Source organism: Ciconia boyciana, chromosome 10, assembly GCF_034638445.1.
Source record: "Ciconia boyciana chromosome 10, ASM3463844v1, whole genome shotgun sequence".
NCBI classification, from domain to species: Eukaryota; Metazoa; Chordata; class Aves; order Ciconiiformes; family Ciconiidae; genus Ciconia; species Ciconia boyciana.
Window position 1 is genome coordinate 36498960 of NC_132943.1, and position 288358 is coordinate 36787317.

The 288358-nt window shown below is 37.4% G+C and overlaps 1 protein-coding gene and 1 long non-coding RNA gene across 12 annotated transcripts; both read right to left on the reverse strand.

The window, feature by feature from the left end:
• Positions 1 to 14980: 14980 nt before the first annotated feature.
• GULP1 (GULP PTB domain containing engulfment adaptor 1) lies at positions 14981 to 182287 on the reverse strand. Of its 11 annotated transcripts, XM_072873846.1 has the most exons (14): positions 182072 to 182282; positions 125333 to 125453; positions 101887 to 101975; positions 94799 to 94868; positions 89122 to 89183; positions 63387 to 63458; positions 51988 to 52086; positions 49108 to 49245; positions 46471 to 46587; positions 46006 to 46098; positions 36431 to 36655; positions 33447 to 33585; positions 26425 to 26519; positions 14981 to 17070 (listed from the first exon to the last, which is right to left on the reverse strand). In XM_072873846.1, exons 5-14 carry the CDS (start codon positions 89170 to 89172, stop codon positions 16999 to 17001), a joined length of 1101 nt encoding a protein of 366 aa, XP_072729947.1. In that variant the 5' UTR covers positions 89173 to 89183; positions 94799 to 94868; positions 101887 to 101975; positions 125333 to 125453; positions 182072 to 182282; the 3' UTR covers positions 14981 to 16998. The 11 variants fall into 11 exon arrangements, with proteins under 11 accessions (XP_072729947.1, XP_072729949.1, XP_072729952.1 ...); XM_072873848.1 differs by lacking the exons at positions 94799 to 94868; positions 125333 to 125453 and adding an exon at positions 26278 to 26332 and having other exon boundaries at positions 182072 to 182287; XM_072873851.1 differs by lacking the exon at positions 63387 to 63458 and having other exon boundaries at positions 182072 to 182284.
• LOC140657556 (uncharacterized) lies at positions 132114 to 134233 on the reverse strand. Its single transcript, XR_012044387.1, has 3 exons — positions 134195 to 134233; positions 132644 to 132698; positions 132114 to 132185 (listed from the first exon to the last, which is right to left on the reverse strand). It is a non-coding gene; the product is annotated as an uncharacterized lncRNA (long non-coding RNA).
• Positions 182288 to 288358: the final 106071 nt, after the last annotated feature.

Below are 288358 nucleotides of genomic sequence, written 5' to 3' on the forward strand. Positions count from 1 at the left end.
GCCCAGATAATTTAATCATCTCTGGCAATATTAATTTTAGATCCAAAACGTTTTGAGAAGAAAACACATTGGATTTTCCCCAAGGACATCAGTGAAACCAAAATCAACTAACTCCCAAATAAAACAGTCTAATAAGCACATCACTAAGTCTTTTGCTAATTCTTGCTGTAATTCGGTACAGTGTCACCTTGACACAGAATGCTGTTGCAGCAAAGTAAACCACACAAAGAGCCATCTGCATGTAGTAGAAATTAAATCGACTACGCTGCGGTCAGCATTTCACCAGGCAATCATTTAGAAAGGCTGTTATGAAACATTGCAGGCTCCTGCTGGGATTGGGTTTCTATAAATATGCGGCCCATGTAATTGTTTAAAATCATAGCTGTGTGATATACTTTACTGAAGAGAAGTACAGCAGTGGAATTATACGGGCAATACATCCAAAGTAATAAACAGAAACAACCGAAATGAAGATCCTTGTTCTGTTTAGGATTTAGCAAGCAATACTGCCAGCAGTCTGATAACTACTCCTTCCACTTCTTTCCCTGCTGTAATTCACAACTGTATAGCCTGCTACGGAGCCTGCAATAGAGTTTCAGTGTGAAAATAAGCTCCACTCGGCTCACATATTACATGGCTTTTATACCCACAGTTGGAAGTGGTAGCACAAAGCTGTCTCTATATATATTTCAATGTCTTGAAAGAACCACAAAAACATACTGGACTCTTCTTATAGGAGATATTTCTTACTAATTCCTGTTCAATCTGTAGTAAGATAATGACAGGAAGCACCAGTATTTTAAAACTGCATAAAATAATATAATATTTTATTATTACACCTTTTTCTTTTTTTTTTTTGCCCTTTTTAAAAAAATATTTTTAACTCCATGAGCTGTTGTCTTTAAAAGGATTTAAAGTCTCTTTTTTTAATAGCAAAGTGGTTTAAATTATCTTGTTTACAGTTCTAGTGAGAGGTATAGATGAGTGGCAATGCTGTTTTTTCCAGAGCTCTCTCCTAGCTATCTTCTCCAACGCTCATCTTTCATCATTTCTGTCCTCCCTCCCTGTAAAGGAAACATTCCTGCCCGACCACCCTCCCTTCAGACTGCTTCACTCCTAATCCCGTGGGAAGTACTTCTTCCTCATCTGTTAAAACAAACAAACAAAAACCCCAAACTCCGAACCAACCAAGCAATCGAAAACCCCCGCAGCATTAGCAAACCTGAATGACACACAGCATCGCCGCTTCCCAAGATACCACGAGGCACTGACAGCAGTCATACTGAGCCACGGGACGTCGAAGCCACTTCCCGGGTGACACACTCGATAGTAGCGTGCAAAGGTCGGGAGCCACTAAAGCGAACATCTTTACTCATCCCCCTTCACTTCCCCTAAATCCCCCTGTGTTTTTGACCACTGTTGCTGTGCTCTGGACTAACACAAAGCTGCCCAGCTTTTACGTACTTGCCGTGGTCAGGTCCTGGGGGGTCTCCTACCCTGTCTCAGCCTGGGAACGTCACATGGAGGTGAGATGAAACCCTTCTTGCTTGGCTCAGGCAAGGTTATCGCTGCTTGCAGACATTTGAAGGCACAGACGCTGCAGCATCTATGTGGTTTGGAAGGGTTTCTGTGGGCTGCTCTCTCAGACGTAGGTATCTCAGCCCTCTTTAGCCTCTTGCCATATGCATGGATAGGGTGGGACATCCTGAATGATAATGAATCACTGCTGTTATGGTATGGCCGTACAGTAAATGATTACCAGTTCAATATGAGCTTCTCTCTCTGCCAAGCTGCTAAATGAGGACAAAAATGGGACAGGCCTGATTTGACTCCCCTGTTGTGCCAACTGCAGTGAAGCTAGGCCAGTGACTAACATAAATCTAAGATTTTGGTAAGTAAAATGAAGCAGATGGTTGTCAAGGTTTTCCTAGCAGAGCAGCCTGAGATTTGCAAACTGCATGTTCAAACTTAGATCAAAACCACAGAGCATGTTGGAGTTCAGCTTGGATTTGAGCTTTTCCAGAAACAACGGAAACTTGATATCACTTCAGATCAGGGACAAAACAAAAGAAGTAAAATCTTCATTGCAGAGTTCAGCTTGTGGTCACATCATGTGAAAGAAGGTCGTGGTACTAGTGACTGCACTAAAAGCTTTGCTCATAAATGAGTTAAGATATGATGAGAAGTAAAAAAAGCTCACTAATATTTGACCTAAAAACATTGCAGCCTAGTAGTAATAATGAAATTAACTTTAGTTAAAGTCTGCTAAATTTATAGCTAAAGATAGCTAAAGATTGCTAAAACGTCAACTCAGAGAACAAAGTAATTCAGCTCAACAGAAAAAGCACCAAGAAACTCTTCCATTGCTTTTAGTGGTTTGGGCTTTTTTTTTTGGCCTTGGAAATGCTGGCTGCATATTCATCTACATAATTTCATTAGATTGTTCTAAGTGTGATATTTTTTGGCTTAAGAAACACAATATTTGTGAAGAATAATAATATAATGTATTAATACATATTTTTACTTATTTTTCCTTATGAAATAGAGAGGACTTTCTATTTCCACTTTAACGTATGCTACCGTGGCATGTGTTAAGTACATAAAAAATTTCTTTATAATCTGTTCATTTTGATAATAAGCTGAAGGCCAGAGAATTGGCTAAAGGCTGCATCAAGGATTACGGAGTACCCGTCCTCAGAAGTGTGGGCCATTGCCTCAAAAGCCTGCAGCCATTCCTGTGAAATGTGATTGAGGACCTAAGATAAAATCTGACTGAGCCATTATGGCCTAACCTCTCAGCTAGCGACAGTTTTATCTAGTACAGAATGGACAACCACAGACCGATTCAAAACTTCAGATATTAGAAATGGAGTAATATCAGAATGTCTCTTACTATATGTTATCGCTCTTCACTTTCTTGTTAGGAGCAAAGCTCGGGCTTTGTGGATAGATCAAAGTATTGGCAAGCCCAAAAAGGATAAAATAAAAATAACGTTAATGTCCTTAGATTTAAAAAAAAATAAAAAAATCTTTGAACAATTTTTAACCCTTTGTATGGTGGCTTTGGATGATGTTGTTCTGTATATGTTTGAAGAAAGGAAAACATATTAATCATGTTATTTCCCAGTTTTCATCCCATTTCCCAGAAACACCCCTTCCTCCCTTTTCCACCTCAAAATTTGCTCTATAGGCTTGTCCTTTCAGTGGCAGCCCTGTGTGAGTAAGAAAGAACAACCTTAGTTAAGGAGGTCTACTGCTTACAACACGGTACCTTTAGAAGATGGTTCTGGCAAAGTTAGAAGTCCGCCATTGAAAGCCATGCTGGGTAAAAGTCTTCAAGAGAGAAGACGGTCTTGAACTATGGAGGATCAGCAGATGTGGGGAAGGAATAAGACCGGATACCTGAGGAGTGTACTCACTTCTCTGTTGCACCCCATTGCTTTACCACAATATAGGGTAGTGGGAACATCTGACCCACAGGATGATTTGGGTGAGAGAAAATTGACCAAATAACTCTTTATAATGCTAACAATTTGTTTAATAACCAAGTAAGAGGATGTATATATCTGAAAACACAGACATAAAGAAGAGAGAACACATTCTGCACATAATTATAGCTGTCTTTGCTTAAGTTGTGAAATGCGCTGATCTTTCTTCTAACAAAACCTCTTCAAAAGGTTTGACAAAACTGCCCTTCCACTTTAACTCTCTGACGTGTTGTAATATATTTTTGTTTCTACATAAGACTGCCTTAGCCATTTTAGAATAACAGCGTGTCACACATATTCAGTGTCATAAGAACTGTCAAATTGTAGCAAAGAACTTTTAGTTTTAGTTTAGCAAGAACTTTCCATTCTTGAACAGTTTCTTTGAAATTCCCCTTTATTCTTCACTGAAAATGCTAGAGTAAATAAAAATATCTCTATTTTCTCCTACTTTTTTTAAGCTCCCCAAAGCAAAGTTGGTATACACTATATATCATATAAATTGAGATTAATTAGTATGTAAGGTTGTAGACTGCAGTAAAACTGCGTGGAGAATAGTATTTCACAAGATTCATAGCAGCATTAATCTGGCAGTGATGAAGACCGCAGCTCTTACACCTAATTCACATGGTATTGTGCACTGTGCTATTGTGGGCTCTTCCAGAAGATCTTCTGGTGGTTTTTTGTTTGCAGTTATATATATTTTTGTGTATATATCTGTAAAAATATATATTTGCACAAATATATATTTGCATATATGTGCAAAAAAGTATTTGCATTTAGACACACACATATGTATAAGTAATCGCATGATTAAAGCCAAGAGCTGGAATTTAATGTGTTTGTTGATAACCGACTCTTGCCATATTCTTAAGAGCCAAAAGGTTCATATTCTTTTTTTCCAAATGGCAGGTTGACTTCATATAAGTGTAGGTAATTATATTATTATGAACTTTACTTAAACATTCTTCCTTATTCCAGAGGGGGAAAACAAGAATTACCTAGATTCCCTAGCGATAGGATTAGAAATACGTTATGCTAATTATTATAGAGGAGGAACAATGCCTGCCAGCCCCGGGGGAGGTAAGTGCCTGTTACCGGGCAAGTACCTAAGGGCACCTATGGGACAATCACGGGGAGAACCACTGTCAGCTTGAAATAATGGATTATACTCTGTCAATAACGGCTATTATGAAACAATAGCGTTTGCATTAAATGCATAATAATCCATGAAAGGATAAAAATATACTCCCATGCACCAACATAAATATAGGTCCCTCCAACCAAGGAATTCCTTGCTCTTAGCAGTTAAGAAGTTCTGTAACGCTGAAACACACATTGACTGGAGAAGGACTGCTTTCTCCATGCATTACCGTGGGCTCCACGCACATCAACCATTGGGTATGAAGTCAGGCAGCAAGTACTGGGGAAGCCAAAGAGGATGCCCCAAGCGTCACAGAAGTGTGCTGTGCACATACATACTGACACAAAATGTGGTTCATTTCTTCTCTGGCAGCTGCTAAAAATGCCGACACAACATAGTAACAATGACTGAACAGAATTACTCAGCTTTCTCTCTTGCCTTTCCCTGCACTGTCCTCAATGGCAAGTCTTTTCCTGTGCCTCTCCCTTTTAATTACAGTAACAGGCTGCTAATGTGAAAGCTCGTCATTTTTGTCCCCAACCCAAACCTTCTCTCCCACCAACCTTTGTGCTTATGCTTGTTTGCCCAGCCGGACTGTCCAGACACCAGCCCCAGCCGCAGCTTCCAAAGGAAACTGATAAAGCTGTCATAACCTGGCCTGGCCCAGCCAAAGGCTTGGCAGTCCGTGCAAGGACAGATTGCGTCCAGCAGTTCCCGCAGGCTGGGCTGCGGTACACACCGCCCTTTTCTCCCCCAGAACCAGCTCTGATTAAAGAGTATTTTACCCGCAGCAGAAGTCAGGAAAGCCCCTGGCCACACTGGCAAAGACTCAGAAGAAAAGCTACTTATATCTAATGCAGTTGAAGAGGAAAGAAGTTGTGAGAGGACTTTGACCACAAGAACCTTCTAAGAGCCTGCCTTTTCATCGCTGCTTGCCATGTTTCCTCCGACCATCAAGGAAATCCCTTGCACAGGATCCTGACTGTGCCCTGGAGTTCCCAGGACTCGAGACGGCTAACTATGACAGCCAGAGGCACTGGCGCATTTGGGAATTAATCCATCAATCAGTGGTGGAGATGAAGCTGGAAGCTTTACAGTCTGCTTGGGTGTGTGGTCTTATCCTGGGTTAATGCACAAATTTGGAGGATGCACTGCCTTTGGTCCCTTTTTTGGAATTCCTAGCAAATAGCACACAGCCCTTCAGCAATACACAGGAGGATGAAAATATTAACAGGAATATTGGTCACGGAGAATTGTGTGGGTGGCAGAGTTTGGATAGTCAAGGCAGCCAAGCCTGTGGGGCAGCAATTAACTTTTCCATGTGCATTTGATCTGCCATAGCCACAGACCAGTCCTGAGAGAGCACTGTGGAAATCAAGAGTACATTTGGCTTGGCCTCAAGCAGCATCTCCTCACCAAATGAACTGCTGAGGACCACGATGGCAGCCACACAAAGAAAGTAGTTCCAGACAGACTTTAAAGGGAAGCTGGGACTGATTCATAAGAAGTATCTAGTCTGCCTTTCATGACGTTTAAATACTTAGGCTTCAAACAGGTCCTGTAGCACTGGTGCTTGGCAGCCTGGTTTCTCTCTCAGCAGAGACACACACTCCACAGGAAGCAATTAAAGCCTGTGGAGAAAAAACAATTAAGGCCTATCAAGCGAGGTTCAATACAGGATTTCTTTTCAAGAGCAGAAAGGAAAGTCCTGTATAAACTCGTCAAGAGACCAGACTAATGGATGTGGCTGTAACTACGCCAGCACGATCCTGGTGCCTGCACAGGGACTGCCGGGGTGAGAAGAGGGGAGCTGGAGGAGCAAGGAGGAACCCTGAGCTGAAGCATCACAGACTCATGTAAGTCTAGAGTGGGGTAGACACCCCATCAGTGTGTGCACGCCATCCCAGCACATACGGTATTTCACAGTCAATGAGGCCAGCCGGGGCTGGGATTCCTGGGCTGCCTTGTCCCCCCGTTCCTATTCAGACTGGAATGGCTCCTCGCCGTCTCCAACAGCTTCAACTATACCAGTCACCACCTCTGTGGAGCTAGTGCAAGATGGGCCTGCTGGGCCACCCAACCCCTCCTGCATATTTGGGTCTGATGAACCTCTATAGCAAGTGATCTCTACCTTGCACCACCTTGCAGGAGGTGACCTTCTCCACCCGCCTGACTTGCTCGAGGTACAGCAGGGGACAGATGGCTTTGCAAAACAGCACCGAGTTGATGGCTGCAACAGACTTGTTTGTCCCACCGTGTATATGCACATCTCTGAATAACGGGACTGGAAGCGGGACACCGTTGCTATACTGATGGCCGTAAAGGCACATGCAGCTTGGCTTGCCCGCTGCTGGACACCGACATGCTGAGCACCAGATGGTCACCTGAACAGGCAAGCCCAGAGGTCACACCCCACAGCTGCCCTCGAGGTCTACAGAGACAGTGGTGGTGCCAGAAGCCCAGGGTGAATCTCCTTGACTGTGTGGCCTCCTGGAATTTGGCTCCACTGCAGAGGGCCTCTAATGCCCTTATCCTGAACTTCTGACCTTCTTTTAGTTTAAAGGAATAAGGATCACAGCGGTGGAACAATATAAGATACAGTTTATACGTATAATCTTATTTATGTCTACATCTCGATATGCAGATACGTATGAAGATAAAGGAATGGACTGCCATCCAATGACACTAGGAGATATAAAAAGAGGCAGAGGCATTTTTCTGACTTTACCCCACCATACCAACAACGGTAAAGAAACTGGGAAACATCCAATACAGCAGTGCAACTGGAAGGTAAACGCACACTTGCCCTAACAAATCAGCTTTGAAAAGCTAATACGTAGAAGACAATCTCAGAGCAGCACCTAGGAATTTTGGTCAGAAATTATTTTTATAAAACAAAGGTATGGCACTGTTCTCTTCTCCTGTTTTATAAATTTGGCAATGTTCTTCTAGCATATATTCATTACGCATTATTAGGACATGAATTATAACACCAGAATAAAACTAACAGTCAACAGCTGGCTGGGTAAAAAAAGACAGACTACAAGGTGGTAGCAACGTGGCCCTAAGAAGTTGCCCTAAAAAGAGAATTAGAGACACTACTTGGACTACAGAAGAGAGAGGACGGGGGTGGGGGGGGAAGAGGTCTTAGCATATTGTGCAGAATTCAAAGCATACTATACAAATAGTTTCAGAGGTGGCTGTGTCAAGTTGTGGGTTTGCGGTGACACCGTCTGCCACTTTTTACTGTCCTGTCCCAGTCTGCCCACTGGAAACGCAGCTGCAGTCAACCTGCACAGGTGGTCTTGGCACTGGAAGTTACTGCTTCTGGTATCCTGGGTCAGAAAAAGTGGTGCAGGGCTCTTCAAGCAGTTTGCGAAACTTCAAAAACCTTGAATTGTCCCTGCCTTTCGGGAGGTCTCAGCACTTACAGAACTTGCTTCTCTGTATGCTCGCACCTAAATAGGTACAAACTCCCCATTAGTTCGTGCTTAAACCAGTGTTCTCCTGGAAAGCAGCCACAAGTGCTACTTTCCAAGCGTGTAACACTGGATCATTTTCAGCCAAAGCTCCAGCCACGTGATGCTGTTGCATAAGGTGTGGAAAAAAAGCACAACCATAAGGAGACACGGAGCTGTAGATTACCAACTAATTCATCGTTCCTGGAAGACAGCACGCTTCTCGGGGCCAACTACAATATTTTTTCCAACTTTCCTTGGTAGGCTTGCTTACCCTTAGAAACATCAACATGCAATTTGTGATTCCTAGGAAGAAGACTGGATTTTAGGTTTTAAGAAAGAAAGGTGTCTTGCTATTATTTCTAGAGAGAAATGTCTGAATATTGAAATATACACAGCCAGCATACTTTACACTTTTCCAGAAGGTTCTCTAGGAAAATTAAAATTTTGAAAAAAATAAAAGTGAATTAATAAAATCTATGCAATTATAATAAAAATAAGTAGTATTCAAGCAACAGAAGCTAGAACGCTCTATGTACAAATAACTACTCCAAGTTTCAAAAGTTTGCATTTATAAAACAGGGATAATGCATTTTTTATATTTACCATTAAACCCCCTCTCTCTTACTGTCTTTTTCCTTTTTAATTAAATATGGGGAGCCAGAATGTGTTCCTATTTAATCTAAATCCTGCCGGAATGTGTCTGAAGGTACCTTTTCCCATGGGTTTACTCTCGGGCAGAGAGAAAGAAAGTTTTAAATGTTCTCTGCTTGATAACAGCTGAGAGAGGGGCCAGCGTCGGGAATGCCTTCGACATCTGTCTGCACTTATTTGCATTGTGCTTGAAATCCTGATGGAGATCGACTTGACATTTCTACAAACTATCAGCTCTGGCAATCTGTATTCTTGTCCAGAAATTGCGATGTATGAAGCACCTCACTGTTTAACTGCCCCAGACTCCCCTCCTGGCTCCAGAGCTACCTTCTGAAGCATCAGAATCCGTAGGAGAAGCATTCAGCATACTCCTTTGCAATTACTGGCTGCATACCACGCAATGCCATGTGTACAGCAATAGATATTGCCTTTCCAGTTCTAATATGAATAGACCAATAAAGAAATGTCACTTTAGATATTGTAGTTTGCCTACATGTTTTTCTGAAAAATGAAACCTATCAGTAACACAGTGATACAGTAGTATTTGGACACTTGATAGATATTGCTCAGTAGCATTTTCTGCATCAGTTATACGTTCACAGATGCTCAAAAATTTATCTTTTCCGATCAGTTAAACATCATGTGAGTGTTTTCTGTGGTCTGTGTTGTCATGAAAATTCAGGTTTTCCTGCTGATAATCTCACATGAGCATTCTCATTTTACACTGCCTTTCTTATTGCTTCCCAGTGTCCTTTGTGACCATAAACTTTGCTTACAAACACACCAAGAATCAGGATGACCCTCCATGAACACTTTAAAATAAGACTGCTAAAGCCATAATAGAGTTAAACTTCTCTTACACTTTTTCAGCAGAGAATGCCTTTTACAAGTAATGCTATTATTTCTAAATGGTTGCGCTGTCTCACTATGCAGTCTGCATTACTCTCGTGATGATCATGTTTCTACTTCAACCTTCCTGTAAACATATCTACAGCAATACATTGGATCAGTCAAATATTGTTTAGAGCCTCGTGTAGGATGTTTTTTTCCCTTTGGCATTCAATTTTTTAACCGGGGAGGTCTGTGAGAGGCTGAATCTGTGGTCCTGAGAAAACAAATCCCTGTTTTCCTAAGTTTCAAGTAAATTCATTATGGCTATATGACTCATGTGGCTTCAGTGGCCTTGCTGATTTATTTATTGCAGTGCCAAGAGGCAATTTATCTTGTTTACTTAGGTCTCTAGTCACATATTTCTGACTTTAAAATAATACTTGGTTCTTTTAAAATACCTACGTTTTTAAAGGACTATTAAATAATGGAACCTTCTACAACATTGTATTACTTCGGTTTCGTACATCAATCCGTTGCGATGTTATGACAGCATCCAATTGTGATAACGCAGATCACAGCCTTGTCTAATCTTTTTACAATGTACATTAAATATTATGGCAATCTACACGTACTATCAAAATACACACAGTGAATGCTAACAATCCTTAAAAACCCTGAAGGAGAGATTTTGGTATAGACTCACAACCTTAAGGATGAGAAAACACACACAACTTGGAAAGTCATGAATGAAACTTGATCATTACACACTTCTATTGATAATCTGGAAACAGCATCAGGCATTTTGATTAGTTTTTTGCTTCTCAGAAGCAGTACATCTGATCAGCAGTTAAAACTACATAAACATTGCTTCACTTGGGAACAGAGCACAGCTAAGCCCAGTCAGACAAGTAATCCCATAGAGCATTTTCATTCTCATGTAAAATTTCTCATGAACTCTCACTTATCTCAAAAACTCTCTTACCTTATTTTTCTTTCCAAATGTAGTGGCTCATTTTGCATCCTAGGTTTATCTGTCACAACTTACACGTGATCATGTCGTTATTTTACAGGGTTGAAGTGTCTCAGAAATTCAGATCTATTCTGGCTTCTCCATAGTGTTCTAATACGTATAAGGTTGTAAAAACAGAGGGAACCCATTCCTGCATTGTTTAAACGGAAGCGGATTTTAATCTGCCATTATAGTAGCTCTCTTCCACTACAAAAACATTAGCAAAGTATGTATGTGAATGATAATATTGTTCTAACATACCCTAAAAATTAATGATGAACATGAAAAAAACCAGATTTTTATAGTCTATCAAGGCCCTTCAAATAGGTTTTTTGTTGTTTTTTTTTTCCCCAAGAACCATATCTTCATTAGCATCCCAACGCAGCACACAAGGTATTTCTGTGTCTTTCCACAGTGTCAAGGATTACTTTATTTGAAAACAATGAAGTTCCTTTAAAAAAAACCCCAAGAACACCAAAATATTTAAAATGCACAATAGTTTTCAAAAGCGAACCAGTACAGATTCCTAGAGAACTCATTTAGTTCTTTTCAGTGAAACATGCTCCAAATATTCCGATTCTAATTTTTGTGCAGAAGCTTCAAAAAGCATCTTGTTTTTATTGAATAAAATGCTTACAGAACACAATCATGTAAGAAATAAAACTTGCAACAATTTAAATGCCACACATGGTAGAGCCCCAAGTAGCTTTTACAAATGCTCAGTTGCATAGATTTGCTGAGTTGCTTTTTAGTCAGAAAAGCTTGTCTGTAGGATGAAGCTGCAAAGGAAACAGAATTGATGAAAATTCTTAAGGGTCTATTCCAAGACTCCTGTTTTGGGAAAGCTCTTATCATAAGGAGATTAATTTATATAAACAATTTATTAATAGGCATTTAGAAAATATGGATGATGATTATTCTTTTTGTCACGCTTTCCAATCAGTATCGGAACAAGGACAATTAGCTAAAGCACTTTTGTAATGGTTTAGTACAGAAGACCCTCCTTCTGGAAGCCTTCATCAGCTAAACAACTTAGCTAGGTCTTTAATATGGGACGAACTACTAGAAATTAGGATAAACGGATGGAAACTGGAGCTTGTGGCAAGCAGGCACCTTGGAAAATGCTCCCTGGGAGTTACCTGCTCTGTGTAATGAGGCTACGGGGGGTAGGAAAAACATTCCTTGCTTCTGGCTAGCTCAAATAGCTCCAACAGGAGTTCTTGTGGACTGCAAATATGGCAAACCTGCTTCTTGGCAGCCCTCGCGCAATCCTGATAGGCATAAAAGGTGATGGGGCAGAACAAGAGAAGTTATCAAATCAGTTAAGTTTCACAAAAAAATGCAATGTTACTAAATTATGTCATGTTGGCACAAGATGACATTTTTTCCCCTTTAATTTTCTTCTATACTTCCTTCCTAATCTATTTCTCCTCCTTCCTATTCTTTATTGCAAGGCATAAGCTTCAGTGAATAGTGGAAAATGTGGGGGGAAAAAAAAATTAAAAGAGTCCAAAAGTTCAAATATACTGATTTTGGTTGCTGTCACTCATATGTGCCTTAAAATACATTCAATCCATTCCAGAATTCACTGTAGGAGACTAAACTCACAGGGTTTTTTCATCCCAAACTATATAGAAATTAGACTCTCAGGAAATTTCTTAAACACAAAAGGTAAATTGCATATTCATGTGTTCAGAAACCTTTACCCCGTCACGCACAAATATTATGCATGCAGCCCATGAAATCCACTGAAAGAGTGTTGCAGTTCCAGAAAGTGTTTTGGTCTGATGAATAAATAAACGTGCCGGTTTTTTAATCTATGCACTGACACTCACTGAATGTTGAAGCATCTCAAGAAGGCTGCATATATTACAAATGTCAGGCTTTCATTTCGACAAAATGTTGCCTACCATTCTGAAATAACTGAACAAAATGATATATTCGAAATCCTGTTCTCTATTTCGTTGATGAGAACTGCTATGTACTTTTCACCAGCTGACAATGCAACGTATATCTCAGTCTCATTAAGAATATGTCTTAAAAGGGGGGCAAAATGTGGGGAAAACGGGGGCTAATTGTGTACTAAAGCTTACTTGCTGGCTTTTAGCTGAAGCTTACAGAACACCCACTAGCAGGCATTTTTGGTTGCATTTTAAAACATATGGCCAGTTATTGAGATTTTATTTTTTTTTAAAGTGACTTCTGCATCCTCTAATTTTAAAAGCAACAACAAAACTCCAAAGTGTCAAATTAAGAAAGTTGAAAGCTTGCCTGCAATTATTAACACATTTCTTGTCTTAAGAGGGTGTCCAAAGGGTGACAATCTCTAGTGACTGACAGGATATAATGAAAACAGGAGCTCTGGATGTTTAACTCGAGATTTCTCAGGCAGCGGCACTCTTTTCCTTTGCAGGAGACTCTTTTTGTGAAGCAGAATTGCTCGGTGAGAATGAGACCGTGCTTAGTTCCACAAATTGAAAAATAATCATCATAATGAAGTCTCAGAGCCAGCTCCATTCCTTGGCGCATTCGATCACCTCTGGGATTACACAACCACGCTCACTTCTGCAAGTGTGAGAATTTTCTTTTTCTTCTTTTCCAGAAGTGAAGCCAAAATGAAATGCAATTCCTTTTGCCACATGAAGGATTTGATCTTTGCCAGCGTGAGCAATTTGATCAATTGTAAGTTTAGCGCAAATCACATCTGTCACATGGAAGGACAAGGGACAGCCACTTACAAACCCATCTGAAATAAATGGGTTAAGCCCAGCACATCCTGCAATGATGCTCAGTAATTTAGCAATGGTTAAAAAGAGAAAACACACAAACTGACCATCTATCAGCTTGTTTGACTTAAGAAGAATTCCAACCTAAGCACCTCAGTTACTCAGGTATGGTGTAATAAGCAGGTAGGAAGAGAAAAATGGTGCATATCATACAAAAAAAGGAACAGAAAGAGAGGAATTTTGCTTCTAGGTGTTAATACAACTTGGTATGACATGCCAGTGCAGTAGCTGGGCAGCTGACAAGTGGAACCGCAATCTCGTGTTACACGTCCACAAAGCGATACAGTCACAGTTAGCAAGATCAGGGTGTGATCACAGTTTAAAGAAGTTTAAGAAAAAAAGAAAAGATATCCAAAAGAAAAAAAAAAAGAAGTGTGGACAAATCTGGTAGCACCCAGTTGCACTGGTATTTTCTTTTATTTTTGTTTGAGGGCAAATTTACAAGTCCAAAAAAAAATCTTGTTCACAACTCATTTAGCACCATACCTCTAATCTGGTAGATGATGTTACTGCCTTTTTACAGGCTTGAAAACAGGAGGCTTCTGTGAAGTGAAATGCCTAAGGTCACACAATTAGCAGAACCACTTCACATTCTCAGTCCAAACCAGCTATCAAGCTTTGGTTTTTTTTTTTGTTTGTTTGTTTTTTTAAATTTTTAAAAGAAATTTTAGAGACTATGCTTTTAATAGACAACTGAAAGAGTAGGAATTTGTAACAAGACAGCTTCCACAGTCAAAATTCTGTTCTGCGCAATGGGAGCACTCCCGTTCACTCTGAACAGAGCAAGAGCAATCACCTAGACCCCTTGTACTGCTCTCAAATACATATTTTTAAAATAATAGCCTGAAGATTTAGCAGATGATGTTATTGCACTATCTGCAGAAGACCACTGATACTAGTGAGAACATCGAGACATGTTCTGGGGAAGAAGAATAGCTCATGTTTATAACTGCCAGGAGATTACACATACCCCTAACCTGCTAGCCCTGACAGCGTCCATTCCCATAAACTGTCCAAGCCCCATTTTCACAAATGGCAGAGGTTAGATGGGTTTGGGGTATTAGCTTGAAGAGAAATCTTGCAATGGAGGTAATTCCCAGATGATTTAAGACTAGTTTTCTTTTCTCGAAAGCATCAACACTGTATGCTGCAGCCTGCCCCATTAACACATCTGGTTTACAGAGGTTGCTTTCTAGGATTCAGAAAGACTTCAAGTACATCCTTTACTCCTTAAAAAACCACTAGGGTCATTGAGTAGCTAAGTATATTGAGCAGCTAAGCATCTGGGAAAAAAAAAAACAATGAAAAAAAAAGAGTCAATTAAGTCCATGAAGCACTGAGAGAGTTACTGCCTCATTACTAATATTAGGTAGCTGCACGTAGAACAAGATTTTTCTCTGCTGATTACAGATTAGACCAAACTCAACAATAAAGGTCAAACACTGGAGTTATTTTACACTGGCTGAGATCAGATTCTTTCCAGAATATAAGGTGACTTTGACACATTTCAGCACTAAACCATTCTTTGTGGCAGGTCCTGCCCAACATTTAAGCATCTCCCCGCCCTCCCTTCCACTGGGCATTTTACTGAATGAACACCGTCTTCTAGGATGCAATTTATTTAAAAACATTTATTTTAGGCAAAATTAAACAGACATTTGAGATTACATAGAAATACAGTTTCCAATTGGATCACATAACCTTTTCATTAAAAATGCACTGTTGTGTTGATTTAAGTATCTTTGTATGGATTGACCAGGTATGTAATATTTTACCATGCCATTTGCAGTCAACTATCATAAAAATCAGTAAAGAAAAAAGGTTTCTTAAAATGTGCAAATATTATCTTAGTGTTACCATTGATAATAAATGACCACTAAATAGATGCTTATTATGTAAAGCTTTTTAAAGTACAATAAAAATACAAATTCTATTTGTTAAAAAAGGCCATTGCTATGGCTACTAAACATCCTCATTATACAAATTCCAAAATACTATATGACAAACAAAATTATAAAGACTTTTCTTTATGAAACATATACTATTCTATTTGTTAGTGATTTTATGTATTTTTAATATATATATTTATATATAATACTCTATATGAATGTTGAACAAAGAGAGAGGAAGACTAATGTAATGTAGGACGTTAAGGCCCCCATTCAGCAAGGTATGTGAGCATGTGTCAAACTCAGCAAAAGAATAATCCCATTCATTTCCGTGGACTTCAAAGGTATACGCAGAAGTACTTTGTTGAACAAGGCATAAAGATATACATGGGATGATGAATTTGCAAAATGCATTTTTGGTGTAAACTGCCACCGCTAAGGACAAAACCGTAAGTATCACAAAAAACCTCTCATGAAAAAGGAAAGAAAATATTAAAAAAAAATTCTGAAATTTTGTTTTTTTCCACACCTGTATGTTTTGAGGGGAAAATACGAGAGTTTTTAAAGTTTTTGAATTAAACTAATGTGGAGTTTGGGCATCAAGACACTAATGATGATAATTTTCTGAGACAGATTTAAGATGGTATTTTATTGCTTATGCTAAAGATTAATGAAGAATATGCATAGACAGGTCAGCGTTCAACTCAGTAGCAGCTGAAAATTTTGGTGTGCAGTTATTTCTGTAACATGAACAACCAGCGGGTATGAAGGACTTACTAACTTATACTGAATTCCTGCAGCAAGCTTCAAAATCATAGTAAGGCGTATAACATTAAAGCAGACAGTGAAAAAAATACTCAACAGAGCCTGACTGTAAACACTCAGGGGTTGAAAGTAACTTACAGAATTGAGCCCAGTAAACACAGAGTGCCTGCTTATACACAAAATTACATAAATTCCTAAGTAAATGCAACACTATAGTCTTCTTTTTAAGTTATGGTTATCGTGTAATGAATTCCCAATTACATACTTTACAGTTCAGCTATAAAATATCAAAACAAAGGGCAGTTACTTTGTCCAGTCTGCAATTTAGCAGTTGTTCTATGCTCATTAAACACTAATTAGCATACTAACAATATGTTAGTTTCTAACACATGAATTAAGGACCTAAAAATCTTCTGGATTTTATAAACTAATAACAACATATATACAGCATAGTAACCATACACAGTAACAGAAATCAATTACACGGTATCCAGATTTACCTTTTAAGCATATATTAATGGTTAGTATTTTCTGCTTTTCACTGCAATTTGAAGTTTTTGTACTAGATATTAATCGTTTTACTGCTTGAATAGTAAATAATGCCTTAAAAAACTTCAAAATGCTGCCAAGTGAAGTATTATGTAAAAATCATGCCTGCACATCTGCAAACAGAGAGAGGTATGTGTGAGCTTTCTGAAGAACTTCTCAGGCTAATAATCATAAAGCATAGTAAACTTGGGCCAAAGTGTGAGAGAAAGAAACACAACAGCGTAATTTAATTCATATTTCATAAACAAATACAACTTTTTACATTTGTACAGGGAAAGACTGGAACTAAGTTGGATTTTTACAGAAGCAAACCTCACGAGTTTACATGTTGAAAAAAGCAATTTTTGGCACATGGATAATATCTGTGAATACGTGTTCAGAATTAAAAAAAACCACTGTGTAGGAATTTCACATTTAGTTTCTTGGCATCAGCACCTGCTGTCTAGTGGGTCAAGACAAAATACTGTGCCTTCAAGAGTTAATCCCATTTTGAACCCCTCCTGCAATGAAACAAGACATAGTTAATAAAAAGGAAAACAATTTCTGGAGGATTAAGCTCTCTTTCTAAAAACTTCTAAATTTGAGCTTATCTTTAGGCAGATAAACCATAAGGATACTTCAGAGTGAATTCACAGACATTTACAGTATTTGGTCAGCCAATTTTTAGTAAGTCTTAGTGGTTAACTTATAAAAGGATGCATCTCTGGTATAACAAAAGAAATACTGTATGTATATAAAATGAAAAAATATTATAGAATAAAAATATTGAGTACATATAGAAAAAACAAACAAACTTGATACACACCACGTTGTTCCCGAGTAAAATTCAACATGATTTACAGGGCTACAGATTAGAAAGATTAGGGCTATATGAGCCAAGAGTTTATTATATTTACACTTTAATGAGTCAGATAAGTCACGGACATTGTTACTGATACCAGAAATTCTTAAAACGTCCAGATCAAAATTCCTCTTTTTACTCACATTAGTTTGATTAGTAGGACCACAAAAATGGTTATAAGCCTCCTCTATTGAAAAGAAATTCTTTCTCCAAGTACCTGTGCCTGGTTTAAAAAATGTACTTAGCTTGCATCAGTTCTAAAATAACCACAGCACTTTTAATACAGGGAAAGTGCTCTTGTTTTCATTTCTCTTTTTGCTTTAAAAGAAGCTGAATAATTGTGGCTTGACCTTCAAGAGAAAAGTCACCTTTGAGTCTATAACATTTCAGTCTGTTAGGTGAAAGCACTGTACAGCTATAAGCAATTGGAAACAAGGGCTCTGAATAGAAATGCCATGAGCCCATCAGCTCCAGTGGCAGCTGTCACAATGTTCAGTTCAGTGTTGTCGTAACATACAGTTCACTTAGAGAATGCTGACTGTACGCTGTGAAATCAATAATATGTGCTTTCGTGAAGCAAACAACTTGTAAATAAAATAAATCTTTCTGTAAAGCAATCTGTATTGGGATTAGGCATATACTCAAGCCTTTTTCTCATAATGCACAGCAGTACCTCAAGAGCATACCTTCTGGTTTTAAAAGATAAATCCCAAGTCAAACCAGCTTAATTTCAAACAAATTTAAACCACAGGCTAGAATTTTAAAAGCGTATGAATATTTAATAACTCCACCAGCTACTGCCATCAGAAGAGAGTATGCTGAGAAATAGAATAAACTTCCTGGCAATGGTTAGTAAATGAGCTGAGATTTTGCAAGTAAAATTTGAATTTTCCTAAAAGGCAGATTCTTACTATGAGATGATGAGACCGTAGCAGTACTGTAGTGTAAACCTTCTCCAACTGCGCTACCCAGTTTGCCCTACCTGGGTGACATGGTGCTGTCAAAGCTCACGGGTGTATTTGACTTTTTCTTTTTTTTCCTCTCTCTATTTTTCAAAGAGCTAACAGGAAGAGCATTCAATGCAAAAGATATTTCAAGCAAACACTATCTGAAGTTCCAAGTCAAACACATCCTGTTATAAACAGACATTGTTCATTTACCCAAAGGATACTATTAATTGATGTAACTGCAATCAAAGGAGGACTGCTTACACAGAAGGAGAATTCAGAGAATTAGCCCTACAGTCTAGCCTGTTAAATTGTAAACCCCACAGTTACGGTGTGTCTGAAATGCTAATTTAAATATTTAACGGCTGCTTCCAGCTTTGAGGTTGTAAAAGGGATAGTTTGTGCTTCAACCTGAGGATGCTTGATACGACTACATAGCAGAAAAGCTATGCAACTGGTTTAACAAGGACAACCAACTTCATTCTTAGCAATCCGGAGAGCCCTTTCAGAGCTGTACCAGCCCTGTGACCAAACATGCACCCCATGCATGGCCTGCATGCTCTTATCTTTCTTCTATACATTTAAGCACTGTTTGCTGGTGTCTTACATAGCTGCACTTCCAATGCCCTTTTTCTGGCTAGCTAAGAGCAAATCAGATTATGCATTTTGGAAGCGCACACATCTCACGGCTCCTGTGTTGATCATGTGGGTTGTTTTTTTTTTTGTTTTATTCCACACAAACTGGTATTTTGTCACTTATCGCTTACCTTGTGTTTGCTATGACTTTGCTTTGAACTATTTCTACTTTCCTGAAGAACAGTGGTCGTCTCGACCTTTCCTTCTGCAATTTCACTCCAGATCACTTTCCCCCTGCCGTTTAGTCCTCCTCATCTTTTAAGCCGTCTGTGATATTTTGCATTTAGAACAATCACATTTTCATGTCTGTGCAATGTGATCAATGTTAATCCATTAAGAGATTGCTGCACTATATGTATCATAATTATTAAAAAGCCTTTTACTCTTTATTCCCATAGTGAACTATCTTCTGTTCTAAAAGAAAACAGTGACGCAGTTGCCAGGTGTTGTTATTACCGGCATACCTGAGAACCCAGCTTCTATTACAGGCAGAATTGATAAGGACGTAAAACCTGCTACCACAGCGCCAGGAACTGCAGTGTTAACACAGGCATGCTTAAAAATGAATCATGCACATAGCTGTCTATAACAGAAACAGGACATTTCAATGTCAGATACTACAGTTACCAGCAGGCTCAAACCTTCATGGCAACCACAGTGTCAAAAAAACCCATAAAGATGCCATCAAGGTAATCTAGATAACTACCTGGGCATTTTTCAGACTTTAAAATAATGTCAAATCCAGATTTATTCTTCATGAATATTTAAGTGGAAGACAAGAAGTGCATAGGAGTATAAACCAAAGAAAGCTGTACTGTCTCAACTAATATTCCCATTAAATTAAATGCAGCCCTCAAAAGGGAAAAATAAAAAATCAGAACATCCTAGCCCAGCAGATTCTTTGGCAAAGTGATTGCAATCAAATTCCTAAAGATCAGGAAAGCACAGGCTTCAGATCTCCCACAACTATCTCCATTCCTAATCCCACAAGTTTTGCAAATTAACTCCCAATTCTTAAACAATTTTTGGAATCTCCAAAAAGATACTTTGGCAAATATATGATATTAAAAAAAAAAAAAAATAATTCCAATCAACTGTAGTCAACCAAGCTGTGGGAAGACAAGTTTTCAAGAAAAGATTCTCTTTTATGTCCTGACACAGTTGAACTGTGATTAATGCAGACAACAGGGTAAGTATCCTATGCTGAAGTTCTCTCAGCAATGCAGAACAGTTACAGCTTTATGTCCGCTTTCAGGAATACAGTTCATATATACATCTGAACCGCATACATCTCTCAAGTCTTATGGCTCCTACTGGAAGCTGCTGTATGATTATTATAGTATCCATCATACAGCATATGCCTACTCTCAACTCTCCACTCCAAAACCCAGCATTCGCAGCTGCAATAATAATGATGTCAGTTGGAATGACTGAGCAGATTATAAATTATGATTTGTTTGTATCTTTTTCTAATAAACTCGATTAATGCGTTAGGCAGAGTATTTTTTCTTTAAAAATGACATATATAGTCAGCCCTTGGTACACATTACATACTCTATATATAAAAAATGCATCATTCATTTTAATACACAGTGTTTAAAATATTTTGCCTTGTGAAATTCAGACATTTCAGCTTGTAATAACATGTGTTCTTAGCATAACGCACTGCCTGTTCATTAAAAAACATGTGTGCCATGGCTTCCTGTACTTTAAAGGTTCAGGAAACAGTAACTCCTCATTTGGTCAGAAAACCTCTCAAATCTGCTGATTTTCAGGGAATGCAGAAAAAGGCCATCCTCTGATATGGGACAGGAGTGGGAACAGGAAGGAATATAATGTGTGCATCGCTTCTGTGTTCATATCCCCACGATGACAGTGTCAAGTAACTTTCTTACTTCCAAGGTGATTTAACTCAAGGACTGAACATCTTAATTACCCAGAAAAACGATGGTATTTTACCAACATATATGATTGGTCTCTTAAAGAAAGAAGCAAAGCTTATTTGCACTAGAAAAAAGTAACCTGAAAACAACCTTTCTTCCAAAACTCCCACTTTTTTGTGTCTATTGTTCTCTGGGTACCCAGCCCCCCAAGTCGGAAGATAGGGACGGGGACCAGAATGGAGCCCCAATAATCCAGGGGGAAATGGTTAGCGACCTGCTGCACCACTTAGACACTCACAAGCCTATGGGGCCTGATGAGATCCACCCAAGAGTACTGAAGGAGCTGGCAGATGTGCTCACCAAGCCCCTTTCCATCAATTACCAGCAGTCCTGGCTAACTGGGGAGGTCCCAGCTGACTGGAGATTAGCAAATGTGACGCCCATCTACAAGAAGGGCCGGAAAGAGGACCCGGGGAACTACAGGCCTGTCAGCCTGGCCTCGGTACCAGGGAAGCTGATGGAGCAGATCATCATGAGTGTCATCACACGGCATGTAGAGGATAACCAAGGGAGCAAGCCCAGCCAGCATGGGTTCAGGAAAGGCAGGTCCTGCTTGACCAACCTGATCTCCTTCTGTGACAAGGTGACCCACCTCGTGGACGAAGGAAAGGCTGTGGATGTTGTCTATGTAGACTTCAGTAAAGCCTTTGACACGGTTTCCCACAGCATTCTCCTGGAGAAACTGGCTGCTCATGGCTTGGACGGGTGTACTCTTTGCTGGGTAAAGAACTGGCTGGATGGCTGGGCCCAAAGAGTGGTGGTGAATGGAGTTTACTCCAGTTGGCGGCCGGTCACATGTGGTGTTCCCCAGGGCTCTGTGTTGGGGCCAGTCCTGTTTAATATCTTTATCAATGATCTGGACGAAGGGGTCAAGTGCACCCTCAGTAAGTTTGCAGATGACACCAAGTTGTGTGGGAGTGTTGATCTGCTTGAGGGGAGGAAGGCTCTACAGAGGGACCTGGACAGGCTGGATCGATGGGCCGGGGCCAATTGTATGGGGTTCAACAAGGCCAAGTGCAAGGTCCTGCACTTGGGCCACAGCAACCCCATGCAACGCTACAGGCTTGGGGAAGAGTGGCTGGAAAGCTGCCCAGCAGAGAAGGACCTGGGGGTGTTGGTTGACAGTCGTCTGAATATGAGCCAGCAGTGTGCCCAGGTGGCCAAGAAAGCCAATGGCATCCTGGCTTGTATCAAAAATAGCGTGGCCAGCAGGACTAGGGCAGTGATCGTGCCCCTGTACTCGGTACTGGTGAGGCTGCACCTCGAATGCTGTGTTCAGTTTTGGGCCCCTCACTACAAGAGAGACATTGAGGGGCTGGAGCATGTCCAGAGAAGGGCAACGAAGCTGGGGAAGGGTCTGGAGCACAAGGCTGATGGGGAGTGGCTGAGGGAACTGGGGTTGTTCAGCCTGGAGAAAAGGAGGCTGAGGGGAGACCTTCTTGCTCTCTACAACTACCTGAAAGGATGTTGTAGAGAGGTGGGGGTCGGTCTCTTCTCCCAGGTAACAAGTGGTAGGACGAGAGGAGATGGCCTCAAGTTGCGCCAGGAGAGGTTTAGACTGGATATTAGGGAATTTTACTTCACTGAAAGGGTTGTCAAGCATTGGAACAGGCTGCCCAGGGAAGTGGTTGAGTCACTATCCCTGGAGGTATTTAAAAGATGTTTGGATGAGGTGCTCAGGGACATGGTGTAGTGGTGGTCTTGGTAGTGTTAGGTTTACGGTTGGACTTGATAATCTTAAAGGTCTTTTCCAACCTATACAATTCTGTGATTCTGTGATAAGACGTGAGCTATTCCAGTTAAAAACGGTAAACAGTAACAGAAGAAGAACTTCGATTTTATCAGAAGATAAATTTGCCAAAGTCAACCTTAAGGCTCTGAGGTTAGCTCACTTATCACTTCACAGAGACTTCACTCAATGAGCTATAGTCAGCACAAACCCAATGAACCAATGATAAATTTACAAGGCTCTGAGAAGATAATTTAGAGGGCTGAGCATAACTTATTTCAGATGGGAAGATGTCAAGACTACTGACTGCTTCAGGCCATGCAGGGAGAATGGCTTGCAGCTCCTGGAAGCTTTATGATATTAACTACCTTGAGATTTTAATAAATTATAGCAGCTGTTGCTGGTATGATTCATGATCCAGGGAAACTTCCCCTCACTGCAAGATTTCTGGGAAAACAGATAGATTCATTTTATTAATGTCTGGATACAGTCAAAATAGAGAGGATGAAAATATGTTTCAGCGTAAGGGTGGGGGGAAACAGGAGGTTGGATAGTCATCAGAGAGGCCTGAGCTGTAAAAGTCACATCTCGGCACATGTTTGAGTTTTGAGCTCTCCAAAAAGATCAACGGAGATTGGACTGAGAAATGGAATAGGAAGAGCTTAAGTGTGAAATTTGGATCCTCACTAAAGTTTAAACATAAAAATGTTCCCCCAGAGGTCAGGGAACTTTATCTGGTCTCATTAAGTTCAGAATATTGGATGCAAAGGAAAAGCACCCACTACTTAAGAGTTTATTCTCCAATGCCTTTTCTGCTGTGCTGTGCTTTCCTCTCCCACTTTACTTACACATCACCTTCCAATGCACGCATATGCCGAGCCAGCTTTTCTGCAGACTGGGGCATGTTTGCTGAGGCAGCTGACATAGCTCTCTACATGAGAAATAGGGTAAGAGAGGCTGGACTGAGCTGCTCCAACCAGGCTGTCACTGCTTGGTGCCGAGGCAGCTTGCGTCCCACTCAGTGTAGGATAAACTGCATTTAATACCCTCTCAGAGTAAATTTATACTGTGAACTGTTAGATGTGTTTGTAAACAACTTACCTTTGTATATTTAATGGAATGCAGATTTACTGAAATTCAGGCTGTACTATCATAATGTGAAGATAACAGATTCCTTCACTTTGTATTCCAGAGAAGGAAAGAAGCCTACATTTCTCTTTCCTGTTTCTTAATGTTAGATTTCCCAGAAGACATTACCTGTTCTGTGGTTTTACCTTTTGTAGGTCCATTTCAGCTTCCTTCCTTATAGGCTGTGTATCTAACAACCGCTGACTTCTAGCACAGCTATCTTTTGCTCATTGCAAGTTTTAAAATAATTATTTCCAACTAAAAACACATTCACAAATGTGATTGTACTAACACAAAAATCTATGTATCAAAGGTTTTCTTAAACCTTTTCACTAATGACAATCCGATGATGAAAACTGGAGATTTCACTGGCACACATGGAAAACAAACAGCAATGAAAATGAAGGCTTAGTATTAGCAGCTGATAAGACAGACTAAAGAAAACTAAAATCAGCTGTGTCTACCTTAAAAATTGTAGGCCTCTAAAAATTAAAATGGCCCTGACTTAGAGTTGTATATATAAAATATGAATCTTAAAAGTTTTTATATTTATATATGTACACACATATGCGTAAAAATAAAAACACCAGACATGAACACATGCACACTTCAATTGCAAATGCTTTAAATACCATTATTAAAATATGATATACCAACCATCGCTGACGCTAGGCACCCAGGAAAGCACAAGAAGATAAAAGAGATATTAGGAAAAACATGTTTCAATCTGTATTTTGCACCAACCATCTAGTAAAATAACTGCATATAGCTTTTGCTTTGGCCAAAGTCAGAAGTTTTATTTTCATAACCTGTCAGTTTGACGCTTGTTCTCAATTGGAGTATACATGAATAAGTTTTGTGCCTACATGAAGAACCACAAATTAATTTTCAGTGAAAGTGTCAGGGTATGCTAAGACTGTTATGCTAGACTCTCTAATTGTGAGACTAGTTTATAAAGCAGATTAAAAACTTGGAAAAAATAAAATACGTATGTGCAGGGGGGAATACCAGACCAATGCAATATTCTTTGCAATAGGCCATAGTAACAACCTAAGGTTTGGGGGTTTTGTTATTGGTCGGTTGTTTGCTTTTTTAGGTCAAGAAAGTACAAACAATTATAGGAGTTTTTCATTTTATGACTTCAAAAATATTTGATAAAGATTTCTACCGTTCCATTCACTGATGTTTTGTGAGTTGATAACATTTTGCAGCCTTATATGCTAATAATATGAAATTTTGCCAAAATATTACCTGTAATAAGAACTCTTAGTGTATGACATTTACCTACAGTCAGAGGATTCTTCCTAGTACCCACAGATACTACAGTATACTTTTTCCTAAAATGGGCTATACACAAGGGAACCATTGATACGTATCAACGTGAGGTGCTAAAAGATTTGGGTTTTTTTGTGCTAAAGGGCTTGGCAATAACGTTATAGCACTCACAAGACACAAGCATTTTTACTGGAATTGCAAAGAAGCCAGTTTTGGCTTTTAGCTGCTATCTGAAATTATTTGGGCCAGAGTACAGGTGAGCAAGAATCTAGATTTCTTACTTCATAGTTAGTGGTGTTTGCCAGTGGCACCATCCTAAACTGACATGGAAAATGAAATTTCACAAGGAACAGGAATTCAAAAATTTTACTTAGGTAAATTAAACAGTATTTAAATCTTATTTCAGCCATTTTGAAATGTTTATGCTGCTCTCCAGGCAGAAGAGAGGGACTGAAGGAGCCTGAGAGCTAGCTCTCTTGGGCTTTGCGGGCTCTCGAGATACAAGAGGGCTGGAAGCCCTGGCAACACTTTCTGCTGAAGAGCCAGGATCCTAGAAATTCAAGTTCCCAGTATTTTCAGCCTTCTGTTTTGCTGGCAGGCTGCTGAAAAAAAAGAGATAAGCAAGCTGGCAAGGAACTAGCAGCTTGGAAAGTCTGACTGAAGAGAGTAATTTATTCCAAAACTTGAAGGCTTTCTCCTAGAATTGCTTCAAAATTGGGTCAATAACTGAACAGATACTGTTGACTGTTTCAGAATCAACAAACATTTTCTGATAGAAACACATCAGTTCAGAATTCTTGAATCAATTCTCAATAGTTTAATTGTCCCAGAGTGCCATAGTCCAATACAGCTATTTTTAAGGGCAGCAGAAAATTGCCACGGCCCATTAAGCATGTACTTTGCCTATGCCAATGCTATGGAAAACCAGACTAATGCCACTGAGGGAAAGATCAGGTTATAGCGGGGTGGTGGTGATTGCTGGAACTGAAGAGTAACAGCGTCAGTCTACCTGTAGGGCTCTCGTCTCTGCTCTCTTTTTTAGCTCACTCAGTCCCTTCCCAAGCAAGAGTAGCAGTATCCGTTTCGATTACATTGCTGATAAACCCTAAATCAGTGCATGTGTCTATTAATACCATGGGCTAACATTTGTAAGGATCTTCAGGCAGACAAATTCAAAGTCCAACTCAAAGACCATGAGATATACTTACAAAAGGAATAGTCAGAAATAGGTGGGTTTTTTTTCTATGTATTTGTGTCTGCAGTCTGGAATACATTTTCAGAATAATGTAGATACGTTATTTCAAGAACATTCATGCAGCTATAGAAAACTGCATAATTGATAACCCAATGGTTACCTGCATCTCATCTAGTTTGGACTGAATGTCTGGAGGGAAATCTCCTGCTCCGCAGCTAAAAGGGTCAAAAGGTTCTGCTCCAAAAAGGTCTCTCTCTGGAACAAGAGAAAAGTGAGTCAGCAAGAGAAAATGTACAGGCTATGACAATAGCTCTTTGAAAAACTCAGCTTACATCTCCTTAAAAGCTGAATAATAGCACCTCCAGATATGCAACTGATTAACCACAACTTTTAACATCAAAATTCGAAAGCCATGTCTTGATTAGTTTTCCAAAGTTTAAAACTCAAATATTTTTCCAAGAACTTCATCAACTTCTGTTTAAGCCTCTATTTAGCTTTCATTAACGTTTGTGCCTTCAAGAGGAATTTTAGGGATCTGATGAGAAGCTCCAATTTGAACAGGGCATCTCCTACTGAAGTGCGCTCTGGAATCGGTGTGTATAGGTGTTTCACAAATGAGGAGGGAACAACTAGACATCAGTTGTCAAATTTCGTCTTAACATTACATCAGAAACATATTCTTGCAAACAACCTAGCCTGCACGTCCCCTGTCTGCCACTTCTTACCATCTGGTTAAGGACATCTTTAAACAACTACCCTTACTCGTGGAAGGCAAGGCCTACATTTAATAGAGTTCCTCAATGCAGAGCTGACAGTAACTAAAACTAAATGTCAGGCCTTTAAAATCTTGCATAAGATCAAGTCAAGAAAGAAAGAATGAAAAAAGCATAGGACCATGAAAGGTCACTTACCCTGAAATTCCACTAAATCTGGATCCATAAATAGAATGTTTGCAAATTTCTCTCTGTCAATACCATCCAGTTTCTCACTTTTTCTTAACAGTAGTATGCTTTCTAGTGGTCAGGGGGTTTTTTGTTTGTTTCTTTTTTGACTGGACAAGAAGAAATACCTCCAATACATTTTTTTTTTCTTATTAGAACAGTGTAATGCTAGTTCTTCACATCTTACAGCCCAAATATTTTGGGGTTTGTTTTTTTTTTCTCAGTAATGGGATTTTTTTTTTCTCTCTACATGTAATGGTGCCATCTATACAGACCTTTTCTATCGCACATTGGGTTGAACTAAATCAGTAAGAAAATAATTTTGCTAACCCAACCCAACCACATTGATTGCAAAATTTACAGAACCAAGTTAATACAGTCTTGTCATTGATGGAGAGAAAATTAAAGTGATATCCTATCTCCTAACTTTCATGGTTGTACAGCAAGCAACCTGGTAAGCATTCTACCTACCTTAAAACAATGTTAGCTTAAGAGCATGAGAGTAAAAGGGGCCATTAGTATCTTCAAAAGGACTGGATAGTTTTCTGGTAAGCACAAAATTTTACCCTTAACATCCAAGATATGGAAGCTGACAACTGACTACTTGACACAAAATCCATGTTGCAGTGTTACCAGTCATGCTATCAATGCTGAAGATCATGCATATAGCTAAATAAATGTCTTTATTTTGGCCTCCTTGGAGTCAAGAGTTTTAGACCTGTACTTGTCTAGGCTCTTCAACATTTTATTGTGTGTCAGTCTGCATGGGTTTTGACCTAATCATTTAGGTGTTATCAAGCTGCACAATAGGCATTTTAAATAATTAGCAGCTACCAGCATTAATTCCCATAATAAAGTACAGAAACAAGTAGGAACTTGATTTCAGATTACAGATTTCGATAACTGTGGCTAAAAAGCTACAAACTGCCACATGGGACCAGGAGATGGTCCAGACTGGAGAGCCTTATTCCAAAAGCCCACCTGAGCGCCCCCTAAAATCTTGTCTTTTCTGGCAGAGGCAGACCACTTGCATGCAAAAGAGACTTTAACTAGGATAATCTAATGTAAAAATTAGGATCTACCCTGCCCCTTGCCTCTTTCACAGCCAAGATGTGTCTGCTTCAGTATAACCATTGTCCTTACATGCTCCGATGCTCCTACCAAGTAACCTTCAGATGTGTAGCAGCTTTGACTTTCAATCTAACCTCTACTGGGCAGAAAGTGATTATGCTTTATGCTCCTCATAAGTCTACTTGTTCATTACGTAGGTCCATTTTCCTTCTTTTCTTCTCCCCTCCTGCCCCCGTAGGTTCTTTTTACCCTTAAAAGGAGCTGGCAGTTTTCTGTGTGGTCAGACAGCTAAAAGCAGCCAGTTTCAACACCAAGCCTTCACAAACATTCAAGGAATGTATTTAGGAAAAAACAGTAAAGAACACAACTCTTGCATTTCTTAGTACTGAAATATGACTTAAGACTATTTTTGAAAGCAAGTATTTTGTACACTATTATGGATATTATCTCATTCGTGCCTTATTATTGGGCTTTTATTAACGACAGCACTTCTAAGCTCATTAGTAGGAGAATGGCAGAAGCTTTAGTCCTTTAATGTCACCTGCCTTCAGGTGAAGGATTACTTCATTTATATTGTTATTCAAGGCAGACTTTAAAATTAACCTGAGTGTAATTCTAAGTGACAGAGCCTAATAAACCCTGTACAGAATCAAATTCAAAATACAGAACTATTTCCTAGCTGAGTTTCTATGAAAACTTATTAATTTGGGAACTATCTTTATTATAACCTGCTAACCATTTCAGTAAACTGGCTGAAAAAGTCCATAGTACAACTGCTTTTCTGCATTTAAAGTCTGTGTGTTATTTGAGAGATTGCACTGCTAAGAGTCAGGGAGGGATAAAGTTCCATGAAGTATTTTCAACAGCATCATCAGTATTTCTCTTTTGAACAGAAGCTGAAGAAGATGTGGAAACTGGAAAAATACAAAAATTTAGTCACTGCAGAGCTGCACTATTGTATGGGATCTCCATAAGCATATCTGCTAGTGTTCACTCCACTGTTCACAGGGGGGCTCCTTTCTGGCAGACATGGGATAAATCAGTGCTTTTTCATTTCAGGCTAGAGTATTTGCATGAAGGTTAACTATAACAGGAATATCTTGCCTGGCACATTCCCCAAAATAATTGTAGCACAGACAGGCATTTCTTTCTCCGATACACAGCAACCAGTAAGCCTTTGAAAACGATCCTTTCAAACAGCACATATAATTTCCTTTCCCTTTCCCATTCGTTTCTGGATGGAAATAAATTCACAGCTTGGGAAATCAACCAACAAATTCAAAACCATGAAATGCTGATGTTTTACATCCGCAACTCAAACCACAGAAGACATGAATAAATTCTTGTTTCTGTGACCTATCTGCCATTCAGGACAAGAAACACGTAATACTGCAGAGTAGCCACCTGCACTCTGTAATAAACTCAAAACTAGCAATTACCAAGTAAAACTACAAATATTTGGCTTTTCTGCTGTATTTTGCATCCCAATCTTCTTTACCTTAGCTATCATCCAGGCACAGAGTTATACTGATATATGCTTTCCCCAGATGTCCTGGAGCAGCTGTGGTGACAAATAAAAATTAATCACACTGAAGACAAGTACTCAAGAAAATATTTGGAATAAGCTGAAGTAGTGAAGTCTGGGAAGCTTTTCCCTTAGCTGCAGACTACTCCATATTTTTTTCTTTTGGAATTATTACAGCATAAAAAATGGTTCCACCATTATTCTGACAACAGACTCTTAAATATCTCTGGAAAGATGGCACCTGGGAGCAGATTTCTACAGCTGCCAGTTGTGACCTTGGATTGTTCAAGATGCATTTGAGGGAAATAAATGTTGAACAATTCAATAGAGAATGCTCCTCTCCAGATCTTTTCCGAGATATGACAATAATGCTGGGCCAACAAGAAACACATAAATTAATTCCTCCTTTAATTAATTAAAATTAATCAATTAATTCTGTCCTTTAAGATCACTTACAAGAACATTTGCAATCCCTTACTCCACGAGGAAGCAGCAGCACGGTCTTTAACATTGCATTTTTGGCTGCCCTAACTATGCATTGGTCAACTGTTCAATTAAGCCATTACTATAATGGGCTGCAATGTTTATGTTTAGCCTGCAAGCTGGTTACTGCAAACTTAGTATTAAAAGAAGTATTTCTCAGCAACATTTTGAGTAGAAATACAATTCTGGAAAGGGCTTTTGTTTTTGAAAGAATTGCTTTTTTGCAATTATTACCTAAAGAGACACCACATATTTGTCCAACCTGCAACTTCCTGTCTAAAAATCATGCAATTTTCTCCTTTAAAATAGGTAAAAACAATCTATTTGCTATCACTGATATACCCAGTAGCAGACATTTACTGAGAATCCATATTGGTACAATGCTGAATAAGAACTCAAAATTTCAAGAAATTTCTCCCTTTTTTGAAGCTTAAACGCTTTGGAGATAACCGCCTTTCTGAGAAAAGGTCAGTGTTGCACTCTTCCAGCATTAGAGTGCCAGGTTTCTTGAACTACGTACTGCGAGCTAGTCAAAGCAAAAGATAAAATTTATAATCCCCTAATTTTTGCTGGGGAAACTACCCAAAGGAGAGCTGGCAACCAAAATTCTAACTCTAGGAATTTCTCTTTATGAAAAGCTTAACTTCTCATCCCGGTGCCAATTATCAACTATGAAGCTTTTGGTCTTGGAGGAATCCAAAGTGCTTGGTGTTGTTACCGGTTTCCTGCAAATAGGACCTGTGTTTCCTGTGCAGTGTTATTCTTGGGTGATTTATCAAACTGTCCAGTTGATGACTAAGATGAACTTTGGCTTTGAAAAGTTCATTTTGCTTGAGCAGACCAAGTGGCATCCCTAGGTAACAGGCAGATGAACCTCACTTAGATGAACGGAGCAACTGAGGTTGACACTAGCAAATAGATGGTGCATCCTTAACTTTCACCTTATTTACTACTGAATGTGATAAAGGTGAAAGTTATAAAACCGATAAAATCCAAGAAAAATCACCCTATAATTTAATCAAAAGTGATGGAAAAAAAACGCTCAAGTGCAGTGACAAAGTAGAGATAAGAACGTGAAAATATGTTCAGAAGACCTCACAAAAGGGGAGACTCCAAGCTTCGGCTCCTCTTGGTTGCCACCTATCTGACTTGTATTGGAGAAAGAAATGCCAGCTTGCTTGTACTGGCAGCAATAACACCACATAAACCAACATATTATTGTACATTATTATAGCAATGTACCATTACACAGCCTGAATGAGATTCTTATGGGACCTGAACTTTCTCTTCTAAGAAAATAAGTACTATTTTGATTATAAAATATTCGTCTTCTGTTTCAAATTGCATTTTTGAAATATGCCAAAGGGTGTTAATAGCTGATGAATGCAACAATTTTCAACATACAAAGTACTATGACGTAGACTGAAAGAGCAGGGATCAAAAGTATAAAGCCTGTGATGTACTTCTGTAATCTCTCTCTGAAGCACGGCACACTGAGGAGCACAGAGAATTAACAGACACTGACTACCACATCTCTGAACTACATCATCTTAATTTAAAGCAAATGAATGAAGTGCAGAAGAAACAACTATTTTAAACAGTACATATCACTGAATAAGCAACTTATTTATAGTATTTTCTATATTACAAAACTCACTGACTACACAACTACAAAACCTACTGGAATTCTCAAGACCACTCAGCATTGAGTGCTGACTCCCACAAGATTTCTAGCCACAATTTCAACAAAATCAAGGTCGGACAATAGCTAAAAAAAAAAAAAAATTCATCTTGTAATTCAATTCAAGTTGTTATTTTTGAAGCTGGATATGCACACTGAGAATGATTTTGTGGCATTGTCTGTAGTTTCAGAGGAACAAATTTGAAAACACAAAAAGAGTTCTTGGAGGGTGTGTCTTTGAATTATTTTTTTGTTGTTCTTTACAAAGCCATAAAAATTCTCTTAATAGAACAGTTCTATTCTAATATTGTTTTAAGTTATTTAAGAATAGTTAATATTAACTATTCCTAATAGAATAGTTTTAAATTCTGTTAATATACCCTTTGAGAAACCCACAGAAATTCATCTAAATTAATTTAAAATCTTCTGTTAAAAAAGAACATATTTTTTAATTGAATCAATAGACTCGATATCTACTTTCTCTTTAGAGGGTGACAGTCATTCTGAGCAATGGAAACAAAAGGTGCATAGGATATGGTACTGGGGAAGACATTCACTGACTTAAGCTTTACAATGCATTTTTATAATTGCGCACAGCTCTCATTCATACCTGAAAATCGTACATACTAGCAGCATTCCCCAAAACAGGCAGAAACTCTTCAAATGTGGTTTTATAAGGTGCCAGGCAGTACCATTAATGTTGCTTATCCATATTAAAATAGGCATCAGAAATAGAAGATACTACACACAAGACTGATATTTCTACAACCTCTGACATTGCTTGTGTATGCTCCGCTCTCCTCTCCCCCAAGGGATTTCCAAAGCTTTTAAAAATTTTTGGACTCTTAAAAGATTTCCAGTGAAGCCAAGAACCTTACCCTAGCTGCTTTCAAGCCTTTGGAAAATAAAATTGCTATTGTTAATAATCTTTTGAAGATCTTTTAGGAGTGGTCCACAAATCTGGAGGGGTTCATCAACTATAACTGAAAAACAAAGCTGTAGATGATACGAAAAGTAGTTTTAAAAATAGTATTCCAAGACAGTCTACATCTTGAGGGATTTCTTCAGCTCTTCCTTCTGCATTATCACCACCATACTTACTCCACCTGCTGTCTTCCCCAGAAACGTAGGCTCTAGATGCTACAACTGTGGCTTGACAAGGAAAGAACTAAAAGGAAGTAAAAATATTTCTCGAAGTACAAAAGAGATACTGTAAAAGAAAAGCCACGTTAAAAGCCAACCAAACTCCTTCAAACTGTTTATATAATAGCTTCAGCAAGTAAATAAATTTGTTTATAATGTAACTTGGCAGCAACATCAATGACTTTGGGAAGATGGTATAAAAATGAAATGGCATTATCAAATGTGATTTACAAAAACTGTATTTGGCTTTTCATGCAAAATGTACGTAAACCTTTAAAGATGCTTTATTAAAAAAATATAATGGAAGCAAAAATTAGGTCAGTTGTTACGAAACTTACTGATCTCTGTAGATCTACTGGGTACTGGAGGAGGCTGTGTACCATTGCGAGTAGGTGTTGATGACTGAGGGGATATGGGAGAAAAGGGAACCATATCAAAGATGTCAGTGGAGGGTGATTTAGGTGTCACACTGCCTGCCTACAATAAGGACAATAAATATTAGGGCAATATTTCACATGAAAGATCACAATACTGAATTCTTCAGCATGCAGATAAGAGCCACGTTTTCAAAAAAGTTAAAAATAACCATCAGCATGCAAAAAATAGCTCCGGACACCAAGCAAATGGCATTTGCAGTTCAGAGTCTCAGACATGCTAAAACTCTCCAATATATAAGCAGCATTGTAACTTTTCCATTTTCAGTCCATCTGGTACAGCCAGAAATGTATCACAGTCAAACCTGAGAAAGCTTGTGACAAGCAGTTCTCTATTGCAGACGGATGAATACACGTACGTTCACAAGACCCATTTAAGGTAATACTGCAACAACAATATGCTACGCTCTGGAGTGCACAGAACAAGTAGCTAAAATTAAAAGATACAATCCCAATATTTCTTGTTTACTAATTCTTCCTTACATGATATCTTATTTGGCAACCTAAAAAAACTGGTGTGATCAAAGCTTCAAGTGTATTTTTTGGCAAGTAACAACCTAGACATGCAATACACTGAATATTAATATCCAAAATAAAACTCTCATTCTTGAACGTGTGACAGAAGAGATTTCATTAGTAAGGCCCAGGAATTTGGAAGGGTTCAGAAAAATACCGGATAAGCACAGAAACCCCAAACTGGACAATTACTGTTGTTCTATAGCCGTATTTATTTTTTAGCGATTAATTCCTCCTGCCATCAGTCCATTACTTCAGGACACAAACAAGGCACAGTCAAGTCAGAATAAACTGAACACTGAAGACAGATGATGAGATAGATTAAAACGGAGATTGACAAGCCGAAGGCAAAATATATATGCAAAACTAGTTTGCATGTTAATGTTATTACTTAGACAATACAAAACCCCTACATTCTGTGTATTGGAAAGACTATACAGCCAGGCACGGGGAAAGCTTGCTACTTTCAAATAATTTGACCAAAATATTCACATGAAAATTTTTAAACACAAATTAAATTAGTCACACAGATCCTTTTATTCAGAATGCACGAATATGACAATCTCGCAAGCGGTCTTTTGCACTGCAGGTCCATGAGAGTTTCATGGACCTAACCCTTATTTTGGAATGCTACTTTCTTTAGTGCCTCTGCTGCAGCACCTGAAGCTGCCCTCTCACAGCACACGGCACAGATTTCTAAGCCAAGTCTATAGGTAGCTTTGAACTACCTCTATTTCTCTCTGGAGGCTGCAGTGGCTGCTGAGAAGGAAAGGACATTGATCCATGGTCTCCCACTGAATACACTGCTTAAAGAGAAAACTAGACTCTGAAGTCCTACATTTCCTATTTCTTGGGAGTTTTGAATTTGTATCTTAAATTTGGATTAGGAGAGATCTAGAACTGTTCAATATCTCCAAAAACCTGGGATACTTCTACAAAAGTATACTGAAGTGCCAAGAAAAAAAAAAATAAAAAAAAAAAATCTACATTTAACATGCTGGGGTTTTTTTTGTTCTATTTAAAAAAAAATTAGTCATGTTTCCCTGGCAAGACCAGAACTGAATTAACTTCAGAAAATAACAAATTTTTAAGATTTTTACACATACGGAACTCTTACTGACCTCAACACAAGTTAGCATAGCAATTTCAAAGATAGTCTGTTGTAAAAAGATTTCAGTGCATACTGTTTAGACACAATAGGCTCTTATTACCATGTTCATGGACCTTGCATGAACCTCTGGAGCCTTTGTGCATAGTCAGAGAACCAGTAAAATTTACGTCAGGGAGATCGCTGGATGTCATCTGCTCCCGCTCAAAGCAAGGCAATGGATGTGCTTGACCCAAAGTAATGTACAATGAATCTCCTATTCCATTCTTCATACAAACAAAACTCTCTTGTAGATAGGTTTTGTCTGCATCAGGAAGGTGGGATCAGGTTTAATGCATAGGTACATGCCATACATCAACCTACATTTCCCATCAACACTGATGGATAATCCTAGAATGTCTTGGAGATAGTAAATGCTAATGTAGACTCTCATTTGCTAAATGTTTATGGCTACCTAGAAGCTAGATAGATAAACAGTATTTATGTTTAGTCTTAAATGAGTCTTTTACACAAAAGCAGCAAAACCAATCTTTACACTGTCATTTCCTGTCTATATGCCATTTTGTTGAAGTTTCTGGCCATTTTGATTCTACTGATATAGCAAGTTTAAGTAAAACTATAATTTAGTTATTTTAAGAAATGTATATTTTGGATACATATGAGTACAAGAAGCATTTTTATTTAGTGAACACATGCAGAAAGCCATGATGTTTGCCAAATGCAGCCAAATGTTACTTGCAAATGGAAGAAAAGTCGCGAGTATAAGCATATTGCTATGAAAAAGCAGGCAATATGCCCATTTCGTATTTAAGAATAATTTTCAACCTTCATTTTGCACAGAGTTTTTATAAGGCATGTTAAAATGGCTGATTGTTTTTCTATTAATTCTGTAATTGGGGGGTAGAGGGGGGAGCCCTTGAAGTTGGACTTTTAGAATTATTTGTTTTGAATAACTATTCTTTATATAAAAGAATTTTAACAAAAGATTGACAGATAACACAGAGGTAATTAATTAATGGACTAATTTAAACATGTTGGGAAAATAAGAATTTATGTTTTGAGGGTGAGAGAGAAAAAGCTATGTAGAAATAAGAGTAAATCTTCACAAATTCCATATTTTAAGAGTATCCCTAGATAATCTAAGATACATCTGCTCTGCCCTTTAACCACTGTACAAAATGCACATTTTTAATACAAGTTAAAACACAACAGAGAACAAAGGAAAGCCAAAAAAACTGAAAAAGCTTTTGCACAGCAGGATTACACGAGGTCTTGGGCAGCTGTATTCACTGGTTGGCTTTGGAAGACCACTTTTTGAAGGTGGTGGTATTAACAATCCAGATGGTAGTCTAGAGTCAGGAGAACTCCTAGGAGTAAGCGTAATGGAAGAGATATCTAAACAAGGAGGTGAATCCTCATTGTTACACCAGAAAAAAGTAGAGGGTCTTTGAAACATATGTTCATCATTATCACACTTTATGTGCAGCAGCTGAAAAGGAATCACAGAAAGAGAAAACATTCTGAGGAACAGAACGTGGTAACGTCAGGGAAAGAAGAAAAAAAACCACATTTCATACTTCAAAAAAGTGTCAGCAGCTTGCTGTTTAGTGCTATAGTTACAAGATACAGATCTCGAAAATATTTTAAAACAAAATCTAAAAATATACCACAGTAAGATGTAGCCCAGTATTAACTGGAATGAAGACGACTTGCTCCTTGATAATTACACCAAACTAAATGAAGTCAGGCATCTTTCCAAAAATGGGTGTGTCAGATGCACTGACAAATGTATAAATCCACCAGCATATCAGCAATATCTCATCTCTGCACATGTAAATTAGCAGGTAAGCACATATCTGGGGAGCAGAGTTAGGCTGGTGGTTAAAGCACAGGTCAGAATTTTCTTTCTCCAAACAAGGAAACACCTACCATTTATATTCCCCCAATATTTAAAGAAAATTTAATTATTTGACTAGAATCTTCTTACAGTAGAAGCTCACAGTGCACAAATTTTAATGTTTACATTAATACTAGACTTTGTTTCATTTCCTCATCTATAGAGTTTGAGAACCTAAACATTTACGGACAATAATACCCTTCTGCCATCTTTTCTGTGTGGATGAATAACTAACTGAACTTGGCATTTTCAGTAGGTATCTCAAAAGCTGAGACTTGTTGCAAAGGAACCCTCATGTCCCTACAGCATCAGCACCAGCACAGGGTGCAGGACAGAATAAAACTTTGCTGCTGGGGAAATAAAAATGTTGAGGATTGTAAGATTTTCTGGATCTCTTAACAAATCCACAGAACAGCTTCGAACAGAGGCAAATGAGTAATATCCACACCAGAATACAGATGGTAAGAGTGTTCACCTAAGATGACAAAGCGCAACCTTTGCAGGTTCTGGTCTGAATTAGGCAGACAAGAACCTGAAGCTAGCTGCCTCATATGACCGGGGAGTATTTAACTGTATATTCCAGCAAGATTAATTGTGTATCGAGAGCAAAGCTGAGGCCTTTGTCCACTTTGATAAAAAACAAAAACCCTTAATTTTTTGCCCGAATGGGAAATATCTGCAATCCTGAAAGGTTTCAAAAGAAATGGATCTTGTCTAGGTGAAACTAGAAACAAAGAGCCTTTAGGACTAGTCCTGGAAAGAAAAGCAAAAAGGAAATGTCTTTAAATACTTGATTTAAGAAACATGCCCAATCAATCTTTCTGTTGGGGCCAAGCTGTAATTCCTACCTCAAAATCTGAGGAAAACAGCTTTGGACAGTTAAATCAAGGCTTTAGAGGACAGCTTCATCTTTGAATTTTAATAGAAAGGACTGAAAACTTGTGCAGACATTTCTTCTTGGCTAGAGCCAAGAGTTTATACACGGAGAAGGCAGGAATTGTATCTGTGCTGTAGGTATCTTGCCTAAAAAACCCTCCGACTTGCCCAGGCTGAAGCAGTGGTAGATATGTACAGCAAAAATTTTGAAGTCTGCTTTTATTCTCTTCATACAGAGTTACACAGCTGATATGACGTGATTATTTCATTACAAGTTTGCATAACTCCAGTAGAGCAGGATTTAATCAATAATTTTAAACCATTTTTTCAGAGTTATGTAGAAAACAAAACATTTAAATCCTTTAAAACTGAGTCTCAGTTCCTTTCTTCACTTTCTTTACAGATAGGCCAGGGTAAGGGTACAGGTATGCAAATTTAGCAACAATGCCATACTTATGAGAACACCAACAAACACCACAAAACTCTCTATTCAAAATTTGCAATTCATAAGAAAAAAAAATGTTTTTATCGCAATTACAAAGAATTCATTTGTTGCCAAGCTGGAATTGTGAAACAGAGGGTTTGGAATGGTAATCGATAAAAATGAAAGCAAAAAACTACAAGACATAGAATTTTGATTATTATTTCAAGAGTATCACTAGACTACAGGTAGAAGACTTGCAACGCTACTGTGCAATTACTACCATGTAATACTTGCTGCTATACATATATATGGAACAAACAGATCTCATAATAGTAAACACTGGAAGATACTAAATACAGACAAATTAAGGAAGCAAAATATGTCCCTGAAACGCAAAAGAGCAGAGGATGAGTAGTTTCCATAAGAAAGCACGTATATCACATGAAAAAAAAAATCCTACAGAAACCAGAAAAAGGTATATAGGATGCAAAGCAGCAAAACTATAAGGATGATGAACATATATCAAACCCAGGCAAGGAAAGGTTTCAATACAAAACCAGAATATACACTATTTGTATCATTCGAGCCCTGAACACTGAGCAGCCACGTTTCTTCCTATTTATCTGATAAGCGATAATCTCAGGACATTTCACACGATATAGGGTGTTGAGCTTCACAGGACAGTTTTGGGAACGTGTCTTGTCAATAATGAATTTTCACTAGTAATTCTTCATTTGCAGGGCAGTACAGAAGCCCACCACCGGGCGCTGGGACCGGCGCTGTGAGCGCTGTTCTGCGTGTTGCGTCCCATGACCCAGACAGACCTGGGAGGCTGACAGTGGCTTTCTGCTTACAGCCCTACATATTCGAGCAGCCCGCAGACAGGACAGGTAGAGCACGGAACTGTATTCAACAATGGAAAATAATAATTGGAAGGTCACAAAGAGAAGGATTGGACAGAAGGCTTTTAAAATGTAGGAAGTATCGCCAGATTCAGAAAATGCAGGAGGAGAAGGAAGGGAACAGACCCTTACTCTAAAGAATGCAACCTTAAAGGGTATAACTTCTGAAACTTAATACTCTTACACCAAATTGTAAAGGAAGAAAATATAGCACAAATATATTAAATTGCCATTTTATACGGCAATTGTATTTTGTCTGAGTTTCTAACACTGAACATGTAGTATTGGTCAGGTTGATACATTACTTTCCAATTTGGGCCCCATTTCATCAACACAAGAAAAAAACCATGAAATCATTCTTAAGGAAATTAACACACTAGTTCAGTGGATTTGGTCTCTATTGTGATTAGATGTTATTATGTGCCTGTTAAAGGATTTATTTTTGACTCATTCTACTTTGCATGATACTGAAGGTGCACTATTTGGCTGCATCATACTAGAAAATGGAACATGATTGAGTTTTTGTTAATCAAGAAATCATTTCAAAATTGTTTGTTTTTACTAGGTGTCTCAAGACATTGATTGCAATCTGCGTCACACCCCCACAGGAATCACATAAGTGTATCAGTGAATTTGAAAATGTTTTTCTTCCTTATAACATTCAAGTTGGTAATACACAGAACAGCCACAGTGGATAACTGCAGTGAATGTTATAGGGAACTGTGAGTGACCTAGAATTGGAAATTATGCAGATAGTTACAAAACCACTGATTACAAACTACCTGAGATTTGGGACTACTAAGGATATATTAATTCACTTATTCATAAAATACTGTAAAAGCATTAGCAGTTTCATTAATTAACTGCTACATCTTCGGTTCATTTTGTACTTTTTCTGTAACATGAAATCTGACATACACAATTTCTTTTTTTTTTTTTTTAACATCACAAACATAATAGAATTTTAAACCCTCATGAAGAAGTGCTCACTGAACTGAATACAGAATATCATAAAATTGAAAGAGAAGATAGGCGAAGAAAAAACATGTGCATTTTCCCACTTGGCAGTCTTAATGGAAACATGAATCAAGTGATATGCCTAAACACATTCCATAACTGTTTTCTGAAATATGCATACAGTTCCAACATCTATCTTTGGGTTTTCTCATGAGCATGTTAAAGCTTTTTGATGAGGGTAATAGGAGCAGGTGGTCTATGCTTCCAAGTCACTACTTGGAACTTGAAAAAAAGAACTTGAAAAAAGGTCTAATCAATCAGTATCTTTAATGCTCCATTTAAAAATGGAGTTTTTTGCAACACTACCATAAGAATACATATTACATACTACTTCTTTGACAATACTTATGGTGCATGGAAGAACACCATTCCTTTTGGGGCTGTTTCTCCCAATACCTTTTCCTGCTGCCTTTCATTGAATCATAGAATCATTTAGGTTGGAAAAGACCTTTAAGATCATCAAGTCCAACTGTTAACTTAACACTGCCAAGTTGCACTAAACCATGTACCTAAGCACCATGCCTACACGTCTTTTAAATACCTCCAGGGATAGTGACTCAATGACTTCCCTAGGCAGCCTGTTCCAGTGCTTGACAACCCTTTTGGTGAAGTAAAATTTCCTAATATCCAGTCTAAACCTCCCCTGGCGCAGCTTGAGGCCATTTCCTCTCGTCCTACCACTTGTTACCTGGGAGAAGAGACCGACCCCCACCTCTCTACACCCTCCTTTCAGGCAGTTGTAGAGAGCAAGAAGGTCTCCCCTCAGCCTCCTTTTCTCCAGGCTGAACAACCCCAGTTCCCTCAGCCGCTCCCCATCAGCCTTGTGCTCCAGACCCTTCCCCAGCTTCGTTGCCCTTCTGGCACAAGAAAGCCTTTCTGAATTTCTGAGCATACCTTAATCAAATGAATAGAAGGACAATTTCCTAAACTCCGCATTTCTACCAGGGTTAAAAATAAAGCTGATAAAATAGCTGAAGGCCCCAGCGGGTTTACGTGCCTCCCCCGAAAGGATGTTATGTTTATCAGAGCCTTCCTCTCCTCCAATATGGTTCAACACCTGTGCATCTTGGATTGATGCAGTGTCACATTGCTGAAATTCACAGGGCATTAGTCTTTCAGTGAAGACGCCAAGTGAGGAATGCTAAGAATGGTAACACCTCTGGTTGTTGCTTTTTTCAAGAGGGTTTTCTTTTTTTATGTTAAAAAACCTGCCCACAGATCGTGAGTATTTAATTTCCTCTTCAGCCAAACTTTGCGCACAAAGTATTCCTGCGCTGACTGGCAAGGCACTGCCTTTCAAGAAGTGCTGGGGGGACTCTGACCCTCACATTTAGCCAGCAGTGCACCCCGCAGCACAGGCCTCATTCACAAGCATGACCTTCTCTTCACTTTGCTACATACAAAAGAACTAAAGAGTGATTCCCCCAGTTAAATGTTGATATTGTGGGTAAATATTTTTAGGATTTTCCTTATGTCTTCAGGGTTTCTTTTGTGTTTGCTTTACGTTTCCCTAACACAATGGCTTCTTTTGTCTAATTTTACTCTGGCTTTAATTATGAAGAATAAAAATAAATAGAAGGGAAGGGATGTAATTTTTAGACTTCCTGCAGTCTGGTATCAGAATCCTCTGTTTAAAGGAGAACTTTGTATTTCTCAAAATCCTTACAAAGAAACTGTAAAAGGGTAAGGGAAGAAGGATCAACTGAGTATTTAAAAACACAACGGTGTCAAGGGTCAGGGAAATAATACAAAAGGATCGGACTTCAAATTTCTGAAGGTATTTTCTACCTACTTAATTTCATTAAAAATTAATGCGAAGATTAATGTGTCTGGAATAATTAAAGACACCAAAATCGATCAAATTCAGAAGGAAGAGGCAGGAGTAAAGAAATGATAGACTGGCACTGCATACAAATGATACCATGGCTTCTCAGTTACTGACAGGTGGGAAAGACATTCTGTCCTCGATCAGTATTCTCACAAATAAAGCATGACCATGACATCACTTGGTGTCTGTAAACGCACTGTTTCACACTACAGGTGCAATAAATAATTAAAAGCCCAAGTCTTCCCTCACAGGGAAGGAAAATACATGCCCACTGTCAGCCTGAAATTATGCCTGCTTAGACCGCATGGCTTGCAGTCCCCCCTCCATAGGGATGGGCACTGAAGGAGAAGAGGACGTAGCACACAACGTGATTTCAATGTTTATATCTGTCATGTTCTGTGAACTGTCATCACGGGCCTCTTCTGCTTCTTTAAGCATATACTTGTTTAATCGAGTTGCTAGTGTTGACTTCTGAAGTGCTAAATCAATGGCTGATTACCACGTGTTTCTGTGCCCGTGCATTAACCACTAAAGGAAGAGCACAGTCAACAACCTACAAGACAGGCAAGCCATTTCAGCACGTACGGCAAATGTTAAAAAGTACAAACAGCGTGCAAACAACCAAATACAGAAAGGAAAGCATAAGGTAAGAAAATCCAAGGTACTATTTAGGCATAAACAGAAGCAACTTTATAGCCATCTGTAGTTGGCTTGTGAAACTGAACACTGCTTTACAAATTACTGTGATGCCAGTTAATGGCACATGTACTTTTATCATATTAGGTATCAAGTATAAGGGCTTAACCTTTCCATCCATCGTTTAATGATCCCTCCCTAGACCTCAGCACACAGAATAACAGCAAACTGGACTGACAGATAAGGTTTTATAGCTGTATCAAATTAACTAAATATAAATAAATCAAATTACTTATTATGTCTAAAAAAGCTTCAGAAAGTTCTAGTATGGCACTGACATTTCTTTATAATTCAATAACATGGATATGAGAGCTGTGGAAAAAAGTGAACTTTATAGTTTTATAAATCTGCTTTAAATCACAAGAATGACTGTGTTATGTTCATAGCATATAACATGAAGAATATCTGCAGGGAAGCAAGTTTTCCTCCATCTAACCAAAAGTGATTAGGAAGTGACTCAGATGAGGTATTATTCCCCATGCTGGATATTCTGCTTCATTTATGTAAGCTATTTTATTTCAGTGTTTAATAAAATACTATCAGCATATTTGAAAATATTACTCTGACAAAATGATCACAAGATAGAACTGCTATTTTTCTTTGCTTAATTTTGAAGAAATAGAGCAGCGGTAGTACAGATATTTTTAACAACATAGTACTCGCAAGTTTTAAATTTAAATTAACCAAAAAAAAAAAATCAAATCTCTAATAACTTTTTAAAAAATAAAGTGTTATTTTTTCATCACAGAAATTACATAGAAATAGAGGAAAACGTTCTTTGCACTGCTTCTGTTTTTTTCTAATACGAGCAGAAACTTTGCAAAGTAATGCCTGAAATGATGTTGATTTGAATTAAAAGCGTATAAAATTAATTAAAAACTATAACAGGCAATCAACTGTGTAATGAATTCTTTGTAATTTCCTTCTTTCATAGGTATTTGTTGCTCAAATAGTAGAAGAGCAGCTACGTATCATCAAATCATATCCACTGCTATTCCAGGCATCAAACTATCTTAAAAATATTTATGCTTCCTCTTCCCTGCACTGCAAAGTCATTTCATAACCTCAATTTTCCATCCTTCATTTATTTTCAACCTAATTGTTGAACTTATATGTACTTACTCTTACGCTAGCACAGTTAAGAGCTTTGATTTACAATGTACACAACCTAGTTTAAAACAGGCCTACTTGAATGATGTCTCTTGGTAAGGTACAAAAGTTGATAGTGTTTGGTGGATACAGTTACATTCCTAGATTTGAGAAAAACATTTTCCAAAAAATGTTTCTTTTTTACTGTTGGCTGCACAACTGATCAAAGAATCACATAAGCAGAAAGTAGCTTAATCCAAACTCCTGCTTGAAGCAGGATCCAATTAGCTGAAGCTGCAGAGGACCACGTCCAGGGAAGTATTTAATATCTCCAAGAGTACAGATACCTCCAACCTCTCTGGGCAACCTGTTCCAATATTTATTCAAATCATTTATATAAGGCTATTCTGTGGCAGAATCAATTTAGATATTAAATAGGCTGTTAAGATGACTCTTACTGCAATTCTAATCATGAGGAAACTCAGAAATTTGTGATGGGAAATGCTTGTGCGGGTTTTTTTAAAAGATTAAGGAGTAAATAAAGCAATAAAATTATATGTGAAAACTAATAGCTGTAGTGATTTATTAAAATGAATTAATATTTTAATAGTAATAATTATTACATAATTTTGTTGTAGCATAAATGACATTTAAGCAATATGCATATTCATTGTACCAATAGTAATTAACACTAAAACACCATCTAGGGAGAGAATACAAATGGCTGGCAAATTTACAAATTTAGATCTTAACTCATTAATAAGGAATTAGACACCACTGTCTTAAAAGACAAGATAAATACAAATGTGCCCTACACGTACTACAGGAAATATCTTGCTCGTTGTTGATACTTTTGACTTTTTTGCTAAATGCAATTACCAAGTTCTTCACTAATTTAAATGAAAGAGAAATGCATCTATCACAAGAGACTTAAGAGCCTGTTTAGTTAAATTCAAAGATACATTTAGTTATTATATTCAAAAATAAAAACAAACTAGCTGCCACGCTAATTAAGGAAAATAAAAGATTAAGGAATTGACTAAATTGATTTTAAATCCAGCATTACAGTTGATTACCTTTCATTGAATCCTTCATAAGTGAGAAGACATCCATAATTTACAATTTTCACAGTGGGAGTTATGCAGTATTTATAATTTATGGTGCTCTCTCCTCTAAATAGATTTCAGTAAAATGAAATGACAGTTCCTCATGGGAACAACACCTAATCAATACCAAGGGAGTGTATAAACACTGAAAAATTGTCATCACCATTATAAACATACTTTTACATTGCCCAGATTTCTAAAAATCCATTTCAAGTGAAATGGTGTACACCCAGGGCAGGAACAAGGCAGCCCACAACGCACAGCTTAAAAGCTGTCCATCTTTTTCTAAGATTTTGCTATACGTACATTGAGAAATTTTATTTATTCTCACAGTTACCTCATGCTGTATAGATAGAATATGCTTGTAAGAAGAGGGGAGTCATTAGGATCAGTCTGCAATGCAACTGCATTTTTAGAGGTCCTGCCTAGATATAAGTAACTGTCAGTCAGTCATTTAAAAGTACTTTGGTCGTGATCATCTATAGGAAGTGCAGAAAGAGTTAGAAATTTCCAATGATGAGGAACCCGCATTTGCTCCTTTTTACCTACCCACCCAAGGTTAGTTCCTGAGATCTAATGACTCCTTTGAAAGACAGACAAAATTTTTTAAGTCATTTAGAAAATGTCAGTTGTAAGTGACAATATGCTTGTGACAGAAAGTTCCCAGAAAAATCCAAAGTAGCATACGTGAACCAGATCATTTAAGTGCCAGAGTTCTTCATCCTTAGAAGTCTACTAGAAGGAGTATTTACTGTCTTTAGACAGCAACAAATAGGTATGACAAGAGGATTAAAGAGTCACAATTTGAGATACTGCAGTTTGCACTTTTGTGGGCTTGTCACAATCTTACTGTTACTTCAATACTGCCTTTCAACAGATACAGTACATGATCACTGTATGTTAATCATAATCACTGCAAACAGCATAGATGCTAATAGTTATCATAACACAGATAATTATAAATTTAGAGTAGCTTCAGATATGAGTTACATTCATGTACTTACTGGAGATGCATGTACTTGTCTTATTCTTAACTGGTTTTCCAAATCTTGAACTTTATTTTTCAGTTCTGTGTTTTCAGTTTCTAATTCTTGAATCTACAAAGCAAGTGGTTATTGCAACAGCTATTGGGGTATTCATTCATTTCAACAACAGCATCCACTGAGAATAAGTTTTATCTGAGATCTGGTGATTCAGAAGCAATTTTTAACTAGTTACCTGATTACAAAAAATAATTAAACTTAAATTTCTGTATCTTCCATATTTCAGCCTTGCTTTTCTCTTTAATCACCTTGCAAGACGGCAAAAAATGAAATACTGTTTCACAGTTATCAGGTCTTTTTTAGTATCTGTTGCAATTCTTAGCAATCTAAGAATAATGCTGGAAATTATGCTGTCATAGAAAGCAGACAGCACAAACAGAGTAGCATGTTCTTTTATCTCAGTAAAAAATACAGTTGAGAACTTACTCTTTTCTGTAAACCTGCAATTTGTTTCCTTGTTTCAACATCTTTTCCTCCAGATTCCAGAAACTTCCTGTAAGCTAAGTCAAATGCTTGACCAATCGTTAAAGTTATCTCTTCCGCCTTTACATAAAACATAAGACTGAAATTAGTATATTAAGAATATTTTATATAATTATTTTCATTTCAGATGATCACAAAATACTTTACACCATGTATCATGTTCAAAGGGTTTGCTTTGAAGTCATCATGAAGTTAACACTACAAAGGAGCAGGGCAAACACTCTTCAGCAAAATACCCTGACAAAACACTATAAATACAACTTAAAAAAACTTCAGATAAAGAACGGACACTGAACAGGCAGAACACAATCAGCTAATTTTTAGTATAAATTATGCCTCTAATTTCTGTAGATACAGATAGCATGCTGCAGTATGTCTTCTTCTGATGATTTCTGAAGCGAATACAGGCTTTTCTATCATTAAATAAATTGTTTTAATTTTAATGGGTTAATATTTTCATGATAATGGATGTTTTGATCTCTATTGCTTTTAAATTTATTTTCAACACTTATTTCAGTCAGCATAGTGTAGATAAATGTATTTACCTGCACAAGTATTTCTGATTACAAAAATCCAACCAAACAGAATTTGCATTTGTACATGCAAAATGTAAGAATTTAGTAGTTCTATGCTAACTTGCGTCATATGTTATGATGCATATATACAATCCATACAGAAGATCTACTTTAAAAATAACAGAGATAAAAACAAGTGTACGTGAAGTAGATTGAGCACACCAAGGTTTCGGAAAAAAATGCAGACTTACAAGAGGCAGCAATAAAAGGTGAACATACAGATATGCCATTTGCCTTAGAACTTTAGTAGAGAAAGTAAACACAGTAAGTAATAACTTTTTTTTCTTTTTTAACAGTTTGGCAGGGCAACAAAAAAAAAAATCAGAAAAAACATTAATCTGGCTAAAGCTAAACTAGAATTTTCTCTTCTTTATTGAAATGGATACCTGAAATTGGTTGTTTCTCATGAAAGCAGAGCATTCTGCTCAATGCCGAGAACATTTTTCCTTCACTACCTGTAAGAACATGAAGGGCTGAATGCACAAAAATGGTACAGAACATGATGCTCCCAGCCTTTCATCCATCAGTGCAACAGTAAAGTCACTCAGTAGAGCTGTGTGAAGACCTAAGTTCTACAGGAATGGGGAATTAACCCCTCTATCTTTTTGCTGTGAAAAAAACCCCCATACGTCCACCTTTTATTAAAAAAAAAAATCACAAGAAATTATTTTAACCAAATTAGTCTGAATTAGTCCAAAAAAGCTGAACTAGGACTGCTTTAGAGAACAACTGTTTATGTTAGTAAAAGACAAGTGTAAGGGACACTAGAAGTATGCAGTTCTGTCTTCTTGGAAGGACGAGGGTTGGCTGAAAGGAAAGGCACCAACTAAGGTGGGATCCTTTCAAATCTGAGAGTACTAATGAACAAAGAGTAAAATGGAGGAAAGTAGTACAGTAAGTGGAGTATCAGGGTAGAGGGAAGAAGAAACGGCGCATTGGTTCGGAATAGAAATGCTACTAGTGTGCAGAGACTGCAAGGGCAATTTAAAATCATGGGAATGTGTGAAAAAGGCACAGGATAGAAATTGGAAGATAAATGAACAGATGTGTATAGCTGAACAGTATCTGAACAATATCTACTGAAGGCACTGGAGCAATGCAGGTGAACAACAAAATCGCCAGAAACACTGTGAAGTAACACACAGTGCAATATAATTGCATATAAATAGAAGTGAATATGCATCACCTTCTAAAAAATATATCACTTCCTTAGTATTTCCTTTGTATGGTATCTCAGCCGCTTCAGAATAAATCTAAAAGAGAATCTCTACATTATAAAAAACCCTAAAAATCCATTATTGGTGTTTATTCCAGTGTTTTTATTTGTTGATGACTTTCTGCCAAGGTAAACACATGACCCTCTTTCAGCTAGATACCATTTTCTTCATTTCCTGTCCTAAAGTATTAGGTTTTTTCTGCTATTGCACATTTTTGAACAGTTGCCCTGTTCCATCTCAGACACAAGAGAATGTCAGTGGTTGGTGCAATAAATTCTCTGGTAGTGCATCACAGCATTAACAAACTTGAGAGACGTGGCAGGGGCACAGGAAGAGAAGAGGGAACCTTACTGTAAAAAAAAAAAAAAAAAAAAAAAAATCTAAGGAGGAGAGGCTGAGGCAGCCACATCAGCAGAAGAGCCTGCGAGGGTATCTCAGCCACAGGGTTGCAGCAATCTCTGCAAAACAGCTGTGCAAACATATGCAGCTTTGCGGGATGCAGCCTGTTCTCTGTGAGTATTGCAGATGCCTGGCCTAGGATAACGAGCTGGGTAGTAAGAAGAATTGTCCCAGAAAACCACCTTAGATCAATGAAGAAAAAGGCTCTCCCTTAAATTAACACATCTAAGTTACAAGACACTATATTGGCAGGAAAGATTATATCAAAGTGACCCCAATTACAAGGCAGGCTATCCGCCTTTATTAACCATTCCTGTTTTATTTCAAAGCAGACCAATCAAAGCCAGTAAGAGTCACCCAAATTCTTTTAAAGCATCTTGCATACTTACACACTTTTCACTGTCAAATACATAGCACAGATGCTTATTTGATTCTGAGTCTTTGCATATGAAAGTAAATATTCTCTTGTCAGTTTTATCATCAGCACAAAATGATATCCTATGGAGTTGACAGTTGTGCTGGACTTCCTGCAAATAAAAAGAAAGATTATTTTCAAGAAATTACTATATTTGCTTAGGATGAAGATGCACAAAGTAAATCTCTGGATTTCCTCATGTACACAAGAGCAGGCAAGTTGCAGTAACATTTTTAAATGTCTCTCATTGTACATGAGTGCACCCAAAAACGGACTTAAAGTGTAACCGAAGTTAGCAAACTCATCTCCTAACAAATGTTCCCATTTTTACTGAATGTAAGCAGGAAGTTTTTATTTGGACAGCATTTATCTGGAAGTGTTTATTTGGACAGTAATTTCAGTTCTAGAAAATTGGTTTTACTGTTGCTTTGCGTCCCTGTGCAATTTATTTAGGGACTGATTATGTAAAATACTCTTTTTCCAGGTGCACACCATCTTCAGATTTCATCTCCCAGGGTTTGTTAAAATGGTTTTACTGAAATAAGTTCTTACCTTTCTATCTTAAATATAGAAATTGGAAATAAAATTACTTCGTTATCCAAATACAGGGCACAGGGAAATAAATTAGGCATCTAAATAATTGCTTGCTTAAGGTGCAACATAAACAACTTTTCAACATTATTATTTGCATATTTTTGATACTGTATTTCACTTTCCATTAAAAAGCATGTTCCCGCTATTTAAAAAGTTGCAGTAGCAATGCTCTTCAGCCGAGAGAGCTTGACAAGACTGAAAGAAACTATCTCAACTATTTTTTTGTTGTTTTTCTTCAACAAGTCTCTTCTTGGTATTTTATTTTATTTGGCGCATTACATGGGAAAGCAGTATTTGCTTTAAAGGAAAATATGCAGTTTAGATGTGAACTATTATCTATTAAAAAAAAAAAAAAAGAAAGTTTCTGTGCAGCACCGGGGTTCCCAGATTGCTATAGGCTCATAAACAAGGGCATGCCCTCTCTGCACACAACCATTTGTCAAAAAATGTACCGTATGGGCAATCTTTTCCCCTTGCCCCAGCTGGGTTCCTCTCCTCAGTCTTTACAGCCATTCTTCTGTGTATCCTACTTCTCCCATGTCCCCAAATCTCTCTCACATTTAATCTCTTTCTGTTGTAGCTCTTTAACAGTTACATATAACACCACATGCTTGTTCTGGCTCTTTTAGGTTTACAGATCCATATAACTACTTTCTATCATTTAAGGACAGAACCACTTTTCTATAATCCTCCTTTTTTGAGTGCCAAGTACAGAATCAAGTCCTGATGCATGAGCAGGCCTCCTCTTCCTACCACAATTAATAGTCATCACATGAATATAAACCGATATTCCCCTGCAACAATATTGAAGTGATTTGTTTCAAAAACACACAGAAAAAATTATTGTAATCAACGATGGTAACACAGAATTTAAGTCATTTCCTAAAGCATGTATAAATTATGCTAAAAGAAGAAAAACTTCATTCAAATTTGCATTTACATGTAGCTTAAAGAAACAAAGTAGGGGAGATAAAAAGACTACTCATAGCTGATTACTATTTGAGTTGTAATAACAACATTGCTAGGAGATTAGAACGTTCCTATTCCCCCAGGAACTTCCATCCCACAGCTTTCTGTTAATTTCTGCAGGAAGAGTTAGGAAGGCTAACATATTTTGGCATTTAGGACTGTTATTTTAAAACAGTTTTGGCCAGGATATGGGGTTTAGTACCCCTTTCTGCCCTACTTTTTACCCTAGGAAGATGCAAAAACTGCAACTAAAGTTGACATGGATATTTCTTGCCCGCTCTGCTTATGAACTGCTGAATTGTGGTTGTATCAAGAGTTTGAAGCAAAAATGGGTTGCAAGTAGATATAGCCTTGAACTAAAGCTACCTTTTCTCAAAAGGCAGTATGCACTGTCTGAATGGTAGCAATTACTCCACAATTAAGAAGCAGTAAGAAAGAGTTCATTCAAATCCAATATTCAACATATGTATAAAAAATTTAAGAGCACTCAGATGTTAAGAATTGCTGACCACTGAATAAATACTTTTTAGCTTGATTATATTTATCTCATTATTCCTCTTTGAAGTCTGTGAGGAGGATGTTTTGCTTACTATGTAACCCCTTCCAAAATACCAGAGCAAATAAAGGAACAGAAAACCCGTCCACAGGATGACTCAATGGACTTAACTGCTGAAAAGGCAGGAATTGTCATGCTGTGCCAGATGAAAAGCCTACAGTAGTGCTCATGGCCTGCTACATGAAGTTTACAGAGAAATGGATAACACACCTGAGAAACATAAGCATTCTAGGGAGGGGGGATACAATAAAAAAAAATTTAAAAGACGAGAAAAGGAGGAAAAAAATGAACAGGTTAAGGAAAGAAAGGTGCAATTCCAAGGCAGCAGCATTAAGAGTCACTGGAAACAAATTGTCTCCTCATTCACCTGCAAACACCTACATGTGGGCACCTGCGCAATGGTGATCGTTTGGAAAGGTGCTTATCATATGCTGTGTGAACATTTATTTACCACAGTGGTTTCATCTTCCTCAGAGTTTAAAAGTTCTGGTGTGAAAGGATTAAAAAAATTAAATCCCACATTAGCTACAGTCTGTATTTTGGAGTATCACGTATCTTCCTAGGAAGATGTCACCCATGTGTTGTAACAAGAAATGGTATTTTAGAAGAATTTTCCATCAACAGAATGGCTTTTATAACAACACTTTTTAAAAATATAAAACAATAAAAACATGTAAAACAGTTAAAACAATATTCAATTACTAGTTTAGCACCATACATGTGTAAGCCTCTTACCTTTGTTTTTGGATCTAGAATTTTTACACCATAGATTGAGATTTGTAGTTCAACTTTGGGCGTCTTCTGGCCTTCAGATTTCTTGATATGTCTTGCAAACTGTAAGATGAAAAATACAACAGCAATCACACTGATAGTAAGTTTTCTTTCTTTCTTTTTTTTATTTCTTCTCATTTCCTCTCAACTCCTTCCACCCAAAGTTGTTTCCTTTCTTCTTCAAAAAGCTCTTATAAACAACGCCACCCATTCCCAAAGTCACAGCTGGGCACAGAACAGCATTTCTGACTGCACACTACAGAATATTCCTAGAATTCAAGAAAAAATATTTTAAAATTACTTAGCTGGTTCTCTTGAAACTTTTATCTGCTGTTTATGCACTTAATTTAAGCTTTTGCATGAGATTTCTAGAACAGTAGAAACATGCATATTTTGAGACAGTTTGTCAACTGCTTGGCTGTTGAGCAGTGAACATCGTTATGTTTTCCACATCCCACTATTTCTACACTCCTGTACACATGCACGGAGGGTACTTCCCATATGTTCCTCTAAGGAAATCAGTTCTTTTAAACAGGTTCAGTGTGAAAGCACTACAGCTGTCAACGCCTAAGAAATACTTGATCTCTTCTATCATATTCTCAGGATTTATTTGCTACCAGTTCACTGATGATGGCTAGATACATTTATATGACTGGGTCAGGTAATGTATCCTATTCAATACATTTTCCATCCTTTTATATCTCCTTTTCCAGCTGCTAGATCTGACTTGTCTTTCTCTCATGAACACTGCATATAAAATAAGGAAAGAAAAATTTGCTGCTGCATGGCTGTTAAGGAGTATCGTGAATTTGGGTAACTTTCTTAGCAAAGATATGGAATTGCTTTATATTTTGCTCTGTTACCAGCCCTTTTCCTCCCAAGTCTTTGACAGCCTGGAATGGTATTTTCAAATGCATAAATAAGGACGATGACTCGCTGAAGGCCAGAGGAGTTGGAATCTCTGCTTCACAGCTATATGTTTGAACACATCGTCCTTGAACTTGCTCCCACTCAAGTATAATTGAGCACATAATTCACCATGAGTACAAATAAACTATATAAAAAGTCAGTGAAGATGATGACTTTTAGTGGCATAAAGAGTCTAGGATGTCAACAAGGGTGCTAACCTATCTTCAGAAGGGTTAGACCTGGAAGACAGAAGCCTGAATTATCTTGTGATTGTGAAGTACTTGGCTGTAGCCAACTGATACCTCCCCCACAAACACCTCAACCCCTGATTTTAATTAATTATTTATCTAAATGATAGTTGAGGGTTTGGGTTTTTGCTCTGTCCCTGTTCCTGTGCCAACTAGTACTTGGGAAATCTTTCCATAAACTCAACTGCTTTACACAGTATCAGTGTCTCCATCTATTTTACTTCATTTTGCTTGTAGGCAGCTCCATTCACGGCAAATTTTTAACTAGTTTTAAGAACCACCCTAAAAGCACATAATTAACCTGTTTTTTCCTTCCTCCTAATTTCATTCATTTTGAAAGCACACTTACTGAAAATTTTAGTAACAAAACATTAATTTATAATTAATCCTATTAACTTCATACAGTAACATGACCTATCCAGTTTATTACTGATTAATGTATCACATTAGCTCATAAGTATCACACGCTTCTCAAGTTAGTTAAAACCAAAAACCAAACCAAAACAAAAAGCCCACCTGAACCACACTACGGCATTCTCAAAACCAACTCTTAAATCTAAATACCCATTTTACATTTCAGCAGCTAGCACTGCTACAGTCATTGGCCAAATATTTTATGAAGGTTTGTACATGATGACTTACTAGTCAAAACCAACTAGTCAAAAGTGAAGCACATCTAACATAACTTCTAGTCCTGCCTCTCTTCAGTATCATGTATATAGGTCTTGCAATATACACATCCTTTTCCTGTCCTCCTATTTATCTTCAAGCCCATTTCTCACATATTTAGAGTATACTTTTAATACAGTTTAGTGACTATCCCCATCCCTTTATTTTAATTAAGGTGGGTGATCTCATATGTATCTTTTTACGTAAAAAAAAAAAATAATTAAAAAAACCTAATCACTGGTTTACAGACATTTTGGCCAATAACATTTCTTGACTTTCTAGGACAATTCAGATTTGCTACGGGGGGAAAAAAGAAAAATTATTTACTAAAAATCACTAATTAAACCCCCCCCCCCAATCTGACTTAAATTTTATAATACCTATTTAATCTGCTTGATTCTTAAGTCTCTGCTTTCAGAAATAGGAAAATGATAGGCCAATCAATATTTTATTAGCACAGATTTTTTTTTCCCAAGATGAATATAAAACTTAAATTGTCCTTCAGATAATTTTCATACATTTACTCAGTCCCCCCACTCTGCCAGCTTTCCTTTCTGATTTGTTGTTTGTCCTTTTATTGGATAAAACTCTGAGGACATCTGTGGTCCCTTTTCACTGTACAACAGGGCTTTGCACGTGGCTCGCTTTGCTTCGCGTTAAATGGAATGACCACAAAACCCACAGATCACCTGGAGAGTTTGGGCATCTCTATTTCCAATGTACTTTAGAGAGCAGAGAAACATACCTATGCAACAGATAATCCGGGGGCACACCTTGATTTGGAACAGCCTTGAACTTGAGTGAACCCTGGCTTTTTGGAAACGTGCCTTTATAAACAAAATGCACGCAACTACTTCTGTGCAGTAATGAAGAGGAGGCATAAATAATATTTGATTTTACTGAGTTAAAGCCATAGCGTATGTTGAGAATGATGACGAAATGCTTGGTTTTCCAACTGCAATCATCTCATTAGACTCCCAAACAACAGCTACAACATGAAAACTTTTTAAAATAAGTAGATCTGAATAACTTGCACAAGTTTTAGAACAGCTGGCCAAAGCTTGCTCCAAGTAGTCAAGAAGTCTTACAACACTGAGGAAGTTCCAGAAGATAATTCTGTGCCAATACTAAAAGAAGAGTAAACAAAATGACCCTACCACGTCTCCACTCTCAAAACGCATAAATCAAGTTAAAGAACTAGAAAATTCAAGTGCGATGAAATTAATGATGATCAATATGGATTTTACAAAAAATGCAGCTTGTCAAAATAGACAACGCATTTGACCAAGTTTTGCATGCCATTATATTTAGGAAATGAAGCAACACAAAGAAAGTATTAGTTAAGTTAGTTACATTAGTCTCCAGATGCAGTTATAAACAGGAAATTGTCATTGAGAAGATATGTTTCTAATGTATTCCAGCAGGGTTTATTTCTTAAGCATGACATTATTGAACAATGACCAGGAGGAAAATAATTACTGATAAAATCTGCAGGCAGAAAAAATAAGAGGAAAAAATGGGGAGAAAAGTAACTAATGAACTGAAATCTAACATCATTACAGAGGAAGCTTGCAGATCACGAAGGCTGATGGACGGGCAAATAACACAGAGAATATCTCAACAACCAGAACGCCACAGATTACCTGTATGCAAACGAACCATCTCTGCTGCAGTACCAATTTTGCAAATCATACCTATGGGAACAAACTTTCTTTCTTGGGAGACTACCCTGTGAAGATGGAATTAAGAAAGTCTTGATGTCATGGTAGGCTTTCCGCTAACTGTGGACACGCCTCGTGAAGCTACGGTTGGGAAGATTAATGCAATCCTTGGATATTTCAAAAAGATCCTTAAGACAACAACAGCTGCACTGTATCAGCTGCTTGTGAGAAACTACTCAAATTTTATGTTCTGAGGTTTTGAAATGCAGAAGGATGTTGACAAAATGGAGAAAGATCACAGGATATTTGCAAAAGTTAGCAGAAGACTGGAAACCCACTTTATAAGAAACTCCATCAAATCAAAAACAAGCTAATGGTGGAAGAAAAACACAAAAAAAATCTCTTCAATGCAGACATCCAGAGACACAAAGAAGCTTTTTAATCAAAGGTTTACTGAGATACAGTGACTGAAAAGCACACATAGATAAATTCAGAAAATCTGGTGCAGTTACTTTCTTAATGCTTTTCCTGCCCACTCCCTGTTCTGTGTAATAACAGATAACATACAGATACTGATCAGTAATTTCTTCCGTATCTGACCTTCTCTAGAAAGCCAAGTTCAGCCACCTCCCAAACTTGTGCGGGGTTTGAACAGCAGGTCCTAACACTTAGCCAGGTATCAGTCAATTTGCTTTTTTTCTTTTCTCTATTTTTTCTACTCATTTATTCTACCTAGAGAGGACCCTGAAGGACCTCTGGACAGGGGAGATTTACAAACATTGTTTCAAATGCGTGCTGAAAGGAGAAAATAAAGTAATATTTGTAGCTCACACGGTAATAAGATTATTTAAGAGGGTAAAAATCTGTAGCCTCCCATTGGCATCAAAATGGACAATGATATAAAATTATAATGAATCATAGCATGGCTTGAGAAGACATACGATGGGCCAAATTCTTAAGCTGTTAGTTTACACATATATTGTTCTCAGGCAAGACACCCAGATTTGGCCCAATAATAATATGAGCAGCTCAGTGGGACGGGCTAGCTTCTATTTAACTGCTTTGGAATTAATACCATATTTTCCTTGAATCTTTTAAGGAAAGCAACAGATACCAATAAATGCTTTCTATGGTTTAATTTACCTTTAAAAATAAAGAAGAAAAAACTTCCATATATCTTCTCTTTTATTACAGTAGCAGGGAAAATTGCAAATTTTGAGACCCTTACTAAAATTACATTTAAAATGCTTATACATCAAGTCTTAGCAAACCGCAATCACAGGATTAACCAGCAAAAAATAACATGAGGGGAAAAAAAGAAAAATCCCGTTTTAAAACCAGCCAGGAGCTTTAGTTAAAGAAATAATGGTTAAAACAAGTTCTATCAAAATCAATTTAAGCTATGCAAATCAAAACTACGTGCTTTTATTTAGTGTTTACACCTTACTGCACAATTCAAGAGTTTATTAAAAAACCGGGAAACATCAAAGGTAGAAGTTTCTGTGATTTGGGTGCTAATTTTTAGCCCTAGGAATCGAGGTTCAACTCCTTCATTTTATGCATGCTTCCAGTGAGACATCAGACACTGCACTTCACGTGGGCACCTTAAAAGATGTCTGTTTGATGCCACCGTAGTTGTCTAAGCTGAGACACAGCCTTACACCTGGCTTTGAGAAGATGCTTCTCCTCTTTTTTCATAACAACATTTGTTATAAGGAAAGATACCTGGTGTCCTGGTTTCGGCTGGGATAGAGTTAATTTTCTTCCTAGTAGCTGGTACCGTGCTGTGGTTTGGATTTAGGATGAGAATGCTGTTGATAACGCACTGATGGTTTAGTTGTTGCTAAGCAGTGCTTACACCAGTCAAGGGCTTTTCAGCTTCCCAGGCTCTGCCGGGTGCACAAGAAGCTGGGAGGGGGCACAGCCCAACTGCCCAAAGGGCTATTCCATACCATATGGCGTCATGCGCTGTATAGAAACTGGGGGGCGGGGGGGGGAGTTGGCTGGGGTCAGCAATCGCTGCTTGAGGAGGGGCTGGGCATCGGTCGGTGGGTGGTGAGGAACTGCGTTGTGCATCACTTGTTTTGTATATTCTTTTATCGTTTTTATTATTATTTTCCCTTCCTTTTCTGTCCTATTAAACTGTCTTTATCTCAACCCATGAATCTTACACCACCCCCCCCCAATTCTCTCCCCATCCCACTGCGGGGGGGACGGGACAGTGAGCAAACGGCTGTGTGGTGTTTAGCTGCCTGCCGGGTTAAACCACAACACCTAAAAAAAAAAATAGGCCCTATTTCTTTTGCAGTGACTACATGTCATCTTTTTGGTCATATTATCGTCCAAACTCTCATGCACATTTTATGTGGGTATAATGAAATTATGACCTCTGAAAAATAGCTGTCAAGAAGAGGAAAAGGATGAAAAGGCCACAGATATGTGAACTTGAATCTCTCAATAATCAGCTGAGTAGGGAAAAAGCTGTCTCGGAAATCCATTTCTATGGAATATGTTGTATTTTATTTTCCAAACACACACTGGACTGAGAGGAAGGCTATTGATCTATTAACCACAGTGTAGAAAACAATGCAGTAGAGGCTTTTTTCCGTCTCTTACTCCCTAACGGTTTTTTTTTTTTTTGTTTAGATTTGGGGGGCGGCAGGGGGTGTTGCGTTTTCTATTTTTTTGTTTCGGGGGGCTTTTTTGGTTGTTATTTTGTTTGCTGGTGTGGGGTTTGGGTTTTTTTTTTGTTTGGGCTTTTTGTTTGGGGGGGTGTGTGGGTGGGGGGGTGTGTGTCAGTCATGGTTTGGGGGTTGTTTTTTTTTTTTTTGAGAGAGAGGGTAAACAGGTATTCTCTTCAACTCTTCTCATCTGATCTGCTTGGGTCTTCAGGCTGTTCCTGGCTGGTCCCGAACCACACATTCTGCTTTCCCCAGTACTTCGAAGAGAACAGTGACGGCTGTAAGGCTTGAACTGGAAACCTCTTCATCCCAATATTAAAAGATTTTCTGTATTCCACCCTCCTCTGTCCTTTCAACAGCAAATGAAACCCAGCTTTAACACGAAAGGGAGCTCAGACCAATATCCACTGATGTCCATTTAGGGCAGCAGCAGGACAGCATCACAGCACGTGTGGCGGTACGTGAAAGAGCACTCTTCACTTTGTGTATCCTTACGGGTCAAGGAGCTGATGAAGAATACTTCAAGCGGCTTCAAAGTGATTAATTCTATTTACATTATCTCTGGTCATCTCCACTTACAGAAGAAGAAAGGAGGAGAAAAGGAGACCGAGTTGGACCTTGGCTAAGAGAACAGCCTTAAGTTTGGTCCTCACAAAAACATCCCTTTGAAGACTGTAAAAAGAACAGCCCAAAACTCAGGTGTTTACTGCTGGTTTCTCCCTAACACTTCTCCACGCCACTGGCTTACTAGTGGTCTGGTTATGCTGCCCTTGCCATTTGTTATGCTGATCTTTCCACCTGCTCTCACCTCTGGCAACCCTTCAAGAACTTTTTGAGAAGGACCAAATTCTTTCCTACAGTCTGATTTGGAAGTTATATCCTTCATTAATTAAGGAAAGTAATAATTTCACTTTATAAAATAAAATGCGATCTGACAACATTGACACATTTGAATAACGTAGGCATATTCTGATACAACATCTTGGTACCATTTTCCTTAGTTTTTATTTCATTCTAGGAATTAGTTTGACTAGAAAACTGAGAGGAAAAAATTTTTCATAATAAATTATGAGAACAGTTCACCTTATCTTAGAAATAAATATACACATTTTAAAACATTAGTGTCCAACTTTCTTTTTTCTCCTGCAGTACAGCTCCAAGAAAGTTGAAAACACGAGGGGAAATCCCAACTAGATAAAACCACCCTCTAGAAAAATTAAATATAGATGGTTGAAAAAACGGTATATTCAAATTGCAACTGACCCCGCAAAATTGTCAAGTGTTTAGAAAATGCCGTAGTAGTATTTGGGATAAAACAAGTACAGTGAAGCATCGAGAAAAATTTCCTCCAAGGTACTGTATTTTACTGCAGAACATCAGCTCCACCTGCTGGTAAAAGTCAGTTCATGGAGTGGCATGCTAGAGCTTTGCACAAACCTCATGTTTGCCAGTGAAGGGTCTGTGCTCGATGAGTTAAGAGCTTTTGATTTAAAGAAGTAAAGTTATAGATCAAATGTCTATTCTGACATAGTTTGATGACACGATGGCTTAAGAAAAATAGTTTACAGTGACGGTATTTCATGGCCTATACATCACTGTAAGCACCTGACTTCCAAAGGTTATTAGTGCGATGCACGCCAGTTGTAACAATAGCTCCAAATATTAAGAAAGTCAGCTGTTTTTCTGCTAGCTATTAATTTTCATTAAAAACAAATTATGATTAACAACATTGCAATTAAAACCAAATCCGTACAATAAAAAAATATAAATATAGGATCACAAGCTACACGTGTTTTAAAAACTCTCCTACTCAAAAACCACTCTATATGTTTTCTTTCAAAATAAGGCATTCATTTTCAAGCTATTTTCACTGGTTTAAAATTTTTAATTAACATTTTCTAAAAGCAAGCTAGAGATGTGTGGTTAATAATAAAATCCAGTACCTCTAGGCTTCTCTTCAAAGAATTCAGATGCAGAACATAAATCAATGTTGAAACGAGTATTCAATTAATTGAGGATTGTTTCAAACATAAAACCTCTTTATTGCTCGCTGAATTCTGTTGCAAGATTTTTCAAGTCTTTCCAAAAGTTGACTTTAATTACTTTGTGAGTTTTCTAATAAACTTGTGATTATAGAAGATTCCATGTAATACCTGACATCTAAGCTAAAAACTTCCAAGCTTGAAGAAAATAGTGTAATTCTGGCAGCAACGATTCAGACACATATCTCCAAGGAGGTTTATTTAGGGAACACATGTAAAAAGTTAGAACAGGTATCTACATACTCCAATGACACAAGGATACACAAAAAATTTCTGCTTTTAAATTTTAGTGCTAGGCTGACAAATGTGTTTTCCCAAGAAAATAAAATAGTTCTGGCTCTTCCTACACTTCAGAGAACAGTTATTTGAAATCCTTTGTGGACATGCTTTCACAGCAAACTATTTTAAGGTACCAAATCATACAATCCAACCCACCAAAAGCTTCCAGTGAGAGTCCAGGTTAGCCTGGAGTTCCACCAGTGAGACAGAGACACTCAGCAGCTGCTTTACTTAGGAGGAGTCTGATAAAACAACATTAAAATAGAATCAAACCTTCTCCATAGCAGGATATTATCTTGACAGATTTCTGCACACAGTTAACTTTGCTCAGGGTAATGGAATTTTATAAACACAAAACATCTAACACAATAGGCTTCACTCCAGTAATATCTGTGAACCGTACGAGAAACACACAAAACCATACATTCTGCTTCCTTTTTGTGGTCCATAGACTAAGGGAATGATACCTGTGTATTATGTTAAAGGATGGGAAGGGTGATGGTGCGTAATGAGAATGTATTGGATAGTGTGAGACCTGAGCATAACGTAAATGGTATGGAATAAGGGGTGGAGAACGTGCTGGTTTTGGCTGGGATAGAGTTAATTTTCTTTACAGTAGCTAGTACAGGGCTATGTGTTGGATTTGTGCTGGAAACAGTGCTGATAACACAGGGATGTTTTGGTTGTTGCTAAGTAGTGCTTATACTAAATCAAGGACTTTTCAGCTTCCCATCCTCTGCCAGGCACATGGGAAGCTGGGAGGGGGCACAGCCAAGATAGTTGATCCAAACTGGCCAAAGGGCTATTCCATACCATATGGCGTCATGCTCAGTATATAAAGCTGGGGAAGAAGAAGGAAGGGGGGGACATTCAGAGTGATGGTATTTGTCTTCCCAAGTCACCGTTATGTGTGATGGAGCCCTGCTTTCCTGGAGATGGCTGAACACCTGCCTGCCCCTGGGAAGGAGTGAATGAATTCCTTGCTTTGCTTGTGTGCGTGGCTTTTGCTTTCCCTGTTAAACTGTCTTTCTCCCAACCCATGAGTTTTCTCACTTTTACTCTTCTGATTCTGTCCCCCATCCCACTGGGGGGGAGTGAGCGAGCAGCTGGGTGGGGCTTAGTTGCTGGCTGGAGTCAAACCACAACAGACTGGCAGCATGCTGCTATGGTTAAAAAAGGGTCATACTTACAACAGCCTAAAATACTTGAAAACAACTAGGCAATAATGTCTCTGATGAACTGCCTCAGAGTAAATCTTTTTGGCATAAAACACTCCAAGAATTGGCTAAGCTAATCTTTAAAGGCAGCTGTACTATTTTGGTAGAGTGAAAACAATGGGAAAGACCTTCTGTTTCAATACCTTAACACAGTTAGACATCAATCTTGTAAAGATGGCTTTTTCAAGGGAAACTGCAATCTTAAAGGCTGAGCTACATGAACAGTGTTTCATGCAACACAGAATCAAGTTTTTCAATATCGATTCCCAAAATTTTCCGTCCATTTCTGAGGAGCTTCTGTTTAAATGAATACTGAAAACCCTACAAAAAGTTATGGAAAGTACAGTCGTAGACAGAACAATTTTTACATCTAAATAAACTAAGGCTCCAATAGCTCTAAGCAGCCAAGCATGAAACAGTGCAATTCCACAGCAATGTGAGTTAGCAGACAAATCAAATCAGCATTCCCTGCCACAACTCATAGCATTTGAAGAGCTTTAAGCACATTAGCTGGCACTCAAACACTCAAGTCAAAGCTGTGTTATCAGTTAGCAACCCTCAACAAGTCAATAACTAGCAAGTGGTAATGCATTAAGGCTAAAACCAAAGAACGTTAGCATACCACGAACACACTTACTTTTCCTGTCTCTCTTTGGTCATTGCGCTAGGATACTTTCCAATTGTCTACTGAGTCCCACAGTACTCAAGAACATACAACCAAGAAGAAATTGTAAATGTCTGATTTTCTTGGCCATCTATGTGCTGGTGCACATGGTGCGCATAGATGGTGTTTGTGCGCACAGACCTTTTCCAACAAAACATGAAGACCCGGAGGACAAGGCAGTAATGTCCCTTGTAATAAGCAGTTTTATATTGGTTTGTAAACTATTCTCTCACTACAGCTCTACTTCCAGATATATCACCAACTATCACAGCTGGAGGGTGAACAACATTCATGCCACTGTCATAAACCTTTACCTCCAGTGTAACAGTTTACATGGATCAGACCCATTAGCTTTAGATGAAGAGCCGTCACGGACAGCCAGTACCCATGGAGCTACCACAGCCTGTTTACGGTGTGGTTTGATATTCTTACTCCTGTTATCTGGCACCAACAGCTTACCTTAAGTAGGTAGGTACTCTATGTTTTGCAACAAGGGGCAACTCACCTAACTGGGGCTCATAGGAAGGCACCATACCGCCCAGAGAAATGAAGGACAGGCATTGCTGAAGTCACTAGTTATTTGGTCAAGGAAGAGTTCATTTTCTTAAATGCCCTGACAACACATTGGGAGTGCCATAATTAGAGGCATTTAATAGCCATAAAGTGAGGATGGCAGCTAAAACAAACTGTTGCTACCTAAGTTAGGATTAATGAAGCCCTAAAGTTTGCAAAGAACAATCATTACACATTAAGATACACAAACTTTATACTATAAGTAATTGTGTAATCTAGGAGACAACTAACCACATGGACAACAGAACATCTGATAATATGGACACAATAAGGAAGTGCCTACACACCAGTGAAGAGATTAGTAAAAGCAACTGCTTCTAGAACCAATGAATTTACCTAGAAACACTTACAAAGTGTCTTATCTGTGAAAACGTGTTAAGAATACATTCCATTTATATTTCATTAAATATGCCTTCTTACCTTTAATTTTCTAACAGCATCTCTTACAACTTCTGTGCCTTTGGGCTGCTCCACTTCTGTACTGCCAAGAAACTGGAAAGATTGTAATTTGTGAGAAGTAAGTTACGCATTAAAAGGCCTAATTGACTTATGTAATTTTATTTTCCAATTATTTCCAAATAACATTTTGGAAAGAAAATAGTTTAAATAGTTGATAAATAACAAACCTTCATACAACTATTTCTAATCAAGAGAATAACAAGAATTAAATTCTAATTAGACAAATACAAGAGTTATCAAAAGCAGCTTTTAAAAAATGTTTTATCTCGATCCTATACAAATCTGTAAATTGGAGGTTAAATACCTTTTTCCACTGGGAAATTGTCATTTTGGTAATATCACCTCTTTTAGAAAATAATGAAAAAAATGAAAAAAAAAAACAACAACAACCCTGATATAAGATACTTCCTATGAATCAACATGAGTCAATGGTTTCAACTATGTTACTAAAACTTTCATGCAGTGATGCAAGATAAATTAAAAAGGCCTGATTTTGCTCTCAGAGCTGGTTGGTACGGTAACTTCATAGATTTAAAGGAACCAGGTTCCAACTTACATTAAAAAAAAAAAGGCTCATATTCAAAGAATTTCTACTAGAAATCATATTTTTACAAAGTAAGGTTTTAATGAAAACCAAACATATACCTGTCAATATACAAAGCAGGATACTTCAAAGGGACCTTACCATTTCTTTATTTGTACACTGAAATGCCTTTACGTTCTTCTTTACAGTTTTGCTTTCCTTTTATATACTGTTATGAAAGGTACAATAATCCTGCCCGAACCGCCTCCATGTAATAAATTAATTAATTTTGAATTGCCCGATTGTCACATGGAGGTACAGTTGATTTAAGTCACACCATGTACCTGTATATGCCAAAATAACGCTAGCAAGAAAGAACAAACCCCCATTTTTCTCTAAAGTACACAATTTTCTATGTAACATGACACACAGAGGTATGTATGATTTTTATGCCTTAGCAGTTTCAAAAGGAACTTAAATTTGCCAAGCTACAGACATTTCATAGTAACTCAAGTTTTTAATTTTATTAAAACTTTGAAATGTGTTTACTGTAGTCAATGTGCTTAAGCTGTAAATTAAGGTGTACTTTAATCTACCAATAATTAAGTCTCATTATAAATTTGCTACTGACTTTGAAATATGATGTGCCATCTTGAATACAACAGTGTGCAAATCAAAACACCAGGTACATCTGCTGTCAATATTCTCTACTATTACAATTCTCCAGCTCAGAGACCAAAGTTTTGTAATAACAAAGCAGAAACCTCTATTATTGATTTGATGTCTTTCATGCAACATCTCTGATGACTTTACATAGAGGGTGTGTTCTTCCCTGGAAAAGGGACAGTTGCAGAAAATGCACATAGAGAAAGAAGAATGATGCTTGGACATTATGGATACGACATGTGACAGAGACAGAAAGGGAAAGGCGAGTGAATATACATGAGCAAATGTATGTAAGTAAAAAAAAAAGTAATCACGGGCTTAAATGGACAAGAAAGGAAGTAGATAAGGTCAGATGAGAATCTAAGAGGAATGCCGATAATACCAGATATCTGTACACAAGCATATTTATAGACCACACACTTGGCACCACACAAGAGGTAGAAGTACAATTGCTGTAAATTTTGTGAGCAGGCCAGGGTACATTATATACAGTACAGGAATCCTGTGTAAACAAGGAAATAACAGCTGCAAGCGTGGACAAGGCTCCACGAACAGAGAACACAGGTCACTGCTGCCCACGGTGAAGTAGAAGACGGCTGAGCGTACTTCACCCATGCGTGCTTCCTAGCATTTGTGTAGTTTTGAAACTGGCAGCTCCAGAGGCATTATCAATGTAAGCAGCCTGGTACTTCTTGATACAGATTTAGGGCCAGGCCATCGGTGGAATTGTGTCGAGTACACTTCTAGATGGCCGGGGGTATGCTGCCTCGCCTGCAGCCGCTTCTCCAGAAGGGCACAGGGCTGCCCTACGTTTCTTATTTGCTTACTTCCATCCAGACGACTGAGATCTGAGATAGCAAAAGACATCTTAAAAGCAATAGAGTCATTTCCCCTCCCCTTCCCTGTCAGCTATCTCCCTCTGATTCAAAGTCCAAGAAAAATGAAGGTATCTTCACTGTATTCAATAAATGCCAGCAGCAGACCAATCTTTCCATGAACAATAACTGCCATAAATACTGTTTTCCCAGGGGCTTGTACCTCATGCTAACTCACATTACTGCCTCAGAAAGTGTAAGCGCCAAATTAAGCTTCTGCCACAGCTGGGGAATCTGTTAAAAGGTCACTGAATTTTTAAGCCCATAGTAATGTTCCCCAAATCAGAAATTACCATTTCTGATCATGGAGGGGAGGGAGAAGTAGACATCTAAATAGAAAGATAAACTGCTGAAAGCACAGGTTTAAATGACTGACAAAACCTGAAGAAACATATACTAATCGGGTTTGCTCAACAAGTTACAAAAAAAAAACCCCACCAACCAAGACCCTAACTGTATGGAAACATCATGAGCATTATATCAATATTTATGGAACATAACTTAACCAACCAGAATTCCACCAGACATTCACAATGTGCTGTCTTCCAGATGAGTATCGGTTTTGACATTAAGCATCGCTACTGAAATTTTTATTGCTCTCAGCAGTTTTAAACTGAATGTGGAATTAGAGCTTATGCTTAATAAACTATTCAGTGTAGGAAAATATAGTAAGATGCATTTAATCCAGAAATACAAAGAAGATTTGTAGCTTAAGTGTTAATATCAATCAGAGATGACGAGACCATGCCATGGCTTGCACTGTTTGTATCTGATATAAATTTGTATCTCTGTTAACTGCAGTTCTACATTTTTTATTCAGGTAAGCTCCAATTTTAGTTATAACTGCTTACACATTTCATGCCTGACCTTCATAAGCTTTCTCATTTTATTTATTTATTTTTGGTAAGAGAGTAATAAAGAGGAAAAAAAACACAATTAAGAGCAAATCATCTGAACATCTGTATTAATTAGACTGATCTATTTTGGGGCAAAATATTAACAGAATTTCAAATCAAGACAAGTTATTTTATAATTATAACAAAAGAATGACTATGCAATATAGGTTTAACATATAGCTAACATTAACTGGAGGCTTTTATTGCTTGCTTTTTCATCTGCTCTGTACTTTTTCTGTGTGATCTGCCCTATCATCATACATTGTTTAATATTAGGTGCCAATTACTATGGCATTACTTGTAATAGTTAAGCTAAGCAAACACATATATATTTGCAAAGCTGAGACTTTAGATGACAAGCTCGATGTGACGAAGGTTTCTGTGTTTGTATAATCCCCAACACAATGGATGCGCTGCCACCTCTGGGATTTCTAAAGTAAATAACTAACAACTAATTCACCATCCTCATGAAATGGGGAGATGGCCATTTCATTACAGTCTTTTCAGCAGATTTTTCTCACCAAATCTCACACAAACACAAAGAACAAATATTTGTTATATCAGGAATTCGGTACAGCTGTGGCATGAATAGGATAAATACTCATCGTGGGAGAGTTTCTGCCACAAAAATTTCAAAGCAAAACTGCTAAACATGAAACTTCCCTTTTCAAGATCAGGCTCCTTTAGAAAGCGATACTGATGCAGAATTCTAGATAGGAACTTTAAAAGTCAGCGATTGCTTTGATCACTTCAGGTTCCCTCCTGCAGCTATGGTCCTTTTGCAAACCCAGCTGATGAGGAACACCACCACCACGAAATGTAACTGTTCCTGAGAGTCAAGCTAATACAACTCCTACACTTAATTGCAGAAGAGAGAAACAGAAAATAACGTAGCAGTTCCCCTTCAGATCATTCAGTATTAATCCTATATGCAAATTAATAAATGCATTAAATTCTTAGTGTTCATTAACATCAAATACATAATAGAGATGAAAAATGCTTACATATGATTGTTACAGGTATTTACTGTTTGAAGGTAGTAAAAGGGTTATTCTTGAAGTTGCTGTATTTCATGCATATTAAGCCAATTCAAACAAAAATGATCAGTAAGTTAGGCATGCCACTAGACTCATCTTTTTAAATATTTATGCATTGCTAAGTTCATGCTAACGAGAAGTTCACCATAATCATACTGAGTTTCGGTTGGATACTTCAAGAAGTTCGAAGAGGGTGACATCTAGTATTTTGTATAACAAAGCAAGCTAAAGCAATGTTTTTCCCATATAAATTACTACACAGTTTTCATTGCAGTTTGCTATTCTTCCAAGCATATTCCCTACAAAACTGATGAAAGGTCATTTTTCTAATCTATTACTTATTCTCGTCTCACTTGCAGCTGTCTATAATCAGAAATAACTTCTATGAGGTCAATGGATCTTATCAGTCAAAACAGTTTAACTGTTCCTTTGAAGAACATTAAGGCTTGTTCTTCCCTCATTGACGTTTGCCATTAAGAAAGTGAGCTGTTGACCAGCCATATACAAGGTAAACACCTCGGATCAAACCGTAATCTAATATTAGCAGACAACCAGATGCGCTCACTCCACATACAAAGATTTGCAAGACAGTGCAGCTGCGGACAATTAACAGACACTATTTCATCATATTAGAATCAACAGAAGTTTTATCATTGACAGCAACTGGGAGAATAATTCAGCCCTGTAATGGCCATGAGGACTGTCTTACACAACAAACTCATAAGCAGACCCTTTGTGGGGAACATCTCTTCAGGACGTAGTTGAAAGGAAAATTTTCCCATGCATTTAGCTTGAGCAAGACATGTTTTGGTCCAATTCCATAGTGAAATTATTAAAAATGCTTTTATAGTTGTACGTTGGCTGGAGAAACTATTAAAATAAAAGGTAAGTCTTTTTTACTTTTATTTTGCTGGCTCAATTAAAAGTCAATTAAAATGTAGGGCAACTTCAGGCATTCAGAATCCTTTACAGTTCTGACAAGTCTATTGCTGTTATCACATGCCCAATAGCTATTAGTGAGGTCAGGTGAATTGTTAAGGTTAACAGTTCACTTTTTTTCCTTGTCATTAACAAGACACTCTCCAGTAATTCTTCGCCCTGTCAGCTTACATTTTGACCCTCAACATTCTACTTTTTTTTTTACATGCAAAGTATATCCAGGTGGTTTTCTTCAAAACTTAGGGGGAATACAAAAAAAACCCTATCCATCCTTCAGAAAAGTTAGTTTTACCAGGGTCAAAATATCATTAAACCTAAAACTTGGCTAAGAAATAGTTTTAGGTGCACTTTTGAATATTTAACGTAGACTTCCACTCTTCCAGCAGAGAGCAGTGTAGGATATTTTAATAATAAAACAACATCTGTTTTCTTCTGTCATCACATTTCAATCTTTAAAAAAAACAACAATCCAGTCTTTCACAGTGCCACATTTCTTTATTACTCTGAAACCTGAACATTAAAAGTTCTCTTTTATGCAGATTTAAATGCAATTATATGAAAAAAGTACTTACCAAACTCATACAATAAAGGAAAAAAGCAGTGCAAAATTACTGGATACCTGCTGCCAAAATTTGACAAATTAGCTCCTTCTACAGCAGAAGTTGAAGGGATGTTGATTTACTGATGAAAGGAAGACAAATGTATCCACATTCTGATAACATCAGAATGACAGTATATAATATAAAAGGAGAATGAAAGAGAAGTGGGACCGGTTTTGAAGCTATGCAGAAAACAGATGAACAAATGTCTGAGCTGTTAATCACTTCCTAAGACATGAACAGTTTTTGCTCAGCCTTGCATATATGAGCCTTCTCCATCACTTAAACAGCAGAAGTACAATATGGACTATGAAACACACACCTCTTTCTATTTTGGGTTCCTTCTCTTTCCCCACCCTACAGTCCAGTTCCCCACCTGTAACAGCTTCCTTGGTTCTCTACCAATACATGTTTTTGCCAGTGTACATAAGTGTTCGGATGTTTCCCTTTTGGGGAGCACTTCTCTAGGGACACCTTAAAAACAACTGACTCTCCCAGGCATGATTGCTGTTCAAATGAGAGCAGAAATCAAACTCACCACATGAGAGTATGAGAGAGAAAAGTGCCACAGACATCAGCACATTCCCTGAATAGCCCCTGGTCGTCTGACGTGTAATGTTCCGCACAAATGGTGACTCTGACACAGGAAAAAAATTCTACGCATTTTTCTGAGGGAGCGTTCGAGTACTATTTGCAAAAAAGGAAGGAATGCATGATTAAAAACATAAAGAAAAAAAAAAAGGGTCTTCTAATGGAAATCAAATATTACCAGGTATTTCATCCATCAGTAGAATTAAGCCAAATGCATGTGAGAAAACACAGAGGTGAAAATATTTACAGTAATTAAGATATAAAGACAGAAAAATCTATTTGATAAGCTATTGAAATGTTGGGGGGAAAAAAGAGAGCATTAGAGAAAGGACCATAAAATAATTAGGTAACGGTTAACAAAAGAATCTTCCAGGTGCAGTGATGTAAAAAACATATTGTGCTTAATTTTAAGCAACCTCTCAACAAGCCACACTGGTTTAATTTGTACTTTCTTCTATTCTCTAGAAGTGCAGTAACTTAAGAACTCTTCACTATCAAAAGTGTAAGCAATCATCTCAGTCTTTAAATTTGGTGCTATGACTAAATAACAAAGAACATAATTTGATAACTAAAGCCTAATGTATCTTTGAACAGTTGATGGACATACACAATACAGACATTTCCTTGGAGCAGTACACCTCACCAGGCTCTGGATGTGGTTCTTGCCAGGAATCTGAATGTCTGGAAGCAGGAATATCTAGAAATATTCTGGTAAAGATGCCTGAGAAACTGAGGACATATAGCAGTCCTAATCCTGCCTACACCTCTCTTCTAACGCATGTTTAGATTTGATGAAAAGAGAAATTATATAGCTGCTCACTGGGAAGAAACCTGAAGCGTGGTCCAAGTAAGCTAAATCTAGCTTAGTGTAATTTTAAAGGCAAAAGAATAAGAAAAATTACACCAGGTCATGTTCTTTCTCAAGTCCCACTACATTTTCATCCACAGCCAGTTGAGAAAAACTAAAAGGCAGAGAAAAAGGAGAATACAATAGGAGTATACATTTATAACAACATAACTGGTTTGTTTGTAAGCAGAACTTCAGCAGAATTTAGGACACACTTTGTAAATGATCAAAACTTAGACCTTCTCCAGAGAGATCAGTGTGGTCATATGCTAAGGAGGCTATCAACAAGGATATATTCAAAATTAAATCAGATTGCAACACAGCTACCAAAGCTGTTCTCTACATAAAAATGTCTAATCCTAAATGTAAAATAACGTTAAGAGATACAGCTAGTACCTCCACAAGGAAGATAAGAGCAGGCTGCAATACAGAAAGAAAGCAGAGAAGGTAAAAAGCTTATCTTGTCAAGACTGTCACTATAGAAAATACCAGTTGTACAAGAAAAAACATTCAGTGTTTCTTCAGTCCATCAATCTACACAGCACTTCAGAAGCACATCTCAAATTATATCATGCCCTGAAGAGCTGTCAGGCTGAATCTGAAGATTATAATGGAGCTGGATTCGCGGTGGTGGGGCGTACGCTGCTCTCCCCTCGCATACACCATTATCAGCCACCTTACAGCTACCCAGATTTTAGCTGCAGGCTGAGAATAAACACAGCTACATGCAGACTTACTTCCACTGCAAACAACTGGATGAGGAAAAAGTAGTTCCTTGGCTCTGCTCTGCAGACGTGCTAGCTGGAGGGAACACTTCACTGCTGGTCTAAGTCAGCTCCTCATTCCCACCCAGTGGAGGCACGCAGGCAGCAGCAGCAGGGTAAGAGGAATATCCCTTAGGGATACGCCAGCTTGGAGCAAAAAAACCTGCAAGCTCAAGTCATTTTTAGAAAATTCTTCAAAAGCTTTTGATGTATAGGAAAAGGGCTTAAAGACAAAGATTTTAACAGCACACAAATGACAGTGATGCTAATATTAATATATCATACTGAAGGCCTGTTTTTCTTTTAAGCCCAGGTGCACTTCCCATAGCTGATAAATAATCAAAAAAATCAGAGATAATATTTGGCATGAAAGAAACAAGGGCAGGGGAAGATGGTAGTGAAAGCAAATTCATCACTGGAGAAAAATAATTTTATATCATACATTCCCTGGTTGTGACTGGGACACATGCATTCTTTTGACAGCATTCTTTCTTCATGTGTGCTGCACTGTTCATTAGCCTTCACATGCAAGAATCCTGTGCTCAGAGGCTGGATAAAACAAAGGAGTAAAGAACAACACACTTCCAAACTTTATCCTCCGGGTTTCAATTTGGACACACTCAGTGTTTCCAGTTTTGGCATTTACACATGGGAACAGATTTTTTTGGTTTGGTCTTTTTCTTGGCGGAAGCATCTGTCAGCTCCTTTTACTGCAACAGGAGATGTCTGTGGGTAATCCAAAGGCACCATCATCAGGTTATTAGAGCTCCTTTGCTTCAATACAGAAACTATTAACACTTAACACAGATTCATCTAACATGAAACAACGGCATCAAGTGACGATCTTCTGTTTCTCCACCGCTATTCATCCAACTCTGCAGAGCCTCCTGTAGTGTATCACTGTTACTGCCTAGAAGTTTTAGGATAACTAACAAGAGATAACTCATCAAATGAGCATACTGTTGACTAATGTGATCTAGCTTGACCATATTCATGGTCTTTCTGACTTCCTTCTGACTTGCCTAGAAAATGACTGAGCCATCCAACCACAGAAGCTGAATAACATCCTTGCTAGCTCCTGCAATCCTCTGTTGTTACTCTCATATTAGTTTAGATTTTATTTAGTCTCTGACCTCCAAGAACTAAGAACTGGCAACTCTAAATTCACTGTTGAATCTTAAAATATAGTACCTCTTTATTTCTGTAAGAATTATCATTATTGAACCAACATTCAGTGAAGGTGATTATTCAAATAGATTATACTTCTGATAATGTGGGTGCACAAGGAAGGGTACCTGTACATTCACAAGAACCATTCTGTATCCAGACAGGGAAAACAGAACTAATTATCAAGCTTGGCACTTCCTTTAGAAAGGTATATTCCAAACATGAAGTGCCTCTGATACTCACTCACTGAAGACATATCATACTGCTTGAATGCCTCAATTCAGGAAATTTGTATTCCTGACTGGATTGTTCCCAGTAAAAAAATATTTACTTTACCTTAACTGAAGAGAGTCAACCTAAAAATAAGTCATATTCACTATTTTAAACATCAAATTTTCAGCTTTAGAAGTGCATAACAACAGAGTGGAGAGGTTTTTCAGCTTTACAAGTCCGTAATTAGAGTGTAGACTTAGTTCTGCACCACAGGAACTGGATTCAACTCAAGCACCATTTCTTTACGGAAATAGTAAAGTCAGACTAAGCCCACAAATTTACTGAAACACAATTTTTCACCAAGTCCTAGATATTTTCAAATATCTTAATATAAAAAAGTTGACATCTTGTTTGCATTTTTTTTCATAAACCAGATGCCAATATGGCGATTTAATTTATATTAACCATAAGACACAACTTCAACAATTCCTATATTCCACTGAAATGTACTGAAGTAGTACATACAGCTCTACATCTACAGCCTCTCTTGCAAAAATGTCAAAGGTATTGTTAGAAACTTTAGAACACAGAGACCGCCTTTACTTTAATTCTCACTTGATCTCCGCAGATGCTAGCTGGCAACACTGGCAAGTCTAGAGGGAACTTCACTGCACTGCAGTGTGAAAAAAGTGCTTCCATGGTTACTACTTGTATAAACCCACTAGTCTACCCAAATTGAGGTTACAGTTCATTTTCTTTAGCACTTCCATAAAGCTAAAGGACAGTCCCGTCCCGTCCCGTCCCCCCAAATCCCAATCTAGTACAATGCTGCAATTAAAGGAACAGCAAGATCAAATCCCAAGTGCTAGTATTCTTACAACAACTTTCGTCAGAGTTACCACTGTAACACCCTGCACAAGACATGCAAAACTGTTGTCCTAGTTTTTGGCTCTGTTTTGCCCTGCTGTATCAACCCCCTGGTTTTCATAATGAAACTGCTCCTTTAACTGTAGCATGTACTGGTCTGCTCTGTGTATTAGCATTCTGCAGGCTATCTAGCTTTTTTCACAAAATATAGCAAGTTAAAGCTGGAACTCAGTGTTCTCAAGCTCCATCTGTCCTGCTGACTTTTTTTTTTCCTGTTGCAAATATTCAGCCTATCAAACAAAACCTCCCCAAGAACAATGAAAACTGAACCGAGATGACAAAAAACCCTTATGAAGAAAAAAGCTATGTTGTCAAGTATTCGATAGCAAAACCAATCGTAGTTCATAAAACTGGCAAAAACATTCTGTTTTACCAATAAGATGAAGCTTTCCAAAATTTGGAGCATTTTGATTAAGGCAGAACTTCTTTGATGGAGTGAGGCAGCTGAATTAGGGGTGCACCTCAGCCACATGAGTAAACAGGCCATGAAGTCATTCAGAAAGCAGCTGTTCCTTCAAAGAGATATTTCCCAGATGACTTCATTGTTAGGCATGAATCTGAGCACAGGCTTCAGATTCTTTCTTTCATAACAACATGTGCAAGACCAGCCAGGAGTTTCCATGTGCCTTTTCAAGGTGGGATTGTGCAATTCTGAGTGTTCAGCTTGCAATAACTTCTTCAGACTGAAGCTTGACACAAAATCATTAGAGCCTTCCTCCTTTCAATGTAAATAAACCCGACAAGTTGTGGAAGAAATTGGGATGGATTTTTATACATGTATAGTATATATATTAATAAAGACAAATGGAAAAGTATTGACATTACTCTATTGTACTGGAAGTATTAACAAGATCTTATAAAAGCAGGTATACAATGCCACACACATTTTCAATTTTGTGAATAAAGTTTATTTTGGTCTAAACTAATTTCTACCTCCTTTGTCCTTGACTAACATGATAATGCTGAACTTGTAGTGTCACACTTTTGCCATGGCAACATGCAATGACATTACAAACACAGGAACAGGAATTCCCTGTGGAACAAAAAACAGTAGTCAGTCAGGAACAAAATTCTCATTCAAACACAAATAGCCTTAGTTATAGGAACAAATAACTATTGCCCATTACTCTCAGTTTATTAAAGCCCTTTTCCAGTTCAATGTGAAATATGAAATTGCCTATTTTAAGGACATTGCATCTCTGCTGAATCAGGACTTTTAATCCTGCGAGCCTTGCTGCACCACAGATTAGAATAAATGACTCCTGTTTTAATTCTTGATTCATAGAAAAACTTGGCTGTCAAACAGAGGACAAGCAGTGCACCAGAAAACAGTTATTCTGGACAAAGAATCATGAATGTGTGGAGCTAGTGCTTTAGCTTTAGTAGCCTGGAAATTTAATACCACTTTTGGTAATTTTTTCATGCAACACAAATTTTGAACATAATCTGAATATTTTCTTTTAAACTATCATTACCACAGAAGATCAGCTGCTCTTTAAATTCTAGTATTATAACTACTTTCGTGTGTAGCAAATAATTTATACATACATTCTGTGGGGGAGATAATAGACACCACAGGACAGATATATGTCTGAGGTGTATTAAAGGACATGAACATGAAGTGTGAACTACCTTTGTTGGTTTTTTGGTTTTTTGTTTCTTGAACTGTAGAGTTCCTATACTGAGAACCACTACGTTTGTAAAAAAAGAATGAGCCTAACATTTTCTTAGTAAAGCAACTTCAGGGGGGAAATATGCTGAGTCAATATGTAAAGCGTAATCCACAATCACATGGATAATCTACAAGAATGTGTTAAAATAAATGCCATATTAACATAAATTAATAGCAGTATTTTAATATAAGTGGCCAAGAAAACGTCTGTGTTTTCTACCTAAGAAAGTAATATTTTTCTTTGCTCCTAAAAACTACTTCCTAAGCTCCATCTACTACTTCAAATGTATTGTTAATTTTACACAAATTACACCTGTAGACTTCTTTCTGAGTTACTGTATTCACAGAATAACCTCAGAAATTTTCAGAGAATATTTGACAGGGGTAGCCAAGTGAAAATCAGATTAGCTGTCTATCTGTGGAAGTTAAAGAGAGAGAAGGTCCATGCAGCAGAGAAGAAAAACACCGGGGACAAAGCAGAGTAGTAACTGTGACCCCAAAATTGCATCATGTCTGAAGTTCTGAGAAAATATCTTTATTTAAAGTGGGTATCTTGTGGGAAAAGAAAAATGATAGGGAAACCAGCCCTGGTTCTGGGTGCTTTGATTATTTGAACTCAAAAAGGCTAACAGCATAAAGACAGCACACCTAGGGGGCAAGCTGAAAGAGCAAATGAAGAAGAGAGGCTGGAGTGTACTGGAACACAGGGAAGCTTAAGACTAAATGGGTGGCACTTAAACACAGCAGTTAGATAGCATTTTCATCTACTGTGGTTCGTGACCACAGTACGAGATAACCGGTTAAAGAATCTTCAGGAATCACATTTAAGATTTTTATGGAATAACATAAACACATGGGAAATCTTTCTTTCAAAGACAGGGAACGTACCCTTAACATACCTCTGCCTTATTACCTGTGAATGTCCTGCCTGCATAAAAGTCAAATCCTGCTCTGAATCCCTCTTCTTCAATTCCATCACAGATTCTGGAAGCAAGCACTACATAGGCAATGAGCCTTAACAAGAAAAGCACTTCTTACATTGGTTTAGCTGTACTGAATCTTTCACTTTTCCTACATGTAACTGAAGTGTCTTCTCTGTGGTGATTATTGTTTTATGAACCTGTTTATAGTCTCTCTTGTTAATCTGTTGTTTTAGAAGAAACTGTCATTACTTCACATAATCTCACATGAAAGCCAGCTATAAAACATATGTGATCACTGTAATTCAACACTTGGCCTTCAGGCACTTCAAGAATATCAGTAACAGAGTTTTTCCAAAAGCTAGCTAGGATGAGAGTCATTTATTTTAAAATAATACTTAGAACAGAAAGAACTGCCTCTTTAAGCTACCGTTCTGTAGATATTTAAAACAAATCTGTAGAGCACTGCCTAAGCATAGGAAATGTTTTTCCCTCCAAACAATACAAACTAGGGAACTGGATTTTTTATTAGAAAGATTATTTTAGCAAACTGCAAAAATGTTTAATAGTGACTACTTCAACCTGACAATATCAGATACAAAATGAAACCACAATGGACATCTCAGATGAACTGTTCTAAGGGAACATAACTGAGTTAGAAAGTAATTTATAAATTATTTTACAATGGCAATTAATCCAACACTAATGTTGGCTGTCACTTCTTACTTCATTAAAAAATCTGCTTTTCAATAAAAGACCTATATTCTGGTGCTAAAGTAGTAAAATTAATATAGTCTAGGTCATTATAGTGATGCATTGTTAGGTGAACATAAAATAGGAAACCAGTGTATTTTAAAATCCTTCATATAAGGATTTAGAGCCTTCTCTAAATAGCAACATAATCCTTTTTACTAAGAGAGCAGGTACTGAGAACACATTTAGTCTTGAGCTCAAGGCACTGAAGTAAAACTCAAAATTTGGAATCTGATTTGAGAACAGAGGTTTGGGGCAGATTTGCAGAAAACCTCCAGTATTACCTCAGTTCCCTATCTTTAAACTGAGGATAATAATTCCCCCACATTTCTTGTCTGCATTATCATTTAATTATTCCAACTGAGAAGAAAGCTCATGAGAGTCAAGTCCAAGGTCTTCTGTTGCTTACTTATTCTGAACTTTGATCTATGACTATTTGCATCAGGGTAGCACTTAGAGCCTCTGTCTCATTATTCTAGAGGCTGTACAAACATCAAAAAGGTAGCCCTTAGCTTCACAGAATTTATGATCTAATGAACTGTGATAAATTACACTAACCTCTTGGAAATGCACAGCACAATTTCAGTTAGTACCTCTGAGTGCTACTGATAAAAATCAATATAAAACATTGAACCCCATTCTTCCTTGTACATATCATTCCAACAGCAAATACTAATACAAATAAAAAGCTACAACTAGTACAAAATGAACAGAGTAGTCTCCGATTTTGAAAATAAAACACGTGTGAAGAGGTCCAACTTTCCCACCTCCCTCTCTTCTGGTTACCCAAAGGCAAGAGGGGGAAGATGCCAAGCCCCTGAAATACATCACTAAAGGAGTAAGGAGGATTCACTTGACCACATACCGAAGCGAGACCACTTGTACTGTCATTTAGACATCTGTTAGAAAAAAAACAAACCAAAACCAAAACCCAAACCCCAAACCTGTACCTATTTTTAAAGCTTTTAAAATTGATTTGAACATTAAGTATGCACATGCAATTTTGGTGAATGCTTTTTCACTTTCAGAATGGGTTTGCTTTCAATAGTTGCAGTTCTTCAAAGTCTCATAAACTGCAAGTTGGGATATGGCCTCTAAATTCTGACTTAGGAAGACCTACACATGCCTAACTTCGATGGATTTTCAGCAATAATCCTATATTCATGAGTAGACAAGACTTCCCTCCCACCTAATCTTATTAACAGAATGCTCTAATTAATGTGATTTGCCGAGTTAATTACCTCTGTCTCCCTAATATCTCCCATTTCAGAAGCACTTAAGTACTACAGCAATAGTAAAAAATATGGCTTAGGGACATCTTTAGTCCGTGCTTCAAATTATCTATTCCTTCAAATGCAATCCTTGGTTCCACACATATAATTAAGATTTGAAGTATATCCTTGTTTCCATATTTTCCCTCTTTTCAGTAATACTACAGCAACAAATTGAAAAACAACTTGTAAAACTACAGGAAGTGACTAGATGTAATTTCCCTTAAGGATTCAGAATGAAGAAAATATTACTTATGCAAAAGTATACAGCAGGAAAAAAATTTAACGTTTAGACCAATGTAACCCATCACTCTCTCCCTTTTAGTGGCCAGTAACAATTTCTAGTGAAAATGCAAAACATTTTAACAAAGCTTTACAAATTAGTTCATGCAAATATTTTTCCTTTGCTATGTCCCAAACCAGAAATGATTAGTTTCTCTAGTAAGTTACACCTAAAATTCTCAGGTTCAAAGTTCAAAATGCTTTTTAAAATAGGCCAAGCTGGCTTTACACTTTCTGAATCAGAGTCATCTGAAGGAGGCATTTCTGAGAGAAATATTCATTACAGTTCAGGATCCACAACTGACTAGCGTACGTTATTATTTTATTAAAGTTAACAAAGTCAGAGACTGCAGCTGGTGACTTGTCCAATGGTTTCTTGAGGATGAATTGTCATGGAGATCAGTATATGTGAAACTTTTCTTTTCTGAACAGCGAACAGCCTGGCTGTTGGACAGATACCTGCAGTCTTGTTTTTGTTGGTAAAATTGTATGTCCTTGTAGAAGTTTCTGTTCAAAAAGTTGTGCCATTCTCTTATTTTCTATGATCCAGTTCTATTTTTTTTCTCTAGTTTATTCTAGGAGAGTTTCCTAATTATTTTTGGTGAATAGTAGATGTAAGAAGGTGGCAGTAGCTACATAAATATAGCAGAGGCTGAGCAAACAGAAATACCCAGTTTTGCTAAAAGTAAAAATGGGAAATGAGAAGGAGTTAATTCATCTGCAGGCCTGATTCTAATTTAAAGCAAGAACAATCTATAAACCACTGTGGGCCACCTAGCCTACGAGTACAATAATCCAGATGTTTGAACTCTACAGCCTATTAGTTCCAGTGTCAGACATGCAACTCACTTGACACTTGACAAGCCAGAGGCTAAAAAGCCTACTTAAAGAAACCTCACATTCTCACAGCTGACAGCTCACAGGGAACTATAACCGTGCAGAAAGAATCCCCGGAGGACATGCTAATGAGGCTAATTGGTAGTTTCAAGCAGATTTAAGGAGAGGCCAGGGAATAAATATCAGCAACAGAGAAGGAACAGAAAGGGACGTGGAGAGTTGAGTAAATCTTTGCTGACCCTAAGGTCTTTGGAAATTCCATCCCTTTTCTTTGCACACTTTTTTTTTGTTTTGTTAATTCTGTTTGGACAAACCTCTGGGTTTTGTTCAGCTGTCTTGAACAGACGTTCATATCACTCACTGCCTGCTAGTCAATTGGTGCCTGCTCTTGCCCGGTGCTGAGGAACTCACGACTCTGAGTATCTTTCACAGTAAAGTGAAATTTATACTCCAATACTCATTTATTCTTTTTCTGAAGAATAAGAAAGTGACATTATAAAAGTTGTTACAAAGCTTCTAATGATTTTGAGTCTTTTGTCTCAAGAGTCTCATTGCTCGGCTCTTTTGAGACAGATACTCGGGAAGGACAGTGACGCATCTGTTTAAAACTTATTTTAAAACTTCTAGTTAACACAGTATCTTTAGAAATATGCTTTAGATGCTGTGTTCAATACTAAATGCCATATTATGAAGAACTGCTGTTGAAAGAGAGTTGCTATTACTACTATAGAAAAACTTCTACTTGCCTTTGCTGTGTATCATGCATATACACAAATATATTCCTGTAGCTTCAGAACTTGTTGGATTAACACTTCAACATATGGCTGTCCTACATTCTAACAAACAGCTCTTCTACACCAGGATTCCTGGAAAGAATCATAATTTATACAACACAAATAATCTGAAGAATGTACCTGGCGCAGATGGGTCTCAGGTACCATGTTGTTAACCAGTGCACTCTGTTAATTATGCCATCAACACAAGTCTTCCTAACTGCAGATCATGTCAGATAAATCAATACTACGGAATCCCCTGCTGCAGATTTTCAAACTTAACCAAAACAATGCACATACCTAGGGACTCAAATCTTACAGCAAAAGGCTACAAAACCCCTTGAGTCTGAGAGAAGTTTCCCATATATATATAAACTATGTGCCTCATAAGCCAGAAGTCATATGAATTCTGGAAGTCTTACATTCCGGCCCTTCTGCACCTCCAATTCCAAGATGAAATAGAGAACAATATCCCATTCTTAAAGTAAAACAAAACATAAAGCTTAAGATTACATCTAGGCCTGATTCCTCCCCATATCTAAAGACACTGAGAAATCTAGCAATGACCTGTGCTCCAGAAACTTTAAAATCCCAGTCCCCAACGCTAACCACAGCCCTCTACAACCAAGCGACCAGCTCTGTAGTAAGCAGCAACATACAGCATTTTCCTGTATGGGCACACCAACAAGGCTAACTCTTCAGGCCCTGCAGAATAAATCAGGCCCTTGTAGTTTTATTGTTTCCCTTAAGCTGCATTCACACTTTGAAGCTTAAACTAAACCTAACTTGAACATGAAAGACAGCTAGACCAGCTGCTCTGGTAGTAGAAGCCTCTTAGTAAGATAGCAACATCAACTTTCCTCTTAAAGCCACAGGCCATGCAGCAATCCGCTAGACTGCGTAACTCCCGAAAGCATTCCTGCGTGTCTTAACAGCTGATGGAGCAGTCAGGTAGACTGCACAATGCCTGGCACTACTCGGATACAAAAGGGAGCGTATGGAACGTGGACACGGGCACAGGCTACTTAGGAGGAATACAGAAACATTTTCCAGGCGTGCAGGGATGAGCTTAGGAAAGCCAAATCTTGGCTGGAGTTCAAACTGGTGAGGGATGTGACGGGCAACGACATGGTTAGGAAAATGGACCGCAGTGTACGGCTACGGGAGCTGCATTTGTTCAGCCTGAAGATGATGAGGCTGGTGTATGTGCACGCACGCGTGTGTAAGGCTGAGTCACAGCAGCATGCGTGTAAGGCTAAGAGTCACAGCACAAAGTTGCAGCAAAAATTAATTTCAACTAGAAATGAGAAATAAACCAGTGACAGGGATTAAGTACTGGAACATGCTGCTCGGAGGCTACGAATCTCTGCCCTTGCAGGTATTTAAAGCTCGATTGTATGAGGCTCTGTTGTGCCTCACCTCATTTTGAAGCCAGCCCTGTTTTCAGATGGGAGTCAACTGGATCATCCCCAGAGGTCCCCTCCAGCCTAAATTATTCTATATTCTTACATTTCAATTCCCAAAGCAAATCCTAATATAAATGCAACATAGCCAAAGGACAACTCCAATATTCAAGGAATCATAAGACATTCCATCTTTCTAAAATTGAGGGTGTTTCAAAGTCCGATAATGAGCTAAATCTCTTGCAGTTTTGTATTTTCAATCCAGATTAGATAGATATTATATCTTCAGTGCCAAATAACCGATTCTAGAACTTTCTACCAAAAAATGTGTCTAAAGCTGTTAGCTGTTTAAAAATAATTTTTCCCTGATGAGAGAACTGAAACTTAGACTGCTCAAAGTCAGAGATGAGGAAAAAGACTGTAATTAAGCAGCCAGGATGCTAAAGAGAATGGATGTGAAGGCAATCTATATGAGAGAAACAAACTGCTTGGATACAAAGGAAACTTAAAACCTGCTTAGAATACGGAACACTCCAGGGCTGTGGTAGGTTACAGATCAGCTTCAATGCAGACTAGGGGCTCTGTCCCAATCCTGCTTCACTACTCAGTTTTAATATATTACTTAATACGTTACTGAGAAAGGGACTTAAAATACTTCTCAGATCCTATGCTGCATACACTACCATTAATTGGTGTGATCTATTTTTTCTTCTTGCCATGAAATTACAGCTTCCATCTCTTATTTGCATTGCAAATCTGTTTCGTACTTGTAACTAAAGTATGCCATACAGTACTTAGACATTCCAAGTAAAACAGAGCTTATGAAGAGACCATGGTATCATAAGCAGAACCTGAGAGAAGATGAGACCTCTGGAGAATAGATCAAAAGCTACTGTTTTGTCTTTCAGTTGCAGTTTATAATGTATTAAAAAAACATGACCAACATTTTCTATCTCACTCCCCCAATTCAATTCACCCTTTTTTTTTTTTTTTAAACTAGAATCTACCAAAAATATTTCACTAAAACACAGGTGCTCTATGGATTGCTTTTCCTGAGAGAGGAAAAGAAATGAGACATTACACATTATATTAGACTGTCTTGCATTATTCCAGAAGTTTTAAAACCTTTTTTGGTTTTTATTAGCCCCGAGTGGTCAAATGATGATGCCATGCCAGGTACGGATGTAGAGTGGGTGCAGCAAATAGGCTGTCTTCTGTGGTAGCAGCCATGCTATCGCAGTCTCCCCATGCACCTGGGGAGGACTTTGCAATAGCACACTGCAAGCGTGCTGGGTGGACAAAACCAAAAAGGATAACAGCCCTTACATTGTCTGTAGTTCATGCTTGCCTAAAATTAGCTGTAATATTTGTAAACTAAAAGTTAGGCATTAGGTGAAGCACCTTTATGAATCCTGTCTCTGCTTTCAGTACGTATCTCTATTCATCTTCACAGTCACCTACTACACTGCAGAAACAGCAGTATGGGTACCTGCAGCATCCAGATATAAACCACTTCCCACCCCTGCCCCTCCACTCTGCAAGCATTTATCACCTTGCCAAATTTTAATTACTTGGATCTAAGCATTCTGTCTCCTGTACATGCCTCAAAATGATATACTTTTTTGCATTTATGTATGACATTGGGAGCTTCAGTCAAACCTAAAGCTCTCTGTGCAAGCTACACACAAATGGACCTTAAGAAAGAAGAACAGGAATTGCTCGTAAACTTAATTCTTTTCTTGAAGCAGATCACCTTCCGGAGAATAAGAGTGATCTGTAGAGCCTGAAGTTGTGCAGCTGGATATTTTACACATAACTGACAGAGGGCTAGGGACACCTGGAAAAAGACCTTACACATATCGAAAGCGCGCTGTTGCTATTCCACAAATTTTTCTAAACTTCTCAGCCAGTGTTCAGTCATAAAAGATATCAGTACTCCAATTACAAACAAGTCACATTTTTCAAAGCTTTCAGATAAGCAATAGTAAATGGAAGTGAAAGACAAAACTCCAGGTGCAGATGCACCCAGATACCATAAGCCACACGCCTACTAATTCTTGCAAAATGATCTTGACGTGCTGATGTGTAGGGGGCATTGTGGGCTGTTCAAGCATATGCAACATGCATTCATACAGTCTCCGAACTTGTGTGCATTCATATGCAGATGAGATCTACAACAGTCTGCAAATACTATTCAACCTCCATTACTGTACAGTGATACACTATTGACAGTAAGCGAGGGGTGGGGTTGTGCTCTAAAGACTGGGCCAAGACTCAGGAGGTGCAGACTTAATTCTTGCCCCTTTACGAACTTGCAATGTAACCTCAGGCAAGACAGAGTGACAGCTTTTCAAAAGCACTCAGCACCCCACAGAGCTTTCTGAGGAACTAACAAATGTTCAGATTTTAAGGGAGCTGAAATATTCACCAGCTTTCAGAGAGACAAATTACAACAACTGAAGCTACTTGGTGCTGAACAGTTAAAATGCTGCTCCCCTCCTTCAGCTACTTAGATGAGATGATGTTGGTTGCTGTTGAATGCTTAGATACAATCCTTCTGCATCACAGTCATTTTTTTGTAGGATATTTGTGGATATCATGCTATCCTCTCCTACTCTTCTCCCATTTTAAGTATGCAATCTTGTAAGCAAGATGGAATAGGAAGGCCCATTTCCCTGAAGCAGAGAAGTCTGTTGACAGTACCCCTTACAGACTCTAAATATTTTATGTTTTATTTACATGATTATTCATCTTTGGTATAACAAGCCCCAAGTTTAATGACTGTAATGTATCAGAAATAACTAAGAAGTTCAGATTTGCATTTCCTTGTAAAATTATAATTTTCTGCTTTCGTATTTCAGTTGGATATTTTCACAATACTCATTTTTCTTGCGCTTAAACACTAAATTAATTATGATTACATCCAAGACATTTTGATACTCTAATGAAAGGTAATTGGAATTAAGTTATTAATTCTAATTATAATAAATTAAATGTAGGAAAATTAATTATTTCTTGTAATGCCCTCTTCTATTTCATTAGTTTCTAATTTTCAACATTTTCGTGCTCTGTTTGGAATATCTTGGTATATCTAACTTCACCACATAAATTTAAGTCTACTTTTTAATAGTATGCCTTGTATCTCTGTTTACTTGGAAAATCTATGTAGAATTTTCCCTTTGATGTTCTCTCATTAATTATTTTTAGTGACACAAACCCATGATCATTCCGTAGTATGCTGACTGGATAGAAAAAGAGAAAATGCTAGTATAGCTATAGCAACAAAAATTTGTAGCAGAAGTGCAGTTTATGCCATGAAAACATGGCTTTGATTATACCGTACACTAATGATAGCGATATGCAGATACTCAAAAGATATAATTGCATGTAGAGCCCTGCTATGGTAGTTACATCAATTACAAGCAGCATGATATTTTTGACCTAAAATTCTTGTCCAAAATGCCTGCTCCAGAAAAGTATTAGCTGCCATTCCTGAATGATTAAAAAAATTGAAGGAATAAGAAATTACATGAAGTGGAAGACGTAACTAAACTGTTTATTGTACTACAGTGAAGATTAATACTACTAGGTACTGCCAAGCAAGGTCTTTTTACAGGGTATTTATATCTAATGCCTTTTTTTTTTTTCCCCCCCTTTCCTTCAGTTGCAATATAGGTCCAAGATACACACTGAATAATTGAGAGGAAAGATCATCCATGAAACTGCACAACAGTTCACAATTAATTGCCATCAAAACCCCACAATAATACAAAGTAAGAGATGTTTAACAGTCTTTTTTGGGAAAGCTTTGCTCATTTACCTTCAAAGTTTCAAATTTAAACTTCATCACGAATCATAAATACATATATGACAATATACAAAGTTTTAAAATAAGTCTGAAGTAAACATTAGGACAGTAGCTGACTCAGCACCAGGAAGCCATCACAGCTCCTGGTAACAGAAGCTCCCAAGGGTTTAACATGCCATCATGTTATTATGTAAAATAGCAGCTCTTCAGCCTAGTCTAAGGTCAGAGCGACTGACTCCGTAGTATACTAGTAGCCAACATAAACACCAGGCTTGCAGAGCAGAACCTCTAATCTGCAAAATGGAAAGATGTGCATGTGGAAATTTGATATAAGCCAAAAAATAGCCACGTAACTATAAAGGGGAATATATATATAAAAAAATCTACTACAAAGAGACATAGTAAACATTGCTGTTTCCAGCAGTGGCAACTTTTTATTAGCAGAAAGACACCCCTCAGGGTAGTATCAGTTACGTGATGACAACAATCAGTCCATTTTTAAAGTTGCAGTCAGATTCCACTATAAAGTCACATTTTGATCACTTTTGTTTTGGAGAAAGGAAACTGGCCTAAAATCAAGAGAATTAACTTAAGGGCAAAAGAGAACTTTTTTTCCCTAAAGTATGGAAAATAACACAAACATCTGTTGTTAGTTATGGAACATTACAGAAAAATGATGACACAAAAGCAAAATTTTGATTTTCCTTAGCATTTTATATCCTGGTAACGTGAAAACTGCCATGCTACTACATCTAAATGAGTCCTGTATCCTCGTATCTGATAATATACTATCAAGATTCTAAACGATCTTTTTGGGGAAAAAAATTACGTGACCAATATGCTTTCATTTGGAGTGATATATTCAAGAAAAATATAGGAATACAAACTGATGGCAAAATTCTGACTTCAGTAGGCGCAGATTTCACCTCCAGAGCATACTGAAATGCATGGAGGCTTATTTTCAGTGTCTTCAGCAAGACCAAGACTGGGGACATCAGTAAGATTAAAAAAAAACAAAAAACAAACAAACCACAACCCCAAAAATTCCCAAACAAAAACACCAAAACAATGACAGTAACAAAAAGAAAAAAACCCACACAAAACAAAACAACCAGAAAAAAACTGAAACCCCAGACCCCCATCAACTTATGCCACACACCAAACCGTGCCAAAACCCAGCAAATTTCAAAATAGCAAGTACCATGAGGACTGGGTATGCTGGAAAGGAGAAAGAGAATCAAGATGCTTTTATATTTAAGGGCATCCTTATGAGACTCATGGCTCCTGGATTTTACTTCCAGAAGAAACAACTCTGCTCGTGTTTTCTTGCAAAGAGGAGGATTATTGCCATCAATCATCCTGATGGTGTATGTCCTAAGAAATACAAGACATTACTAATTCTCTATTAAAAAGTCCACTCAAATTTGTAGCAAAAAGGCCATTTGTCTATATTACAGGGTTCTTTTAATTTCCAGTTAACTTTGCTAGGATTTCTTTTTAATAACCGTCAACTCATGAACTGCATTCTATCAACAAGCTTTCTTTAACTCTTAAAGATGTCTTAGGAATCAAGTAAACAAACAAAATCCCATCGTTTTCAGTTGTTCCTATAAGCTCTCCTTTTTCTCATCATCTCAGAAGATTAGTGTCAGAGAAATAATTTTTGTGTCTTATAAAGAAGAGAAACCACTGTTTTTCATTCACGGTAATCTTCATTCAAAAAACTATGTAGCAAAACACATCTCACTTGCCTATGGAAAAAGAATATCTCTGGTATTGCTTTCCATCAAATCGATTTTATTTTCTGAACATGTCATTCTTCACTCACATAATTACCTTTTGAAATAAATCAGATAAAGTGTTGTCCTTTCCTCCCAACAAATATAAAATTTAGATAAATAGAATGTTATAGAATTGGAAGTGGAACAATATGAACATTTGAAAAAAAAAAATCAATGAATCTTTTTCAATACTTGCTTTATGGATGCTCTCTGAGTTTTTAATCATTATTTCACCATCTAGTTACAAGATATGAAATCAATGGGATATTTTAGTTAAAAATCAAAACGTTACAAAACCCAAATGAGGTACTAATAGATACATGCTTTCCTCTTAAAAATATTGCAAAACTTAATGAAAATAGTACTTGAGAACTGAGGTGGAAACATCGTCTAGATTTAACAAAGTTGTTATGTCTGCATATGCCAGCTAACCTCATAAAAGCTGTGCAAATTTATGCCAGGTCTCAATAAAAAAAGCAATGTGGAAATCCCATACCCTTTACACTCCAGTTACAGAGCAGAGCAGTTTTTTACTTGCTTTGGAACAATGAATCAAATAAGTGACAGTTCTAAATAATTTTCTACTGTGATCCAAATGAAAAAATGGGTAAACTTTTTTTTTTTAAAAAAAGCATATATTGTAGTACATTGCAGCTTCCTGCAAGTATTCTGACAGACCTTAGAAGCCAACAGCACAGAGGTGGAGGAGGCCCTGTAAGGTCAGAACCCACATTAAACAGGAGCAGAACTGGAAGGGACACTTGGGCATATATTAGCCTAAATAAAAGGAAAGACTTTTCTGGACTAAGAGTCCTTCTAACAAGGCTGAGAACAGACTTCCTTTGGGTAGGAATTCCTCACCCCTTTTTTCTACTCCAGAAGTTGTTGATGCTGTTGTTTCTATGGTTATCACCATCCTATCACCATTTTCTTTATTCTAAAGATTTTTTCTGCATAGCTGTACTGACACCTATTAATGAGATATGCTCTTAAGAAAGACAATGAGACACGAAAGATGACAGAGGTTTCTTTTTTCTCTTGAAGTAAAGACAACAAATGAATGGACATTGTTCAGTGCCTTAATAGAATTCATAGCTTCAGCGTGTTCTTACAACAGATGGCACAGTCACCCCAGTAAGTATTCCTCCCTCTCAAAAACTGTAACATAAAAGCCAAGGTGTCTGGCAAGGCTATACAGTCAAATGGTAATACATCCTTTGGTAAAAAATTCAGCTCAAGAGCACACAATAAAAACACATTCACCTGGCAAATAGCAGAACGAGACTCAAATTTCCACTACAAACACTTGCTCTCCGTGTGGCAATACTAAGCAAAAGAAAACTGCAAACACAACAGCAGAGAACACCAGTATAGGAAACTGAGTCCCAGCCTGTGAAATAATTTTTATTTTTATATTAAAAAATACTAATCATACAAGAAGTTTATCCAGAACAGACCACAGTGGAATCTTACTGAATTACCCTCCCAGTTTAGGCAAGTAATAGTGGATTACTCAGTTTACTCTGAGTTATGCTGATTACGGGGTATTCCCTCCTCCTTTTAGCAAACCATTTTCTAAGTTGGTATTTTGGGAAGGTGCATTTCCTGTGAACAGATGTCATTAGACTAACTGAAATACTATTGTAGAACTACGTTGTAACTGGGACAAGAAAGCATGAGTAAGACTTCTCTTTTTACTGTGCAAAAACCCCATTATTTGTCTACCATATTTCCAGAGTATTTGACATTTCAACATATCCAGCACACAGGATTGTTACTCATTGCCTTTGCTAGTGTTCAAAATAAGTTTGTGCTATTAATTTCAATAGTACTGTAAGCATGCAGCCTGATGTTAAATTCCTTTGCACTCAAAATCTCCATCCATTTGGCATCCATTAAAAGGAAACAGAGCATCAAGCAGAAGAGGAACGCTGGTTTGCTTTCTAGAAAACTATCAAATAATTCAGAACAATAATCAATTGGCCATTATTTAAGAAACAGAAATTTTCCATCTGCAAAACAGACATTTACTAAGTTTTTCTTTGCTATTTCATTTGGCTAATTCATGTATCTGCAGTTTTCAAATGAAAAGCAAGATAGAACGCACTGTGTTCTAAAGGTAAGAGGACAAAATAACTTCATATTTTCTTACCTTTGCATTATAGGGAATATAATGCTTTGATAAGGCTTCAGGAGTGTGCATCCATGTTTTGTCTACAGAAAAGCAAAATAAAAGAAGCACTGAATAGGTTATTCAATTGTTAATTTAACTATTATAGTATCTATCTGGAAAACATCAACAACCCTCCTTTTACTCAGATAAGTATCTGCCTGAAGTAGTTCCTGAGCCTGGAGGGAAACACAGTATATCTCACAACTTCCCAAACGTTTACATGAAAGAATCTGGTAACTTCTCTTGAGCACATTTCCCATTTCAACCAACTTGATTTACCATAAGAATTCCAACTCCTCCCCCCAATATATTTATTGGTCTAAGATTGTTCGCTGTTTCTGCCTCAGATCAGTATTTCCTTCATCCTGCTGTTGTTGCTTAAAGCACTTGACTGCATGTTGCACTTCTAATTATGCTTTTTTGATTAATTATCAGGATATTAAAGGGACAAAGGAAATTATTTTGGAAAAATTAAGAGAGTGATAACAGATAGAAAAGCACCCTAATCCTCCTACAAGAAAACAGAAGCAAGTCAGATTGTGGTAACTGATTCAGAAGTTTAGACCTTCTTTAATCTTTCCTTACATATCCTAAATGAATTTGCATATTTTCCTTTAATGATTTTCACATCACAAGACTGCGCTATTGTCTTACTTTTCCTGCCTCATGCTTCAGATGGTGACATGATGAGTTCATTATTTGTGAAATACCATCTTCCCTCTTTCTTTTTAATGGACATTTAAAGTGTTCTACAGAATTTAAGGTGGAATTCCAAACATTAGAAACAACTTCTTTTTATTAGAAGTTTAGAAACTTTTTTTTAAAGTTTTCTCCTTTGAAAGCATTTAAGAAAAAAAAGTTGTTCCAAAATATTAAGTTGTATTACCAACCGCATGAGAGACTCTGTAACACTGAGTAGTATTTTATACCCCAAACATTCAATATGTAGTAGTATTTTCTAACATGAGACTACTCCTGTTTTAATTAGCATGAATTAAAGTCACAAATCTTGGACTTTATTGAATTAAGTAACAGAATAATAGCTTAAAGCAAAACTCTACCCTTGGATATTCACAGACAATTCTCCTTGCCCTTAATGGGAATTGAAGTTACAACAATTACTAACTTTTTTTGTTAGTTACACGTAAGAACAATAAAATCCTGTTCACTTCAAACTGTTCAAGAGCAAAAGCTGTGACAATTATTGACACTAAACCAATAACTAAATATTTTTTAATATACAGAAACAAGAAAACTGTTAAACAAGATATCCACCAGTCACCACAGTAACAGGATCAAAACTGCAAAGCTGGAGGAAATTTTTTTCTTTAAGCAAATTTCATTCTAGATGACAGTAATGTTCAGCTCCATTACTGAGGAGTGATGTTATCACTTCTTAATTAAGGAAGCATGATTTGTCCATTCAGCAGCACCCAGGAATACGAGTACGGACTGAAGTGTCTCTTCCTTTCAGTTGTGGCTTGGGATTGGAATACCGGAACCGAGAACCACATTCGCTTCCCAGAGTATTTTAAGACCTGAAGCCTGATCTCCATTTTGAGTACAATATCAAAAGCTGATGTTATCCACAAGTGAAAAATAACAATCAGTGTACATTAGGAATGTTAGAATACAGTCTGACAACCCAAAAGATAACCGTAAGCATTCTCTTTCAAGTCAGTGCACTGCTGAAGGCCAGACGAGCAGACCGGTGATGGGGCTTGACTGCAAGTGCCAGGCACAGAAGAAGCTGGCCCGTGAGGCAGGACCGCTCTCTGTCCCATCATGCCTACTGCAGCAGAGGGGAGACCTGCGCAGTGCAAATTTCAACTCCAAAATATGCATTCACGTTGCTAATGTCAGCTTTTATTTACCCATTTCTTACACATCAACTGTTTACTAGCTTCAGCAGGACACTGGCGTATTTATAAATACATAAAGGAAAATCTAATAAAAACGCTGCAAAATAAAACATTAAACAACAACAAAAAACCCCAAACCAAACAGTGTTCCACTCATTTCAGTGCCTAGCACAAACAAGCAGTAGGACTGTAGCTTCTAAAGCAATTTTACAGGCAGATAATTGACCACACAGTTACCAGTAAAACTAATTATTCCTTGCAAATGTTTCCTCCTCCCTTCTTCCCATCCCCAAGCAGGGCAAGTTCAAATCTGAAAAAAAGTGATTTAATTTGGGAGCCAAGTTTGAAATGCTGGTCTTAACTAAGCAGCTAGTAATCTTTCCAATATTGTAATTAGGTACAAAGCTTACCTTAAAACTTTTTTGTGAAATCATCCACTTGCCTACCAACCTCAAACTGTAATGCTATAGGGATTCCAGCAAGGAAAAAACACTGCTAGGAAAGTGTTTCCTTAACTGTTGGTACCCCTAGTTAGGGAAAGATAAGGAAATACAGATGGGTATTCTCAGCTCAAAAGGAAATCAGTAACTTAGCAGGGTACCAAAAAGATGCCTCGATTCTATGAGTCTTGTGCCATTGATTAAAACAGTGAGTCAGCCAGCAGTATTTCCAACATCCAGATGTAGATCCACAGGCACTGTGACGTAGGTATTAAAGTTTTCCATTGACATTGGAAGCCCATTTCCTAGAGGCAGGTAATAATTACAGAGTGGTGGCACTTTCGAAAGAACTCTTAATGCTAAACAAAATCAGTACGAGGAAAAATTCACATTGATAGAGACATGCAAAAAATCATGCAAGCTATTACAGGGAACTTTGTTACCAGCATTTCCTTCTGAATTGTAAGCTCTGATTTTGGACTTATGCGACTCCCAGCAGTTGTTTGAAATACTGCTTAGAGTTAGTTTGATTTCACAGCAGTTGAGAAATACCAAATTTCAGACATTTTGCATCGAATAAACCAGAAAAATATGAAAAAAGAAAATCTATAAAACAAGTATTCGTTTAAATCCCTGATGTAGATGTGGCTTGTGGTTTGCATGATCCCTCACTTCTTAATTTAATTTTGAACGGGTTTTCACAGCTTAGTACTTAATTATTCATTCTGAAGCAACAAAATATGAAACCCTACAATGAAAATCACAGCTCATATTATTATTTTATTAGTCATATAGCAGCAAGAGTTCTAGACACTTTATAGATAAATAAAACAGTAAGTCCTAAAGAAAGGACCAAAAGCCTAGATAAAACCAAAACTGACAACTGAATGCATCTAACACTGGGTGAAAACTACAGTTATTTTAGATCTCATCTGAAGCTCTTAATCTAGGTTGCCTTAGCATTTACATTAAAGTTTAAATAAGTGCCCAGTTATTTTTTGAGAATTATGAGTTTGAGCCATCCAGAGTCCATTAAAACCTAAGCAGAGTTTAGCTTGAATGAGGTATGAGAGATTCTAAGAGGTAAAAGCCTAAGCACGTGGTGGTTTTGCCAAACATACTGGCACCGCGTGGGAGAAAAAATGGGAAAAAGGATCACCATTCAGAATTCAAGGGCACAGGGTGAGCCGCAGCCCTGCTTAAGAAGAGTTAGTAATCCTGTAGCCTCTACACAACACCTCTCCACGTGCGCGGCATGCTAACTGTGCGCGCAGGCTTTTAGAGAGCCCCTGTAGCAGCAGAACAGCATCCCATCTAGTTTCTAAGAGGATTTGACTTGGGTCAGACTTGACTGCTCAGGTTTTGCTCTCTGCCAGCATACACTAGTCTGCTGAGGGCAGTGGGAAAACTGCATAAAATTAACGTTTGGACAGACAGAATTGCAAGGGTGGAGGCAGGGGGTTGGGCACTTTCATGGTCAGAGGATTAACTGTGCTCAGAATTGAGACTTCACTCTTTTCTAGCCCTCCTTGAATCATGCCAGCCCCTTTTCATTATAAAGGCAAGATTCCTTTACAATCTGCATTTCACATCAAATGCTCGGCCATCACACAACCTGGGAGCACGGGTGTGAGCCATTTCAGAGGCCTCAGCAGCGTTGGGAGAGCCGGGGAAGAGGAACGTGCTGACAAATCACATGCTGAAGTCAATAGACTCGGGGACCTCATAAAGTACCCAGAACAACTGTGCTGCACTTAGCGGAGGATGACACTAGGTTAGATAACAGCATAGCTGACCATTTATCTAGCAAAAAGGAAAGCAATAACAGTGCCAAGAAATTGTTCTCCCTTTGAGATTAATTTCTCCACACATTACTGCCCACAGATATTATAGAATGGATTCAGTAGAGAGGCATTGATGAACTATTTTCTAAATGGCAAAAAAATGCTCAACAGTGCAAGTTCAGTTAACTGCTTCCCTAAACCCCACTCTCATTATTAATTCATGCATGCTAAGAGTGGCTCTGCTTAACTATGTTTCCAAAGCGTTTATCAAAGCGTATGAGACCTGGTGACTGTTCCATTTAATATGATGAACAGAGAAAGACTCTGATTTTAACTTTTTTTTTTTCAGTGCCACAGTGAAAATATAGTCATTTCTAGAAGGTAAAAACTAAAGCCTATTCTTTACTGAATCAAAAACTATTCTTTACTGAATCAAAATCTCTTTGACATCAATGGATGTTTTTCTTGCTAACAGAAGAGAAGAAATCTTGGAACTGTCTTTTCTTCCTGCTTTACAAAACTTGCTATGGAAAGAAGTATCTTATGTGACAATCAGCCTAATAACAGTCTCCTGAAGAAGAGAGCATCCCACAAGATCAGTCCTACATCTAGGTATTAACGCCTCTGGGAACAAATAGCTTATTTGCTTCAGTGTGTGTATATATGTATCTATATCTTTCATTTTTCCTAGATTATGTATTTTTTTATAGATAAAGAAAACCTTCACAATGGGACATACAAGAATTCTCACCCTGTTAAATCATTTCCTTTATCCTGCACTGCAGCAGAAACAGGCAGGTTCTCACAAACCTCGCTTATGCTAGTCAGACAACAAAGTAGAATCTGTCTTCTTGACTACTGCAGGCAACGAATGAACCGATACGCTGAGCCATGAGACTTAATGCTCGTTACCAGAGTTTTCATCTGAATGCAATACCTAAACATTATTAACAAACATAAATCTACCCATAGTCTTCTATAATTCAGCTATAGTATTTGTTCCAACCACCTTCTAGAGGAAGGACTGAATACAACCTGTGTGTCTAATAGCAGTAATTTATTAAAGTTATTACCAGGTTACTATGATTAAGCAATTGAAATTATGAGTCAGATTCTGCCCTAAGCACATATAAGCAAATACCCATCAATATACATAATTCAGAAACAATTACTTTTGCTATTTCTTTTTCTTCCCCCCCCACCCCCCAATGTAAAATGTTCTTTGGAGGCATATTTATTCTTTGCCAAGACAATAGAGCTGTATCTCCCTTGAACAGAGTGAGCTTTGCAGAATGCTTTGCCTTTCTGTGTCCTTCTCTCATAATGTTTAGGACCTTACGAATGGCTTTAAACAGCTGATTAGTAAAATAGCAAAATGATACCATAGAATGCTGGGTTAGCATAGTTACAAAATGAAAAAAAAAGTCTAATATTTGCATTTCCTCCAATACTAACACTTGCTGCATAACCTGTGCATTTTATACTACATATTTTTAAGATATGGATGCTAGTATATAGGTTTTGACAAGAAAGGAAAATAGGATCAAAATAATATATTAGTGCAACTAACCAGTGATTAGCAAGTCTTTGCCTTTGCACTTCTAGTTCGTTGATGTTAAGAACTTAACGAGTTCAGCTTCCTAAATCAAAGGGGAAAACAAGAAAAAAAATTGTGAGCTATTTAGCTTGTACCTCTTACATCTTCTTGCCACAAGAAGAGCTACACTGTGTCTTTGATAAAAGCTTCTAGTCGAAGTTGAAAAAGAGATTACCGGTATAGCATAAATTATTTTCAGTGATCACTTTTTCACAAGTTTTCACTAAGAAGTATGTACAAATCAAACCTCCAACTCCACCTTTCACTTTTGGAGTCAGAGTTCAGTCAACTATTCCAGTATAACTATAAATAAATTTTGGAAAAGTATCAATTAAGCTTGTCAAAAATTGTTAAAAAGGCAAGTTTTTGAAAAATTTCAAACTGTTGAAGTAAGAACATTACGTGTGTCACTTTGGTAGGGCAAAAGAAAGGAACAGAAATGGGCATCTCAATGCAGTTAAAATAGAATTTTAAATTTCTAATTCAGGAAGATTAAAATAATGTAACAGAAAAGTTTAATTGGAACTTTTCTTTAAAATGCCAATAAACTGCAAAGAGAAGAAAGGAGAGGCAGCAACCATTCCGAACAAACTACAATATGTGTATCTGTAGCTTCCTGTAGCTTAGGTACTTAAGGTATATCCTTTTATGTACCTAAAGGATTTGATTTCACAAAATAGTATTTTCCTGAGTGATGTATTTTGGACATTCTTTGCAATTTTCCAACAGCTTTGTAAGATGAAGTCCTAGAAAATTAAGTAGTCATGATTCCTATCATGTTATGGTTGGTACATATCCAAATTTATTTCACACAAAATAATACATCTTGTCTTTAATTAGACATTCATCCAGTTAACTAGCAGTGTACCTATATAACTCAAGCATTTAGGTTGTAGCTTGGGGAAGTTACTTGCAATAGTACACTTGGACGAGAAGTCTACGTCATACATTAGTAACAACTTACATCAAGAATTTATTACCTTGTAGATCTCAAAAGATATGCTTGCCAAGCTACCGTGCAAATCATTTAACATTCTGTAAATTAGGCTGTATAAATTTTAATAGGGTAGAAACCAACAAGCTTAAGACTCCTTCAATGCTGTCCCCATTCTAAAGTCCATATTTAGTGCTTTATGGTTAAGCAGTGTGCATATGTTCTTCAAAGGAGCTCCTTAGGTTTTGCAGAAGCAATAAACAGTTATTGCGGTAAATATCATTAAGTTGCCTAGAGTATTCTTTAAAGCAGGCGATAGAGAAGATTATTTGTGCAATACCTTTCCCAAGATAACGCAGATAAAATAGCCAACAGGAAATTATCCTCCTATTCTCATGTTAACAGAAAGAAAAATTAGGCTTATCTCTGCAGACCCAACATGAATCCTATGGAGTTTCATATACTTTCCAAGTTTCCAAAGCATACTCATCATTTGTAGCTATGCATCCTCTGAAGACATACTGTAATCATTTCTTTCCTAAACAATTAGATCTGTTCCTTCTGCTTTCAGAATATAAATACATACACAGCTGCATACAAAACGCATGCAAGCACACGCACGGTGCAGGACTAGCCACCTCCTTGTCCCACCAACAGAAGACGATTTGATCCTTGCCAAATTAAGGTAGTAACCCTTCAACTCTCCTTGTTGGCATACTTGAAAGGGTACCTCCACAGCTTAATGAGGACAATATAACAGTACAAACAATACTTACAAAAACATACTCAGTTACAAATCCAAAAAAGGGACTTGGTAACTGAATTTTGGCTTTCCACGTGACCCCATATTTTGAGAAGCAGTATTTGGAACATACAAAACCTCTTTGTGGAGGTGTTACAAAAGTATTAAGATAACAGATTTTTGTGTCAAGTGAGACTAACTAAATACAGGAATATTTGGTATACAAAAAAGCACCGTTTTTTCCTCACCAACCTTTGCTCTTGAAAAAATTCTTATTTAAAAAAATCCTACAAACATCAAGCAGCAGCTTTTTTGGGGTGGGGGCAGAGGAGGAGATTTAGACCTAGTTTTGGTTTTTTTCCTAGAAGGTGGCGAGTGCTTTTATGAAAGGACAAAGTGCAATCACAAGAATATCTGAAGACCACAACGAGGAAGATTGTGACTGCTTATATGCCTTTTCAAGTATTTGAGTATCTACTCTTTCTTTGTGTTTTTTATCATTATCATTAATGCGGAAGTCCAGCATGCAACAGCCCCTTTGTTTAAATCACTGATGTGAAATATACTCTCTGACAGAATGAAAGTATTTGCTTTAGGACTATACTTATACCCTTCACCCTTTTTGGGGCTTCACCTGTTGTCTACTCATGCAGAAAAAGAAATATAAAATAAAACATTTGTCATCTCTGGAACGCAGCATAAGTTTACAATAAAAATAAAGATCATATTATAGCCAGTCCATTAACATAAAAGAGCATCTATAACCTCCGATTGCATTTTTTTGTATGTCAGACCCTGCCCATTAAATGCATCTGTCTATGCTTTCATAAATGAGACTCATAAAAAGACATCGCACAGAAATGTTATTGCTGAAAGTTATGATTTATTATAGCCTATTACTTCAAAATATTGCATTTAGCATTATGCATACCATCTACATCTCATGAGCCGATAATGTGGCACCAATTACCAACCTTACGAACTGCTATCATATGGAAAAAAAAATTAGAAAATTCAGATTCCTGCATACGACAGCAGCTTTGGCACTGAACTTTGTGCCATATGTAAACTAAGGCTGACATTTATTGTAGGATGAAGGAGGACCATTGGGGTGTAATACGGAATGAACTAAATTCAACCGTCATTTACACCCTCCACAACCTCACTGAAGTCCACTGGATTTCACACATTGTAATTCAGTACTAAATTTAGCCCAAAGTAGACACACGTACCTACATTTTTAGCACATTTTGAGACACTCAAAAACTTTCACTTGTTTATACTCCCAGAAGGTTTGGATTACAGTCATTCCATATTTAGAAATGCCTCTGTCTAGGAGGAATAGTAGTTTTCTTTCACATTTCTGATGAGGCAAAAGCCAATAAATACTAGCTAGTTTTTGTTTACTTATATGCACCAGTTCTTATACTAATGGCTTCGAATGGAAGGCCACAGAATCAGTAAAATGTGCCAAACTCATCTGGGAGAGGCACCTCCATTCACTAAACAAATAACCAAAACAAAGCAAAAACCCCATAGTTAATGCTTTCTGGTTTATGTATACACATTACCTGTACACACAATCACATATAAATTAAGGACAAATAGGTAATTCAGCTTAGATACAAATACACTAATAATGAGAAAAATGTACATGAAAACAGCATTTACAAAGATTTCTTACTGGAGAATTACATTAATATCCCTAAACTACTTTAAAAAAGACTGAAATTATCAAGATGCAAACATATTTCCAGGTGAACAGACTTCGGTCTGCACTACAGACTTTTCGCACTACAACATTTCAAAGTGAGCATGCTACCACACCTGACTTGAAAGGAAAAATTAAAAGGACTCTTCAGAAACCATGACCCAAACCTGGATCACATACAAAAGCAAGCTCCTGATTCTGTGATAGATACATAGATGTTTTCACAAGCTGTGTCATAATAACAAAGCAGCAAGAACATATATAATGTTGTTCTTGAATTTGTTTTTCTGGGAGAAGGAAAGAGATCCTTAAAAAAAAAGATAATCTATAAAAACTACTTCAACAGAGCATACTGCACTCACTGATCAAGGAATGGAAAACATTGTACAAGAATATATATTTTTGTACAGTTTCTACAGTCATACAATATTGCTACAGCAGAATATTTTCTCCATAACATACGTAATTGGTAGTCCAACTAACTTCTACTGAAGTCAACAGAAAGGCTGTTTTATTTTGAACAGTTACTACGTTTTTTTCCACATTAAAACATGCAACTTCAGCAGATGCTGATATCAGCTTTAAACCAAAAGTTATCTTTTTTTTGTCAGTTTTATTTCATAAAGTTTGCTTCCCTGTTATACGAGCTCATGGCTAACTGATGAGACCAGTTATTACAACTTGGACTGCAAAAAGAGTCCATTTATTTAGAATTGCTTGTGTAAGTACTTCCTGAAACAAGCTGAATTTGATTAAACTTCACATTTTCTTACATTTTTCATTGTCATCATTAGGATGAAAGATGAACAGCTTAATTTTATTCATATTCAATTGGTGATTTAAACACATCAATTAAGCCTTCAATTAAAATTACTATCAGCCAAATAAAAATAAATACAACTAAAATACAAACATAAAATGTCCAGGTTAGAAGTTCTGGTTTGTGCAAAGTCTCTGGGAGTCAGACAGGCAATGACTGTACCAGCTGGTTTTAAGGTCAGAGCATTCAGCACACCTTGTCAGTGGAAGTGGCTGTTTCATGCTCATATCATGGCCGTCAAAAATAAACTTACACCAAGTACTTGCACTTAGAAGGGAATTTCTGCTGTTTGAATCAGGTGATGGAGCAAGAACCGAGCTTGTCAGGAAGTACAGCACAGTCCGAGTCATTCTAGTCACTAGCTTACCTGGTTCAAGAAGATAAGGAGCTATGGCACCAGCTACTACGGTCTGTATATGCTTCATATTGAAAGGCTAGTATAGACTGCTCATGGCAATGAGGATTAGAGAACATTTATTCTTTAAGTCTGCACAGTTCAGATAACCCTTGACTATTGTGAAAGTACCACCTACATCTGTTTAAATTCCCCTCACAATTCTATATATTTAAGACTGTTGTTTATGTAAGTCCAAGGTAACTGACTGATGCAAACTTGCAATTAGCACAATCCCTACCAGCACAGCTACCAGGAGACTAATTTGGATTGAGAGAGAACTGCTAGGGAAGTCATGGCACTCACGTAGTTAACTCCTCAAAACATCCACGCTCTTGTGAACAGAAGACATCCACAAACAACCCCACCAAACACAGGCATGGAAATTATTGTATCCCTGAGGTCTGGGTGTAAAATCAGGAAATACAATAAAGGAAGTTCAGCAATTGAACCTGTTTGAACCTGCTCTTAAATGCAGTTATTAGACATGAATGTTGACATAGCCAAGCTTTTCTGAACTTCAATTGGCACGAAAAATATGTAATTTTCACTTATTCTTGACAATTGCTGAACTGAAATTTGTGTTTTTCCTAGGATACGAGAATGGAAATGTGTGCATTACTATAAGTAAAATAAATGCATGTCAGTATTTAATTCTTCTGGTTGCTCAAGTTCTGAATCATTTTTAAGAATCCACAATAACTGCATTTCATTGTGCTTGACAGCTTCTTTTATGATACTTTTTTCTTGTTGGGGTAAAGAGAATAGCACACAAAATCAACTGAACAACAAAGCAAATGCCCTTGAATACACCGAAATTCCAAGAATTCAGGTGAGGTCAGTAAGAATTTTCATATGAAGAAGCAGTGAAAACAGAAAGGAATGAATCCAGACCCCTCAAGTGATCCCAGACACCCAAGGACACAACTTCACAATTTGACCATAAAGGCAAGATGCAGACACTGGCAAGGACAATGGGAATTAGTGAAAGAACATTTTAGCGCTCTGGGTGCAAGTCAAAACACCGAGGAAATATTCCATGAAACACAACTGGTATGTTTCTGAAAGATGGAAGGCCGAGTTTCAAATATTATCAGAAGTCATTAGAGAAAAGGAAAAAATTATATGGTCACCCAGACAAAACAAAATCTACAAAATCGAAGCTTCTTTCCCAGTTGTGATAAATCAATCCACAATTAAAGACTATTGAAATGGTCTCTCAAATCATTTGGAAAAAGCTAGGCAACACTATTAAGCACCTGATAGGTACAGATCTCTTGATAGGTGTTACAAATATCTACACAAGAAAATACATCAGTGCTTAAGAAGAGCACGGGCTATGGATTTTAGCTTATTTCCTCAGCATCCATCATGCTGCTGGGGTATCAAATGATCTTTCATCGGGTTTTGTAGCCTTTGTGAATAAGCATATCTTCCTTTTGCGATCAAGCTACATCTGCTGATATTCTGGACTACTTATGTTATCTGGATTCATCTGGCTTTAACAAATAAATGTACCAGACATGGAAGAACGCAGTGACGCTATCATTTCGTGTTGGTATAAGGTATGGCAGATTCTTTTTATTTCCAGCTTTGATATTGATACCAAAGCAGGAATTCTTGTTACATAAACAAAACACGTACTCCAATTGAGTTTACACCTAGTTATTAAAGCAGGGGCTCTAGCTCAGTGTGTATCACACTTAAGCATCTTTAGAAGAAAACATGAAAAATAAAGATATTACACCTACTGAATATTTTCTACATTACAAACAAATGGGGAAAATAGCAACAAAGCTGTCAGTAAAAAAAGCTGCATCTCTAAGGTTCCATCTAAAAACCTATGTTTAATCATAAATAGACCATGAAAAGAGAATAAGCAAGCCAGAAGAGCAATGTACATAACTCTGAATATTTAGTGGTTTGATATTCTTTTGGAAAGCATACCATTTCAGATTGCTACAAATTCAAAATAGCTTCTTAAAGCTAAGGGATATTCTGCTGCATGAGATATTTCAAGTATATTAAATATGGTTTTGTAAATTAGCTTCTCCAGGAATAAGAACCCCCTGTATATATATAATAAATACAGAACTCACTAACTCTTTAGAAGTTCTAAAACTTTCAAGCACATCTTTTGGTGTGTGCCGGGGGTGGGGGGGGAGGAAGAGAAGTGTATTCCATACACACACACGCGCTCCTCAATAAAGAAAGTGTTATGAAATTCAACATAAGCCTTACAATCCAGAAAGCTCTGTAACTATCAATCAAGAATGCTTTGCTCTTGTACATCTTATAGAAGGCTGTCCATTTCTACCTAGTTAATTAGGTAGATGAATATGCAATAGGTAGAATAAATATGCAATTATTCATAAGTACTTCCTTGTATACTTCTTGATATTCTAAAGAATTTATACAGGATATTTACGTCTCCCATGGAACATAAGCTAAATTATTTACCTTTCTTCCTGCTAAAAGCACGATTCATGTTGAAAAATCTGTCCAGTCAACAATGTTTCTGGGTTTGGTTTTTTTCCCCGCACTTTAACCTGCAGAACAATACACATAAGAAAACAGAAAAATCCATTATTATATTTGAAGTTAGCTCATTATCTTCATATAAAAGACAATGCAAATGATTTTAAAAATTCTGAAATAATTCAGAGAAACAAAAGGGAGATATGCTTTGCTGAGGAAGAAATTGCAGAATTGAGAAGATTTATGTTCGAATGCCCAGCGGTACTCAATACAGAAAGACATTTTAAAGCTTTCTGTGAAGGTCTTCTCACTGAGATTTCAGAGACACAGAGCAGATGGTATTATACGTATAAGTGAAGGCAAATACTACACACAAATAGGTTCGAAAGAAAGCTTTAAAATGAATGCTGACTACAAGACTCCACAAAAACATTCAGTTCACATTTGCACTGCCCTGTTTTGTGTCATTTAGGCTGTCAGATAATTTCAAGCTATGCTTTCATCTTCACATGGGCTTGACATTGAAAAAAAAAAATTAAAAATCACAATATAAAGACTCTTCTTCACCCAGGGATTCAATACTGAAAAGATTGCCTTCTGTCAGCACAACTACATCCTTGCTCCGATTACATCAGACTGTACAGTAATTTCTGTATTTTCTTCACTTAAAAACACTGATACACTCAAATTCTTATCTTAATTTTTTATTTACAATATTATTTTAGAATTTTATTCTTTACCAACATTTTGCAGCCAAAAAAAATGAAGTCCAACACACCCAACACTGTTCAAACCCAGCCCATTTTGTAATATAAGATTTTTCTTTTTCAACCATATGTAAAGATATTCCCAGCACTTCTTTCCATTCTGTTCAGATCTTCCAGCCAAAAGCTGCACCCGTGTCCTTCCTCTTTCTCTGCTCTCACAGCAGTCCAGTCAAAGGAGAAAAAAAAGGGGGGGAATTAAAAAATAAAATAAAATAAAATAAAATAAAAGGACTTGGTATCAGATTATCTTTGAAATTAGTTAGAACATTACCTTTGCTTTGAATAAAAACAAAAGTTAAGCCAGTATTTCAAATGTCAGCATCAAGATGACTGACAAATTCATTTAAGATACTTCATGCAGCTCATAAACACTTTTTGTGGTGCTTGCTCCTCTTTTTCAAATAATTAAGTTCAATACCAACTACAGCAATTATATCCCAATTTCCATGTAGACAGCTGATATTTTTCCAATTAGAACATGTGGGCAATTACAGCTAAAAAACACCTCCATTTTATTTACAAATAATCACTGATGTGGTAGGACTTCTCTTCCATACAGCCCTGTGAGAATGAAGGAATAATCCCTGTTTACCTAAACCGCAGTGTAGTACCCTAGATGTGCAACCAACCAGCATTTGCTCATTCAAGTACATGCACCAGATCATTCTTGTTTTACAGATCTTACTGAGTATTTAAGAAGGGAGGATGCAATGAAATAAGCAAAGGTAGCAGGATATACTTTCCATCTAGTTATTTTGACACAAAGGCAAGAAACAACGCATTTGGTACGCTACCCGGTAGTTCTTAACAGCAAAACTGCAGAAGCATCACATACGCCCACGGCCATTCCCGCTGGCTGCCTTCACTATCAATCAGCAGTGCTACATGGAAAGCTGAGGATACGCAGAGGTCAGTGAAGCCAGCAAACACCCGTAAGGGCTCTGAAGTCCTAGGAATGATTTCAGCAGCATCCCTGGAACGGGCAATGGCATTATTGGGGTAATTCCAGTAAGTAAAAGCTCATCCGTGAGGGAGTTTTACCAAAAGCTGCCAACGTGCAAGTAGTTCTCAGAATCGTATAGGTTGGAAAAAACCTTTAAGATCATCGAGTTCAATTGTAAACCTAACACTCCCAAGACCACCACTGCACCATGTCCCTAAGCACCTCATCCGAACGTCCTTTAAATACTTCCAGGGATGTCTTCGCAGGGAAGACACAGAGTAGGACTTTCAACAGTGTAAATCATGACAATTCAATTTAAACGAAGTAACAAGCAGTGAAGACCATTAGAATGTCAGCTTTTCAAGAAACTGACAAATGTGTTTAGCTTAGAGGTTTACTTTCACAGGGAACACAGGCAGCCTATTATATACACTTAGGATATAGAGGCAACGGCAGAACTTAGTTCAGGATGTTCACCTTGTTCATGAACTATTACAGTCAGTGAAGAAAGCAGTTTTGAGTAAAAAGAGTATGCTTCCCCTCTTATATAGCTCTGACAGTTGTCTTGCACAGCACTAGACCAATCACTTCAGTTCTCCTCATGATGGGATCACAGCATCTCCTTTTTTGGAACCCTTTTCTTTCTAATTGTGTATTCCTGTCCTCATCCAAGAGACCAAGTAACATATTTGAGATGGCTTACTGAGTAGAGAATCTGCTAAATAGAGACTATGCACGCACATCATAAGGCTGTTGGCTGGCCACATTTCGAGAGATCACCATTCAAGTATTTTGTTTAAAACAGAGCGTAACTATTTTAACTGTTATACATAAGTATTAACTATTAAAAGGTTGCATATATTTGCCCAGCAAATGTGCTAGGATGCAATGAAGTTCTTAAATGCTGTTTTTTTTTTTTTTCCAAAAATTGGGAAATGTAATATATTTTTTCCTCGTGCACAGGGATGTATTACCGTTCAAGTAATCGATACTAATAAAAGCCATAATTTATTGACTACTTACCTAAAAACGGACAGTATTTTACCAAAAGTGTGTTCATAATTTCAATTCCAACAAAACAGCAAAAGAAGAAAATACAGAAATGGCTTAGGCAACAACTAGTATTAAAACACTTAATCAGTGTACTTCCACTTATCACAGAAAGTGTTATTAAACAGGGAAAGCAACACAATTAGCTACATGCAACTGCTTTTAAAATTCCCTCAAACTCTAACACAAACAACTTCATCAACTTCTCAGATGCAGGAAAAGCAGATGGTTAAATGCCCCATAAAATTTTGCTATTAAAAAACCCCAAACAAACACTACAAGGCTAATTTCAAATTCCTCAGTTGGGTTTGGGGCAAGAGGATGATATCAGACTGTCGTAAGCAACACTGGTAAGTTTTTGATCAGAAGAGCAAAGTTATCATTAGATGTATCTGTGATATCTTTGCTCACAATATTCCAACAGACAAATAAACAAAACTATTAGGAGCAAGCAAGCTGCTCTCTGATCACGGATGCTAGACAGGTTTTCTGGTAGAATATGATTTTGTTTCTGACAATGCTTGACACACAAAGCCGCTGGAAGAAACCGAGTTGCAAAACAGTCTGTTAAAAGCTTGTAATGAAGTCAAAAGGAAGGTAAGTCAGGGAGCCCTGTGCAGGAGCGGGGAGTCCTTCCTAGGAAACCGCTTGTTCAGAAAGGGTGAAGCAGTTGTAACAGAGGCATTAGGGAATAGGAATGTGGACCAAACCATTGCATTACTCATCACTTAGGAAGACACACCTATGTAAAGAATGTTTCTCCACCTTACTCCTAGGAGTTTTCTTCAGCTTTGTCCAGAAACCAAACCCTAGCAGGAAATACAAACCTGCATGTGATTTCACAAAATCGTTAACTGACAAAATATGAAAAGTTCTGACAGGTATAAACCAGGGAAATTTGGGGATGTATCAGGTTATTTCTTTGGAGGCAGAGAGAAAAGACAGACAGAAAGAAAAGAGAGAGAAAAGGCTTCGAAAATAATTGTATTAAACTAACAATAATAAAAATGTAAATAACAGCCAAACATCCTGGGCAGGGGGAACACATGACACTGTTGGTCTGAACATGGCCATGTGGCATAGGAAGTTGAGTATTTAAGCTGCCATATCAAACTTCAAAGAGTAACAGAGGAAAGCGAACACCATTTCCTTTTCCCTTTGTCTTCACTGTCATTAACCCCTTACTTTTCATGGCGAGGTGCTTCTCACAGTGAGGAAGAAACCGCAGAATGGCAGGGGGTGCGAGGAAACTAGTGGATTTGGTGATGGCGGTGTTTGCAGGCATTTGGACTGGTGAGTGCGAGGGTGGTAAGACTGGAGGCTGAAATAGTCACCTCCGTAATTACTTTTTAACACCAGCAATAACGTTGGTTGCTGTCTCCTATGCCTTATGCAGCAAAGGAAGCCGAACAAAGGAAGCAGAGCGGCAGGCTTCCAGCTTCCAGCACAAGCAACCGCAGTCCTCCCTGGCTACTGAAACACCACCGACGCTTCCACACAGACATCTTTAAATGCCTGCGGGCTCCTTCAGAAATGTTGTGGTTTGATACGTTTTCTATATTTAGATCTGTGTCAGACAAGCCAAGAGAGGGGGTCCTTAGGAAGGGGATGAAACATACCACCAGCGTAACTGGTCTCATTTGTCTCTTATTTCCTCTTACAAATTGGGCATTCCTCAGGATTTATTTGGGGTTCCCTCCCCAGCCAGTCCCATCGAATGGCATGGGCTATAACAACAATTACCTGGGCTGAGCTTTTTTTTTGTGTGTGTACCTCTTTTTCATTCCACAAATAACTCCTCCAACAAAACCTCCCCAAAAACCCTAACCTGCACCCATCAACTCCCTTTAAAAACAAACAAAAAGCCAAATCTCCCTTCCCTCTCAAACACATGCAGTTTCCATAGAAAGCCAAATTTAGCTTCAGAAGACCTGAAGATTCAGACTCTTTCCCCTCTCAGACCTCAGCCTTTCAAGCACACTGGATAACATTTCTTAAAGAATGAAGCACAAAATGTCTTTAAAAACCCTGTCTTCAAAAGGGCCGCAGCACACAGGAATGTGTGATTCATTGACTTGCAATGAAACATACGCTTATAAAGTTACTTCTGAAGGTAAGATGAGAAACTTCAGAATATGGTAACAGCTTTAAAATTCTGTGAGTTAGAGCAAAACACCATGAAAATACTGTCCTGATATGACATGTGACATAATGAAGGAAAAAGTTAGAAAAGACTACATGAAGTGATACACAAAAACAAGTAAACATCACCATATCATGATGTACTCCCCTTCCTTTTGTATGACAAGTAACTGAAACACTAACTTGCCACAACCCTTTCTCCTCTGAAACAGTAAAATCATAAAAGGAAGATGTTAACAGATCAATGAACAAAAATTCAGTGCAGACCCTGAACCTGCAGTCACATGCTGCCTCTCATAACGTTCGGGAAGCAAGCAGTTCCATTCATGGTTATGAAAATGTGTGTGTCCTTTAAGTTTATAAGTGGTAACAGAATAGTCTATAGGAATATAAACCACAATAGCATTTAAATAGAATTTAGTGCTATAAAAACTTGCAGGAAAAATAGCTCTTCAAGATCCTCAAAGACAGCACAGCTCTATGGGCTTCACCAAAATTGAACAACTTGCTGTCAGCTGAAGTTCTTAGCCTGTGCTTCGGCTTTATAATTGCACAGAAGCACAAATGGAGTATAAAGGAGAACATTCCGTCACTGGAAATCTTCACTTTTAAAGTTATACTAATCTCCACATTTTCAAAACCATTCATTAGCCAAAATAAGTGGCAGGCATACATTCTGGCTGGAAGCAGATCTGCAGAAGTCCGAGGTTAATTCTTGCAATTTTTCACATGCGCAGAGGAGGGGGGAAAACTGGTCAAGAACTGGTCTTCTATCTAACACTCTCGTCTCCCCACTACCAAAGTATACCTTGCTGTTGAGATGATGATATTCCCAATGGGGCAGAGCTCAAACAGCAGCTGTGGTGGACTGTCAGCGTGCAGTGCTGGCCCTAGAGCCTGCAGCGAGGCAGGCATGAGAGCGTAGTGACCAGAGGTGTCACCGGGGCTCACCGAGCGCGAGTGAAGAGAAGACAGAAGTGGTGTGGCAAATACCGAAACAGCTGGAAACCACAGCCCCAAAATACAGCTCACCTTCCAATACGCTCACCCTCCTTCTGTGAAAGGGATGGGCAGGAACACCCTAATCTGAAGGCTAAAAACGTTCCTCCAGTCTGACAGAGATCACAGCCCCTGTTCTCCCCGAGCTTCTGAAGCCAGCTGGAAGGAACAGAAGAAATCACACGTGTACTATTTTTTTTCCTCTCTCTCTCAATCAAGTACAAGTGTTTTTCCCCCCTACAGCAAGGAGTCTTTCAGACCACAGGTAAAGCATTTCTCATACAGTAGATCTGCCAAAGCTAGAGGAGTATTCACAAAAACTCTGAGGACAAGCAGACAGTGGTGTTTTGCTATAAATATCAACATCAAACGGAGGCCAGGAACCAGAAAATCTATATGAAACTCATGCATTTCATACCAGTTTCCAAAAAGTTCAGGTAAGTGGCTTTTTACTCTCCCATTTCCTAAAATAACCTGCTCCTTTCAATAGGAAAAAAGAAAATACATATGAGTAACAGGTGACAGGGGGATATCACTGAGACATCGACAGCAAAAACAACTCCTTAGGCAAGGTTACCACTAACTTTTACAGCAACAAGAAATACCAACATCAAGAAATACAACAGGAATAAATTTCACTATTAAAGTAGAACTCTGAAGAAAATGCGTTTAAAACTGCTGCAAGCACCCATAAATCCTCAGACAAGTTGCTAACGGCACAATCTTAAGAAAAAACAGAGAAATACATAATTCACTTGTTTCACAAAAACAGTTCTCTAGATCTGGCTTTTAAAGCATTAGAAAATATATTTAATATAAAAAATATTGCATTTTTCAGCATATTTATTTCTAAACAATTATTCTGTATTATGCTTACCAATGCTTAGGCTGATACGTACTAGTGGATTACATTACTCACGGAACAAACTGAAGTTTATACTGTACAAACAAAAGGAGTAATTTTAAAAACAATATTCTCTTCTTCCCAAACTCGATATATTTTGCAAGAAAAATGGATACTCTTATTTTATTCACTACGATAGAATAATCGTAACAGGATACAAGAGGAGCTTCCTTTTTCCTCAAATCCACAAGCACCAGTGTCTAGTGAAACATGGCAAAGGATTTCAGTCATGTCAGCCTAATTTTTCCTCTGCTGTACAAGAACGTACAACTGTCAGATGCTCAGAGCCAGTAGAAAGGCTTTATACATGTTCTCTCTCAAGGAACTCAGGCACTTTCATCTGCATCCAAAAGACAGACAGACGGCAAACATCTTGCTCACTTGCAGACAAGAGGGTCTGCATTTGACAACTCATTAGCCATTTGATCATCTATACGGAATCTGAACAAGATTTTTGCCTGTCCCACCACTTTCAGATGGATGATGGAGGGCCTGGGGAGCTTTGTTAGTGTTTTGTTTTTAACAGCAACAGAGTGGGATTCAGCAATGGGGTCCACTATGAAGGGGTAAACATAGAACAGCTCTTAAAAACAAAACAGCTCTGCTAGAAGTGATACTGGACTCTTGAGCTTTTTGACTCGCAGCATGAGTAATTCTCCAAAACTTTAGACACAGTCCTTGCTTGAATGGATATGTACCGTTAAAAGGAAAGATATGTCCCAACACTGAATATGGATACTCCTATGATGGCATCGTCCTTTCTCCTCTGGAAGAGGTGATTGCTCCACACACAGTCTAGAGAAGCTATTTATTTAATTACTGGCAATTCAAACCTTCCATTGCATTTTCTTTGCAAGGGGAAAAAAGAAAAAAAAAAAGAAAAGAAAGTATTTGACATCCCTGGGTTTCCAAATAGCAGCAAATTCTTGTTAGCCTTCTGAAATTTTTAAGGTTCTATTTATTGTATTAATTGCATTTTCACAATCACATTGTGAAAAGTGCCACAGACAGAAAAGGCAGAGATGGAAAGACTCATTAGGTATTCTAAAGGTAATCTCCAAATAAGCCACAACAATTTAAGAATAACTTAGTTTAATTCTGCTTACAATGGAATGCTCATCCTATTTAGCAGATCCGTCGTGGAGGTACAACAGCTTAACAAAAGTACCATTTTACTACTCTACCAAAGTATATTTGGCCAAACTTGAAAAGTGCATTAGACATACCATTGTGCACACATCCTCAGCAGGTCCCATAAGACCACTCTATGTGCTTCCCTCAATAAGTATTAAACTTAATTGAAGTTCAAAAGCTGATTACTGATGTTCAAAAGATGATTAAGAGGAAATGAAAAACCCAGATGTCTGTTTTAGAGACAAGGAGAAAATTTCTGGGTAGGTACCAGGGAACAACCAGCAAGAGAAGAGTGAGGAGAAATGTGCCTGCATCTCCCCACACACACTCCTGTATTATCTTTGCTCCTGTACAGACTTCACAGTACACACTGCATGTTTTCTCTGCTGCAGTCCTCTCTCCAGGAGCTCAACAGGCCTGCTCCAATCTATTATAAACGCAAAATTAAAGAAATAATCACCCTTTCCCCAAGAGCACTGAACTATAACACTACAAATGGTTTCATAACTCTTTGAAGTCATAGTTTGGGGGCTTTTTAATTGTAAAAGCTTTTTGGGGATTTTTTTTTCCCCTTGTACAAGATCAATACAAAATTAAGAGATCATCCTCTTACAGAAGGGGGGGGGGGGGGAATGATATGGATGATATCATTATTTAAACCTATTTATCCCCAGGACTTCAAGTCCATACTTTTATATCCTAATTAATTTGGGGACCCTTGTTCCACATCTCTCCTTCAAAGGAGAACCAGGACCCTGTATAAATTCTAGGCGTACAGACTGCTCTGCAGAGTGTATATATACTTGCTTTCTTATCTTTTACAGTCCAATTCCTATGATCACTTCCCTGCCAGTGCGAAAGGTCACATGTTGAAAAAAAAAAATCACTGCCATACAAATTTCTAACAACTGATTTTCTCATAACCAATTTATTAACATATTACATAGTTCTGAAACAATGACATACAAGAGTGTCATTCATTTAACAAAAGTTTAAAAAGTGTCATTCACTTCACAAAGACTTTTAAAATCCATGATACTGAACACAACCCCTTACTATTAAAGTCAACAGATTTCTCATTAACGTTAATACATTCAGAATCTTTGCTTTAATTGGTTAGCCTCAAGGACAGCATTAAGTTGTATTTATACAGATGAGACAGGTTTTCTTAAGTGATGGCGACAGTTTTCAAAATTACGAAAAGTTGGCAATATCCATTTTGTCACTTCTACTAAATCTATCTCAGAGTATCTCGAAAACTAGATTATACTGGGTTTTAGGCTTTATCATATTACATTCCTTCAGGTTATCTGCTTTAGCCCTTCTGAATACATTCTGAATAATCCCAACATTTCGACAAGGACGTGATATGAAGTTAAAAGCACAGATATGAAACTGACAAAGTAATATTTATGACAAATTAATCTCCTCATCTCTGTCTTATAGATCAGGCATGTGTTCAAGTAGTTCATTGTAATGTGTATTACGGAGAAACATTCAGGTGTTGCACACTATTATGGTTATTACCAATCTTATTTTGATATTTTGGTATGTGATCCATCCTAGAGAAATGTAGTGAAAATTACTGAGATATAGACTACTACATAATAGAATTTCCAAGCTAGCAAGACAAATTTCTTCCATTTCCTGGATAGGAGTGCTCTGTATCTTTTAACACAGTTAGGACTAAGGAGAATGTGTAAGCTTTTAAAACCACGACAGGTCAACAAGTTTAGACTCAAACATTCATCGCATCACACACAGAATGGTACCGGCTACTTGGGACTGGGAAGACGCGATTCCAAGCCCTGCTCCAATTAACTTCCATGTAGTTGAAACATGCTGCAAGTCTAACATCATGTTCACAGTTTGTTCAACTGTCCATAGAAAAACCCTCCGTGAGGCATCTCCAATACTTGAGAATGAAAGAGTGTCTTCTCCCATCCTTTACAAGCATATGATATTTTGACAACAATCCTTAAACCATTACACATAGCAACTCACTCCCCAGGTAAGCACCATTCTGTGCTGAACGCCCAGAACCAGAGGAGATAAATAAATATAGGTCATCCTCCTAAGTATACAAAGAAAATTCAGACAACTGCTAACAGCAGATTCAGTGACCGATCCCATAACTGATCTCCATGAAAGGAGAGTGACGTGAAAAGTAGTTACCAACACCTGCCATGTTTTCAAAGAAAGTAATTTTTAGCCTTTTCTCTTGAAAACTGGAAAAAAAAGAAAAAAAAAGAAAAGAAAAAAAGAAATAAACCCCTAGCCCCAAACTTCAGAAGAACAGTGCTTAAAAACTAGAAATGGACCCTTGCCTGAAAGTTTCCTATTGAATGGCTTAAATACCTATGCCAGGCATTTATTTTCCCTTTCTTTCTATACAGATCTGAGCTACCAACTCTGGTCTATGGCTTTGGGTACAGTGACTAGATCCGTAAACACTGAAGGAAAACCAGGAGAGTTTCACAGCACCTCAGTCCTTTCAGAAATATAAGCTTCACTACCAAGGTTTCAAGAGCTCAGCGTATGGATTCACGGTGTATCAAATATGACCCCATTTAAACCAGATTTTCAAATGTATTTGTGCAGGTGAAGACTGCAAGTTAATTGCATTTGAACTATATTCACACATCTTTAACATCTGTCCCTACCAGTCAGCACCAAGCATCTGAATATCCAGTGCTGACTTCCTTGGAAAGCACAGCTCAAGGGCTAACAGCTGTCCTGTATGAAGGGCAAAACTCCACCAGTGTGCATATACTCTTCCATGAGACCCTTGTAACATGCAGCCATGGAGAATCTTCTCCTAGATAGTTATCACTCTATTTCAGAGAAGACTTATCACTCTATTTCAGACACTCTATTTCAAGAGAAGAAACCGCAGCAAAACCACAGAACATAAAGTGACTCTCTACGGCACTTGAGAAAATTCTGCTTTCAAAAACCAAACCTAGGACTCAGCTGGTGAGACAAAAATCAGAACCATCAACATAAAATTGCACCCTATATCCAACCGTTACACCAAACTACATGCTACTCTCTCCTCCTCCTTCCCCCAACAACATATGTTGACATTGCCAATTTTATGAATCATGCATAACTATTCAGATTACTTAAGTTACTTCCAGGACAATCACATACAAGTAATACTGATAGTTGCTAATGAAAATTAAATTACTCGATGTTTTGGTTTCATATACAAACACAACTTCACAAACACTTCTTCAATACTGCTTTTCTGAAACACTTTAATGTTGCTATACAATCAAAGAATCAACTATACGAGAGACAGCTGAGCATCTCTACTGGTATTTATGTATTTCACAGAAGTTCATTTCAAAAGAAATAGCTAGGAGTACTGAAAAAGAGCAAGCTTATGTGAAATTACAATCTTAAACAGTCTTACTTCTACTGCAGTTTTAAACTTTTGTAAAAAAAAATTAAGCACAAAGGTAATAATTGAGAAATGCAGCAACATATGAGAATTTCTGTAATAGGGAATAGTCATTACAGCCCAGCGCTATAAAAATCCTGCTCAGAAACACACCACATCTTTAGCTACAGTTTTCTGCACTTTTCCAAAACCCATTCTGTTTTAATGGAAAACTTATGCAAGAAGACTCAAGCAAAGCTCATTCTTTGGAAATTGCATTAATATATATGCACATGCATAGATGTGCACTCTAAACCGCTCACCAATGGCCTGCAGACAAAAAGGACTGTTACTGAATTCTTACAAACATCTTTGACTCTGCCTTTAAAAACAAAAAAATTTAAATAGCTGTTGCAGAACAGCAGCACGTAGGTCACTCTTGAGAAAAACTGTACTTCTCAAAGAAAGAAATCAGTATCTCAACAATACTGATGTAAACCACAACACAAATTTCTATGTATAAAGAAAAAATATGAAGAAAAAATAGTTCTGTTATAGTTGGGGGGGGGGGGGGGGGGGGGGGGAACAGAGATCAAAATCAAAATTACTAATTAGCAGTTACCATGAAAACTGAAAGCATAAAGCATTATTTCAGCTAGGAGAGAACATTACATGTGAAATTATTACGTGCCTTGATAAACTGGAAAGGAACCCAAGAGGAAGTATTGTTCTAAGCTGGGAGTAATGGAGACATTAAGTATTACAGTGTACTTGTGGACAGAAGTTCCTGATCACTCTGCCAAACCTCTACGCTCCTTTTTCTTCACTTTGTTTATGACTGTGAGCATGCAAGCTCTAATTTGTTTCTTTAACTACCTATATTTAAATCTTTTTGGAATTCCACTGCACAAATGACTGCGCAAAATCAGTCTCACCTTTCTATTTCATCCAAGAATGCGTGTGTCTGCTAACTCGATTTTCAAAAGCAAACCTTGCTGGTCACAACTCAGCAATATTTTTCAAAAAAGGTTTAGCTTTGTGTGTTTAGCCTTCCAGAAATTATCCTTTACTGTAACTGGATGCTGACTTCTTAAAGAAAGCAAAGAACTATTAATACCACCAATGTTTTAAAATTCCATTAAAATCACAAGCAACAAGATGAGAGCCTAACTACTATAGGAGCCAAACTAAAATATTATTCTCACTTTGTAGCTCCTTCAAAAGGAGAATATTGCTGAAACTGCCAGTACCAGAATTCTTTTCAAGCAGTAAAACCTCAACATGCTGCCACTGAAACCTGAAGGGCTTTAATACGCAAACTAGAGTCTACACCAGTTAGTAGGTATTAACTTTTCAAATATCATTGGAATCAAGCCAATGGGAAACAAAAATGTATTTTGCAGTCTTAACTTACAATACATATACATAACCAAACAGCAGGACTTAATAAGCAGCCAGACAGAAAAGTGTGATTTGAAAGCAACCTCAAACTAAAGCAAATGAACCAATCCCTGAATTTCCTTCAAATTCTCTGCAGAGTTTCATAAGCCACCCCATGCCCCCTTCCCCAGGGAGGGGGGGGGAGGCGGGGAGGGAAGTCAGAACTAGTAAGCCAAATGATTATTTCTTTTTTTTATGCCAAAGTAATGCTGGAGCTAAAATTGGTATAACAAAGGAAGGTAGTTGCTTGTTAATACTGAGGAAGCTGCTTCCTCTCCCATAACATTTATGAAATCTCAACAAAGGATGTAGAAGCACCCATCGACATTAGGTAAAGTTTACAAGTACTCCTATGAGATTATTATCATTCCATCTTGTAGATGCATAAATCAAGACAGAGAGACAATACATGGCCTCCCAATGTCACTGAAAGAATCTGACACCTGCAGTAAAAACCAGGACTTCTGAGCTTCACTGTTTAAGGATTTCTCTAAACTGAAAATATTTTCTAGCAGTTATTCAGCACATGAAAATGAAGATACTTTCTTGAAAATTTTTACAGCAAGCTTAGATAGTTCCCCTTTAATTTACAGGGGGCATAACATTACTACAGAACCAGAATATAACTTTTCAAACAGAAGAACTCACTGCTATTTCATTAACTGATAGCTAAGTGGAGGATTCAAAGCAGAACGGGAAAAGAAAAGCGGAACTACAAACAGGACAGGGTGCCAACTTCCACTCATTTTATGGCCCCATTCCTCATGTTACGACCAATAACATAGCTAGGATCAACAAAAGGGATCAACAAAAGATGACACCCCCACCTGTTCCCCCACCCCCCCAAGGTACGGATTACTGTGCCCATGGTAATACCGTAAGTCACCGAATTTGTACATATTCGTGGCACTCACCATGGATTCTAGTGAAGCGCTACAGTAAGCTCACTCTCCCCACTATGCTTTTGGGATCCTTCACAGCAGGTATTCTGTCTTTCAAATGGTCCTAGCTGGCCATCCAACCTTAACGAACCCTTTTGATATTGCTGGCATCTCATATGCCTCGCTGTTGCTCTGATAAATATAGGGTAGTTTGTTTGAGCAAGTTCTTTGCCAAATGATACTCTTACTTTTAAGTAATTTACATCCAAGGAGTTTCTCCTCCAACTGCCTGGAATAAAAGGAGGAGCAATTCACCACCACATCTTGAATTGTGCTCAATTATCTGATTTAGGAAATAATCGTACATTTACCATACTATTTTCTTCAGCTATTTGTTGCTATTTGCATTCAGTATAGTGACTTTGGGTTATTTGTCTTTTTATTGCTATTTCATGACACTAAAGGGAAATCTTGTCTTCAAATACTTTGCCACTATATTATTTCAAACATTTGCAGTCTTAAGATCTTGCAGGACTGGTCTAAATGCCTGGTACAAACACAGGTCTGCACTGTTACATAGCTTCCCGTCAAAAGGATGGTATTTACTTTTCACAGTTTTCTTTTCCCTTTTCTGGTTAAAGCGAAAGGGAGCAAATGCACACAAAACCAGTAAAATTTTCCTATGCATCTTCCCTAGGGTGCTCTGCACGAGATAAGCATTTTTGCCGTGCATTCTCATCCACATATCACCTTCAACTCTACCCCACAACTCACATTGAAGAGAGTTAATATTTTTCACACATCTGAGTTCTGGCACTGGGTCCATAGTCTCCAGCGCTGGATAGATTCATTCACATGAAACCAAATCTTTGCTTTGCTCAGGGTGATGAACAACCTCACTTGTGACATTTACATCTATTGATTTGCCTGGTTTGTGACTACTCCACTACAATATGTTGATCAAAAGTATTTAAATTAATAGTTCACTGCATTAGAAGATCTGTACTTTTCATCCCAAAGTCAAAATGATTTTTTTTCCCACACAAAGAACCATCCTTTGATACTTCTTTTTACTTATCTGTATTGTACCAGTTTCAAATTGGTACTTCTTCTAGACTCAAAAAGTCAGTAACCAGATTGTATAGAACTTTATCAGTGATAAATGGAAAGTCGCTAGACATTGCTATCTTCCCCATCGAAAAAGTTAATTTCAAGAACTAGCTTTATACAGCAGACTTCTACCCATCAAAGAACTGCGCATCTTCCTCTTCAGCAAGAGTTAATAGGGTGCATTTCTGCTGTTGAAAAGGTACCTACCCAGTAACATCAAAATTTGAGCACAAAATATCACTGTAAAGGCCAAGAACATAGCTCAAATGCTTGTGATATCCACCACTAAACTCTATGCTAGATTTTAGTGCAGTCCAAGCTGTATAACAATAAAATTTTGTGATATTTCCAAGTACAAAGTCAGCTTTATCATGTTATCAATCTGGAGTATGTTTAGGAGGAACGAGATCCACAACTCCCCAAACCAAAGAAATAAAGAAATATAAACTTGCCTTTAAGTTTGCCTTTTTTTAAGTCATGCAACAAGTTGAAACACCACCAAATTACCACTTTCACTCAAGGTTATAATACTGTGTTTTATCTTGTATTCCTCATGAAGCCATGTCTGCACAATTAACACGGCTTATCTGTTTAACAGAAATTCACTAAACTGCAGTAAATAATCTGTCTAAGCTCAATGGCAATTGAGTTACTAGGAAATCACCTGGCTTGGCTATCTGTTGTTCTTAAATATCCGTATAGCTACCATTATCATAGTATTTGACACCTTCTTTAATCACATAATGAGGGCTTGCCAACTTCATAGGTCAGAGTTACATTTTATAGATAGGAGAGCAAAGATACAGAGACTGGTATTGAGGAGAACACATTTCTCCCACCATTTAGCAGTAAAGGACAGAACACACTGGAGAGACCATATTTAAAAGCATATATAAAAAAATGCACATAATCCAGTGTTGGGAACCAAACATCTGGAAACACGCTCTGTGTTTTGAGAGAACGCCCACAAAGTAATACAGAGGTGTAGAAGAATATTCAGATGCAAGGTTTAATTTTGAACAACTCAGCGGAGGGGAAGAATAAACTAAGAGTCCGAAGACTGGCAGTTTTAGATGAACACTGTTGTTCAGGAATCTGTTGAAACATTGTGTGAATGACATTTCACAAAATATACAGTGCCTTAGTGATAAAAAATTCCAAAGCACCGAGCCGTGTCATTTGTTCAAAGGTGACAGAGTACTCTTCATAGATCACTGTAACACAGCACCCACCGCTTAGGGGTGCCACCTCAGCCCGGAGCTGCTGACATGACTGCTGCCAAAGGCAGAGGGGCAGTCAGGCATATATGCTTCTTAAGCATCTTATGTATTAATGTCCCAGTATGGCAGAATAAACACATGATAACGGACATGCCCGAGAGTTACTTTCGGGGCAATAAGTCTGCAAAAAGGATTCAATTCATCCAGGAAAATAAAACATTCTTGAAGAGGAAGGCAGGAAGGCAGCAGGTAGAAGAGCACCTGTAAGATAATCCCTACTTACCACCACACAACCATGAACCCCAGATCAGCAGAAATTAAAAAGATTAATTTAACATATAGTAAGTTAATCTTCATGTTTCTGACTTTTTTGAAGTTTCTTTAAAAATGCTTTTATTTTAGGTGCTACAAACTTCATAGGAATTTAACCATTTTTCAAAAAAAATGCCCTAGTATTAAAAACAGTAATACGGCAGGCCTTTATATTCTGTTATTCTGCATCATTGAAACATGACCTATTTGGCTATCCAGGTCTGATTTTCTTTCATTTGATTTTTTTTTTTTTAAATAGACCAAAATTTAAGTGTTCCTGTCAAAGCAGATTTTGGTTTAAATCTAGCAAGATTCAATTACACTTATTCAGAAATCTTTGGATTTTTCATCTCCATCTTGAATTCCATAGTCACTTAAAAATGCAAAAAAGAGGTGTTTTAAATAGTATACATGCCTAGTGAGCCAATTAGGTCAATTTTTATTAACAGCTAAATCACGTATCAAGTTTTTGAGCTGTCAAAGAAGAGACTTACATAAAACCCCTCAAAATGTTATGAACAAGGCTGTCATTTACAGCCCAGACAATATTTCAGTGAAGCAACACATCTTTGCTCACATTGTTTTTCAAACATTTGTAAGCCTAGTTGGTCTTTGTCCTTCCATTCCAGGAGCAAGTGAAAGTGTCCCAGCTACCAAAAAAGTTAATAAAATCAGGAAATAAGGTTACAGAACTGTGGAACCATCACTTCTAATACATCTAGGACCTTGAATACACTTTGGGTAGCTGCAGTCTTCCCACTTCTGCGATACAACACAGTTAATGGGGAGGATGAAAAGGAAGCGGCAACTTATCACAAAAAGGAAGCAACCCAAATGGGAGGGGGGAAGGCACTTTACTGCTTTTATATTTATGTTATTATTAACCTTTTTTAGTTATGGTACATCTGTCTGTAAAAGGCCAGAATCAAACAGCCTTGTAACTTAGATTAACATGATAAACAAATCTGTACATTTTCCAGGAACGGAACTGAAAATTTCCTGGAACCGAATTACAGGCAGTGATTTATAAATATAAAAACAAATCTATAAACAAATCCATAAATTTTCCAGTTCTGGAACTGAATTACAGGCAGTGATTTATAAATATAAAATCAAATATATAAACAATAAGAAAATAAATACAACATGAATTACAATACAGTACGTTGATTCTTAACAAGAATATTACATGTTTTCATGGTAAATCCATAACCATTGAGATGTGAAATGCAATTCTTTCCCCATCTCAAAAGCAGTCAAAAAAATATTGCAGTTTATCTTTTCACTCCAGGAAGACATAAAAAATACAAAACCCTTCATACTTGTTAAGAATGTTAACTTTACTTTTAAGATCTCTCTCCCTAATGTAATTTATAAATGAAAATAAGAAGTGGCAACAGATTGCATTTGGAAGTTTAGAATGTAGTCTTTTTCAATTTCACTTATCATGTAACAGGTGTCAGATAAAAAAAAAAGAAATTACCTAATAAATAAGTATCTGCTGTGCAAAGCCACTGAGCTGCTTACCACAGATGGATTGACTGATTTTTAATTTAATGCTTTACCATGACTCAAAAGTATGGAAAGAACAGACTTGCATTTAAAAACAGCATTGAGGGTTGGATAGAGGGCGGCTGTGTAACTTCTCTGTCTACATCTCTACTACGAAGATTAGAACATACGACAGAGTTGTCTCACAGAACCATTTGAGTTGACCTCTGACACTTTGATTCACCTGTTCACTCATAGTGAAAAGTATACCTCTATAAATGCAGAATGGGATAGCCATTACATATTCCTAATGAGGCCAGATGTCATATTTTTTGTGGGTAAGTAAAGAAAAGAAGCAAGTAGTTTTCAGGAAGAATTTCAATAGCAGAACATCATTAACCCAAGTAAGCATTTAGATAGCAAGTGGACAAACTACAGACACGGGGATTTCTTCCAAACGCAGTTCAAGCAATATTTGTGGTTTGGGGGAGTGACTGGGAAGAGTCACAAGTGCAAGAACAAAGTCCATTAAGTTTTTTTGTTTGTTTGCTTTTTCAACACAGGTGACATTCAGGCTGTTGACAGCCTTTTTGGAAATCACTGAAGACGCACCTATCTCCACCTGTCATGTTGGAGAGTGATGGGCTGGGACACCATTTCATTCCTTGTGTCATGCATAAAGTCAACCAGGCTATTCTGTTCGATTACAGCAAATTGTAAAGACTGGAGCACTGAGCACTGGAGCAGCAGGGCATCCCAGAACTTAATCAACTGCATCAAGTAGGTTCCCTGGCTGCTGATGCTTCTGAATGACAGAGCAGATCTTGGTACTGATGAACCCCTTTCTTCTATAGGAAAGTCCTCAGTTCTTACGGTTATTTAAATTAACGGGGATAAAGCAGCTAGAATTACAGGTCTCAAAACATGCCTTAAACTAAAGGGTAATTAGAGTTTGACCTTACACATTATGCCAAAGGCACTCTAACGCACCCATTTATTTTAATAATACTGCAAAAAGTTTGAGATAAAAATTTTTTAAAGTTATATAACTGATTGACTTTCAGAGATGCTAAAGCCTAATGCTGAACTAAAAATAAAAATAATGCAACCTAGAAGCAGGTTAAAAAAAGGATAATTGCCTACAAAGAAGAATTTAATTAGAAATGTGGCAGAATCTTCACCACCTGCAAACTTTCAAAAGTGTAATGGCCCTCTAAAAAGGAGTGACTCTCTCCCAAATGGGAGGATGCTGCAGTATAGGTGACTGCAAGAAGCTCAAGGTAATACCTTGAAACAGACCTGGAAGAAATTTTACATTTTGAATCATTTGGCTGTAGCCTTGGTTGGCTCCTTGCCAGTACCACAGGCAATAAAGGGAACCAAGAAAAAGCAGTGATAAAACCAGTCTAGCTGTTTGGAAGGGGAAGCAGAGATCCAGCAGCAGACAGACAGGAGGTATGGTGGCAGCTTGGCAGAAATAGCGAAGGAGAGAAACAGAGCTTTAAATAAGCAGATCATGGTCAACAATACCAAGCACCCAGATTTTTATTGGTACACCAAAACTTGTTATGTCCCCTGAAACCAGGATCCACTATTGAAACAAGAAAATCAACACACACAACAACAACAAAAAATCCCAATCAGGCAAACACCTTGCAGTTAAGACTAGATTTCACTGCTTTTCTTGTAGGCTTAAAGATCTATAGGAAGAATTTTCAAAATCCAGATTGTGTATGTAACAACTCCTCCCTCCTATTTGAACACCATTTTAGTATATTTTACTCACACTCAGAACACCATACAAATACTTTATACAAATAGAAAAATTGTTTTAACTGTTTTAAGGGAAAAAATATTTTTAATGTATATATTTATTAGTTATACATGGTTATTATTACTTATTAAAACATACAGATCCAAACCATGACCCATCAATTTAGTTATCACCCTATGAGATAATGTTTTGTACAGTTTTGACTTAATCACATTAAAGTACAGTTACTTAATAAACAATCTGGACAGTAACTTCTGATTCTTTTAGAAACTACTAATGCACTTTAACTACTCACCATCTAGCTGGCTGAAAACCACTTCTCAGAAACATAGCCATTCAAGCACATTTAGCTCTGATGTTACTCTATCATTAGTCCCGTAAATAGTTTTACATTTGATTTAATGCACCCTTGGAGCACTTGGGCTCCTCACTGCCTTCTGTCCCCAAACACTTACTCCCACTTACGCTGCCCTTCTCCTGCACTGGCACAAGCACTCTGGCATAGCCAGCTCTGTCAGGGAACTGGGCGGGGGGGGGGGGGGGAGAAGAAAAAAATCCGGTGGTGAAGTTTTCTCCTACCACGTGCCAACAAAAAGTAAGGGCTGACAATAAGCACTAGAAAGTGGAAGAAGAGCAGGAGTGTGTCTGCCAACTTCCACACTGGCTTGCACTGCGGTACTGAACTGGAAACGACAGCGTTAGTGTACATAGGAAATCTTTCAGCAAATAATGATCTTTTCTTGGGGGAAGTGACAGTCACACTTCAGTCCACTTTGGCTGTGCCAAAAATAGTCAGGAAAGACATGAATCCAATTCATTTACCCTCAATCTGCCACCTATATACAGCATTCTGAGACATCAGCTCAGCTTGACAAAATCATTTAGATGCTAATATTGAGACAAATTTGCTGTATCTTATAAAAATTGATCTAAGTAACTAAACGTAGCTCAGTACTAAACTTACAAGAAGTGTAAAACATCAGTAAATGCAAAATTCAGAGTTCATTAGCTTGCTCTAACCGCATGAAGGCATTTTTATTATGCTCATTTATTTGAATAGGCCATTAAAATATAAATCCAAATACAGAGTCTGGATAAACAAATATTATGGCAACTTTGATGAAACAAAGCTCTTCCAATGAAATGTTAAATGGCAATTCTGCATTAAGTGCAACTGCTTTCTTAATCTTCCTTGAGATTTTACCTTCACATGCCTACTGAAAAAAAGAACACAAGAGGCATTACGTGTTCCACTGCCCCCTCCTGCAGGTCTCTAAAGAGTACTTAACATAAACACTAATTTATGGTATTACACTCTTGGACTTCCAAGTATCTCAAATTCCACTTCAGGGTATTAGGCCAACTGCTCTTTAAATTATGTTTAAATTAGCTGAATCATGACCCTCCACTGGAAAAATCTGCCTTATAGATCATGCCCTTAGGGAGTCGAATTCTGTAATGACAACTTACCACTGAGCTAATCAAGAATCAGAAAATGAAGTTAAAATTAACTAAAGTAGAGGCACTGAAAAAAAAAAAATCAATAGTGTTATCCAGCTGAACCAGGTCATGCGTGCTAGAACCTCCTACCATTTACTACTGCAGTACATTACTGCTGCAGTAAAAATAAATTTTAACTCTCTGCAAAATAAAATAGGGAAGTTGAAACATTTCTTTTAACCTCACTACAGTGAAATTAGATCACGTTCACCATTTTGGAGTTTTTAGATTCCGCCACTGGTCAACATCTGATTTTGATAATGCCAATGATTAATCCTGGCCCTGAAGATTTCTGTGTGCCAGTCTATGCATTATCCATGTCATTTCTGCTGTAACTGCAACACTACATTCTTCATTTACTCAGTAAGTGATGGACACTAAAACTACACACACCTTTAAAAGCCCAAGGATTCAGTGTTCTTAAAATAAAGGACTTTGAGCATAAAACCAGCTTTGTCTTTAAATTCCAGAATTCCAAATACTACATAAAACTGCTTGCAAATCAGCAAAGTAATTTGTATCTAAGCATCTTAAATCTGTTTCAAGTAAGTCTACATCTACAAAATGATTCCGTGTTTTGGACTGGTAATGAGTCCTATCAAAAACGTTTTTCGCCAGTGGGTCTGGCTTCGCCCCATCCTGTGGAAGGAGACACCGATTAGGTAGTCTTTTTCAAGTGCAGAGATAAAAGGAGAATCCCGTGCACCCATGGGAGAGATTTTGAATTGCTGTTGTCAGAAAGAAAGAATCTGTCTCCTCCTATTTGTTCCCAGACTACAAGATCCTTTTGCAACTGGCAAGCTTTGATTTATTTTTTTTTAAATTATTATTTCTCTTCACACACACGCACCCTTTTTTTTTTTTTGTGGTCTAGGCTCTCATCTGCCCCGTGAGAAAGATCTTTCAACAAGGAACTCTTGCCTAAGTAGTGAAAGAGTCTAAGGAAGAAAGCTAAGGACTTGCATACCCGTTGTTTTATTTTAGAAAGAAAGTCAAGAATGGCAGCCTTTTATCCCAGCCATCCAGGAAATGAGAACCATAGGACCCGAGACAGAATTGGGAAGTAACAGCATGAAGTCATAAACACACACACTGACTTCCTGAAAACCAGCAGTAACTGAAGTCATCCTTGGTCATCCTACAAGACAATGCCATACCAGATATTGCAAATCCAAGGAACTTTTACTTGAAACACAGTATTTGCATACCACCTATGCTGAGGACATCAAAATACAGAAGGGAGGTCAGAAAGGAACTGCAGACTAGTGATCTGGTTTTGAGAAGTAATGAAATCACATGAGTAGTCTGAAGAGGCTATAATATCATAGCAATAGCCACCTTGGTGCCAGATTAAAGATAACCTTTGGGAAAGCCAGCAGCATCAACAGACTGACTCAGCCTAATCTGACTTTAGCTCTACATTTTCTCAGAGGTATTTCAAAGGATTTTTGGATTTACAGTCAAATGAAGCGATATGCACTTGCTCTAAAGCACATTGCTGCAACTGAAATAAGCAAGCCAAGAGAAAGTTTTTGTCAACCCTTAGATTGTGAAACAATGCTTTTGCTTATACAGACATCAAAAGGATAAAAGTTTGCTACATAGTTTTAGCTTACCTTCCTTTCACTGAGCTAAAAGAAACATTCAGTTTCTCAGAGGCTCCTAGTTCCCTACCCACACTTAGAAAACATTCAGCTTTATTTAACGTTTTTGAGAAGTGTATCACAACCACTTCCATAAATAAACTCTTATCCATAGCATTGTAGTCCCCAAATTTTGCCTTTTTTCCAATAAATCAATGAAAACTTCACAGCTGCTGCCTTTCCTTTATCCAGACAAGCCTTTCTCTCTACACTAAAGAGAAGCAAGGAGACTGCAGCTTCAGTGGACTGTAGCAGTGTTTTCAAGCTAAGTACTGAGTTATCAGGTGTGGAGAAGGGAGGGACATAAAAACCGAAAACAAAATGGAAAAAGAAAAAAGAAAAACAGAGGAAAAGCCAATTTGTAATAGTCATGCCAACAAGCACTATTCTTTCACTCAGCAACAGGGTTACTGAAACACAGTTACTTATACTGTGCGAACTTTGGGTCAACAACTTGGTCCTGCCCTAACACTCAGCAGTTCACTTCATGTCAAGGGTACTGTTTAATAGGGGAAATGGACAGGAACACCTCTCTAAACCCCAAAGTCTATAAACTTAGTCTTTTGGCTTTGTTACAGGCACTTTAAATGGAAAAGAAACAAACAAAAAAAATCTAACTTGAATCATTCATTCCAGTCTTAAAAATAAAACCCCTACTAAACCAAGAAAAATTCAAATATTTGCATAATCCTTTTCTGTAAAGCAGTTCATAGCCACAACTAAAACAGCTTACCCTTCTGCATTCAAATTTCTTGCCAAGGTACAGAGCAGACACTAATTCTCATGTGGAACAGATCACTCATTTGTCAACATTTTTGAACCTTTGTTACTGCTGCTTTATAGTTTCTCATGTACTAGAATAAAAAGAAACAATGACGATATTAGTTGTGAACTAGTATATTATCAAAGCATAGAAATTCTTTTCTTATTTTAAGAAATTTAGCGCGAACAGTTTAATGGAAATATATTTCACACAATCTTTTTAATAGAATTCTGCTGGAAAGGTCTAAATCAGACTAAAATGCTGGGAGCAATAGAACTGTATTTTCAACTAGGAATTCTGATGCAAATATTTTCCCCATAATTTCCTTACCCACAACTGCCCTACACCAACAAAACAGTCATTTAACACACAGAACAGTAGCTTGACCATTTAGTAATTTAATTCCTCTAAATATGAGATACACACCACATGCAGCATTAGACCAAAATCCTGTTCCTTCTAGGAAAAGCTGATTGGTAGTCTCAGAAAAAAAAAAAAAAAAAAAAAATTAAAAATATATTTTTAATAATATTTAATTATTTAATTTAAAAAAAAAAGAGAATACTGCACTCCCACAGATGCTAGGAAATGTGTCTGTAGACATGGTACCACATCTTGTTTCAACATCAGGAAGTTCAATCCACTCTCCTGCAGAACGAGGAGCCAAAGTCTGCTCTTGCCCTCTTTCTGGTTTTACCAGAGAGCAGCATGTGACCCGGTCCCTCCTAAGTAACCACCCTAGCTTTCGCTCCTTGATGTTCTCCATTTTAAGATATTTACAGGGGATTTTAAAACACTCTTACCTTCTTTACTGAATGTTTGGATAAGCCATAGCAATTTAAATCTTGATATTTTTCATGATGCACTCTGAGATGTTTACTTACACTATTCCCTTCAATGCCCCTGGACCTGTTAACTTTCAGGTATCAAGATATCAAGATCAAGAATTTTACCTAATCAGCAAGGGAATATTACTTCCCTGATCCATTAAATGAATAAATAACTCTACATTTTCTATACAGACATTCCTTTCATTGGTCTATCTTTTGCTGCCTTAGTGTAAAAACTCAACTTTGTGAGGAATATGAACTCATGCTATTTCTTTTCCTTCATTTCTTGTTTCTCTACTTCATTCCTCTTTCCCTGACATGACTGCTTTTTTTTTTTTCATTCACTTTAAGGAAAAAAAAAACAAACTCATCATATTATGCAGTCCTTCCCCACCTTGTACCATTTCATCTATTAATTGTCACAGTTTTTTTCATTAGTTCTCAACTGAATTTCACCTAAATCAATCCAATTAATTATGTTTTCCCTTTTTCTTAGAGTCATTAGTCAAGGTGGCAAGTAAAACCAGGCGACAGCAATGCCTCTAGCACCTTATTTGACAACTCCCTCCGATCCGACATATATATATATATTTTTTTTTTTTTTACAGTCAAGAACCACAAAGGCCTTGCATTCAAGGATTTTAAAATCATTTTTCAATTACAAATTGGAAAAGCACAAATGTCAAAGGCTTTTCAGCTACAGCACAGAGCCCACCAAAAATAATGACAGCCTGATACTTACTCCACTACAATGAATAAAAAGGCGATACAATTAAAAAAACCCATTCTTTCATCATATAGCTCAACAGAATAGCATCATCTGGTTTCACTGGTGACCTTTTCTCAACTTACCCTTTCTTGAAGGGCCTTGTTAACACCTGCTAAGGCTGGAAAGGGTTTACTATGGTCTGCTACTTGATAGTACCAGCCACAGTTCAACCAATTTATTTTGGCACCGCATCAGAACTAGAAACCTACTCACAAGGTACTCAGGAGAGGTTTACATTGGTTATTACACTGCTATTAGCTCTCTGCCGCCTGTTGGAGATAACATACCTAAATTGCCCTAGGCTGCATAAAGTCTGTTTGGATTGTTTGCTTCCAAAGAACCTTGCACTTGTTGCCATTACCTGAGGTACTGAAGATACTAGAGCTATCATCTAGGGAAATTTAAAGAAAAATATAGCAAATAAGGGATGTATTCTTCAATGTGAAATTGTAAATCAAGGTACAAAAGTAAAAATAAGTCAAAGCATAATCATGCTGAACTAGGGTTTTCAGTCTTTTCAGTGATTCAGCTAATTTACAAGGATGGCAACCTTTACCTCCCCCCAAGACTCTAAGCAGCTTTATTTGGGTTCACATACTCTCAGTTGTTTCTCAAGGGTGAAGAAGCTTTCTTGCTGGTTCTCTCCCTTTTATTCAAAGTAAAGTTATTTGGGTTTTGTTTTGGTTTGCCTTTTCAACCATACTTGTCTGTCTGTTTTCATAAGCCTATGTCTCTATTTCATTCAAGTCAAATTTCAGGAACTGGCTCGGAATCTATGGCAATGGGAATAGATTTGTCAGGGTTACTCAGCTGAGGAACTGTTATTTTCAAGACTACTACAATATTCTGTTATGTTTAAAATGATGATTTAAAAGTATTCCATTCCTTATCAAACACGTAATTCTTACTACTAGATGACCCTTATATCTTCATAGAAACACAAAAAAAACCAGCAATAAAACAGATGACAAACTTGATATTGAGTGATGGTCTGAACTATCTTTTTTTATTTTTGTCATCTCTAAGACTTTGTACCATCACACATGCACTTGATATTTATGAAAGTGAAATTCTGAAGTTTTCGCTGTGGTCTCAATAAGAAAGTTAAGCTCATATTAAACTTTAACCTCTAATTGTCTCTAATGAAAGCTAGCCACATGGTCAAATATTACTCAAATCTAGACCTAGATTCTTAACTAAAGTTTATTTTAGGTAAAGGCACTTTTTGTTGATTTTGTTTTCCTAGTCAAGAAGCATAATAGCATCAGAGGCAAAAAGGCTTCGGGACCTTGCACCAGGTGCATGCTTATTCTATTTACGCTACCAGGGACTCAAGTCAGACCTACCAAGAAAACCTTATTATCTTTGAATACTAATATTCCAAATAATTCCATCTAGCAAGTAGCTGATAGTATCAATGTACTTCAAAATAATTACCAGTGGTTCAGCAAGTTCATTAACTAAATCCTTTAATACTCAATAGGGTATGTCCTTCAGACATGCCGATTTGTACTGTTTGCGTACACATTCATTACTGGCTTTTTATCAACAAGTTAGTAGAAAAACACCACAACCTTCTCCCTCATTTTTCCCATAAACCTCTGGTTAAGACACAATTGATAAGTACTCTAAAAAACAATCCTTGACAAAAAAACTTGAAAAAGAAAATCTGAAAATTAATTTCATTTGCTAGTTTGCCTCTCTTTCTATAATTAGCAAGAATGCATTCTGCCTTTCAAGCTCTTCCTGTAACTTGGTAAGCTAAGTCCAAAAGAGACCCAGAAAGTATGACTAATGATATAGTATACTAGCAGTATAAAAGCCGAGCGCTAATACATCAGAAACATTTTCTAACAGGCTGTATACTGCACCACAACGTTATAATTTCACTGCCTTGTTATTCTGCCAAACAAAATATGTGTCAATTTTAGTAATTACGCAATACATCATGCCCACCTATTTCACTTGCTTCTATCTTGCCTTTATAGGAATACCAAGATAATAAATGCTGAAGGTCATTTGTGTAAGGGAGTATGTTCTGGAGTTACAATATACAAAGATTTTTTCCCTTGATCTAATGTGAAATGTATCCTGGACCATTTCATCATCATGACAGTACTGAACTCAACAAGCAAATGCTATACGCTCACACTGATGCTCTATTTCTTAAATTTTTCTTAAAAAAAAAGGCAAAAGGTAGAGAAGTGGTGATTTCAGGTTTTGCAATAATGTATTTTTGTTTCTACTCCAAATCCGTACTAATTAAGAGTTTGATATTCCAGACAGAAGATAAAACCATTAAGCTACTCCACATGTAATGACTCTGTGGCTCTACTTGAGCCTGTACAGCCAAGCACCTTCTATCTCCCTGAAGACAGCAGAAGCTCTAAATCCTCAGCCCCCCCCTCTGCAAACTCGGGTTTTAAAGACAGCATTCACTCTAACATTTTCCTGTCTACTGACACAGGATCCAACCCAGAAAACAAGTCTGAAACACATATTTAAGTGTCATTCACACCTAGATTGGCACCTCACTCATGAGATTCAAACCCTGCTTAATGGGGAAAGAAAAAAAAATTATTTTAAACACTTTTACTTGCCTCTCCGTACTTTTTCTTGTAACTATACAGTTACAGTATGCCAACTGTACTTTCCACAGTAAAAGCAGAACAAGAGAAAAGGTCATAGGACACTCTGGAAGGCAACACTCATTAATGTAGTGTTCAAGGCTGGATCAGAAGGAGCAACGGAACTGAGAATCACTGACCCAATAGCTCTACTCTTTTTAGCTTATTTGCAGTTCATCCTACAGTGCCTGAAGCCGTTGACATAGCTGCCTGCCAGCAAATTGTTATTCAGAAACTCATTTATATTGCACTGTTCACAGTTGCTGTAACCAATATTTCAAGATTTACATTTATAGAGCAGCTCTCAGTAGAAGGACTTGGGTGTGCAGCAGAAACTTAAAGCAAGTCACTGGCTATATTCAAGGCACAGACATTTCAGAAATCATGCAGAGAGGTTCTTAAACTGGAATTATCAGAGAAGGACATGGAAGTCTCTTTGCTGTGGTCTGTTGTTGTACAGAAGCCAATAATTTGTCTCAGATTACAGCAGCAGCTCTTCAGCTTTAAGTAGTTGGCAAAATAGTATTTGTAACACTGAGTAGCACTACCTCTCCTCATTTACACCTTCTGATTATGATAACAATAAAAATACTTATAAGTGCACTATATATAAAAATTGTAAAGAATTTTTTTTACTTACACATGTCAAAAGATTTGGCCATCATGCACGGGTCAGTACTATCCACATCATATAATAACATCCAGGAAGGGAAGCACATGTAAGAAACTCAGCTATCAGAATACATTCCAAATTATAAAAGTCCCAGTACATAGTATTAGTTCTTCCTAAATACTCCATTTTTACTCAGCCTTCAAGGGAGGGAAGATGTCTCTTTATAATTATAGTTTAATGGAAGCTATGCCAATTTTAGAAGACACCAACATTTAGTCAAGGCTGTAAAACCTGTGCAAGGTACAGTATGCTTGACATTGTCTCAGAGCAAAGTGTTCCAAACCATTTAAACTTTGCTCTTTGAAAACTCTTGGATGAATAACCACACTTGTCCTAGTGGACACATACAGCACATACGGTACAAATACACTTATCTTGATTATACTACTTAAAAAAAATTTCCAAACCTTAAATCCACATGAAACAAAACAGTCTCCACAGCCCCCAACAGTCTCAACTAAACTCCCCTTTCCAACTTTGGTTACACCCATCCCTGTTGACCTATCTTCTTCAGTTCACAGATGCATTCCCTATTGCATTCTTACATAATTTCAATGTGATTAATACTCTTTTTATTTTGCAAAATACTTTACATTCTTCTTATTTTGCAGGATCATGAAAGTAATTTTTATAGATATTCTGGTCCAGCAGATGTAAAAAAGAACCTGCTGTTCTATAGATAGGATTAAAAGTCTTCTACGTCTCAACACCTTGGTATTTATGTACTTCCTATTACAATTGGCTTTACTTACCCATAAACTACTGCTGACAATGTAGGGTATTTTTAAATCTTGGATCCGTGGTGTAATGTCATATGATCTTGACTAAATCATAATGCTAACATGTAAAGGCCTAAAGTAAATTCTAAAGTGGGTGATAAAAGAAAGATAAAGCAAAGCTGAAGTACTCAGAAGAATTAAAGCCACCCTGCAATATAAACATTACAGTAGTGCCATAAAATAATGAGCTATGGCAGACTAAGGAAGGAAGCAGCTAGAACATGGATTAGGTAACAGCAGCTGTACTCAAGTTGAAAAGAAAACCTCTTGACAAGTCCTATGGATGTCTAAACAACCTGTTTCCCATGCAGTCTTTAAAAAGGGGGGGGGGAGCTTTCAAAACTTTGATGTGGTGATAAGAGCTTTCAAGGAAATAAAAATGAGCGAAACAGTACAAAAATCAAAAATCCACTAAGCCAAGTTCTTCTCTTAAAGTTAATTTAGGGAGCAGGGCATTAGGGTGCTTCTCAGGGGAGCAGAGCTCTGACTTTTTACAGTTCAAAACTACATTGTCCTCTACACAAGGAAAAAAAATATAAAGGATTAAGTAAATTCCCAGATTAAACATAGTCAGTTCTCACACTTTAAATAAGAATACGAAAGATGCAAAGATGAAACTAAAGATGCAGGAATTCTTAAGCAGGGAAGAAACAAAAGTGGAGTATCACTTCATTCCTCTGCATGACACAAATTTATCCCAGGGATATTCTGAAGACCTCTAAGGCTAGAGAAATGAGCAATATATACAGCCCTATCAGAGGATGCAACAACTACTATATTCCTACATTTTAATTTATGCCCAAATAACCGTTCGAATATCTCTGACCAGAGCAAGGAAAATCTCCTTACAGTACCAGAGAAGTCCCAAAACCTGACCGCACCCTAAAGAACCAAAGGCAAACTGGAGAAATGCAATCTGTCTAAAATCTTACTTATCCTACAGCTTCTTGATAGGCAGCAGGTCCAGTTAAGGGTACACACAAATTGTTTTAACACATTAATATGGGATGCTTAAAACAGATTCAGAGCACATCATCTTTAGGACGTATACATCTTCATTTGTCTCACCAGGTATTCAGGCAGTGCATCACCACCGACAGGTCAGCAGTTGCGGGACTCAGCAGAGAGCATTCCTTCATATTCCCCTACAGAGACCGGGAAGGAGTACAGGGACATTGTAGTCAGCTAGCAAAAGTCACTAGCTAATCTGAATTACTCTGCTCAGCACAGACAAGCCAACTATGACTCACTGACTAGCCTTCACTGCTGTGATGAGGATTCATCTAACTGCCAGAATGAACAAAATAGTCAATGAACCCATTTTATTTTCAGACAATACATTTCATATTTTGTTTTTCTTGATGATGTAATGAATTTGTTTTCTGCTTGTTCTATTATTATTCTCACTAAAAATCAGTAATGCAGAAAACGTGATAATTTATACGGTGCAGGAGTGCTGGACAACAGAAATTTTCATAAAAACATGAAAGAACAATGAAGCATAAAAGTCAGACAGGCCAGTGACTTGAGAGTTAAGATACAGTTCTATGCTTATTTCTTATCTGACCATTACGTGTCACCTAAGCGTGCCTCTACTACTGACCTGGAGAATGGAGAGGGTATGAGCACACCAAGCTGAATGAGTAAGCAAAACACTCCTGGAAAAATTAGAAAGAGACTCACAGAAGTTTTCTGCTATTGGTAGCTGGCATTTACTTTGGAGGGCAAATTAAGTAGGGGGAGCTGACAGAAATTAAAATATGTTTTGCTGTATGGTAAGTAAGTACCACGTATGAATGCAAATCTTTTACTACTGTACCTCATTAATTTTAATCTTCTCCAAAATATTTATAAGAAACTGAATCAAAACAGTTATCAAACAAGGACTCCATACAGTTCTACCGTGAAAACTCATAAACAGCTCCCTGCCTTACAACAGACAACGCCAGCCTGAACTTCATTATCTAAGAAACGATCACACAAGTTTTTCCTCAATAGCCAGTCTTTACACATGTACAACCCCCTTATTCTCACATAAACTGATTTGCAGATATACATACGAGATATTTGTTTACAAACATCAATACAAAAGCTTGTCACGATACACTTTAATGTGTATTATAAAAGATGCCACAGAAACAAGAAAAATTCACTGACCAGCTAATATTTATATTCTCCTAGAAAAGAGTGGGATGAGAAATCTTTAAATGTCTATGGTGTCAATGGAAAAATCCAAGCCAAAATATTTGACTGTCAGAATATTTTATTTAATGTGGAGATTTTAAAAAAGCTTTTCTGATCTATACCCACACGCTAGCTCCAAAACACCTACGAGATTAAATAGTTTCAAGCAGATCATGACAGCCTCACGAGATCAAAAGAACAGTGATAAATCAGCACACTAATCCACTAAAAATAAAAAAAACGTAAGGCAGTGAATTACTTTTCCTTATGTCTTTGAGGAATGAATAGAAGGAGTATGTATACATGCAAGCACACACACTTGCGTATATACATGCATAGAGCACCAATATGCAATTTCTCTGCATTTTATACTTCACTTACTGATCTTAGTGGTACTGTTCCCAAGAGAGCCACAAAAGCAGGCAAGCAATCTTTCCTTTAGCTGTTTACTCCTTTCCCCTTTAAGTTTGAGTGGGGATGAGACAGGGAGAACAATGCGAGGCTGAGAAGCTGCTGTTTTGCAATCAAGAAGCATAAACTTCTTGATTTAGAAACTGGGATTCAGAACTCTTTCCTTTGTACACTTCATAATGTAATTATAGTATTGCTTCTTGCTCAACATGACTCATGCAACACCACTTTGTTTTCTGTGGACTCAAACGTGTGAGGACGCCAGGAGTCAGAGTTCCTTGCTGTCAGTAAAAATATCTCTGCCTTCAAGAGCAGCTTTGCCCTCTGAAGCTGTTCTGCACTGCACTGAATCTATTCCCACAGGATCCCTTGTCATTGTAAAAAAGGTTTATATTGTAAGCCTGTGTAGTGGGGGACTTACCCAGAAATAGTGTCCATGCACACCCACTGCAGAGAGTGGGAGATGAATGAGAGGCAGATGAAATCAGCCCAGAACATATCACACCACTGCAGAATTAAGAGAGGCAGATGAAATCAGCCCAGAATGTATCACACTCACCATGCAGCAAAAAGCAGTCTCTACAGCAAGAAACACCAGTGATGCCTTGAGGACATACCCGCAAATGCATCTCTCCGACTAGGAAATTTTGTGTAAAGACAGGAAAGTCAATGTAAAATCATGAGTCAAACATTTAAGAAGAGCTGTGAAATGTTTAATGGGAAGCCTCATGAAACATCACTAACAAACAGAGATGAAAATAATAAAAAAAAAAACCCAAACAACACTTCAGTTGTACTAAGCCAGATTTCAGTGTGTACTCCAGACATTATTTGTTACCACAGTAAGAAAACAAGATAGTGATTATAAACATTGTCTAAAGATGGATATAAAGCTAGGAACGGAGCTAGAGGAGACAGGGAAGGTGGAGAATAGACACTAACAAGTTAAATTTCATCACTGGAATATGTGTGTGGCTGAATCTATAGTAATGACTGTACTAAACTGATTCCCCCCACCCCACAAAGCCTTGCGAAATATTCCTTTTACCTTTCAAAAAGGACAATCTTGTGCTTAGTATATTAAGTAAACAAAGCTGAGAGTTGAGTGAGGAATGCCAGAAAAGTTTTCCAGTTTGCTAAGCCAACATGCAAACAGAAATATAAGGCTGTGGTTAGGTTCAACTGCCTATCACGCTAATTATTCACTCCTGAAAAAGCTGTTTTTCAGGCTTTACTGAAGTCCAAATCACAATACAAAAATCAAGATTATTTTGAAGTAGCCAACACATAAGCCTCGTCATGTGTCCTAACTTCTCTTTTTATGGGACTTCAAAACATCAGCACATCGGAGGCAATCCTATGTTCAACCTCACAGCCCTCCTCAGACAAAAACATTTTTCAAGTTTGAGACACCAAGGCGTCATACAGATTAAGCCTGAACTTTCCAGCAAGTACTAAACTTTGTTCTCAGACTTACAACAGTTTCATGATTTAAAACCTGTGAAAATCCAGAGAACTGATTGACACCTGCTCCTCATCCCCAGAGGAACAGTCACATCACCATATTTAAGCAACTGGATACACTGATTTTTCAGCACAGTTCTCTAAATCTAGTAGTCCTATAAAAACACAACCAAAACTAGAATTCAAACCTTTCACTGTAAGCCTGCAGTCTGCTTGTCCCAAGCTGATTTAAGGAAGCACATACTCTGCTTTTTTCCTCCTGTTTGGATAGCAATTTTGATTTAAACACTCTGACAAGTTACTCATTTGGGGCCAGTTTTAAAGAAAATAATTGTTTTTATCTGGTGATAAAAGTTTGATTAGGCTTGTGATTTATAGGAAATTATTTAAATAAGGCCAGGTTACAGATGACAGCTTGCCTAAATCCATGCAGCTGAGAGCTGCATAAAACAGAAAAACTTGAGCATCATAGCCCTTGAAAATATGATTTATGATTATTTAATCTTTCCACAAATGGGTACAGAAAGAAAACAGAACTGTTATGCCTGGAAAATAAAATTGCTAACACAAATATTGTAGCCCAAGTAATTTTCTAAACAGCCATATTACTTCCCAATAATAAAGCACATTTGCTCTGTATCCTGACAGAAAGTAGTAAGCAAGTGCATTGAACATCAAAATATAATTTAGTTTAACTCTTCAATCCTGGGTTTATTTAGGAAAAGAACCTGAACAATTTGAAGTTTTCCATAGTAAATAAAAACAGATTAGGAGCTCCAAATCATATAATACTCAATCCCAAGTAACTGATCTCTCTTTTAGCATAACGTAGATAGCAGCCACATATTGATATACAGTCACATTTGGAGCAACTGACAGCAACATCACTTTGTATGAGAAAATGCCCTCAGTACAGAAGTTATCCAAAGGATAAAATTTATATCTTATGATACATTAGATGTAGCTACTTTAATTGCTGCTGTTATCAAAATTCATTAATAAAAGTGATGTCAACATCTATTGATTCAGTAACATTCAGGACTGTTGATCAAAAATGCCTTCATTATTAAAGAATTTTGTACATCGACGCTCAACCAACTGCTAAGGATTGGCAGGGTTCAGAGATCAGCCCCTGCCATCTGCACATGAATATGTATCAAGTGTTCACTTGATTAGTAAAAAAGAAGTTGCAGTGATTACAGCTAAAACATATAGAGCACCATTTAAAGACAGACTAAGGAAGCGATTTCAGCCCACAGGATTCCTGCATCAGATACAATGACACCATCAGAACATACACTGACCCTCCAGATACTCTGCAGCACATCACTTCTAATCAAGGTTTCAAAAAAAAGAAAAAAATTTATCAAATCAGGATAGACAGGCTGAGACAGTGGCAGTTGCCAACATGAAAGACTAACATTAGTGAATCTGTCTGAAGGCAAAAACTCCATCCAGCTTCCAGGAAAAGTTGTAATTTGACCCACTATCTTTGCCTAAAAATCTGAATTTACATGATTCAAAGTGCAGAATTATTCCCTCTCTTAGTATTTTGAGATCATATAGTGAAGACTGTTGTCACGTACTCCTCACAGAAAGTCTTTTACCTGAGCTTTCAGACTGTCTCACGCATTAAGTTCCCATGACTAAGTCTTGGCTGGGCTGTAATACTACATCCCCTTAGATTTTTTTCTGAAAAGTTTCCTGTTTATTACTATTTCACAGATCTACACTTGGCAGCACTGTTGATTATATCACTTTTGCCACCCTATAAAGGCCTAAGCACACCCTTGCACAGTCCTTCAGCCCCAGTCTGGATTTCCCTGATATTTACAGTATCTCAGTTGAGATTAGAACCACTTGCAACACATGGGACCCTCCTCCCACAACGCTGAACTTCCCCTGTGGATCAAGGTACAGTGGGCAGCATCTAAACCAAAGCCTTTCTCCCCTGCATGCTACCTCCAGCACTCTTTCCATGTGCAGAACTCAATGGTTTAAAAGAAAAAAATTTCTCATCCTCTACTATTTTATGCTATGACTATGTCATAACACAAAATCAATAGGTAAGAGAAGAAGAAAAAAAAATGCCAGGCCACTAAGTGGAATCACAAAGAAAATGAAGCTCAGGAAAATGGAGAAAAAAGTGTCAAGTATCTAGTAAATAAGACATTCCTTTGGAAATTATAACAATATTTCTCTACAGTGATCGTGGCTTTTAAAGATCCTCCCTGTTACTCTGCTCTTTGCGCGTTGGACGCAATATTATTATCTACCTTTGGCTGTATCCACTTTGTCATTACAGACATGGAGCATCCAACCAAAGGCACGACGTGAGCCGTGACTGCCCTTCTGGATGGAGCAATACAAGGAATGAGGATCATGAGCTTCACTGAAAATCCCAGGATTATACCAATAGTGCAACAGCATCACATAGGGAAACTTCCCTCTACTTTAAAGAAAGTTGGCTTGGTTGATGGAAGACATAGTAAGACTTTAGAAGCATCACTCAGCTTCACCCTGGATATTTCATCCTGTTTCTCAGGAGTAATCCAGGAAAGAAAAGAAAGAACAAAAGTGCAAAACCAGAAGTTGCACAGCACAATGCATGGAGCACTGGAGTTGCAACATTTTTAGCATCCATTGCAACTTCCTTGGCATTATTTCAAATTGCCCAGGCCATAGAGACATTCTCTTTCTTTTAAGCAAAATCCTAACTGCCATTAGACACATGTGGGGAATAACAGCTGGCATGACAAACTATGTAGACAATCTATTGTTTAAACTAAGAAACATTTCAGCATTTATTTATATGAGGTAAGACGGTAGAGAAGGTTATACACAGCACGTCTTTCGAAATTTCAATCTTCAGATATGTTTTAAATGTAAATAAGTAGACTGTATCCAGGAAAAGGTGAGGGAGGCAATACAAAAGACAAGACTGCCAAACTACAAACCTACATTTAATTATCAATCACTAAAATAGACTATATGGAAATAATTTGTGATTCACTGCATATTTTTATCTAAAATAGAGATATTGTATAGGGACTTACACAATGGAAAAACTACTTTAGCAAGAAGCAAGTAAAACAATTATCTTTTTTAAAGTATTTTAGATAGGTTTCTCAAACATATCATCAGATAAAGGTATTATGCTTTTTATAAATCTATCAGATGGTTAAGTTCAATTCTCATCTGAATTTTTAAAAGCTCTCACAGATTTATTTGCTAAACATATTCCACTACAAAAGCCTGTTTAGCTGTAATCAGTGACCTAAAGCCAGATATACTGCAACTTTGTTTTGCAAATCACATTACATAAAGCAAGGATAAGCCTAAGTCATAGTGAAAAAATATTAGATTGATAAAACACTTTTAGATAAGAAGCTCAAAAATTATCCCTGAACCAAAGCTATTAATAGGATTAAATTTAAACATCTCTGACAAGTTTCAAGCAAAGTAAATTCTAGATGCCACCTACAGGAAACACAACACTCCATATAACATTCTTTCAACATTATATATGTTTAATTAAGGATCCTATGTTCAACCTGAATGCAGATATTCAGCAACGCAAAGACTCAAAGACAGTTTTACTATGTGCCGTACATCACTCTTCCCCAAGGCCTCACCACTACAGTAAGCAACTCCCATGAGTTCCTGTGAAATAAGAGGCATCCTGTAGTATTTATGTGGATCTGGAAGGCTGTTTTCAGATTCCACTTATATTAGATAAAAACGCTTCCCTCCCCGTCTTCAACTCCATTACACTAATGACCTCTAGGAAATCAGCAAGCATCACTTCTACCACTACCACAGCTGCATTTCACACAGACATTCTCTACAGTTCTAAGCACACCCACTTACACTGGAGTGAAGTGTGACATTCCCAGTCATGCACAGGCAACACACTTCATCTTACTCTGGTTCCCAATAGCTGTCTAATGTCTCCCACTAAAATACAGTATTTGGCTTTGTCATAATTTGGACGCGGTCATCCCTGCAATGGATGAACAGACCAAGGTCTTGGCGAGGTCATTTACCATTGTAAATGCATTAAGTCTGTCCTGTCATAGAAGCAGGAAGATACGCAGTAAGTTAATTAAGAGAGAAGATAAGCTACAGCCCCTTCCTTCCACTAAAGCTTGTTTTGATCTTTTAAAAGGGGTGAAATTTATCTTTACAGAAACCCTAAACTAGTTAGGAGTTCTTACAGTTCATATTCTTTGGTAAATTTATCTTCCTGAAATATCAGCCTGATTTTAGTGCTCATTTTTCAGTCAGTAACTGGTCTCCTCCCCTCCTCCTATTTGAAACCATTTTTCAGTTCATATGCATCTCTAATTTTTCCCTCCTTTCCTTTCTTGGTTAAAACCTCTCTCAGAGATGAAAGAAATCACAGCTTACACTGACTGATGATGGGAGATCAAGACCCACAGTGCTCCACAATTTCTGGATGGCACTGCTACAAGGACCTTCCATTTTGTGCTCTGCAACAGGCTGCTCTTGCTGCCTTTCGACAGCATACTATTCCAGTTAAACACAACTATGATGGAGTTCTGGTGATGTCATGCTTGGCAAACTCTTGACTAAATAAGGGAAGATATTGCTTCTAAATGATCTCTAAACACAACCCACTTGTAAAAAGGTCCAAATGTAGTACTGGCTGTACAAAGGGGCAACCATTATATCCCCAAAGCCTGCATTGCTACTACATAGCCTTTGATGCAGTAATTTTTATAATATCATAACTTCAACCCATCAGTATTCTCTTGCCAGGTTAGGGTTTGAATCAATCTCTCCTTTCCAAATGAGATGAAAAACCTACCAGGTATTCTTTCGTTTGCTAACCTTTATGATTACTAAACATTTATACTTAGCAAAAAGAGATAAAGAAAAGGACATCCCTCCTTATTTGCATATTACAGGTGTGTCTGCTTCCAACGCGGGTTCAAGCCTGCAACCATTCACTTTCCCACCAAGTACTATAGAGGTTAAAAGCCTGATGGACTCATTTGGACAGTTCAGTTTTGCTTTTAAGACCGTTGCTAGACATTCTATCATATTCTTTAAGATGTGCATTGCCTTTTCATGCCTAGAGACATATTGTAATACTACGCCCCCAGCCCAAAAAAAAAAAAAAAAAAAAGAATAAAATTCAGGCTGTACTACAGCATTAGTCTTGCTACCGTTTCCTGAATTTCGTTAAGACACAATATTGTATTCACTTTCACGAAGACTAGTATTTCATTATAACAAGTTAGGTCTGGACAATCCTTATGTGCACACGTAATGACCAAAAGCACAATTGCCAAGTGGGAAAAAAACATCTTGAGTTTTTGGGATTTTATAAAACATATATATCCAAAGTAAAATACTACAAACCAGTAGTAGATAGGGCTCCTCTATTCAGACCCTAACGTTAATCCCCAAGATCCAGCTCTACTAGCCATACCAAGTACAATGACTTCTGAGGGTTTCCACAGAACAGGGTGGGAAGGCCGATGACGTGACTGCGATACAGCCAATAGATCCAGACACAGCAAAGCCCCATACAAGCCCAGCTCCAAGGGGATAACAAGGGAACCAGCTCCTCACCCAATACAAGCACCCTCCAGTGTCTCTGCAGGAATTCCATCTGATATGAGTTCTGCCTTCTCTGGCTGCATTAACTTCTCTAGGAAATAATTACTTTAAAAAAACCACCTAATCTCTGTATTTTTCCATTTCAGATTAGAAGCAACTTAAATCTGTAGTGGAGAGAGCAAATATTTACTTTTTAAAACAGCTAGGTATAAAACCATAATTCATTCTTGTCATATAGATGAAAAACATGGATAGCATTTTTAAATATATTATGAAGAGATTATATGTATGTGCATAGTCCAACAGTAAACAGACATTTCTTCATAGAGGCCTGGACTACTAGTATACTAAAACCAGTATTTAACTGCAAAAATGCAGCTGACTTTCTATTAAGGCACAGTAATGATCATACAGTCAAAGCCAAGAGAAATGTAGCCCACTGGAAAAACATTAAGATACGTACACTCAGAAAAATCCAGGATATGAGATACTTAGTAGAGACTAGCAAAATATAGACTCAGCATTTTATAACAGTGAAGTCTTTGCTCAAGTAAACTTCAGAGTTTCATAGTAGATTTTGCACTTATTTTACCTACTTTACTGGCTATTGAGTTAAGTCAAACTTCCCTTAGTGGGGAAGAGTCTAGTCCAGCAGAGAAAGAACTGCAAAACTACAAGAGCTGATATCAAGACATTAATGATACCAAATATGGGATGCTAAATAAAGGAAAGCTACCCTACCCTCATTTCACCTGATTATTTTCTATAATAAAACACTAACTGTAGCTCTTAACACTCAAGAGCACAAACACACCCATACCCAAGCCCCTTATGACCAAGACAACAGTGAAGGTTTTTCATCACTTCCTGCAGAACTCCTAACAGGGTACAACCCTAAGCAAGACTGTTGGGTGGGCAAAGAAAAGACTCTTTGATTTATCACAGTAGGGTGGAATGAGACATGAAAACCTCTTGCCAGCTCATAGCAAAGGCTCTGGAGGTTATCAGTTTCCCTAAGTGAGAAATGCCCTGGATGTCATCTAAAATCATTAAAAACCCTGATTAATATTTAAGCTCCCCTGACAGGTAACTGGGGCGTGGGGGGAAGTTGATGGGAGCCTTTCCCTCTAGCTAAGTATAATCTGAATCAGACTTCTAATGCACTGAAGCCCAAGAAATGATTTTTTTCTTATTAACTAACAAAATTATTATTAACAAAACTCAAAGTGATTAACATATACTTGTTGATAATCACTACAAAGTTACCTTTATCTGAAAAGTACTGTTCATTTGCTGTACCTGTAGAATGAAATTATCACAGCTTTACCAATTCCCGGGCATGTGTCAAAATGGGTTTTCTCTAATCAGACTTGTAAACAGATCAGAATCCCAAGGACACCCTTGTGTATCAAATCTATACCACTACCACAAATAACCACACTAAAGCAGCATATTCTTTGTGGATGAAAACATAATAAATCTGTTGTTCACAGTTTTGTTTGCAAGAAACATCGACTTTGTGATCATATAAAAAAACAGACAGATGCCAAAACTGCCACTGTGAAAATTCAACTCACATAAGCGTTTAGAGTTAAAACAGGCAGTGACTTGTATTGGACTGGAAAAGCTGGAATTACAGCATAAAAAAAATTCTGCATGGTAAGCTTCTGAAGGCATTCTTTCTGTATTATACATGAAGTTGTCTCTTTCAGTACAACCATTCTGAGTACGATTTCTAAGGTCAAGGGATTTTTAGTTAGCTCCTTTTGCATATTGCCTATGTTATCCAACCCTCTCTCTCCCCACACGGCTACTACATCAATGGTGAAAGATGTATCAATAACACACACTTCCTAAATATTTTTTTGCCTTCTTTCTGGATACTTGCCCGCAGCACAATGTCTAACCTGGGCATTTGCTATAGATGCTATTCAAACCTTCCTTTTTTGTAGCGTATTTGCTATCTAAGACTTTTAGATATCCCTGCTCACACATCAGACCATTTCCAAAGCTATGCCACAAGCCCATTTCCCTACTCCGTCATTTTTGCAAAAATCTCCCTGTACAAACCAGAAAATATAAGTTTTGCACTTTTTCTTGGAGCGCATGTATTCCATCTTTTTACAGGGTTAGAATTTTGGGGGCTTCATTTGTAGGATAACTAAATTTACTGAAAAGAGCAAGCCAAATAGTACATCTTGGATTTAATTCTAATATTCCAAAAGCAAAGTTAGGTACGGCCTTCTTGAGTTTATATAAGCAAATCCTCTGAATTCAGAGAGGTCTAGTTCAAACTTACATTTGCATATAATATGAGAGACTGACAGATATCAAAATGATTTCTAGCAACCATTTATTTAAAAAAAAAAACACAACCACAACATTCATGAGCCAGTTCTATAAGATGTTGCATGCCTCCCACAGCATTCTCCTACAAAGATGAGGTGTATATTTTACAAAATTAAGTACAACTGTTCCTTTTTTACAGTGCACAGAACTGGAAAAAAATATATCACTGCTCTGATTTTTAATTAAAAGCTGCACAGCTACTACAATACCTCTGTTCTCTCACAATTCAGTTATTCACTAGACTTCCTATCCAGTGGAATGACATTCAGTTTACATTATTGTGCTCAATTTCCTTTTGAGAAGTTCCTTCAAAGGCCTTCCTACATCAGCCTCTCAGTTTTATGGAAGCAACACAGCTTTTAACTATGCATGTAACTAGTGAGATTTCTGAGCCTCTTCCCTTGCCTCACATCAATGATTTAACAGGAACACGGTTTAGGGTAAAAAATATTAAGTATTTTTCAAAGTAAGCTCTAAAGAACATAGAGCTAGGACCATCTATTAACTAATTATTTCAACTGGTACACTAAAATACTGAACAGATGTCCACTAATCAGGTAGTTGCCTCCTGAGAAATCACCAAAATATACTCAAAACCCCTTAAGCAGTCAATTTAAATCCACATGCTAAAACAAACAGCCCAGTACAGATGTTTGGCAACTGTATCAATACCATTATAACAACAAGTTCCCCTTGTGTATTCAATACATACAGAGTTTATAACTTGGACGCTGATAAAAGCTTATGCTTTTTTCACGCTCCAAACTTTCAAGTATTCAAAAAGTATCTGGACAAACCTATGGGGGTAAAATGTCCATAAAGTTCCCTCAAGCACAAAATAAACCATCTTCGATCCTAGTTGTTCTTGACTTACAGATCGCTAAGAAAGTGTCTCTGTGTGCTACTTAATTCTTATACTCTTCCCCAATAAATGACAAGGAAGAAAATTAGTATACAAATAGGATAGCACGAAGACAGGGTATTAATCTGATTCCACACAGCCATTCTAAAGTTTCTTCTAACTCCTGCCACAGGTATATTCCACAGCAATTACAGCCTTTGCTGTCCAAGTCATCCAATACTAAAGTCCACTGCTCCTACTTAAGTGCTGTATGATGCTCTCCTAGGACTCCAAGCTGGCCTCAGCTAGAGCTGAATTTGTCTAGTGAATTTGTCCTACCAACAAGCTGCCAAAAACAATGCAGGGGGTTTTAAAACTGAAAAGACAAGTCTTATCAAAACATCTGTGATAACAAATCAGTTGAGAAAAGAAATCTCATCGTGACTGGCCCAACACAAGACAGAGCTTTTCCCCTTCCCACTGGGTCCCCGTCAACGAATCCTCCTTCTGGGCTCAGCTCGAGCCAAGTCAGTAGGTTTGTGAGCCTGTGAACTAGCTTGGTCGCTTCCAGTCCTCACGGAGTACGTGCCATAGTCTCCGGGGCCTTGCTAGCTCTCTCTGCTCCTCGCTGTAGCTTCTGACACTTCACGTGAGCTGTGACTTTCTGCAGCACTTGCTACGTGTCACGCTGTCTCTGGAAATCTCCCTCCCATAAGCAGACTCATTTGCCCCAAGGAAAGAAGTCGCCTCCCTTCTTCTAGTTGGTACCTCTGATCCACACACTCTTAAAAAGGAATGCAAGCATACAACAGAAACTAAAATGGAAAGAAAACTGGAACAGTCTTTCAAGGACAATTCAGTATTATCAGAGGGGTCATTCTACCTCAAGGAAAGGCAATAACCAAAAAGGCACCTGATCACAGCTACCATGCCTACCTTGCCAGTTCTGCTGTTAAAGCTAAACCACGCTAATTTAAACAACACTTCAGAAGTTTTAAGATCCATGTTTTACTACAACAAAATACACACAGTGGGGAACAAAATGGACCCACTATACAAAAAATTAGTAAGAAGTTCCATCCCCTGGATTTCCCAGGTCCTGTGTAAAGAACATAGTTGTGTTTTCAACCCCACAAAAATGAGAAGAGCCCACAACACTAAGAAAACAGTGCTAAAGCGTGCTCTACTAGAGGTTCATCCCAATGCATTGGTGAACACACCAAAATATGAGTGCAACCTGAAGCCATAAATAATAAAAAGTGAAAATACCAATAAGTCAAAGACCAAACCTTTCTTGTCATATGGCTTATTACGCTAAGAGAAAGAAGAAAGTGAATCTGTCCCTATCACAGTCCTAAGAAAGGGCTCTTTTCTCAAATACCAACACGGGAAGTTGTTGAGTTTTGAACAGCATGACAAAAGCAAGAAGCATAAATCAAAGAGAAGCTACCAATTAAAGACATTCACTAAGATGGTGGAAGCTTCTACAATGCCAATAGGTAAGCTGTTAAAAAAGTGTTTTGGGAGATTATATCTGGACCCTAAGACCACATCACATTTTAGCAGAAAAACACTAAGCGAAGGAGACTGTTCCATACGCAGCAGTCAACAACACATCAGAGTGCAAAGCTATGAAGCGAGAATATTCCTAAATTTAAGGACCAAAATTACCTGTCACAGGCCATTAAATTTCAACTAGTAAAGATTTCCACCGCCGAAAAGCTAAAGAAATAACTTCCAGCTTCAATTTAAAAGTTTCAAAGGACGGCTACAGTGTTGTTCCCAAATGGTAGTTTGTTCAAAAGATTAATCATCTTCATTGTCAAAAACATATGCCTCACCTCCAAAGTCAGTTATCCAGCACCCGGTTTAGTGATTGATTCCTGTTATGTGTCTCCCTCCAAATGAGCACGTGCATTACTACCTGCTGTTTTCCAATACAGCAAGGGCATTTCTCACTTCTGATAAGGTTTAAGTCTCTAATTGCCAAACTTTTACTCATTTTTATGGATCCTTCCTACAGTCACCCAGTTTCTCAACATCTTTGTCTGCAAGCAGACATCATGGTCATAGCTGTATTTTAGAATCAAACTTAATTAAGATAGAGACAAAGCAAAAACCACCTATTCCACCATTTATGTTTCACCTCATTGTCTCTACCAGTGCTATATCCTTCACCATCTCTCACTAACATGCAAGAGCAACAGTGCACATGCAATTCAGACTCACAGGTGTCACAGAAGGCAGCCTCCTTAGAGATCCGTTATTTCAGACACTGGTGATTGGTAAGGCCTCAAAACTGTAATTCAGATAAACACTAAAACAACCAGACACATCAGAACATCTCAGAGTCACCTATATGGGCCTGAAGAAGTTACCAGTAGCACCTGGAGGACACTAAACAAAAAAAAAAGCTCACATAAACATAGTTTAAGAAGTAGCTGGCCCAGCTGAGACTTCTGGAGCCAGAACATGTTATCTGCTGAATATCAGCACAGTCAGGGGTACCATCTGCTGTAGCTCACCTGTTTCATTTAACACCTCTTACATAAGGTTGGCAGACACAGAAACTGTATTTTGAGAGAAACAAGCAGCGCATTAAATGTAACTCCAATTCCCTGGCTTCCAACATTGTCAAATACACCATAATACACGTCAGTAACAAAGTGGCTGCAATACCTGCATACCCAAAAATTACCATCAAGAAAATCTGCCATTCCATTATACCATAAAACCACCACCACTTCTCTGCTTAAAAAACAAGAGAAAAGCTTTGGAATAGATACTTCACATTTTTTTGGCAGAACACAAAGGTCTTGCAAGGAAACACCATGAAACACAGGCCAGCTAGGAGACTTCAAATAAAAATTCCCTCACAGAAGCAGCTGCCAGGATTCATTTCACCTTGATGATACCGGACCCTAATAAACCTCATTCAAGCAAATCACAGAAGATGCATGTATCTTTTACAAAAATGGAAACAAACATACTGTGACTGCAAACTTCAGGCTGCTGCTTACTTTTAACAACAGAGGGATGTTGCTAATGCTAGAGAGGTATGAGAGTTCTCTACGCCTTCATGGCTGTAGCAGTGCTCCATTGCTTCACCTCCCCTCCCGCTATTCCCTGATCTTTTTCAGAAGTCTTGTAAGAGATAAAAGCTACTGGGTTTGGAAGCAAGATGTTTCTCAGACTGTAAAAATCTCAGAAGAGTTATTCCATGGTTGTTATTAAAGTCTTAGTGTATACCAAGGGGAAGAATAACTGATGACTCAAAATAATTGCTGTTATTTCAACGACTCAAAATAACAGAGCGCTTCTAAATAACTTCGCTTTACATAGAGCTGTTCCACTTTGTATTAACACCCAACAGATTTTCAGCTCCAATTTACCCCCAGGCAACTCTAATCACACAAGCAGGGACCTTTTGCCAAAACCTTTAACCTTTAAAGAAATTCCAAAAGAGATGTCAAACTGGAATAGCAGCTTTTTTTTTTTTTTCCCCTTTGTTAGCAACCCTGGAATTTCATGTTTCATAACGCATGGAGTTCTTTTATTATGCTGAGTACGCAGCCTTGAGAAAGAGAGGAACTGTTTTACATGTGTCTTCTCAACTGCAGCTAACAGCTGTATTTCCCAATACAGCAGCATGGGGTTTCTAAGAACACCGCACATTGGGAAAGCCCTGTTTGGACACTTAAGTCCCTGACAATCCATGTCTACAAAATTCAGTTAATAAAGTACTCTTGAAATTACAATTCTGTCTTCTGTTTACAACAATAAAAAGCAAATCCCACCCTTTATTTCCATGAAGGCTGAGTATCTCTAGCAGTGAAACAAAACAATTTTAACTGTGAAAGGGAAGGCAAGAAGTTTGGGAGACTCAAGTGCCAAATTTAAGTGACCTTACCTAGTGAAGTTAGAGTAACAGTTATTTAGTAATTACTCTGATAAGAGAAGACCAGTAAAATAAATAGGTTTTTTGCAGGTTCCTGCTATTATTCCTACTACTACATGAGGTGAGATCTATGATAAGCAGCAGAAATACAGCACTAAGTGGTGTCTCTTCTAGGCATGGCCCAAAACCATGTCAGTATATGTCAGTATATACAAAAATATGTCAGTATATACAAAAATATAATGTAGATACCAAGTTAGCATGGTTATTTGGAAGACAAATATGATTTTGTAGCTTCTTCTGATTCTTCTTTATACACTTGGAAAGCAAACAAAATGAGCTACTTTTTTTTTCCTCTGTCCTTACCACAATGGTTTCAAGGCATCATTGTGATTTGGTCATCAGGGTCAAAGTTGTACAGTAGTAGTTTTCTGTAATCTTGTCTTGCAAAACTCTGCACCTTTGCTACCTGGGATACATTTGTTCCATACAATATTTCAAGCCATCCACCACTCCTTCGCTGTAGGCCAGTCCAGTAAAGCTGGCCATGGGAGTCTGTCTACATCTTCACCAAGCTCTCCTTGACTTGAAGTCCATCCTACCCACTAGTTTTCTCACCAAGCTCTCTGCCAGGCTGAACACTGCATGCAGTCCTCTCATTAAGGAGTCCAGCTAATCCAGAATTAGCACTCCTTATTTCAGGTGGTTGAAAACATCAGTAAAAGGAAATCCCTCCACAGTTTGCCACTTACGTAGATACTCCATGGGAATCATCTTTAATTTCAGGCTCCTTTTGCCAAAATCATGCATACCTCCTAAGCCATCTAACAGATTTTCAGCCACTGCTACCACTACAGAGCACTTTACTGTATTAACAGCAATGAAAAGAAAAACTAGTAAGCAGTCTAACAAATGAAATGACTTGTCATTTATATCTACCTACAAGTACGACATCATCAAGTAACTGTAGAAACCGTAGCACAGATGACACTGAGCTTAAAAAAATTAGTATAATATCAAGCATGTCCTTAGCATTCAACCAAAAAAAAAAAACCCCAAAAAAACCCAGAAACAAGCAAACAAAAAAACCAACCAGGAACAGTCGTCTTCCAGAATTAAAGAATAATGAGCTACTTGGGGGTAGGAACTAGGTGATCTTTAAGGTCCCTTCCAACCCAAACCATTCTATGATTCACAGGCATAACCAAGAATACTCTTAAGATATTGCCAACTGACTACAGTTTCCAACAGGGGGAAAGTAAGGTCTCCTTCAACTCCAAACAGCTTATCCCTCTGAAAGGTTCCCTGCAATGAAATATTTTGGCTAGTGCCAAGTATTTTGATTTGAAGAAATCCAAAGTCTTTTAATGATATCAACAGGTACTTTGCTCAATAAAAAGTTTCTTTTTTTGCCCCTCCCAAGACGATTAGATTATATTACTCTAACACAAAGTAATAGCGACAGTCTAGGTTAACTTTTTTTTTGTCCTTACTGAGATCTCAGAAAGTAACTTCTTATAACTAAGCTGCTGCTTCACTGTAGGCATACTAACTTACAGCTTTCCATTCATCTGAACTCTGTTACAGATGAACTTTCTTCCATAGTAGAAGATAGAAATGGGTGTGCCTGTTAAGAAAAAGTCTGGATAAGGAGCACTCACCCTCTTCTGCTGCTAGTCAGTATGTTTTTCCCATATGCCTTACTGCACAGCAGGACAACTGTCCCTCTTCCACAAGAGGCATGGGATGACCAACTGCCCATGCCACTGTCTGCAAGTAAAGCAGCTTCTGAAAGTCTCAGAAAATAAATTTGCTAAAAGCCATCCTATTCCTTCTTCATAACTTTCCAGGAAAATTCACAACAAAGGCTGATGAAAAAATAGGGGCTTTACCATGAAAAAAACTTGTAGAACTTGCAGAAAAAATGGCTTGGGACTGTCATATTCAGAATGCAGCTACACACAGCCACATCCAGGAAAAATGCCAGCCATACCGAGACACTGCAGAACTAAAATGAGGACTATTTCCAAACAATATGCATGCTCATACAGCTTCTTACCTGATTCATATCTAATATCTGAAACAACATTAAACATCTGCAGAAAGCATCAGGTACAAACAAGTGCAAAACAAACAGTTATTTTCATAATCCTTTGCTAATATTCTGCCAAGTCACTACTTGGCAGAAGTTGGTAGCCAGCATCCTTTTCATTTATAAGAACAAGGAAGCATTGGAAAAAGAAATCACACTAAGTAATGGTATGGTAATGCTACGTGCACTATTGGTAGGAAACTGCATGCCTTATGCCACTTTATTCCTTCATCAGGTAATAAAGTTTTGCATTAACTGCCTGATAAGAAAATGTATCACAATATTAGCACAAAGTCAGTCAAAGTCTGGAGCATCAATTTACCAAAAGGTATAATTATGAAAATGCAGTAGAAACATTCCATATTCCTTTCTCCTTGTATTGGGTTTGTTATCTCTCTAAAAATCAGAGCACAATTCTAATGAATATTGTAAATTTGAATCAAGCAGAAATTACATATAGCATCATCCATTTGTTGCTCTAGCTCTTGCTTTGGAGTAAGATAGTAAGATACTAACTAGGTAGTATCACTGTGTCTTTCTTTCACATGCAGAAAGAAAGAAAAAAGATTTTGCTAAGGGTCACCCTGAACGGGGTGAATACATTTTAGATTTCTATTTTTAAAAATTTTAAGAGAGAACACAATATTTTGCATATAAAACAGGAATATATTTATTATTTCTACATTCTGAGGAGACTGGCATCCATGTTGTAAGCAACCTACTGTCTGTTCAACAACTTATTTCCCATCAGTCAACTAAAAGTTTCCAGAGATGATAACTTTGCATCACAAGCATACCAGATCTACACAAAAGGTATTCATACCTACATTTTCTTTCTGATCTCTCCTATAGAGATCAGTTATTTAGTTATGTTTTGAATGTCTAATGTGTCCATATGTTCAATGTACTTCTAATGATAAGAACCCAAGGCCCCAGCCAGTTCCCTGATTTGGGGGACATAGTTTTAGGATTAATTCAATTAAATCACACCAACATATTCAATCGCTAACTAGATGTTCTGAATAACACTGCAGTCAACACCTTACACCATATCTGGCACTGCGTTAAATTGGCCCTTTGAGGCAAAGTGATATAAGCCACTGTTCTCCAAATTCTGGTGAACAGAAATATTTGAGGGGAAAAAAAAAATTCCTGCTTCTGTATGCGGACACCCTAGTCTTATCACATGATTTTATAAGATCACTATTACAACAGGATACAAATACCTCGCAACATTTTTTTAGTTGTCCTCGTAACGTCAAGATATGGTAAGAAGAGAAGCAAGACCACAGTTTGTAAATTCAGAATTAAGATCCATAAAAAGAACTACTTCCCAGGATCACAGAAGTACTTAACTCCTGTTGAGACTTTGGAAACTGCCCAGTATCACATAAAAAATAAATAAGGAATTTGAAGCAGATTCTCGCCCTGTACTGAACTGGTGTGCTAACAAAGAAGCACCATATTCTGTTTTCACTGAACTGAAACTGTAAGGAGAGTTAATTCTACAAGAATACAATGGATCTTCCTGGCTGGTATGGAAGTCTAAAGAGTTTAGGTTCCTACTTCACCTGAATGCTTTATTAAGGCCCACTGCTATTCTGAAACATTCCTCAGAAAGCTGCGTAGAGTGCACATGTGTATCAAGAGATGAAAACGTCTCTGTCCTGAAAAGTATTCTTTAAAATATTGGATATTAAAACTTTTACGACAATAAACAGGAAAAAGTTGCATTCATAATTACTGTGTCAACACGTTATTGTAAAACTGAACTCCAGCTTTGTGATTAACAAATCAAATCAAGCAGCACAGATGATAATTAGTAAACACAGAGTTTCAGACACACTAAAATAAATGTACTTATTGTCAAGATGCTGCTGCTTAAAGAATACAATCTCACAAAACCTATTTGTGCAGTCAATATGTTTTGAATAATAGATTACATTGTCAAAGGGAGAACAGTTCTCAAAACCTAATCTTTTAAACAGAACCAAGTACAGCGCTTAACATTATCCCAAGCAGTTCAAAGATTAGAATTTCCTGTATTCACGGAGCAGTAGATAACATGTGTGCTAGTGACTGAGTCTCACAGGTTTATCTCCTAGTAGAAAAATCCAAGTTTTATCATGGTTTTGGACTTCCTTGTTTGTATAGATACTTCGTCATTTATTGGACATTTAATATAAAAATCTCTTCATTCATCTTACTTCTCAAACTCCAACTCCAAATAAAAGCAGCTGTTCAAAGCTTAGATCTCTTCAAGAGACAGCTCTGAAACTCAGGATGTAAACTCGGTATTTAGGAATTTACCGGGAAGCCTTTCCCTCAAGCAGTATTCCAGACAGTATTCTTCTTTTACCAAATCAGAGGTAAATATGACAATACAAACTCTGCAAGAGCTAAGAGTGTTTCCTGTCAAATTAGACTAGAAGTGTCTCTTACAACTGTTATCTGATATGAATGTAGCTTCACCCCACTGTAGATTTTCCTGTCAAATCTCACCGTCACTACTCCATGACCATTCCTTTGAAAGCAACACACAAAGATGCTCTGTCCCAGGTAGCTGTCAATTTGCTCCACACAAGAATGAGGGGCCAATGTTTTAACACCTGCTCAGCTGTGGTAATAAGCTGAAACATGTTTTTTATCCTATATTGTTAACAGCACGTGCAGCAGTTAAATAGAATCACTCTTTAGATATTAGAGCAATTTACTATATTTAGGAAGGAAAATACATTTCCTTATTAACTGAGTCTTCTTTAAGGTATTTCTGAACTTAAAAACATATCATCATGTAATTAGAAAAATATGAAAATTATTAGATGTTACGATCCACAAAAAAAACCCCACCAAAACCCACACACATTCCTAGGAACTAAAATCGAATCGCTGCTTGTCAGGCATAACCTGCCAAGCTATTAGCTTGCACTTTGAAGGCTTGCATTTGCTCAATGGCTGACCTGCATATCACAGTCTTAGCATGAGAAATGGCTTTCAAGCTCAGCTGCCTTCTAAGTGCCATCCATCATCAGAAGAAACAGATTATTCCCTTTACAGTCGGCTACTTTGCCAAATTCTTCTGGCTCTGTTCCATCAGTCACACCCACACCACCCGGGGAAAAGCAAACCCTAGCTCTGTATCTCGCTCTTTCTGAAGTGCGGAATGAAAAGCAATTACCATTTGATGCCATTTATAAGGAAACTGAGGCGGAAAGACAGCTCTATCATTTACCAGCCTCCCGCTCGCTGCACCAGTCAGTAGTTCACAGGGGGCAGATAAAAGCAGACTGTGAACTTAAAACAGGAGGAGAGTTGAGCTGGGAATATACCATGTTTTGCATAACACAGAACCATAAACAAACCCACACGCAGCAGGCTGCCCTTTGGAAGCCCTTCTAAAAATACATGTACACACACACTTGTCACTGATACAAAACACCGTAAGGGTTATTACTTGCTGTCCCAGAACTCAGTCTTACAAGATGGTCTAATGAGGCTGTTTTGCCTTCCAATAAGGCTTCCTCCCTACAGTTTGTTTATACTCGAGAATTATAAATAAGATTCCCTTTTCAAATCAAAACATCTGCTCTTTCATACACAGTACAATGAATAAATTGTGGAGAAGATTTATTTGCAACTAGAAAACAAAACCAAAATGCCTCCAAACATGGCCTTTGTCTACCCATTACTGCCCTGCAGACCCTGCAAAAGGGTCTGCCAGGTTAAACCTTCACCCACAGCGTCCTGCAAGCAGAGTTCATGCTGCCGTACTGCAGAACACTGCTACAAAACAAACTACAAACACAGCGGGATTCTGCACCACAATCAACAGGCTTTAAAACCTAGATGCATCCCAAGGATGCTAGTTCCTTCCCCTCCTTCTTCCCCTCCAAGGAAAAGGGCAAATAAGAGAGAGAGCTCATAGGATTATCAGCTCATTGTTCAAATCCAGCCCAGAAAATGAGAGACATTTGGAAGAGCTTTTATTGCCTTTTCTAACTAGACGTGTGAGAGGCTAAGGAGGAAGACTGCGGTCACCACTTCCCTGTTTGTGCTCCGAGTTCAAAACACTGCAGTTGCTTTCTGAGGAGAAACACAGCCAGCTAGGCTCGGTTCTTCTCACCTTCCCTTTACATTCCAACTTATTTCTTGTAGCCACCAGCATGCAAAGGGTTTCATAATAAGTTAAGGATGACTAGAACTCTCTGGGTCCATTTGCTGTTTTGCTGCAATCTGGCTGTCTGAGCAACACACACCATTAACCTGCTTATTGGAAATCCGGCAAGAGAAATTTAAAAATATTATCCGTAAACTGAAGAATTTTTAAAAATGGTCTATCACTGGAAAGGCATATATCTGAACTTGTGTTCCTCCTTTTAAAATACATGCCCACACCACACTCCTCAGCCGTATCTGACTACATCTTTAAATGTTATTACTCTTTACTGCCAAATGCAAACCTACTGTGCCAGCAGAAAGCAGAGAAGTCCCACACGTTCAAGGGATTCTTGAGACCTTGACACAACAACCACTAAAGCGACCACTAGAGATACAATGCACTATACTTGCACAGTCAAATAGCCAAAAGCAACTACAGCAGCACTGGGGGGTTTTTTGAGGGAGGAAGGGACTACACTTAATCCCCCCTCATCCCCCAAACAAGGTGTTTTCAGCATCCAATTTCTTACCTGGAAGTCGGGCAATGGACAAGCAATCAGCTGGTATACATCCTAACACAGTCCTCCACTTGCTAAATCAGAGGGAACACCCCACTCTGTCCACCAGCCCTACACCTGCAGCAGCTGCAGCAGCAGCCACTGCCAACATTTTACTTATACATGTAGGGGGAGGTCAAGGCACTGAAGAACTCGTACCTGGCTGCTCTAAAGAACCTTTCCACAAATGGCAGGTGCAGGCATCACCAAAAGGCAGGGCAAACAGGCAGTATTGGACTGGCCCTTTCTCACCAAAGTCCTCTGCTGAAGATTTCATCCCAACCTTCACCTTGTCTACAACAAGCACCACTTTTTGACCAATACTGTCCTCTCTTTTTCACTGCAGAAACGATGGTAGTACCAGACCACTAAGTCTTTGGTTCCTCCATTCCCATCCTTTTTTAAAAACAAAAAAGTCCAGTAGCTCCAACACAAACTGGACCTCTTCTTGCCAGATGCCTTCCTGACACTTCTGTGGCTCCACCAGTAGTGGTCTTGTGTCTTTCCTCCTTTAACCATGGTGGCAGATCGATCGGTATGCCACAAAGTGCTTTCCCCCACACGCGCCGGGGGATATCACGTGCATCCTGTGAAACATGACTCAAATCAGAGTGGGAAAGTGGCTCAATCCCTCCCTAAATCCCAGGCAAACTTCTGGAAACTGTGCAGCAGTATCGGCAAATCCTAGGTGGTAAAGGGGAAGAAAAAAGCCGGGGGGGGCGGGGGGCAGAGGGGCAGAAATCTCAAGTATAATAAAGGAGAGGATGTTGTCCTATCTGCCTGGCCATTACTGACTAGGAACCAAAGTTCAATCCAACCAGGGTTTTCTTCTACCAAGAAGGGCTATTTCATTTACAGAAAACTAGTTCTCTTTGAATGGATGACAAACTGCAAGATGAAAGCTATGTTAAATTATAAAGTTATGCAAAAGCACAGACAGTGCATTAACTACAGGATTTTGACACAAAACCCTATTTGCAACCCTCCCCCAAGCTCAGCAGACTCAGCCTATGTTAATTTAATTGCTTCCAAATAATTAAATTCCACTCTAAGTGGGGCTAATCTATGCTGCTTGAGACTAATTACTACCTTGGTTCCAAAGGTTCTTTTTTTTTTTTTTCTTCCCAAAGAAAGATTAAAACTGAGAATTTATTCTTTAACAATTTTGAGTCTCCAGTTGTCTGGCAGGTCTACTGAATGAACCCTTCTATCACAGTAATACAGTCCCAGCAGAAAATTCAAGGCTAAGTCAGTCTTGCTTTTCCTGAATTTGTTCTGCATTTTGTATGTTATGCTAACTGAGGCTGTTAGCTAATGACTTCAGTGCACTAGTTAGTAGAGTTATTTGTGGTTTTCCTTTGTGAAAACTAAACTAAATCTTCTCTAAAACTAAAGGAAGAATAATGTACATGCAAAGGGTATTTAGGTTCTAAACACAGGTGTACCAACACTCATATGCTCATTGTGTCAAGGAATATTGCCTACTGCACAGTTTTGTACAATTAAAAAATCATCAGGTGATAGCATTTATTAAACTAGTCAGATGTTTATCACCTTGTCCTTAAGCATGCTATAGTACACCAACATATCCCAAAGGATGATCATAACTCATGTAAAACTAAATCTGGTACAGTGAAGGCTTCTCTTGTGGTAAGAGCATCTGGATCTGTAGCAGGGACAGGAAAATTATTTCCTTTTTCACTCCATACAGGCTCCACTATTTTTGCTTCTCACCTTAGATAAATGCTACCACCAATTTGTAAAAATAAAAAAAAATAATTAAAAAAGCTTGGCTTTATTATACCCTTAAGTAACAGGTTTTTTCCTTTCCGATTTGAACATAATAAGCATCCAGTATTACTGTGTAAATTAATACTAAAGGCAGAAGGGAAGAGGGGAAGCAAACAAAATCTTGCATTAATCCCACAGGTGGGGTTAAAGATGCTGAGACAGAGCTTCAGATTAATGCCACTTATAGTATATTAGTCTAGCACTATGGAACCATAAGATCACATCAGCAGACCAGGCTTTGTTCAATAAATAAATAAATAAACAAACAATTCACAAGGCAGTTTTTCATTAGATATTTGGCATGCTACTGAGAGTAATCAGGGAATATAGATATAAACAAAGGTTTTCTATTCATCCCCTCTCTTCTTTCCCAATAAATGAGACACTGGAAGACTGCTCACTGTAACTAAACAAATCTAACAATTTTCACAATGCAAGTACTAAAATTTGGGGGGTTATTCTTAGGCAGAGGAAAAAAATTTAAACATAAGTGAAGCTCATACAGACTCTTTTACACAAAGGCTGACTGTCTCATGTGACAAGCACAAGCAGAAAGGGCCCATTTATATTTCTCTGTCACTAACAATCGCAGCTGAAATGTATCTTTAGAAGCCTGATCCGAAGTTCAGAAGACTTTCAATACACTGCTCATTCTGCAGAACTCATATTTCTGAGTTCTATTTTATGTCTCCCAATTTATGCAATAGACCAACTTAATCTGATGCTAGAGAACTCCAGAGTGAGGGCTGAAGACACACTGAATGCTGCCTTGAAACACCATCTCTTTATAGACAAGAATTAGCTTTATATAAAAAAACAAAAACCAAAAAACCAAACAAACCCAAAACAAGTTCCACAACCCCAGCAAATCCCGTTTACACAAGACTTCCATTAAGCTAAGATGCCAGAGCTCACAATTTGTGGCACGTCATCAGAGCATCTAGCTATTTTTCCTTTATTTCTCAGAAATATTTTAATCGAGAAACTTCAGCATCAGCCAGGACACTTTACTCATGCCAGAGCATCATTTGTTACACAGTGTAACTCGCCACTCAGACTCTGACAGCACGGCCCATGCTGTTTAATACTGCTCATGATATAGTACATGAACACGTGTACCCCTTCCTCGCACTCCTTTATTTTATCACAAGCCTCATAGCTGAAATTCAACTATATTCTTACAACATAAACCATACAGATTAAAATCCATTTCACCTTGAGAGAATTGGTTAAAGGAGTTGGCATGCAAGTCAGCTGATCAAACAAAAATATCATGGTACTTTATTTCATAGCTAACTCTTGCTGTGTCTTCATCAGGAACAAGTCCATACTTACCTACTTGCGTACCTTCAGCACATGAAGCGCTTGTCAAGCTCTAAAAGGGATTTCCCCTCCCCAAACCCCTGTATCACAGCCTGAAATTTAAACCAGTAACCCAAATCATACAGCAGATCTTAACCACAGAGCCCTAATAATTTCAAAATCCATCTCACCAGGCCACTGATACTGGCTCCTTATACTAGTATGCAACAACCTGAATGGAAATGAAACAAGCTGAACAAGTACAACAGAACTTCAGAAGTGTAAAGTTTTAAGCACCACACTCCTAAGAAACTGCCACAGTAAAATAGCCTGTTCTCTCTCAAAGCAGTAATGACGTCACTCTCAATAGACATATCATCTAAAGCACTGACAACTATATCTGTACATTCTGTGCTCTAACGCAGTTGAGCATTGAAATGAAAGTAAAGCAACAGATAAAATAAGCAGCATGTGAAAGTGAGATAAAGAATATCCAAGAAGAAAAGTCATGATTCCTCAATATGAATTAGTAATAAAAGTTGACATTAGTCTGAAGATATGTACTAGTTAGAAAGATCTTAAGCACACTGGTCTAGGATAAAGATTAGCTTCCTCTATTCCACAATTATTATGATTTCATCTGCCCTGAAGGGAGAACAGAAAGCATTCAGGTGGCAAAAAGACTCTGAGTGTTTATAGACTTTCTCCTGTGTAAACAGCACGCTAAAACCTCGTGTCGTATTTCTGATCCAGCAACAAATACAAATTAACTCTATCTACATCAGGTAACCAATATAACTGACTACCTGTTAATAAGAGCATTTACATGATCAGGTGTAGGTATTGAGTAAACCAAATATAGATGACACCAAAAAAGGGTTATTACTGAACCTGGTCTAACAGCTCCTTCCTCTCCACCTGTCTCACATCTCACCTCAAAGATACCTGTCAAAAAGCTCAGAAAACACAATCATTGGATCAAACTCTTCATAACTCATAAAATGACTTCAAAATCTTCAATCCATGCTTGCATATATTACTAATACTTTGGACATCAGATTTATCTAGCCTAATACTTGGTCAGACATGAACCAAGAGATAATTTGTAGTACAGCTGATCCTTTGCATTTAAACCTCCAGAGGAAAAATGTGCCGGTGCCAAGGACTAATTAACTCCCAAGGGCTGAATGTATGTAAGAATTTTGGTGAGGTACACGCTCTCTGGGACACAAATCCACTACAACTCTCTCAAGAATTTAACAGGCCCTTACAAGCTCTTATTACAAATCACTGAAATGCCGCCTTTGGGCAATTTAACCATGTCTAGTATAGGGGCTTTGCATATGTCTACCGTCTGAACAGTGTGTTGAATAATCTCATCAAATGCACTAACAATCTATCTTCCCAAATATTACAGATTAAAAAATAGGTTTTAATAAGCAGGGGCATTTCCTCCGAAGATATCGAATGTGGAGAAATAAAACAGAAAAGACATTCGGTGGCCTGAAGAGGTACATATTGAAAAAATATATCAGCATCCAGAGACGTGTCCGAAACTAAATGCTTTCCAATGCAAAAAAGTGGCTTGTTCACCACAGAATTCTGTGGGCACAGAATAGCTCAGCAATCCTTGCCCTGCAGGCTTACACACCTGGGATAAGGACCACAGGTCATTTTTCAGACTTGTCACAGGAATTTGTAGACTCTGCCACCCGAACTCGACATCTGGGAGAAGCCCTTCATTTTTTTCACCACTGTGAAAAAATCAGTATTTCTGGGATCCAGCCAGTGAAGTCATGCAAAGACATAATACTGACAATTAATTATTTGCTAATTATGCCTTGGTTTCAGGATGAATACCACCAGAAATACCTCATTTATTCTTTTAATTCACATTAGACATTCACTGCTACAATTACAAAAATTTAATGCAGACAATTCCAGAAGACTGTCTCTAACTGGCAGAGACTATAAAACAAGCTCCATTTTGTGTCTGTGGAATGATCTGTTTAAGTTGCAATCACCATGCTATTCAGAGCTGATCTGCAAGTGAGAAAGCAGCTCTGAATTTGAGAGAAGCCATATGGCAAAAGTTAAATATTTTGGTGTCTAAATACCCATCGTAGTTTAATTCAAACTTATCACATTCTTCCCATTTTAGAGAAGTTAGATCCAGACACCATTCATAATTTTAGAATTTTTCCACTGATTTTTATGGACAATGATCAGTGAATGAATTTTCTTGACAACAGCATGACATTTCAAGGCTGCCTTTCACCAGAGAGCTGCCTGTATTTTCAGAACAGACAAAGAGACTGTATATTTTGTTTATAAATGTACTCAGGCAATCAGAAAACATTCCAAAATATTTCAGAATGAGTAAGACAAGTTTTATGTAAGCATCAGTATCGTTTTATTTCCAGGCTTGCTTACATTTAAAGAGTTCTAGAACTTGAATATGCTGAATATAAAAAGTTAAACATTTACATCGCAGTTGACAATGACCTCGTGTTAAATTATTAAGGAACAACAGAATAGCTGATGTTCCTATCAGCATGGATTAGGACTGGATATGCTACCAAATACATGTAGCTAGTTTTTTACTGGGCTTTTAACTAATGATCACTGCCATACACTGTACTTTGTCTCCATAACACTGGCTGTCATCAACATCTATTAGTAGAAAGCTGCAATATAAACATTTATAAAGCAGACACAATGCACCAGCTTAACCACTAATGCATGTAATTGCTAATACAGAGCCATATGCTGAAATTTCATCTCTCTCTACATTTAACCTTTACCACCTAGGCAAATCAGACAATTGTATAGCCCACAGTCTTCCAAAATTGCTTACTGAACAGAAAACTGCAATCAGCTGCCAGTTCAATTGTTTTTACAACATTCTAAATAAAACAAAGGAGGTCTATTGTCCTGGCTTGTGAAAGAGCTCTAATGAATGCCAATTATAAGAGCAATTAGGGGATCAAATCTAACATCAGAGGCTTCTCTATAAGATACTAGCTCAATGACTGGGGTTTTTTTTTAATAAGCTAATTAGTCATGGACCTTGAACAAGAAACAGATGATCCTGAAACAATGATTCTGCAAAAATGTTTGCTGTCAAATTCCATTAATAATTTAATCCCTATAAACTATTTTTAAAAAAATCATAAATAAGGGCAATAACCCTCGGCTTCCAATAAGAATTCTGTCTGTGACTGTCAAATCCTTCAACTGTATTAACAGTAACAACTTATGAACAAGAATATATGAAGTACTCCAGGCAAGACAGGCTTCCGCATAGTTCTTACACTTCCACTATTTACCAATATTCCCTCTGACAGAAACTATGTTGTTAATCAAATACAAGATAAATCTCCAGGGACTGAACAACAAGACAGAAGGAATTCCTCCATAAGATAGTGAAGTTGCCTCTTCCTAAAAGAGCAGAAAACAGAGCACTCAGAAGCGGATGCTTCAGTTGACAATTCCCTTTTCAAACGAGGCAAGCCTGGCCAGCAGCACAGCCCACGAGAAGAAAAGGACTTTCAGTATTTCCAACAACTGACTCGGAAGCCCTCTATCACACCAGTCCAGTTTAAGGCCCTATCCACTTAAAAATCTGAACGACTGGTTATGCTAGTCTCCTACATTGTAGATGAAGTACTACACGCAACGTTTGAGCAATGTAAATAATCACTGAAAAGTTGTAAAGTGGCAGAATAATGTTGTCTATGTGATCCTAATTGGGATTCCTTACATGTAGGAATAATGACAGTATGTGACTGTGTAACGAAAGACTTTCTCTAGGCCATTGCCTCGTTCAGCACACAAAATGGATACTATTCACCAAATGGGCAACTCGTTCGATGGTTCATTGTAAAGCCTGGTGCATTATTTACTACAAGCTCCTCGAAGCAGAGTCTGAAGACAGAGGACGCACACAAGAAAGCTCTATGGCAGCTCTCACCAGAGTACTTTATGGCCCACAAACTTCAATGTATTTCAAAACTCAGTTTCAAAGATAGTGTTGTCCTCATTTTACATTTAGTCACTGTGGCTATTCAAAATTATCAAAGAATTGGAGGTCCCAATCTGAAATTATCATCACCACCAAACATTTAGCTGCCTACTCTAATGAGAGGTAGCTTAAACTCGGCTACACTCGAACACTCCAACTGATTTGCTGCGGGTGCAGTAAACCCTGGCAGAAACTACAGAAACTATCTGCCAAGGAAACGTGTGTCTAAGCCCTCAGGTGTTATATCCTAAAGAGCTATAAAATGTGGAGTACTTTATGTTCAAAGCAAGCTGCCCTTGATTTCAGGTATGACAGTCAGCACTTCATCAAATCAGAGCCAAGAGCTACAGTCAAGTATTCCTAACATCAGCAAAAAGCTTACTACAGCATCTTGACCAGTATCAAGTAGAAAAAACTGGGAGAAAAATCACGTTCTCCAGAATAACATTTGATTGGTTAAGTTCCATTCCAGGCTCTGGAGAGGGCAATAACTTCTCAAGGACAAAGTTTTGTCTTCCCATCATATGCAAGACTAACCCTTTCTGTTCAAATCCCTTCCAGCATCTTTAGTGCTTGTTCTCCAGTCCGGCTGCATAAATTCCTTCTCTCTTATGCCCCATGATTATCCTGATTCCCAGTCCCTCCTCACTTACAGAAAATCCACACAAAGGCTCCTTGGCCATTTTTAATAACAACTCAGTTGATGGTCTCCACCTTTTTATCCAAGAAGTCTACATTTTGCCTTAACTACCAGTTCCTCACAGGGTATCTACCTCCTCTGATCAGATACTCTATCTTCCCAATGGACCTTGCTTTTCTGTTCCCCTCAAAATTACTATCTGATCTAGTACTGGCTCCTCATTTAAGTTCTCTTTTCCTCCCAGCTCCAGGCTCTCTGCCTTAACATCTTCATCCAAGTCATCACAGAATCATTTAGGTTGGAAAAGACCTTTAAGATCATCGAGTCCAACCGTTTGATCTCTTTCTGACTACAGGCCCAGTTTCTCCACTTTGGTATGGAAGAGAGAGGCAAACAGCTGACCTCTAGCAGCTCCTTCCAAATTATACTGATTACTCCACATATGAACCTGAAGAAAACGTTGGTATATACAGATGAATTCTGCAAATTTCCTAAAATCAAAAGTAGTAGAAAGCATATCCTCCATAAAGAATTGCTAAGAGAAAAACAATACTACATGTCACCAATTCATTACAAGTTTTCAGATAAGACATTTCTAAGATCTCACAACTAGGACAAAACCATTTTAAATTGAAGTTTTACAGGGTTCTACTTTTTTTACTTTTCTGAATAGATTTTTTTTTTTTTATTTCCTTTACTAATATAAATCAAGTAACAGATCAGAAAAGTTAAGAGTTTAGCAAAAGGTCATGTTAAAAGTAGCATCCTATACTGGAAAGCATTTGGCAATCTTAGTAAGTAAAATTCTATCATCTGCATCGATGATGTGCACATGCATACCACTGGTAGTAGAGAGAATTACAAATTAAAATTTTGATCTAGTCTCAGCCTATTTTGTAGACCAGCTATGATTCACTTTAAGAAGCTTCTAGAATAACAAGTATATATTCAATCACAAAAACCAGTCACACAGTTCAATGAAAAACCAGTTTCTGAAAGCTGCAAACAAAGCAATAGAGAATGAAAACTCATTTTTGAGAAGCCATAGCATGAGACAACTAATGCTGTGATCATAAATTAGATCTGTTGCTGATGGAACAGTAATGTAAGAGCTTGCCACTCCTGCTAAGGCACTCCAGTCACTACCTCCCGTCACTGTAGGTTATTAGTTGACCCTTTGGGTACACCAATTCCAGTGTTTTTATAGCTATATTCTTATACAGCTTTTTAAAAATGTTAAAAATACAGAAGTGCAGTGCAATAATTTGACCGATTTTCCAAGGTAAACAAGAGGCCTATGTACACAGTTTACAAGTGTTTTTTTCAATATTTACTTTGAGGAAGTTAAAAAAAGCAAGACAAAACATTGTTTGCTTTCTGTTACAAAGTAAATAATTTAAGTAAATATTTTCGCTTTAGCATTTTCACATATTTGAAGGATAGCGTATTTGTACTTTGTAGAAGTATCTATTCTTAAAAATAGTACAGCTATGTTTGTCTGCAAATCGCAACCCAACTACCTGAAATACACCAATACACTCATGGCTAGACCTGCCGCACACCTCTGCTCTCCCATCTCCCAAACCGACATTTTCCTTCCATTTGGCACACACAGCAAGTTCAAAGTATTCAGTTCAATTCAACGATTTAATTCAAACAGTCTGCAAGCATGTTTACTTACACATATACACAGACCTTTAAAAAAAGAATATGACCCCATAGAGAAGCCACATCAAATCCTTAGGCTACTACTTATACAGAGGGAGTCCAGAGCAAGCATCAGGCAGTACAGATAGAAGTTTTTACACGAACCCACAGCTTTCCTCAGCCTAACATACAAACTGTTTTTCCTCATTAAAATTACAACCTACTAGCTAATATGAAAATGAACCTAAAGGCCTCTCTCAACATGTTACTCCCAATAGCTTATGACTAAGTTACTCCAAATATCTTACAACACAAATGCTAGAAAAATCTAACACAACTTTAACAGTAATACCTGTCAAAAGATTCTGACCACACTCATGTACTAAGAACAAGTGATGCAGAGACAGCCAGACATTGCACCAAGGACTATAGAAATATAGAAAACAGAATGAACAGAGGGGCAGTAATAAACAGGCACAACATGGAAATCAGAGATTTCCACGGGCTGCCTTTCAGCATCCCATTTGGGGCTGATGCCATGAATCTTTGAATCCTGACCAACCCACATGACCTTTGAAACTCCACACAGTTTCTGACCACCTTACATCAAACACTCTCCCGCTCCCAAATTGTCTTAAAGTGTATTAACGTATGAGTGTATTAAAGGATAACAACATGACTACGGAGGTATACACACAGTATTTCCGGAACGGAGCTGTCTCCCATCTGGAGAAGCTGATGTGCTCAGATTTGTCTGCACTCATCACTGCGTATGATCCATACGCAGGTTCATAACCTCAAGCACAGAACTGTACAATTTTTCTTAACTTAGAAGATGCTTAACAGAATCACAAAAACTGTCATTATATGTATTTCTACTTTTTTCCTACTTCTTTACTCCTATTAAGGCCCTACTGTCCATGTTATACTGCTGCAATGAGCATCAGGGTTCAACAAACAGAACTAAAAGTAGACACATGAAACAAAGCACTACGTGCACTATTAAAAACTCTTGCAGTGATTTAAAGATACTAATTTCAGCAAAAGACTTTTGTATAGTGTAACTATATGTTCTCCAATAAACCTTAGGTCTATGGCCATGAACAAACAATTCAAGAAGCAGTAAAAAAAAAGACAAAACAAAATTATATTGGCTGCTTTGTAAATCAAAATCTTCATAAGATACACCCCACACACAGCCATCCACCTTTATGAAACTGCAAACTACTCAGATTTATCTTAACAAAAGCAACTCCTTAAATGAATCACAACCACTTAAGAATTATGTTAGCCTGTTTGTTATTGTGGACTGTACACAATAATGTACTTGCCAGCTAGCATAGAAAGATACTTCTGTTACTCCCGGACTATACAGAACAGGACTGCAAATTCTGGATTTATAAAAACCAAGTCTTCTCCTTTTTGAGGACTGAATGTTTTTTCCTGAAGCTTACAAATATGACAAGCCACTTTGGGTCTGTACCAAAATTAATGTGTCTAATATTCAGTGAGAGGCATTCTCAGTGTTCTTTGGAACCTGGCTCCTTTGGGCTGGTTCAAATTAAGTGATTGAAACAGACTACTTGTCATAACCAACAAATCATTTTTAAAAGTAGCCAGGATCAAGGCGATCAAGTATTAAGTCAATATCAAGTAGAAATACTGAAATGTAAGTAAGAATAGACACTTTGCAAAACTTTAAAGGTATCTACCTTTTAATTGAAATGTTTTTGACAGTAATACACAGTTCAGCTAGTCACACTGATAAAAGGTATCTAGAACCCTTCATTTAAGCTAGTTAAAGAGTTAGAATGAGAGTTGAAACACCAACAGAGCACAAACACATGCCATTACACTGAGGAGGTGGGGAGATGTTGTGCTAGATAGAATAAAACATGGTAGTCCTGCTTCATGGCAAGTGTCCCTGAGGAGCTACATTGATTTGGATCCTATGCAGAGAAAGAGGCAAGTCTGTCTTCTGAAAGCAAAGATAATCCTGGAATGTAAAAAAAAAAAGCCCTGGTTATATATTAATGGTAAACACTAACTTGCATCATCTGCCCATATAGGATATAATATACAGACAGACTTAAAAATATTTTCCATTCCCAAGCAATAAATATAAACTCAAGCTTTGTCAACAGCTTAACCTATGGACTAAACAGATGCAGGTGCAGGAATCTTAAAGGAGAAACCTTTATTTCTCTGCCTCCAATTTCCCAGTTTGCCACATTAAAACATCTCATTTGTTCACTAGTGCAGTTTAAGCTAGGGGTTGTTTTTAAATCCTCCTTGCACCACAAGGAGATCTTTCATCATGTTCTTTACGTTTTTAATCCAGAGCTCTGTAGAACCCCATGTATTCTCCTTTCACAGATAGCACCACGCTCAATGTGTATTTTTGGACTGGAAAAGCAGCAGGACACTGCACTGCCAGTTGTGATACTAGTAGTATGATACTATTATTTCAAAGTCCAGGACATCAGGATTAATGTACTGCTTTCACTCTACAAAAAAACCTAGGATTATTGCTATGACAGAAGCCTACGCCACAGATTTATTTTTACTTGAATGGTTGTTTTCTCTTTGAACTTGAAAAATGGAAAAAACATACTTTAAGCATATTGTCCCTAACAGTTACCATAAATCTCCAGAAAGGCTTGCTGAAACTTGTGGTATTATCACACTTGCATCTTAGAGTCCTACTCGTTATTTAGATCAGCAGTGTATTCCAGTTAAAATTATAATAGTCTTTTCTTCAGGACATCTGTCTTTCTCATCACAGAAGACAAGAGAACAATAAAAGGAAAAGCCTCCTTTGTAAAACATATTAAGTATTAAAAAAATCACAGGAGGTTAAAAACGTCCTGTTACATGACATCATTGCAATGCAGCAGATGAAGGGAAAACAATTTTGAACAGGATTCATCCTTTGATCCAGAGGAGAGCACCAGATCATATTTAACGCAAGAGGTTTTGATACATTTTTATTTTTATCATCTACAATCCGCAACGTATCTTAAAAACCAGTTTAGAAATCTGGGGACGTAGAGAGTCCCAGAGTGGTCACAGGGAAAGAGAACTTACGAAACACGGTACAGATTGAAATTGCATCCTTGGTTAAAATTGCAGAGCCAGACCTGCAATGGCAAGGCAGTGGCCTTCCTATCAAAAAAGCCATAAAAGAGAGAGACATGAAAGTAATGAGTCACACCTATTCCTTGTTTTCTCCTGAGGAATCACAGATAGGGATCAGGCACAATGACCAAATGTGGCCGATATTCCTTCAAATTTCAAATTCTTGCTTTCATCAATTAAGTTATCACTAACTTCTGTAAATGAACTGGGAGATGCAGAAAGACATATGCATACAGTTTCAATGCAAGAAGAAAAACACTAAGGTGATATTGAGCTGTAGAAATTAGCAAATAGGGCTGTAAGAATCAGTGGCCATGTCCTGCATTTGCAAAGTTAACAAAAATGTGGTAGAGAAGTAGAGGTATAGAGGGAATAACGGAGAATATTAAAAAGAAAAAATCAGCAGCTGAAACGGGCAACTGAAGAAATCACATGAAAACAAAATTTAATGCTTTAAAATTTTATCCAGTTAAAAAGAATCACAGGAAGGGAAAAAAATCCCTCCAAGCATCGACAAAAAATTAACAAGCAGCAAACTATAAGCAACAGAAGTAATATATAGAAAAGCTACCAATCAAACCAAGCACAGTTGATGAAGCAACCCTGGGAAGCTTCCCAGTAAAAGATCCTAAAATTCTTTCATGTAAGAATAACCTTCAAAGCACCTGGACAGACATTACTACATAGCTGCTTGCAAGGGGAGAACAGACAACAGAGACAACGCACAAGACTTCCAACTCCATTAGTTTTTGTTTTAATTTATAGAGAGCACTAAAGCATACCAAGCTATAAAAAACCACAAAAGTAAATACAAGAAAAAAAAGGCAAGTCTGAATCTTGTGCACATAGAGAAAAGGGTCATTTAGGACACTGCTGAACAAAGAATACTTAAATGACATCTGAAAAATAACAAGCCCAACTGGGATCATAAGCTTTTCCTTTAAAAAAATACACAGAACACAACCAAATATACTATCCGGTTTTAAAGCCATCCAGGCTTCTGAAAGAATTTGCAAGAAAAAAATTAACTGCAAATTCTGAGCGCACATGGAATGCATAGAAGTTCTTCAAGCCAGTAGAAGACATCTACAGCAAACTGAGGATTCCCACAGAATAATGGGCAAGCTATTTGATTTACACCCCACCCCCAAAAATCTGGAACACTGAAGAGACTTTGGCAAAAAAGGAGAGTCATATATACTGTACGTATGTTGGATGTGTCATGCCAATTCCGGCAAAGTACAATTAACTATGAGTGAAAGATTGTCTACTGAAAAAGCAGACTGAAGAGTGCTAAAGCGAAAGTTTCAAGAAAACAGAATGTGGTAAAATGTGATAAAAATAGAAAAGAAATAATAAAAAACAGAGATGACTGACTGAACTGCATGAGCACGATAAAGAACATTAAATTTCACAACATTGTGCACCTGTAAGGCCACTCCAAAATAAAGTGCTAGAAGGGTTTCGTCTGTCATGACAGGGCTTAATGGATAAATTTTTAAGAGCAAGAAAAAAAAAATGTTTTTGTCAGGGGTTTTATTACAGGTAACTGTCACTAAAAATCAGCAGACTTCAGGTGATGAGCAAGAATCCATTGTTTCTGCCACATCATTCTCCAGTCAGCTACACGTCTTCTACAGGGACACTAATGTCAACCTCTCTTTTCTAAGCATTCATCAGATTTTGTGAAATGTGTAAAAATTTTATTGGAGCAGGCCAACAAGTTCCAAAATCATTGCCAGGGAGAGAGGTAAGAGGAAAAATGGGATTACTCTGCTGTAGCCCCATTCCACTAGAGACTAGTTTGAAAATAAACAGTTTAACAGTCTTCCTTAATTTTCAAGATCAACCAGTCCCTTAAGCACCAGAATTCTTCTCTAGTCAAGCAGCAGCAACACCACCAACTGTAAAAAGATCCTCCGAAAGACAATTAAGTACTGGCATCTTCTGTTCTACATTACAAAACTTACGTTTTGTAAGTGGAGACTCAAAGTCAAAATTGTATCTTTAGCTATAATGTATTTCATTTGGAGTGAGTGGGGGTGCCACCACAACAGTCAGTGGACAAGCCAGAACCACCACATTGTTTGCTCTGGCCTGGAAAGCTATCAGCCTATGAAGCTAGTCTACATGGTAATAGTCTAAATAATAACATTCACCCTCAATTGATCTATTAAACAGTGACAATAAGAACATTAGCTCCCATTCTACAGAGATCAGTATTCACCTAATTCCAACTTAAGACCATGAAACAGTAGTCTTAAACAAAAACTGTTCTTAATCTCTTATAAACATACGAAGTCTGGGATCAAAATTCGGCAAATTAACTTCAGACACCTCCAAGTAGTTCTGACAAACAAGGACAGGCATAAGCACACAGAGAATGAAATTAACCCCACAGCTACAACGGGAGTGCCACAGAAATATGCATTTTTTTTGCCATGAAATTCAACCTCCACAATGGACAGTCAGCCTGATGGTTAACATGATGCAATGTACAACATCATAAAGGTTAGATTAAGACATTCTTGGTTATTTGCCACAGAAAGAGCACTGAATACACACCACTTATTTTCTGTAAGTAATAAAAAAATATTATGTTAGTAACAAAAATATGGAAAGAAAACCATCAACCGCACTTCTTTAAGTGGTTACCAGGGCCAATCAAGGAAGTCTGCATTTAAAAAAGGACAAGAAATAAACACAAAGAAAACAAGTGAAAAAGATTCTCAATTTCTGTTTCTTTTCTATTATTATTTAATGGATAAAATAAGCATTCTGTTGTATTCAGAAGTCAATGCATTCTCCATTTTTAAAGGTAGGTATGAGCCAAGAAGAAAACTTTTGTGATTTTTCTGATAGAGCTCAGCAGGAAAACAAAACAAACCTCCCTAATACACACGCCTGGGAACCTGAATTTATGACAAAGCTAAATAAACTGGATTTAGTAACAACAAGCTTTATGTTTTTCCACAATACAGCACAGTTTATCCTCACCTGTTAAAGTGGTTGTGCCTTGAAGAGAATAAAACTACATCAGTGAAGGCCAGATAGAGACTACATTTGTATGGATGAGCCTGTCCTGGTCAGGTCAGTGATGAACTACACGTGCAAGCAGTGAAAAAACCCGCATACATTGAACCAAGGCTTACAGCTTAGCTTCTATCTACTTTGAAAAGCAACTTTATTGCATCTTACACTGTTGCTCCACAATCAGATTGAACATGTATAAATGGGCCTATTCCTCCCACTTCCCAGTTCTTGGTCATACTTGATCCAGTTCCCAATGCCATATCGTAAATACCTGAGCCAGTACCCAAAGAAAGGCACATTGGGCAGGAAAAGGGTGGCAACGCATAGAGAAAAAGGCACCAACCACTCAGCAGCATCGCTACTGTCTCAAATGACTTACAGAACTACAGTGGGAACCTCCAAACCAAGCATACTCTGAGAAATCAAAGCAGAGACACAAGCAGAATTCATATATCCATAACAAAACAGAACTAGTAACCATATAATTGCGGTCATTCAGAACGCAGTTTCAGCTATTGCACTAGCCCATACTTTGCCATATATACCTACAGCTTTTCCTAATATCCACATGCCAGGGCAGACTCAAATGAATAATTGACGCATTTCCACATAAGTGACAAGATAGGACAGAGACCTCTCTCTCTACCATTCACCCCTCCACAGTGTAAGAGGCTGAGAGTACAGTTAATAAGTCACCTTCTCCGGACATGTTACAAATATGTCTTTGAGCTGCAACATCTCTTTAAAGATCTTACCTTGTAAAATGTTCCTAGGTACAGAGTGAAATGCAAGTTTCAGAAATCTGTCGACGTATGTCAAGATTCAAAAGAAGTTTGCTAGCGAAGAAGAAATACACTTCATTCTACCTTACACAAACACTGCCTGGCACTTACATTTGTATCCTGTCTTCTAAAAAGCAGCTGAACATAATACACAATTGAATACTGCTGTCTGGGGGAGAAAAAGTATTTAGACCATAAACAAACAGGATCAGATTACCCAGAAGCACACATGCCTCCCAGCAAGCACAAGAAACACCACACTACATAACATACACGAATATTCTTCAAGAGCATCTGGCAAAATTCACCATAATGAATTCAAAATATTCAAAGCAATTATTTCCAGCCAACCACTTATTTCTTTCAGAACTGCGATCTTTAGCATTTTATTTTGTTCTTTACTGTCAAGGCATATTTCTTCAGTAGTTTGACATTTTTTTCCCCCTGCCATTTGGCTAAGCAACTAAGGACTTTATTCAGCAAAACTAACTTCCAGATGACCTAGCAAATGGAACTGATTTGGATTAAATAGCAACAGATTATTTCAGTATTTAAGCAGTCATGGGTATGCCAGTAACGTAACACATCTCAAATATATTCCACTAATCTTATTAAGTATGCTTTTATTTATCTTTCACTAAACGTCTATTTTATGGTCCATTTCCTTATACCTTTTAATCACTGCTCAGTTACAATGTCAAAAAACTTGAAATCCCAAACTGCAAAGCACATAGAGTCACAACACAGATAATTCTCCGAGTAAGAAGTACATAAGGGACTGCTGTGGAATCATTAGGGTTTATGCCTCTATGCATATTTACTGTTTTGTATATTTTACACAACAGATTTGTTACAGCTGAAAGCTTCCACTTCGGGCTCTTTTAAAGAAGCACATCTAGGCATATCCCACAAAGTTGTCTGAGGAAGGCATAACAGAACTGTCCTCACTGATTTTTTTGAGGGTGCAAGGGCAAGAGAAGGAAAGGGACAAGGAAAAAGGAAGGAAAAGGTGTGCATGCAGGGGAGGGGAACTATACCTCTAGTTTAAAGCTGAAAGGATTTAAACTACCCTTAAACCAAAAATCTCTTCCATTCCTCAGCTTTTGTTTAATTTTCTGACTCACTACTCAAAAAGTTCCTAGAACCTAATCAAGCCTAACAACGGTACAGAGGAAATGCAACTCCAAAATGGGAAGGGGGAGCAAGTCTTATTTAGGAATTCTTCATACGCCATAGAATTATAAAAACTCAGGATATCCTCCAAGAATGGTAAGAAAAATGCTACATAGTAAAGTACAATGTCCTTAAGTCATCAAAATATGACCTGGTTCTGTATTCTGTGATGAGTGTTCGTTCTGATATTGAACTTCTGTTTGACGTATCCCAGATTGCTCCAGCAGTGGGGTTTGGAAGGAAGTTAAGGTTCAGGCAATAAGTATCACAGATGAGGAAATTCTTAAAAATATCAGAGAATCAGTGACCAGCAAAGATATCTGGATACACAGAGCGTATGAAACACACAGAGTCTTCCCAAAAAGTCTCTGTTGTCAGAGAGCCTCCACAGGAAGAAGCCTTCTACTCCATTTTAAGTGATCACCTTGGCCAGCAAAAGGTGCTAGACACGTTCCACATCACCAAAAGTCTCACCTATTAGCACTTCAAAATTATTCACTTTCCCCACACAGTACTCTCTCTCCTCTGTATTAGCTCTCTGTCATTTTCTTCATCTGGCTTTGAATAAAATATGTAAACGAGTGATGTTGCATCTATTTTTATCAGTTTTTAGTGACTACATTTTCTTTCTTTAGAGATCTAAAAGTAAAGACTACATTTCTGCTTTATTTATGAAATTCGGGAATTTAAAAGTAAACAAAACAGACTAATATGGGTGTAAAATAAATAAATTTAAAAAATAAAATAAAAAATAAATACAGACATTTTGTAAATGCATTCTAGTTCAACAAAATAACATTTTCTCTTAGGATATCCTTTACACTATTAGGTTCAAGCTTGGGACAAAAAAACTTAAAGGTTTAAGTAAGCCAATGCTGTTCACTAAAGCACGTCAATCTTTTCTGAATCTGATGCTGGTTTTAGAATTCATGGTGCAAATTATTCTACATTTTGAAGACAGATAAGATTGAAGGCCATCAGTTACACTGGGAGCAAGTTGAAGTATGTCTGTTAGTGCGTACACGCTATGCTTGCCATCAAATACAAAATGCTCATATAGAATAGTCTATATAATATACACTGCCTTCTTTCTTAATTACCTACTTTAAATGCATAGCTACATGAAGCATGGTACCATGGCATCATACTATTGCTAAGTAGTCGCCCCCTCCTTCTTCTTCCCTTCAGAAAACCCAACCACAAAAGAGAAAATCCAAACAGCGTGACAATTTTACATTGACTGCTGTGGCTAACGACCAGCCGTTCCCTGCTGCATTTGTGCAACACTGCAAAGTAAACATACACAATACAGAACACCCTGCATTAAAGTAGTTACTCAAAAGTACAGCACGCTATCCTTGCCTACTGTGATACACATATCCTCCCCTCCTTGCAGCAGCAACATCACTTGTGCAGTAAAATCATTTTTGCTTTGCCAATCAGTACAAAAGCAAAGCAAATACTAGCACTTTTCTAAGAGAAACAATCAACAGTGCTGTCAACTGCACTCCAGTTTCCTGACAGATTACTATGATACCTACGTAGACTGTGCTTGCTCTGGGAATTTTCAGATTTGCCATGTCTGTAGCCATCAGCTGTCTCATGCCATTCCAGTCAAAACCAGTAAAAAAAAGCCACTGACCTCAAGCCACCATAACCGTACCGAGAGTTGTGGATATTACCAGTGCAAGCACATTATTCAGTAGTACACGGCTGAAATGCCAGCTAATGATTTGGGTTCAAGAGTTACTCTTCATATTGGAGAAAATTACTAAAACAAAATCAGTCTAGCAGTTTAATAGCTACATTCAATATCCTCAGTCATAAAACATGGGGAATGAAACTGAGACCTCTGAGCCAAGTATTTAATTTTGAAAGAGAAAACAATAAATAGCTCATATGCTCTTCTAGGTTACATTTGCTGTTAATGACAGACTATTTGTGACAAACACATGAGATTGTAAGTCAGCATGGCCAGGTTAAAACGCAGCTTGCAGTTTCTGCTATCTTTCAGTGCAGAAGCAATAGTCTTTGAGAGAACTGAAGCTGGGAACTACAAAGTTCCCAAGTGCCCTCTCCCAGACTGGCTGGTTTCTTAAAGAAGTACAATTTCAAACCTTTAGGGACTAAGCCAGAAATAGGGCTCCTCTCACAGCATGGAATGGGAGGTGAGGTTGTAGAATAATTTTTACAAGTTGGAATGCTTCTAGATGAGTTCTTTTGGTCTCCAAAAAAACCTCAGTATGCTTTTTAAAAAAAAAAGTAGACTCAACTTTGGAGAGCTGCGCTAAATTATAAGGATAGCAAGCAATTTAATAAGAATCCCAATGTTTTTAAGTGGCTGTGTAAGAAAATGTTACTTTCTTTACATCCCGCTTTCCCAGCCATGGACTTTGGCCCAGCCACCTTCATAGGTTGCCTTTTAGCTCATGAGTACAACACACTACACAAGAACATGGGTGAAGACAAAATCAAGCTGTTACTGAGAAAAAACAACTACAAACTTTCATTACAAGAAGATGTATAAAGCACTGCATTGGTAGTTACACGTTTCATCCAGTTAGGTGAAATCTGGAAATGATCTCTTTCAAGAACATTAGCATTATACATGCTAATGTTGCAGTTTAGCAATGTTGACATAACTGCATTTCACACCACAAAACACAGCAGAAGCAAACAATTAAGTGCAATTACTGTATGGCAGAGAAAGATAAGAGAATTACTAACAGCTCCAGCTGCAAAATTTGTTAGAAAAGTATTTCTTCCATCCTAAGCCTATTTGCACAACAGGATAAATTGAATATTAATACAACATATAACTTACAAAATTAGTAATGCAATTTTTAGTCTGCTTGAATCAAGAAAAAGATTGTACTAATCTCAGATGTTAAAGACCTTCGTGTTTACAAATCCACAGTACGCTCTGCTTTAAAGCTTACACATGTGAAACAGATTAAGGGGCACAATGGTGGGGGTTAGCCTCTCCAACTACTTTCTGCTGGCTACCTACTCCCCTGCTACTACTTTCTGCCCCAAGTAAAGATTCAGCATCATGTAATACCATATACACTTCACCTCTCACTGTTACTTATTACTTGGTTTTAACAAGTTTTCTCACGTTATTTTAACTACAGTTACTCTAAAATATGTATGACCTGTGTATACCATACCCCGCAATATGAAACCACCATTTAGCCATAACCCCAACTGTCCACTGCTTTGGAAGTGATGGTTCTGTAGAAGATACAGAAGATACGCTATCAGCTAGTATTTTCAGCTCTAGCATTGAATCTCCTTTGCCTTCAGCACATGAACAAGCAGTTAGAACCATCAACAGAGGCCCCTCTTACATCTGAATATAAACACAGATGAAAATGAAACCTTTTGACTAATACTTTTCTCATTTCAGTCTGAAGCGTGTATCAGCAGAAGCTCAGACACAGTGGTGCCATCATTCATCATTTTAGGGCAAGTCTCACAAGATCTGTTTTTCTTGAAGACCCACGTCCTGAAATTTTGAGCTTGGGTTAAAAAAAAAAAAGTTTTCAATGTAAAATAAGTTTCAGATCTACATAGCTTTGAAGAAGGAAAACAATACTAAAATGTTCAAAAAAGACAAAGCCTATATTATTCTTAATCTCATTATTTCATGATTTTTTTGCTAGGGAACCTGACTCACGATCTTTGAATGCATACGGCTGCCAACACAGCATGTAGGAAGAAAGCATTAGAGACAGCACATATCTGCACAGCAAGGCATTTGGAAAGACGGTTTGGACAAACGTTGAGAAAATAGGTTTGAGGACACACCAAACTTTTTTAAACAACTCCTAATGTAATTGGCATGCAAAGATGACTGCTGTTCCAAACAATGTTCTGAGATGTGTTTGCAGGAAAAATGAATTTTTTATTGGGAACACAGTCCTTTATCTAGGCTCATTACCTCACTTCTGTTATACTTTCCAGAAGATTTCACAACAGATTAAGAAAAAAAATGTTGTTTCAAGAAATAGCTTCTTTAACAGACATACACACACTCAAAAAATAAAAGCTCTCAATCTGACAAGATAGAAAATATACTGATTAATAGTACGAGTATCTTCATGCATAGGAAAAGCAATGGTTACGCAGGGCAGCAGACAGAAATTGCCAGCACTAGCAAAAAAGCCACTTGCCAAAGCCCAGATGGCACAGACTGCAGCTGCGAATAAACCAGCTCTCCCGGGGCTCTCCCTGCCACAAGGAGAGGCAAGACCGAGGTGAGAATGGGCAACCACCTCCCTTCCAGCCACCTTTCCGCACTGCAGCAGCAACCTTAGCCCAGCCTTTCATCTAGCGGAAACAAAGTTTGGTTTTGCATAGGCTGCTGAGAACTCTGAAAACACTTTTAAGGGCTACACGGATTCAGAGTGTCCTAGATCACTTGGAAAGTTAAAGCGCAACGTTTAAGTTCCTAATGGCCCATCCTGCCTAGAAGGAACTGAAGATGTAACATCTGCATTTAAAAGGACAAAAATGAAAATAGAATAGGCTATTAAATGTCACAGCAGGTAGCAGTCAGGATTCTGTTTTGCACACCGTGTTACTACTGCATTTTGCCTTTGTCCACGACTGCCCCCATTAAAACTAGGGGGATGGAGAGAGCAGAGAAAGAATGAAAAAAATGACATTAAAAATCTTGAATAGTTTCAGAGAATCCAGCAGTCCTCAAAAAACGATTTCATTTTGTCTAAACATAAGAAGTAGGAATTTGAATGCAGTTTTAAAGTTTTCATGTTATTTTAGGGATTATGAGAAGATCGAAGCACCTTGGAGATTGGGCTCTTCTATCCGTATCTATTCCCAAGAACTGGACTACCCACATACCCTGCTCCATTAAAGCAACACAGCATGCTAGAAACAGCCATCAGACACTTTCAAATGCCAAAAGATTTGCCTTAAAAGTCATACATTTTTCAAAATAAAAGTATTATTTACTTGCACTGGTCAAGACCTCTCTACAACACAGGACTAACCAGAACATCTAAAGAATTTCCACAGATTACAGTTCTACTTTCTGGTGACAAAAAACCCCCAAATTTTAGCAACTTCTTAGTTCCATAGAGCTAAAAAAAGTCAGATTGAGCCAGCTGCAGTCTCTGCTCCACCCAGTGCATTATTAAGATAATTGTTTACCAAGTTACACTTGTGCAAACTCATGCAAGGCAATGGTGTTGAACAGGTATCGCTGACAAAATAAACTGAAAACCATTTGGCTGCACAGATGTTTCTGAACCTTTATAACTGCAAGTGAGATAGAAAATGGAGAAAGCCCAGCTCAATTCTCAGAATAAAACCTGAATATGCAAGCTCAGAGTTAGACATAAAATATATGCAGTACTAACAAAGTGAGTAGAATATACAATACATACTAATAAGCTGAGTAGGTCAGACTCCGGAATTAAAATAATAAACAGAATTTCTCAATGCCTGCCCTTCAAAATAGAAAAGAGTTTTGCAGAAGTTAAAGAAATCCAGTATCTTAATCTAAGGGGCTTTCCAGTACTACTTTGCCACGTTATCAAGTAGCCTGTGTGAAACCATAGGCGTTATAAAGCCTGGGTTCTGCTGCTTGCTCCAGTGAAAGCTTACTACTTATATGGCTGTTGGAAACTCAGGTCTTGTCTCTTCTACAGAAATGTTTGTTTCATTAAGCTCCAAAATTCTACATTCTCTCTTTCTTTGCCTAATGTAATTACACCCCCAAAAAGTAAGTAATTTCAACCTGAGGAAATGATAGTATTTTAATCCAGAGCACCCTCTTAGCTCAGTGATTAGAACATCTGCTTAAACCAGCAGAGGGGAGGAGGAATGAAAGTGTAAATTCTTCCCTGGGAATTCATGATGAGTTTCCAGTTGGATAAATTCTCTATTGCAATCCTGGATAAAATCTATGCGGTAACACCACTTCCTTCCCTTGAAGTTCAGTTTAATGTAACAAACATGTTTTGAAACCACACAGCAAGAGGAGGCATTTCAGGTGACCTTCTGCTTATTAGATGAGATGTAGCTGCAGCCCAGGTAGAAAGCATTTTTAAGACTGAAGAGCTACTACTGACCATTCCCAGAGTTCTTTCAGCGCCCCTGGGCAAATGAAATGGCACAGACAAGGTCTACACTTGCATATCTAAGACTAAAAGGGTGGGCAATAACTCACGGTAGTGCTACTACTGCATTCTGCCATTCCTGCTAGGTCACAGGTATATGCCTTGAGGATAGACCACAAAATGACAAGTAATTGAGTAAATGTAATACCTCCTTCCTCCAACCACCACAGGCCATGAGTGTAAACCCAGATTAAGGCTACATATTAAATGGTAATAGTTGGCTATTCCACAACAGCAAATCCACAAAACAGTTTGATGTAGCATTTAAGTCATGGGGCATCTTCAGTGAAGCACTGACAGTGGAGTAGTGAGACTAACTGCATGAAAAAAGCCAGGGTTGTGTTCTCAGGGATTTAGGAGATACTGGGAAGGAACTGACTTCCGTGGGGAACAAGGATATTAACAAATACATCTATATGCAAAGTTACATATTGAAGGTAAGACAACCGAAGAGAACGTTGTTAGGCAGCTATGCAGAGGCATGATGTGTTCTAAGAGGGACAGTATCGGTTGTTCTGTTCTGGGATACAAACTGATTCACTAAAGACGCTTGTCCCTTCAAAAATCAGATTATAGTAAGGCAAAAAAGGGGATGGGGAAAATATTTATTTGCACCTAATTAGCATATTCTTAGGTAACAACTCTATAGAGTCATTAATTCAGGATTTTTTGTCTCGAGAGCCAATTTACTTGAAACGCAGCCTCAACCTCTGCCATGCATTTCACCGTTGACAATAACCAAAAATTCTAAGGGAGAAGCAATTTTTGTGAAGTGAACCTGGTGGACCTTTCAGCTTTCAGTGCTCTACTCCCTCTCTTGAAAAAACTGACAGAATTAGAATTCTGCTGCAAGTCATATTAGATATATCAGCAATTCAAGGATAAGGTAGTTCATTTTTTTGTTCTCTTTCAAGCTATGTTAGTCCCCCAGTTCAAGCTGAAGTTGGCCTTTAATTATTTCATGTGGTAGTTCTAATTATTTTCTTATGACATGTTCAAGCAATATGCTCTTGAGGGATTATATCAAGAGAAAAACTAATTCTATAATCATAATACAAATGCCAGTTTATTGTATTTGACCTCTCAAGTTCTTCATATGTCTTTTGATTATGATTTTTAGGGCATCCAGTAATATTTATGAATGCTGTATGAACACACTCATGCAGACACACTGCTACTGAACCATGAGATGTAACCTTGTCTACAGGCAAGAGACTAACAAATTATTTTAATGAGCTTGTAAAGGAAATTCTGAAACGTTACATCAGGTGAATATTTTGCAGAGCAGTAGATGCACAGTCTTTGAACTCTACAAACACCTTGAAAAGATTACAAAGTTGTCGCCAAAGACTAAAGAGGCAGTGCCAACTGTTAGTTTGTGTATAACCACTCTCATTGTCCACTCTTGTTAACTACATCTTCCTCCTTTCCAGTCATCTACTATCAGTTTTGCATTTTCCCATGTGATTTAAAATTCTTTACACAGAACATCATACTGTAGTTCACTGTTGCAATCTAGCATTTTCTCCTTTTTTTTCTGGCATCAAAATCATGTCTTAATTTCTGTACTCATTACTCCCAAGACACGCCCAATGCTAGCTGGATCACATTTAAGACTATCATCCTTACTTCTAAGGCAACCTGATTTGTACTTGCTTCTGCTTATTTCCAGTCTCTTTTCACTGATATCCCTGCCACTGTAGCGCTGTTAAAAGCACAAACCAAACTGCTCCCTTGCATCCTTCGACACTGTGCCGTAATGCCTAGGCTTTTAATCCATAAATCACTTGCTCTATTCAACCTCTTCATGTAAATATATGCCTTTAAGGAGGCCTATAATCACTAACGCATCCATACACTTAAAAATAAAATGTGTATCAAAAAGCGTAAGGCTAAAGATCAGGAAATGATCATCCTCTTTTTCCCACTACTTTGTTGTTCCTTTCCCTGAGCGCACGTGGATAACCTCCAAATATCAGAGGTTGTCCCTGACATACTACTACACAACAAATCAATTAAGCAAATCTATAGTTATGAGGTAAACTTTTCTGTTCATTTTGAAATTCCCATAAAAATAGAAGCTTGACCTTCAAAAAGATTTTTTTTTTCCCCTCAGGTGAATTATTTTGTCTTATTTTGGTTATCATCATAAGTGGCAGAGGTTTGAAGCTCTGAAGTATTGCTTATCATTACAACAATTGAAAGGTACGAATACAGTTATAAGTTAGTCTAACATGCAGGAGAAGAAAATCACAGAAAAAGTCTTTCTAAAAGGACAGGTTCATAGTTATTCACATAAAATGTAAAAATGGATGCTTATTTATATCTATACTGAGCAGAGCAAATATATGTATCTACAGACGTTCAAAGCACCTTCATAATCACCTTCATGTACGGCTTGCTTTCCAGTTTATTAGGGTTTTTTAACATCTTTTTAGTTATGTCTACATAAAGATGACTTTTTAAAAACTTGCAACTGCAATGCAACTGCAGGAAGTGAAAATTTAAAAAGTGAGAGTTGCATGGTATTTAAATTAGAAATGTAATGACTGTCTTCAGTTCAAAAGAGACCCCAGAAATCTAGCTCTTTGGAAGGGGGCAAATTCCTTTCTATGAAGAATACAATTAACCTTTACAGGTCTTTGCTTGACTCCCGGTGCCTTTCAATAAATGACAAGGATGGTGAAATTAAAGGCGCAACATACTTTTCCATATTGCTCCAGAGAGCTACCACACAACTTTCAGACCCCCTTAAACTGAAAACTTCTCCCTGAATCTCCCTCGCCCGACTTCACACCAGCGACTGCAGCCCTTCCTCGGATTTCAGGTTTCTATTCACATGACGGTCCGACAAACTACTCCAGTACTCCACCCTCCCAACACCCGGGTGCTCCACGGAGTTAAAATTAACTTGGCGGTTTGGGTTTGTCTACGAGGAGGAGAGATCCTCCCTTGTAAAACAATTGTGCGTTCATCAGCCTCCGCGGCGAGCTCGGCCGGCCTCCCGACACTGCCGAGCTGCCACGGCTAAGCCCTCAGAAGAAAAACAAAACCTTGTCCCAGATGATGGCTTTGCTGTACTTAGTAAGGAAAAAAAAAAAAACCAAAACAGAATGAAAGGCATTTGATTATTTTCAGCTACTCGAAATTCTCAAAGCCCTAAACCGTGGCATATCGCGTGTCTAAAACCCCTAAGTCCTGGCGGTTTTGAACTTAGAGGAGAAAGCCGCTGCAAGCTGCGCCCACCGCAAGTTTCGCACCGCGCCGTTAGTCTCCGGAGCACCGACACCGAGGCGACGGCCAGGTACGCCCCACCAGCCACCCACGGGCGCTGCCGCTTCCCGCAGGTCAGACCTGCCAAACAGACAAGCCTCGACAGGCGGGCGAGGCTGCCCCGCCGCCAGCCCCGCTCCGCTCGCCTCCGGGAACGAGCCCCGTTACTCACCCCTGCCCCCCCCCGCCCGCCCCACCCCGCGGTGGCGGCCCCGGCCCCGGCCCCGGCCCGCCCGCCTCGCCGGCTCACCCGCCGGCTGCGAAGTTTCCAGGCAAGGGCAGCGGCTGGGCGGCTAAGCCCGGGGCAGCGCTGCCGCCGCGGCGATCAACAGGCGTCCAGACCTCCCTCGCCGCTGCCGCTCGCCAACCGCACCTCGGGACCCGCGGGGAACGGGCGGCTGCGCCCGTCCCCGGCTGCCCTCTTGCCCCGGAGGGACGGTGAGGAGCCCGCGCCACCGCCTCAGGACCCTGCCGCGCATGCAACCTGCCCCCCGGTGGCCGGGGCCCCGCGCCGCCCCCCAGAGAGGAGCGCCGCGTACCTGCCGAGGTGATGGAGGCCGTCCCGCTGCCTCGCCGCGCCGGCACACGGCGCCCGCTCCGGCCCGCTCCCGCCTCAGCCGCGGAGAAAGTTTCCTGACGTCAGCGCGGGCGGGCGGGGGACCCCGCCTGCCTGCCGGGCTCGCTGCCCGCCGGGCCGGGCCGCCGCTGCTGCTCCCGGGCTCCCCCTGCCTCCCGCCGCCGGCCGGCACGGAGGGGCGGAGGGAGGCGGCGCCGCTGGCACCGGCGCCCCGCGGCGGCGGAAGGGGCGCGCCCCGCGGCACTCGGCAGGGGGCGCTGTCGCGGCCGCGCGCGAGGGGCGGTCGCTGGGGCGGGTGGCGGGCAGCCCGGCGGGGCTCTGGCGGGAGGCGGCCGGCAGCGCGGGCGTTGGGGAAGGCGCAGCCATGAAGTCACAGTGGCCTTCGGTGACGCCATCGCTGGCTGCAGCGTCACGCCCAGCAGGGGCTACGCCGACCTGGCTCCCGGCCGCAGCCCCCCCGCGCCTCGGGGCTGTCGGAGCCGAGTCGGGCCCAGGCCGCCTTGGGAGGCGCCGCGACCGGCAGCGCGGCGTGTGGGGTGTGCCGCTGCCCCGGGGCCGGTCGAGGGAGGGCGAGCACTGGTTCAGCCTCCCTTCCCCTCCACGATGGGGGGTAAGGAGGCGACCGGGAGCGTGGGGGCCCCTCGGGTAAAGGCCCGCGGCAGGTGGCTCCTCGGTCAGCCCAGAGGCGGGCTCGCCCTCCGTGAGAGCGTCTCGGAGCAGAGGCAGCCAGGCCCCTCGGGGCAGTACTAAACTCAAGGATGTGCACACCTCGCCTGGCATCGTAGCTTATTTTAATGAAGCTCTGCCTTCAGGAAAGTCTGATGAAGCAGAGAAATGGGAGGAAAAAAAATACTATGAAGGGTAGACAGTAGTTGAGAAAGCGGGGAATGCAAGTTACTGGCTCAGCGTCCCTCAAGGAAACAGTTTGAGAAAAAAAAGTTGATGGAGACGCTTCCACAGGTCTTTGGTAAATCTACCATGACGAATAGTAGTATTTTGGTAGGGTACAGATATATAACATCATTCTGACTTTGAAGATACCATCTGTGGCATACAATCCCAATTAAAATGTGTTTTATAAACACCAGAACAGCGTAGATCAATATATTTTTATGAGAGTCAAGGGAAATGCAAGTTAGAGACAACATATTTCCTGTAGAAAGGCAAGGAATTCATGTCTGCCATATTTCTTTTATTGCTGGTGGCCTTCTGCCATGATAACTGCCAGTAAGGGGGCATGTAGCGTCTTTGGAAAGGCAGGAAACTAATCCGTCAGTACTCTGCCTGATTTTTTTTCGCAGCACAGTGGAAGATGCCTTTCATTTTTCATTAATCAATAGACAAACTTCAAGAAAGGCCATTTAGAAAGCAGAACAAAACATGTCACAAATCAAAGCAAAGGTGTTTTGTCTGCAGTGGGCGTTTTCTTTTTTTAGAGGCAAGATGGAAAACAGTTCAGGGTGGCAATTTACGGTTAGGAGGGGAAAGATCATGATAGAAAAAAACAGGAAGGGTAGAAGTCAAGAGCAGGCAGCTTTTTAAATCAGTAAGCCCTAGATAATTATATGCATAGATGTGAATTATGTAAAAAGTTAATTACTGTGGCTGCTTTTTTCCATTCACTACTAAACTAAAAAACCCCTCCAAAATACATCCATGAAAACAAGGCAAATTAGTAGTAAATTTGTCTGCTCTAGAGATTATTATAATGCTTCTGAAGTCTTCCATCAGTTCGTTCTCTCCCGCAAAGGAAACAAATGCTAACTTCTTACCTGGTTTCAGAGTTATTTGTAAACCTTCCTAGCAAACTAACAGGCTATGAAGCAGTTGCAAAGGATCATTGTATGGAAAGCTGTGACTGTGGTAGAATCATACCACCTGAATTCCAAAAGATAAATAGAAGTGAAATTCTGAGAAGGAAGTAAAATGGGAAACACTTTGGGGGAAGTTGTATGGGAATTATATTCTAAATAACAACACAGCCAGGAATTGTTTTCAACACCCAGAAAATAAATCTTAAACATTTTTCGGGGGGGAGGAAAAAAAAAAAAAACCTGCACCCTAATAAACCTGTCTTTACTGCAATATTAAGACAGTTGAAGGAATATCTAATGAATTTGAGCAAAACACTCTTATTTCATTCACAGCTGATCCATGACTGGTCAATACACAAATAAACTTTTCTGTTTGTTGTGACTGACAGCTATTCCCATACACACTTCCACCGCATCTTGTTGGAGCTGACAACTGCATTGCATGCATCTCCTTAGCCATTTGTGCCTGTCAAAAGCAGTGACGGGAAGGATGGGAAGAGAGATAATCTATGAATTCTATGCAATCATGGAAGAAAAATAAAAGTAAATTGCTACCAAGAACCTCGGGTTTTAGTAGTTTCTCAGAAATAAAAACACAGACTAATCTAGTCTATCACAAGTTTGAATTGTTAATTGTGTTAAACATTTAGACTTTGATTGCCTGTTTTTCATGTTTGTGTGATGGGTTTTTCAAGCAAGAAGGCAGTTCGTGTACTGCTTTCTTAGGCAAAACTACAGTTCATTTCAGTGTCAGGAAGCATCTTTATGCATTTGACATTTCATAACATACATCCAAAGATGGCCTTTGTTCTATGTCGTAAACAAGTACTCAAGCTTGTTCAGTCAGTGTACTGTTTTTATTTTGATTAGACAAGTTCAGCTGCAGTCTGGTTACTACATGGAGTCTCAAACTTTTGATCTACCTATTAAAATATATATATATATGTATGTAAAGTTATGGACTCCCTTACATGTTTTATGTTTCACAAAACTAAGCCTCACTAGAATTTTACTAAAACTCTAATAAAGGTCGGTAGCTCAGTCACAGCAGCAAAGCAGAGCACATGCTAGACAAACAGAAAACATTCTGGCTATCAAAATACTTGTTATCTTCAGTTTTTCAAAGGTGACTCAGAAAGCAAGTAAAATTAAGGGCACTTTAAAATACTTTTAGGGTACCATAGCAGATTCTTAGTCAGAGAAAGTTAAAATATGATACAGGGGTGGTTTTTCAGTTACCAGGTTTTTCTGAAATCAAGTATGTTTAATGAAGTCACGGTAGATTTTGTCCAAAATCAAGTTATACCATTTTAAATGCAATAAAAAATATAAGCATAGAATATATTACCTCAGAAAAGGACATTTTTCAAAATCCCTTCTGCATGCAAATTTTTTTCTTAAAAACAGTGAGACATTTTATAATGCAAGAAAACTCAGTACATAGGAAGCTTCATATTTCTTCTGAGATATATTTTTGACAATCTGTATTGCAATGCTTAAGTAAAAGGAATGTAGAGCACACCTATTTTTTACTTAAATTTGATGCATATTATTTGAAGGGAACATAAGAAAATGTGATTTCTTTCTTCTACTGTCATTTTTTTCCATCAACAATGGCAACCTAGGGATGGAATGAGAACAGTATTTGAAAGGAAAAGTAGAGCAAAAATATATGAACCCTAGCATTAGTACCTCTTCATCGTAATTGTTAATTGATGTGATCCAGGAGCAAAAGGCTAGGAGCAAAAAGAATAGAACAGTGATTTCTTCTGTAGTCTGTGTCCCCCAAAACCTGAAGTGAACAAAGTCAGGTTAGTGGGGCTATGATGCTGGAGTGTTGCAGAGAAGCTGAGCAAAGAACGAGGCACACAAGACATGAAGAGAGTATACTGCAGAGAGAACAAAATCACATTCATAAACACATGCTTGCACCTTTGCTCCTTGCATGAATGGATTGGTTTTATCGTTCTCATGAGGTTGTAAATATCAGTCATGTAAACAGATGGTGAAGGCTGAGTGGAGATAATAGAGGATGAGCAAAAGCAATGGAATCAGCATTCATTTAGATTTGGAGCTATGCCAAGATCAAAGAGTAAATATTAATCACTTGGACTGATTTACCAGAAAATAGTTACTAGAAGGAACAAAGATTAAAGGATTGCAGCAATTACAAAACCTGAGAAGTTTCCCTCCCTGCTGAGCACTGTCTCACCTCTCACATAGACCAAAAGCTACCTAGCATTACTCTAAGGATGTTAAATAAATAAGGAACCAAAGCAATCCCCATTCAGTCTTTCTTATGAAGAAACACTGTCAGGGAAAACTCCGCTCCTGATTTCATATTTAACTTCTAGGCCTTTTAATATTGTCATGGTGGTATAATGTACATCCCCATTTTAAATTTTCCTTACTTTGCCAGAGAACTGTAAATTGGCACATTGTCAACAAAAATCACATCCCCACATTGATCTTAATGATCTTAGGAGGATGTAAAAAAAGCTCTGTATTTCAATCAAGGGAAGGACATCATTAGCAGTGTGATCAGTTTCCCTATCAGAGATAGCAAAGGCCAAGAGGGCCTGGGTACCCAGAGGACGAGTTGCCTTATCTTCTATACACTTCACCAACCAGGTAACAGGGTAGCTGTTGGTCAGGTCATCAGAGCAGATGTCAGTCTCTTGAAGCGAACTATATAACATCATGTTACCTGAATTTTCACTTTTGTTTGACAGTTGACCAAAAACTCTTTTGAGACAGGATTTACTGAGAACACATGACAGAGGCTTATATAGATTAGAAGATCTGATGTGGAACAGGTTGGGAGAGAGGGAAGAACATGAGAAAAAGGTACCTTTTCTCGCTTTATTAACTGGGAATGCAGTCATGTTTCAAAGATGTGAAGGGTTATTGACTCAAAATCGCAATATTTCTTGTGTTCCTCTTATGTTCCCATTTATGAAAGGATTCTTACTGGATATTTGATACTGGTTTTCTTCATTATTATGTTGTTATTGAGTTTCTTTCATGATTGTAAAAATTTAAGCGCAGAAAGAACTATTACATTACTTTGATTTGGTAGGTGTCATAGGCTACTCAGTTTTATCCAGGTCTTAATTATTGACTTGTTAAACTCCATTCAGGGCCTGAGGAAAATAGTGTTAGACAGATAAGAAAAACAGGGTGTTGACAATGCTCAAGTGTGGGTGGTAGTGGAGGTGACTGATTTACTGTTGATCATTGTAAACCTGAGCATGAGGTCGGTATCAACTAGCAATATATCTGAAGAGGAAGGTCCTCTATGCCATACCTCATAGAATTTCCATCCCAAAGGGGGTCAAGTGTCTGTATCCCTGAAGCTTTTTTGTGGAAATATGTAACATTAAGAGTACTGTAGCCACCATTACAAAATATTTCCAAAATAGAAAAGCAATTTTTCATGCAGAACTTCTCACAGACTAATGCTGATTATATACCTCGCATCTACAAAGCCAAGAGAAAGAAACAGACTTTGAGCATTTCATTCTAAAGTTTTGAGAACAGGAAGAAGCAATAGAGAATTTTCATTAAGAACAAAAGGCTAATATGTAGTATTCTTTTCAGAGAACAAGAGTGAAAAATGCTTAATATCATTGCTTTTTTCTGAGCCAGTTATCCTTTGAAGTGTGGCAGAATGTCTGCTTATGAAATTATTTGAAATGGTCTAAGTTGCTTACTCCATGACAAAAACCTAGAACAATAAGAGCCTAAAAACTAACCGTGCCGTTAGCTTAAGACAGAAAGAATGAAATAAATCATTACTCTATCATCTATACTACACATGGACATGAGTTTTTAAAACTGTCTAGTATTTGAAAATGATGCAACAAAAATGTACTCAGGGGTGCCTAAACCAAAGTAAAATTTTAAGTCAGCTCTCATTGAATTCACAAGGATTTTTCCTGTGGATTTCAGAGAGAGTAATATTATAATATATTAATAAAATACTTATACAAGAATAAAACCTCTAAATAGAAAAAAAATAATCTGTTTAAAGCCTTTGCTTTTAGGGCTTCTCTTAGATGAAATGTTAGGAAGGAGATTGAGCTCTGGAAGAATCTCTAGTCCCTTGACATAAACACTACAGCATCTATCAACAGGTAAACTGGAAACTAAAATCTTCAAAGCTGTTTAGTAAAATAGCCTAGGCAAGGCCTCACAAAAGCCAAGAATTATTTGATGCACGAATCAGTACTTTATATGCATGTGTTATAACCCAGATGTTCCTCTATTTTCCTTTGCTTCTTTTCCGTATGTAATACTTCATTCTACTTTATGCAAGATTGGATGTAGATGCATGTTGCAGTTAAGGATGAGTTTTACTTAGTCACATTAGACACATCTCCCCAAGACACTGATTTATATCTCTAAGACAATGTAAGTGATGCATGCATTTAATATGCATGTTAAAAACCCTTGGATTATTTTCCACAGATAATATGAAACTGAAAAGTTACAGAAGAGAAGACATTTGGTAATACTGGTAAGAAGGCTGGAGGAAGGATATGAAAGCTGAAGACAGCACAGGGTTAGTACTGAAACAAAGAACCTAATACTGGAAAAGAAATAAAACCATGCTATACAATATGTATCTGTGATGCGTAGGAGAGAGAATAAACATCCAATTACAACTACACTGTAGCTGAAAGTCTGGAGTGTAATTATCTACATTATTTGTGTTCTGCAGAAATTAACTCTCCTCTTGTAGTCAGCTGTACCATCATTTTTAAAACCACTGGTCTCCATCATGGGTCATTAATACTACCAAAATCATGACACGTTTCTTGCTTACTCATCTATCATAGAAAAAACGTGTTTTTTACATAATTTCAACACTGTAAATATTTTTATATATGCCCTCTGTCCTGGAATATACATGTCTGGAAAGCAGAAAGTGCCATTAATCTCTTCCAGTGGCTGTTCCATCTAAGACTAAGAATCCTCAGTAAATTCCAGACAATGAATGTATCTATTTAGGTAAAACAATAGGAGTAAGCATGACTTTGGAGTTTGGGATTGATGGTTGCCAGATTCTGGTGCAGACTTCTTCAGAGCTGGCATAAACAGGTACCTTCAAGCAAGGAGAACAGAACACCACCTTTTACTTGAAAACGAACCCCTGAGTTAGCATCTACAGATAGAGACTTTGAACAGACTTGTTCAGATATTTGAATTAGCTTCCATGTTTTCCTCTAAGCTTCTTAGGTACTCTTCTTGAATTACAGGAGTGAGAAATGAACTATAGAATTATTTCTTAGTTGACAATCGATATATGTGATTTATGAACACATTCATAAGCCTCAAATGCTTTCACTGGACACAAGTTCACACATTTCCATAGTTGCCAGACCATGAGACTTTTCTGTTATTCTCTGCCAAACATTTCAGACTCAGACTTTTTTCCATTTTCTTGGTAGGTATCTCACATCATCATTACTGGGTTTGTCCTTTCATAGTAATCCTTTTTGTATGCTTTAGGATGAAAACCAGGTCAGCTTGTAGACAGCTTGTAAATGGATTTTGATATTGCAGGTAAAATTCAACTCTTGTCTAAAAGGTAATAGTACATTATGTAAAATAAAGTAGCAGGTGCAAGGAACTTGTACAATCTGGAGAACATTAAAACATGTCTAAAAATCCGCCTATGACTGATACCATACTGAACTCTATCAAGTAAATATATTGTCTGTCTTGGAATTGTAACTCTTACAGAACTAAACTGTGGTCTTTCATGCCCATGCCTTCAACAGTCCCATAGATCTGCCTTTAGTTACAGACAAGGCAATCCCTTGGTCAGTGCTGTCCATCTGCCACAGGTTGAGGTTAAAAACTGGCTTCCCCTTACCAGATACAGTTAGCATTGCTGTTAAAGTTCTGTTCATGACAATGATCTTCAGATGCTTTTTGTGAAAAAAAAAAAAGCACGATAAGTTAAAGGAGTAAAACATTTCCCAGAATTTGGACCATATGTGAGAATATCTCTGAAATAGCTATTGCTCAAAACTAAACTGAAACTGGTCAGGCAAAAAGCCCAGCTGAGCTTTCAAAAGAAATGCTATAGAGAGTGCACTTTAAGTTTATATATAATTATATGGAGTACAGTGCTTTACCTGAGAGTCCAAAAATTGCTATTGATGAAGCAGCATTTTAATACTGTGATAAAAACTCGTTCAAGATGAACCCTAACTCTATCCAGAACTCCTACATCCCCCTGGTGACTATTTAACATTCAGCACATCTCAAAATGGAGCCTAAGCATCCCTTTGAAAGTAATAACTGTTCTAATTTGTGATGTTGATGTTATTATATTAGTCTCAAAAAAGTCATGGGTGCTTATCCATTGAATAAAGAGCAAACAGTTCACCGAACTACGCTAATGCAACACTTTGCTGGGCAAAACAGCAGTATGTTATAGCTGTACCAAAGACAACAGGTATTTGTTTCTCTGGGTGCTGGACCTTGTAGCCTCCCTTCATATAAGGACATGAAGGGAGAAAATTTGACTTTGTTTAACTTTGATTTTGCTAATGGCATTAGTAATGACTAATCAGTCATTAGCTTTCTGTAATGTATTTCTCCAACCACCTGTTTCTTGCTAGTTACCTAGCAAGTAAATTTATTTTTGCATGCTAATACTTCCTGATAGCAGCTCAAATTGATCCTTACAGCTGAGTAACACACACACTTTCACACTCCCACACATGTGGGTGGAGTGAATTTCTGGTATTCATTGCTTGTTTGGATACCTGCCTCTGGGTAGCCCATCATACCCATGTCAATAAACAAGAAAGAAAACATCATATTTGTTCTACCAAACAAAAGATAGTCTCAATTACAAAACTGGGAATAAAGTTATTAAAGAAAACGTCAAAACAATAAAATGCCCATCTGCTATGAATCTCCTCTCCTGCCTGTCACTTAAAATTTCTAAGGTTTGTCTTAGTTGTGGAAACAGAACAAACAATTCAGCACTGTTCCCCTTCCTTTATTCCCCACCTAATAATCAGGATCACCTTCAAAATTAGGGGGAGAAAAAGGGAAACTACAACTAACACTGAGTTAAGATGGTGACAATACTCTCTAAGTACAAATACTTTTATAAGAATTGCTCATACTCTTTGTCAATTGTGCATACTTCTTAGCAATCTCAAAGTCAATGTGAAGTTTTCATAACGACCATACCTGAAATATGCAAAGATGACTGAAATTTGGCATTTAAAATGGTTTTTCTAAATTGCTTTTTTTCTACTTGAATATTGTCTTTCCATTTCCCAAAAGAAATGCCAAATGGTTTTCCTTAATATATTTGTCCTTTCCTTGGACAGATTTTATTTGACTGACTGTTCATTCTCTTTTTCTGGAGTAGAGCTGTCCCACTCTCTACTTTGCACTCACTGCTGTGTGTTTTCTCCCCTAATTTTTGGATTGGATGTAGCAGTTGTGTGGCTTCAGGTGAGTCTCTGCTTTCCTCCCCACGCCAAGGGTTCAGTTTTTAGTAACAGGAGGGAACACCCTAGTGGTGTCCCCACCAGTCGCGTTGGATGCAACTGTTTAAACCACAGTCCTAAAGACATAATATTTTTCATTTACTGGTGAATCTTTCCTACTTTTTATCTCTACTCTAAAAATGTCAGCTCTGAAGCTAGTCTTACTACTAAATAAGGGAAGTGTGAGCAAATATGTTCTCATATTTCCAACAGTCTACAAATAAACTTATATGTTGCTATTGCCGCATCTTGCATGAACCAGCAACTCCTTATGTCATGATAACCCAGGCATGCTTTATTCATAACTATCCTTTTTAAGCCAAACATGTTGCTACCTGAGCTTTTTGCTCTAATTGCCCAATTTACCCTAAGATTTCTTACGTACTCCCTAGAGGTGAAGAACTATGCTCTTCTTCCCATCTTCTTACTCCTTCCATTAATCATCTAGAACATCCTACTCCACTTACCATAAGCTCTCTAGTCCCTGTAGAGTTTTCCACTTCCTAGTAAGTGGAAAGACTCACCCTTCCCTACTTAAAAAATATTCTTCCAAAAGTAATTTTTTATGTTGTGCCTAAAAGAACACAAAGAACCTTAGCTAATCTTCCTAAACTTACAATTTTTGTTCCTGTTGTATTGTAAGCTCCTTAGTTCACCCTGAAGGAAGATATCTTGTCGGCTTTTGACATTCAGAATGGCAAAGCTTTTGATGTTCTGGAAAAACTAATGTACCGATATGGCAAGTAATTCTACATTCGTATATGGCTGATATTAACAATACAAAGCAATAATGCCCCTGGAAAAAAACCTCCTACCATCCCACTGCAATCTCTCTTCTCTAGCTTAATGAAGCTAAAGGATGTCTGCTAGGGCAATACAATCATATTCACCAATGTCAGCAGATAAAATTAACTTCCCTGAAAGTGTATTTTCTTACTATTTGTTGCTAGAGTATTTTTCTCTAATAATTTCTCTCTCTGCTTCTGTCTCTAACTTCAAATAATTCTGAATAATTCCTTTTGTGCCCTTGACTTTTCTATAAGTTGTTTCTCTTTTGTTCATTTAATATCTTAGTTTTGCTAATTGTTCATTTGAGAACAGTTCTGTATCTTTTCCCTTTTAGTTTGTCACTGCTCACTTTTTTAAATTATCAGAAATTGTCTTATTCTTATTTATTTTACTCCCTTTTCTTCTATTAGATATTATTAAATATAATTAAAAAATATATTAAAATATAAAAAGAGACCCTTCTTTTTTTAGTCCTTCCTGATATCTTGTTTGTTTGGGTTTCCCTCCCCATCAACATGGATCCAACTTCTAAGCGTACAGCATTGCGTAGAGCTCATCTCTAGGTGAAGATCATATGAAGATCCTAGCACCAAACCATCTCGGGCATGGTCAGGTGACAAGAAGTAGTGGAGACAACGTGATAACTGTCACTCAGAACCTACTTATTCCAAGTAGACATGCATCCACCCACTTCTCAATTTGCTGTAGAAGGCTAGCACATGCTCAACATCATGCCTGAGTTAAAACAGTAGAGAGGTGGGTTGGAACTTTTGCTGTCCAAGTGTTGCAATGGAAGAGCTCAACTGGTTCTGAAATTAAACTTGTCAGCTCTCTTCCCCGGTTTTACAAGTATTATGGTTTTGTCCAAAATCAAATTCCTGTTGATTTGCAGCCTTGAGTAACTTGTGGGCAATCAAACCTCCTTGTGTTCTCTGCTCATGCGTGAACCAGTGATGAACACTACCGGTTTCCATTTTCTGTATGTCTGAAGGGCACAAGATGGAGGCCTCTTTTTTTATTTAAACTACAACAGAAGAAAACTACAACTGCTTGACAACCAACATACCAAGAAGTAAACATACAGCACAGATTAAACATGTTGCTATGAGATGAATGCCAACTTCATGGTTACAGCAAACATCTGCCTTTAATCTATATTGCTCATTAGCTGGAAGTATTGCACACTTGGGATAAGTTATAGTAAATAATACTGAAATGGATACCACATGAATACATTTTTCCTGTATTAATGTGAGAACTGAAAGGAAACAAAACAAAGTGAAACTCCCCCAGTAAAGGCTGCCTGGCTGTAATTTAAGTTATGCACAAAGGGTCAAAGACAATTATGTGATTCCTAGGATAATTTCTGATTGCAAAAACATTTTAAAGGGTTACTGCGCTTCTTCGCCCTTAAACACTTGCTCCCTCACCTTTAATTATGCTGTGCTGTTTGTGTGGCCTGTTTACAAGTTTATATACAGATTTTCTGTGTTGAAGAGAAAAACCTAGAAATATAGGGTTAATTTTTGCTTTTTCACGTACCTATTTGAGAGCAGGGTCTTAAAAATGACTGATTAGGACAACTAAAGAGAGCAAACTGCAACTGGGAGAGACTGAGGGAGAGGCAAGAAACAGACTAAGACTGCAGGAGCTGCTTAAATCAGCTGTAGGTTGACAGAAATCATAGGGTGGAATCACGTTGTACAGTGGGATATTTATCTCTTTCACAAAAAGTAAACTACTCCAGTTTTGGCATTATCCTTGGTCTAACTGATACCACCCTTTGGTCAACAGCTGCCTAAGGAATGCAGGATTGGCTTCTCTACATGAAATGCAAATGAACAATTTTCTTAGTATTAGCTTCAATGTCAATGATTTAAGTTCTATTCAAATGAGTGGGGCTTAGAAGATTATTTTTAGGTTTAGAACCATAAATTAAGGTATGAAGAGCTCTCTTTCTAACAACTTCTGCCTTTGTTCTTTTCAGCCAAAAATCTCTTCTAATCATTAATATGACATTTTGGAGGATTTAATTAGTTCCTGTCTCCTTAGAATTACTGTTTCTCAGTGTATGCCCCCAATTAGTTATGTTTATTTTAGAGAACTCATAGAATATAAATTTTAAAGCAAATTTTAACATTCTTTATAAACTTCTAAAAAAAAAAAAAAATCAAGCAAGCACATACTGTTACTTCAAAAGAACTCTTCAGCATCTCCAGAGAGATAAATTTCCAAAGAAAAGTTTGGGACTTAAGTCTGGAACTCTTTTCTCAGAACAAATGCATATCAACAGAAAAATTGCAAGCATTTTAGGTACATAATTTTTACAGTTCTGTAGAAATACAGCAAGAGTTAACTAACCAGATTAACTCAAGAATTAACTCACGTAGGTATTTGAAAATTAATTACTTTGAGTTTAAAAACCCCAAAGACATAAAGAACAAAACTCTGCAAAATACATCAAGATCTGCGGAAGCAATAAGCAAAAAGTAACAAAAATAAAAATCCTTGTTCTTGGTGAAATAGGAGCAGAAAGTAAGTCTACAGCCTTTTCTTTCAGCCACTTGTTGCTGTGTTCGGTTGCACTCTTACAGTCTGAAATCTGTTTATGCCGTATACCAGCAAATAGAATAAAGAAAGCCTCTTGCCTTTATTCACAGCCCATGATAAAAATGAAAGCAAAAGACTACAACAATGCAGCTAGCAATAAATGGAGTCTAGCAACTCCAGATATCCACAAGCTTAGGGTGGATAGAAAGGAATTCTTATGAAAGAATGTATATAAAAAAAACCAGAGAGAGTAGAGAGGACTCTGAAAAAAAGGAAACTGGTAGGAAAAGGAAGAGAAGATAATGACAACTGGGGTAACAGATAACCCAAAGAAGGGAGGAGACAATACAACCAGCTGGATTTACAAGCTGTGGGACATACTTTACTTATGGTTTATGTATTGACTGTTTACTGTCAGGGCTTTACTAGAGGAAAGATCTCAACTTCAGCAGCAAAATTTATTGATGTTTCCCTCCCTGACAATCATTAATCCATCTCATTAAAAAAATGTATTTGAGATGAAAACATTAACCTACCACAGTTAAGTGACAATCCTGTTCTTGATAGTTTTCCTTGAACCAGTCTTGCTTTTTATGCTGTGCCCAGACATAGTTGTTTAGCATTATTATTGTAAGCTAGGTTCTGGAATCAGATACTGAAAAAAACAAAAGATCACTTAGCATGTACCCTGCTATTTCATTATTGTTTCCCACAGTTGTTTCTCATACTTTATCTAGTCTGAGTTTTTGAAATTGTGACCTTACAAAATAATAAAAAAGGGAGAGCAAGAGAGAAGAAACATTATAGGTTGGCATGATTTTCACGAGAAAAAAATTATACTAGGGTATGTGAAGGTAAATCTTCAATGTAATTCTATATGAGAGCTTTTTATCAGCATGCATCACATATCACTGCATCTGTCTTCTCATCGTGAATCTTGCTATGCTACACAACGCCGAAGAACATTCAATTGTTAAAAGTTTATGCGTTTAAAAATGCATTCATAAAGGCACAACTATTTTTGCCATCCTGTTACAGTTTCATTGTTTTGGAGACATCTTCAGTGTCAATACAATTGGGAGCATTCTTTTGGAATTTTATTAAAGAAGGATGGTTGATTAATGTCTCCTTATTGAAATCAACACCAGCTGGATTTTATGTCCCAGTCGTAATGCATAAAGACTGTATGTGTTCAGCATATGAGCAGCAGAACAGAGAGGTTCTGTTGCCTGTTTATTTTTCTTATACAGCAAAGAGAAAAAAGCATTATAAAAATAATAATAGGGAAAAAGGGAACATGAGAAACAGAGCAGCTTTAAAGATTCAAGTTTGAAGAAAGTTAACATCAGTAGCAGACAAAAATACTGCTTAGGTCTGTGTATTCATTTCCAAAAGAAACTTTTAACATTTAACCAAAGTGTAGCAAAACAGACACAAAGTGCACAGAATCACAGGTTTAAACAGCTGTTTTCAGAAAGAGGAGATTTACTTTGCTGCAAAAATATTTTTGTTAGAAAAAAAATAAAACTTCCAGAATAAAGAAGACCACAGTTGCAAGTCAGCAGTTTAAATTAGAGGTACTTTGATGTCCTTGGTTCAGAAACGTTAATAAAAACATCTAGAAAGAATTAAGTAGCCCGTATTGATCCCCATGGATAGATAAGGCCTTTTCAAACTAGCTGCTTGTATCAAAAAAATATAGTCTTCCAGTCAGCTCTGTTGAAGGAACATCTAATATGACCAACAGTGGGAGCATTCTGCTAAAAAAAAAAAAAAAAATCAACAAAAACCTCAGACTTCTGTTAGAAACACGAGTCTGAAAAAATATGTATTCCCTCCTTGAAGTGTAGAGTGTACATTTAGAAAAGAAAATAAGATAGAATTCTCTAAATTATTTTATCAAAATAGATTATCGTTGTTTTATTTTTTCCCTGTATAACTTGGCTTGCATTAAAACAACAGAAATAGCAAGGTGTTTGATAATCTTCTGTGCAATAACAGGGAAAAAGGGAACATGAGAAACAGAGCGGCTTTAAAGATTCAAGTTTGAAGAAAGTTAACATCAATAGCAGTCAAAAATACTCCTGATCAGAAAAAAAAATGGCAAGATGGCATCATCTTCCTCTTTTTTTTAATTCATAGCACAGAAAAATTGAAAGGAACAGAAGTAGTAACAGAGCCATTTGGTAGGAAAAAATCCAGCTTTCATGTATTTAAAATTGAAAGTTGATAGACCCAGTTGCAGTGGGTTTTTAATTGAACTTGCTGTGTAATACTAATTACTTCTAAGAGCTAGGAAAGTTAACTGCTACAGGAAGCTGACCTTTAAGACCAAATCTGATTTAAGACCAAATCTGATTTAAGACTCCACCTAACACAGGGAATTGACTAGTACTATTCTATTCCATTATGTTAGCATTTGTTACTAACTAGGGCAAAATGTATTGCTGGGCATGTATTCCCATTATAACTCTGAGTTTGATTTTGTGTCCTGCAACGAACTTTAGATAATGAGGCTGTCGTTCAGAGCGGTGGTCAATTGTGGGGTAACAGCAAGCAAGAGAAGAATCCTTATGACAACCAAATGTGAGCACAGTGAGGAGTAAAGGTCTTTGGATCTTCAGTTGAATGTATTGAAAGCACTACAGGTTAGATAAGTGTATGCTAGAAACATCTGGCAATTCTGTCTGAACACGTATATGACTGCCCAAATGCAAGTTGCTCTGTACCTTTTGCATTTGATTTAGAACTAAAAAAAGTTCAGTGAAATTCCTAATAATTTAAAAAACAGGGCATTGGTGGAATAAAATTATGAGTTTTACCTTTTTATAAAACCTGGTGATCAATATATGCTAATAGAAAAGTTTTTCTCAGCATTTAAAAAATACTCAACAGCAATCAGAAAATTGCATGCATTATTCACAGTTCAAATACTGCGAGATTAGGTTAATGCAAAAGAACGTTGGCCCTTAATTTTGTTGGCAGCAGCACTGAATCCTAAAAGGAATATTTTTTAGAAGGACACTGATTGGACTTTATTCCTCATTCCAGATGTGTTTGCAGACTGAAAACAGAACAACCCTCCCCTTCCCAGTCCTATATGAGGTAAAGAATATAAACCACTCTATTTAAAAAGCCTTTAAGAGCTGATTAAAAATAAACTTGAATGAACAAGAAAATCAGGAAGTTTTGTGTATGGACCATTTGCATAGAGGTTCAACCATTTTCTGTTAAAGCAAATTCTTTGTGAAAAAGAAAATAATCTAATTATAAAGAAATATTAATACAGTATTTGTACAGCTCAGCTGATCATTTGGTTATATTCTATAACTAAAGATCCTATAGCTTTAAAATGCACCTTTCTTTTTACATGATTATATTTGAATGTCCTGAATGTCAAAACAGACACAATAGGTTTTTTTCCTACATTACAAAATGGAAACCAGGTAAAAACTTGCCTTAAGGGAGGCCCTAGGGAAAAAATGCCTGCAGCAAAAGGTCTCTCTCCTCTCCAACTTGGCAACAGGAGAAAGTCAGTGCATTTAATGATATTAGAATCTACTACTTCACCTCAGAGTGCAAAACATCTTAAAATACATCAGAAGGTCCAAAGCATGTTGAGGTCATGGCCCTTTTCATTACATGATTGCAGAACAGATTGGATATTCCTTGAAAGCCAACTGCACCATGTAGAAACTCTAATTTGAATGATAGTTCCAACACTGAAACTGATTAAAGCCACACTTAAATTCAACAGAGACATGTGCTGGAAATTTGCATGCAAAATGCATTCACCGTTACATATTTCTTGAAGTATGTCTTCCTATTTTCCCGAAATTTCATACAAATAGAAGGCTGTGTTAATTTTAGATCATTTTTGCACAGGCTGCAAAATATATGTCTTAATATTTTATCATTTTGTTGTCTCACAAACGGAGTTTGTTACCCTGTGTGCAACACCCAATACACACACAGAGCTGAGATATCAATTAATTTGTGGTTTTGCACAAAACCGGGTGCTAGGTGGTAATTCCACAAAGCTAGCACACCATTCGATCATGCAGGTACAATACTTATACCATCTAGTTATATGTATGCATAAGTAATTATGCAAAGCGGTTTTCTAGTGGTCTACATTTTCTTGTCTCAATCTTAAAGCTACAGTACTACTTTAATATTCTGCGCATGCTCAAAGGTGAGGGGTCTCTGCTTGGGCTAGGGTCTCCAGCTCAAGGGGTGTGATTTTTAGTATTATAATGAGGATAGTTCGTGTAAGGGTGCTCCTTATCACACTTCTGCTAGCAGTTTCAGATTATCCAGAAACATCTTAATTAGCTTACATATTTCTCCAGGATATGCTTTACTCAAGTACTTACAAGGAGAGTAATTCTTGGTTAGACGTTCCACTTGCAGTATGAATCCCCCTTATCAACTTTACCTATGTCTCGGCCTTCCATTATCTTTAGAGCACTCATCATAGCTCAGTGCTTAGGTCAGACCTATCTTCCATAGGTACTTGTATAACACTGAATCTGACTGACTACAATTTGAATGATTCACTTCCTAGTGTCCTAGTCTTAAAGTAGATTTTTTTTTTCCTACTGCTCAAATTATGTTCACCAGTTACAGTATTAGCACAGCTTCCAGAGATCAAGAAATAGGGAATGAGGGAGAAAGTTTATACATTCCAATATATGCTGTTAAAAGATTGAATATATTTCTGAAATGCAGAATTGCAGACTATTTTTACAATACAAAAATAGATCCCACATTAATCTTACTGTGATGATGCCCAGCTAGTGTGATCTTTTCTAATCATTTCTTAGACCAATAACTGTCTATCAAACAACTAAGCTCCAAAAAGTCAAAGTCTTCTTGTGAGTCACTTCCAAAATACACACAGCAAATGTTAAAATACTGACTCCTCTCTTACCTGAACTCCTTTTCAAGCCCATGCAGCTTATTTTTAAGTCAGTAGCAGTTGTTACAGCACTTCTGCTTTTACTCTAGGAAGTCCTCAGAGAAACTAAGTACAGTGAAGTAGAGAGGAATTCTCAAGAAGCAGTTCAGGAGGATGATGGGGTGGTACAAAGAGAGCAGGAGATAAGCAAATGGGATTATCTGCTCAGTGAACCTGCCAGCAGATACACTTCACAGCCTTTTCTGACTTGTTTGATGAGCCTTTACCAGGAAGGGTTCATATTCCGTATCATGTTGGTAATCTACTGAAAGCCTGAAGAATGACAGTTGCTCTGGATAATCGCTTGCTTGCTTTCTGTCTAGGCAAGAGAACTGAAGCAAGCAGTGCACACGGTGTCGAAGAAGTAAAAATCCTGCACACAAAATGGCTGTCATTAACTTGATTAATACATGGAAACAAAACTCCTTCATCTGTTTATTCTAGGAGATACCATCTCCCAACTGCTAATCAATTTGTATACAAATTGTTTACCTGTCTCTGGGAGTTGGCAGAACACTTGCATTACAAATTCACAGCAAAGAGGTAGCAAGCCTTTTTTAAGATAATTACTAAGCTATTGTTGCACCTTGCTCTGAATTAACCTCATTAGCCTCTCAAGGGTAGTCTTAGTAGGCACATGACACCAAAACAAGAGAGTTCCCGTGCCTCTCAAATTTATCTGACCTCACATCTAATCTGATGATAGTAAAATAAAACCCATCAATCAGGCACGATACAGCAGTAAGTAACTGGTGTCTGGATAATGTGATTTTTCTACATCACTAAGTTCTTAATGGGAAAAAAATAATCATCTTATACACTGGAGAAAAGACTGGATATGGTATTTCAACATGTGGACTGATTCTACTCATTTAGCAAATCGTTAAACAGACAATTATCTATTGATGGATATTGTGCTCTCATGCAGTAATCTAAATTATGTTTGTTATTCATGGTTGGAACTGTTGCTTGTAATACCGCATACTGTTGTTGCAAACAAGATTTGGAGGCAGTAAAATGCTTCTTTCCTCAGATATTACGGACCTGTCCCTTTTGGAACAAGCATTAGACTTGTTCTATCTCTCTATCCCAGTAGAAAGAGAAAGCCTATGTCCAAATAGCAGAGGAAAAGAAAGCAAACAAGAAACAACCTCTGCTTTGAAGGACACTGCTGGAAAAGACACCACAACAATGGATTGACTTTTCTTAATGAATTCCAAGGAAAATATTCATGCCTCTGTACCCTATCTAATATTCCCTGATATCTCAAGTTGTGGTTTGGATTTTTTTCCTCATTGCTTGGCATATGTTGTTATATTGGACTCTGAAAAGTAAAGGTTACTGTAGAGCAGAGATGGAATAGCTCTGCTTCAGTGCAAAAATGAACTAAATACAGACAATTCTTTCTGGGTATGGGCATGATCTCTGCTCAGATTCCTGAAGTCGGTTCTGTATAACTTGAAAGAAATAGAGATGGGATTAATTTTTTAGGTTTTGGAATGAATGATGTGGACTAGCTGGGAGAGATGCCACGATATTTTTTCTTTAAACCTGAAACAAAAAAAACCCATACCCCTCCCTGCTCTCCAGGTTATTTTCTTGGTAGCTATAATCCCAAGCAAGAGCCCAGGGGAAAAATACTAGGGGGATTTGAGAAGATTGCTCGAACTGCCATTGTGTTATAGTTCCAAAAGGAATCCTGAGATTTTTCAGAGTATCAGAGTACATCAAGATACCATTTAAACACCCAGATCATGAGTATCTAATGGACTGGAGAGAAGGAAAAAAGTACAACTAACTATAGAGAGAAATAAATATCTTTCCTAGGGCAGATTTTTCTTACAGAAATAGTCACTTTTCCCTTTGTCTCTTGAAAAAATTCATACATATGACATGAAGAAATAAAGGGCAGCTGTCTTTGATAATTCTTCTGTAGAAGGAAATGATAGAATTTCAATAAGAAAACAGATCTGCTGGCTACCTCATAATGGATTCAGAAATGTCTAAATTCACTTTACCCAAAATTTTTCAGCCAATGAAATAAGCTAGCTAATCCAGTCAAAATACAGATACTCTTTAGTTGCGTGTGGTCATCCCAAGGCACTTTATTGCATGCTTTTTTTTTCTTTAAGTAGAAGAGAAAGGGGTGGGGGGTTTTTCTGCAGTTGGTATTGTCCTTCCTGAAGAAAAACTTCTCCTTGAAGAGCTTATAAAAACCACACGGTGAGGAAGGTAGGTAAGGGGAATGTATTTCTCATTTGACATCTTTTGTGGACTCTTATCAAGGAGACCTTGATAACTACTGTGGTCAGTCTGGAAAAAAAGGAAGAAAACAGACTGAAAAGCAAAGTTACTTGCAGGAATGCGTCAGGACACTCATATTTGGACACATTTATTGTGTCTTCTAAGCAAGACAGCTCTTTTTCAAAATGTAATCTTTTGCTGAAGGAAAAGTATTCATCACTGCCCACATGCCTCATTTAGTGTTTATGCTAGAGGAGCCTGATCTATGCTCTCTTTCCTTTTGTACATTATCAGCCACTCACATTTCTGCTAAATTCTAAGTAGTTTAGATAAAATTCTATGTGAGCAGTGTAAGTCTTGAAACCTGGTATACCATATGGATATCATATGCCATCTCCTCAATGCATTTTCTTGCATTGTGATTAAACTCGCAGCTTTTCCTGTACCTGAGGTTTCTCCCATGTGTCTCCTCAGGCATTTGTTTTAGTGAAGCTTGTAACAGCTAAAAAGTATTTTCAGTTCTTGTCAAATTTGGTTAGAACCGGCCCAAAGTTCAAGTAAGAAGGAAAGGAGAAAGTAGGAGAACTGGAAAAGGTCAAAAGATAACTAGCCTAAAATATTTAATCCAACTGAAACTACAAACATCTTATTAACTCAATTCAGATTATAAACCATTTCACTTGTTTGTGAGAAATCATTCTTTTCAAAACAGCAAGAAAAATAAGTTAGTAGTGGTATACCTTTTTCCTGGACTGATTAAAACTTTCCTTGGGTCAAATCCTGACCCCAGCAGGATTAAGTGAACCAAGTACTGAGAAGCTAGATAGGGAATAAGTATTGAAGACCCTCCTTTCCTCCATGACAACAGCCATTAATTGTGCCAATTCATACAATGGTAAATTGTGACTTGACCAACTCCTGTGACACTTCTGGGTTTGCCTTAAAATTATAACTGGCACAGACTCAACTGCTTAAGAACTCTTCCCCAAATGCTTCCTAACCCAATCAGCCTGGCCCAGCTATTATATCTTCCATCATGTGCTGGTAGTAAACAGTATTTATCCACTCACCAGTATTCCTCTTCCTCTGGGAGGCTCTGAACTGTTCCTGCTATTTTATTTTTTCCTTTGTGATTGCTGGGAGGCAGGATTTTTCTCCGTAATTCATAAGAAGTATTCTTATCGGATATCGTGCTCTCTGCTTAATAACTTGGCTTTATGGCTGGCTACCTGCTGTCATGTTGAAAAGAGCCTCTAGCTGCAGGTTATTCCTTCTCCTTTAAGAATCCAGATGATAAACATCACTTATGTTCACTATTCTGAACTATTCCCTATCATCAGCTCTTTGTTATCACTGGCAAACTTCTCAAACACTTTAACAAAGTTTTCACTAAGTCTGTGCATACAGACACTTTAAAAAAAACCTCTAGAAACTTGAAGAAATGTAGAATGTAGTTCTCTAGTATCTAGTCCAATCATTTAAACAGTGTACAGTAGAGAGCAGTGATATTTTGCAGTGGTAAATACCAATTCAAGATACAAGGTAAGGACTAATTGGGACTGACATTTTTATTTACATGGGGAGAAAAGTCATATCCAATCTTTCTTGCCAGATACATACTTTCCAAATATTTTATATTAATTTGAGCATATTAGCCCTAGAATGAATTCTAGAAACCAAACTTTTTAGCTTCATTTGTCAAGCTGTGACTGGGCCAGGGGTTTTTATTGCTTTAGAAAATGGAAAAAATCTACAAAGTCTTATTTTATTACATATATTCCGTAGTCAGAAAGAGTGCTTGGAGTAACCAAATAATTGAAACTTGGAATCATTTTGGGGTTGTTTTGTGATAAGTGATGGTACTCTCATTCTAAAAATGAAAATACTGCAGGATTTTTAGTTTTAGAATATTGTACCCTTCCAAAATGTTGCAGAGATTAAAAGAATGTACTAGAGAAATGTAAAAGACACATTACCAATAAGTACCTGCTCTCCTGGCCAGTGTGGATGGCAATCCTTTGTCCTCATACACTGCTAAACTACAGAGATTCTGGCTGATGCCAGAAGAAAGTGAACCGTCTTTCTCCTTCACAATATAACCTTACTATAATGGGCAGTAGGTGTTAGCAAGGATATTCACATTAAACTAATTTCTTGCTAGCTCAAAATACATTAAAAGAATTATTCACCAGTAACAATCAGAATGAGACAAATACTACAAAATCAAGGAAGTTGAAGGAGAAAGCTTCAGTCCTAAAGGTCTATAGACCTTGCATTCAGACAGCAGGGTGATGTATGGAAACAATATAAACATCTAGGGACTGGAACAACTTGTAAACTAGTTAAACTTTCTGACTTTTCCACCTTTCTTTATAGAAATGTTGTTCTTTAGACCTACAACAGAATCTGCAAAAAAAGTTTGCCTCAACTGAAGTTCAATTAATGGCCATACTAGCTTGCATAGGAATGAGCACGGCTGGGAGGAAGACAAAACGTGAGAAATACAGAGCACAGTGTTTTTCCACAATGCAATGTGAAATGAAATGTTTTTCACACACCAAAAGTACATCCAGTTCACAAACCACTAACTACTATGCCCTCTGCTCCACTATTTTTCACCTGGGTATACAGCTCTTACATGGAAGTAAAAACACAAACTTGTTTTGTTCCTATGAAAGTGAGAAGTCCCTCTTTTTCCTTCTTAAAATGTTACCATATTGTGTTTCTGGGTAAAAGTACAGATTTTCAACATTATCTCATTAACAGACCATAGAATTCCCCCAAAACTGAGGAATAAAATAGAACTTTAATACTTTCATACAATGTTTAAATCTGTACAATTTTAAATGCAAAATATTGACTGTATAACAGCTTCTCTAGATTTGGGTTGTAAATTATTTTTTTTTTAATAGCTTGCTGCAAGGTTACATTACAAGTATATTTACAAAAGTACAATCCTTTTCCACTTAAATTTGCTTTGTTGACTGCTACAGGTCATTGCAAGGAAGCCAAGTAATGCAAAGGAATTAAACTGTTTAATTTTTCTGTTTATAATAGCATAAAAAACCAGTTTTGAACATAATTACCTTGTTCTTTTGCCTTCATTTTGGAAGGCACACAAAGGAACATACTCTAGTCTTTGAAAGAAGGAAAACACTGCAAACAAAAGTGTTTAAATACCATTCAGAATGACATATGTATCACAAAGTCAAGGAAATTCAAATAGAAAGCTTCAGATGCTTAAACCATGACCTGTGAACATACAATACAAATATTTCAGTAGGCTTTATACAAGGACGATGATAATCTCCAGAGATCCCCAAACTACAAGTTAGCATTGCATGTAAAATGTTCCACTACACAGAGATAATTAGGAAGACACATCTGTCCTGTGTAAAAGATTTCTTGCTCTTCTGAGTTCAGTATAACATTCATTGCATTTTGTCTCATTACTTTTGTTCATGTCGGATGAAATGGCCATCAGAACAACGGATATTCATAACATACAACTACAGTAGACTAACTGAGGTAACGTTTCTTACGCACCACAGCCTCAGACATTGTGAAGGCCAGGCTTCAGATACCTACTCTCCTCTTCTTCTACATTAAAGGCTTGATTGGTTTTAGAATATATGGGAAGTTACACACGCTTCTTTCTTAATGAGAGTGCTTTGCTTTTAGGCCTTGTATGTGGTCAGTTTTACATAGCAGAGATAGTGAAGAATCAGCAAATAAATCTGATTAGCTTAAAAGAACAATCAGACAGTTAGAGATAAACAGATAATTCAGTATTTAGAACCTGTGCAGACAGGGAATCATAATGCAGTCCTCATACATTTCTTATTCACAGTTGCTGCTACTGTACCTGTCTTTATGGTTGCTAATATCTTCTTGAGTGAGTTGAGTTTACCTGATTTAAAGGTCTCGGGTTTTGATCAGTTTAGGCACACCTATTGTTGGTGGATGGGCAACGTGCTATGGTGGTCCAGACCTTGCACTCCAGTGACCACCTGGCTGTGGGAAAGGTGTGCTTAGCACTGCACCTCACAGTCCAAGGCCTTGGATCATCCAGAGCAGGGGCCTTGCTGGCACAGGCCACAGTCCTTTCCCTGCCTGCACATGGGGCATCCATTGGAAGGAAGCCTGACTCTTCCAATCGAGCGCAGGTGGGTCAGGATTTCACCTTTGTGATAGCAGCAGCTATAATTGAACCTGTTTGGCCAGCCCTTTGAAATGGATCTGCCAAGATGGTCTCCTATAACAACCTAACCAGGATCAAAAAGCTTTGAATAATATCTAAAAAGATGGACTATATTTCTGTATAGTCTAGGATAATTAACTTACTACATAGAAAAACATCTAACAAACTATGGAAGACAGCATAGAAATAAGAGTGTTAACAAGGAACTCTTTTCCAGCCATTGTCTCAACAGTGCAGCTCCTTGCTCCCAGCCTTTGTTTCAATTAACTGAGCTGCAGCAACTCCACCTAAGTGCCCTTGGGTCTCTAGGTGGTTCCTTCTGCTCTTCAGAGTCCTGCCCAGCTGCTTGTCCTCTGCATGAGCTGCAGCTCCTAGCTCAGAGCAGCAGCTCACCAGTCTAACCCCCCTTCCAGCCTCTGCACCCTCAAACCTGCCTCAGGGTCTCTCCCCTACCACACTTTACCCCTCCTGCCCCAGGATATGCAGCTGGCAGATAGCTGAGAGCACACAAAACTATTTCCATCTATCACAACAGTGTAAAAACAACTGCTAGAGATGTCAAGTTCTTGGCAGGGGAGAGGGGTGCTAGAGGGAAGAGTATTGTTGCTACTGTCAGCACTGCAGAAGTTACGAAGCGTATTGTAATAACTTCTTGCTGATATAAGCTTTGAAAAGCAAATATGTGAGGTGTTATTTGGCAAAGAAATAGCAATGGAATCTTAATCTACATTCATGCTGTGATACCTGACTGACCTGAAAATGGGTAGTAGAAGCCAGACAGGGATATGCCTGATGGAGACTATGCAATTCCTGAACTCCCTGGTGCAAGCAGTCTGCAGGGGAACCGGAGAGGTGCTGCAGGCGCAAGGTAGAAAGATACAGGGCTTTCAGAACAAGTCACCCCACAAAATGTCACATCAGCAAAGCAGACTCTTTGTCATTAATTACTGTATCAAGATACTTAATTTGTCACTTTGTCATAGTACCTTTATGTGGTCTTTAACCAGGCCTTTCAATATCCTTTCAATTTTTGTATTTCTGAAAAGAGAAGGGTCCTATTAAAGCCTTAAAGTCAGAAGAAAAAAGCTTACTAGACCAAATTTGCCAAACCAAAGCCGGAATTCAAACAAAAGAAAACCTGCATAAAAATGGATATTGTTTTAGTTTAACACACACTTTGAAGAAAGACCATTTCCTATAACATGCCAACTTTCATATGAAATCAATATTTGAAGACAGAGATGTGAACATTAAAGCATCAGTTATTGTCTAATGCACTATTTGACCAAAAGGATGCATTTTGCATATTTCCAATCTAAAAAGCTTCCTTCATGTACAATTAAAAGCTTCTTTAATCTGAGGCTTACATTTCACAGTCAATAACCAACATGTTACAGCTTGTTGCAGCCTGTCCAAGGCTGTTTACACACAAAAACGCAGTTTCCCTGCTCCACCTGTGAGGGAATGGGCATGACATCCTTTAAGCTTTAATAAACAGAGGAGTAAAAGTAATAGTCTGATTTCTAATATGAGATGCACACAGATGTATCTCAGAATACAAAGTTTCTGGGCAAAAGAACCCATAGCCATCCTCCTGTTATCATTTAACACTCAAAATTACCTCTAGAATAGAAGTTTCTAGAATAGCATACCTTTTTCAGAGAAATTGGCTTGATCAAGCAGCTGTGGAAATCAAGATAGCAATCACATATTTGAGATCTGAGCTGTGGCACTGAAATAAGTTTTCAGCTTTTTCTTCTTTTCCCTGAGAGGCTATTAGATAAGAATTACATTTATCAAAGTTATCTTTCTTTACTGTAACCTATCCTTCAACGAATATAAGCTTTAGTATAGATCAGACAAGACTATTTTAATTTTAACACTATAAATAGCATAAGAAAACCTTTTAATATCTTGTAAAGGAAATCTAAGTAGTATTGAATCACTATGTCTCTCATCATCCCAGAAAAAGTTAGTTTAGCCTGTAGAAGCAGGGCAAAAACTGCTTTCTTAATCTGCTCATTTGCACACTCTCTTGTGCCTAATAGCCCACAACGAGCAACTGTAAAACTTCTCCTGCATAAATTACATTAAACTTTATGGTAACGATTGCTATCTTTTCTGATCCCTGCTGAAGTATTTTTCCTCTCCCGCTAGAAGATAGGTAAAGCCTCCCCTTTTATAGGCTTGACTTCCTGATGGAAAGCTGCTATCGCCTCTGGTGTTACCTCTGCATTTCATGTAGGGGAAGTAACCCGCTAAAAACTAGCAACCATTACTTTTACCATATGGTTTCTGGAATCTTTGGGCATTGGGTCAATTCACGCACCCCTAAATACCATACCACATGTACATTTAAAAAAATACCAAGGCTGAAGTATTGTTTATACATGAGGGAGCGGCAAGAGCAGGGCCATTCCCTGAGGGAAGGCAAGCTGGGAGCAGAAGGGAGCTGCAACCCAGGCCAGCAGCCTCACCAACATGGCACCACCCCACAGCACCAGCAGAGAGCAAGCAGGTGAAACCACCAGACAGAGAATTTATTAAGTCTCACTTTTTCAGCTGAAATATTCTATTTAGTTAATACTGTAGTACTATTTCAGGGAGGAAAAACTGGCTTTCACTGCCTACATGTATCTCAGAGAGGAAAAACTCACACAGAGTAGGCCCCAGCCTGAGCTTATATGGAGTCCCTGTTCAGAGGAGGCCCCAGGTGAGGCTGGTCAGGGCAGTTAAGGCCTATTAGTGTACTCAGGGCTTTGACATTATTTACCAAAACCCTTTTTTCTTTAAGGTGCTGTATTTTTGCTATATTGCCAAGTGCCACTCTGCACGTGAGTATTTTGCTATAAATGATACAGGTGGACATTGTACCCATTCGGTACGTCCCACCTCGGCTCTTTGCAGAGTCACTTGTGGCTTTTTGGATGTGGTTTGTATTAGAGTGGTATATTTTTTACTAGAAGCTGCTTTATTACACAGTCATTCTTTAAGTATATTTTTGGGACATTTCTGAGATGCTTTATCATTATGAGTATCACAGTATTTTCAGCATATCAGTGCATATGTCTGTGGGTATGTGAGTCAGAAAAGTACTTGTAAAAGTGTCATTTTAAATTTACTTCTCAGCAGCTTAAACTCCAGTGACTTCTTCCACACAAGATGCTACATTAATTCTCACAAAAAGGGTCATGTCGCTGATATAGTGCAAACGTTGTGCCAGTTGAAATACATGGACTCTGTAGTTTTCCAGTTTCCCTGCATTTTGAAGAACTTAAGGTTGATGTTTTGGGTTTGAGTTTATTTTAAACAAAAGTCTAGCAGTGTTCCTCTTTGAAAATCAGAGGGGTTTTTTGAAAACTGTTCCTTTCCCCACACTTTCTCCAGAGGAATTTGGTCTATTGGAACATATTGTTTCACTTCTGATGAGATCACTGCTATTATTGGAAAGTTGGCAGTTGATTATAAATAAAACAAACAAAAAAATATCTTTCCAGTCATGCAATACTCTCAAAAAGTCACCAGCAGGTCATATATAATGCCATATAGATGGTCTTCCAAATATGATGCCTATGTTGTTTTTGCAGCTAGAAAATCTCGTTAGAACATGTCTATGTTTTTACTTAATAAATATACTCAACAGCTCTAGTAGACAAACAGTACATGCTTTCCTCCCATTAGCTTTGAAAGCCTAGCTTACCACTGAATTAACAAAAATGTTGAAATAGCAATGACAGAGACTTCTATGCTTTTGTGCCTCCAGAAGGAAAGTCACATGGAGATCCCAGCAGCTCTAAGGGACCCCGGGTTTAATTCCTAATTAAGGTTCAGAAACAGATTGGAGACATGCTAAAGAGCTTTGAACACATTGATCAGAGACAAGCACGTGCAGAAAGTGTTTAGGCTATATCTAAGTAACAGCATGACATGACGGTATGGTTTAGCTCTGGCATGCTTGTGCTGCCAGCTGTGAACTGGCCAGCATCTATAACCACATCTGTGACTGCAGAGCTTGAGCTGGACTAGCAGCTAAAATACTCGTCAGGTGATTTACTGGATCCTCAGCAGAGCTATCCTAGAGGTGATGCTCCTTCCAGAGGGCCCTCCTGCAATATCTGCTTTTTACTGCCAGATTAATATTAGTGCAAATGTGCTTGTATGTGCTACAGTCACACTTCATTTGGCTGTGCAGACATTCCTTTAGAGGGACGTCCTACTCTCAGAGGGGGAAAGAAAGACAGAGATCTTCCTGTTGTGTTGATCAGAGATAGAGCATTGTTAAAAACACCGAACCTGCCCGAAATGGCTGCTTCTTTTGATTTTGTCAAATCAGCTTTACATCAAATTAGGGCCTCACTAATACAGTCCTATTTGGGAAGAATGATGTGCATGTATAAACGTAGTCCACACCTCTCTGTCACAAGCCCTGCGAACTCGTTCCTAAGATGATTTACACAGGCCTACATCTAATCTTGTTCTGAACAGACACAAAGATAGCCTGGCTCCTCTCAAACTCTCAGCTGAAGCTACATAGTACTTGCTTTGAGCAACTCTGATTTCTCTGAAGAAAACTGGATTATCAAATCTACTGGGAAATATCAGTACAGAAGGCAAAAAATATGTCATCAGCCTTGACAAATCTCTCCCTCTTTATCCACAGAAGAGTTTGATGAAATCCCTTGGAGAAAGCCTTGCAAAATGTACCTATGTTTCTACTAGCTGGAGAAAATCTAGTAATAGCTGTGATAACCCAAGTATAGTAAGAGTAGTCAGTGCCTTCCTCAGGGAAGACATTGTCCAGGTGTGTTAAAACATGCAGGTTAGCTAATTATTCTCAGCTTCAAGGAATCATGTCATCTGCAACTAGTCTTCAGGGCCCTGAGTGCACCAATAGACCTTAATTACCCAGATCAGCTTCTCCTGGGATCTCTACCCACAAACCCTCTGCATAAAGCTATTTAAGATCCATCTTTGAAGCTAGTACTGTTTTTTTTACCTGTTGATGGTATTTTTGCAGTGTGACCTCAGAACTGATTTAGTCTCCTAATTGCTGGCCTAGTGATATTACAATGAATGTTCTTGCTCTGGTCTCTGGGACTGCATCCTTGTTGGTGAGCACGCTGTTGCTATCTGTGTTGTGGTTAGTCTTGTCTCCTTGTTTGCTTCCTGTGTGGACCAGCTCTGTTCTTGCTTCTTTCTGATACTAGTCTCCCTGTATCCTTTGAACTCAGTGCACAGAAGTAAGTTGCTCCAGATTTAATTTAATGTTCTGTATCTGCCTCTATTTTTCTGCTGATTCTAAAGGAAGATTTCTGAGAAGCTGTTATGCTCAGATAAGAGGAATGGTTCTTATCGCTGCTGTTCTGCTTCTTTGTCCCTTGGTTGTTCATAACCAAATTTTGGTTAGGAAAGATGCTTTTTACCAGCCTGCCTCATTTTAGAAGTCCTACTAGACTGCATATTCTCACTTTTTTTACTTGGCTTTATTGGGAAGCTTGGAGAAATGAATGTGCTCAGTAGAGTAGTACTAATACTTGCTTAATTTGATTTAACAGAAAGAATTTATTAACTTAACAGGATACTGGAAGGTGAATGAAGATGGTTCTGTAGTAATCCAGAAATGTCTGAGGTGATGCTGTTAAAAGCATGGGAAAGACAGGTAAAGAGGATGTGGAGATTGCACTCTACAAAAATGGTGAGTATGTTTTTCTGCCTGTTGTGGTGTTATAATCCTGATTATAACATGAAATACCATGAAATACCATGGTGGTATTTATAATCCTGATTATAAATACTGCTATAATTCCTTCTGTCTTAGACAAGGAAGAAAACTAAATGTTTCTTATAACCAAAGATTTAGCTAGGGAAAAGCACATTCCCTAGTCTTATATGACTTAATAAACTCCCTGAGGATGAAGCTGTAATTGTGAGCAGCTCCCTTCCAAGGAGATAAAGATGAGGGGAAATACATGAGACTGTAACAGTATTTATTTTGTTACTGGATTTATGGCAAATTTTTAGACCTCTCAAGCCTTAAATTTGTGCTACCTAAATAACTATCCTCACTGTCCAAATACCATAAAGGTATATAGTGCAGGAAGGGCTTTAGCTAGGGTAGTAACTCTTAACTTATTTAATCTTACTCAAACACAAATAGAATATTCATCAGTCATTCCATATCTTTAAGTATAAGCTGAAGAGATTTGTTCAAAAATGTATGGCCTTTTCCCTCCGAAAAAACTATATAACGTATTACTCTGTCAAAAATCAGATAAACTAGAGCTACAGGATGTACAATATAATTTTTTATTGATTATTACAGTAGTATTAAAGATTTGGCCAGAAACACCATTATTCTCATGACGAAGAAAGTCTGCCTGCTTTTAAGTATTGATCTAGCATTTCAGAAACTATATGTATAAACTGCTGGAATTGCTTAGTCTTCTAAGATGAATGCAGATAAGGGCCCAGTGAGCAGACTAGCATATTATTTTGTTGATTTGCCTCATTAAGGAGACTTTAAACTAATTGAGGATTCTCCAGTGTTACCATGTAAAAAGTAACTGGCATATCTTAAATATTAATCTATGAATTAAGACTGCTTAAACTTTGCTGTGCTAATACTACAAACCAGAAGACTTGAAATCCTAAAAGCTCATGTAATTTAACTTGAATTCTTTTTAACTAGTGCTTATAGCTAAAAAGAGCTCAAAAAATTATAAGATTTAAAAAAATCAGAATTTGTTTTCCATGTCAACAAAGAATTCATGTTGCCACTGGGGAGTAACACTTTCTTGTCATTACACTCTTCAAAGTAACCAGAATAGTGTGCTTTTCCAATCTTAGTCTTCTCATTCTCGGTGGAAGGTCTTGTCTTATACATTTGTTATTAGAAAATGGATCTCTTTCCATTATTAACGTACTTTGAGTTGCTGCTAATGCTGCTGACCCAACACATTTTATGAACTCCTACATTATCTATAATACCCCTTCCTTTCCAAAAACTTAGAGTAATACATTGTACTTTGACTGTCAGTTTTGCCTGTTTGTAGCTTGAAACTTCCTGATGCCAAGGAATTCTGCTTATTCATTATTTATCTGTTCATCTAACTTTTGTAAACTATCTGTGGAATGCTGAAGTATTAGCCTTGATGGGGATAGAGTGGGTGCTCTGAGGACATATGCAGGGAAGAAGAGAGTCTGAGTGATTAGATGTCCTGTATGTATTCCTATGAAACAGTAGTGGATTGCTGAATTTCAGTGGGCCATGCTGCAAGAGATACTGATTTGTGCATTAACAACAAACACTCTGGCTATATTTGCCTCAGCTGTTTATTCTGCAGGTTTTGTTTTGCAAAGGATGTTGAATTTCTTGATTAAATGGTTAAAGCAAGTGTATTTTTTTATAAGTCTTCACTTTGTTGCAGCTAGGAAAACATGTCAAGATTTGCATTCCCACTGCTTTGCAAACACAGAACAGAGTATGTTCTAATCATAAGTATTTGTAAACTAAGATTTCACTCTGCAGAATGTAAATGGCTCTAATGACTTTTATTGGATTCTCCCATAAATGGGGTTGTGTACAGCCAGAAGCTAATGGAGGACTTAAAGGAAGACATAATTTTTATACTTTAAAATCAAGGAATTTGTTTACTTCTGTGGTTGTGGTTTCATGGTGATGGATCTATTTATTTGATTTTCCAGAACTGTAAGATGAGATTTCATATACCTGGTAGCATCTGAAATCAGTATTTGTGAAGAAAGCTCTTCAACAATTTCTTTGCACTAAGTAGGTAGCACAATCAAAAGACTTTAGTTGTTGATTGTTGATAAACTACAAGTAATAGACTGGAAAGAAAACCCATTTATTTCTTTCTATGTTTTCACTTACCATCTAAACTTTTCATTCTGAAGGATCTTATCTTTACTAAATCTCAGCCTTAAGAGAAATTTGTTAAACTAAAAATTTAAAAAACCTGCATTCCTTAAAAGGATGAAAACCAGCATTGCAGCCTTATGGCATTAACATATAAGAATCTGAAAAAGATACAAAGAGGGAAAGTCAGGAACTTTAAGCACACTTTAAAGTGGGCTTTTCAAATATTAAACTGTTGAAACTGTTAAAACTTCTGAGAAGAATGTGTCAGGTTTTATGGGGTGGCTCCACCTTCCCACCCCTACTTCCCCCAGGAAGTGCTGGGAAGAATCCAGGGCTGATCAAATCTTTCCTGAGAAGACAAAGATGCGTGGAGCTCTTTCTACTTCAGGCTGAGGCTAGCAAGCCACATGCAAATATCCTCATGTTGTGAATAAGAACACTATTCTCAAAAATAGTGAATTTTTAGTGGTATTTCTCTTTGAACAGGAAGACTGTTTTCTCCTGAGGAATATGGGGATGAAAAGCAATGAAGTGAGAACAGCAAAACAAGCTAATGACTTGAGTATGGATTGGCTACAAAAATGTTTTTATTAATCTTTGTCATGTCAGAGGAGGTCTAGCTCATGGTGTACCTGGGATTTAGTCATGAAGTTTAGATTGTAGTAGAGAAAGAAGGGACAGTCTAAGATTTTAGTGGATTTTGGTGATTTATAAGCCTCTTATTTTTTTACTCCTATGCTTTCAGACTTAGTTTTAAGTTGTAGTTCCTTTATTCACTGTATTTTAAAATACTGGATAAATAAAAATGGAGAAATGAGAGTCCTGTGAGTACTATACTTCTAGATTTTATTTGTAAGCATCCTGGAGCAAACTGTGTTCCAAAAGAAATAAATTGTAGAAGAAAATTATAATTTTGATTGATCTTGGGCCATTTGTGTAATGTGCAGAATGTTTCCACTACTCTGTTATGCTTGGACCATGGAGTAATTTGTGAAGGCAGAACTGGCTGAAGAAAGCAGTCAAAAAAGGACATGAAGGATAAGAAAATAGGCTAACAGCACTTTTTCATGCAGACATTGGCTATACAGGGTAATACAAAGAAAAAAGTTTGCATTGGTCTCATTCTCTGACATTATTTGGTGTTATATTTTCCTATTATTTTCAGAAGTAACTGTCTCTGTTTTTAATGGACATCTGGTACCTGTTATGAATCTTACTTGGAGGATTGAGAGTGTCAAGGGCAAGGGAGGCAAATTGTTGTATAAGCTTAGGCATGTGTATAGATCTTTCTAGGAGCAGGGCCTGTTTTTTGACATGAAGATACTATTCAAATTAATAAAGGAAGAAAGCTCAGCATATGAAATATGAAAAATGAGACTGGAGAAAAATCTTAAAATAAAAAGTACATAAATACATAAATTGAAGATGTCTGTGATGGGGAGTCCTGGATCTTAAATGAACCATTCATTCTCATCCTTATGAATTATCTAAATTATATTACTGAATCTGGTTTTTTATCTCAACTGGTAAAACTGAGTGAAATCAGAGCTCCTGCATGCTGTGGTTTTGTAGTGAAGAGTCAGCATAAAAGGAAAATGTCATTAATCTGAAACAAAGGGGACTGATGGAAGACTCTGGATATAATTGCACTTAACTAAAGAGTTTTATACAATATCATACAAAAGACTAATCTACAAGGTCAATCAGTATTGTACAGGGAGCAATGAATGAAGCATTAGTTTGAACACCAAAGACAAATGATACTTATGTGAAATAGAAACAATTTAAGAAAGGAATGATAAACCTCTAATGTCTTCAATTGTCAGTATTGCAGATGAAAAACAATATATTAACACACTGATTACTTGGGGTTTTGTCGTTAAAATTGTACTTGTGAAAAAAACTGACCTGCAAGGTAATTCATGTTTTTTAAAATTATTAGGGTCTTACACATGAAAACATATTTGGTAAGGGGGGAAAAGGGGTTGTTATTCTTGATAAATTTTGGTTCAGGACAGAAGATTGCAGCTGTATCCTAATGCTGTTCATGGGTAAGGTTTTTTACTGCTGCAGAAGAAATCTGAAAATGAAGAACTCAATTGTGTAGGAAAATGTCTTCTAGTTTAAATTGCTTTTTGTACTACTTCAGTGTAAAAATCTAGTTGCTTGTATTTTTTCCAACATGTGACCTGTTTCAGTGAAGGTTAAAGTGGGGAGAAAGATGGTAAGAAATGCAGCTTATTGGAGTGTCCAAAGTAATCAATATTTCTTATTGGTCGTGTTCAAATTAAGTGAAAAATAATCGGACGAGTCACAGGGTATACCTATTTTGAGATTGCTGGTTGTCTGTCTGTTTTAATAATAAAGTATTATCTAGCTCACACAACAAGGAGCATGAGATATTGTCAGGTAGAAATTCAGCCCCCTTTGAGGAGGAACTTCCTCAGGCTGTATATAGGTTTTATTTGGCACTGTATGTTTTGCTGGATTAGGTAATGTGTTTTAAGTTAGAAACATTGATTTCCATTGTGGTTGACAGTCCATGTATGCTGCTAGTCCATAGGCAGCATCACTAAACAAGTAAGAGATTGTAGATTGTTTAATGCTTTATTCTTCTAAATGGAAGTAAAAATGGATTGTGGAAATATAATCTCTGGTCTACTATCAAGATATCATGGGTTCAGTGCATGTAGGTAATGCTTTCCTCTGAGGGAACACAATTAAAAGTATGGCTGGAGTACTTGGTAAATTTTGAAAGATTCAAAGCTGCATGTTTAGCTCTAATTAAAAAAAAAGTGATAACTCTTGTAGAAGAGAACCAATCAGTTACCAGGAAATGAAGGTAACAGCAAGAAAGAGTATCAAAAGGGTGGAGCTGTTATCAAGCTGTTGTCAGGAGATACAAATATCAAAGCATACAAAAAAAAATGAAGAATTTAAGTAATTCCAGGCTTGGGGACCTGGAATATTTTGTACAAAATTGAGGAAAGAACTTAATAGTTTATTAGCAGCTTACAACAGTCTCATCAAGTATGATGACTGTAGCTTATTCATATTGAGTACTACAAAAAATGGATGTTGGCATACTTGAGCAGAAAGCTCTGCATTTGGTCTGGGCATAGAATATTCTTCATCTCTATGTAGGAAGGTGCCTATAAACTACTCTGTGCAATTGCTAATGCTCCTGGCAAATGCCTGACTGAGAAAACAGACTTTTAAAGTCTGCAAGGGGAAGAGGTGGAAGAAAAAAGCTATAGGAATTAACAGACTATAAATGTCGGAGAGCTAGATGCTGCAGCTGTGTAATTGAACATTTAATAACAGTGTCTGGAGGCAAAATAGAACTAAACATTGTTCAAATGAAATTTACATGTGCAAAAGTTTTCTCTTAGTCTGCTCTGTAGTGACTAGAAAGAAATCTATTAAGGCTCTTCCTAGAGTGGGTACTGATAGCAAGCTTGAATACACCAAAAGGATTAGCGCTCTATCTTGTTGAATTATCTGATCTGGTTCAAAAGTATATGTAATCAGTAGCAGAGGCAGTTAGAAGTTCTGACACACTTGCTGGGCACAGGTGAGGGAATGGTGGTGGTAGGATGACAAAAGTAGAACCATGGACCGTTATTTACATTGCTTATATTAAAAAAAAAAAAAATTCATTAACAACCCTGTTGTACAGCAACCCCAAAACTCCTTTCTTGGCTTCTTGTGGCTTGTTTTCTTGCTTCCCTGAAATTGGTTTACTAGAAGGTGTTATAATTAAAGCAGGTGCAATTCCTTTTGTACTAAATGTTATATTGCCTGACAGGAAGAAGGTTTCAAGGTATGAACTTGTGAAGTGGGGCTGTATATTGCTGCTAGTACTCCATGTTGCAATAGCCTAATTCAGGCGAAAAAAGATGTCCAAGTAATAAGTTCCTATTAAAAAGGCAGACTCACTGGTTTGTGATTAAAAGGTGGCATGGTTTAGCTACAGAATAGCATTGGGGAAAACAAAGCTGCTGAGGCAGACAAACAGAAAACTGAAGGCATGAATGGTAGCATGTTGTGAAAGTGGAGTAGTCATGGTCAACGGAGATTGTGTCTGTATATATTTCCAATCAAAACTGTGAGAACTTGGTATTAAGCATTTAAAGTGCTGTCACCTGGCAATGGATCTGTCATGGGGGGAAAAAGTACTTGCAAGCAGAAGAGCTTGGTCCTTGCTTAAGCAGAATTACCAGCTCACCTGGCCTAGAAAAGTAGGTGCTGTCTTGTCAGTAGTGGTTAGTCACTTTGCTGGAAAGGAGGCAGAATATACAGCTGAGCACTAAGCTTTGTTGGATGGTCTTAAATTTTGTGCTTGTTGAGACTGTTTTTTATGTTTGGCTGAAGCAAGATGTACCTTTAAGTAGTACTTGCTGGAGACAGCTGGAGTTTGTCACGTAAAGGCTGAGACACACCTCGGCACTGCAGGAACCACTAGTCAGTCCTTTTTTCCTTTTATGTGCCATAAAGTCTGAAATGGCTAGTATGAAGCCTGCATAACTAGCTCAGGCATGCAAGGCAGTGGGGTGAGCCTGAGGAGCTGAGCCTGCAGTGGGGGGCTGGAGTTAGCTCATTGGGGCTGGAGGGTGCAGTGGAGGAGTGTCTACAGCTGAGAAAGTGACTTGGTGCAGACAGATGGGGAGCAGCAGCTTGACTTCTCTTACAGAGGAAGAAGGGAACTGCTGATAACTGAAGGTAAGATACTATGAAGACGAAGGTTGTTAGGTAAAAACCCAAACTCTGAATGATTTTGGACAAAAGACCCTTGTTTTGTGGATGTGGGGCCAAAAAATTAATCCAAGAAAAAATACAGCTTGGATGGCAGTAGCAGAACAGTCTTTGCACATCGAGCTACAGGAACAGCAAGGAAAGTGTATACAAGCTGTTAGAGAGATTAGCTCTATGTTGATGTTGAGCTTTTAAAACAAAGCTACTTAATGCTTATTTTGCTTCAACTGAAATCAGAGGAAAGACCTGTGGAGCAGGTCTGTGTGACTCGCTGGTGTTCATAGAGCTTTCAGCTTGAAGTTTAGTCACAATAAAATGTGAAGTGTAGTGTTAACTACTGTAACCTGTGCAACAAAGGTCGAATGCTTTTGAGAAAGCTAAGGATTCTTATTCAAAGTGAAAACTCTGAGACTTTTGAGAAAGCTAGTAATAAGGTGTGTCTGAAAGCTTAATCACTGGATGTAATGTATATCCATGTGCTTCAAAATTATTTCGGTGAACTGCCTGATCAGTTTTGAAGAAATATATTCTTGTAGAACTGCAAATTAAGGGATGTCTTAATCTTCCAGTCAGATTATGAGTAAAGCAGATGAGCAAAAGTGTTCTTTTGAACTTTCCAATTAATTATTATGCTGAATGATAGATAAGATATTCACTAGAGGATGTAGACTCCTGCCAGTTCCAGGTTTGTGTAAATGGAAACTCAATGACAAAGAATTGAGTTTTAAGTGACACGTATTAAGTTCATTAACTTCTCCCTGTACAGACAAAAAAATGTAATCAGACGTATCCTTGTCTCCAGATTCAAGGCTGCAAGCCTAGGAAGTATTTATGCATGTACTCTACCCCAAATGTAGCAATATTATTAACGTTTGTGGGCTGTTAATGCAGAAATTACATGTAGCATCTAATTGGACAAGTGTCCCTGTTTCATTTGTGTTAGAACCTATATGGCATCATGCCACTGAAATGTTGAATATGTGGGACTGTGGCATGCAACCATTTAGACCCACTCTTTACTCCTATGGGCTAGGTTAACTGCATAAAGGATCTGGGTGCATTTGGACCTTGGGGGAGGGTCTCCAAGTGCTTCATAAATGCCATAATTCTACTGAAGAGAGTACAGATGACAATTATTTGTCATCTGTCTTTGAGAAGTAAGTTTGTACTTATTAGACTCTTCAAGACAGGGGCATAGAAGATGAAAAATAATGAATAGGGAAAACATGAAATGTGGCTCAGATAAACCAGCTCCAAAGTTAAGTCTGCTAGCAGGCTCTGTTATTTTGAGAGACTAATCAAATGATGTAGACACTAACAGCAAGGTGTGATTCTATTGTGTAGGTAAATTTTAAGCTTCAGGGTAAGACTGTCTTGCACAGGTATCTTCAAAAGCCAGTTTAGACTGAAATTGATTCCACCTTTTCCAAAGTATTTCTGCACAATGACTTTTTCTGTGCATTTTATGCAACAGTGGGAATGGGATATAAACTAGACATGTATTCTTGTTATTCCTATAGACTTGTTTTTTTCCCTTCTTATACCTGCTGCTTAGTCCTTGGAAGTTAGGAATGGGTTCTGCATAGCAGAGTAAAATCAATTCTAAAGATAATATAAATTTTTATATGGAATACTACAGTGTTTATAAGTTTAGATATGCTTGGAAGACTTTGATCCTTAATTTTACATGCTTGATTATCAGCTTAGTGTTGGTTAAATTCCTTTTCTAAAACATTGTTTCTTTGTTTCCCACATTAAAACCTTTCTATCATGTTAGACTTGAATTAGGAAACAGAGCAAACTTATTTTGCCTGTTCCTTACCTCTAGGCTTGCTGGACAGGACAGTCCAGATCAGATGTTTGTTATCAGCCACATCACTGTATTTAGCCTGGTGTGGTGGTAGAGCTTTCTAAAATTATTAAAAATCTCATGGTGTAACTGTTAAGTCAGTTCCCCGTAGCTGATCAGTTTTCTTGTGTGCTTACTGATGAATTACACTTCTAGAGCTTGTACATCAACAGTTAAGAACTCTGGGAACTTCAGTATAGGACTAGGCATAAACGATCTGTCTTTCCCTTTCCCTCCAAGAAAGGGGGAGGGAGGCTTTCTGGCATTCAGGTTTTCTCTCTGTAGCAGACTTGGCACATCGTTTATTTGCACTCGGTTGATGTTTGAAAGGTTTCCTTTGCAGAATGTGTCTGGAAGCTTTTCTTCCCTTCAAAGCTTGGACTTTGTAAATGCTAATGATTCTCATGTGAGAGAAGGGGTTGCTATGTCTTGTCCCTTCTCCTTCCCAATCTGCCAGTGAGAAAGTAAGCCACTTAATGTTCTTTGAGTTTTCTTGCTGAAGATTTGCTTGATAAGGATTTTACCATTTTAACTTGTTTGATTAGCTGCAATAAACTCAGCTACTCCTTTTTTTTTTTCCCCCCTTTCCTGGAGCAGCCACAAAAGAATACAAGCTGTGTATTGTGGAAAAAGTACATTTAAAAAAAAGCTACCTTATAATGTGATTAGAGAAACTCCATTCTTAGCTCATTTAATGCACTGACATGAATGCTTCATGAAAGATTTATGCGTGATCAAGACTAATACTATGAATTTAGCTTTCTAAAGCATGCAGAAGAACCAAAAGTCTGCAGAGATCCTGAAAATTCAGGAAACAATAGAGTTCAAACAATCCCTGCTCTTTGAATTAAATGCATTTGAATAATACTCCATTTGAATGATACTTTTGGGAAGGCTTATAATATAGCTGTAGCTGATGGCTCACATTTTTAGAGTTCAGACTGCACTTTTGCTATACTAAAAATTTCATTTTATTCCTTTTATTTTTCATCTAATTTACAGATTTAAAGAGACTGTTGCATAGGATATTGGTTAAAAGCTCTACAGAGACAATGTGAATATTAGGAGAAGCATTGTAAAATAGATTCAAAATGCTCATTTCCTCAAAAGAAACAAGCTGGAACTAGAAATGATGAAAAAAGCTTTGAAGTTGATTCTCAGTGCTTTTTTCTTGATGATATTAGAAACAATACCATACAGGATATGGATGAGTATTAAAGGTAATGGGTACAAAGTAACAAAAATTTCCAAGTAATGAATTGGTTCCACAACTATGTGTTTGTAGGTGGCCTCTGTGATGTTCCCTATGGCTAAGATGCCAGGTGAGCATCTGACATGATGTGAATTGTTGAGAGTTTCCAAAGAATTGCTCTAGCTCTGGGTTTGAGATGAGAAGGCTGTTAGGGAGTTTGGATCCAGTGCAAACATCTAGTATAATAATTTCAATTCTACCTTCATGTTTGTGTGTTTCTATAAAAGAAGCTTTGACTGATGTTTTGGACAATGAGCTCTGCCAGCAGAGTGGCTTGCTGTTATATTAATGAAAATCAAGTGAAGAGCTGTGAGAAAATAATCATACCACAGTTACACAAGAATATTCTAACATACATGAGGTAGAATTTGCTAGTACTAAGTAGTTTAAATGAACCTGATTTGCAGTGCATTTGCAAACTTGTTTCACACTACTCTTCCGAGAAACAGAACGTTAAGTCATAGCCTTATCAGAAATGGATGAAATAAACTCAAAACACAGAATACCACTTAGATTTGTTGGTGAAGCTTATTGTTATATCTGAAATGAAGCACTAGAGAACCATTCTTGAGGTGTAAAGAATAGGTTGCTATGCTAGATAGAGCAAAGGACTTCAGATGTTAATCATATCAAACGAGTGCCTGTTGAACTGATACCACCTTAAAAATGATTGGTATGCAATGCATGGCTTAAACTGTTGTCTCACCAACCTTCTAAATGTCACTGCTTATTGCATACTGCTTATTGCATACTGCTTAAGCCGAGGAACTGAAATACTGATTCCAAAGGGCTGGACTAGAATTACATACTGACCTACATATTGCTTTTCACCATCGGTGTCTGTTGTGCTGAAGTTCATGTAACTGCACTCAGATAGAAGTGTATAATTCTCTGCCTCTGGACTAGGGATGCCATGTCTGAAGTGAGGAAAGCAAATGCCTTCCCTTCTCTTGTTGCTGAAGATCTCAAGTGGAATATACTTGTGCTGTAACTAGTCACGTGACAAGTAAAATCTGTATTTGAAATAAACTCTCTGTAACAGCACAGTAAGTCAGTGAGCACTCGCCAGTTGCTTCCTGACTAAAAATGTGAAAGCAAAAATCTCAAACAGTAGGGAGCAAATTTTTTTAAAATACTAGAATGTTATAGAATCTCTGTGAATAAGTTTTGTAAAAGTAGAAGCAGCAATGGATGAGCACTCAAAGCAAGTATAAGCATTAGACCTGAAATATGGGGCTGTTGCTTCAGAGTCCTGAAATTGTTTTGTTCCCTTCTTAATACTTTATGTAAGTGCATATCCCAAGAATAGGTATATATTAGAAAATGTAGCTTGTGTGTGCGGAGGCACTGATCTGGGGGGGTAGGGAGGGGTTGCTTTGTTTTTAATTCCCTGGTGGTAAATGGGAGAACAATGGTGGTTAGTGTTCTGCTGTTTTTTCTGAAGGATTGTCTGACCTGGAAAAACATCTGTCTGAACACCTGATGTCCTTGTTCAATCTCCTACTGTTCTGTTATGCAGTCTTTCCTCTGAACAGCTGTCACTTTTGGATTGTAGGAATTGCATACCTGTATATAGTGCATGTTGGAGAATACTAATTTTGGAAGTAGTAATTGTCTTAGCAGTGTGAGAGACCCCTTTGCTTATGGTAGATTTTGCTACAGAGGTTAGCTACAATACACCTGTGAATTAGTTTTCCATATTAACATTTGGGAGCAATTTTACAAATAAATTGCCTCTTCCAAGTCTTCCTGTTGATTCAGTATGTCCCATTAAGCCTTACAAAGAAATGACACTTTCCCTTGAGGAATTATTTGATGGGCATAAGTAACTCTTCTGCTTATGGCAATGTTTTGTGACAAGGTAACTCTTCTTTTTGTGGAAAATAATCCTTAGGATCAGAGAAAAATGCTAGTAAGTCTAGGTTACTACTTCAGGAAAAATGAATGTATTTGCAGAACTTAACAGCTGATTGAGTAGTGTATATCTCTCTTCTAGTAGAGGAGGATCACAAAATTGAGACATCTAAGAGAATCTGTGAAATGTGTATGTCAATCAGATGATACTAATGCTTGTGTTACAGCTTCTGCATTTGCCCGTAAGAAAATGTCTGCCTTTCTGTCCAAAACCCCATCATTGTTTAGTGATGAACATAAATGCTTTAAGCGATTATCATGAGTTGTTAGGGAGTTTAATAAGACTTACCAAACAGGTCTGGGAACAGAGCCTGATGAGCAACAACAGTCTTACTATTGAGTAAAATTACCTTTTACTTGCTTAACCCATGTTTTGGTTCTTTATAATTCAACAAGTGATGGAACATTCTTGTGATATCAATGAAAATGGGAATTCTTCTGTATTGTAATATTTGATATCTTGAACTTTTCAAAGGCACTACTTCTAGAAGACTTCTAATTAATTTGCTTTTGCCAAAATTGAGAGAACAGTTTTTAAACATAAAACTCAAAGCCCTTCAGCAGTAGCTTTTTAATCTTACATATCCATCAATGTTTGTAATGAAGTCTCCCTATTGGGTGACTTCCTGACTAAATGAATTTGGTTTTGAATTCAGTCCAGATTTATTCAAACAATTTAGCTACTGCAGAAAGACCCATTACAGTCTGAATCAAGGGTTGGACTGCCTTGTTATTTCAAAGTTATGTTTTAGACATCTCCTAGGCTACTTTAAAAGGAATAATGATCCTGTGGCAGAGATTTGTTTGGATAAAGACTTAATTCCTGTATCAATTTCAACAAGTAACTAAGTTTCTCTGTTCCTGTTGCTTGTCTGTACAGAGAGGTTAATGTTTCCTTTCTTCCTCCTTTTCTGGAGTTAGCTGTTGGAAAAAAGAACAGGAAGGCATTATGTGGTGGGAATAGTATGTTAGATTATTTAAGAGTTTGTAATACAAGTAATACAGATGCTATGCCAATTTAGCTTGTAGTGTACTATTACATAATAACAACGTATATTCACTTAATATGTAAAAGAGTAAACCTTGCAAGATTAAAGAAAAAGAATTGCAATATTGTGCTTTCTCTCAGGCCAAAAGTCATTTTATGGCAATGTTCTGGAGGCTTACCTTATAAAGATCACATGTTGCAACAGATTAGTTAATTAAATACTATGTAGAAAACAATTATTTAAGACTTAGGGCTCTGCAGTAAAATATTTCAGCTTGCTTATCAATCAGTCAAAACTTCAATTGTAGTTTATAGCTGGTTAAATAACTTGTTCTCATCTCATTAAAATGAAGTACAAAAGGGCTCTAGGAAGAAAATAGTCATGATATTAAATGAATATATTGAATGAAAATTACTTGCTAGCTTTAAACCTAGAAGCCAGAGAGTCTGAAATGGCTTTCCAGTATAAATATCTCTTGTAAATAAAACTAAAATATTTCTGTTGGGAATGAGCATATGGTCATCTTGTTGAAAACTCAAATACAGTTATGGTATCCAGAATTACCAGTAGAAATATTTTTACAATATGTATGGGAAAATGTATTAACTTTTGGAGAGCTGGCTCTGTGCATCTGTCATGCTGGCCCATGTTTATGACATGTAACACATATGCTCTAGTCGTCATCTGTTAGTTGAGGATAGAGGGATGCAGTCTACTGGCTTGAGTCAGGTACAAAGCACAGGTGAGGTAATAAATGGAACCATTTTTCAAAAGAGAAGTAGAAAGTTACTTTTTTCACCTCCTTCCTCTCCTCCGATTGCATTGTTCAACAGATGAAATAACTGCCTCAACTCAAAAACCAACCCCAAAACAAATGGCTTGTCATCAGTGATGATTCATTATTCCTATCTTTATACACCCAGTAAAAAAAAAAGTGATTGGACTTCCTAAAAGCTGTAATCTCTTAACAGTAGCTGCATGTGCAATATCTTTACTGCTTTGGCAATAAGATATAGCGTAGAAATAAACCTGCTTCTGCTGCTGGGGTAGGGAAGGAAGCCTGTTTGCTTATTCCTTGAATCGTCTTAATTCTAGAGAGACTCGGACACTGTTTGCTATCTTTGTTCTAGCCCCTAACATAATGACTTGATCCACAACAGAGATGTTAAATGCTTAATGGCTTACTGATTTAGTATGTCACATTACATATTCAGTCTTTAGCTTCCACAGTTGTATCAAAATCCTTAGGTTGATTTTTTTTAGACAGGAATGGTTGAAAACTTTGGCAGAATCTGGTATTTTACATAAGAAATGCATTGTCTCTTACTAACTCACTAGCTCTCTTCTAAAAACCGAATAAACTATAAAAAAAGCCTTTAATTTTTCTAGATTGGTTCTGATTATAAGTTATTAAGCACTACTTATTTTGAGCTTGTTCCTTCCTAAGTTGTCATAACTGACTTTGAATACATCATGGTGTTTATAGCGTAGTCTCTGCAAAGTAACTTCTGTTTAATTGTAGATTCTTCACAATCAGGATTGGTTTTGCTTGTTTAAATTTCCTTATGGAATGAGAAAGGATGAGAATTGGATCTCAGTTTCCTGTTTTGGTTGGCATCATGCCATTGTCCAAGAAGAACATGCTTATCACTTCATCATATTTGTTTCATCAACTTGTCCATTTAGTGATGCTGAAAAAAAAATCTTAAATAGTAAATGTAAATGCCCCTTAGGAAATGTTCTTTCTATATTTAATAATTTTAAAATGTAATTAATGTACCTATATTGGACAGAAGCATGCAACTTCTCTAATAACAATTTTTGTGTATTATGGAGTCACATTTTTAACAAAACACTATATCATCTTAACCTGGCTGGAGATCAGAAGTAACTTTCTAATAAGAATTCTCGGAAGAAGTAATTAAAACAATTATTAAATCTGTGCTCTATGGCAGGTCTTCAGACTGGGTAGTTTCCCCTAGTTTTATGAAGTATTTAATCAGTAGCTCAACTTTTGACCCATCCCTGCAATTCAGTAGGCTAAAATCTTTTAGCAACTCAGTCTGACATTCCTATTGAAATAGCAATCAAGCTTCTGATGAAAAGATGGTTTTCTTTAACAGATAAAAAATATTTTTTTTGGTTTTTTAGTCAAGAGCTTGTAAGTTCAATTTCTGTTTCTTCAGAAATGTAGACTTGTGATACAGACTTTCTGAATAACAGTGGAGTGACCAGCACTCTAAAAGCCTCTTCTCTTAATGTTTTATCTGTCAAACTCTGAAAAAAACAGCTATCCTGACCAACAGCCCACTTTAGAACAACGTTGTGTTCTCCTTATTGACAAGTTCAAACTAGCTGTGTGACAGAGGGAATTTCCAGATCTGAGTTTTGCCATAGGTTTATGAAAATCAAGAATTATAACTGTGTTGCTGCAGTTACAGTATAGATATCTATAACAAAGATATTATAGGGTATAGCTTGGTAGACAACCTCAGTTTAACCTTAAATATAATCTTTACAGATGACTCATTGTGCTTAAAAATTGTATTCTTGCCTCAATGTCTTTTATTTAATTAACAACTGTGTAAAATAGAAAGGAATTGCTTAGTGAAATGTACAAACTGAAATATTGCTGGGAAACCAACTCTTTTAGTCTATAAATTGCTTGGGAGAAATTAAAAAAATATTTCTTTCTTTAAATATTCTTTGAGCTTCTTTTAACATTAGGGTCAGAAACAAAACAAGTATGACAATAATATAGTTATATCATTAACATCAAAGTGAACTTAAGCCTCATGAACTGTTGTGCTGTAAATGGTAAGCGGCTGATTAATGAAACTTAGGGCTAATCAGCCTGGAGCTAGATAGCATATTCAATTTTTCCTAGTATTTGAGGAAACAGTGATGTAACTAATAGTCAACACATCTGTTGATGCATGTTGTAAAATAAATGAATATGAAGTAAAACACTTGACTCCTCCAGAATAATATTTGAAGTTATACTGTGCACATAGGTAGTGTGTACTCAAAATGCTGTTACAGCAGTCTTTCCATGACTTTTTTTCCTATTTAGACACTTCAGAATCAGTTTAAGGCAAGCTCTTTGGAAATGAAATTACTCTTACTTTATTCCCTCTATATTTACATATACTATGTATCATGCTGTGGTGCTGATAGTCACTATCAAGCACCATGATTTTTAAATATCATGGATCATCAAAATGTAACTTTTCTGATTTGAATTATAATTTCAATTGTGATTTATTATGATGGTAGCCCACTTGTCAGGCAAGCATTGGTTGGTTATGATATTTATTCATGAGAGGAGTATAAGCAGTATAGTAAAGGCTGCCTTGTAGCAAGTAATGTGCTATTTGTCATGCAACAGCTCTGCTTTAAACTGAACACCTGTCTGTCTTGAGTACTTGCTAGAGTAATTATAAACTGAGGATAAAAATTTCAAAACCAATTTTTGACTGGTTGGCTTTACTGTTTATTTAGTGTTTATGTGATATTTCTGTACTTCAGTTGATCTTGGTGCATATAGATGTTTGCTTCTAGAAGCAAACTTAGGAAAAGTGCTCTTATTAAACCCTTTTTGATACATGATTTTCAACATTTGTAAGAAAGAACAACCAATCTAGGCTCTTATCATTTGTTTTCAGTTGAGGCATGCTTTGAGGACGCTAGTTTGTATTCACAAAGGAAGGTTTTTTTATTGTCTTTATCAAAGAGAAAGTTTATTTTAATCTGCCCTTGACAAATTAATGTTTGTTTTAAAGGAAAGATTCTTGCATGAAGTTAGTGGCTCTACAAATAATGATTCTGGAAACAAATGAAACCTCTCTAGATTTGAGGTATTATTGGATTTTTACAGACTTAGAGGGGGGAAAAAAGGTCTAGTAAACATAACCTTTCCTTGGCTTTGAAAGAGGCTAAATAATCATCTAGTATTATCTGTGTAACTCAAAGAAATGCAATAAATACTATTGATCTTTCTAAATCTGATTTTTTCTTTAATAGCATCCTTTTTGGACAGCAGTGAGTTTTTAAAGTTATACGTTCAAATTCTTGTATGCAAGTCTATGCCTTTGGGGTAATGAGCAAGACATGACTAATTTCTAGCAATTTGGTCTCTGGACCATGTCCTGGAGGGCTGAAATAGTCAGATGAAAATGTTGATTTTAATCAGCCTGTCCATTGCCTGATGTTGCAATTACAGCAAAAGTCTCGCGCTTTGCACTCGTACTCCTGTCAGACTTCATCTGTATTATTTTTGTAAGCTAGCCAACCACTTCCAATTCTGCTTGCTCTTAAACAAAAAACCCCAAACACAAACCTATGCAAGTCTTGCTACAAAGACTGTGAAGAACTAATTATAGCTCATCCTTTGTTCACGGTTGTTAAATGTGGTTGGGGCAGAATAAATAGCCTCTGTGTGCATCACTGAAGCCTGTACATGTGGACCTGCTGAAACTGGCTGACTTCTGTCACTTCTGCATGTGTTGCATACGGAAGTGATGTATCTGACAATTCCTCAAATCAGTTTAATTGTACGAGTGCCTGTGGAGCAGAAATATTGAAACTAGCTTGATTTTTTGTTGTTTTTAGTATTAATATGTATATAAACTATGTTACATTAAATTCTCTATAGCTAAATATCATTTAAACTTAACCCCATTGTGGACAGTTTCCTTGAATTCCCTGGATTGAAAGCACTTGGGTATTGTCAGACTTCTCCTGAAACACATCTTGTCAAGGGGCAGGATTACCCTGTGGTTCTAACTGGGAGTCGATTTCCAGATCACTTCCTCAGAAGCTCTGGGCTATTGTTCAGCCACTTACTAACTCCATGTAGGAGGTCAGAGAGCAAATGAAAGGGAAAAAATGGTCATTTCTAACAGGGTTTGGCAAAGCTGTTCTAAAGCATAGTTCAGAACTTGATGTCAAATGCATCCATATCTATCCACAAATGTATCCTCTGAAACTGTGACAGCCTCATGGATGGGTTTGTCAAACATCCACTTTTAAAGAACCCCCTTTTTTTTAAATGCCATACTTGCTTTTATGTATGAAAGCTGTAGCATGTATGTGAGAAAACAAGGTAAAATAGCATCATAGAAATACCAATAGTATGTCATACAGATCATGCCTTTTAAATGACTGAGTGACCTCTGACAGATATTGTTCACTGTTTACTGGTATTACCAGTAACTATTATGTCTGAAGGAACAGGTTGGAAAGTGCATCTCTTGGATGGGAATTGTGGCAGCTTAATGTGACTTTTCATTATTTCTAGAAGAGATGGATAAAACCTCTTAGAGTAATTTGGTTGCTCCATCCATTTCATACCTGATATGTGATAGTAAGCCACAGCCCATTTCCTGGCACTTTTTGCTCTAGCTTAAAGTTTTCCTAATCATTCCACATTCTTCATTCCCCATACCCCCAGTGTAATTATCCTTAATTTTCTTAAAACTTTTTGTAGTTTATATGAATATAAACACATACAATAATAGAATACAAATTCTTATTTTATGTTGGTATCTTGTCTACGTATTGATGGGATAATCTTCAGTTGTCCTCATTAATCACTTCTTAGGCTGATTCATTTTGCTCAGCAACCTTTCCTTCTCTGCTGAAGCCAATAAGGGGGAGGTGTTATTAGTGTCTTTTTGATAGTTTGTGCCCGAGTGTACTTCGGAAATGTGGTGTTAGATGTTGCATTCAAATATGCTGTTAATGAGTAATTTCAGTGCCTGGGTAGCTTGTATGTTATGGTCAGCATTATCTTGGTTAGTATATGCTGTTATGAGAATTCAGAATTGATTCACAGAACATTCAGAACGATTATAATGAAGTAAAGTGGAAAGGATCAGAGTAGTGTGGCAATGGAGTGATTCCATGTTGTGCTATCTCTTGGTACTGATAGCTGAAAGAAAACATTGTAACTGTCTGTCACATCTGCAGATTGGCTATCTTGTTAGATGATTCCTGTAGGGACTGCTTTAATCATATAACTTTATTAGAGTTTTCCCTGTCCTTAACTTAATCTGCTTAAACTGATTTTCTAGCTCTGATTTCTGATGTCAGACATGTAAATAGTTTCTATGACTACTTGTGTTAATAATTATTCCTTGGGTCCCAGACATATAAACTTAGACTGTACTTCAAAGTACACTGACATTTTTGTCTCTACATTTAATCTAAATGGATCCTTTCCTTGTTAGAACTCTAGATTGTGAAGAAAAAGCAAAGCTCACAAGTGGGAGTAGAGGATATTCTTTTGCACTGTTGGAGTCTGCCTGCAAACCCTAGAGGTGGTACATAGACCAGCATGCAGAGATTTACTGAAGTGATTCTGAGATTTCTCCTTGGTTACAGATGACTGAAGGACTCCCACCCACCTGTTCATGATACTTAACATCTCCAGATGAATCCTTTGTCACAGTTGTGATGGAGGGAACAGGCTTTTGGAAGGAAATAAATATGAAAATCAAGGGGTGTGTGGTGCATCTGCCTCTCCAGAACAGGTTTTTTATGTTCTTTGCTGTCCCCTTGGTTTCTGCCATTTTTCTCTGACTTTATGTGAATGCTTCAATCCCCTCTGAAGACAGGAATGGAAGCTTTATTATTCTTAGAGGAGAAAGTGAGCTAATGAGTCATTAAAAGAAAAATGCACTTTTTGCCAGACTTCAGGTGCAGTTATCTCCCACAGATGGCTTTCAAAGTAAATTGTTCTTAATGCTGGCGGACAGATGGTTTTCTGAATCATCCAAAAGAAATCTGATATCTGAAGTTATTTTCTGTTCTTCCTAGGTCTTCAGTCTCTCTTGTTCTCTGCCAGTGAAAACATTTGTGGTGATGAACATTGTGATAATGTCATGCAGATCTAAGTAGGCTTATCCTCATTTCAGCTTTCAGGATGGAAAAGGAAGAGTCAAAGAAATGAGCTTTCCCCTTGATCAGCTTCCTGTTGTGTAACTATTTTATATCAGCTATACTGGATACTTCATTCTAGAATCAAATTGTGTCTTGTGTCAATGTGTTTTACAATCAGCCAGTTCAGATAATTGATCCAATTCTGCCAAGGAGCATCCACTTAAAGTATAGTGTCTAAATGCTACATTGACTACAGAAGAAATTTCTGTTGGCTTTGGACAATGTAGTAAACTTAAACAGTCTTCAAGTTTGAAGTCACTGTGTAGATTGGTATTTTCATGGAGCAGAGTATTTAGAAAAGTAGCTTTCTACCTTAAACCGTGTTGCTGTACTTACTGTGTACATTTCTCTTTGGTAGTAGTAGGATTTTCTTTATTCTTTTTTTTTTCCCCCTCAAACTTATGAAAGATGGCATAAAGTGGTTTTGAAGACATTGATCCCTTGATAGACAGCAAGTTTGACTCAGTCAAAGTTTCATCAGAAGCTGAAACCTCTCAAAACATGAGTGAGGGGAGAATGGGGTTGCAATACAAATGTTCTGGCAAAGGAGGTGTTGGAGGTGGTAGGATGCTAGTAACAGATTATTTCTTGGGTTCTATTTTGATGTTCTCATTGCTATAGTAGAATTAATTAACATTTCTCTATCCGGTAGTTTAATAATGTTACATAGAATCAGTGGAGGCAGGCTTAAGTTTTTATTAATCAAATTTAGTTTTGCAAAACTCAAAAGAAATGTGATAATGTGGGCCATGTTTTTATCATGACAGTTAAACCTATCTTATACCTAAATGAAGAAAAAAAAAACCTGGTTTAGCCTTTGTCTTTACATGTCTCACCTGCAACAGATTATATCCAATCTTGCTTCAAGCAGTTTGAGATTGCTTTAGCATATTGCCAGTTTCTAACAAATAAAGCAGTCCTTTGTGTAAAGTGTGCCATTAATTACTAGCTTACATTAATTAAAGTAAATGCAATCATGAGGGCATGCTGGCAGTGTTAAAGCTAATGACCCAAGACATTATTGCTTAGTACAACTTTGAAGTTCATTCAAGGTATTTTAAACTGTAGGAATTAGACTATGAGGTTTGTGGTCATAAAATTCTAGAAGCTATGATTTTGGCCACTGGGGGATGGCCCTGATGGATTTCATGTCAGCTTGAATAAACTAACTGTATAGGTAATTGCCCAATACTGATGTGTTTGCAAAAACTTGAATTTGCAAAAATGTGCATGCTCAGATTTTACATAAACATACAATGTTTATGTATTTTGATGAAGTCATAAGCCCAAATTGCATTGCAGTACCCATTGTGCTAAGTGCTACACCAACTTTAGGAAGACAGTGTCCTTACCTAAAATGTTGCCAGCAAATTTAAGATAAGATAAAGGATGTGAGCTAACAAAAAGACAGAGGAGAGAGGTAATAAAGTTGCAGTTGTAGATCATGATAGGCCTGAATTAAAGCTTATTTCAATAATATATGTTCTAAACCTTCATTTACTTAAAGCTTTGGAACTACATTCAGTTTTACCAGTCTGAGTTCCTCTTTTACATCTGAATTATAGTTTCCAGACTGGACTATTTCTTGCAGGTGTCTTCAGATTATTAGAACACAATTGATTTGGAAGAGTAGGTTCATGTGATGGAAACAGGAGTCTTTCTCTAGTTCACTTCTGATAATGTTTTGTAATTCACATTCATGGCTATTCAGTGATACTCTACCCAGGTGGTTTTTTGGGCTTCTTCTAAGGATCAAAGTCTTAAACATCTTTTGATGCATTGCATGAATGATAAAGCTGAAATTATAAGGAGACCTGTATTGTCATGATTTGTAATTTTTAATACCTTTCTCCTGCATTTGTCAGTTCTGTTGGTCTTGGAGGACTCTAGTTGTGCAACTTAAAAAAAAAAGCCCTATCTAACTGTAATTTGTGTTCTGTGCCATCATATTGATAAAAAATGAAATCAATGCTATTTTCACAAAGCATCTTTTTGAATGCAGTAGCATGTCAGTCTTGAAGTACTGAGTTATCACAGGTTGGTTCCAAATCAAATTGCAAATTTTATTGTATTGAACAAGCACTCAAAAGATGAAGTGGGTATGGACCACTGTCAAAGACCAAACAAGTTTTGCCAAGGCAGGATCCTTTTATCTCATGTTAGTGTTTATCCAGCAAAGCCATCCTTGTCCCATAAACTTAGGTCTGCAAGAGGGAGGATTAAACAAGTTGCATAAGAGGCAAAAAATAATCCAAGGGACCATTTTACTTCCATTCCTCCATTTTATCAATTGATACGATATGATGAAGCATTTGCAAGGGTAAGGTACACTAGTGCTTAGTTGGAATATGTGGGTTAAGCTGGAAAGTAACTCTGACTTCCTCAAATACCCTGAATAAACTTTCTGCTAAAACTAGGGGTACAGAAATACAGATCAGTTTAATAGCCTCTTCTGAAACTTCTATTGTTTTGGGCACTATGGTTCTTAAATTTGAGGTTAATACACATAAACAAGGCAATACTAACTTAAGTCATAACAGTAAGAAATTGTAACTGTAAGAGCATAAGTTACTTGTAAAGTAGATATGTATGTTATACAAACAAAATACAGTACATGTGAATAGAACTGACTGGTGAAATCAAGATGGTTTTCTGATGGTTTTCTAGCTGCGTGTTGAATACAGTCAATCTTCCGAACTGGTGAATGTGAGGTACTGCTCACCTCGGTGTTTCAGCTCACTTCCTTTCTTTAGTGAATAGCACTGAATGTGATCTTTATTAGTAAAAGGATCCTGGGAGGAAAAAAAAAAAACTATGCATCAGCTTTTCTACTTAGTGTTTAAATGACATCATTGAGGGAAAGAAAAAGGCTGTGCTGATAAAGGTGTGTAAGGAATTGTTTTCTTTACTCTAGTGTTCTACAAATTCTCCTTTTAACAAAGAGGAAGAAACTAATTGTGAGCACTTCTGTGTAAGAAGGGAGGAATGGGGAATTAAACTAATAGATTATAACACTCTCTGTGCTTATGCTAACCTGCAATATTGTAGTACTTTCTGTAGACTGAATCTTGGCTCAAAACTCAGTAATGCATTATTTCCTTTCTCCTTAATAAATTAAGAATGAAAAGTAGTCCTCACAATGTGGCTGTCCTATAGGAAGGAAGTGATCAGAACCTTACATCTGCTGCTTCTGTGAAATGCTATTGCTGTACTGACCCTACAAAATACTGGACTCTAAGTATGCTCCTGTACAAGGGAAGGGCATAAAATCATAATCTCCCCTGTGTTGTAGGAACAGGACAGCACCTGCAGTGAGAATGCTGAAGAGTTGTAACGGAATCTCCTGTCATTTGTACTGGAAAGCACCTTTTGAGGCTCATAAAATTGCCCTTTTCTCCAACATTACTGCTAGATATCTTCCATGACCATGCTGGATATGCTTACAATGTTTGCCACAAGATTTGCCTGGAATTTTAATGTGCCCTACCCTAGGCTGTAATTTTTTTCAAGGCTGCTATTCTCCTATATTCCTCCAAGGATCTATTACTTTCAAACTGTCTATCTTGGCTTTAAGATTTTTCTTCAGGTTCAAATATTTATCAGAGAGCAGAATAACTCAATGTGACATATTTGCCCAAAGCACTCTGCAAAAAATCTGTGAATGATTATACATGTCTTGTAACTTCAGGAAGCAATGAGGGAAATAAGTGAATCCTCACTGAGGACACATTTCTCAGACATCCTGCCAGCAAATAAAAAAATCTGATGTATATACCGCATAAAACAGTAATGAAATGACAGCAACCTTATTAGCTGCACTGTGGTAAATAGCTACGCCATTAGAGATGCTGGAGGGAGAAGGAAAGAGTGCCAAAAGACACTTATTTACAGCAAGAGTGGGGAATGGAGGAAGAGAAGCGGTGAAAAGGAGGGAGTGAGTGAGTGTTGTCATAGCACAAAGGAACTAGATGAAGCTGTGATGGTCCTTGGGCTCCAGTATTTCTATGCAACTGCAACTCTGCAGTAAAAGGCCTGTCTGTATGTAGACCCCTGAACTGCATCATGTTCATGGACAGTGCAGACAACTAAACAAAGTATCTCCAAGACTGAAGCCATGCTAAAGGATTTTGTTCTTTCCGCTGGTAACTACACAAAGCAAGGAATGATTACCAGTGAAGAACTTTGTACTGATAAATGTACTGATGAAGACAGGCTTTTCACTGCTGGTGTGTGGGATCAAAAGACATTTCCTTCACGTTCAGAAGTTTCTTTCATGCTTCTGGAAGGGATGAACATCAGGGAGCTTTCTTGCATTTCTAGGTCCCCCTGCTGTTTTTACTACAAAATAATGTGACCAATACAGTCTTAATACCTGAGTTTTTTAAAATAAATCAAAACAGATATTAAGAAATAGCTCAAACATAAGAATAAATCAGTATAATAGTCTTATTTTTTTGTGGGATACTTGGTAGTCTTACAGATACAAGATGTATTTTTCAGCATATATAATAACAGGCCACTGACTTTTGAGCTGGCTTAAGTGTCTCCTCAGAATCAATACTGATAATCTAGTACAAATGGTATTGAAAACTTTGTGCATGTAGCATGTAGTTCTGTGCTGAAGCCTCACTGATTAATACTAACCTGTTTCCCAGAAAGTGAATTGATTTTTAGAAATACTGCATCTATTCACTGCGAATGTCTGGTTATTTCAGAGTGCAGTGGTAACTGCAGTGCAGCTGTATTTCTAATGTTGGTGGAAATTGCTTCAATGAGAAACAGAAGTCTGGTGCATCTATTTCTGCTTCATATGTTCTAGCCATCTCTCATAGTTGCTAACTCTGTATGGATGAAGGAGTTGCTGTGATACTCTGTATTTATACAGTCTGCTAGAATTATGGAGTTCTGTCTTTTCTTGTCAGTTGTTTCTGTTACTTTCTTGTATGTGTCTAATATAGAAAGAGGTGCCTTAAAGAGGAAGGTAACAAAAAGCTGGCTTCATATTTAAGCTATTCAAGGCATGGCTCCTTTTAGTTCTGTTTACAGCTTTCCACTCAGAGATTCCAGAGTTATAGGGTATTATGAAAACTGTGTAGTTTGTTTCAAGCAATGTGATGAAACTGTCCAGAGGCATTAAACTGTTATGTTGAAGAACTGGCATAGACTCTTAGAAATGTGTATAAGTGAATAAATTTAGTTCTGCATTCTCAATAACTTTAATTACCTCCTTTCTACACTGAGTATCTTGTCTGTCTCTTTCCTACTCTGCATATAGAATTATTATGTTAAAGGCCAATTTCTTAAATTTCCCCCAGGTAATTGTGTTGATATACCAGTTTAAAAAAAAAAAAACCAACCAAACAAAAAAACCCACACCACCACCCCCCCCCAACCCAAAACAAAAAAACCAACCCAACAAACAACCTACCTATGCCAAGAAATCTGAAAACAGAGTAGACAATGTTATGGTAGTGCTTTGAAAAAAGACAACCCCCCCCCCCCCCGAAATGAACAACAAAAGCCTATCAGTATGTTGGGATACTTAATTTCTATGTTAAGCATTACACTTATTTTGCAGCATGTAACTAATTTAAACCTGAATTACATTGTCATATTTACAAACTTTGAAATGAAGATGAATTCTGAACCTGTTTTCGTTGAGGGATAATGACATTGGTGAATTGCCAGTTTTGGAAAATAACCTTCCTGGTGTCTGGAATTTAACCAGATGTTTTAGAGATACTGTCACAGGTTAGAATTTAATGGGAGCCTGTACTTAAAAGCCAATGTTGCTGGCTCAAGATATTCAGCTTATTTGCATTAATGTTCAGGATAATCTTGTTGGCCCAAATCTGCATGCATTCAGATGAATCCCCTACAAACTGAAATAATAGGGCAGCATGGCAGGAAATTACTTTGTGAATAAATGTTTTATCTTTGACACTGGTATCTGTTTAATCTTTATTTCTATCATGACTATATTACTCAATACTTCTTCTGAATTACATTAACAGAACATTTGGAAGACTTATCTGCAAGTTAGGATTGTATATGTAATGTGGAATTTATCATGGGGTATGTATTTGATTCTTTGGTAATAAAGAAAACATTCTGCTGCACTTCTCTTCCCTCCCTGTATGAATTAATGTTATCAAATACAGTATTCTAGTGGGGTCTTCTGTGTGCTAAGAGAAAACACCATAACCATCATGGAAGAAGTCATTTTCATGTACACTCTAAGTTTTAATAATAGTGCCAAAACCCTGAAGATAATTAATCAAGGATTTGGGAGTTAAAGACCTTTTAGGCCTTTTATATAGGAAGGCATATATAATAGAATAATTCATTATTCAATTATTAAAGTAGGCGAACACTATTGACTAGAGTTTGGAATGGATGTCTTTTCTAAATTGCTGTCTGAGGTTTTCCTTAGCCAAGGAAAAGAATAAATTATGCTAACTGTTTATCTGCTGATTTGCTGAATTGAATGATAGGGAGATTCATTGTTGTTCTAATTAATGCAAACTTTTTTAACATGGTAACTAGAATGTCACACACCACCACACAGCAGACCTAGATCTAATTGATAACAACACTGTAAGGCCTTGTTTCTAGTTTTCAGTTGGTTTGTTAAACTTGTAATCACTTGCTATATTGGGTTGCTTCTTAAATGAAGAATCACTTGCTAGATTAGGTCACCTCTTAGATGAAGAGAATGGGACTGGGATTATAAATGATAAATTTGGAAAGAGAGGTCAGTACTTATGAGAGCCCTCTCCTCTGAAGCCTTAAGTGGAAGCCTAAGACACATCCATTCTGCAGCTTAAAAAATCCAAACCAACATAAACTGAGTTGTAAGACTGTTTTAAGTGCTTGACATGCAGGATTTGTATATACGACTTTATGCATGTGGCCATTCTGCTATAGGAGATGGTATCATGGGTAACAAAAGCCAAAGCACTTCTAATTTATGAAAGACTGCATTGTGACATGGGTGATGGTGGGGAACACAAAGATAGAAGCCTGGGGCTTTTGAAATTGGAATGTAAAAGATAAATCTGCTTTTGGAGATAAAGATGAAGCAGATGGGAGTACTCCTTTCAAAGCAACTAAGCAAGTTACTTCTCTGTAACAAAGATACTGATGGTAACTTATGAAACAGTCCTTGATATTGGGACATGTAGTTTTGAAGCAGCATTTAAACTAATTCATTAGCAGTTTTTCTTAAGATTAGTTTACATAGCTTTGTTCTTGAAGATCTCTAGGTTTATGTATTGTTTCTCTATTCATATAAGGAAAGATATCCAAGACTAGAGCCTCAATTAATGTAAACCTGAATAGCCCTATTTATTCAGTGTTTTCAAGACTACTTATGAGTAAACCTGATTCTTGTCTTCTAGAGTTTGTCAATAATCTTTCAGGGGAATTAATTGTAAATCTAGCAGTAGGTTACACCTTGTCTTTCTAAAAGACTGTAGGTGGTTTTAAAGTGATGGTTCTTGTGTTTGCATTTTAGAATATATTTGAATATGAAAGAGTTGGCTTGTGAAATCCTTGTTACAAATTTAAAAGATGTTTAGAATTAAATGGATTATGCTATTAATATTTATAACCAGTTTTTAGAAGTTAAAAACTTCAGTTGTGTGGGAGGGTCTTCTACAACGTGGTATGTCATGGTTAAATATATATTTTTTTTTTTTGTATCAAGGAATCTGTTCTTTGTTTTAGATCCTTGCTGTGGTTTGAGCTTCTGTATCTGATTAATAGATCAAAAAAGGAGTAGTAGCTTCGTGGGCTTAGATACCAAGTTAATTACTAGCTTTTAACATGCAATCTGGTACTTTTATTAGCTTGGCATTTGCATTATGCTGTTCTGGAAAATAAGTGGTAGTGGTTAGGGTGGGTGATGTAGTTTTTCTGCTCCTTTACAAAAAAATGTTGGCTGAAGAAGCAAAGCTGAGTCTTAGAGAAAAATATTTGAATTATTTTATTGTTGTAAGGCATGCAGTATCTTCAGTTTCAGGATAGGTGGATGTGTCTGAAGTTATACTATCCTTGCTCTGTGTAGTCCTATATTATGATTTCTAAGATATTGTTAAGGCAATTTATGAAGAACTTACAAACTGAGCTGAATTATTCCCTGTGTGGTTTTATTGAATAGCCTATTGCCTTCTCTTTGCAGCTCTACAGAATTCCCAGTGCTTTTTAAGCTCTTCAGATTTGCCTGTTTCCTGTTCCTCAGACATCTAATGTCATCTAATTCTCAAAAAAATCACAACCTTCTCTTTCCTATTTTGAAACACTTTTACCTGTAACTGGTTTTCTTATTTTAAGTGTTCCTAATATTCAGGGGAAAGTTGTGAAATTGCTGCTCATGGAACAGCTTAGTCAAAATTTGTAATTAAATTTTTAATTCATCTGAGAAAGTCATGAAAAGACTAGTTGCTGTGTCTCCAGGCCCAGTATGCACTCGAAACCATGTGCAACTTCATTTTGTTTCATTACCACAGCTATACATTATACATGTCCCTACAGTAGCAGAAAACCCTCTTTGGAAGAAGTCTGCATAGATTTAGTCTGACCCATACTGTCTTATTTTCTTTCTGAAGTACTGCTTGAAGGTCATTGTGAAGTGGTCAATAATTAATAATGCAGCTGTCTGCCAGGGAACTAGACCTGATTACCCTTGATGTGCCTTCTAGATCAATGTTCCTAATTCCCAAGATGTGCTTCCCATGTGGAACATGGGGAAGGAGCTGTTTCTCTGACTGTATGTTTTTACTTGGTTTATTTTTGAGACAGAATTTCAAGAATCGAAACTTTACTAGCAGCCCTGCATTTAAATTATGTTGCTTGAGAGATGGGAGAGGAAGAGATCAAGGCTTCAGCTCACTTTTTAAAGTGCTGCTTTTAATCTCTTCAAAAATTCTCATCAATTCTATACAGCATTCTCCAGATTAACTTGAATGCAGCTACAAGTCAGACTATTAGTCCCAGAATTTTCTGTATTGCTAGGTATGTCTAGTCAGAACAGACACCAAGATTCATAAGTAGCTCAGGGAAGACCATGTGGGGGAAACTACAAAGTACTGTGAAACTGGTGTAGCGCTGCTTGTATGTCTAATTATATGCTGCTTCATAAAAAACCATACAAATTGAGGGGGGGAAATTAGACACTATAGACATACTACAAATAGTCAACTAAAGTTATTGGAAATGTTTTAGAATTTATGCTACTTCATAACTGTATATTCTCATTTTATCTCATAACCCTTGTACTGCATTCCTGCCTTATTTGGAAATTTTTTAAAAAACAACCCTCCTCTGAGTGTTTGAAAGGTAACAATTGCCTTTTTCATGCATTTGAAGACTTTAGCAATATTGCTGCTGCTTTCACTTGAGAATTTTCAAGTTATCTTGTAGAAGGTAGGAATAGAGACAGACTAGCAGGGAGTTCATAAACATGGTGTTACCTAAACTTTTCATACTTGCATCTGTGTGTTTTTGTACAATGTCCTCATCAAAAATGTGATTTTAAAAAGTTAATATTTTAGGAGGACCTTGAAAAAGATCATATAAATTCACTAAATTATGTTGGGCCTTAATATTTTTTCTTTGTATGTGCAGGTGAATGATGTAGAGTTTGTTCTATTGAAATATTGATTTGATCTGGAAACTTATTGTATTTTAAAGGCTAATCAGTCTTATAAATGTGGACTAAAAGTGGGTCTGAACATTTCTGCACTTTAATTCCTGAATTACCACTAATTTCCTTTGATAGAGAATAATTTGCTGTCTGTTCTCAGTTTATTTCTCCCCTTACCAAGAAAGACGTTCTCTGCAGTTGAGAACAATTTGAATTAATGCACAAAAATCAACGCGTTTTAATGTTTTTTGGTTTTTTTGGCTATACTGTATGCCTGTACTTCTAATTACTTTAATTCAGCTGGGGGGGGAGGGTGTTTCAAAGAGTCTCTCTTCAAGCTATCTCTACCTTTTGTTTTTCTTTGTGGACTGTTGGAGCCTGAACTAAGAATTTTCACTTGCAATATGGTAACAGAAATTTGGAGCCAAATATTTATAAATCTATTTCACAATACTCCACTTTGGAGCCTAGATCTTACTAGTTTGAATATTGTATGCCCTCTTCATGCTTGCACTGCCTTGTAAGCAGCTGCAGGAACTAATAAAGAGAGACTGATTATTTCCATTCCTGAAGTGTCACATTGAATTACTGTGCAGTAGCATGCTTTACCTTACTGCAGGTTTATACATTAAAAGAGAAACTTGTCAATGTGATCTATGTTCCATTAGTATCTAGTCATTTTAGCAAGCAGAGATGGCTGGCATATGAGAAGCCTTATACCCTATAATTCAGCAAGACAAGAATAGCCAAAATACCTTCTGGATTAAATGCTTGTTCTGCAATTTATGGGGTTTTTTTAGCTCTTTAGTGACTGAAGTTGAAAAACAGTATCAAGGTAAATTTATTGACTTATTAATTTATTTATGCAAAATAAAATTCAAGAAACTATTTTCCTGAAGTTAGAATCAAAAGGAGCTGATTTATTTGAGGCAAAAACTCATTTTCAGGCAAAAACAATTTTCTTCCTTTGACTTCCTAGTTATTTACTATCTGTTTTTGGAACATGAATCTTTTTAGAAATGTGAATCATGGGAATCTTCCTGATGTGGGACCCTGTTTCTTCCCTCCTCCCTCCCATACTACAATGGGTTATTGATTCTGACAGGTGACCAAGAATAACTTTTTCCTGAGAAGAGATTAAAAATCAGAAACAAAACTTTAGTTTCCAGGAAAGTAAATACTATGCCAGTCCTTGTATTCAGTATATTTATATGTAACTTATATGTGCTTACAAAACTATAACATACCATACAAGTCTATTGTCCACTCCTTAAATTTTTGAATTATTTCTCTCTGTCTTGAAAAAATTAACCCCAGCCCTGAAAAATATTTATAGGAGAGGATACCTAAGGAAAAAAAGAAAAAGGTGGTACTTGCTTCATATTCAGTATTGTAAATGATGACTTTTTTTACAATTTTCTGCCATGTTGTTTTGTATTTTTTCCTTGCCATTATTTTATTTTATAAACACTGCCTGTAAGGCATTCATGGCAAGGACTGCCAGCTGGGATTCTTCCTGTTATCCCTCTGTGCCAGACTTTGCTGAATATGTTACAATATTTCTACAAAATTGCTGAATACACTTTGGAGCTGAAATAAATATCTGAAGAATTTATTTACCATAAACGTTTTCTGAAAGGTCTAAAATAGTACTTTAGTGAGAATCAATGTGATACAGGGATATGTGTCTTAAGTTAAAGACAATTGAAGTATTATTTCCAAATCCAGTTTAACACTATTTACAGAGTACTGTATTATGATACCCTTCTAAAGCAATGAACAAGCCACCTATACATCTCTATTGGAGACTGAAGTTCTGATGGCCATGAGTCACTTTAAATATCAGATACTCAGAAACACAGGATATTGGTTTGGCAATACATTCGGAGCACTATAGACTGATTATGTAATCAATGCTGTAATATTTTATTTTGTAGTGAATTAACTTAAAAATGCTTGGATTTTTTTTTCAACTTGTGATTAGAGATCAGGAAGAAGGAAAAAATGACTTCCTTTTCCTGCTGCTCTTGAATATTAAGCACCTCAAAAATAACAAAATTTACTTGAGGAATAGGACTTGTGGCATTAACCCTGTAACCCCTATTTGCTGTATATTGTAACATACCCTTTCAATAACTGGTGATATTCTGTGAATTACTTAAAATTCATGTAATGTCTTACTGCTGGTTACACACTATCAATATAAATCTCCCAAAGCACACTCCCTACCATGGTAACTTTATTTCTGTGTAATTCAAATAAGTAACTTTGGGCATGTGGCAAAAACTGGTTCATAACTGGAGAGACTAAAATAGAACAGGCAGCTACAGTTTTCAGAATCCTTTTGTGTTGCTGGAGTTATGGTACCTCAGGAGTAGCGTGCTAATTGTAATAGAAAAATAGTTTAAAAACTTGTTGCAACTGCTTTGTCGGTTCTTAAATTTTCTGAGAAGCATTAAATGGAGTTACAAGACTGCATAAACAGTTACGTGATTCTAATGTAACTCTTGTATGCAATCTCTCCACTTCATTAATAGCTCCCTAACAGTTTTAAAGCCTGTGAACCATGAGCAGCTGTATAGTGCTGATGTTCAACAAACACAACGTATGAATACTTTAATCTGGCACACTCTTAAACAATTTAAATAAGTGCAATTAAACTACCAGAAAGCCTCCATTTAGAGTTTCACAATACCTTTCTCATTGTTGTACAATTGCATTTGTGGAATACTAGAACAATTTGTCTGCAGCATGAGTTATTTTTCTTAGCTTAATATTTGTGATGTAAAGCATATGCAGACTGACTTGTTCGCATCAAATCTTCCTCTGAGGCTAGCTTTCTAAACTGGGGTTTATTAAATCAAATACTAATTTTTTTTTTTTTTGGGGGGGGGGGGGGTAGTACAAGTAAGCTTTGAACAAAACCTTTGTGGCTTCCTGCTTGCTAAGATGTAGCCTCTCTTGTTGCAAGAGGCTATGTTGTACAACTAAATGTTGTAGCATTTACTAGACTCAAAAAATCCCTCTGTTCAGTACTCTCATTCCAGATTGACTTCAGGGCTTGCATACCAGACCAATACATACTTGGAGAACAGAGACCCAACATTACTTTCTAAAGCTGCCTGTTGCTTGACTTCCTGCACTGTGGATAGTAATTCCTTCAGCAGGACCACTTCCAAAATGTGTTTGTAGTTAAGAATGTCCTTACAGGATTAAGATTCACCTATCTGTCCAGCTAGAAGCTTTGCCAGCGTCCAATATCTTGAAGATATGAAAAGGATATAAAACATTATCCAAATTCTCTGAAAGGCTCTTACTCATCTGTCAGGCATGTTTAGGCAAAGAATGGATTTCATTTTTTCACATAGACAAATTATAGCAAAGGTAATGCTAGTGCTGAGACCTGCACTGATTGAAGCAACTAGTTTATCTGGATACCTTCGTGACCTTGATGGTACAATGTAATTCAAATGTCTCTGGGAGTGGGTTTGAGGAGAAATGAGTACATTCCTGCTGGTGGATGGCAGAGGGCATGTGAAAGATGAGCTTTTCTGGATGCAGATGCTGACAGGTTAGAACAACCTCTCATCTTTGCTATTTGTGGCTGATTGTTATGTATATACTTATAATTATTTAGCAGTCAATGTTATACAACTTGAATTCTAATAGTATGCTTGCACACCTCATGATTTTCTCCCTCTTGTTTGAAAAATATGTATTTGTTCTATTTGTGCAGCAGGCTTTTTTCCAACCAAGCATATGCTAGTGTGACAGCAGTGCCCACCCTTGGGGTGCTGTTAAGAGGGGGGGGGCTGTGTGCAGGGGTCAGGCCTGCAGCTGCCCAAACAGTCCACTAGGCAAGGGGATGGCTTCTTGTCACCAGCTCTGCTGGCTGTACAGGGGGACTTCAGGATCAAGTCCTGGAGCACCAGCCATGCCTTTCCTGTGCTGGTGTGGGATGGGGAGGGAAAAGTGGAGTGCTGCCACAGGGCTGCATCAGGTACAAGATGGGCTTGCTGTGTTGCTGCCTGTGTTCTGCAGGCTGGTAAAATGAAGCTAACCCCTTGCGTGTGCAGTGATCCTTGGAGCAGTACTGCATATTGTCACTTGTTTAAATAATGCATCTTTCCTCTTACTGTAATAGTATGTGAGGACTTGTGACTAGATTGCAGCTGGAAAAAGGAAAGAGTGGCATAGGTTTGTGTTCCCTCAGTCCCGAATCCTCTGATGTTGGCAGAGGAGAAAATTAGCTCATGGTTTTTCTTCTGTTATTTGTTTGGTCTACTGTGAGTGGAATTGTTTTTTTCCTTTACACGCTCTACTTGCTTTCCTTTTTTATTTCTGTTTTCCTCCTCCCCACAGAAGTAGCAAACAAACAACTATCCCTCTTCCCACAGTGTGGTTTTCTGAGCATGGCAAAAAGAAAAAGTAGCCTACTGGCTTCAGTAAGGCTGTTCATATATAAAGGGTTTTCAGACTGAGGACTACAGAGTGAGGTAGTTTGAGGATTACATGTAATAAGATTGTGTCATGAAGTAAACACCATACAAGATGGCACTTAAAGTGAAACATAGCCTAGATTTACTGAGGACTAAAATCGATATGTTGTATCATTGCAACTGGATGCCAAAGAAGGCTGCTATTCATGCTCATGGTATTTCACAGATGACAGTGTGCTATTTTTCTTCCATAAAGAAGGACTTATGTGAGTTTACTTGTGCCTTGTCTAGCAAAACAAATCAAAACACTTAGGCTGCTGTAAGAATGTTCTGGCGAGGGAAATATTATCACAAATAAGGTACACTTATTCAACTTTAAATCCTAGATTTTTTTGCAAAGGAAAACTATCAAGTGTAGCTTGCAGAGGCAGCTTGGATATGAACAGTTAAGTTACTTGCCATTTTTAGCACTTACGTATACTTTAGCACAGTTCAAACCCTTATTACTTATATGTGAGTCCATCCTGTCTTAACTAGAAGACAAATGAAATTGCTTTATATGGCATTAGTATTCTAACAGCTTTTTTCTGTTTAAGGCTTCATGTAATATCAACTAAAGCTGAACTTCAGCTTTGGTTTCTCTTCAGGGGCTGATTATTATGACAATTACTTGAAATAATTTATTCCTGATCAAATACATCATATTTTGCTTAGAGGTTGCATGATCATAAACCCCTGTGATCAAAGCTAAAATGGCACCAGCCCTGACTCATAAAATACCTGATAGATAAGCGACTTAAACTTTTGGCATTATGTTAGATCTCAGATTGCAATCACTCCCTGTGCTGGCATTGCAGCAGGGGGTACAGCAGGTTTTCTGTTACTGTTTTACTCAGTTTAACAGTAGAGAGATGTCAGTGTAGACAAATGCCACAAGAATTCAATGATTACAATAAAAACTGTGATAAACAAATACTAAGGGTTTGTTCCTGACAGGAAATTTTGCTTTATGAATGAAAGAATTGTTTGAATTGGTGATAAAGTTTACAATTGTCTTAGAAATAATCAAGTTTTTTATAGGAAAATATGCAATAATTATTATTTTCATGAGCTAAACATAATAGGTTTGCAGATCAGCTATATCCATAGGGTTATTATGTATCAGTTAGTAGTTTGGGGAGTTTTTAATCAGTATGTTTTCATAGGAGTATTTTTTCCAGAAAGTCACTGGAGGGTGACTGAAACTTTACATCTCTGATAATATCAAGTTTAATGGTTTTAAGAGGATTTTTAAGGAATTTTGGGCTATTGCTTTTCCCAGCTGAATTAAGGCTCTAGTTGGCGCTGGCCCCTTGTAAACATGCGGACACATAGAGAATTTAATTTATGTTTTGAAGCTATTTCTATATGATAACAATGAATTATATGCCCTTAATTACTTTTTTCCATTTATCCTGAAATAGAAGGGTTTCAAAAATATGACTTCTGTTCATTCATCTGTTCTTGAACTTACCTCTTAACAGAACATGTACATTACTGCATACTTGTGTTACTATGTTTGCTGTTTTAAAATTACAATAAGGGCAATCTAACAGCAATGTCCCCTCTTTCTATGACTAAACCGTCCTTTTTTCATTTCTTGCCATAAATTGAGCTATTACTTTTCCTTCTGGAAGTAAATTCTGTTATTTGGTCACTTCACTGTCCAGTCTTGTACACAATGTCCCAAATGTTGTCACTAGTCTCTGGTGTGATGTAACTTAATCCATACAGATTTTGTAAAGATTAATGGTGTCCAAGCTTCTCGTCAAACCAATGCCCCCAAGTCCTTCTCAAGGCTGCTCTCAATCCATTCTCTGCCCAGCCTGTATTTCTGCTTGGGATTGCCCTGACCCATGTGCAGGGCCTTGCACTTGGCCTTGCTGGACTTAATGAGGTTCGCACGGACCTGCCTCTCAAGCGTGTGCAGGTCCCTCTGGATGGCATCCCTTCTCTCCAGTGTGTCGACCGCACCATGCAGCTTGGTGGCATCAGCAAACTTGCTGAGGGTGCGCTCAATCCCACTGTCTGTGTCGTCAACAATTCAAGCTGATATTCTTAATTTAGTATAAACGTGTCATAAAACACAATAAATAGAAATAATTTTAAATTTTGATTTCTGAAAGGTGGCTTTCTAAGACATATCTTTCCTTCTGCGTTAACTTTTGAGATTAAATGGGTGTTCCATCTAACATGCCAAAAAAATTATTATAATTGAATTACCATGTTGCATTATTGCTAAAAAAGACAGTAATTTAAGGTTCATGCTCTTAGACTTTCTTATTTCGTTGTTGTTTTGTGTACCCTAACCTCTCTGTACCATGTTTCTACTTCACTCTGCTGTTTCCCTGTGACCTCAGCTTGAAAACCAGTTTCTCAACCTTACTTCACCACTTGTTTGTGGGTTTTTTTGTTGGGTTTTTTATTTTACTGTGCTCCTTACTTAGTGGAACAGTCAGAAATCCTTCTCAATATTTACCTTCAAAATCCTTCTTAAGACTTGATCCTCTTGTGGTGCCTAGAGGCATCGTGTGTAATGTTACATATGTTAACATAATTTATCAAACTTTGAATTTTGTGAATTCTGGTGTGCTCATTGAGAATTATTAAGTGTCAGTGCCTTTTTTTGTTTTAAATCTGATAGAATTGGTTCTTAACATCAGAATCTGCTAAGGCTAAAAGGCTTGAAACAAAGTTGTTTTGATTATAGGAGTCTGACTAGCAAATATACAGCTCTAAGTATGAGATCCAAAACTGATGGGTGAAAAAATAATAAAAATGAGTTGTCAACACTGCATTTGTGACTACTGCTAACAGCTTAACTCAGGGCCTTTTGCCTTTTTTCCTGTTAGTATTGATCATGCAAAATATTAATATCACAAAGTCCTCCTGTGTGCTAAAGACTTGAGTGTACAGATTTTACATCAATATCATTAACATTGACATAATGCTTCTTAAAATCTTTGTGATGAGTAGAAAAGCTGTACATCTGTCTTGGGGATTCTGGGTGAGATATTTAAGATAAATCCTCTGAACCAGTTGAAAATGACATACAGGGCTGAAAGAGTTAAAGCTTAGAGGTTATTTTTAGACGATTGCAATTAAAAGGGATTAAGGAGCTGCTTAAAGAAGAAACCTTAATTTTCTCTGCATGCTTATATGGTTTTGATCCTCTGTTCTGTATTTGAATAACGTCAATATTGAGAGCCAAGTCCAGCTCATTCCACTTATGGCTACTAACATGGGTAAGATTGGAGGAACTGAGCTTCATTGGAAAATACTTCTATGCTTCTAACTATACTATGAATGTCAACAGAAGTTTCCTGGTGGGATTAGTTGTGCACTGTAGATAAAAGAAATCACCAATTACTGGGTGAGCAGATAACGATGAACATGGATTCAGACATGTAATGCCTAATCTTCTGTCACACTGACAATTTGCAGACCAACTACTGCTCTGCTTAACAGAGCGTACATTTACAGGGGTAGATCTTCCCAAATGAGCAATATGACTGTTACCATGGGGGTGGGGGGAAGCTTGGTTTTGGTTTTTAGATGATTCTTTCTAGCTGATTAAAAGAAACCTCTGATCTCTAGTTAGATATTTCAGTTTCTTGAACTCTGAAAGTATTCACCTTACCCATATAAACACAATGTGTCTTTAATACTGCCAACTGTGACAATGATACTTCAGAAGAATGAGACAGAGCTTGTTCTCTCCTGGTAACCTTCTAGCTAGTTTGCTTGTAAGAGTAACTCTTATGTAATTAATGTTATAATTTGATTCAGTTAAGAATTGCAGGAAAACATGCTAACTAAAACGTAATGCATTTCAGAACACTGTCTCCCTTAGTCATACCTGTGCCTATAAGGTGCAAATCCAGATATAGAGCAATAATAGCAGAAAGTCTTCTGGTAGAGGATGAAAGCAGTTGGTCATGGGCTTTGTCTGACCTGCTCAGCTATGATTTGGGTTGCAGTCGTCAGAGCCACTGCAGGGAATTAGTCTGACTAGGAAACAGTCTTTTGTATCTAGATGGTATCTGATTCCATAGTCCTCCCGCGGTTCATATCTGACCTGCAGGGAAACAACAAAAAGCAGACAGCTTTCATCAAAGCCATCTCTAAATGAGAGAGTAATAGAGTAACAGTGTATGGGAATGTACAGATGGTAATTAGTTCTATCTACAGGAATCCCTGCTATGCCAGTAAACAATGAATTTCCCCATTCTGAGGAAGACATTTTTTCTTAAACTAGAAATGTTGCACTGAATATAGTATCAGCCTGTTTTCTTTCACTTTCAGTCTGCTTGGTGGATAATCATCAAATAGCCTGCTAAAGTATTTGAAAATTTGCCTGCAGGGGGTTCAGATCTTATCATATGTCTCTAATGGCTGCATTTTATCAGAAGCTTTGTGGACAGCCAGATAAGGGAAGCTTATGAATATGAATTTCCATGGTGTCACACTACAAAACTTGTAACATAGAAAAACGGAGTGAACACTTTAACCCTAGTTGAACAACTCCATAATTTGGTTACTCTGAATAGGCTTTCATAAGGCTACCAACCTGTTGGGCCTGTGAATTTAAGTGTTCTTGAGGTCTAATATTGCTTATTTGCTGCTTGTGGCTTATCTAAAGTTGTTTAGCTAAGTTTATCTACTTAATGCTACTGCTGTAAACAGTAATTTAAATACATAACAAAGCCATATTAAATACAATGTATATACTTGTAAAGCATCATAAGGAAGAATAAAAGTCCTATATTACCTTCAAGATAACAAATTATCTTAACAGCTCTTCTCACCTGAGCATGTTTTACAAATATAAACTTGTTAAAATGTGAAACCCAACAAGATTGCTACAGTTCTGACTATAAATTCTTCTTTACTGTTTATTTGGGAGGATGTTGGACTTTCACTTAATCCTTATTCATTTCAGGATAACTAGATATTCTATCTAGTATTTATTATTTAACTGAAAGTAACTTTCCTGGTCTTTTAAATATAGTTGAGAAGTCTTTTTGAAAAATGAACCCATTTTAAGGAGCAACTTTAAAAGCTGTTGTTAATACAAGAAACTAAAGCAAGGTCTCAAGTGCATTCAGTAGTATAAAGACAACTTACATTCTCTGTGTATGGGGTAAATGTGCCTCAAGTCTGACCAAAATGAATAAAGCATTAAGCTAATATTCTATGTTCCTGTGACATTAATATATCACAATTATTTGTCTTGATTTTGCTGCTTTGTTACATTGTGTGTTGCTCAGCAATTAAAATGTGTAGTTGAAAACAGCAGAATCTTGCTCACCCAACAAACTTTTCCATGTTTTCTGTTTTCCTCAAGAGTGGGTCACAAGTTACATGCTGAAGCTATAGCTATAATAATTTTTGAAATAGACAGTTCAGCCAGATAAATCTTAGTGGAAACCTGAAAATTTTGCATTTGTATCCCAGCTTTTCACAATGTTGATTAGAATAAAAATAAGTGGACTTTGTCAAAAAGATTTTTGTGAATCCCGTGACATGGTTTCATGTGAATGATAAATTGTCATGCTCAGTATTTGGATCCTATTATATGTAAACTGTGAGAAACCTCTGAAAGCTCCGGAAAGGGCAGGTCTTTCAAGTAGATTTTGAGCAGCATGGACTTTGATTTGTGTCAATGTAACTTCCTGCAAGCTCAGGAGGGGCTTTTTCTAAGTTCATTGTCCTGTTCTAGAGATTAAAGATATTGTCTCTGATTTAAAGATTAAAACAAACCCCTGGAAGTTTAAATAAGTCCTTAGAATAAACTTATGTTGCTCCAACTAAAAAAGTTATAGCTATCCGATGTTCAAATTTGATCAGGATTTAACACAGTATTGAAATATATGCTTTGTACATGCTTCAGAAAACAGAACACAGGATACTTAAATTGCTTCAGGGCTGAATCTGTAGTTCATGACCTGCCTTGCTGCACAGTCTGCTTCAGAACTTCAGCAAAAGCTAGCTTTAGCCATATAGGAATCAGACCCTTGTCACCTTCACAGACAGTGTGATACTGTAAAAATTAAGGTCCTTGGAAAGAGTAGAGCAGAGAGAGGTTAACTGAGGGGTTATTTTTACTGTAGGTTTGGGGTTTTGTTTTTCATGTTCAGCTGAGAGGAGATGCAGGTTTAAAGTACAGTCTTAGCTTTTTGGAGAAGTTGACTTAAATGAAAACAATAGGTGACCTAGGTTATAAATGGGACTGTACACGTGCTTAGTACCACTGAAGTGTGCTGTAGTAGGGTTGCAAAACACTAATGTCTTCCTATTTGAGACCTGCATTCAGCCCTGAGGTAGCTTTGTAGTGCTGGTAAAGACTAGCCCTGGAACAGCAAAGCTCAATGAAGCATTGGGAGGGAGTAGACCGTGCGAGCTCTGTGCTACCACAACTCTTGTCATAGGCATGGGAGGTAAGCTACTGCAATATCTTGGATGTGTACCTGTGTTAGACCATAGCAAGGACTGTATAATGCATATCTGAGGGTGACATAGATCAGGCTTCTTTGGTCATAGGTCTCTCCTTAGCGATTTAGGCTGTAGGGATTTCTACTCTGTTCAAAATGTCTCTTACCCATTCTGTACTTGAGGCAATGTGGAATTTGAAGATCAATTCCTTTTACTTCACTTTTTTAATTTTTTTGTCTGACATAGTGTTTTTTGGATTACTGGTGGAAAGATATAGGATGAATATTTTTCGGTAGTCTAATGGTTTTTTTAATCTTTTCTTTGTTTGAACTGTTTTGGAAGCATTACACGTGGCTGGTGAAAGTCAATTGTCTGAGGGCGCATTAAAGAAAATCATGTCTGAAGCTTGTAGACAGAGGAATTTATTTCTAGATACTGCTGCTTAAAGGCAGAAATATTAAAGCAGTTATTTTTCCATGTGTATCTGACAATTATGGCCATGATTACTTTTAGTGAATGAATAAGGAAATCCTTTCTATTGTTGACAGTACCTCAGGTTACTATTATTCTTTTTTTTTCCTTAGTTATCTGGTAAGGACACATAAAACTTGGAATGCCCTACTATTTTTATGGGAATATTGAAATGGAGGTAATTAAACAGCACTTATGAGTGCAGTTGACCCTGATCTTTTCATAAAACACTGTAGATGTTAGCTGGAAAATGGAATGTAGTTAATGTGCTAATTTCTCAGTTTGTGGAAATGTAATGACTTAATAGAAATTATTCTAATTTCTTCTCTATGGAAGGATTTAATGTAGCAGACTGCCTGGACAAAGTGACCCACAGGAAAAGACAATATTTGTGAGAAAGTTGGAGCTTTTGGTGAGACTAGACCCCTCTGTGTGTCTGGTCTTATGAGCGTTTCTAAGAACTGGGAAATGGTGGCTGCATAACACAACTTGGTATCCCTGTTACCCAAAGAGCATTCTACTTCTAAATATTATTTCTGACCTGGTATGTCCACAAAGGGTCTGTGCTTTCTTTGCTATAATAGAATTAGCCAGTACAAATAGATGTCAAGCTTTTTCTTCTTTGTTCAAGTATGTGGTATCAATAAAAACAGCGAGTTATTATTTTGGTCTAAAATTCTAATACATCAGCATTATATTTTTAAATGTTACTTTTAGTGTTGTGCCATTAACTTACAGAACAGACAATTGTTTTCAGCACTGATGTCTATTGTGAAATCTGGAAGAATTTAGATGTCCCTTGCTAGCGTTCTGTCTTTCTGTTTTGCCACCAAGTTGATAATGTCTAAACCACAAACTTTCATTTATACATTATGGTTACTTTGTGTTTTCTTTGTCCTAAACAATTACTGTTCTTGATCAGAAATACAGACTATCTTTCTCAAATATTGTAACATTCTATGTAATCAATAAATAAGTGTTCTTTAGGAGTAGATTACCATGGTATAGTTGAAAGCCATTGACAGTGATACTTCCAGGTGTTTAAAAAAGCTAAATAACGATCTAACCTGAAATGGTTGAAATGGGAATGGTTAGGCTATGCAATGAATGTTATAAATTGGGTGTACTATGGGATATACTTATGTCTACTATTTCCCTGCAGCTTACATAAAAAGGGAAAAAAGGCAGCTCCCATTTCAGCAGTCTTATGTGAAATTTTGGTATCTGAAATCTTGAAGGGAAGTGCTATCATAATAGGGTAATCTTCATAGTCACCTAGTAGTGCATGACCAGATACTGAGGGGAAAAACCTCCATAAATACTTGGACAATGATTACACTCAAGAATAGGTAATTAGCAAGCCGCTTTCCATTTGAGGTTTTGTAGGTAATTTTTTCCAACTCTGATATAAATTCCCCCAAAGCAAAGTCCAGGCTAATTCTATTCATTTCCATGTCTATTTTATCTTGGAGAGTCCCTCAAAGATTTTCTCACAGGTACTCTTAAAGGAAACATAGTACTATTTATGTTTCAGTATTAAGAAGCAAATACAGTCTTGTTGAATGTGTGGTTCAATGCATGAATCACCTTCTCAGGGAAAGTACATCTCTTTCGGATCAAAGACTTGGGTCTGCTGTAAAAAAATCAGTCTTATGGGAATGTTTTCATCATGGATTTTTGAAATGCTACTGAAATGTTTCACACAAGAATGTACTATTTCTGTTTGTTTTTCATCTGTGCTTTGGGGTAAGAACATGGATTTGTTTGCTATGTTTTAATAACTTGCATGTGCATGAAGATGCATGTGTCCATTTAGAATATATTAATAAGGATCCTTAAGGATCTTATAAAAGTAAACCTAGCAACAAAGGAAGGCAGAGAAATTGCAGGCATGTATGTCATTTTGGTTAAATCTCAAGTACTGAGACAGTAACAACACTTTACACAGAGCAGTGTGATCTTGTGATTGTCAGCAAATTACACAACAGATTCATTTTGTGAGCAAAAATAAGATAGCTTTATGTACTATCAATGGCCTTGACTGGTGGTTAGTAGTAAATATCATGTATGTGAATATTAGTTATAACTGCATGGTGAAAGCTTGTTGGATTAATGCATTCTTAACAAAAATATTTCTAGAGCTTGGAGGTGTTAGGTTTGGATATAATCTATTTGAATAAAACCAAAGCTTTCAGTATAGAAATGCTAATCTGGTACAAGAACAATTAGGCATGAAAGACATAATGTCCTTGATTGTTTTGATGCTAATGATATACTCTGCACCTGGCACATTCTGTCAGCACAGTATGTAATTCTCCTTAATTGAAGAGTAGTTTGTGTATCTATTTCTCTGATTTTTCTCTGCTATACAGTATTCTTATGCAGTGTTCAGTTCATTCCTTATGTAACTGCTCATCCTTTAATGTGATCAACATGAACAGATAGACCTTGTGAGAGGAAATGAATGGGAAGCAGTGTGTTGTGAAGACATTATGTAACTTTGGGGTAATATCTGATAAGTGTTAAGAGCATCTACGAGTTCTGTGCTAAAGAAACTTACTGGACTAATGCTATGTGAGGCTCTTGAAGTAGCCTCTGCTCAGTTACGGAAAAGACTGTGAAAGGAAGACTTCACAGTGTACAGCATTGGATGTTCTAAAGTGAAAAGCAGTTTGATACATATTGTCTCTATGTATTTCTTCTATACCTATACTTCAGTGGTTAAAACAAATATTTATATAGCAAAATTGGTATTGACCCTGGGTCTTGCTTTTTGTCTTTCTGTTCTCCCTTATTCCTCTCCTCCCCAGTCTATATGTGATCATTCCTGGTGACTGCTGAACTACAACATCTCTCAGTGATGAATAAACTAAAGGAACCTAATTCGATGTTCAGGTCACTAAGTTATCAAGAGCTTAAAAAAAAGCCCCAAAAGTTACATTGCACATGTATCTTGTCAAGCTGTTCCTTTAGACGTTTCCTTTTCCTTGAGTTAAATTGCTTTTGGGCAGTGTTTTTGGAAGTTTATCTTCTGTTTTGGCTTTCTCACGGATTTTTCCACAGACTTGACCCAGCTACATTGAAGTATATGGGAGTCTGAGGTGTACAGCTGTTCTGCATGCAGAACAATTATTACAAGTAGGCTCAGGATTATTTCAGCAACAGTATTTTCAGGCACTGGTATGAAAGAAAAGAAACTGGGTTGCTGTTCGAGTCCCAGAAAAGAGATCTGAATTCCTCATGACAGTGACTGATGCAATTTTGCAATCCTAATTAACTTTTGGGCAAAATAGTGAAATAAAGATGTCTTTAAAAAACCAGTAGGTTCCCTGAAATCCTAGATCATTGATTTTGGAGGAGAAAAAGAATTCTTGTTATTTACAACATATGCAATATTTATTACAAACCTGCTTTCTTGAAAATGTGTGGAAAATCTTTATTTGCTATATGGGGATATTGCAGAACCTGTGTAAAACTTGTGACTTTGGCATGAAATGTGAGGGTTTTAATTTATTACTCATAAAATCACTGTGGTAATGACACTAAAGTCTATAGTTTGGAGCTAGGATCAAACTAAGAGGAGGAACTTACAGATATTAATGGAACAAAAAATTCATCCTTGTGATTCTATTGCTTAAGTGGCTTATGGCTTTTATAAGCAGCATACAGTTTAAGGATGATGCTGATGAAAATAAAGAAAGATAGGAATGACTTAACTGCCACTTCCAAAGCAATATATAAAAGGAAGGGGTTAGTTTCTGTTTGTGCTTGAGCACTTTTGCCTGCAGGGAGACATGTGAGATGCTGTGGAAATCAAAAGCAAGCTCTTTCGCATGTTGTATATTGATTGCTCTTTCATGGACACTGATCTTGAAATTGATCTGACATTCTGTCACACTTCATAAGCTTCCCTCTCTTTTGCCTTAAAGCAGCACTAACGACAGTTATGATAACTGGAAATAGTACTTTAAATATTTTTAATCTCTGCAAGGTAAATAATGCTTCATCAGACCAGAGTTTTAAGTGTTGTCAGTCAGTGCTGGTAAGTGCAGGCTGGCAACTTCTTGAGCCAAATTCACACATGCAGTCTGCACATAATTTGAGCATTACATAACTTCTATCTAATCACATCCTATGTGCCTAGACCATGTACTTTTATTTTGAGGTATAAAGAAAAAAATCATGTTCATTCTGTCTTAGCCTGTATGTTTAGGTGAACTTTAAGGTCTGTCTTTCATGAATTTTCTTTAATGACTAAAAATACATTCTATTTCACATTTCTCAACCTCTACCCCACATAAAAGAAAAAAAATTTGAAATATCAGAAAATAAAAAAAAAGTCAAAATACTTTCTCTTAGTCTCAGCAATGATTTCAGGACTTTTTCATTAGGTAGTTTTGTTGCTTTTACTCATTTCAATTAAATAATGTGCTAGACTCATTGGTTCATGATGGTATTCATAAGTGAGATGTTCTGCAGCTTTGTGGAATGTTTGCCTGCCTTCATATCACTGTTTCTACTAAAAATGCTTTTTATGCTGACAAATAAAATAGAAGTTTGATTTAAATTACCAAACATGCTGACTTAGAAGTTCAGGGAAACCTGTACTTGAAAGACAGAATTAATTTTTGAAAACTTGTTTTCCAGTTGCTGCTGAAGCTTAATGCTAAATGTACGAGATAGGTATTGGAACACAGTCTGCACTATGCAAAACATTGGTAGATGCTGTTTTCATAATATTTGGTGCTATTTCTTAAATACAAAATGCAATGTCTGCCAATTTCCTTGGAGCAGACTATATTTTTCCAGAACGCCTACATTATCTCATGCAGTAACTTGAATGTGGCTTTCTGTGAATTAACAGGGGAATCCAGTTTCAAGAAGTTCTGTTTTGAAGAGGAAATTTCAAATTATTTTGCTGTTAGAGCAAGAGCGCAACTCGGTTGAAAATAGTCTGTGTAACACCCAGTTTCTTGGAAGCTCTCTCATCTGTGGGGAGTAAAGGTATGTTTAATTTCATGTAAGAAAATCCCCTTTTCCTTCTCATGTCTATAAAACTTAAGCAGGCACTTAACGTTTTGGTTTGGGTTTTTTGGTGCAGAGCTGTTTATATCAATGACTGGTTTCTTTGCAAGATACAACACAAAGCTTCTAATGATTACTTCAGGATGTACCTTATAAATGCAAAAACGGATTGCCCATTTCCTGTCCTTGGAAGGCTGTTCAGTCTCCAATGTGTCATACTTCTGAGTTTATTACAGGCTGTTTTGCTTTCAGATAAAATTGTTCCTGAGGCAGTTAAGAACTATAACTTATATTAGTTGTTAGCTTTTTGTTCCCTTCAGGAGGAGGGTTGGAGTTAGAGGCTCAGCAGCTACAAAAAACCCCACTCCAGCTTCTTTTATTTCTTAATTTAGGCAGTAAGATGAACTTGTGTGCTTTCGGAGAGAAGGATCCCTATGTCTTTTGTTCTTCATGATGGCAGTGAGTTGGGACTTTTTTCCCCTGTAACAGAGCCTTCTATTGTGTCAGTTGTAACAGGGGCTGCAATCCCCATGTTAGTCATGGGCACTTGCTGTGGCCATCAGTATGCTGGTCAGCTTGAGAAGGCACTACTGTAGCTGAAGCAATGCTGAGCAGGATGAAGAGATGCAAAGGTGGCTGCCAAAGACAGTAATTTGAAGCGTTTAATGAAAGAAAAGGGGTTTTAAGGACAAGTGTTGTAGAACACATATGCTTTTTGTTTAATGAAAGCAACATAAAATATTTGGTAAGAAAATGTGGAATTAATTCTTCCAGTTCCAGAACTGTCAACCAGGTCTCTGCCTGACATGCGTCCTGGGAAAGAATGACACAGCAGGAGTATTTGATTTCCAATTTTGCTCTCCCCTTAGGTAAATATCTGACTCTCTTTCCTCTTATTTATATGCTGCTTTATTCTTTCTCTCTGTAAATGAGCAACTTCTTGTTCCTGCTTGATCTTTTGAATGAAGTGAGAATGCTGCTGTGTTCCTAGTTTGGGGCATATCCTCCTCTTTTCTGAGAGCACTTATAATAAGCCAGAAAATAGTGATCTGACCATGCACAGTAAGTTCTAACTGTGGATAGGAACAAGTCAAACAGGAGCCTCCAGAAGGTGAGTAAGACTTAGTATGTAGTGGCTTTTACTGAAAAAAGAGCATTTAGGGGCTGGTATCTAAAATTACTAGGTAAACTTAGCAGAAATTTTCCACTTTATTGGCTCAAAACTTGGAAAAATCCCTTCTGTTTTCTGTAAAACATCGCCAGGCTGTGGCTTCTGGTAGGAGCTGTTCTCTGCTGTCAGACAAAAACAAGAGGGAGTTGGGGGAAGTGGAGAAGAGGGGGAGAGTAAAATGGGAATAGAATAAGGCCATTGTTAGCTTAGCATACTGTGTTCAGTACTAATGTCTTGTACCCTGGGGTAGTAAAATTACATCTTTGATTTGCTTCCTCAAATCTGTAAAAGGCATTTTATGAGAGCTTGGGAAAAATTACTTAGTGCTGCTATATGGCTTTGTGAAACTGAATTATTCACTTATTTAAAGGTTACTTAGAAATTATAAAAAGATACTACAAAATAGCATAGATACAAAATAGACGCCCTGATCCCTGTCACTGCTTTCCTGAAGAGGAAACATGGTTCAAAGAATCACAGAATCGTATAGGTTGGAAAAGACCTTTAAGATCATAGAGTCCAACCGTAGCCAGATTGTAACCCAGTTACAATCTTCTCAGGGTACTTGCATACTGGTTTTCTCTGCTGGCATCAGGTAAGAGTTACGTTGCTGATAACAAACAACAAATGCTGAGTGATGCAGGGAGTACACTTCAAGAAATAACCAACACTGCTTTCTCAGAACTTAAAAGATCTTAACCAAACTTCTGTTTTGCACACAATCTTCTACTCTTTCAGTATTGTCTTATATATTGTCTCACATCTCTAAAAATGTCAATCTAATCTGATTTTAAGGCATTTTTACACTGAATTGAGGTATTTGACAGTCTTGTTTTTCACCCTTCTGCAAAAAAAAATGTGACTGCCAATCTAAGTTGATACTTTATCTCTTTTGATCATTTTCTTTAACAAGACAAAACATAGGTTGTAGTCTGGCACTAGAATTTCTTTTAGTTTTTCTTTAACACGATTTCTTGAGTCAGGCTATGTCGTCTTTTTGCAGTTACAATGTAAGTCAGAATAGTAAATGGAAGAGAATGGGAACCAGGACCTCTAATCCCCAATCTGACAGTTCTGGCTTTAGGCAAGTCACTTAAATTCTGTCTCAGATTCCTATAAAATGGGATAACATGTCTCATGCTCATCAGGATATTGTATGAATTGATTTATGCTTGCAAGATTTTGCAGAGTGATTCATGTAACTGCATTTTACTCAACCTCCCTTGCCACTCCTCACCCCAATGCTGACTTTGGGTTTCCCAGTGGCCAAAAGAGACATGATGGAGGGAAGGAAATAATTCTCATTACTCTTCAGAAAGATAAAAGTAAAAATGAATATGGGTATAAAATTGCCACTTAGAGCAATATTGCCACATGAATACAAGTGTCTAAATGGAGAACACGTGGACATTACAAAGTCATAAAATGATCTTGGGAAATTTTCTTATTGTCTCTTGTCAAGAATCTGATAGGTAAAGGGATGTGTCTTGGAATTTATCAGATATTGAGGGAGGTATGAGAGCAGCAGGCTCATTATGCCATGTGCTATACCAGTTGTGGAACACTTGTATCACTTCTTTTAGCCATTTTTTAGTAGATTTTGTGGCTCTTACGATGCAACTTCATCCCTGTTCTGGAACAAGTCCTGTGCTATAGGAGTTCTGTTTAAGTAACCCTGCTCTACTACTGAAAGTACAGGTGGAGTGTGTTGTAGACACGATGTAGGATGTCGGTTGGCAGGCTTCAATGACAGATTTTAAACTACGTTATAGAACTTTGACTGCAGTTTTCTTAAACTTAAATGGTCTGGCCCTATGTTTGACTCTTGAACTCAGCATAAATTCTAGATGGGTTGGGAAGAATTCATAAGTGATTTAATTACCTTTTAGCAGCCAGAGCAATATTGCGCACTGGCTGGACAGTCTTATGTAGAAAACTATAGCTGCAGAAGCAATTGGAGCCGAACCCTGATATCCCTCTAGTGTAGACGGAGCAAATGCCATCAGAACCTCTCAAATCCCATAAAGTAATCAGACAAAATAACGCTTCTGTAGGGAAATCTGTCTATATCGGAAATTCTGATGGAGTCAAAACCTGCTGAGCAATATGTGATTTGAATTGAATGAGTGCAACTTCATCAGTGAAACTTAGAAATGCAGACCAAGACAGAGCCTTAATCTAACCATTAGTTTTCAGAAAATGTTCCCTGTGTGTATATTTTAAATGCTAATTTTAATCAGTATGAGAGACATCTAAACTAGTCAGGGAGCTCCAGTCCTCGAGAGCAATAGGATTTACAGTGTAGCCTGTTGTCTGATGAGCCTCCTCAGCAGTCGTATGAAGAGATGCTTAAATGAGAAAGCATTGTATTTTGGAAGCTTGTGACTTTGAAAATTTTTCCAGCTGTTACTTTGAGTTTAAAATACTAAACACTGTAAGTTTCCAAGTATTTGGGCATTTGTTGCTACAGAAATATTTTGTTTGCTTGTGCTATTGTATGTTGAGGGTACTGTAATGTAACTCCTGGTCAGATAAAAGTGCGAAAACCTGGGAGTGGGAATAGGAAAGGAGTGTAAGGAAAATAACAAAGCATTACACCATATGGGAGGCAGTAATGTGTGTTACAGGAAAAGAGGAAAATGCATTGTTTGCTGTGACACACGTGGGAAGAAAGCATTCCCTTTACATGCTACCATTTTTATCTGCCTGTAACTGCTTTCAGCGGTCTTTATTCAATCACTGTCGAAGTGCTCAAGACAATGCTGTGTACCAAACACAGTGCTTTGTCCATTCAAAAATTCCTACAGGGACCTTGACAGTTTTAAACATCAGCGGGACCAAGGCAGGTGTAAGGTATGATAATGTAAGCATTACCAATAGTTACATCTCTTGGGTGTCATTTGAGCCAGGTGATGAGTTAGCCACCACACTTCTGCTGGGCAAGATGTCTAGTGACATCTAATTGTGAGATATGCATTTTCTACAGATACCTTGAAGAAAATTTTCCTTTTGTTAATCTTCTTTAGACTTGTCCTTCTGACAGATTCAACTCTTCCCTTTTCAATTGATTCTGAAGATCTCTGGCAGAAAAAACAGGTTTTACTAATTGCCTTACAAAATATCAGTCTAATCTGAATTATTTTGCTTTTTTCCTTCTTCTCAAGAGGGAAAACTGTAACAGTGCCCAGAAATAAAATATACAAAGTGGTGCTGTTTATTCTTTCTTCCAATGCGTAACAAGTTTCTTAACACTAATTTATAATGCTAATTTAAAATGTATAGTCATGGCCAAACTAATTCCGAACAAAGCCCTTCAAGCATTGGTATCTGTGTAAGTGCACTATTCTTATGCTATAGATGAACTGATATGGTTGAGAGTTAGCTCAAAAATCTCTCTGATACGGTACTGTATTGTCAGCTCTTTGAATAACAGAGGGACTTGACTATGTATAACATGGTAAACAGTGCAGATTATAGACTGTAAACTAAACCTGATCTGCAGCACTTTAGCTATGAGATGCAAAAGGCTCAAGTGTTATGTTAGTCCTGTGCGCTATTTATCTAGTTCAGAAGTCTCACTTGCCTGTGCATGACTGTGCAGTGAGACAAGAAGCTATGATGGCATTCATAGGATCATAGAATAGTTTGGGTTGAAGGGACCTTTAAAGGTCATCTAGTCCAACCCCCCTACATTCATGCTGTAGGAAATGGGAAAATGGAGATGTGTAGTTTCATTTAGAGCCAGAATTTACTGCTGTGTGAGTATAGCCCTTCTGAGGATGCCTAAAATCTGACAGCAATCTGTATTTTTCAGGTAAACTCTATTGTGATTTAAATACCCAACAGTGTTCTGGAGATTTGCTCAGGAAAAGATGATTTGCAAATGTTTGGTAGGAGTAGGCACAGCTGAAAAAAAGAAAATGAAAAAGTGAGTGAATTCAAGAAGAATAGAATGACTCAAAATGGAGACCTGATTAAAACTTTAAAAAATCCACCGTGATTGAAGAAACTTTAGAGACAATATACTTCAATTGAACAGGAAAACATTGTGAAATTGTGCTAGCATTTCTTTGATTAGTGGTTACATCAGTTTCTCTTCAGAGGAAAATCAGATAAAATTTGAACAGTGGTAGTGTTTTTAATGAAACATTTTGACTAGTTTTTGTTTTGAACTTGTATTTGCGTGTATGTGCAAATACACTATATAAGCAGAAAAAGGCATCAAAAGTAAAATATTTCAGTTTGACTGAAATTCTAAAAATGAAACTTGTTTTCCACAACCTTAGTCATGTGTGGAACTTTAAAATGAAGTAAAAATTAATATTTAAAAGTGAAGAAAGAGAAAGCCAGCTGAATGATTAGTAACATGACAAGGGTCATACTGAGTCTATTTTGCCCAATATCCAGTCTCTGACAGGTGCCAACAACAGATGTTTGGAGAAGTAGAATGAGTAAAGCATATTATTTCCAGTCTTTCCAGAGGAAACACTGGCAGATTCCAGAGACTTATGGTTTAGGAACTTCCCATTTTGTAGCTAGTCACTGCTTTGCAAGGGAGTAATAACAAGATATGCTGAAATCTGAGTTTGTAAATTACTGTAAATTGGTCAGGTTTTGTTAGATCAGCTCCTGCCTAGTAGAGGCTAAGTGCACAAGCATAGGTGTGAAATAAGCTTTCTACTTGCCAAAAATTACCCTTCTGGGGAGAAAAACATGAGAGAAATAATTTCATTTCCTTTTTTGTCCCCAAAACTAGCACTACTTTGAAAATTCTTTGAGACAAAACTATTCCTTACAGGAAGGAGTAATAGCTTATGAGTTTCATATATGTTCTCTACTCACTGTTAGGAAACATGATGTCTGATTTGATTGAAAATAGACAATTTGAAAACTTAAATTTTCTTTTATTCAGTCTGGGTGCAGATTAGCCATCAGCAAATGTTAAATATTTAAATTAGGAACATAAGCTAACTGTGGGAAATTATCCAGAAATAAAACAATACGGGGAAGCCTGAATGCTTTTAAAAACTAGTAGGAGCTATGAGTTTTCTTCATTAACAAGCTTTTCTGAATCAACAGGTTATGAGTATGTGACCTTTGATCATCAGAACAACAGAAATAACTGGTTTGAAATTTGTATTATACAAGTCCCAATCAACATATAGTCCCTTTAGTCACATAAAATTTCACCAATTTAAATGTGTCAACTTAATGCTATTTAAGTTATGTCCCATATACTCAAGTAGCTGGCAAAATTTTGGGAAAGTCAACACACTTTTCTGTAACTGAAAATATGGAAATGTCCATTTATTTCTAGATTCTGAATTCTACAGGTTCAGTTGTGTGTCAATGGGCCACCAGAATCTTCTCTACTGTAGGGAAGTAGTTAATTAAGAATTATTTTAATTGGCAGGAATATTCTGAGGTACTTCAGCTCGCCTGCCTGGAACTGGAGGAACAATGAGAGTTCCTTCAGAGTTGTTAGTGATGTTATAAAATAAAACTATATTTTTTATCCTTTCATTTAGTTTAATTGCCACCTGGTTTTAGGTTCATGCTTTTAAGAAGTCACTGGCTTACATTTAGTGTTTTCTTCTCTACTCCTACAGTATTGCATGTTGGTCCTTAGCAATTGATTATTAACACATTTACAGATTATGTTAAGATTAAATTAAAATGATCATACACTACCAATCTATCTGAAAACCCTATAAGAATTTAATTTCACAGCTAATCAATATGCATTTTCTCTGACTTATTTATTTTTTATATTTAATGTGGATGTTAGAGGCCTTCTGGTTTATTTTTAAAACCAACTGCTTTTTCATAGTTTTATCTGGGGCAGGAAACACTATACTTGGGATTTTAATGAGTCCTCAGACCAGTTTTTAATGCCCTGACTTTTGTTCTGCCTTTATCAATACCATTTTTATCATTACTTTTTTTCCCCATCCTTCTACCCTCTGCCCCCTCAAAATACCATCAGGATACACTCAAACACATGGGTTTTCCTACTTTCAGAACCGCTTGTTTCCAAAACCCATGATCCCTTCTCTGGGATACTGTAATATTAAATTGAATGTTTTCTAAAGCTTTTATAAGGAGTTTCATTTCAGACATGCCTATAAAATCATGAACTGCAGTGGTTTGAAACTATATCCAAAAGTACCCACCAAATATTGAAGTATTTTTCGTTTAAAAGATGCAATTAGAGTGGAATTAATGATGGTGCTGTCCTAGCAGGGCTGGGTGAGTGGCTGATGTCAACAAAATCACTCAAGTGCAGATAGAGGAATGTTTGTGCTTCATTAGCTGTGGTGAAAGGCAAGTTTGAGGCATAGAAAAGGGTCCCAGGAGACAGGGAGGTTATGTAGGAGATGGATCTGTGCAGTGAGGTTGACCATGGCTTGTACTCACTCTTAACCCTAATGCTACAGTGAAATTATGCCATTTGTCTTCTGCATGACAGCTTTACTGCACCTGCAGTCTAATGTGAGTTGGGGTGTTTTAATGTCTCCCCTGCTGATCTTTGCTAGGCATTGTAGTGAAACAATTCATGTTTCTTGGATGTGATGTATAGAAAAATGTGCAGACCAAAACCTACTACTTTCTTTGATAACTTTGCAATTTATTTAATGTTACAGAAAGCTTAACTTGCACAATTTTCCCTCCAAGTAAAAAACTTAAAAATCTAAAATTTGTTGTTTTTTCAAAATTTGTATGTTTTACAGTTCCTTTATTGTGGTAGCAGAAATATGTCATGGGTGGCAATATAGAAAATAGCTAATAAAATTGCTAGTTTAGCTAATAAAATTGCTAATACAATAAAATAGCTAATAAATAGAAAATCAATAGAAAATAGCTAATAAATAGAAAATAGCTAATAAAATTGCTGTTTAGCCCCAGCCAGCAACTGAGCACCACACAGGTGATGACAATGGATGTTTGTGAAATGGTTTCAAACACAAAGTAGTTTTGAGTCCAAACCAAGTCTTGCATTTACTTGTGTCCAATAATGGTTAAATTCCAGTTCTGTTTATCTTGGAGTATTTGAATGTTATTCAAATGCAGAAGCTGCTTTCTTCAAAATCTAAAACTTTAAATCAGAAATACTGTGGGGTTTTGAAAATGTGTTAATGCATTCACTTTGCAAAATTCTGGAATTTTTTTTGGTGCTATGCATTTATTTTAATTGAGTGTGATATGTTAACAACAGGTACTATGTTAGAGTAAAGTAATTGGAAGTAGTGAAAATATTTCATTATTTTAAAAAATAGACCTTAGTACTGATAAAAAGATTTTCCTATCTTTTCAGCATCTCATTTTGCTGTGCATAGTACGCTGGGGAGATTCAGTGGTGGTGGGGATATTGTGATACTTATCAGATGGTGCTGACTGTAGCTGTCTTATTAGTTAGGTCATAGTAATGAAATTATTTTGGTTTTAAGTAATGCTAAGAAATAGTGTAAAACTGTAACAATTGATAATTCCAGATGTTCAGTTCATAGTTCCATATGAGAATTGTCTAAGAGAAAGATATATGTATATTTGCATGTTTTATGGAAAAGTTTAAAATGTTTTATTTTGAGGAGCAGCAATAATTTTATTGATTTTTGTAAAACACAACTTAAGGATATTTTTCCAGCTCTGAGACTGTATTTCTTAAAGAAAAATCAGTGTAATCAGTCCTACAGATACAGCTACTAGCACTATTGTTTTTCTGTGTTTACTTAATTGCCCTCTTCCTTCATATTCTGTATGGCAGACTGTTGTTATACAGTCTGAATATATGTGAAAGAGGAGTACATGCTGAGTACTACATTTCTTCATAATTTTGAATAATTAGTGCTCATTTATTAAGCAGGCACTGGTGCAATTGAAGCCCATGGGATGAGGAATGAGCTTCATGGGTGATGGGTGAATGCTTAGTACTGTGAAATGAAAATGTTTAATTCATGTCTATTAGTTTTCAATTTACTTTCATAAGAACTAGTATAAAATAGAACTGAAAAGTTATTCAGTTTGGATTGCCTATGATCAGATCTGATTCTAGGATTAATTAACTCAATTGCCTGCAGTTTTCCCTTACCCACTTTATTGACACTGACTGAGGAATACTGACACTCAGTTTCAATTATACATACAAGTTAATCAGCACAAGTGCTGTTAAGATCAGGTACTTTGTCTAGATGTAGAATACATAATTACTCACTTTGATGTGATGCTAATCTTCTAATCTTTGCCCTTTCCAAAAATAGTGTAAGGGAGAAAGTACTTTAAATTTTGAGTGAAAGACACTTCATGTACATTTTTCTCTCCTTTTCCTGTCCTAATTTTGTCCTTCCTCCTTGGGTTCCAGGCCATTTCCTAGGTACTTTTTTTTCCTGCAACAACTGTAGAACTTAACAAATCTGGATAACTTGTATTATACAGTAAAAATCTGTTAGTTTACTCTCTTTTGGTTCTGTGTTCTGTCATATAGCTCTCCTGTTCAGCTTCAGAGGGCAATTTATATTTTATAAGTTTCACTTTCATTATCAAATGATTTCTAAAAACGCAGGATGATTTGGCTGGTTTATATGTGCTCTGCTGCTTTATCACTCTAATATTGATTATTCCATGAGCTTTAATGGTATAATTAATTCACTATGTGCTCTAAAATACTGAAGAAGTGTCAAGAATATAAAGTGAATCAGGTTCTTATCACTTACTCAGCTTTTCATCCCAAATAAGTGTGGAGCTAGTAATTTCTTCAAATGCACAAATAGGATGAGAAAAGTATAGGGTTTTTTCTTAAGTTATGGGTGAAGGAAACCTCCTACATCATACGTGTTTCTTCTATAGCATTAGGACAGTGTTCTGGGTAACTCTAAATTTTTGTTTGCTGGCTTCAATAAGCATTCTGTAGTTTTAAAAAACTAAGTAACGTATTAAGGAACTTCTTGTAAAAAGAAGAAACATCAGCACTGTTTCAAAGCATCTTACAATGTGTTATTTTATTAAGTTACTGAAAAGGTTAAGTTAATAGAAGTAATTTATTGTTTGTAGGATAGCTAGGTTGTTTGCTGATTAACTTCACCACTGTACTGAGAAGCATTTTATTGACATTTTTGTTAATGTTACCTAACATCTTCCTGGTTATTTTCATGAAACAACTCTTCTGATGCAGCTGTTTGGTTCCTCGTTGCTAGCATAGCAACTCTAAAATTGGCCTAAATAGGTTAGGGAAAATTTGTCTGAGGTAATAACAATGTTTTTATGATATATAGTCTGCATGTAACTTTGTCATCATACTGGACTCATTTCCATTACACTGGAAAGTTTTGTCTGATCAAGCTGTCATCCTCATCCTGACTGACAGCTTGCTCTAGAATCACTCTCTGCATCATATTTAAACCTTACCATTTCAGCACTGCAGAAGTACTGTGTTGCGGATCTTAAGAACACACACTTGGAGCAAGTAGAGGCTCAGGAAAGTACCTGTGTCTGTCATAATTATTTTATGCTGCAACATCTATTGTCAAAATGTTAATAAATAATACTTCAGGTGTATTCAGATGTATTTAACTTTTCCTTAACAATTTTGCATATTTTAGTTTTTTACTAAAAAACCCCTCTGAATGCACCAGCTGTAATGTTGCTTTACAAATGACCTCTTTCAACAATGACTTCATTTTATTCCTAGTTTAGTTTCACTTCATGTGGAAAAATTGGATTTAGACTCTGAAAATGCTGTTGTCATTTTCTCATTCTCACTTGCATTCAATCTGATGTTTTCAGGACATGATGTGATTGGAATGTGCCTGTTTAAAGTGTCTTGTTTCATGTCACAATAAATCCATTTTGGTCTTCATCTGTATGATTCCCCAATCTTTAAAACTGCTTATGCTATTTTATAATGCTTCCTCCTTTTATCTCTTAATAATGACGTCCTTGGCACATAAAGAAGGTTGATTTCTCTACCTGTGCTTGTAATGGCTGAAGTGCGTAATTTTGTTGTAGGAAACTTTGAATACTCTTAGCACTTCTATGACTTGTTGCTTTGTGCTGAAATGGACTAATATTGGTTACTGTGTTTCTACTGAGGGAAGAAACTACTTCCCCATCTACTTTAGGGGGACTGTGCATAAACATCAACAGTTTCAGGGCAGGAGCTTAGCTTTTAGACAAACCCTGCAGTTTTCACAGGAACTGCAGGAGCAGTTTGATTGTGAGCCGAGAACAGTTATGTCCGATGGTTTTGATGAACCTTTATCTGTTGTTGCTTGTACCTGCTCTTTCCTCTCTGTCTCTTCACATCAGCATTGCCCCAGTTCTCAAGTCTTTATTACAGCAAATATTTGGCCTCTCAAAGCTGCCTGGAAGGTGTGAAAGAGGAATTATGTAGTGAATTTGCTTTGGCCAGGAGGTGCAGTACCAGTAGAGCTCAAGTTGTTTGGAGGGACAGAGTCGGTGCAGCTCCCCTTCAGGGAGCCCATAATTGGCCTCTGTCTGCAGAGGGAGACAGTCCTGGGACCTGAGCTTGCAGTCAGTTGGAGAACTGGATGGGATTTTCAGTTGGTTGGACTAGGTTGTGTTGAACCTGCCTCTAGTTCAACTGCTGCTATTTATAGATCTAGACATTAAAGTATTTTTCTATAGAAGCTCTAGTAGTATCTTGTAAGAATGTAGAAAAATCTATAATGAAGCACCTCTAGTCAAATGGAGGTTTGAAGACAAAATGGGATTAGATGACTATGTTGAATCTTAACTCTCATGAGAAATACAGGAAATGCATCATTAAACTATGAAGAGATGAGCGGTGCAAAGGTGAAAGCCATAAAAACACTCCATGGTAAGAAAAAACAACTGAAAAGTAATAGGCACATAGTCTGACTCTCAGAGGAGCTCAGCACTTCCATCAGTCACTGTCAAAAAATCCTGCAGCTGCTTGGCATTCCCAAAACTGAAGCCACCAGAGGCAGTAAAAAATGGATATATTTTTGGTAGAAAGGCTTAGGCCTAATTTTCAAAAAATCAAAGAACATGAAATATAATAACCAGTCAGGTGTTCTGCTGTGTGCTGCATGTAAAATGCCTGACATATGGCTATATGAAGACTGCAAGCATGTGTGCTTTCAGTGCTTACAAATTGAAGGGAACAATGTTCCTTTCATAACTTTACCACATACAACAATATCACTTCATGATTTGGAAATGAAGGTGATCTGTCTTCCCTCAAGTGTAGGAAAAGCAAAATTAGAATCTTTAGAAACAGGCTAAAGCAAACTAAATGAAAGCAATAGCATTGCAATTTACACGGTCAAAGAAGAAAAGATGGAAAATAGCAAACAGTATAGGTGTATTGCTAGATTTTTTTCTTACCTGTAAAAAATATTTTTTCACTGCAAAAATGCCATTTTAGGGCATTGGTAAGTTGGACACAATAGAACTGAGAAGTGCTGTCAAAATTTAAATATTTTAAATATTTCATATCATTGCAGGATAAAAAGCTATTAAGAAATGTTTTATGTGTAGGGAAGATAGTAATTTCACCAGTATTGCCTCAGGACTGATTATGCTGTTCTCGCCCATTGCTGGCAACAGTGCAAAAAAAGACAGTTAGGATGTTTCTGCTGTAAATGATAAAGTTAAGATGATGGATTAATATAAGTTCTAATTCATGTAACTGTTGTAGATTATTCTGTAGAAAACGCTTCTGTATTGGAAGTGCAAATAGCTGTACTTTCACGTGGTATTTTGTTAAACTCAATTCACCTGTATAAGGGTAAGCCAAAAGATTATTTAGACCTTACTCCTATGAGGGACTTTGTGTCTTTCTGCAATGTATAGAATATCTTTGAAGACATTTTGCAACTTGAACTGAGCTCAGAGTGAATAAGAAGTTAGTTTTCAAATAAATACATGAATCATTCATCAATAGAATCCATCATCTAAGATTTAATAAAATTGGAGTAAGAGAAAGGTATCAGTATATTGAGTGTGTTGATGTCTATCAGAAAGGCGAAGCAGGACCAAAGTACACACAAAGCGGGCTACAATGTTGTTGCAAAACTCAGTCCTGTTACCCATCAGAAGGGATATTGAGCCTCTTCCATGCATAGGGGTTGACCCTAAGCAAACATCTTTGTACAGCTTCATGCAGAGCAACCATGGAAGCTGGAGAGGTTAGGCAGTCCTTCTGAAAGGTCCCGACTACATTGTTGCATGCAGTTGCTTAGAGCCATCCAACAAGTGAAAGAATTGGCAAGTACCTTTATGTTTATATGCATTGGTCTGCTTCTGTGTGGGTTCTGTAAAAGGCAAACACTGAAATCTTTTGATTACAGAAAAGGTGATTATAAGAAGACAAGGGGAGCATGCTGAGCTTGAACAGAGATGAAGGCATTTATTTTTTCAGTCAGCTTGAACTGATAATGGAAATGTTCATGTAATATTAATCAGGATAGTAGCTTCTGCTGATAGACTAGAAATGTACCTCTACAAACAAGTTTATTTTCTTAAATGTAACTGTTACTGATGTAATACTAAAGGTCTTTTTCAAATAGAAGAAAATAAGCATTAAATCCATTCCTAATGAAAACAAGTATTTTTCCATTGCCTTTCCCTGATAACTTTTAAATTTTTACATTAACTTCTTAGAAAACTTGGCTTTTATAAATGTGACAAATCAGAATGACATTTTGATGCTGTTACATTGCTGGTATTGTTCCAGGACAGTAACTTTACCGAATACTCATTTTAATCAGCATGGACATATGAAAAAAAAATCTAAAGGAAATGAATAGTGATGCATAGCACATCACCCATATTTTAATTCTCATGTCTGCAGGCCCAGATTTGCACTTAAAATATTATTTGAAGTTCTAATGGAATTGCTTTCAATTGTCCTAATGTATTAAGCTATTTTTTTGTGGTCCTAAGTTTACTGATGTCATGCTTTGTGATGATATGTTGTACTTGTCTAGCAAAATTAGGATTAGAATGGCTGAATAGTTCACTTCTATTAAAGTCAGGTTTGGTTTGACAGGTCCATAATTACTGTCTGTTTGCAAACAGTTGTAACTTTACCTTAATCAAGTTAAACTTTTTAATCTTTACGACTGGAACAGGCAATGCCTGTTAAATCTTTGGAAGGCAGTATTAGCCAAAATGCATTTGGCTGATGACTGAATTTATTAAGTCTCACTTTTTCAGCTGAAATGTTCTATTTAGCTAATGCTGTATTACTATTTCAGGGAGAAAAAAAGCTAGCATGTCAAAAATTCTGTTATGGGACTGCTTATGCCTAACTTAGTCAACCTTTACAAAGTTTATATATGAATATACCTTCCATATTTTATATGGTATTTTACATGAAGACTGTTTTCAGCAAAAATTACTTTCATGTGTACACTTGGAATGCAAAATCAATTGGCAGAAACTGTGATTACCCATGAAAAGGAAATGCAGTCAATATTTGCAAAATGTGTTTGAATTTAAATAGATTTAGACTTAACCATCTGCAATTTTACAGCCAGACTTCGTCCCTCTGAAAGGACTGAAATGTTTTATCTTTTATCAGTAGGTTTGACAATTTCATCCTATGTGCTTAGAAGTCAACTTCTATTTCCTGGAAATGCTTAATATTGTTAATACATCTCAGCATATAAATGTTTTGCCATCTTGAGAATACATTGACTGCTGTTGTTCCTCTGGAGTTGCATGCTGCTGCATGTATTTATCACAGTGTTTTACTTGTCTGCATACTTATTTTGTAGGCTAACTCTACTTGCCCTGTGGGCACATGCGGTCTACCAGCAACTGTGTTAGTGGAAGAATGGGGCTTGCTCCTCGTTTAACACCTGATCCCCTGTAAAAGATCACTAACTCAGATCTGCCAGCTTGAACTGTTCATGGAACTATTTACTTCAGGCAAAAGAAGCTAGTTTAAAGTCTATAAACAGCATGTCTCTGTTACTGGTTTGAGTGAAATAGAACATTTTTAGGACACTACTACTGATATCTATCCCAGAGAGAGTGATGCTTGCACAGGTAGTACAGATGGAGACATTTTGTTTTCAGCTTTAGAAAGTATTCTCTTCAGAGCAAGTGTGAGCAAGCAGCAACTATTTGAAGTCTTTCAGTGAATGCCTTACATAAAAAGGAGACTTAAGTACTGTGACTGACACAATGTTATGTCTGTCATGTTTAAGCAATTCCCACTGACATCAATGTGGAGTTCTTCACAAATACTAATGTCATAATCTCACTTTATAACAAACATGCAGGCCATGAGTCCAAACATACATTAAATATAATATCCTGATAAAAAGGAGCCTGTGGTTATCTTGCTAAAAATTATTTGTAGGCAAATAAGATGTGTTGAAAGCGTAACACTTTTAATACACTCAGATGATTGGAACAGCTTATAATACTGTTCCTGCAGAGAAAAAGTACAAAATAGAATGATTATAACTAATGTGTCTATAAATTTGTATGACAAAGATTGTCCCCAACAGTAGGTATAATGAAAAAAAATCCAGAAGAATGTAAAGACTTTCTGTTACTTCAGTGGACTAAGTATAGATTTTGATGTAGCTTTATTTTCATTTGTTTTATATTGGTGAAGACAGTGTAAGGGGACTCAGGAGAATAATACAAATGATGTGTGATGCCTTTTTTGGCCTGGGAAGATTATGCTGTATAGTATTTCTTCTACACTTAGTTTTGTCTATAGGACAGTTTGGACAAATACGATTGATTGCAAAATTATATTAAATGGCTTTTGAAACTGGATAAGATTGGACAAGTTGGAAGAACGTTTGAGTTGCTGGTGGAGATTTTGCATCTTTAACTCACAATTCTTGTCATAAGTATCTTTCGTTTGCCTAGCTCTGTGATTCTCTTAAGTTCTGGTTCCACAAAATAGGATCCCACTTGATAGGAGTGTAGTACTTTGTTATTCAAAACTAGATTTATAGCCAGGAAGAAAAAAATTAATTACAGACTTTATAACTTCTATGCATCACTATTGACTGAGTTGGTCTTCCTGTAACCTGGTAAAATATGATGATTAAGTGGATGGGTTTTCATTCTGTCTTAGCACTATGATTCAGCTAATGAATATAGTATTGTTCTAGTTAAGAACAAATGCACCTCTCTTCCTGAAATACTGTACCAGAGACTATTTAGGTAACTTTATTGGCAGGATCAGGCTATGGGAGGGCTGATCGTGGCAATGTACTGGCTTCTCCATTTAATTGCACTATCAAACACACCCAGTGTTATGACTTTCACGGAAGACATATCAGAATCAGTTAGGAAACAATCTACAGAAACCCCTCCATAGAACTGTGCTGCATTATCTATCTAAATGCTGTGCCTGAATGCAAAATAATTCATATTTTAAAATAAGCTATACAAAAGCCAGCAGCATGAAAATGTTCACCTTGTAACATTGGATATTAGAAGAAAAACTTGCCAGAAAATATAATTAATACTTAAACTTTAGTTGGTCATGACTGGAAATGGGGAAATTGCATATACTACCTTTCAGACTGGGGTTTTTTATTTTCCATTTTCAAAGAACTAAAAGCAAGCATTTGAAAAAAGAAAACTATGTTCTTTCTCTTTAGATTTGGACTACTACGTAAAGGGAGGATTTGATAGGCATGTAGATCAAAATATGTCAGGTTAAAAATACTTGCGTGGATTTTTTTACAAATTGTTAAACTGTTCAGGTCTAGCTGGGCTGTTCCAAAAACTAGCAAAATGGATTGTCCAGTACATGATTGCTTATTGTAGGTAAGCTTTCAGTTTTCATTCCTAGTGTTTCTCAAGTATATTAGTGATATCTAGAGATGTTAAGATTATTATTATTCCAAAAACTTTAAATCAAAATATCTTGAATAATATTTGTCATGATAGATTAAGTTTTTTCCATTACAACTTAATTGTGACTTCAGGAACAGCTATTAGCAAAAGGGGACGCATACATTTTGGCACCTTTTTGGTAAGCGCTGAGCCTTGGCTTGCTTTCCTTTCTCCTCCTTGTGTGGAAGGAGGAGTAATAATGAGCTACTGTTGATCTATATTAGCATTGTCATAACAGGCTGTGCTCCCTCACAGCTGTGTTTTTCCATGAGATAGAATACAATTTCCAGGTTCCTTCCTTTTGCCAGCCAACCTGTCTACCACCTGCTGAAGTGAATTAAAGCAAGTGTAGTGCAAATAGAGTTAGCTTTGCATCCACCTTCTGTTCTGCTAGTGACTGGATGTGATCATCAAGGTCATGTAGCATGTAGCCCCTGCTGGATTGTCAGAATCAGTTTGCTAATAGGAAAGTTAGACACAAGTGTTCAACTGCTCATTGTGCCTCTGGGAAAAAGAATTTCAGTGATTTTTAGGCTCATTTTCATATGGTTTCATTTGAAATGTACATAATTCCTAGTCCATCAATGCTGATTGACTGACTGTTCATTCCAAGATGTTAATACAGGGAGGAGTGATTGAAATCTGTTCACTAATTAACAGTTTCTCTTTGTAAAGCTTGTTTTCTGCATTAGTTAAAGAACATGGTTTTGAATCTTGTGACTAAAAATTAATATATTTGTGAAAATTAAGTGAAATCCTGTGTCTGACAAAACTTGCATTTAATTCCGAGGCCAGCATTTTCTCTCTTTAGCACTGAATCTTTCCTTCTGAAAGTTCTTGTAAGCTTTCCTTGAACTTCATATATTTCAATAGGAAACAAAAAAGCATCAGGGAGGTTAAATATTATTGGAGTTGTCTTTGTTTTGGAGGAAATAGGTCTGTGCATTTTAATTTATTGAGTGGGAATCAGATTCCATCTTTCAGATCTCTTGTGAATTGTGCATTAAATTGTTTCAGGGAATTTTTAAACACTCATGTATTTTCCTTCACTCATGAGTTATGTAATGTTTCACAATGGCTGACAAAAGCTTATACCTAGCAGTTGGCATTTCAGAACACAGCTTTTACTTTCAAGGTATAGCATAGATTATTTTTATCTCTCATTTTTACAGGAAAATTGGAGGGATACCCCTTAAAGCATCTAACCTATGGAGGAAACTGTCTTACCTAACACTCTAGGGGCAAATCAGCATGCATACTTATGTGCAAATTTAGACAATTATAGATGTCAGTGAGTATACCACTGAAATGAATGTACTAACTGAATTAGTGAAAGTGTGCTGGGATCTGTCCCTGAATTTCTGGTTTTCTTTCTGCAGCCCTGGGTGAGTGAGAACAAATCAAAACTCATTAAAATGTACTGCCAAGAACAGTCATAATATGCAGGTTCGCAATGGCTGCATGAGTTTAAAAATTTTTTTAAAAATTGCCATTTGTTCATCTTGAGCCTTTTTGTTGTAATTGAAGATTGGTTGTGGCCCTTCCATAGGTTCTAAAGCTTTCCAAAGCTCATGAATTAACTTAGGTAAAATATTCTCTTGGCTTCCAGTCATGTTCAATGCTTGGACATATTTACTATGGCTACACATTTTATCTATTGATGTTGATGGGTCAGGGTGCAATTAAGCTTGCCTTTCTAGTAGTTTTGGTGGCACCTGAACTTAGCCTAGCTTATGCTGTTAAGGCCTCTTCAGGTGATCAGGTCATAATCATTGGTGCTGGGGACTGACAGATTAAGAATAATACATAAATATATTGAAAGCAGATCTACTTCTAATAAGCTATCTTGAGAGAGAAACGAGGCTGAAGAGTAAGGTGTGTTATTAGCATGGTGCAATTGCAAGTGATGTCATAGCATGTCTGGAGGAATGAGATGCCTGTAGGCAGCCTGTGTCCATTAATTGAAAGCTTGTCAAGTTTCCTCAGCTGTTCTTGTTATAAAGAGCTGAGTCAGTATGAATTAATAACCATTTATCTTTTATTCCATGCATTGCTCAGTGTTAACCATTACTGAGATTAAGAGGAAAACTAGTAAGTGAAGAAAGTTCATGGTAAATTGTTATGGGAATCACTAAGTTTGTATGTACAATATAGATAATTGTATAATTAATATCTATAGTGGAAACACTAGGTCTGGGGAATATATTCCTTGGGCTCATAATTATACATATACTCTAATATTTGAGAGACGGCTGTCCGGTAAATCAATGAGAAGAAAAGCAATTGGATTGATCACAGAATCACTGAGGTTGGAAGGGGCCCCTGGAGATGATCTGATTCGGTCACCCTGCTCAAAGGAGGGTCAACTAGAGCAGGTTGATCAGGGCTGTGTCCAGTCAAGCTTGGAATAAATCCAAGGATGGGGACTGGCAATCTGGTCTAATGTTTGACCACTGTTTCAATGAAAAAGGGTGGTTGTTTTTTAATGATCAGATGGAATTTCAGTTATTTCAGCTGTGTCCATTGACTCTTGTCCTTTCACTGGACACTGAGTTTAGTCTGGTTTGTTCTTTTTTTTTTGTTGCCTCCCATCAAGTATTAGGTTCACTGAGCACATCGACTCATCAGCTCCCTTATCACTTGTGTCAGGAAGTTGTTATTGAGCCCTCCAGGGAATGCTTGTACCCTGCTGTGTTGTCCTTCCAGCAGGTATTCAGGTGGTTAACTGTCCCCCTTGAGGACCAGGGCCTGCAAATGTGAGGTGTCTTCCACTTGCCTGAAGGCCTCATCTGCATCTTCTTTCTAATCAGTCCACAGCAGACACCCACAATGATGTTGCCCATGTTGGTCTGTCCTAAACCAGACAGCTGAACATGCTTAGTTTTTTAAAGATTGTGATATAAAAAAAAACCTGTGATATTTTGAGTAGTACTGCAATGTTTTTTCAGAAGTGAATTAAGAGAAGGGATTTAATCAGGATGTCAGAATTTGGCTTTATTGGCTATTTAGAAATAAATTGTGGGGTTTTTTACTTAAGATTTACATTAATTTGCTTACTGATTATCTTAACTATTACAAAGCACTGTTAAGAAAGTTGTCTTTGGCTTGTCATGGGTAACTCAGCTTTTACGTTTGTTAAAACTAAAATGACCTTTCATTATCCATAGGAATTAAGTGATAAAGGCAGGTAGAATAGTGAGGGGGGGGAACCCAACCTTGGAAGTAATCTTCCCAGAAACCTAATCAGTCTTTGAAATTAAAATGAAGAGGGTTTTGCAGAGGATAGTACTAGATCCTTTTCTCCCATGTTGGCTGCTTCTGAAGGGAGTCAGTAAATTATACTGTGTTAGTGAAGCCTTGGAATACTAATGGAAAATTTCATTACATTCAGAAATTAGTCTGTAGTAGAAGTAGGGTTCCTGTCAAACTTGCCATAATGCGTTATTTCTTTAAATCTTAAACCAAAATTTCCCTGCTAATAACATAAGTTTGAATCAATTAGCCGTTGAGTTACTTCCTTTGAGCCTAATGTTGGTATGACATTCAAGAAATAAGACTTTGGAGCTTACTGTGCATATTTTAGTTAATTCTCAAATCCATTGGCCACTGTTGGCTTATTTTAAAATTCAGATATCTATCGTTTTTCCAAATGTCTATCTCATGTGATACCAAAGTATGTCATATGCTCACACCTTCAACACTAATGCAGAAAAAACAATGTGAAAATAGTTTCAGACCCCTGTTCAAGAAGGCATTTCACAGGTTCCTTCCTTTAAACACACAAATAAGATGGGATAAATGAATATCCAAACGGATGCTGCTTTTTCTTTTTATTTTTTTAAGTCTAGTTGAGGTACTTAAGCTTAAGGTCATATTGACTGATTTTTTGGTTTAGAGCTTCTCTCACTGTAGAGGTTGTAAACTTCTATTTGTATGTGATTTTATTCATGTTGTATCCCTTGGAATGATAGGGCTGTCAGGACAGAGGATTATGCATTTATAACATGTATGTATATAAATCAGTTTTGGTTTATCTTGTCCATAATAACATGGGGATGAAGTTTGAAACATGGAAAAGTAGCAAAGCTCTATAATGGCAAAACAGCCCAGCCGGCCATTCTTTTTCTCATATAAAGGAAGCAAAAAGATTATTGTGACTTGGTAATTTCAGTCTAGGGTAACTGCAAGCAGATGCTACTTTAAATAATGACACTAATAGAATCGCAAGACCTAATAAAATTGGATTCTGACAGTATAATTGAAGTACAGAAGGCACTCCGTATAGCATGAGAATTGTGATATAAAGCACAGGAGGGGGACCTTTGTCTTGCTGTAAAGGCCTATAATATGAGCATTTTATCATTGCAACTACAAACCTGAGTCAGAGGAGACTTGGATTCTGTATAAACAAAAATGCTGCAAAAATATAGTAGGCTTACAGTATAATGATATGAATATAGATGTGGGTGTGTGCAGATGAAGAGCTTTAAGTGCTTAGTATTTGCTTATTTGCTTTTAAAAAACCATATCGAAGTCAGTTTAGTGAAAAAAGCTGCTGAAAAGCATCGCTATCTTTTTACTAGACTTATGTTAGAACTAGTAAATTGCAGTACAAAGAGTTGAAGGATGGTGTTTCAATACAAAGTTTGACATTCCTCCTAAATGAAGACAACCTTACTTTTCTGGTCAACTGCAAATTCCACAATAATGAAAGGACAGAGAAGACACTTCAAAACATAAATCTGGAGCTTCACAGATATTTACTACTTCAAATTCTGAAATTCACCATTTTGGTTTCATGAAAAACAGGATTGTTGCTTAGGTTTTGGGTAGGTGCCATCAATTCTGCTTGTCAGCATTGACAAAGCTACGTAGGCAGAGTTGGTGGAGTAAAGTGCTTTTAAAGTAAATCAAAAGCTCAATCTTGCAGTATTTTACCAGCTCTGACTTTAAATATATATTTTATTTGTCTCTCTCCAAACATTGTACTCCAATGGGCTATAGTACAGTTACATATGTAAGTAAATAGTAGATATTGCTTAAATGTTTGCCAACAGACTAAAATGTTTTTTCAGTGACTGAAACAGCCGCTTTGGCTTGAAGTGAAATCAAAATCATGTCATACACTGTTAAGGTTTATAAGCAGTGCCTATTTTGACCTCTTATTTAAACCTACTGGAAGATTTATGGTTTCACTGTTTAAAAATGGCTTTGCAGAGTTTTTTCAATAGATATTACATTGTTTCAGCCAATATTTATTTGTTAATCCATGCAGAGATACTGAAGTTATGATAAACCTGTTATCAGGATCAAAAAACATTCACTAGCCTTTATTATAGCCACAACTGAACCTTGAGATTATGCTTGAGGATAGTTCCCCTGTAGTGTGCTTTTCTGTCCACTGCTACTGTTATTTACAGGCTCCTGAGACTCCCTCTCCCTGTATTTATCTTTACGTATGATTTGCATCTATACAGTGTTCTCCAGTGTTGAAATGGAAGATGAGGAGACTGGAAAAAGCATTTTTTATGCAATTTATCAAGATCTATCCCCTATGTTTCTGGTCTCTTTACAACAACTTCTTTTAGTTTTTTCCCATTATTTTTTTACTGCTGCAGCTGTGACTTCACCATGTTTTATGGGACTGAACTTGCATGATCCAACATCTGTTCTGAAATAATAAGAATGCTGCAAAAAGTCTCTTAATTTAATAATAGGAATTTCAATCAAAAGAGAATACATTTGATATAGTGAGCTCTAAAACAGCTGGAAGGAAATTTAATATTTCCTCTTGTGTAAATATTAAAATTGTATATTTGAGTTATGTATTGATGATGTTTGTCTTATGATGTAAATAATGGAAAGTGATTGCCTAACCTAGTGCTTTCCCTAGCTGTGGTCATAAGAAATCTCCTGAAATGAGCTAATGGCTCTAATGACAGTAATTATAAGAATATATGTTAAAAAAAAAGTAAACTGTCAGTTAAAAACAAAACACTGCAATTATGAGCCCATCCATCATCATCACTCCTGAAAGTTCTGTATAATTGCTTATATAAGCTTTTTGCATTTTTATAAAAATTGGATCTTGGAAGACCTAGAGTTAAGATGAACAAAATTGATTTAATGGAGGGGAAGGAGACAAAAATCCAGGAATAAATCATGCCCATATCTTTCCTCCTAATCTACAATGGCTCAGTTCTTTCCTGAAGTTAAGCATAACTGCATAAGTCTCTTCCACTTCTATTCTGCAGTCACGCAGTAGTGCAACTAAACATAATACTCTATTCCTCTTCAACTAGCCCTGCCCTGAAAAGAAACATAGAGCACCTGCTTGAAAGCAGACTTGCCAAAAAAAAACACCCCAAACAGTTTCCACCCCCCCATTACATAAGAGCCACCCTGTGCTTCTAAAGAGGCTTGGTTACTGTGATGTGACTTTGTGATGTCATGGTTTTGCATTAAGGGTTTCTTAATGAGATTGTGATTTCTGAAATTGCAGTGGCTGGGGAAGTAACTCATACCAGTTTAGAAATGTCTGATTGTTGAATGTTATCTTACAGTTTCTGTTCTCACCATTTCACAAAATCCCATTGAGATTAATTAGTGTGAGGGAGAAGAAAGGGCAGAGAAGACTTACAAAGCTTCCAGCATTGCATTCAGTACCCCTGGCTAAAATTGTCTTTACTACAAGGGGAGTTTATGTAATTTGTCTGCATAGTAGGTGTGTTCTAAGTCTTTAGGTTGTTTTCTACTACAGGAGCTGGGCTCTTGCTTGAACAATTAGTAAATGTAATACCTGATGCAACTCTTAGTGTGGGTTTGTCAGCTTAGCATTGTTACTATAACTGTTTAACTAATCCAGCATTCCACAGAATCATTATTTATCTTCTGTTCTCTGCCTAAGATTCCCTCAACTGCAGTTCGCTTTAAGGTACTATGGTATGTAGTAGGGAAAAAGTCCATTTTCTTCTCCTTTCCAAGATACAAACACAGGTAGATGGCTACTGCTGAAAGGTGCTTTCCATGGTTTGAAAATTGGGCTACAGAAGATTCAGACGGCAAATCTAATCTTTCTGATGTGATACACGTTGTATATGTTACTACAGCAGAAGTGTACTTATCCTTTCTTTTAATATGTAATTACAGATGCAAGTTAAGGGCTTTGGTATATGGGCAGTGGCGGTCATCAGTATTGTGGAGGATGCATTAAGTAATATAGTCATGCTTATCTGGAAAATAGGTGTATTATTCCACACCAAGCTTCAAGACTATTGGACCTTTAGGTCTGTGCCCTTGAGTCTCTTGCGTTGTTTGTGAACCATGCAGCACACTTCATCAACAAGGTTAATTTCAGAGATTCTGTCTGAGGTTCGGTACATGCTATAGTGTACTATGTCACTAAAGATTCTTGCTTAGCTTGTACTAGATCTTAAGTTGTCTCCTCAAAGTTTCTGCAAAACTGAAACCACCACCAGTAATAAGAACAGTTAAGGTTTTTTTGGTACTCTTACCAAGGAGGATTAGAATTCAGGTCAAAAACTTCCTTTACTGGTCTGGGTTCCATGACATAAGCTGCGTCATGACCCAGCTTTTTCACCAGCTGGGTTTTTTTGAGCCAGTATTCATTCTTGTACAGTTAGTAATTGTCTTATCAACTAATCATTGTGTGCATCTTTGTCATATCCTGTTCCAATGGCCCCTCTTTTGATCCATAGATGTGTTCCATTGCTTTTTCTTGCTCATCTGAAGACTTTCTGAATCTGTTCTGTCTTTGGGTAGGATTTGACTAGAGCAGCCAGGATGGCATTGTTTGTATATCATTGTTGATGGCATTGATGGCATATGTTTGTATATCTATATGCCATCAATGATGGCGTATGTTTGTATATCTATATGCCATCAATGATGGCGTATGTTTGTATATCTATATGCCATCAATGATGGCGTATGTTTGTATATCTATATGCCATCAATGATGGCATATGTTTGTATATCTATATGCCATCAATGATGGCATATGTTTGTATATCTATATGCCATCAATGATGGCATATGTTTGTATATCTATATGCCATCAATGATGGCGTATGTTTGTATATCTATTGATGTATATCATAGAAATACTTCCTGCAATTGTCAGAGGTGGGGGAGGAAAAATTTAAAAAATCCAAATCAATGCCAAAAGAGTAATTTATTATATGCTGGGTTTTGGAAACATTGATTGAGGTTGATACACTTCTGCTTTTCTCTAAGACAACTGAGGGTGTGATAGTCCATTTGGTTTCTTGACGCTAAGCAGGTTGTCTTCCTTTCCATGGCTTTATTTATACAAAGAAATTGCCTGGCATAAGTAGAATAAAGTATTCATTCTGAAATAAACATTTTGTCTAGAGTTGAGGCTATACAATATAATATTGTTGATTGTGTGATTATGTACTTGTATTATGATTATGTATTAATGGTGATTTGTGTTAATCTCTTGAACTTTAACATGAGAATTTCTAATTTTGGTGTTTTCATTTAAAACTAGTGAGGCACTTTTTTCCTTTGTAGCACTCTGTCCTTCTAAGATCCCAAAAGGACAAGTTAAGAATGTCAAACGAATTTCTCTTGCTGGTAACGTACAGTGAGACATATAACTGCATTCCAGATGCTATTTAAAATCTGACAGAGAAATTTAAGTTGCTGGTACAGTGTAATAACAGAACTAGATAGATGTTTAACAAATAAGGTCAGAAAAGTTTCAGACTACTCTGAATGGCATCAACATTTTGTCTTATCTGCATTTCCCTTATTGTACTCCTTACTATCTTTCTACTGTTAATGTAAAAATTTTTCACATTTTTGAATGTGTGTACCTAAAATGAGCTTCAGTCACACAAGTCGTGTCAATGAGACTGTCCACAGAATCTAAATACAGACCAAAAAATATAGACCATACATGTAACTTCACTGAAAGAGCTGTATAGATGCCTTAGCAATGCTGATACTGTAAGATCTTTACACTTTGCTTCCACAGCATCTTGACTGAAGCATGTGCTGACATGTGTACTTTATGTCCATCTTCTAGCTTTAATAATGCAAGTCATTTGTATTGAAGACAGGATCATTAAAGTGAATTATTAGTATAGATTGAGGACAACTAAAGGAAATGTGTGTTTGATAAATTTGCTATTCAGCATTACTTATCAGTTTTGTCATGCTTTCACCAGATGTTATGCTTTAAAGTTCTATTATGGTCTACCGTGACTTCCAAAACTTTTGCAAACAAAATGAAAGAACTGTTTCAGATGTTAAGTCTTGTCTTATTTTATATAAGCAGTGATACTGAAATATTTAAAAGTAGGTTGAATCTGAATAAAATAGGCAAGAGCTTTTTGAAAAATTAAATATTTTTTTAAAAATAAAAATACTTTGTAATGGCTTTACTGTGAAAGCTTTGTTTTAAAAACTTAGTTATGATACATGGATGCTGTGAATATAGACGGTGTAAATATGAACAGACCTGTGAACTTCAGTGAGAGCTGGAAATTGTTGTTCTCTGTCTCAGATGGGGCCCCTGTACCACACCCTAGCTGTCTGGGAGGGCACCACCAGTAACCCCCATTGCTTCGCTTGGTATTAAGTACACCAGTACTTATACCAAAGAAAGCAAGTGTAAACATATGCACTTTCTTCAGATATTGAGTATCTGAATACTAATTATTTCTCCAATGAATATTCAACTATTTCTATCTAATAAGATGATATCAAGAGGAAAGACTGAAATGAGTTATTTTGTGGTGTCTTGCTCCAAGCAGCACACTAGCCTCGGGCACCAATTAAAATTCCCCTAGTAGAAGGCAGGGACTGAAACCAATTCAGTGGTGTGGCAGGTTACCATAAAGAATGAAATACTGAATAAGAGGAGCATTGCCAGCTCCTTTTTTTCTCATTTAGGTTTGTTGAGGGTTTATCAATGAAAATTTTTCCCATCTGAGAGATGTTTTTCTGCCTCTTTTTCAAAGAAAAAAGGCACTTTTCCAAAAGTCTTTCTTTAGATTTAATTATGAATTTTACTGCTAGTGTACTGCAGCCATTTTAACATGCTCAACCTCAATCTCATTGTGTCAGAGCAGCACTGAATTATTTTGTCACTTTGTATTTTAGTGAGAGCTAGGACCTAGTTGAAATTGAAATTAGCTGCTGTAGTTCATGGCATTCAATTTTCTAGTCCCCACCTCATCAAAATATGCACCAAGCTGCTTCTTTCAAACTTGCACTTTACTACTAAAAGCATTTATATAAATAGCAATGTAGCTATTTCAGGGATGAAAGGAATTTTTTACTTCTATGGAAGAGGATGCTTTATCACTGATTTTTAAATTCACTTATGGACATCTGCACCAGGAAGTGCTTTCTGTACTCTACTGTGAAGCAAAGTGAAACTAGTAGCCACCTGATTTGATTGAATAGCTTATTTTCCGTTCTCCCATGCTCTTACTATCACTGCTCCTGTATTTCTCCCACCTTGTTCTTTTACTTATTTTGCTTATCCTACTACTTTTTTCTTTGTCTACGTTCTCTCCCCTGGAGCCTGCAGCTACCCTGCAGAGCTGGTTCAAAAGCCGTCAATTCAGCAAAGCAAAAAAAGCACAAGGCAAGCTAGATCCAGTTGTTAATTACAGGATGAGTTATCAGGATTTGTGAAATCCTGCAGATGATGAAAGAGAATGATACTTAAAATCCAGGTGGAAGCTAGAATGTTCCTAGTAAATTTTCTATATTTAAACAATAGAAATCTAGAAATAAATATCAAAACAAGTTGGGATACCTCAAATCCCACACTTCTGTTTCCTTCCTTCTCATGGGCTAAAATGCCAGCCCTGTAGAGTTAGCTGATGGTTACCTATGACTTAGGCTTTCTTTCTGAATCACTGAAATTGCAGGAAAAAATGGTGTTTTTCAAATGTCAAAAATGCCTTTTTTTTAACTCTGAAGTTCACCTCAGGAATGTTACTGATATTACATTGGTAAAGGAATATTTAAGAGTATATTCATGGAAAAAGGTAAATGTATTATAATATTGTATACTTATTCCATAAAATATTAAACTTTGAACTGAAGTATGAGTTTTAGAATGAACTAGAGCAGGACAATATATAACTGGTTTCCTTAATAGTTTTTTTGTTGTGTCTAGTGGTTGGGAAACTTGGTTTGTGTTTGTGGCTCTGTTTTAGTAGTTGGGAAATTTAAAGGTATTACACAGGTTCAAAAGGTATTTTTCTATTTCACAGTAATAAAGGATGAGTGATCTCAACGAATGGTTACTGGTAAATCACAGCAGCCTTTATTTAGAAATCTGCTTTCTTCTGAGGTATCTTATTAATCTTTGATAATATCTTTCCTGTGGGATAATATGTTGCTACTTAAATGGTTCCACAGAAGTACAAGCCATGGAAAATAGAGCTCTCTGATAATTTTATGTGCTTGAGGGTTAGCTTATAGCAATGCAATCCATTCTGTGGAAAGGACAGTGTGTAACTATAAATTGAGACCAAATTAATCCAGAGGTCCTTTTTGTTGTACTTTTTTTCTGGTAAGAAAGTCTATTACTAGCCTACTGAAAAAAGTGAAAAAACAGATTGTTTTCATCATAACTGTGCAATAGGTTTGCTCTGCGATCAAAAAATGCTTATTCTGATTTTTTTCTCTATGCATTGGATGAGGCAGCAGAAACAGCTGTGGCCCTACTTATGATATGGGTCACAGCCATGTGAAAACTATCTGTACACAGGCATGCAGAGCTAATTCTGTGTGTTGAAACAGGAAATGTGTATGGAAGCTGGGAAAAATGAATTGCTGGGACCCTGAATAAATGTAGATGCCCAGTAATATTGCAGTCCCGTGTAACAGGACTTTTATGGTTGGTTTTGCTTGGGTGGACCCAAGTTTAGTCTCCATGACAGTTCAGAGTCCCAAAGTACCTTGTCGATCTTGCACCTCGTGCAGGGAAGATTGTAACTTTGACATACAGTGCATCTAGCAGCTATAATGGACTACTTCAAAACATCTGTCACAGCATTTTTCTCTTCATTAAAAAAATAATTTTAACATAGTGTAGGACCCTTGCATGATTGCAAGTGGAAGTCTTTTCTCTGCTCTTTTGTGTATTGTATCCTTTTCAATTTGCAACAAAAGCTTTCTATTAAGTACCTGAGAAGAGCATACCATTAGAGAAAATGAAGATCATAATTAAATAGAATGACTAAGTATTTTTTCCAGAGTCTCTGTGACTGGGTGTAAAGACAGTGTTATCTTTCAAAAGTTGCAGTGTGCCACTTAATAAACAATAAACTATACTAACTTAAATTTTTCATACTTGCTTATTTGACTGTAGACAAGCTGTATTTTCAAACCAGCCTTTAACTGAAGTAATTAGAATGATTTTTAAGAGTTCACTGAAATACAACTGCAATTTTATGTGAACCTACAGTTATAAAAATTTCACTAGAATAATTTTAATAATGATCATTTGATACCTGTATAAAACTTCCTTTCTACTTGGCAAGAAAGAAGTAAAATAACAGCCTTCTGACTACTACCCATTATTGCTCTTCCAGATGGGAGGTGACGAAGTTGCAGTATGTGGCCCAAGGGTGATTAAAAGAGACTTCAGGACCCTGGGATGGTTAGTGAGGGAATCTGGGGCACAGGTGATTTTTTTTTTTCTTCCTCCTTCCAGTTGTGGGCAGTGACATTGGAAAGAACAGGCAGACCTGTCTATTAATACATGGCTCCGTGGCTGGTGTCAACATCACAATTTTGGTTTTTTTGACAATGGGGTGTCCTACAGGGCACCAGGCTTGATGGAATCAAATGGGAGCTACCTTTCTCAAAGGGGAAGGAGGGTCTTTGCCCAGGAGCTTGTGGGACTCATTGACAAGCCTTTAAACTAGATGTGAAGGGGGAGGGGGAACATATCAGGCTTGCTTGTGGCAAGCCGTGGGAGGACACACAATGGTTAGAGGGATGGGGTGCTAGTATAGGCCCTCAACCTGTTGCCCAGGTGTGTGCTGGGGACACTGCACCACAGTAGTCAGTGTCTTGTGAAGATGAGCTGGCAGCTCCTGAGGTAGTAGGAGCCAACAAGGAAACTTCTGTGGAACACCTTAAGGGAAACAAGGGGTGTTCCACTAGGAAGGTGACATGGCTGACAACCCAGATGAAGTGTCTCTACACGAATGCATGCAGCATGGGCAACAAACAGGAGGAGTTGGAAGCTACTGTGCTGCTAGAAAGCTATGACCTGATTGCTGTTACTGAAACCTGGTGGGACAAATCCCATGACTGGAGTGTGGCTATTGATGGCTACAGGCTATTCAGAAGGGACAGGTGGGGAAGAAGGGGTAGAGGTGTTGCCCTCTATATCAAGAAATGGATAGAGTGTGAAGAGCTGTCCCTGAAGAATAGCCACGAGGAGGTCAAAAGCTTATAGGTAAGAATTAGAGACCGAGGCAACAAA

Excerpts from the sequence above, each read along its gene's own strand:
- GULP1 (XM_072873843.1), bottom strand. The coding sequence starts at position 101,914 with ATGAATCGTGCTTTTAGCAGGAAGAAAG. Across the intron at positions 49,246-51,987 it reads TTCTAGATCCAAAAACAAAG|GAAGTCCAGCACAACTGTCA; the intron begins GTAAGAGGCTTA and ends TTTTATTTGCAG. Across the intron at positions 17,071-26,424 it reads CCAAACTAGATGAGATGCAG|GAGGGGTTCAAAATGGGATT; the intron begins GTAACCATTGGG and ends GTTTCATTGCAG.